This window comes from Pongo pygmaeus, chromosome 11, assembly GCF_028885625.2.
Source record: "Pongo pygmaeus isolate AG05252 chromosome 11, NHGRI_mPonPyg2-v2.0_pri, whole genome shotgun sequence".
Taxonomy (NCBI): Eukaryota; Metazoa; Chordata; class Mammalia; order Primates; family Hominidae; genus Pongo; species Pongo pygmaeus.
In genome coordinates this window covers 124,885,676-125,138,522 of record NC_072384.2, presented here as the reverse complement: position 1 = coordinate 125,138,522, position 252,847 = coordinate 124,885,676, and the positions used below count along the sequence as shown (strand labels likewise).

Sequence of the window (252,847 nt, the reverse complement as noted above, 5' to 3'; positions counted from 1 at the left end):
AAGATGTTTATAGTTTCATCATACACTAAAAACATATAATTATGCCTGATAGAAAATGGCAAAAACAAAGGGTAAATTTTTTAAAATGTTGATCACATTGTTCTTTTCTGTCTTTGCTCTTTTGTTTTCAAAGCATAAATACATTTTGATTTGATACCCATAATAATCCTGTCAGGTTAGTATTTTATAGCTGATGGAAAACTGACTCAGAAGATAAGGTGGTTTCACTGACACTCATGTAGTGAGTGATGGGGCTGAAACTTAAACCCGAGACTTCTAACTCCAAAGCTGCCAAACACTTGACTAATTGCATTAGAATCAATGGACAATTGCCTAGAACTTAAAACCTAAGATGAGATTGAGTGGCTCTCTTCGTTTCTTCAATGCTGCCACACATCCGCATCAGGATTTCAAAAATAATACTGAAGACAAATCGGGGGAAAAAGGGATAGATTGTAAGTGGAGGAAAAGACATAAATGTCTTTTTTATTTTTTAATGTTCAACTCTCCTTTCCTCTGTTCATGTTTTTTTAAGGTGGTTTGCACCATGGAAATCAGAAAAAAAAAAAAAAGCCCAGAAAAGCTATGGGTTTAGAATTGAGCTGGCAACAATTTCCAGAATTATCAGAATTACAGCATTTTCACCCAAATGGCTGCAATATATATGTATTAAATATTTCAGAATTTCATGCCTTTTTCCCATCGAGGAAATCTGCACAATTTGAGTTCATTCAAAAGCTCAAGCTAAATGTTACACTTTTGGACATACTGTTTGTAGCATTAGGGTGCCCCTGTTTACGACATATATGATGCCTGAAAAAAAAAGTATATAGATCAAATTCTACTATATCGTATTAGAATTAAAGTGCATTATGGAAATTTGTTACTTAAAGGAATCCTATAGTGAATTCATCTTGTAAAAAACAGCTGTACTTAGTGTGACACACGGTGACTAGTGGGAAAGCCTTGATCAGAGTCGAAACTCTGGGATTCTAGTGCTGCTGAACATTTGTGTCATTTGTAACAGGAGGTGGGGACATTGAATTAGATAATCTCTAAAGGTTTCCAGTTCAGTTTTCCCTTTCCTGGAGTGCAGTGGCTAATAACATTGGCTGTAGACCCAGACAGATACAGTTTCTGTATCTGCTGCTTACTGGATGTGTACTCTCTGAATGTTATATAACCTTCTTAAGCTTGTTTCGTAACTTGTAAAATAAGGATAATTCCCCATACTTCAAAAGACATTTGTATTAAATTAGATAACATTTATTTATTTATTTTTATTTATTTATATTTTTGAGATGGAGTCTCACTCTGTTGCCCAGGCTGGAGTGCAGTGGTGTGATCTCGGCTCACTGTAACCTCCGCCTTCTGGGTTCATGCCATTCTCCTGCCTCAGCCTCCCGAGTAGCTGGGACTACAGGTGCCCACCACCACACCCGGATAATTTTTTTTTATTTTTAGTAGAGATGAGGTTTCACCGTGTTAGCCAGGATGGTCTCCATCTCCTGACCTAGTGATCCGCCCGCCTTGGCCTCCTAAAGTGCTGGGATTACAGGCATGAGCTATCGCGCCCGGCCTAAATTAGGTAACATTTATTAAGCGCTTTGTGCAGTTCTTGGCACTTACCGGGCACTTGATAAATTGCAACCAAAGTCATTATTAATTCTGTGTTTTCATAGTCAACTTCACTTAATGTGAGATTTTCTATGATACAAGCATTTTCTGGACTCTTTTAAATAATGTCTGACTACAAGTAATTTAATCCATGTATTCATGTTTTTCTCAACATTTTATTGAAAATTTCCAAACATATTGTAAGATTGAAAGAACTGTGCAGTGGTATTATCACCTATTTTTCTACCCATCCCTATATCCATCCAAAATCCTTATTATTTTGATGCACTTCAAATCAAGTTGAAAACATCAGTATACATCATTCCCAAACATGTCAGCCTGCATATTGTTAAACAGAGTTTAGAATAAAGAGTTGTTTGTGGTTCTTTTTCTTCCTTTTGAGCTAAAATTTCACATATAATAAAAGTATGTATTTATTTTTATATTTTAAGGTGATTCAGATATTCAGAATTGAATCACCAATTATATTTGCTGTAACACAATGCATCAGAATGGCTTTAAAATCTGGTGTTAAAGGACAAACCTCATCTTACAGGCCAGCTGAAACACACCAAGTTTCTCTTTAGTTGGTTGATCTATTTGGGTGCATGCAACTTGACGCACAGTATACCCATATCCAAAAAACAATAAACTGCAATAAAAGAAGTTGTACTGTGGTTACTTAAAAAAAAATTCTCTTAACCATAGCTGGGACATTTAGATAAATATAAATTTTCTGGTGAACTGAGAAAATTTTTTCGCTTCACAACTTGTTGAAACTTTAGCTCCTTTCTCTAACATAGAGAGAACACTTAGCAAAACGAAATCTTTTCTCGAAGATGGTGGTCATGAATAAAGATCATAGTAACAGACAGAAATAGAGAAGTTGCAGATGGCATGGAAATTGACTGACTCTGTGGGACCCCATACCCACCGCAAACCAAGCACAAGTGTGTTTGTTTTATTGGCTACTTTATTTGTTGGTTTGGTTTTGCATATTGTGTTGTTTTGGTTTTATGTGTTTATTTTGATGGCATTTATTTCACCAGAGCAGAGACAACAAAGCCTGATTCTTAGGTCCTGGTTACTTAAGGTTTTTCTATATACTGTACAAAATTCACTCTGAACACACTGGGAACTTTTTCAAAGCCAAGGGGGCAATTCAGCAGGGCAGTCAGGAACATGGGTCAGGAACGCAGCCACACACACTTCCCCCAGGAGTTCTGCCACCTGCTAGCTTTATGACCTCAGGCAAACCTCTTCACCTTGCTAAGGTATGAGTTTTTTGGGTTTTTTTTTTTTTTTTGAGACGGAGTCTTGCTCTGTTGCCAGGCTGGAGTACAGTGGCCTGATCTCGGCTCACTGCAACCTCCGCCTCCCAGGTTCAACTGATTCTCCTGCCTCAGCCTCCCGAGTAGCTGGGATTACAGGCACGTCCCACCACACCCAGCTTAGTTTTGTATTTTTAGTAGAGATGGGGTTTCACCATGTTGGCTAGGATGGTCTCCATCTCTTGACCTCGTGATCCACCCACCTCGGCCTCCCAAAGTGCTGGGATTGCAGGCATGAGCCACCGCGCCCGGCCGGTATGAGTATTATTACATTTTCAGTCTATTACTGAAAACTGCAACATGGTAGTTTATCAAGGTCTTAAGCATAGATTCGCCATTTTTCCGTCATGCAGCAACATCCGCTTAATAATGCCTCCTAAGTGCAGAACACTCAGGATGATAACAAAAAAATTTATTTTAAATTTCCAACTTTTAGGAGCTTCATCCCATTATCTTGCATAATTGGAATAAAGTGTTTGAAATAGACTATTCAACAGAAAGATGACATAGTTGTGAAACATCTGACTCTAGAATTGGACAAACCTGAAATTAGACAAAAGGGTTTGAATTCCTCTCTCGTGACTTACTTATGTGGCGACCTTAAGCAAGTGACTTAACCTGTCTCTGATATGACAAGTTACTTAATCTCTTGAAGATATGACTTTCTTACCTGTAAAATGAGGAAAACAACAAAACACAAGCAGATATTTACTAAGTGCTTATTATTTGCAAGGTGCTGAGTGAAGCACACTCAACATTCCCTAGCTCATTTAATTCTCACGACCATCTCTCTCGTGAGGTAGGTACTGTTACTATCCCCTCCTTTCTGTTTTTAAAAAGGAGCACCCAAGGGCATTTGGCTAGTTAGTACAGAGTCCAGCGTTGACCCCAGTGCTCTTTGTCATACTACTATTATAATAATAGTCACACAGGACTGTGTGAGCATGAAACAAGCAATGCAGTCATGACACAGGCACACAGATGGTGTTTTATCAGTGGTATCCCTCCGTTCCGTTGCGAAAGTATGCCCCTGTGAAAATGCCAGAAATTGTACCTTAGATATTTCCTTACTTTAGGAAGTTAGGCCAGGTACGGTTGCTCATGCCTGTAATCCCAGCACTTTGGGAGGCCAAGGCAGGCAGATCACTTGAGGTCAGGAGTTCAAGACCAGCCTGGCCAACATGGTGAAACCCCATCTCTACTAAAAATACAAAAATTAGCTGGGTGTGGTGGTGCATACCTGTGATCCCAGCTACTCGGGAGGCCGAGGCAGGAGAATGGGTTCAACGTGGGAGGCAGAGATTGCAGTGAGCTGAGATTGTACCACTGCACTCCATCCTGGGCGACACAGCGAGACTCCATCTCAAGAAAAAAAAAAAAGAAAGAAAAAGGCCGGGCGTGGTGGTTCACGCCTGTAATCCCAGCACTTTGGGAGGCCTAGGCAGGCAGATCATGAGGTCAGGAGATCGAGGCCATCTTGGCTAACACAGTGAAACCCTGTCTCTACTAAAAACACAAAAAATTAGCCAGGTGTGGTGGCACGCACCTGTAGTCCCAGCTACTTGGGAGGCTGAGGCAGGAGAATCACTTGAACCCGGGAGGCAGAGGTTGCAGTGATCCGAGAATGCGCCACTGCACTCCAGCCTGGGTGACAGAGCACAATTCCGTCTCAAAAAAAAAAAAAAAAAAGGAGGTTAGTAAATGTTCCCCCCAAAAGAAGCAATAAATAAATAATGAATAGATCTGACGTAAAATACTAACTTCTATTCCCAAAGGGAAGTTTCCTTGTTATGCCAGCTGTTCACATCTTAGGGAGACACATGCACTTTTGCTACCAAATAGTAAAGACAGGGTCAAGCACTTGAGGGGTTCCACAATGACTGATAAAACATTTTTGCATTAGTCAAGTATAAACATTTCTGCACTGAACATCCCAATACCAAATTCTCACGTACCCCCTCACTCTTCTTAGGAGGGTCCAAAATGAACCGAAGATCATACTTTATTCTTTGGCAATGTCTTGATTAATTTGTAATGTAAGGTGCCAGTTTCTTACCAACAAGCAGGAAATGAAGAACCGAATCCCAGTGTCCTTCTCAGGAGCCAGATTACAAGAAGAGGAGCTCCCAGAGGGCCACACGGTCCCCTCTCCTGAGATTCTTATATTTATGGTTTCTTCCCCATATATTCGCTCAAGTAGGACACATACTCTTTGTCACATTATTTTCTCATGTGTTTTATATAGATGTGTCTGTCTTACTAGAAATTTTGGCAAAATGATAAAGTGGTTTCTTTTTCTTTTCTTGAGATAGGGTCTCACTCTATCGTCCAGGCTGATGTGCAGTGGTGCTATCATAGCTCACTGCAACCTCGACCTCCTGGGCTCAGGTGATCCTCCCACCTCAGCTTCCTGAGTAGCTGGGACTATAAGCACATGCCACCACATTTGGCTAACTTGAAAAAAAATTTTTTTTGTAGGCTGGGTGCAGTGGCTTACACCTGTAATCCAAGCACTTTGGGTGGCCGAGGCCGGAGGATCACCCGAGGTCAGGAGTTCGAGACCAGCCTGGCCAACATGGTGAAACCCCGTCTCTACTAAAAATACCCTGACTCTACTTGGGAGGCTGAGGTGAGAGAATGGCTTGAATCTGGGAGGTGGAGGTTGTAGTGAGCCAAGATGGCAGCACTGCACTACAGCCTGGGCAACAGAGCGAGACTCCATCTAAAAAAAAAATAACAATTTTTTTTTTTGGGTAGAGATGAGGCTTCACCATGTAGCCCAGGCTGGTCCCATAGTTATCTGTTGAGTCTACCTGAGCATGAAGCTAATTTGGTTTCTGTGATTTTGTGCATTTGGTTTGCTTTATTTTTGGAGGAGAGAGTTTTGGAGGGTAAAGGGCCTCTTCCTCCCCAAGTTGCACTGTGTGGGCAACCACCTTGTTCTCATTTGCCTGTGGCTAGTTTATAGATCACATAAAAGCAGGTAACAGTGAATAAGTCTTCTCCAAGAGCTTCTGAAGAGCAGCCCAGAACCCCTGACAGGAGAGTGCAGGCATCTGTGAAAATGTGCACGCCCATGGTAACTTTTGCAACAAGCCTCACCTTTCCGTAGGGCCCTGCCTGTGATGTACTTTTCTTTGCTCTCATCATCTGAGAACTGTTGTGGATGAGAACTATTCTTCAGTGCAGTTTGAGGCCTCAGATCATGCACCTTCATTAGCCATACACTATTATACACACACACACACACACACACACTTCCTTGACATTTCCCTTCATACTCATTAATCTCCATGTAAATCTCTTCAGAAAGAGATAAACAAACAGGCTCTGTACTAATAAGTGGTAGTGGTTGACTCCCAAGATCTATTCCACCTCTACGACTAGTATTAACTATGCCCATCCCCCTTGGCACTGAATGGATTAAAACAGGAGTGTAACCTAGTCTTGGCTAATGAGCCACGAGAGAGAGTCTCCTACCTCTGGGAACAGTTTCCTACCTCATAGTACAGACCCATAAGAAGGAGACAGTCTCTCTTCTTCCTCTGGTCTGGACTTTGTTGTATCTGTGATACCTATAATGACTGTAGCCACCTTGCCACCAGTCAAGTAGGAGGCCAGGGCCAAGAAAACTGTCACAACGTTGGGCTGGAGCCCTGCGATGTAGCAGGCCTGGAATCCATCCTGCCTCTGGACTTCGTGCTATATGACATAATATATTTGATTACGCCAATTGGAGTTAGGTTTTCTGTTACTTGCAGTGGAAAGCAATTTAGCTGATTCAGATGCTGTCTGTTTTGTTGCTATAACAAAATACCTGAGAGTGGGCAATTTATAAAGAAACAAGTTTTGTTTAGCTCACAGTTCTGCAGGGTGGAAAGTACAAGAAGCATGGTGCTAGCATCTGCTTGGCCATGAGCTAGGTCAAAACATGATAAGGGTCAAAGGGGAAGTGAACATGTGTGCAAAGAGATCAAAGAGGAGGACGAACCTCACTTTATAACAACCTCCTTTCAGAGGAATTTTTTTTTTTTTTTTTTGAGACAGCGTCTCACTCTGTCACCCAAGCTGGAGTGCAGTGGCACGATCACGGCTCACTGCAGCCTTGACTTCTCAGACTCAGGCGATTCTCCCACCTCAGACTCTCAAGTAGCTGAGACTACAAGCACATGTCACCATACCCAGGTAAGTGTGTGTGTGTGTGTGTGTGTGTGTGTGTGTGTGTGTGTGTGTGTGTGTGTGTGTGTGTGTGTGTGTATTTTTAGCAATGGCGGGTATTTGCCATCTTGCCCAGGCTGGTCTCAAACTCCTGAGCTCAAGAGATCCTCCTGCCTTGGTCTCCCAAATTGCTGGGATTACAGGCATGAACCACCGCACTTAGCCAGGGGAATCTATTCCTGGAGCAGTCCAGTCTTGTGAGAGTGAGATCTCACTACAGCAAGAATGGCACCAAGTCATTCATGGGGATCCGCCCTCATGATTCCTACGAGGCCCCACCTCCAACACTGCCACATTAGGGATCAAATTTCAACATGAGTTTTGATGGAAACGAAAAAACCATATCCAAACCATAGCAGATGCACTATAATTTTCATGGGCAAACTTAATTGTTAGCAGTCATCTAACGTCATATATTCCTCCAATTACTCATCCACTCTACTGCTTTGAGTAAATAATTATAATTACTAATATTCTGTGGGTTCAAAGGTATTAGTTGTTGATATGGAGGAGAGTCTGCTGACTTGTTTTAAAAAGCAATATTTCATGCCTGTAATCCCGGCACTTTGGGAGGTCGAGGCGGGCGGATCACCTGAGGTCGGGAGTTCGAGACTAGCCTGGTGAAACCTTGTCTCTACTAAAAATTCAAAAATTAGCCAGGCACGGTGGCGGGCACCTGTAATCCCAGCTTACTTGGGAGGTTGAGGCAGGAGAATCACTTGAACCACAGACGCAGAGGTTGCAGTGAGTCGAGATCACGCCACTGCACTCCAGCCTGGGCAATAGAGTGAGACTGTCTCAAAAAATAAAGAATAAATAAAAAATAAAAAGCAATATTGCTTGTATTCAACTAATTTGTAATCCTTCCCTATCCCGCCTACAGTCACTCATTAGCATGTAGCACTGGTTAGTGTAACATTGGAAGTAGCCATGAAAATGCATCAAAAACCAATGATGAATGAGTTGATCAAACTACAGCCACAGGGACCATTCCAATTACCTCTAGAAGCCTAGACATAATTATGGGAAGAACTGCCTTCTTATCAATAGACATAAAAAGTACTTCAGTCTGTAATCCTAGCACTTTGGGAGGCCTAGGTGGGAGGGTAGTTTGAGCCTAGGAGTTCGAGACCAGCCTGGGCAACAAGCAAGACCTCATTTATACAAAAAAGAAAAAAAGCCAGGCGTGGTGGCACGTACCTGTGGTCCCAGCTATTCTGGAGGCTGAGGTGGAAGGATTGCTTGAGCCCAGGAGTTCAAGGCTGCAGTGAGCTGTGATTGCACCACTGCATCCAGCCTGGGAGACACAGTGAGACTTCATTTCAAATAAAAAAAAAAGGACTTCGGAAAATATAGTATCATAGTTTTGATCAAATTATTAAGGCTTATTTAATTTGCCATGTAGTTATGACTAACATGAGACCCTTAACTTTTCTGTTTTTGTAATGAGTGAGGTAAGGTCCAGCATTGTTGCCCTCTTGGACATGATAAACCTGTCATCTCAGTGGGGAAAGGAATGCAGGCGAACAAATGATGATGAATTGGACCACATGTATGTAGTTAACAAATTCAAAGTTTATGATGTTTACGTTTTAGAAAGGACATAGTATAAGAAAGCTCATGAGAAGTGACAGTATACATTACTTTGTGCGTTTATTTTTAGCCCATTGTTACATCTTAAAGTCATTATAATAGATTTAAAGTTTTCATCCTAGATGTGTAGTGAACCAAATCTTAATCTAAATACTGAGAGGGTGTCAATAATTTAAAGCCTGTTGAAGATTTTGAACTAGCTTAAAATTCAAAGCTGAGTTCCCATCGCTGTTTCTTCTTTTCCATTGTTTCTGGGAACCTTGCTGCTCTTGACTATCTCTGGAAGGACAGATAACCTGGGAACTTCCTTCATAGATAAGAGACAGCTAGTGGAAAGGTCTAGTGAAACGAACATTGCAGGGAAGATGAATGCTGATTGGAAAGTGACATGCTTGAGATACGATGAAAGTATAGGTACAAGATATAAATGAAAGAGAGGTCACTGTGTAAGAAATAATGGAAGTGGGCATCAGGGAAGAGACAGAGACACAGGATGTGGTAGTAGTTGCATAAATGCAGAAACCAGGCCAGGCACAGTGGCTGACGCCTATTATCTTAGCACTTTGGGAGGCCAAGCAGGCGGGTATATTGCCTGACCTCAGGAGTTTGAGACCAACCTAGGCAACATGGCAAAACCCCCTCTTTGGCCAGGGGCGGTGGCTCACGCCTGTAATCCCAGCACTTTGGGAGGCCAAGGCGGGCGGATCATGAGGTCAGGAGATCTAGACCATCCTGGCTAACACGGTGAAACCCCGTCTCTACTAAAAATACAAAAAATTAGCTGGGCGTGGTGGTGGGTGCCTGTAGTCCAAGCTACTTGGGAGGCCGAGGCAGGAGAATGGTGTGAACCTGGGAGGTGGAGCTTGCAGTGAGCTGAGATCACGCCACTGCACTCCAGCCTGGGCGACAGAGCGAGACTCCATCTCAAAAACAAACAAACGAACAAAAAACAAACAAAAAAACCATCTTTATTAAAAATATGAAAAATTTGCTGTGCGTGGTGGCCCGCACCTGTAATCCCAACTATTCAGGAGACTGAGGCATGAGAATTGCTTGGATCCAGAAGGTGGAGGTTAGAGTGAGCTGAGATCGCACCGCTGCACTCCAGCCTGGGAGACAGAGCAAGACTGTGTCCAAAAAAAAAAAAAAAAAAAAAGGCAGAAACTAGTAAACACACTTGTGTCATTTACCAAACCTAGACTGGAAAAACAAAGATGAGATTAGAAATTAATCATAAAAGAACTTCTAATATTGAGTTCAAAGTATGTGTGGGGTGTTGTGCTAAATACTTTAGCTACATTATTTCATTTAATTCTCTAACTAGTCTTATGAGGTTGGTACTATTATTAGCCTAATTTTACTAATGAGAATAATTGGGGTTCACTTAATACACTGCAGAATGTGGATTAGAACCCAGATAGTCTGACTCCAGAACCGGCACTTTTAACTATGATGCTCTATTGTTTTACACTTTAATATCTGAGTTAACATGGCAATGCACAGAGCCACTGCTAATCTACATGGTGGCTTTGTGCAAATCAGAAAAAAACAAAAGGCCCTGCCCACCTCCAGAACAAATGCAGCTCCACAGCTCCAAAGCTTAGAGTGGAGGTGGCATCTCTGACCAAGCAAACAGGTGCTCCGTCCTCCAGGTGATAATGGCCCTTGCAGGGTACAGGCCTTGGATACTAGTCTCCACTTGCCTCCTCAGCTAGACACCTCCCTACAGTGCACAGACTCTATAACTCTATGAGGGGCTTTACCATAATTTATATTAATATATGTTTTTTACTGTTACTACTCTAAGGGCTTGTTTACAAGCTCTCTACACGAACATCCCTTGTTAGCCTCTCCAGATCTAATGTCCACCTTTCTCCACCCTGGACAGTTGTACCCTTGTGACTTTTATGGACTCCATCAATGGCTCCCATCAATGGCTCCCTTGAGCTCTGGCTTCCAGTTAGGTTCATACAATGGGAGGCACCAGTCAGAAATCCCATGGAAGGAGGAAAGTGAGGTGGGTATTTTGTCTGTTGGCAGCCTTCTCACTGTGCCAGAAAGCATCAGTAGCTTTGGTTCCCCCCCCAATGCCTCAGTTTGTCAGGCAGCTCTCTCCCACAGTAACAGCAAAAATCTCTGGTGGCCACTTCTTCCCTTTTGTCCTTCAAGCCTGGAAGCAGTGCAAGGCCCCCTGCTGTTGCTAGTCCTAAGCTGCTTCATCACCCCTTGATCACCCTCTATCTCTACCCATACTCTGTGAAAGTCCTGTAGTAAAACTCTTCTTAGTTTCCCTGTTGGAGTGAGCCATCTGTTTCCTGCCAGGACGCTGAGTGACACATGGGGGAAACAAACTTTGACTATTTTAAGCAAAAATGGAATCTGGGGAAGGCATGTTTGGAGTCACAGAAAACTAGGGGAGGTAGGAGGACCAGGGTTGGACAACAAGCAGGAACCAGAGGACAGCTGGGAAGTCGAGGAGCAGGAACTACAACTAAAGTCATTCTGCGGGAAGAGCCCAGGCCACCCACTGCCACTGCTTGAGTGCCCACCAACCATCCTGTGTCCTCCAGTCACCTACTCAACAGTCAGAGCTTCTAGGAGAGGGTCTGATTGCCTGTGTCTCCCACTCAAGAGTTAGAGCTTCTAGGAGAGGGTCTGATTGCCTGTGTCTCCCTATACCTCCACTCCCAGGCTGAACTGGGCAGAGGACAGGGAAGATCAGACCCCTCCGACTACCATGGTAGGAAGTGGAAGCCACTATCCACCAAGACCACACCCAGTGGGTGATTCTGTTAAAAAACAAGAGACCAGGGTACTAATAGGAAATACCTCCTCCCCTCCCCAAGAAAGGACAAACATCACTATACTAATTAACAGAAGAATATGAAACTGCCTTTACAACAAACATCTAAAGTAGTTTTTTTCCTCAAAAAAACCCCCAAAGGTTCATGTAGAGATAGCCACTTCTCAATGAGGATTTCAGTAACAGAGAAGTTCCATACCATTTTTAACCAATTTCTCATAAATGAAAATTCTTTAAAAGGTTCTTAACTAGGTTTGATGTAAAGTTGCTGGTTTTATCCTGACAAGGTGTCCACTTGTCACACTATTTCAGAATTGCCCATTAAAGGGTTTTTTTTTTTTTTGCCCAATATCCAGCCATGCAAAAAGTAGAGGACTCAGAGACCAATAACTTAAAAATCAACTTACTCTAGGAATTCATGTTGTCAATTTCAGGCTAGAAGTAGGCCCCAACGATTTGTTTTTTGGTTTTTTTTTGTTTTTTTTTTTTGAGACGGAGTTTTGCTCTTGGCGTCCAGGCTGGAGTGCAGTGGCACGATCTTGGCTCACTGCAACCTCCGCCTCTCGAGTTTCAAGTAATTCTCCTGCCTCAGCCTCCAGAGTAGCTGGGATTACAGGTGCCTGCCACCACACCTGGCTAATTTTTTTTGTATTTTTAGTAGAGACAGGGTTTCACCACATTGGCCAGGCTGGTCTTGAACTCCTGACCTCAGGTGATCCTCCCACCTTGGCCTCCCAAAGTGCTGGGTCTACAGGCATGAGCTACCACGCCTGGCCTGGCCCCAAGAATTTTTACATCTTTTAGTCTCTTAAAGGTTCTTTTCTTTACGAGGGCTCCTTCTCAGATTCTGATTTCTACCAGTTCTAGATATAAGAGTTAAGAATATAGTTTTATTACGAACTGAAGACAAAGAGCTTATTAAAGAAGTTTAAAGATAATGCCATTGCCGGGCACGGTGACTCACATCTGTAATCCCAGCATTTTGGGAGGCCGAGGTGGGCGGATCACGAGGTCAGGAGTTCGAGACCAGCCTGGCCAGCATGGTGAAACCCCATATCTACTAAAAAATACAAAAAAGGAGCCAGACATGGTGGTGGGTGCCTGTAATCCCAGCTACTCGGGAGGCTGAGGCAGGAGAATTGCTTGAACCCAGCAGGCAGAGGTTGCAGTGAGCTGAGGTCCTGCCACTGCACTCCAGCCTGGGCAAAAGAGTGAGACTCCGTTTCAAAAAACAAAAAAAAGATAATGCCATTTTATTACATTTGTCCACTGTAGTATTTATAATTCATACAATTACTAAACCTAACATAAAATTTAGACCATTATTTTTATAGCTCTTTTGGCACAATGCTTTATCTCAACTCCAAAATTAACTTACTTCACAAAGACAGAGCTGATGAGTTACAAACTTCAACATATACTTTACTTGTCATGAATGAAAGCAATACATACTCATAACTGTCCCCTAGAGGTTTCCTGATACATTTACTGTTACAATGGTATTAATAAGAAGAAATTCTTTTTCTTTGAAATAAGATTACATAGAAGCCATGCCTATATTTTTAAATTGAGAATCTATATTATGTTAAATTGGGTTAGTTGGTTGTATAGATATTTTTATTTACAAACTGTTAATTTATTGGGTACATGTGGAATAAACAGACTGTCCAAGCCAACCAGAATATTTCCAGAGCTGCCAGGGAGATGATTTTCTTTTGTATGACCATATGATGAAATACTGAGATGGATTTTTATGATATAATCAGACATTTAACATTTTTTAGTTTAAGATATAACTTGTCTCCTATGCTTATGTGTCTCATATGCTTCTTGTCTCAATGATATAAGAAAAATTTTAAGGACACAGTAGAAAAGTTGCATGGAGAAGGCCTACAGTTTTCACATATTTAAGCATCTGTGGTTATGTTCTCAATGGGGTATTTGCCGACAATATGTCATCTTATAATGCACATATACATGCTACTACCCTAAATATATACAACTCCACATCTAATAGCCTATAATACTTATTAGTTGCCTGGTAGAGACAAGAGAGTAGAAGATCTAGCTCTTCCATTCCAAGAGCTGATAATATCTATACATCTTTGCCTTCCAACTTAAAAACATTTTCTCTCTCTTAACATAGTCTTGGTCTACTCAAAACCATTGAACAGGACTTTCAAATTGAAATTGTAGGCTTTGAGCTGTTTTAACAACCAATATCTGTACAATAAAATCAGCAGATCTGAAACACTGATTAAAGTGACTTGGCATCCCAAGTACCTAGAAACTGATGGTCAAGAAGAGGCTATTACTTCCTTTTACCAGCTCCTCACACCTTATATTGCTCTTTCACAGATTGGGATGCAGAAAAGGGGCTGGCCCACCCAACTGCCTGATCTCTCTGAATGCACGTGCTCCATATGCATAAATGGAAAGAATAAATGGAAACGAGGCCACTGTTTTCCTGTGTCAGGACACTGTCAGCATGAGTAGGAATACCAATCGCCAGGCATGCAAGATCTAGTGAGTTCCTATTCCAGTGCTGCTTTCTCTGCTAGATCAGGTGGCAGTTTGCAGAAAAGCAACATCCTGAACATTTATTTGCTATTTGCAAGTCAGGGAATATGACTGGGCACAGAAAAATAGTCTACTGCTGCTTCGGAAAGTATTTCATAGACATTCTGAGGATGTTGCTTCCACAGGAAGGAAAATATCTGATTTCTGGACTGAAGTATATACAAAGTTGGGGCCAAATCCAATATGGGTCTGTGGTTTACAAACTGTGAGATGTGAAAAAGGATGTGATGGCAGGTCCCATCTGTCTCATTCACCCTAGTTCCTGACATACAGTAGCCATTCAATAATAATTATTGAATAAATGAATAACTGAACAAATAAATGAGCAGACTTCTTAATGACAAAATCATTTTGAAGCATTTTTCTGATCCTTGGTGGTTAAAAGCTTAAGGTAAGACACAGTTCACAGTGATTCTTTTAGATGCAGCTAAATTTTGGTTAAGCAACACCAATATATGGAAATCTGGGTTCACAAAACAAATACATTAGAGTTACTATACTTACTATATGCTTTATAATTAAGTAGAAACATACCTTAATGTAGTGGGTTTCTAAATGCTGGCCCATGATGTCTCCTTAGGTTCACAGTGAAATAAGAAAAATTAGTGTGACGTATTGTTCATTACGACGCTGCTCAATTCAAGGAACTGTCCTTTATTCAAAAATGGATCTTCCCTCATTTCTGAGGTTAAAATACTTTTTAATAAATTATGGGAATAATCTATGCTAGTTGTTCCTTTTTAATACCCTTGCCAATATAAAGTTGCCAAACCTATATTGACTCCCTAGCTTATCAGAAAATATTTTATTAGTCTGAGAGATCCGAATGTCGGGGACTGGCTTAGTTTCAAAATATGACTCATTTTATAAAAGCATACAAGTGTTTTTTGTTGTTGTTGTTTAGAAACCTACCTATTGAATAAAGGAAGTAGTATAACCTTGGCTTTAATGCCCATGTTAATAACAGCCAACAGGTGGTAAGTTGCTGCTCCATGCCCAGCTCTCAGGGCTCTTTAAAACTATTCATCTATTTAAATTTCACAGTAGCCCAAGGAGGAAGTATTGTTATTGTCTCCGTTTTACAGATGAGGAATTCTGGGGATTGTCAACTCCATGCCCCAAAAGACGCAAAACACAGCTAGTAAAGTGGCAGTATTGAGATTCAAACAATGGCTCCAAGAACATATATTCTTTTAAAAAAATTTTTTTTTATTTCTTTTTTTGGTTCCTCAGAGATCCCTATTCTGAACATATATTCTTACATTACAAAGAAACTGGGCCATATGAGAGTACAACCAGGAGAAAAACATTGTTTGTTATTATATTATAATGTTATGGAAATGGTGGTTCAATTAGCATAGAGATTATAAACTCCTATTCAAGGCTGACATCTTATATTGAAGTCAGAGCCTCTCCCAATCTTTGTTTATCAGTTCTTGATAACCTATTTTTAGCTTCAGTATTTACAGATATTGCCTTAAGCAACATTCTTGTTTCTTAAACTCCTGTTTAATTAGCCAATACCAAAAAACTCCCACAAAAAAAAAAAAACAAGAAAATATGGTATTTGCAATGGGGCGTTTTAAGCAAGAAGGGGCTTTAAGCACAACAATCATAAGCTTAGTCATCAGGATTAAGTTAATTTAGGGCAAATTCAACCTTACAGTCAACAGATAAGTGTATTTCACTTTATATTAAGTTTGCTATTTAAAAGTATTAAAATTCTAGCTTCTAAATGTAGATATCCATCCCCCAAACAGATGCTTCTTTAAAATAGGAAGAACACAAACTTTAATAGGAACTCATGTATTCCCTTGCAAAGTCAGAAACCCAAACATAACAGCAATTGGGCAAGTAGGTAAATGAGGAAGTACAATTCATAATAAATGGACAGCAAAACCGATGAGTCAAATTAGACATTTTGACTACAAAGCGACCAAACGCCTCTCCCCCAAAACCAAAAGCCAAAACCTTTTCAAATATACAGCAACTGAATCAGACGGTAATTTTGGCTTTAAAAATCTACAATACTCTTGGTAATGGCAGAAATGATTTATCTGGTAGGTTAAAGATAGGTTTCTATCATTCCACTTAACATTATTTACCAAATGCTGCATTTCATTAATGGAGCTGTCAGTTTATTCTGATGGTAATGAAAACCAGGTTTTAACATGAATAAGCCCTGGGTCCACCAGAAAAACATCAGTGAATCAAGAGGTCCCGAAGCTTATGCAGTTTAAGGAAACTTTGTAGATTAAATTTCCACCTTCCAGTCCTGAGAGCTGTGGTGTGCACACTCAGTCCGAATACCTTGGTGAGCATACAGGACACTAATTTCCGACACCGCAGGTAACTCCTGCACAAACTCTTCAAGTTGCTGGCTTCTACTCAAGTACCCATCCCTAGTCCACGTGCCCTAGAAAAACACAGGAACCAGTTTGGGACGTAGTTATACATCTAGCACACCACGCTCCTCCTCAAGACTATATCCTCCTGCTGTCCCAGCCCAGCGGGGCCCAGCCCACTACAATCCCGCTCCCGCTCTCCGAACTTCCCACTCCCACTGCCCCCCCATGTGACCAGGACCCTCCCAACCGCCGCTCCGAGCTCCACCAATCAGCAACCACCTCCACCCAGAACCCGGGACCTGGCGCTCCTGTTTCAAAAAGGCAGCTTAATCCTCCCGCCCTCAGCCACGCCCCCTTTCCGCTTCCCCGCCCCGCCGGCCCCTCCCACTTCCTTCAATTCCCTGTTCCCCTCCTCCCCTCCGGTGGCGCCCTCCCTCTCCCGGGCTTCGCCCCGCCCACCAGAGGGCAGCGCGCTCGCCCTCTTCTCGCGAGATCTGAGCGTCCCCCCCCCCCCCCCCCTCCCGCCGCGGCCGCCGGGCTCCCCCCTCCCGTCCTCCCACCTCCCTCCCCCGGCATCTCTCACTCTCCGGCTCTCCTCCCTCCCTCCTCCCCCCTCCACCCTCTGGGCCGGATCTCGTCTCGCTCAGGCGGAGGAGGAGAAGGAGGAGGAGGAGGACGACGTTCGGCCTGCGCAGTGAGATGTTTGTCCGTCGCCGCCGCCGCCGCCATCGCGGAGGAGCGCGATAAAGGGAGCCGAGCCGGGCGTGAGGGGGACCTCGCGGAGCCGCCGCGCCAGCGCAGCCCCCCAGCCGCGTCGGAGTAGCCGGAGCCCGAGCCGCCGCCGCCGCCGCCCCCGCCGCCGTCGCGGCTGCCCAGGGGCCGGCCAGCTCCCCAGCTCTGCCCGGGAGCCGCGCCGCCGCCGCCCCCAGCGTCGCCCCTAGCCTGCCTGCCCGCCTTAAATGTGACACCGGCGTCGCGGAGCGCGACCTGAAGCCGCCGCCGGGGAGGGGACGAGCACCATGTCGAATCTGAGCAAAGGCACGGGCAGCCGGAAGGACACCAAGATGCGGATCCGGGCCTTTCCGGTGAGTCTCTCCTCGGCGTCCGGGACCCCGGGGCTGGGGGCCGGGCCGAGAGCCGCGCGCGAGGCCCGGGCTGAAGTCCCCCAACAGGCCGCAGGCCCGGCCTCCCCTCCCCCACGCCCGCCGGCCGCGGGGCGCGAGCCTTCCCGGCAACCGGGCGGCGCGGGGCACCGGCGCGGCCGCCCTCCCGGGCCGTTCCCCGCGCCGGGAGCCCGGGCCTGGCGCCGCGCCCCTGTCCGGGAGCTGCTCCTAAAGCCGCTCCGCGGGCGTCGGCTGCGGCCGGGGCCCCTCGGCCGCCCCACGCCTCCCCACGTTGCCGGGGTTGTAGGCCCAGTCTCCGGCGCTGCTAGCAGCCGCGGAGTCCTCCCTGTGTGGGGCGTGTGTGGAACTTTTCACGTGGGGTTTCGTTACACTTTGAAAAATTACCCAGCGTAGCTTTTAGGGTGATGAAGGGGCTGCCCTCTCTCTCTCTCTGCCCCCCTCCCCAGGAAGGGCTATGCCATCAACCTGCCCCCGACGCAGTGACAGTGGTTCCACGGAATGCTCCGTGGTCATAAACTAGTAACATTGGGTGTATTCATAGCGTCTTTCATCCTACAAGCTTCCTAAGCACTTTACAAACTCTTGTGCAGGATTGCCTCGCCACTCGGAGGAAGGCCGGGGGAGGGGGAGCAACAGAGAGCAAACCGGACAATTGGTTCTCCATTTCTCAGCCTTGGGAGCCCAAAGAATGAGTGTAGTCGCCTTGAGGAGTTGCTTTCTTTCATCGCTTTCAGTGACAGCAAACGTGTTCTGCTCAGAAACTTTTTCTTTTTTGGCATTACGTTGAGTCGTACCCTTGCGATGTTTAGTATATAGGATATAACTTTGGGTGTCAAATCTGGTTCAGCTACCCCATGGCAAGCAATTAAAATGTACTGTTAACGAACTGCACTTACTTGCCTATGTCGCTACAATAAAAGGCATACGTCAAGACAGACAAACTAGCAATCGGACAGAAGATTTTAAAAAGTAAAAGTAAAGAAAGATCTTGGTCTTCCCTTCTTAGATTCATGGATACTTCATATCATGTGCCGGCGAAAGAGGGGGATTTGTTGTCACTTTTTAAAGCATGCTTTTCCTGAGGTGCAGTTGCAGTGAGGAAAGACTTATCTTGATATGATTGCCCCAGTTGAGTCAAGTAATTTAGTGTCAGAGAACATGAGGACCTCTCTGAATTCCTAAAATTTAAAAGGATACCCCTCATGCAGAATTCTGAAATTGTAAGAACATAAATACTAAAGTCAGTGTGCGGAAACCTCTGCTTTGTGTAAATAGGTACGATGTATTTAGGAGAATTAAGTGTTTTGATAATAATGAAAGATTTTTTGAATGTTTCAAACTTTTTTCTAAGTAAACGTGAGAAATGTTGACAAGCGAGTACTAACGAAGCTTACTAGTATGTTTTCCCTTATAATTGGGCAAAGAGCTGGGTTATGCATTTGTGAGTAATATTAATTTTCCTACTAAATTCTGACCACTTTAGAGTTTAGAATTACTTAGAATTTTATAAAGTTAATAGTTTTATACAACAGATTTTCTTTTTTCTGAGACAGAGTTTCGCTCCTGTTGCCCAGGCTGGAGTGCAATGGCGTGATCTCAGCTCACCGCAACCTCGGCCTCCTGGGTTAAAAGCCTCCTCAGTAGCTGGGATTACAGGCATGCGCCACCACACCCGGCTAATTTCGTATTTTTAGTAGAGACGAGGTTTCTCCATGTTGGTCAGGCTGGTCTCGAACTCCCGACCTCAGGTGATCCACCCACTTCGGCCTCCCAAAGTGCTGGGATTTACAGGAGTGAGCCACCGCGCCGGGCCTATATATACAACAGGTTTTCTAGCAGTGTGTGCAGCCTTACACTACTCAATTCTTGAAGTCTCACGTTCTAAATAAGATTTTTTGCTAAAATGTGGAGTAATTCAAATTTGACATCAACTCACTCAAGTTAATGGCCTTCTGATTGACCAGTTGTACGTTCACGTATATGTAATCAAACTCTTTGACCTCTTCAGGTTTCCCTGCTCTTACCTGTTTTGCCATCATTTAATTTGTTCAACAAATACTGAATATTACGTGCCAGGCGCTGTTCTGGGGGTCTGTCAGTATAGCTAGAAAGACCAAGATCCCTGCCTTTTGGAGCTAATATTGTTGGGGAGAAGAGGTGGGAGAGAATTTCGTTATTCCTTTAGCTGACCAGTATAATAACGTTGTGTGATACGTTACCACATAGTACTGGAACTGAATTTTTTTTTTTTAGCTTCGTTATGATTATGAGCTAATTTGGACCCATTCTGTCTATAACTTTTGCAGGTTTTTCTGAAAACCTTACATGAAGTAAGTGACTAGTTTTGATATTCAGTAGTTAATAGCTGCTGATTTCGAAAAGAAGAATTTTTCATTACTGTTTAATAAGTATTAATAACATTCCTAAGTGATTCCCATTGGAAAGAACTATTACAGTTTATGGCCCTTTGTTACAGATAGATGTATATCTCAGTGTTAGGGTATTTCATAGATTTATCTTACTAACCGTGTGCTTATAGACCTTCAAAATTCCTGTCTTCCAGATTGGCAGTCTTGTACGTAACTACAGACTGCGTGAGTTGCTAGTCAAAAGTAGTTAATGCATAGTGTTCCGTAAAGAAAAAATATGGCCGGGCTCAGTGGCTCACGCCTGTGATCCCAGCACTTTGGGAGGCCGAGGCAGGTGGATCACCTGAGGTCAGGAGCTTGAGACCAGCCTGGCCAACATGGTGAAATCCCATTTCTACTTAAAATACAAAAAATTAGCGGGGCGTGGTGGCGGATGCCTGTAATCCCAGCTACTTGGGAAGCTGAGGCTGGAAAATCACTTGAACCTGTAAGGCCGAGGTTGCAGTGAGCTGAGATTGCGCCATTGCACTCCAGTCTGGGCAACAAAAGCGAAACTTTCTCAAAAAAAAAAAATTGTTTATGGTTATACATATGTACATTCTTAATTGTTTATGGTTCCACATATGTACATATTTAAAAATTATTGTATTTTACATCTGTTGTTTGGATATATACTTACTGTAATTTAAGGGAAACTATAGTTTCACCAAAAGTGTCAAACACTCGGCCGGGGCAAGGTGGTTCACACCTTCACACCTGCAATCCTAGCACTTCGGGAGAGGCAAGGCAGGCGGATCACTTGAGGTCCTGAGGTTAAGAGTTGGAGACCAGCCTGGCCAACATGCAAACCCCTGTCTCTACTAAAAATACAAAAATTTGCCAGGTGTGGTGATACACGCCTATAATTCCAGCTACTCGGGAGGCTAAGGCATGAGAATCACTTGAACCTGGGAGGCAGAGGTTGCAGTGAGCCGAGATTGTGCCACTGCACTCCAGCCTGGGCAACAGAGTGAGACTCTGTCTCAAAAAGAAAAAAAAAAGAAAAGAAAAATTATATATGTTTAAGATGGACAACATGTTTTGATATATGTATACATTCTGACATGATTACTACCATCAAGCTAACACATAATCACCTCATCTTTTTTTTTTTCTGAGATGGAAACTCGCTCTGTCGCCCAGGCTGAAGTGCAGTGGCACGATTTCAGCTCACTGCAACCTCCGCCTCCTGGGTTCGAGGCGGATTCTTCTGCCTCAGCCTCCCGAGTAGCTGGGATTACAGGCGTGTGCCACCATGCCTGGCTAGTTTTTGTATTTTTAGTAGAGATGGGGTTTCGCCATGTTGGTCAGGCTGGTCTTGAACTCCTGACGTCGTGATCCGCCCGCCTTGGCCTCTCAAAGTGCTGGGATTACAGGTGTGAGCCGCCGCGCCTGGCCAATAGTTCTGTTTTTTATGTCTGTGTGATGAGAACAATTAAGATCTACTGCCTTAGCAAATGTAAAATATGTAATATAGTATTATTAACTGTTCTTAACCGTGCAGCACATTTGATCTCCACAATTTATTCATCTTAAAACTTGTATCCTTTGACCAAAATCCACCCCCCCATTTCTTTCATTCCCCAGCCTAGGCCGCAGAGCAAGACTGTCTTAAAAAAAAAAAAAAAAGTCTCAAGCACTCATCTCAGATTGTTTTACAAAATTAACTTGTAAAAAAGTATAGAATTGTGTTTTGAGATTGTTTTGTTTTCATTGCAAAATAGAGTGGTAATTGAACTTACCAGATATTTTATAGATACTACTCCAGATAAATTCCCATCAGTAATATCAGATTCTTTTCAGTGTTTTGAGTGCATTTTTTTTTTCTTTTTTGAGACAGAGTGTTGCTCTGTGGCCCAGGCTAGAGTGCAGTGGCACGATCTTGACTCACTGCAGCCTCCACCTCCTGGGTTCAACCGATTCTTGTGTCTCAGTCTCTCGAGTAGCTGGGACTACAGGTTTGCGCCACCACGTCTGGCTAATTTTTGTATTTTAAGTAGTGATGGGATTTCGCCATGTTGGCCAGGCTGGTCTTGAACTCCTGATCTCAGGTGATCAGCCCACCTCTGTTTCGCAAAGTGCTGGGATTACAGGTGTGAGCCACTGCATTTCAGCCTTAGTGCGTATTTTAAGTATACCTTCATCATTGTCTGTAGAAGTTATAATACACAACAGTTTAATGCACAATTTGCATTTTTAAATAGGCCTTTTCCTAGAAATTCTTTTTAAGATGGAAGACAATAAGGACGTTTCTGTATTTGTAAGCTGTTGACAAAGGAAAAGTTTATTCCAGTTTATAAGCTTTCCTGCCTTGCACAAAATGTATCATTTTACATCTTTTTGATAATGTTTAAATTTTAATTTGTATGCAAAGGAACAAGGACCATGAAACTTTTTAAAGAAAGCAGGCAGTAATTGTGAAACTCCTGGAAATAATGTGGGTCTGGATCAAGTAATTCTGCCCTAGGGAGTCTCTTCCTTACTCCTGGGCTTTGTTCCACTATGTAGGATTAGTTGCTTTCAGGTAAACCTTTTATTATCTTTATCTTTGAAAAATCATTTCTTACCATTTTTACTGTCTGGGGTTTTGCCCACATGGGTTTGACGAGCTTGATTAGAATTGGAGGGGATATGTTTGAATGAAAATGCTGTCCTCTCCTGTATCAAATGGTAATGAAGCCTTTCTTGGCCTAGCCTTCAGAGTTTGGGAAACCTGTTATGAAGGTGACTGTCTCCAGAATGTAATCAGGCTCTTAAGATCTCTACCTTGGGCTCCTGGAAGTAGCTTCAGTTAGTTTATAAAAGCTTGCTAACTCATCATGAGAAAGAGTGTTATGATAAAATGCCCACTCCCTAATACTAGAGGAACTCCACCTGTGTAGCATGGACAGCAACTGTTTGGAAGTGATTGTTAGCTGGAACATACAGGGCGACTCACATTAGTGAAAGTTTTATGTTCGTTTGTGATATACTTAAGAACAGGAAGAGTCTAAGGACAGATGGGTACAGTTAATCGTTTTTTTTTTTTTTTCTTTTCTTCGAGCTACAGAAATGTTTGCCAGATTTGAGGGAACAGCTTTCATCTTCACAGTAGGTTTCTCTTTCTTAGGGAAGGTAGTTGTTGGCATAGTACTACCTGGACTGGTACATAGAGGAAAGCTGGATGGTAGTCTTGCAGATCACACTGAGCAGAGAATTAATTATAAATTTGCTTTTCATTTTTTATGTTATGAAACAAGGTGAAACAGATTCACTAAAGGGTTACTTACACTTAACTAATACTGTTTATAGTTTTGGGACAGCCAGTATTGTCATAGCTGTTAGTACTACTCTGACTTCAGAAGTTAGAAAAATAAAAGCATACAGTTGTTATTAACAAAGTATTTATTTTGCCTTGTCTTTCTAGATAGCAATTCAGAGGAACCTGGAAAATTATATTTCATATTACTATTTAAGTAATATGAAATATAATGTAAAAATTTGGCTTTTTAAGTAATACATAAGTCACAAACTTGATTCAGACAAATTAGAGAATGCTTCATTTGTTTGTACATCATTCATTAAGTGAAGTTAAGGGATGAAAGCATTTGTCTAGTTCAGGAAGATTATATGATTAAGGCTAGAAAAAGTGGTATGCCTTTTCTTTATATTATACATTGGGAGACTTTAGAGGTAATTTTTTGTTATTTTCATTCCAGAGTACATGGATGGTCTTTAGTAGTCTTGTTAGGTTTATATAAAAGTTACTAGACAATTTGTGGTTTTAAATAATGCAACTTTTTTTTAAAAGTAGTTCTTGTTAGCCCATTGTAAGGTCAACAGAATGTAAAGGTATTACTAGTAAGAACAAATCACTGAGTTAACACATGAATTACAATTAGTAGTCTATCAATGTCTTGTGAAAACTATTCAACCATAGTCTGTTAAAGCAATGAATTTATTTTAGTAACTTTTCTAATTATAACAATGATGTATATTCCTGGTAGAAAAATTGGTAATTATCTAAATGTATAAGTAGGGAAATAAAAAAATCACCTGTAATCCTACCACTTGGAAACAAACAACATTAACATTTTCATGTGTTTTTGGAATTTTAATTTCATACCGTTGGCTGAACAGACAGTAAAATTAAGGTAAGATAATCATTGTATATGCTGCTGTTAAAAAATTTCTTACTGTAATTTTTGAAAACATAGTTTTTAATGACTATCATACTTCAGTTTGCTTAACCATTTCCCTGTTGCCAAATATTTTCGTTGATTCCAGGGAGTCCATATTTTTTCTGTTAAAAAAGATTGCAACTGTGACTAGACACATAAATATTTGAGCCCATCTATGATTATGGAATTATTGGGCTGCACATAACTGAAATATATTAACTTAATTGACTTCCATAAAGGTAATAATAATAGCTAACACTTTCTAAATGCTTATCATGTACTCTGCATATCTAAACTTACTCATTTGAGCAAACTATAGAATACTACTATTATCTGTTCTACAAATGAGGCTTTGAGAGGCTAAATAATTTGCTTAAGGTATTCTTCCAAGTGGCAGAACTAGGATTCACACCCAAGCAATCTGGCTCTAAAGTGAGCACTCTTAAGAATTAATTGTATTTCTCAAGATTGTATCCGTTTAACGTCTGTGTAGCAGTATCTTACCCAGCATAATGTATGTTTAATTTTATAGGTGAAAAAATAGTACTTTAATGCTTTAATTGGCATTTCTTTGACTACTTAGGAGAATAAAACTATGAATAGTCTGTAGAGAATTTTCATTATTTTTGCACTGGAGTATTCAACATATGAATATAGGGATGTGACTAAAAAGTAAAGAGACTGAAAGCATGGTAGTTAAGAGTGTGAGCTTGAATACCAGCTCTACGTCTTTCTAGCTGCATCACCTTTTTTTTTTTTTTTTTTTTTTTTTGAGACAGAGTCTCGTTCTGTCACCCAGGCTGGAGTGCAGTGGCGTGATCTCAGCAAGCTCCACCTCCCGGATTCATGCCATTCTCCTGCCTCAGCCTCTCTAGTAGCTGGGACTACAGGTGCCTGCCACCACACCCGGCTAATTTTTTTGCATTTTTAGTAGAGACGGGGTTTCATTGTGTTAGCTGGGATGATCTCGATCTCCTGACCTCGTGATCCATCTGCCTCATCCTCCTACAGTGCTGGGATTACAGGCATGAGCCACCGCGCCCGGCCTCTAGCTGCATAACCTTTAACAAGTTACTTAACTTCTTGTAGCTTCAGTTTTCCCCTGTGTAAAATGAGACTGCTAATGAGACCCACCTTACAGGTTTGTTGTGTGATAAGTAAAATAAAGCTTTAAAATAGAACTTAGCACATAGTTAACTATTGTTATACCAATATTTAGCCATGATTAGGCCAATATTAAAATTGGATGTTGTTTTTGCAAGCAGTTACATTGAATGCCATACACTTATTTTAGCGATCCTGTCATTTTATTGTACAACTTCTAGAACTTAAGTTTTGAAAAGCCTGCAGAGCCAGTTTGTGAATCGTGCTAAGAAAGCATTCTCAAAGGATATGGGTTTAGTACCAATGGGCTAGTTAAAGAATCCTGTTGGCTCTTGAGGGGTGGCTTCAGAAACAGAAGTTCCTATATGATTCACATGTAATCCTTGGAGTAAGTGTGTCACCTCTTGTAACTTTATTGAAGGAGTAAATATTCATTTGGTTTGCATGTTCTATAATATGTACGTTAAATGTGCATCTAAAAACACATCTAGTTTTTCTTTTTTCCTTCCTTTCCTCCCTTTCTCCTCCTTTTCTTTCACTCCTCCCCTCCCCTTTTTTTTCACTCCTGAACTAGGTTGTGGTCCCTGTCCAAAGCTTATGCCAGACACCCTTTTGAACCACGCAGCATTTAGCATAGTGTGAGTGGTTAGTGAATGATTGATTAAATGAGAAACTAGTCCTCTAAGCCAAACCATAGTAATTGATAAATTCAGTAAGTCAGCGCAAATGATGCTCTGAAATGTTTGAAGTTTTTGTAACTCTAAGTGAAGTCTTAAGATATAGTAGAGGGTCGTTAAAGATCATGTGGCACTTCTGTATGTAGCAGGGTAGTCAGCCTAGTCTCCTGGAAAAATGAGTTGAAATTGTCAGTGACCCTGAATTGGGAGTCAGAAGACTTAGTCTGCGGTCCAGTCTTTCTGTTTACTAGCTGTGCTCTACATTTCACTTCCTCCACCATGACTGCTCTTCGCATCTCATCCCTTCCTGTCACACTGTTAAATTGTACACTCTGGTCCCCTGTTTCTCAGGCTTATCTTTTTGAATTGAGGTTTCTATTTTTCTTATAGTCCTTGAATTATTGGGCCCAGATGTGGTTTATTGCCACGTCCATCATCATCTTTTTTGGCTTGAGAATTACTCTCCTGCTGTCTCCCTATGACCATCTGACTTCCTGAACTCATGCTCCCTCAGTCATTGAAGAGTTTAATACCTTCCTCACAGATACTATGTTAATACATTCCTCACAGATATTACGTCTAGCCTCTATCTTAATTTTGTTCATTGCATGTGGAGGTCATTCATTTATTCAATTTAAAATACATTTATTGTGTGTTGCTGCTATGGGTCAGGTCCTGGATCTACCGTGGCGATCAGACAGGCTTGTATTGCAGGGATCTTCATGCTTAGAGCTTGTCATCCTACTAGTGAAAAAATCTTCAAACTTCCATATTGCATTCTATCCTAGCTCTTCTGTTTGTTAGATGTAGGACTTTGAGCAAATCACTTAGTGTCTTGTCTGTTCCCTCTTTTGCAAAAAGGAAAAAATGATGATACCTATCTCATAAAATTGTTTTCAAGATGGAGTTAATACATATAAAGCTCCTTAGAATAGTCCTTGGCACATAATAAGCATTATACATAAATGCAAGCTATTATTATTTAATTATTCTATCTTGTTGCTTGGTTCCTTCTCATGTTAATGTGCCCTTTGATCTCAGGAAGACCCGTTTATTCTCCCAAGCCATGGTGCTCTCACTTCCACCTATGTTACCAGTTGCCCCTTTCTTACTGCCTCCCCAGAACAAGGCCAGAAATAGCAGCAGAAAGCATCTTGGATCGTTCTACCTATTTGCCCCCACTGAACATATTTTCTAGCTACTCCTGGAGAAAATTGCAAGACAGTGGTCTCTAATTTAGCTGGACTCTCAGTGCCTCTGAGCAGTTTCTTTTGTGTCCCTGGTCAGCTTCCTCTCCCCTTTATTGCCTGAGCTATTCCAAACTTTAATCATTGTCCTTAAGCTATCTATTGAGAATTCTCTTATTGCTCTTACTTCAAGAAACCTAACTACTACATCACTGTGAAAAGGAATGTAATTAGGTGAAAGTTCAAAGTTCATTCAGCATTCTTCCCTTTCAATTATGTTATTTAATCTGCATCTTTATTCATTCTCGACTCCTTCCCTCTGGTCTCAGAGAAGGAAGATGTCTTTTTCCTGTCTTCTGCATTATAGTAACTACCTCCTTTCACAGCCAAGATTCTTGAGAGAGGAGTCTCTATTTCCTTTTTTAGAGCATAATTTTCTTGAGGAGGCCTCAGTCTTTTTTATGACTTTGATCAGTACAGCAGTATGCACCCAGCATGTAGTACACAATGTTGAATAAAGGAACTAACAGACTCTTTAAGTTTGTTTCCTCCTCTTTAAGATGATAACTACAGCAGTCTTTCACAAATTGTGAGGATTAAATGAAATCATATCAGAAAATGCTTTCTAATAGTGGTATCACTAAGACATTTAGAAGAATTTCTCAATCATAAAATCAAAATTTTCAACTATAATTCTGTTTCATGTAGGGCAGTTATTTTCAAACGTTTACAGGGAGCCTGGAGGGTGTCTAGGACCCAGGAGGCCTAGGAAGTGTTAAGTACAAATCTTCGAAATCTCCCTCTGTGGTCCTTGAGAGCAGCTCCTGTGTTACCATTTGTATATGGGGTTCTGTAAAAGATTTCATTTTAAGAAATTCTGTTAACCATTGCTTTAAAATCACTAGTAATAATTATTAATGAATCTTTTTTAAAGGTGTGGAGAATACTACTTGCTCAACTTGGTAACGGTTAATAGGAAATTGAGAACTGATCCTGTAGTTGCCTTAACTCCTAATCCAAATCTGTTGCTACTAGACAGCATTCTTTTTTTTTTAATTCAGTTTTAAAGTTGAAAATGTAACTAAGCAAAACTTCCTAATTTGACCTCCATTTAGTACTTGTAATCATTGAGAAAGGAATGGACCCCAATTTACTCTTTAAATGAGAAATGTTACTGCTGAGCAGATGAATAAAACGACTTCAAAGGGGAATTTTTACCTACTTTAAGAAAATACAAGATTCCTTAGAGATACTTTTTTATAAAAGCAAGCCATCATTGCTAAGAGGAATTCCTTGACATATGTGTTTGTAAGTCATTCTTACCTAAAACAGCTCTTAACTGAGCAACACTAAGCCTCTTCTGTTTGCCCTGTCCTCTCCAAAGTAATGGTGAAAAATTACTTTTTCTTTTTCATCTCCAATTCCTTTCCATTTCCACTAGAGGTTGCCTTATAAGATTAGTAGCAACTTTTTGAATGTCTGACTTGTGGTAGGCTGTTTTAGATACTTTGAACTAATTATCTGAAATCCTCAAAACAATTTTAAGTATAATGTGGTTACTCCTGTTTTAAATCTATTTGGGTCTCAGAGAGGACTAGTAAAATATTTGTGATATTACATATACACCTAGAGAAGGGCAGAGTTGGGATTCAGATTCCAGGTATGTCTGACTGAAAAGTTCATGTTTTCATTATACAGAAAATTAATTCTAAGGTTACCTTTTAAATTATTAGCCAGGGGCAGATCCGGGGACACTGAAGCTTATACAATGCACTACTCTCTTTACAAAAAGAATCTACCTTCAGGTTCCAGGCGTTGGAAGAAGCCTTCGTTAAGCTTCCTTCGTAAGCTTAAGTTTTACTGTTTAAGTAAATGGACCATTTATAAAAGTTATGAAAAACTTGGGAAATGTGTATTGTTCGTAACATTTGAATATATAACTTGTTTAAGGGGACCTTAGTGTGTATTGACTTGAATAAAGCAGTCAAAAGCATAACCTGTAAGAAAAGCTTATTGTTACTAGTTGACCTATTTATGAGTTAACACTTTACTACTTTAAATTGTAAGGCTGACGACACACATTAAAAAAATTTGATTAATAGAAATTTAAGTATATACTTAGCAAAAAGTGATTCCTTGAAGTTAATATGTTTAAAATACTTTGATTTTTAATTTTTTGTCTTTAAGAATATACTAAAGTGATAGATTAAACAGTAAAATGTATTAGAAATACAAAGATTAAATTCTCTAGTAATAATTTACTACTTCTGGTGTATGCAAATGAGACATGAAAGAAATATGCTTTTTTGATGAATGCTATCACTAGCCAAATAATAATTTGTGTGCTCTTATTTGTGTGCTCTTATTTGTGTTAGTATTTTAATTTTTGAGCACTAAAAGTGACTCTTGAAATCTTTTTGTGGTGCTATAACACCTGCAGACTGAGTAATTTATAAAGAACAGAAATGCGTTTTCTCACACTTGTGGGGAGGCTGGGAAGTTCAAGATCAAGGTGCTGCAGGTTCTGCTGTCTGGAGAGGGCTGCTGTCTGCTTCCAACACAATGTCTTGATGCATTGTCCTCTCAAAATCCTTTGGTGGGGACGAATCCTGTATCTGCACATGGCAGAGACAGAAGTGCAAAAAAATAAACTCTCTGTCAGCCTATTTTATAAGGTTACCTAATCCCATTCACAAGGGTTCTACCCTTATGAGTTAATCACTTCCTGAAGACCCCACATTTTTTTTTTTTTTTCATTCTCACCCAGGCTGGATTGCAGTGGCTTGATCTTGGCTAACTGTAGCCACGCCCTCCAGGGCTTAATGGATTCTTTCACTGCAGCCTCCTGGGTAGCTGGGACGACAGATGCAGGTCAACAGCAATTTTTTTTTTTTTTTTTTTTTTGGTAGAGACAGGGTTTCACTATGTTGCCCAGGCTGGTCTCGAACTACTGAGCTCAAATGATCCACGCACTTTGGCTTTCAAAAGTACTAGGATTACAGGCGTGAGCTACTGCACCTGGATTGCCGTACCTTTTAATACTGTTAAATTGTTGATTAAATTTCAACATGAATTTTGGAGGAGACACAGGCATTCAAACCGTAGCAGAGACTTTTGAGAGAGTCTGTTCTTTCTCAACAGATGAGGAAACAGAGGTCTAGAGAAAGTGGTTTACCGAGGGATACACTCCTGACTTGAATTTATGGAAGGACCATGACCAGAACCTTGATTTCTGGTTAAAAGCTCTTTTCTCTTTAGCAGACTGAAACAAACATGTAGCCATAGTAACTCAATGTTAACACTGGCCTATTTAATTATAAAATGATTTCTCGGTATTGAGCACTCTGATGATTTGAGTTGACATGGTACCCTGGAAAGACACTCAGCTTAGGACACTTGGACTCCTTCATTGCTCTGTGTGATCTTGGATAAGCTTCCTTAGCCTTAGTTTCTTCTTTGTGAAATGAAGAGGTTTTAACTTGGGATTACCTTAGGCTTATTCTAGCTCCAAAAATTTCAGTAAAAGACAATTGTGTTTATACATAAATCTAGGCACTGACTACTAGTGTCTTTTCCTGTGGCCTTTGTCTGAAATATTTTGTGTGATGTTGCAAAAATTACTTACTTTTTTAGTCTTAGATTTTTCTTTATGAATGGTATGGTTCAGTGATGATGGTTAAGTTCTAATGTGAAGCAGTGGGAAAGTTAGCTGTGTTCTTGTGTACATTTTTTTGGTGAGTTGACAGTTGTAGGAAAGTTTTAAACAGACTTATAGCAGATTTTTGTAACAATTTTGTGTCATAGACCATTTGCTGTCATATCTTACTTGATTATAGTTAGAATCATTCAAAGACAGAGCAAACTGGCAGTTCGGTATTTTGTATTTTTTTTCCTTTCCGTTTGGGTTATGTGTAATTGATTTAGGTACAATCAATTTGTCATTGTCTTACAGTTTATAGAGTTTTTATACATTATCATAGATGAATGTGTAAAAAGTAATTTTATATACATGTGACCCATGTATAAATAAATAGTAGTGTTAAATTGTATAAATAGTAGTGTTTTGGATTTCATAGTATATTGGGAAATACAACAAATTTTATTTTAAAGTGTTGATTTTAGATATAATCACTAATTTTCTTAATACAGAGCGTCTGTAGGTACGATGTTTGAATTCTAGTTATGATGACTACTGTGTTTTTTGGATAAAATGTGTTTAAGGGATTCCTGTAACATCTCTTTTTTTATGGGTGGAAATAGCACCAATAGTAGGACAGTGACAAGCTTTTTACCTCAGTGAGAATACTTACATTATTGTATCTTATTTGTTGTGGTCATTACCACATTTTGAAATGTTATACATACCTTTTTTTCCATATATGCGAAAGTCATTCACAGAGATATAGTTGAAAGAGTTGTTAGTACTTTTAGCTCAATTGCTCTGTGACTTAAATGGACTTAAATAGGCTAATCTGGAAGCTTGACCTTGTGTCTTTGAAAAAATTGTTTCACATTTCCCAAATTCTCAAATTGAGTTTTGGATAGCCTGCTCATATTGAGGACTGAAATGCAAATCATAGTTGAACCTTCTATTGATGATTTAACTTTCTCATTATGAATGTTACTGTTCTGTAATTTAATGATATTAGAGCCCAGTTGAATGTCTATCTGGTTGTGATTTCATGGAATTGTCCCATGCTGCTGTGCTTTTCTAATTGATAATCTTTTTTTTTCTTTTTCCTTGACATCAGCTCTTTTTTTGGCAGCACTCCCCCACTCCCATCTGTTCTCCACTGTAACCAGAGAAACCAGTTAACCAAACATCAGTAGTTTTTACATTCAGTTTTAAGTCACTAATCAAGGCTACATGTCTCTTCTGCATAGGCAAGGAAGAAACAAACATATTTATTGAGCAAGTGCTGTGTGCCAGATGCTTTCACAGACTTTCTTAATTACCCCACAGTCCACCGTCTCACATTTCTTTGGCCACAAGCAAATGAGGAAAGTGAGCTTTGAAAGGTTAATTTGTTCAAAGTCTGTTTGAATGTGTCCCACTGGGCTGTTTTTCTCAAAGCTTGGATCTTTGGCTATATTTTTGATGGTTGACGTTGATTAAGGAATAATTGATGGATAAATGGTATTATTGCAGATGTCTTAAGTAATTGTATACTGGTTGGTCATCAAATAAGACTCCTTATCATTAACTGCAAATGGACTGTATTCAGATCATTTTTTTTTAATATTATCTATACATTGTGCCACGCATTGTAAGGGGTACAATAACATAAAGAATCTACTCTGAGGTGCTTATCTACTCTGAGGTGCTTATAGTTTGGGAGGGAGCTTCCTTATGTAATTAATAGCTTAGTTGTATCAGATTTAAAAAATACTGCCATTCCTCAGATACTTGTACCAGAGCTTTTTTTTTTTTTTTTTTTTTTTTTTTTTTTGAGGCTGGAGCTTGAAATTAAGATCAAGTATTTTCCCTTGTTTATTTTTTTCTAGCTGTGTCATTCTGAATTGCCTGGAATTTCAAATTCTCACCCTTTCCCCCACCCACCCTGTTCTAAATTTTTTCTTGTAGAAAATTATTCACAGAGGACTAAAGACTTCTTGTCCTTTGTATGTAGTAGATGTTAAGAATTCACTTCTTTTCATTTAGTTTTAATTTGTCTCACGATGTAGTTCTCTCAGTAATCACAGAACCTTCAAGATGTGTAAGTATATAATAGACTGACATCCTTTCAAATTCAGGCATTTTGAAGGTTATATTTTTTATATCATCTGAAGTAATGTAAATGAAAAGATTTTGCTTTAAAGAAAACAAAGACCATTATAGATTTATTTTTGTTATTGATACTTTTCTGATGAGAAAATTGTAATCCTGGATTGGAGGGAGGTAAGGAGGCAAAGATCACTTTTAAAAATTAAATTCTTGACTTGGTTTTTAAAAGTCTTACTAAACTATAAACATTTAAGAATCCTTAATTATATCTTTCCTTTAAAAAAGCTTTTGTTTCTTTTTCTGCTGAATGAATTTACTTTGCTTGCTGATCATTTTGTAACTTGGCCTTCTTGGGGAAGGGTCCTGTATACATCTGATAATTAGATAGCAAATATTACATGTTTGTGTATATAGATGATAGATGTGTGTGCAGTGTATTTTATTGTTTTGCTGACGCATTGGTTGCTAGATCCGTTAGTGTATTTGCAGTTATTGCAACTTAATCAGTTTATCAATGGGGTTAAAGCCCTGCTCAAATAATTTAGAATGTTACTTTAGAAGAATGTTACTACTCTTTTAAAAAATATATTAATACATAAAGTTAGAGCCTTTAAATTTTATTGCTCCTGGAATGAAGTATAGCCTAAAGTTTTTATTGTTAACATATTGATGAGGTGAGAGTTGAACATTTAGTCATTTAAAAAATTTTTCAGTAGCAGTTAATGTTGCTTCTGTGTCAGGGATGGGCAAGTGGAAAGATTAAAGCTCATTAGTAACATCATTATTTTGCTAAGGCTGTTGACGTGCATTTGATGCCAAGACCCCATCATGTGTATGTATTAATCTGCACTTGAAGCCCATTTCATTTGATATGTAGTTTTTGGACTTGTTTGATTTAGGGAAAGATTGTAGCTTATTGATCCGCTTCTGAAGGGCCTATTTGGTCTACCGTTTTTTTCCCAGTTAATATTTATTAGTAAAATTAATGATTAAGCAGCCTTCTGAGTGAGGCCTGTAGTTAGGTGAATGGGAAAAATCTGAAAATATTGCTTGATGTAAAGTTTAAAAGTGTGTTACTTGTACACTACTTCTGTTAGAAAAAGATTTGATTATTTAAAAATTAGATTAATTGCTGAGGGTAAACACATTCAACGGTTTTCCTGTATCATTGTGCCTTATAGGTAAAAAGTTTGTGTTGTCAAAATTACATTGGTATAACATGGATAAAGTAGTATTCATTCAACAGACATTTGTTTACAACCTTCTATGTGGCATTGAAGAAAAATGCATAATCTCTTAAGAAGCCCATAGTCTAGTGGAAGAAGGTGCATGAACAGATAATTAAGCTACATGGGAGTACAGTGATGGTTACAAACTGTCACTAGTAGTTATAGACTATCACCACATTCCCATATAAATGAAAATACACTACAGTTTATTTAGTGTATAGTTAAGTAAATATAGTTTACACTATAAAATATCATGGAAGAACTGAGAAGGAGTTGTTAACTTTGCTTGAGGAGTTCAGTGAAGGATTCTTAGAGGTTATGACACCTGAGCTGTGTTCAGAAGATATGTGTAAAGAATCAGATAAAGAAAAGGCAAAGCAAAGGAAGACCAAAAGCAGGGGGAAAAAAAGACATGGGAACTGAAATAAGTGGGGAGGGGCTGTGACAGTGATGGAAATAGAGTGAGAAACAGCAAGTTGTATATTAAGAATTCCCATTGGTTTAATGTTGTTAGGAAATACATGTCAGACAGGTGTGGAGAAGTGAGCATAAACTGGGTCTATGCCTACTATGCTACCATAGAAGGGTTTTGAACAGGGTCATGGTGTACCTATGTTTATTTTGATTGTGATTTTGAGGGAGGTAGATTCCATGAGGTTGGAGTTCATAGTGTTTGGAAGGCTCTTGCAGTGAACTAGGTGAAAGGATTTTTTTGTTTTTTTTTTTTTTTGAGACGAAGTCTCACTCTGTTGCCCAGGCTGGAGTGCAGTGGTGCAATCTTTGCTCACTGCAAACTCCACCTCCCTGGTTCACACCATTGTCCTGCCTCAGCCTCCTGAGTAGCTGGGACTACAGGTGCCCGCCACCACGCCCGGCTAATTTCTTTTGTATTTTTTAGTAGAGACGGGATTTCACCGTGTTTGCCAGGATGTTCTTGATCTCCTGACCTTATGATCCACCCGCCTCAGCCTCCCAAAGTGCTGGGATTACAGGCGTGAGCCACTGCGCCCGGCCTAGGTGAAAGTTTTAAGACAGTAGTAAAGTTGACCCTTGAACAACATGGGTTTGAACTTCATGGATCCACTTATTGCATGGGTTTTTTCCAATAAATATATTGGAACACTTTATGGAGATTTGAAAATACTCACAAGATGAACTGTGTAGCCTAAATAACAACAAAAAAATAATGTTATGAATGCATACAATATATGTAGATGCTAGTCTGTGTGTCATTTACTACCATAAAATATACACAAATCTATTATAAAAAGCTAAAATTTATTAAAACTTAGGCACGCACTTACAGATTGTACATGGTGCCATTTGCAGTCAAGAGAAATGTAAACAAGTGTAAAGATGCAGTATTAAACTGTAACTGCATAAAATTAACTGTAGTACATATTGTATTGCTGTAATACATTTTATAGCCACCTCTTGCTATTATCAGGGTGAGCTCAGATGTTGCAAGTATGCACTTAATATGCTTTGTGGCTAGATGCAGTGGCTCACACCTGAAATTGGAGCACTTAGGGAGGCTGAGGTGGAAGGATTGCTTGAGCCTAGGAGTTGGGGTTTTGTTTTTTTTTTTTGAGATGGAGTCTCACTCTGTTGCCCAGGCTGGAGTGCAGTGGTGCGATCTCGGCTCACTGCAACCTCCGCCTCCTGGGTTCACGCCATTCTCCTGCCTCAGCCTCCCGAGTAGCTGGGACTACAGGCGCCCACCACCACACCCGGCTAATTTTTTTGTATTTTTAGCAGAGACGGGGTTTCACCGTGTTAGCCAGGATGGTCTCGATCTCCTGACTTGGTGATCCGCCCACCTTGTCCTCCCAAAGTGCTGGGATTACAGGCGTGAGCCACCATGCCCAGCCCAAGCCTAGGAGTTTTAACACCACCCTGGGCAACAAAGCAAGACTCCCATCTCTGCAAAAAAAAATTAAAAATATTAGCCACGCATGGTGGCACACACCGGTAGTCCCAGCTGCTCAGGAGGCTGAGGCGAAAGGATCCCTTGAACCTGGGAGTTTGAGGCGGCAGTGAGCTATGATTGCACCACTGCACTCCAGCCTTGGTGACAGAAGAAGACCTTGTCTAAAACAAAAACGAAAACAAACAGAAAAATACCTTATGACTAATCATCTTCGTGTGAGCAGTTTCTCTCTGTAGTGTAGTAAAAAGTTTTCTTTTGTGGTTTTCACATATTTTTCATTATGTTTAGTGGAATACTGTAAACCTGGAATAACACAATGGAACCCATTCGACGTGCCCCCAGTGAACCTGGAAGTGCTCCCCAAAAGCAGAGAAAAGTCATGATGTTACAAGAAATTGTTGAATTGCTTGATGTGTACTAGATTAAGTTCTGTAGCTGTGGTTACCTGCCATTTCAAGGTAAATGAAGCCAGGACCATTGTTAAAAGGAAGTTTGTGAAGCCGTCGCTACACCCGTGCCAGCTGGTGCAAAAACCCTGTGCTTTTTGCAAAATACATTTTTATTTCATGTTGAATATGCAGCTTGTCTGTGGGTGCAGGATTGCTGTAAGAAAAGTATACCTACTGATTCTAATATGATCAGAAAAGCATATGATAAGAAAAGCAAAGTCATTATATGACAAAGTCAAAGGAAGGTGAAGGATCTAAAGCTGGAGAATATAATGCCAGCAAAGGATGGTTTGATAATTTTAGAAAGAAGTTTGGCTTAAAAAATGTAAGGTAATAGGAGAAGCAGCTTCTGCCATTGAAGAGGCAGCAGACAAGTTCCCAGACACCATCAAGAAAATCATTGATGACAAAGGTTGTGTGCCTAAACAGGTTTTTGATGTAGACAAAAGTGCCCTATTCTGGAAAAAAGTGCCACAAAGGACATTGACTAGTAAGGGAGAGAAGCACGTACTAGGGTGTACAAGGCAGGAAGGGGGATAAGCTAACTCTGCTGTTTTGTGCAAGTGCAGTCAGGTTTTTGATTAGGGCTGACTTTATCTATAAATCTACTAACCCCTGAGCCTTGAAGAGAAAAGATAAACACTAGCTGCCAGTCTTTTGGTTGTACAAAAAGGCCTGGCCTGGACAGTGAGAACTCTTTTTCTGGATTGGTTCCATCAGTGCTTTGTCCCTGATGTCAGGAAGTACCTTGTCAGTAAGGGGACTGCCTTTTAAGTATTTTTTCTACTGGACAATGCACCTAGCCACCCAGAATCTCATGAGTTCTTCAACACTGAAGGTGTTGAAGTGGTATCCTTGACCTTAAATAAAGTGTTTTTAATTCAGCCTGTAGATGGGGAAGGTGGGGGGTTAATAAGGACCTTTAAGGCGCATTAAATGCAGTAGTAGTAATCTATGGAAAAGATTGTCATTGCTATGGAAGAGAACCTCAATAGAGGGAACATGATGAAAGTCTGGAAGGGTTACACCATTGAAGATGCCATCATTGTTAAAAAGCCATGAAAGCCATCTAGCCCGAAATGATACATTCTTGCTGTAGAAAACTGTCCAGATGTTGTACATGACTTCCCAAGATTTACAGCAGAGCCAGTCAGAATCATGAAAGAGTGTGGTAAAGTGGGAAGCAAAGGGTTTCAGGATACAGATCTTGAAGAAATTCAAGAGCTAATGGACATCACACCGGAAGAATCAACAGAAGATGACTTGATGGAGATGAGCGCTTCTGAACCAGTGACAGATGATGAGGAAGATGTAGAAGAAGCAGTGTCAAAAACCAAATTGACATTAGAGAATCTGGCAGGAGGTTTCTGATACTCAAGAATGCTTTGACTTTTACGACATGGACCGTTCTGTGATGTGGGCAGTGAAACTTAAAACAAACAGTGGCAAAAGGTTTGGGACCAGATAGAAACATTTTTAGAGGAATGAAAAAGCAGAAAAGTCAGGCAGATTACAGTGTGTTTTTGTAAAGTTACAGAGTATGGCTGCCTCTCCTGCCTCCCCTTCTACCTCTCCCTCCTCCATCTCTTGTGCCTGTGCCACCCCTAAGACACCAACTACTTCTCTTCCTCCTACACCTCAGCCTACTGAATGTGAAGACCAGAAGGATGGGGACCTTTATGACAATCCACTTCCACTTATTGAATACCAAATACTTTTTCTTACAATGTTCTTAATATTTTTTCTCTTTATTCTAAGAATACAGTGTGTAATACATGCAACATACCAAACAGGTGTTAATAGACTGTTGATGTTATTGGTAAAGCTTTGGGTCGACAGTAAGCTATTAGTAGTTGGAGGACTTAAAAGTTATACACAGTATTTTTACTGCACAGGAGGTCAGTTTTTTCTAACCGCCACATGGTTCAGTGGTCAGCTGTATTTGGGATGAAAAAATGGGAACATATTTGAGAAATACCTTGGGCTTAATGTCAGTAGTACTTGATGATTGGATAAGAAGGAGATGAGAGATAAGAAAAAATATAAGGCTTATGCTTCTAGCTTGTATAATTAGGTAGTTTGTATTGCCACAACTGAATTAGAGATTACAGGAAGAAGGTTTGGGCAGGTTTGGATGGTGAGTTATCAGGGATTTTTGACACGATGAGTTTGATCTGTGTCTGGAGCATTTGATTGGAGATGTGTAGCAGGTGGTTGAAACAAGAGTTTTAGACTTTGGGGGGAAGATCTGGGCAGGCAGTATAGATTTGGGAGCCACTAATATAAATGCCAGTACAGAAGTCCCCACCCCATCCACAGGGAATCTGTTTATTCCAAGACCCCCAGTGGATACCTGAAACCATATAGCCCTGAGCCCTATATGTACTGTTTTTTCCTATGACGTTTAATTTACAATTTAGAAACAATAAGAGTTTAGCAACAACAATAATAAAGTGGAACAATTATAACTATATTGTAATAAAAAAATGAATGTGGTCTCTCAAAATATCTTGTACTGTACTTAACCCTTGTGATGGTATGAGATGATACACTGCCTATGTGATGAGATGAAGTAAGGTGAATGATTGTGGCCATACTTCTGTAGTTTTGAGTTACGACAGCAAAACTAGTGCAGATTCTTTTTCCTTCTCCACAGTTTCGTGGATAGAAGAAGATGTGTTCTTTTTTTTTTTCTGACACAGAGTCTTGCTCTGTTGCCCAGGCTGGAGTACAGTGCCACAATGTCAGCTCAGTGCAACCTCCACCTCCTGGGTTCAAGTGATTCTTGTGCCCTAGCCTCCCAAGTAGCTGGGATTACAGGTGTGTGCCACTGCACTCATCTAATTGTATTTTTAGTAGAGATGGAGTTTCATCATGTTGGCCAGGCTGGTCTTGCACTTGTGGCCTCAAGTGAACTGTCCACCTGGGCCTCCCAAAGTGCTGGGATTACAGGCGTGAGCCACCACCCTGGCCAGAAGATTTGTTCTTAACATAGATCTTAGCAGTCTCAGCATACCTTTTTTTTTTCCTTATTAAGTAGAGAACTTTCACCTTTTCACTTAAAGGAAGCACTTTATTGCTTCTCTTTGGCATTTCTGAATTGTCAGTATCACTACTCTTGTGGTTTGGGGACAGTATTAAGTAAGATAAACATTGCCTGGACATAAGCATTGTGATTTTGATCTGATAAACCAGATGGCTGTTAAGTTACCAAGTTTTTAACGGGTGTGGCGTGTGTAACATAGTGTGGAAATGCTGGACAAAGATGTAATTCAGGATTCACATCCTGAGTGGGATGGCATGAGATTTCATCATACTACATAAAATGGCATGCAATTTAAAATTTATGAATTGATATTTCTGGAATTTTTCATTTAATATTTTCAGGCAGTGGTTGGTTGCTAGTAACTTAAACCAAGGAAGGTGAAACTGTAGATAGGAGGACTGTTGTAGTTTATCTTCTTTAAGATATGGACAAACTTGGGAAATCTGATAGAAATTAGGGACCTACCCTCCAGAAAAGAAGTGCACACACAGTATACTTGGAAAGTTCTGTTTATTGTTTTAGGAACCTCTGGAATCCCTCTTAAGTTTTAGAACCCTACATGTACGGATAATAGATGTAACCATGACAACGAATGAAAATGCATAGGGACCCAGTAGAGAGTGACAAGAGCCAAGGACAGAGTTCTCAGGATGAAAATGATTTAAATGGCTCTGGAAAAGGAGTATACAAGAGATGCAGGGGAATAATGTTTTCTAAAAGAAAGCTACGTTATACTGAAGTGCGTTTATCATAGTGTTACTCTTAAGGTGCCTTTGTTTTAGCTCATATCTGTATATTTGCTAAGCTTGAAAAAGCTGTATTTCTTTCTGACATTTATTTGATGACTGTTGATGAGAGTTCAAGAGATTCTATCATTGGGCACTTTCCTTAGTTGATGTATGAGGGATTATACTGTGCTCTGGGCTACGTTAAATCTACTGACATTCTCATTTAATCTTCATGACAGCCCTTTGAGATAGATACTGTTAATGAACCCAGGACTTAATTTTCTCAAGGTCACATGGCTTGTGAGTAACAAAGCTGTGGCACAAACCTAAGCCTGTCTGACAGCAAAACCTATGTTCTCTACCAATATACTAACTGTGTTTACCAAGATAATCTGTGACTGTGACGTTACTTTACCATATTAGCACAATGGAATGTGACATTAGTCCACTGATTTGGACTAGGTTTTGGGATATATAAGTTCTAATCCCAGCTGTATGATTTTGGGTAAGTCATTTAATCTCTCTGGGTCTATTTTCATTGTCGTCTTTTTTTTTTTTTTTTTTTTTTTTTTTTTGAGACAAAGTCTTGCTCTGTTGCCTAGGCTGGAGTGGGCTGGCGCAATCTCGGCTTACTTCAGCCTCTACCTCCCAGGTTCAAGCGATTTTCCTGCCTTAGCTTCCCCTGTAGCTGGGATTACAGGCATGCACCACCACATCTGGCTATTTTTTGTATTTTTAGTAGGGATGGGGTTTCACCATGTTGGCTAGGCTCGTCTCGAACTCCCAACCTCAAGTGATCTGTCCACCTTGGCCTCCCAAAGTGGTGGGATTACAGGCGGGAGCCACTGTGCCTGGCTCTTCTTCTCATTTGTTAGAAAAATTTTTAACCTTAGCTATCACCAGAAGGAACTTTTTTCCTGCAGCCCCATCTCTTATCTATCAATAAGGCATGAATTTAAAAAGAAAAAAAAAAAACACTACATACAACCTTGTGTAATAAAACAGCTCTTGATGTATATATGTGAAAATGGTTATGTTATAATAATGTGAGAGTACTTTTACAATGTTTGAAGCCTCTTGGTTTTATAGTTTTAAAATTCTTAAGCTTCTAGTAGAAAAATTTTGTAATTTACTCTGGATAGAGACATTTTAATACTTTTTCTGGCTTTCAGGGGATCTTAGGTTGTAGAGCCTGAAAAGATCATTTGATGTTTTGCTCAGCTATTGGCAGTATAGGTATCTTTGAGGCTTATAGTTGACATTAACTTTGCTCTTTTTTGAAATTGTTCTGAGTATTTTACTTTATTTATTTGTTACTCAATGTCAAGAGATAGTGTCTTAGTTTGCTTTATTAGAACCTCAGCATATGCAATCAACAAACTAAAACCACACTGCACATACACAGCTATGGTATTTGAGGCCATCATTATTACATGGCCTTGAATCTTCTGTTTGTGAAAAGTTAGCCGCATCAGTACATTTTATATGGATGACATCCTGTCTATCAGGATATCTGATTAAAAAGAGGTAGCAGTATAGGTGTAGGGGTAAATCCTTTTACAGTCATTTGTTAAAAGTCTCTGACAGACTTAGGTCTTGCATAGGATTTCGGTAAAAGAAAAGAAATTGTTCTGTTAAAGTTCCTTCTTAAGCTCTCCAGAAAAGATTAGAATAACAAGACTCAGTTTGAGTCATTTGCTTAAGGATCCTCTTGATTGAGAGTTGAGCTGGTATTTTACTGCCAGGGTGACTAAAATAACTATTTTGCCTACTCCTTCCTCTTTTCACATTCATACACATCAGACATGACTTGGAGAGGATTCCACTAACTCAGTACTTTATATCCAGTTCAGATCAGAAGTATGTGTGAAGCTGATCAATGTTGCTTAGGTTGTAAATGCAGAACTTGGAGATTTTATGTGGCATTTACTGGCATTTACAAAGGGGTCATTAGTCATATATTAGCAGAAAATCGGTCACCAAAATATGAATCCTTGTTATGTGCCATATCCTGTTTTAGAGGCTGAGGAATCTGGCAGTGAAAAAAAGATCCCTGCCTTCATGAAGCTGACATTTGGTTGTAGAGAGGGAGACCAGGAAAATAATGAAGAATGTGGGTTGGAGTTGGGGATCAGTAGTGAGGTGAGGCTGTTACTGTAAATAAGGTGGGCATTTAAAACTTCACTGTAAGATGACAGTTGAGTAGAGGTTTGAGCCATGCAGGAAACTGAGGGAAGAACATTTCAGACAGAAAGAATAGCAAATAGAAAGACACTGAAATCAGCTTGTTTGATATATACCAGGGAGTGCATGGAGCAGAGTGAACAAAAGGAAAAAAATGGATGAAGTTGAGAGACTATCGGATGGAATGAAGCTTATAGAACATTGTAAAGACTTTGACTTCAACTCCAGGGGAAATGAGAAATCATTTGAGGGTTGTGAGCAAATGAGTGACATGATTTAATTTATGCTTTTACATGGTCACCCTGGTTGCCTGATGATAGCAGGCCAAGAGTGGAGATGGAGACCAGTTGGAGGTGGTGGTGGTTTGACCAGGATGGTAGCAGTGAAAGTGGTGAGAAAGAGTTGAATTCTGGGGATACATTTTCAAGTTAGAGACAACAGCATTTTCTGTCGGAGTAGTAGTGGGGTCAGAGAGTAGTTAATTATGATCACAAGCTTTTTGGCCAGAGCAGCTGGAAGGATGGAGTAGACATTTGTTTAGTTGGAAAAGACTTCAGGGGAAACCAACTGAGGGAAAAGATGAGGAGTTCTGTTTCAGGCTTGGTAAGTTTGAGATGCCTACTACGCATTCAAGTGGAAACATTGAGTAGGTAGCTGGATATATGACTCTGGCATGTACAGAGGGGGCCAAACAGAGAATGTATCAATTTTAAGATTGATTTAAAACCATGAGAATAGATGACATCAACTCCATCTAGAAACTGAGTGTGGCTAAAAAAAAAAAAAAAAACTGAGTGTGGCTAGATAAGAAATCGAGAACTTGAGCTTTAGGATTGGAGGTTTAGGTGATAATTAAGAGCCAGTAAAACAGATGAATAGGAGACAGAAGTAGAAGAAAAACAAGAGATTGTAGTGCTTGAAAGTTAAGTGAGGAATTTGTTTCTTTTTTTTTTTCCTTCTTCTTTTTTGAGACAGGGTCTTGCTCTGTCATCCAGGCTGGTGTGTAGTGGCGCAGTCTCTACTCACTGCAGCCTCGACCTCCCGGGCTCAAGCGATCCTCCCGCCTCAGCCCCACTAAGGAGCTGGGACTACAGGTGCACGCCACCATGCCCTACTAATTTTTGTATTTTTAGTAGAGACGGGTTTTTGCCATATTGCCCAACCTGGTCTTCAACCCCTGGACTCAAGTGATCCTCCCGCTTTGACTTCCCAAAGTGCTGGGATTACGGGTGTGAGGCACCATGCCTTGCCAAATTTGTTTCAAGGAGTAGGAGTGATCAGCTCTTTCAAATGCTGCTGGATAGGTAGGTAAGAGGAGAACTGAGACTTTGCCCATTAGATTTTGGCAATATAGAAGTCATTGGTGGCTTTCTGAAGAGTAGTTTCAGTGAAATGGTAAAGATGAAAGCCCTATTGGAGTAGATTCAAGATATAATGCAAAGATGGAACTTGGAGACAGTGTATGTACAATCTCCCCTTCTTGCCTGTGATTTTGTCATAAATGGAAAGAGAGATTAGATGGTGCTGAAGGAATATATGGGTTTGTGAGGATTTTGTTTTTGACCTAGGAAACTGACAATTTTCTTTTTTTCTTTTTTCTTTTCTTTTTTTTTGAGACACGATCTTGCACTGTCACCTAGGCTGGAGTGCAGTGTTGTGATCTTGGATCCCTGCAAACTCTGCCTCCAGGCTCAAGTGATTCTCCTCCCTCAGCCTCCCGGGTAGCTGGGACTATAGGCATGCGCCACCATGCTCAGCTAGTTCTTAAAAAATTTTTTTGTAGAGACAGGGTCTCTCACTATATTGCCCAGGCTGGTCTCAAACTGCTAAGCTCTAGTGATCCTTCTGCCTCAGTCTCCCAAAATGCTAGGATTACAGGCATGAGCCAGTCCGTGTGGTGAAACTGACAGTTTTCAGTATGAATGGAAATTATCTACCAGAGGAAAAATTTTGATGATGCTTAGATGAGTGATTACTAAGGGGAGGACTTTTATTTTTGAGACAGAGTCTTGCTCTGTCGCCCAGGCTGGAGTGTAGTGGCGCGATCTTGGCTCACTGCAAGCTCCGCCTCCCGGGCTCACGCCATTCTCTCGCCTCAGCCTCCTGAGTAGCTGGGACTACAGGCGCCCACCACCACGCCCGGCTAATTTTTTTATTGTATATTTAGTAGAGACAGGGTTTCACCGTATTAGCCAGAATGGTCTCAATCTCCTTACCTCATGATCCGCCCGCCTCGGCCTCCCAAAGTGCTGCGATTCCAGGCGTGAGCCACTGCGCCCAGCCAAGGGAGGCCTTTTCAATAGGTGGTTTGGCATAGAACTAGAGATTTACTTGTCAAATTTCATTCTGTATAATACTACCTTGGGTTCTTGTTAAAATGTCGATTCTGTTTCTGTAGGTCTGGAGTAGGGCCCGAAATTCTGCACTTCTAACAAGTTCCTAGGTGTTGCTTATGTGTCTGGTCCTTATGCTATACTTCGAGTACAATAACTTGGCACTTTGAGCACAAGAACCTAGCAGGTTTTATTGGCATAAAATCAGGTTGGTTGGTGTGTGAATATGATGGGAATTTGTATAGTGTCTCATCGGGTTGTTTTTATTTTCTCAGTGGAATAGGAAGCAGTCATAATCATAGAGTGAGGATGGAGGAGGTGGTATAAAATCATCTAGAAGAGTAGAGTGAGTAGACTGACTAGTGGAATTGTGGGGTTGCATGAAGGCTGCACTTAACGTTAGTGGTTATGAATTTAAACTCAGATGGACCAAAAATATGGGCATATGTTATTCTTCATTTTCTTTCAGCTATACGGATATATGTCAGGAGTATGTGGGCTGTTGGGATTTAACTTGGCAAGTATTTTGGTGGGAGAGAGATAAGGGGTAAGTGACTTACGGGTATATAAATCATTATGATTTTATTTAAAATGAAGAGTTCTGCTCCAGGTAAGATTGGAGGGAGGTCTTAAAAGATTAGAAATTTTGCTTCTAACAGATCTAGAACCTATTTTTAAATGTATCCCTTTTTTTTCCCCTGTTAAAATAGGTTGTTAATGTTCTTATGTGTCATAGATTTATAATCATATCTATATAATACAATATTTACTATATATGGACAAATGTAGAAAGACTTTCAACCATTGGTTTTTTTTGTTTTTTTTTTTTTTTTTTTTTTTTTGTCTCTTCTCTCTCTTGGATATTACAGATGACCATGGATGAAAAATATGTAAACAGCATTTGGGACCTTCTGAAAAATGCAATTCAAGAAATCCAGCGTAAGAATAACAGTGGTCTTAGTTTTGAGGAGCTCTATAGAAATGCATATACAATGGTTTTGCATAAACATGGAGAAAAGCTCTACACTGGACTAAGAGAAGTTGTTACCGAACATCTCATAAATAAGGTATCAAACTTTAAAGGACTGTTGCTAATACTATATTGAATGTAGAAAATCCTTTATACCATATTGCACTTTGACCAGAAGTGTTCCTTTAAAGGTGCCAGAAGCCTATAGAAATTACTAATTCGTGACTGTTATAAGCACTCATGAAAAATTTATAATCAGCTAAATCAAAAATTTGATATTTGAGAGATGAAGTTTGTGAGCTATAATAAATGCTTTCTATAAATCATAATGAAGCAAACTCAGTAATTCACAAATGCTTATTAATATGTTAATTACAAGGAATTTTTTCCTTAAAATGATTTAATCAGCCCATTTTTTACTTTCTCATTTTTCTGTATATTTGGAAACGATATAACTACGTTGTTTAAAACATTTCTAAGATGGATCACTAACTAAAATTGACTTTATTTTAACTGAGTTCTGTGGTACATTTGAATTTTTTTAAAGATTATTGTTGGGCTGTTCACATTATTAAAAATGGTTCTCTGATTTCAGAAAGATGTATTTTTTTAGAACAAATGTTTTTATAGAGCGAACTCTTCCAATGCATGTAAAATGTAATTTCATTTAGAAAATAACTTTTATTACAATGCCTTGCTTTAAGATTGTCAAATAAAATGTGAAATACCACACAGACTGATAAAAACTTCTCATACTTTATGTGGTATTGGGGTATTTATTTTTTAAGTTTTATTTTGAAAAAAAGTTTCATGAATAGCACGATGTGAACTCCTGTGTACCCTTCACCTAGATTCACCAGTTGTTTACATTTTGCTACTTTTTTTGCCAGTTTTTCTATTGATATGTGTTATGATTACTGTTACCAGTATTATTATTGCTGAACTATTAGAGAGTAAGTTTTAGATTTCATCTACCCTAAAAGACTTTGCAACATTTCTTTTAAGAATAAAGAAATCTTACTTAACCAAAGAACAATGATCAAAATCAGGCAGTTTAACAATATAATACTGTTGCCTAATACATTCCTTATTCAGATTTCACCAATTGTCCTGTTTAGTGGTGATTTCCTTTATAGCAATTTGTTTTCTGATCCAGGATCCAGTCCAGGATCTCATGTTCAATTCCTCAGCCTTTCTTTGTCTTTCAGCACATTGACATATTTGAAGAGTATAGGTCAGTTGTTTTGTAGATTATCCCTCAGTTTTTGGTGTGTCTGATTGTTTCCTCATGACTAGTTTCAGGTTATGCATTTTTGGCAGGAATAATACATAAGTGATGTTGTGTCCTCAGTGCATCACATCAGGAGGCACTTGATGTCAGTTTATCCCATTATTGGTGATGTTAACTTTGATCATTGGTGTCCGCCAGATTTCTCCACTGTGAAGGTACCTTTTTTCCCTTTGTAATTCATAAGTAATCTGTTCAGATATATTTTGATACTGTATGAATATCCTGTTCCCTAGAAACTTTCATGTGATGGTTTTAGCATCCATTGATGATTCTTGCATGAATCATTATTACTATGGTGGTTCCAAAACAGTAATTTTCTATTTCTGCTCTTTCTTCTGTAATTTCTTTCTCTTAAAGGGAATTACATGAGCGAGGCAGTTAGTATCTTATGAAGCAAGGTGATTGTGTTTTTCACACAATCAGCAGTTTTTTATTAAGTGCCTATTATGTACAGCTTTCAGTGATAATATAGTGGATCCAAAGAGATAAGATACTATCCTTTCCTGGGGGTTTTATTGTGATGTGAGAGATGGATGATACACACATTTAGATAACCGTGTGAGGCATTATATAATTAAGTGGCAAGTGAGTTGCATAGGCAATAAATTGCTTAAGAATTCAAACGAAGGAGAGGTTGCCTTGGGCTGTAAGATTTTATGGGAAAGAATGAAATTGAGTTGAGTCTTGAAAAATATATGGGATATATATGAACAGTGTGGTGGAAGGCATTCCATGATGGCAGATGTTGTGAACTTATATAGAGATGAACTGGTTGGTTAAACTTAGGTGGTAAGTAGAGTTTGACTGAGGCATATAATAATTACAGGGATTAGTGGATTGTAGTGTTACAAAGATGGTTTGGGAACAGATTGTAGAAAAATTTGAGTGTCAGGCTAAGTAATTTGGACTAAACTGTAGACAGTTATTGGAGGTTTTTAAGTGGGTGATAATGTGACAGAATATTTGAAGATGTGATTTTAAGTGGGTGATTATGTGGCAGCATATTATGAGGATGCTATAAATGTAAAATTGAGAGGAGGTTTATAAAATCAGGAGAAGACCTGGAAAGATCTGGGTACAGTGATAGGCTAGAAATGAATGGATGATGTCAGAAATTCTAAACTAAGTCTAGACAAAGCTTGCTTACTGGGAGAATTATAGTGCCACCAATAGCAAATACTGTGAAGTAATAGCGGGAAACTGATTTGAAATGGGTAGAGAATATGATAAGTTTTGTTGAGATTATATTGAAAATGTTTATACTTGGAAGATACCTTAGAAATCATTTTGCATGTGAGGAAAATTGAGTGTGAGATCATGGTACGATGCCCAGGTAGAGATATCATATGTTTGGAGACACATAGATTTAGAGCTTGGGCAGGAACTCAAAATTAGATGTGGAGATTTGGCATTTGGTAACATATACTGAGGAACAAGTATTGGAGTTCAGAAAACGAAGAGCCCAGAGCCAAGGGATGAATCTTAGGAGCAAACTATAGTAAGTAGGTGTGGGAAATGGAAAAGACCAATTTAAGAAATTTGTCATCAAAAGAAGGACAAGTGGAAGAGTTTTGTTTAAAGCTGCTGAAGGAGAGAAGATTGTAACAGCTGAGTTATTGGATATAGAGAATACGGGATTAAGAACAATGGAAAAGAAGTAAACTTAGAAGAGGAGCATGTTCTCATTCGCCAGAGGTTCTATAGGGAATGATAATTAACACAATTAACTTTTATTTAGCATTTACTGTGTGCTAGGCCCAGTTCTAGTGCTTTTACATGTTTTAACTTAGCTAACAGTCACAGCCCAATGTTGCAGATACTACTATTATGTCTGTTTTACAAATGAAGAAACCAAGGCACAGATAATTGGTCATTTGTCCAGATCCATATAGCTGTTAAGTGGCCTAGCCGGAACTGAATTCAGGCAATGTGGCTTTAGTTTGAGTCCTTGAATTCTCTGTAGATCTGCTCCTAAGGTGGAATGATCAAGTTGGAGTATGCTGAAATTCGGTGTAAGGGGCTTCAAGTTAATTGACTTACTGTCTGTAAAGCTCTAGTCCTTTAAATTCTAAGAATCCTTTAAATTTACTTAATAATGGAGTTGGAAATAATATCCCTCAGATTCTTTATTTCTAAAATTATTATGAATCTAATAAACCATCCATCTTCTGAAAATGAGACGAAGAGACTTGGAGTAGCCTTTGTAAGGGATATATATACTAAGGAATTGGCAAGTGCAGAAGAAGATAGCTTAATAGGAGTTGGCCTGAATGTGTGCTATGTCAGTTTTTTTAAACCTTGGGCGCAGATGCAGAAAAAAACATCAGTAGTTGTGTGTTAGGGTTGAGAAGTGGCTCGTCCAAAAAGTGAGGAGAAGAGAGAAGGCCAGAGTGTGAGATCAGTGTTTCGGTGACCAAGTTTTGGGCTCCAGTATGGTCAATTGGATGTTGAAGATACGGTCCAGTAGATATTGAAGTTATGTGAGCAGTCACTCCACGAGAACTCTGAGTTTTGGTATATTATAAGTTGCTTAAAGTGGTCCCATATTTAAGGTTAACTGTTGTCTTCCTCATCTTAAGCTACTGTAACAAACCCCATAAACCAGGTGGCTTAAACAAATATTTCCCACCATTCTGGCAAGTGAGAAGTCCAAGATCAAGGTGCTTGCAGGTTCATTTTTCTGGTGAAAGTCCCCTTCCTGGTCTATAGACAACCACCTCCTTGCTGTGTCTTCACAGGGCAGGGAGGGAGAGAGGTCATATCTCTCATGTATCTTATAATGGTACCATCCGGTTAATGAGGGTACCATTCTCAAGATTTAATTGCCTCCCAAAGGCCCCACCTCTAAATACTATCACATTTGGGATTAGGGTTTCATAATAATTCATATTAATGAATTTGGAGAACACAAACATTCAGTCCATAGCAATTATCATTTCAGAATATAGGCAGTTTTTATAATATATTCCCCGAAACATGCATTGAAGTTGATTGTACTAAATAAATTTTAAAATATACAGTATATGCTAAATTCTTAAATTTACTTTTCTTATACATAGTCATTAATGATCATTGCCAGCATCTGAAAATGTTCTTTTATTTATTCTTTTCTTTCACACTCATTTGACCAGTTAGTTTTTGACTAGGAAATGTACCAATTTCAGCATGTCTGTTCATTGATTATTTAAAGTGAATTAGGTTTTGAAGCCTCTGCTAGTTTCTGTGCTTTTGTTTTCATGTTTACTCCTATTTTATGAAAAAATTTTAATAATCATATAAACACAGTACTACTGTATTGAAGGGGACATTATCGAAAGAGAACTATTAACTGATAGGTAGGACCATCTGACATGTTTGTTTCCTAAGGTAGGACCATCTGACATGTTTGTTTCCTAAGGTAGTAAGTCTCAGTTTGTTCTACTAAATGAGACTTAGAGATGTTACTGATACAATGTGCAAAAGCATAGTTTGCATGAAAATTAGTACTGCCTATCTCTGCATTGCATCTTTTGACTAGAAGGTGAGATATTCTTTCAGGGTTCTGTGGTATCAGAATACCTATCTTTAATCTCACAGAATATACCTTTTTTTGTTGTTCTGAAAGCATTACTGTTTGGTCTGCTCATCAGTTTTTAATTCACAGTGCTTTTGGCAGTTAGCTGAACTGCCTGACACACCATATATTTATTTATTTTAAAGCAAAGTGCTTTTAGTGCTGTGGTATACATAGCCAAGACCCATCTTTTCACATTGAAGAATTCCAAGGAAATATAATTTTTACATGGACTGAGGGCTGGTTTGTTATATAGTTTGTTGGTACTTTGATTTCAAGGTGAGGATAGTGAACAAAGTCAAACATTTTAGTGAAGTAGCGCAACACAGACTACCAGACAGCAGATGATGGGAGGCTTCGGAGAGGACATTTCTTTGGGATGATAGTAGCTGATTGTTGGCTTTCAAAATAAGTTCAAAAAATTGAAGCAGGCATAGAAAATATAAGTACTGTTTCTCTAATAAAAGCACTTCTGGTAGTATATTATTTTTCTTGTCTCTGGAAGAATGTTTCCTTTGAGGAAACTGACACCCATAGGAATTTAGTTCATTTCTCAAGACCACAAGGCAAAATTTAGGGTGTAATGTGGCCTTTGTACCTCACCATAAGAAAAATCTTGATTTAGAAAATGAAAACATTTCAACTTACACAGGAATTTGTTTTTTAACTTTTTTTCTAAATAAAGTAAAAAAGCATAGTAATGGAGGAAAAAAGTTCTGCTTTTCAGATTGAAAGACGTTTAGAATATGTATCATTTTGTCGAAGTGTCAAAGGTATCCTGTAAGACTTTTCCCATCACAGAATTCAGCATTCAAAACCGTTTGCCAGGCTCTGTGCTAGATGTAAGGAATATGTTGGTAAATAGAACACATCTGATTCCTGCACCTATGAAACAGATAGTAAACAGGTAAACAAGTATTTAGTTATAAAATATAATCAAGAAAACAGGATACAGTGATAGAGGAAAAAAATGATAAAGACAACCACATAGGTCAAGAAAGGGCTGTTTGAGGAAGTGATAGTATTTCAACTGGAATTAGAAGAATGAGCGCTCACAAGAAAAGTGGGTTGAAGAGTATTCTAGGCAAAGTGAATGGCTGTACAATATTTTTTTCTGTGAAGGACCAGATAGTCAGTATTTTTGTTTTTCTGAGCCATACATTCTCAGGCACACCTCCTCAGAGTCTGTTTTTGGAGCACAAAAGCAGCAACAGACCAAATGTAAATGAATGAACATGGCAGTATTCCAATAAAACTTTAAAAAGGCAGCAGGCTGAGTGCAGTGGCTCACGCCTATAATCCTAGCACTTTGGGAGGCTGAGGTGGGAGGAACACCTGAGGCCAGCAGTTTTGAGGCCAGCCTGAGCAACATAGTGAGACCTTGTCTCTACAAAAAAAAAATTGACCAGGCGCAGTGGCTCACGCCTGTAATCCCAGCACTTTGGGAGGCCAAGGTGGGCGGATCACGAGGTCAGGAGATCGAGACCATCCTGGCTAACACGGTGAAACCACATGTCTCCTAAAAATACAAAAAATTAGCCGGACGTGGTGGCGGGCACCTGTAGTCCCAGCTACTCAGGAGGCTGAGGCAGGAGAATGGTGTGAACCCAGGAGGCAGAGCTTGCAGTGAGCCGTGATCGCGCCACTGCACTCCAGCCTGGGCGACAGAGCGAGACTCTGTCTCAAAAAAAAAAAAAAATTGCCGGGTTTGATGGCACACACCTGTAGTCACAGTCGCTCAGGAGGCTGAGGCCCAGGAGTTTGAGGCTGCAGTGAGCTGTTATTGAACTACTGCACTGCAGCCTGGGCAACAGAGCGATTAAAAAAAAAAAAAAAAAAAAGCTGGAGACTATTCTTTGCCACTTCCTAAAGACATTGAATAAAATCCCATCATATGTAGGGAGCTAAGAGTTGGTAATGGAGAGGAATGGGACAAGGTGGGGTTGCAGAGAGAAGCAGAAGCCAGATCATGCCAGACCTTGAAGCCATGGCAGAAGGCTTTGTAATTAATTATATGTACATTAGGAAGCCATTTAAGGATTTTAAGCAAGATAAATAAGTTAAAGAGCATAAGAGTTGAAATAAGGGGACCAGGAAGAAGTAATCCAGAAATTCAGGTGAATAACAGTGATGATTTACATTAGTGTAGTGACAGTTATGATTGAGAAAAGTTTTAAAATATAAGATACATTTTGGATGTAGAAAGACTGTTACCTGCTGGCAGATTGATTGTAGGGAATAAGAAACAGGGACAAATCTAAGATGAGTTTTAGGTTTTTGGTTCTTGGCTAACTGGCTAGGTGATTTAATTTTCTGATACAGATTTGGGGCAGACAAAGGAGCTCCATTTTGAACAGGTTAGTTTTAAGATACCTGTAAAATTTGATATGCAAATCAAATTATCTGAGAAGTTTGAACTGGAAATGTGTATGTGGGAATTGTGAACATATAGATGGTACAGGTTGAACATCCCTAATCCAAAAATTCAGAATGTTCTAAAATCCACAACTTTTTGAGCACCAACATGATGCCACAGTGGAAAATTCCACAGCTTATCTCATGTGACGGAGTCACAGTCAAAGCACAGCCAAAACTTTATTTCACAGACAAAATTACTAAAATATAACATTACCCTCAGGCTATGTGTATAAGGTGTATATGAAACAAATAAATTTCATGTTTACACTTGGATTCCATCCCCAAGATCTCTCATTATGTATATGCAAATACTCAAATCTGAAAATTGAAACACTTCGGGTCCCCATGCATTTAGGGTGAGGAGTACCCAACCTGTATTTAAAGCCCTGGAAGTAAATGAAGTCACAGAGACAAGAGAAAAGAGGGCCCAGGATTGCACCCTGAGGAATTTAAACACTTAGTGTTCAGATACATTGAGCATTGCAGTGTAGACTGAAAAGTTGCCAGAGTTAGTGGTACTTAAGACTTAGCTCTAATCTTATGTTATAAGGTAATATTTGACAGGTATTTAGCAGTTACAGTTTTTCACAGCCATTTTGCGTGTGTGTGTGCGCGCGCGCGTGTGCATATATGTGTATATGTAAGTCAGATACTAAAGCACGGTTTTAAATTTAGAAATAGTAATCATTAGTTTTGCTACTTGTGGACATGTTAAGGGTGGAGCCATCTTCTTTCATTCTCCTTTCATAAGGTTCCTATTTGGGATTCAAACTTGACAGTCTTTAAGCTTGTTGTAGAGTAACGAAGGACTTGCCTTTTCTTCTTCTAACTCCTGTTGAGCACTTTAATAGTAAGAAATAACCTAGATGCAGCTGCAGTGGGAAAAGTAATAGGTAGAAAATAGAACTGAGCATTGGGAGTTAATTCTCTCACTAATAATCTTGAACAAATTACTAAACCTTTCTGGAATTTAAAGTATTAATCTATAAAATGAGTTTGGAGTTGGTTGTTTTAGCCCAAGGAACTTTAAAAATTATGATTATGTGTCTTGATAAGTTTAGGTTATTAAGACTTAGGAAGATAATAGTCTCTAAGACTGTTTATTCCTGTGCCATGTGTTTGGATAAAAATGTTTCAATTTTTTTTTTTTTTTAATTTATTTTCTGAGACTAGGTCTTGCTGTCGCTTGCAGTGGCGCCATCTTGGCTCACTGCAATCTCCACCTTGTAGTTTCAAGCAAATCTCGTGCCTCAGCCTTCCGAGTAGCTGGGATTACAGGCGTGTGCCACCATGCTTGGCCAATTTTTGTGTTTTTAGTAAATATGGTGTTTTGCCATGTTGTCCATGCTGGTTTTGAACTCCCAGCATCAATGATCCACTCGCCTTGGCCTCCCAAAGTGTTGGGATTACAGGCGTGAGCCGCAGCGTCCAGCTTTTTTGTTGTTGTTGTTGTTTGGAGACCAGGCCTTACTGTGTTGCCCAGGCTGGAGTACGTTGGCACAATCTCGGTTCACTGCATTCTCCACCTCCCAGGCTGTGGTGATTCTCTCACTTCAGCCTCCTACATAGCTGGACTACCAGCACGTGCCACCATGCCCGGCTAAATTTTTGTGTGTTTTTTTGTAGAAACAAGGTTTCCACCATGTTGCGCAGGCTGGTCTCGAACTCCGGGACTCAGGTGAACCATCTGCCTCCCAAAGTGCTGGGACTACAGGCGTGAGCCATTGTGCCTGGCCTCAATTTTTAATTTTCTTGAAGTCAGGGGAGAAACTTTAGTTTTAATATGGGAAGAGCTTTATTATCTCAATTTTGTAATGCTTAGCAGTTTTCTTAGATTTACCTTATGCTTAATTTCTTCATCTTTAATATTCCATAGTAATAATAAAATAACATGGTGACCTCATAAATGAACCTATAAAAATTATTGAACTTTGAAAGTTGGTTTCTTAGAAAAATAGCTGAACCAAGAAAAGTTAACATTTAAAATTAACTTAACTTTTTAGTTATTATTGGAAAGAACGTTTATTCTAGTGGTTTTCAAAGTTTTTCTATCTGTATGTCCTATTCTTCAAATAATATCTTACTTCGATTGAATAGGAGGAAGCCAGAATAAGAGGAGCTTCATCCTGCGCGCCTTTCCTTTATTCAGAAAACCGCCTGTTGAGCAAGGCACTGGTGTGAGCATTTGTACTATATCAAGGAAAGATTCCTGCCCTTGTGGAAGTTATGTTTTAGACTTACATGCTTGGATCTACGCTTTGTAGTCTTAATCTGTTCTAAGCACTTTTGTTTTACCGGTAGGGAAATCGCAGCCTTGAAGGGGACATAGTTTCAAGTTTCAAGTGACTTTCTTTTTTGAATTTCTTTGTAAACTGCAGTGTCTTTTTGTAGAACAAATAATTCCTCACCATTTATCTTTTGTACCTAGGGTCTTATTTGCTGAAAATGCTGTCTCTGTGTAAACTACTTTTTCAATATATTTTTCTCCCTATTTCTAGATGGGGAAGAAGAACCAGTTTTAAATTTTATATTTGTTTGTATGTAAGTTAAGATATTTATGTGGACATGAAGTTGGTAACTTTAAGGTAAACTGTGGACTCTTCTTTATGTCAATTACTTAAACAGACTTCCTTTTATAATAAAGCTTTTGGAGTGCTTTTCCCTTTCTAGGCAAATATTAATTTAATGGAAAACATTAAAATTAATGTTTTTAATGGCATTTATATACAATATATAATGACTACAGTGAGTTAAGGATATTGATAGAAACACTTGGGAATAAGATTTTCCTTAGCAAATTCAGATTCATTTCAGAGGCCCACAGAGATTGAGTTTCTCCTATGTTTCAGCCACCCAAAAATAAATAAGACATGATTCTTGCCAGCAAGAATCCCATAATGTTAGTGAGGTAATCAGATTTGAGGGGGAATTATTTTGCCTGAGGAATTCACGGCAAGGTAGAAAGAGGAGGTAATTTTCGATTATACTTAAAGCATTTCTCAAGATTCATCATGTGAGCAAAGCCAAAATATTGTCCCGGTAGATAACAAGGAGAGAAAGTTGAATGAGAAAAATGGCAGGTAGGTATGAGCGTAGTGAGATAGATCAGTGTAGATGGAAGGTGAACATGTTGTTGTTCATAAGGATGAACGAAAGCATTTTCGAATGTTTTTGTAGGAAATGAGGATAGTAAAGTGGGTTGGGCTAGATTTTGAAAACCATTGTAGGGGATATGAGTGTTATTCTGTTAGTGGTGGGAGCCATTGCTTTTTAATCCTTAGAAAGGCTGACTGCAGTGGAGAAGATGTAGTCAGGCATTTAGGATGAGTGCCATTTTCAGTGCCTTGTTGCTGCTTGCTCATCTTTAGTTTTCATGCTATCTTGTCTTGGTGTTTAACTTAAAAGTTGTTGGAAGGTACTCAACCCATTATGCTTTTTGGGATGGTGGTGACAGGAGTGAGAAGAGACTGTGAGCTAGGTGTGAAAACTGCTAATGGGTATGATATGGGGATAGTGACCTAAATAAAAATAGCATAATCCCAAAAGAGACAGAGACTTGTTGGGGATAGCGTGTGGAAAAGGGATTATTAGAGAGTCAGGAAAACGGCAACCGTGGGATATGAAGACATTGGAAATTGAATGGTTTCTACATTGAAAGGGATGGAAGAGAAATGATGTTGGGGGAGAGGAGGCTTAAAAGTGTTGTTTTAACAAGTTTGCCATGTTAAGTATCTGCTATTCTGCTTAAGTTGTTAAGTAGACTGTACTTTCAGGGCAAGTACCCCACCGTCCTATTTCTGTTGTATTTTTGAGTGATATTCTTCTATTACTAAGTGAATAAATGAATTAGGACCTGTTCATTTATCTTTGTGTCTCCTGCTCTTTGCATGTGGTCGGCACTCAGTTGTCTGTTGAAATGAATCTTTGAGAATACTACCAGCAGTCAAAATGGAAACCACCTTGGTTCATAGCCACAAATAGCTGAGATCCATTTTTTTTTCTCTGTGTGGGGTAATACCTCTCCCTACTCAAGTTAATTACTAAATCTAACAACGATTTAAAAACACAGGTGATTATCTGGCTATATGCCTCTGTTTTTTTGAGATTGAAGTCTGTCAGTTGGCTTAGAACCAGATCATGTAATCTTGAGAAACCGTGGTTGCTTTTTCATCGTACTCAAGAGAACAAAAATACTAGTAGCTATGTTGTCAGGCTTTGTGTATGTTTTCCTGATTAATTCTGTCAGTGTGCCTGTTACTAAGTTTAACCATGATACTAATGCTATAATAATAGCTTTTAATGTATATCTTAACCATTGGGAATAGGATACTTTACAAACGATAAGTCATAGTGGTGGTTTTCTGTGGTGTACTGTCATTTTTCTTTCTGCATTCCTTTCCAACCAGTAAGTAAAAAGCTATCATTTTTCATAGTAGTATTTTGTACTGATTGAGAAATCCTGATTTTTCTAAGTCATACTATTTTAAGACCAGTTTAAAAGCATATTTGAACTAAGAATGCCTTTTTTAAAAATGTCAAATTTTATGTGATTTTTAAAATAGTATTTGCTTCAACATGTAGCAAATTATCTTTATGTATGAAATTGTGAAAGTGTATTGTCCTAACACCTGTTCTGTGTTCCTTCTTTGAACTTTGTAACTTTTCTGTAGTGCTATTTATTGTATTCTACTTTGTATTGAGGTCATTTGAATGCTAATATTAGGCTCCCCCTTCTCCCCTCTCCCTCAGAGATTATAAAGTGGCTGAAAGTGTGTTGTATCCCCCATAGTGCCTAGCACCCTGCTTTGCCTGCTGGAAGCAAACATGAATACATGAATTGTCAGTCTGGGGAAATACTTTGTATACTTTTGAATGAGTGGTTGATATCTGATAATAGGACCTGATTTCTTTAAGAGCTTCATTTTGGATGCTTAAAGCAAAGAGTAAGAATGGGGTATATTTCCACTGAGAATGAATTGGATTTTGAAATTGAGAGTAGTGTGCTTCTTGTGAAATGCTGTTAAGTTACATTACTATGTATGTTAGAAAATTACTTAATGAAGAATCTTCTGGCAGCAATGGAGAAAATTTTTTCCCTACAGTGGTTATCTTACTGTTTTTTTAAGGATACTGGTATAATTTTTCTGATCACTATTGCCATCTTAATTATTAAAATTAATTAAAAATGAGAATAACACAGTCTACTGTATGAAAAGGATAGTGAATTTTATATTATTCAGGAATCTCATCATTAGTTAATTCTTGGGAAGTTTAAAATATCTACAAAACTTAAAATTAATTATCTTGGCCTTAGTAGAAGCTTGTTTGAGATACAGAAATCTTAAGATTGCTGTATGTATTATAACAGCAACATCTGTTAACCAAATTTATATTAATTGTACAAATAATTGGAGTTTGACTGCATTAAGAATTCCTCAAAGTACGAGGTAAGAGTTCCTTCCAGTCATTCAGAAATTTCTATCCTTTAGAGGAAAGGAAAGCAAGTGTCCTTATTCCTGACCTGCCCCTATTTATTGTATATGACTTCTGTAAAAATAGCAGAACATTGCAGTGTTTCTTTTTAACCTTTTAGATCAGGAATCCTCAGGCTGAGGGAAAGAGCCATGAAGCTTTTTTCCCGAACAGTTGTGTCAGCTGTCCTCTATACCTTATGGCTTGACTCCCATTGGGATTCACTTTATCTAGTAAGCCACTTTTATTGATAGGTTTGTGTCATATCACTGTGGTATGATAAGGTGGAAAAATTTTGAAATCTTCAAGAATTATTTAATGGCATTCCTTGGAAGAATAAAATTCATGTAACTGGCAAAGTTTATAAAGTGACAAACCCCTAGACCACATGTGATTAATGCAGGACTGAAAAAAGTATGTTTTAAGTAGAAATTTAAGTGCTATTTTTATTTTTATTTTTTAACTTTTTTGTATGTATAAGAATGTTTTTGTAACATTACTTATAATGGTAAAAAACTAAAAGCAACTTACCCGTCGTTAATAAAGTGATTGAAGAAATGATGGCATTAAGTGCTATTTTTGTAGGTCATAGTAAATGTTGCATGCTTTTGTATTATGCTGCGTTTAACAGATGAAACAGGCAACATGTTTTGGAATTTAGAGCCAGAAAGATAGCAGGCATCCAGTGGCTGTCAGTTATTTTAAAATAGAAGCCCCAATTTAAAAAATCATACAAAACTATTATAAATCGTATTTAATCAGGGGAAATGAAGTCTTTTCTGCAGTGGTGCTAAGTAAGGCATTTCAGTGGAACATGATGTCATTAATCTAATCAACCATAGTCACATCACAGGTAAAGAGGTGCTACAGACTAGATAGGTTAGGTGACTTGGTCAGAGTCCTTAGTTGGTGACTTCCCTGGGCAGTTGTCTGCAAAGAGGTTGAGTATCCCTAATCCAAAAATCCAAAATCTGAAACTTTTTTTTTTTTTTTTTTTGAGATGGGAGGGGTCTCACTCTGTCACCCTAGCTGGAGTGTAGCGGCATGATCTCAGCTCACTGCAGCTTCCACCTCCTGGGCTTAAGTGATCCTCCCACCTCAGCCTCCTGAGTAGCTGAGACTACAGGCACGCACCACCACGCCCAGCTATTTGTTTATATTTTTGGTGGAGACGAGGTTTTGCCATGTTGTCCAGGCTGGTCTTGAATTCCTGAGCTCAAGCCATTGTGCCCACGTCAACCTCCCAGAGTACTGGGATTATAGGCATTGAGCTGCCACACCTGGCCAAAATCCGAAACTTTTTGAGTGCTGAGATGATGCTTTAAGGAAATGCTCATTGGAGCATCTCAGATTTTGGATTTTCGGATTAAGGATGCTTACCTGGTAAGTATTATATTCCAAAATCTGAAAAAACCGAAAATCTGAAAAAATAAAAAATCTGAAACACGAGTGGCCTGCAAGCATTTTGGATAAGTGATACTCAACCTTAGCTGATTTTGATTATCTTAGCTTCTGGGTGAATGTTAAAATACTATAGATTTATAGAATGACATACCTTTGAGTTATTGTACCTCTGTGATACTTTTTAATGTCCTGGTATAATTAGGATGTGCTCCATGTTATTGTGTCTCATTTTATGTTTTTAATACATGATTAGTATTTTTTTGATGAACAGGAATGCCAAGTACAAATTTCTGTACTTTGGGGATTTGTCTATATTTGGACCTAATGTTGTCCTGAATTTGGAGACTTGTTTACCAAGGAAGTCCTCAATTTTCAGTATTCCATATCATCATTGATTATGTGACTCTGTTTTAGTTTCAGTGAACTTCAGAATTAAAGTTTTTAATTTGTTTTAGCTGATGATTTCTTTGTTTTACCTAGACATTTAATTAGGATTGGCTGGCTGGGATTTTGCCCCAGGCATTGAAATTTAGAGTGTGAAAAAATTTTAATTAATGATTAAAAACAATTATGTGTGTTGTGGCGTATGGGAGAACTGTGCACATTATGTCCTTCAGCTCTCCAGCTAGCCCAAGAGCTGCTGGCCCAGTATCAGCTTCCTTGTCAATCCATGGAGATACTTGGGAATGAAAACTCAAGGGCACAGTTTGGGAGCCTGTAGCTCCTGGTCATGCTAATGCCTGCTGTTCTCTCCTGTCATCCTCCTTTCCAACTCCTTTTGTTTCTCTTTACCAGTAATTTGACTGACTTGAGGATGTGTATATTGCAGCTTGGACATTAATTTATCATTAAGCAGGTTTTATTATACAGTTGAAAAATAGGCCAGACACGGTGACTCATGCGTATAATTCCAACACTTTGGGAGGCCAACGTGGAAGGATCACTTTGAGGCCAGGACTTCGAGACCAGCTTGGGCAAAACAGTAAGACCCCTTATCTGCACACGCACACACACACACACACACACACACACACACACACACACACACACACACACAAAAGCCAGAAGTGCTGGAGAGTGCTGCTGAAGTCCTAGCTACTTGGGAGGCTCAGGTGGGAGCATCACTTGTGCCCAGGAGCTTGAGGCTGCAGTGAGCTATAATTGTGTCACTGTACTCCAGCCTGGGTGAAAGAGTGACACCCTGTTTCTTAAAAAAAGAAAAAGGTTTCCTTTTGGCAGTAATTCCACTTTAATCTTTGCTAAGGATTTAATTTTTAAAAATGCAAGAAAAGCTATATCCACAGAAACAAAGAATAGTGGTCAAGTTTGAATTGTTGCAGAGTGGTTCATAAGGTTGATATACTCAAATTGTTTAACAATTCTTTCATTGTTTGGAATTTAAATTGCTTTGATGAATAAAGCTTGTGGCATCATAGCTTATGTTTATGATAAAATAATAAGGAAACAGGGCCCAATTTTCAAATAATAATTACATCAAATTTTTTAAAATTAGTGTATAATAAAATTGGCCTTTATTTTCATATATCTCTGTGAATTTCAGCACACATAGAGATTCATGTAACCACTGTCACACTTGATATAGAACAGTTGCTTGACCCCAGTAAACTCCCTCTGTTATCCCTTTATAGTTCTCTTAACCCCTAGTTCCTGACAACCACTGATCTGCTATCTTAACACTGTAGTTTTGGATTTTTTTTTTCAAGAATGCCATATAATTGGAATTATAGTTTGTAATCTTTTGAGTCTGGTTTCTTTCATTCAGCATAATTATTTTGAGATTGATCCAAACTATTCTATCAATAATTTGTTCCCTTTTATGGCTGATACTCTGTTGTATGAATGTACCACAGTTTGCTTATTCATTTACCTATATACTTGTTGAAAGACATTTTGCGGTTGTGAGTAGAGCTGCTGTGAACATTTGTGTGTGATTTTTGTGTGAATGTAAGTTTTCATTTCTCTAGTAAATACATAGAAGTAGGGTTGCTGGGTCATGTGATGTTATTTAACTTCCTAAGAACTGCCAAACTGTTTTCTGGTAAGGCTGTACCATTTTGTTTATGGTAGTTCTAGTTGTTGCAAATCTTTGTCAGCAGTCGATACTGTCAGCATCTTTTGTTTTAGCCATTCTGATGGGTGTGTAGGGGTTTCTCATGGTTTTAATTAGCTTTTTCCTAATGACTTAGGTTGTTGAACATCTATTCATGTACAAAATTGCCATCTGTATATCCTCTTTGGTGAAGGGTCTGTTCAAGTCTTTTGCCCATTTTTAAATTATTTGCTGTCATTGCTAAGTTCTAAGAGTTTTTTTTTTTAATATGTTCTGAATACAGTCATTTGGTTTTTCTCCTATTCTGTAGCTTCTCTCTGTTACTGTCTCAGTGGTGTCTACAGACAAAAGTTTTTAATTTCAGTAAAGTGCAGTTTAGCATTTTTTCTTTTATAAATTATGCTTTTGGTATCATTTGCTTAAAATTATGACATTTTCTTCTTACATTTTATTGTAATATAACCTTTTTCTTTGGATTACTATGGTGCATTGGAAATGATATGATACAGCTACGTATTTTTCTCCTAAACCAAAGGTTAATATTAAATATTAATCAGTGGCATTAAAAAAGCAGGACTCTTCTCACTCATAAGTGGGAGTTCAACATTGAGAACACGTGGACACAGAAGAGAACAACACACGCCAGGGCCTGTTGGAGGATGGGAGGTGAGGGGAGGGAACTTAGAGGATGAGTCAATAGGTGCAGCAAACCACCATGGCACACATATACCTATGTAACAAACCTGCACGTTCTGCACATGGATCCTGTGTGGTTTTTTTGTTTGTTTTTTAGAAGAAAAAAGCAGGACTCAGAATTGCATAAATATTATTATTACAACAATATAAAAACATATTCGTGTTGAAGAAGTTCTGCAAAGGGAAGAGACAGAAGTGGCTAGTGTGGGAGCCAGTGGTTTCCTAGTCCTGGATGTTATTATATCAGAATCACCTGGGTAGATACTTTAAAATTAGGGTTGTCTTTTGATCTTGGGTGGCCCCAAAATATTTCTTCTTCTTTCTTCTTTCTTCTTTCTCCTTCCTCTTCCTTCTTCCCTCCCTCCCTTTTTTTTAAAAAATATAAAGTTTGGTTTTTAGAGCCGTTCTCAGATTAACACCAAAATTCAGTGGAGAAGCTGGACACAGTGTAATCCCAGCACCTTGGGAGGCCGAGGCGGGTGGATCACTTGAGGTCAGGAGTTCAGGACCAGCCTGGCTAACAAGGTGAAACTGTTGTCTCTACTAAAAATACAAAAATTAGCCAGGTGTGGTGGCGCACACCTGTAATCCCATCTACTTGTGAGGCTGAGCCAGGATAATGGCTTGAACCTGAGAGACAGAGGTTGCAGTGAGCCAAGATTGCGCCACTGGACCCCAGCCTGGGCAACAGAGCGAGACTCCATCTTAAAAAAAAAAAAAAAGGGTGGAGGATGGAAGGGTACTAAGATTTCCCATATACACCCCTGCCCCAACATATGCACAGCCTCTCCCTGCTGTGCACATCCCACACCAGAGTGGTACATTTATTACAATTGATGAACCTACATTGACACATCATCACTCCAAGTCCATAGTTTACATGAGGGCTCACTTTGGAATGAACTCAGTCTATGGTTTTGGACATATATTGACTAGTATAGTATTGTACAGAATAGTTTCACTGCCCTATGAATCCTGTGCTCTGCCTACTTACATACCTATTTTTTTGTGTGCTCTCTTTAGTTTTGCCTTTTCCAGAATGTCATATAGTTGGATCATACAGTATACACACTTTTCAGATTAGCTTCTTTCACTTTGTAATATGCATTTAAGTTACCTCTATATCTCTTCATGGCTTAATAGCTCATTTCTTTTTAGTGCTGAGTAATATTCCATTTTCTAAATATAGTACAATTTATTAATCCACTCATCTGCAGAAGAACGTCTTGGTTTCTTCCAAGTTTTGGCAATTATGAATGAAGTTGCTTTAAACACTTGTGTGTGGGTTTTTGTGTGGACATAAGTTTTCAGCTCATTTAAGAAAAAACTCAGGGGTGTGATTGCCAGATTATATGGTACGAGTATGTCTAGTTTTGTTAGAAACTGCCAAACTGCCTTCCAAAGTGACTACCATGTTGCATTCCCACTGGCAGTGCGTGAGATACTCTTTTGCTCTACGTCCTTGCTAGCATTTGGTATTGTCAATGTTTTGGCCATTCTCAAAGGTATGTAATGGTGTCAGATCGGTGTTTTAATTTGCAATGTCCTAATGACCTATGATCTCCTCAGATGCTTACTTGCTATCTGTATATCTTCTTTGGTTAGGTGTCTGCTAAGATCTTTTGCCTTTTTAAAAATTGAGTTACTTTCTAAGGTTTTTAAAGAATTCTTTATATATTTTGGATAATAGTTCTTTATTAGCTTTGTCTTTTGCAAATACTTTCTCCCAATCTGTGGCTTGTTTTCTCATTCTCTTCACTGAAGTCTTATTTATTTTTTAGAGATAGGATCTTGCTGTGTTGCCCAGGCTTGCCTCAAACTCCTGGGATCAAACGATCCTACCCCCTCAGCGTTGTGAGTAGCTGAGACCACGGACACGCTACTGCATCGTATTTAAAATCTGTTTGTGAAAGCTCTTCGGGTGACTAATTCTCTGCCTGATTTGTGATCCACTGTTTTGAGCTTTCTCTTTCTTCCTTTGCAAAGCTAATGCCAGGCACAGCCATCAGTTCTCCATTACTTGCATTTCATCTTTTTTGTCACAGCTGGTCCCATCCTGCTCTCAATTTCTCTGGTGTTGCTACTTGTTCTTCCATGTCTCTCCCTTCAAATTCCAACTCTTTATCTGTGTAATTTTAGTATAGGTTTTCTTTAATTATCTGTTCATACTTAATCCGTAGGCCGTTTTGGTTCTGGTACTACCTGTACAGCAGGGTTCCCTCCCATTTGCCTTGCTGGTGCAGAAAGTAGGTGATTGTGTTAGGCCATGAGATTAACAATGTTATCCCTCCCTCCATATTTCCCATGCTTGCTTTCTTTTTCAATTTTTTTGTAAGATGTTAATAATTTGTAAAATAAAAATCCCTTTTCACTTAATGTGTAGTTTATGTGCCAACTTAACCATCTTTTTAAAAGCCTGTTTTAATCTTCATAATCTTCATCTCATTCCTACCATTTTATTGTGTATGTTTGAATAAATAATCTGTTCACTTTCAACTAATTTTCTACAGAAATGTTAGAGGAAAAATTTTTTGTTCATAGAGTCATCTGAATAAGAAGACATTGCAGCAGTTTATCTAAGGCATTCATTTTACTTCTTTCAGTCATGAGTTTGTGTGTGTGTGTATGCATAATTGAAAAATAAACATAAAATTAGCTCTTAATTGTAGCTATTTTTTGCTAGTAAAATTCACTGTTATTGGTCAGGATAATTTTTTGAGGTATGATGCAAATAAGGCAATTATGACACATTGTACTAGTAGATCACATTTTAATTTTCTGAAAGGCAGGTATAAATATGAATGACAAATATGTAAATACTTGATATATTTTATTATAAAGTGTACAAATCAGTGATTTTAAAGAACATGCCTTATTTTATAACATTAACTTTTTATTTAATTGGTCAGTTTTTCATTCATTCAACAAATATGCAGGCACATTCATGTGTTCCAAATTCAGTGTGATTTTAATGTAGTTAACATTTAACTTAATTTTATAATATAGCGGTATGTAGAAGTTCATATAAGTCCTTAAGAAATTAATGGGCTTGATATTCTGATGTTTGAAATACGTATTTTTTTTGTATGTAGTATAGATTGCTCTTACATTGTCATGATTTTAATTTAATTGCTACTCTTCAGTAAAGGAATACGAAGCTTGGTGTAAAATTTTGAAAATAAACACGTTTTCAACTTGCTGGGTTTTTGTGGGGGAGGTTTGTATCTGACAAGTGCTAGATTTAATGAGTTGAAACAAATGATACATTATTCATTTTGTATAAGTATTTCTATTAACTAACTTGATATAGTTAACATTTTTGGAGGAATTTCTGGATGATGTAACTCGAAGTCATGGAGCTTAGTCTTGTGAACAAAAGATTAAATATATGATAAAATTCTAAATTATGTGGTATAGGCCTAGTGATTTTTATACTGTACATTTAGTAGACTAGATATATTGTCTCATCATTAAATCTAATAACCTCGTTTTCCCCAATATGTAGGAAAAGATTCTGTTTTCCTAGTTTGAATTTATTCTTCCACAGTGTATTGTGTGTATTTTCTTTGGCACTTTTGGCCACTTGTTCATATTAGATCTGATACAGAATGGCATTTTATTTATGTGTATTTATAATTGTTTTAGAGGTGTCTGTATATATCAACATACATTAAATAGTTGATGTTTCTCAGAAAGCACCATGACTTCAGCTTTTTCCCAATCTGAAAAAGTGTAACCACTATTAGAAATTCTCTATGGTAAAGGATATTTGGAGATAAAAGTTTTGTTTAGTGTAGAGTTATTGAGAGTTTAGCTGGATTATGGAAGGTTGGTTGGATTTGAATAACTGTAGAAGTTGGCAGTATAGTCCCAAAGCGTTACAGGAACTTAGAGACAAACACACGACGACTTTGTGATAAAACAAGAACCAGAGTCTAGATTCTGTTTCTGAGTGAAATGGTCTTTCTATTGGGCAGATAGCATAGCAGGAAGGAGTAATGGTCAATAACATTTTATCAGAGAGGATGGTACTAAGCTTGTGGACTGTGGAAAGAAATTTTTGAAGTCTTGAATAGTCTTTTATTAGGGTTGGATTGGAAAGACATTTCAGGCTCAAGGGAACTTTATGTGCAAAAGCAGATAATCCTGAAAGTGCTTATGTTGGAGGTGAATCATGGCATTGGAGGGCAGGGATATGAAATAAATGGTATTATATATACCAAGCACTATTCTAGGTGTGGGATATACACATGGAAAAGACAGAAATCCTGCCACCATGGAGACATTTACATTTTAGTGGAAGAAACAATAAACAAACTGTAATATAGTAGGTAACGATGAATGCTATGACGAAAAACAAATTGTATGGTGAAGAAGTAGAGCTAGGCGTTCTTTGAAATAATTGGTTGGGAAAGACCTCTCCAGAGATGAAATTTGAGCGAAATAAAGTGAGTGGGATGAGCCATGTGAATTGAAGCAGAAGGAATGGCAGAGCACAGTTGCTGTATTTAGTAAAGAGGCCATTGTAGCTGAAGTGTACTGAGTAGTTTATTATAGAGTGTTTATGGAGTACTAAGCACTGTTTTAAGTGTATTACTAGCGTTAATTCAATTCTTAAAACAATCCTACAAGAAGAATGCTATTTCACATATAAGGAAACTGAGGCACAGAGGTTAAATATTTATCCCAGGTCACCCAGTTTGTTAGGGAGCTGGGATTGGAGCCCAGGTAATTGACTCCAAAATCAGTATTCTCAACCATTATTCAAAGTTGGGGAAGGGAAGGTGTAGTAGGAAATTCAGTAGTAGCATGAAGCCAGTCTTACAGGCCCTTGTAACTTACTATAAGAATATAGGATTTTACTCTTGACAATGATGTCAAGTCATTGGAAGGTTGGGAAATACCTAGGAAGTTGATTTATGTTCTGGAGATCAGAAGAGAAGTCTGTACTATACATATACATTTGATACTCATCTGTGTATAGGTTGTAACTTAAAATATTTCTACTAGCCTATAACATTTCTTTGATTTAAAGATTCCACTTCATTATTTTATTAAACAGATATGTGCATGCCTGTATATATGAGTGTGTGGATGTGTGTGTGCAAACTAATGAACTCTTCTGTTACTAGGTGCGAGAAGATGTACTAAATTCATTGAATAACAACTTTCTTCAAACGCTAAATCAAGCTTGGAATGATCATCAAACAGCTATGGTGATGATTAGAGACATACTAATGTACATGGTAAGTAGAGCTTTTTAAATGTTTTCTTCCTTTAAGCAGTTAAGCATTTGAAGGCTGGGCACGGTGGCTCACGCCTGTAATCCCAGCACTTTGGGAGGCCAAGGTGGGCATATCATTTAAGGTCAGGAGATTGAGACCAGCCTGGCCAGCATGGCAAAACCCTGTCTCTACTAAAAATACAAAATTAGGTGCGGTGGTGGGCACCTGTAATCCCAGCTACTTGGGAGGCTGAGGCAGGAGAATCGCTTGAACTGGGGGGGTGAGCCGAGATCGTGTCACTGTACTCTTACTTGGGCAACAGAGTGAAACTCCGTCTCAAAAAAAAGGAAATTAAACATTTCAAAACAATGACTTTCTGTCTAACTTAGTTATAGTACGTCTCAGTGTGGAAGGTGGTTTTTGTTTTTTAAATGAACAGTGCTTTCTGTGTAAGGGCCAACCGAAGCCTATGTGAATAAAAATCTTTTTATTGATTTATTGATTTATTGATTTTGAGGTGGAGTCTCGCTCTGTTGCCCAGGCTGGAGTGCAGTGGCACGATCTCGGCTCACTGCAAGCTCCGCCTTCCAGGTTCACGCCATTCTCCTGCCTCAGCCTCCTGATGAGCTGGGGCTACAGGCGCCTGTCACCACGCCCGGCTATTTTTATTTTTATTTTTATTTTTTTTTGTATTTTTAGTAGAGACGGGGTTTCACCGTGTTAGCCAGGATGGTCTCGATCTCCTGACCTCGTGATCTGCCCGCCTCGGCCTCCCAAAGTGCTGGGATTACAGGCGTGAGCCACTGTGCCTGGCCATGAATGAAAATCTTAATTGTTCACATACTTAGTGAATGCTTAGAATGAGAAACTGAAAGGGAATGATTTAATTTTTTTCTTAGTATTTAGCACTTGTCCTTTAAAATGGAAAATATGGAAAAAACTGTATTGACATCTCCTTAAGAGTTGTTAAATGACAATGAGAAACAAAAGCTGAATATTCTCTTACAAGTTTTTAAATCCCAAATTCTTACATCTTCAGTGAGAGAGGATGTCGTATTAATACAAGTATTTTTTCTGATAATCATACGCTCATAGCTGCCGTCTGTTTTTCTTAATAGTATATTATTGCAGTGCAATATTGCAGCTAGTCTTGTTTAAGAATATCAGCTTCTTCACATGTATATTCCATTTTTCACCGGCTATTGCTGTATTTTGTTTTTATCAGTCAAGAAAAAAATCCTGTTCAGCAAGATCATTTGGAAAACACTGACTTTGATCTCAGCTGTTTAATAACTTTCAGAGAGATTAAATTCTCAGTTCAAAAAAATTTGGTGCTATAGAATGACGCTAGATTCATTAAGTTTAATTATTGTATCACTCCAAAATTAATAAGTTAATGACTTGTTTTACTTCAGTGTTTATGTGTGTGTATTGGATATAATTATTTTTTCCCAAGGTTTTACCTTTTTATATTTTTATTTCTAGTTTTTTTAGTTTTAATGTAGTGATGAGAGCTTTTCCTAGTTTCTTTTACTTGGTAGAATAAAGCAATGTTTGGAAAGAATTTCCAATGAGAACAAACAGCTGTAAAGTTTTTTGTTCTGCTCTGTGAATTCAGTCAGGCCTGTTACCCCTGGTTTTGTAAGGGCTTAGTGGCAAGGGGGTCAGGGAGAGGCCACTTCACTTTTAAGGGATTTGATAAAAGGTATAACAAATTATTTAGCTTTTCTGAGCATCATTTTTCTCATCCGGTTATAAATTAACCTTGTGTTATCATTTTGAAGTTAAATGAGATGGTATGTGACAACGTATATCATAATATCTGGCATATAAATTTGAAATAAGTTAGCTTGTTTTCGAAGTTGTAGGTATGGTGAGTCTTTAAATTGCATCCTAACTATCTAACAATAAGATAGAAAACCACTTGTAATCTTACGGTTTATTCTTTTGACAAAAGAAGAATTTTAAAATTTTATACACATGCATACTCTGATGTTATTTTTAAAGTGTGTTTTGTTTCAGTCCTCTTCCTCCCTTTTTTTCCTTCTTTTTTTTTTTTTTTTTGGCAACGAAATCTCAAACCTTGAATTCTGACTCTACACATGGTCAAGAAGTTAATTAGTTCACCCCTCAGGTTCCTCATCTATAAAATGAAAATAATATTAGGTAGAGTAGTCATGAGGCTTAAGTGGAACAATTCATTAAACCACTTATAGGGCTTGGCCCATAGTAACATGCTCATTAGAGATTAACTGGTATTATTTCTTGTCCCTTCATCTTTTCATCAAACCCATTCGGTAGTACCACAGTGCTGCATGAACTGAAAATTCATACAGGGTAGATTGATGCCACTGTTTCACTGTTTGTCGCATCACAGACCTGTGGTCAACCCTTCACACTGCCCAGCAGTTTCACTCTTTTTCTTTAGTCAGCTTGCTCCAGCAGTTATTTCTCTTCAGACCTCCATCTCTCCCTTGGGTTTCCTCCCTTGTAGTAAATGATCTTGCCTTCTGTTTCACAGAGAAAAGAGAAAGCATCAGGTAGGAACTATGCTCATTTTTTGCCACTAAATCTAGAACTTTACTTGTATTTTCTCCCCTTTTATGTTTTTCTTTTTCCCTCCTCTTTTTTTTTTTTTTTTTTTTTTTATTTCTTTTTTTTTTTCTTTTATTGTAATTATTATTATTATTATTATTATTATACTTTAGGTTTTATGGTACATGTGCCCAATGTGCAGTAAGTTACATATGTATACATGTGCCATGCTGGTGCACTGCACCCACCAACTCGTCATCTAGCATTAGGTATATCTCCCAATGTTATCCCTCCCCCCTCCCCCCAACCCACAACAGTCCCTGAAGTGTGATGTTCCCCTTCCTGTGTCCATGTGTTCTCATTGTTCAATTCCCACCTATGAGTGAGAATATGCGGTGTTTGGTTTTTTGTTCTTGCGATAGTTTACTGAGAATGATGATTTCCAATTTCATCCATGTCCCTACAAAGGACATGAACTCATCATTTCTTATGGCTGCATAGTATTCCATGGTGTAGATGTGCCACATTTTCTTAATCCAGTCTATCATTGTCGGACATTTGGGTTGGTTCCAAGTCTTTGCTATTGTGAATAATGCCGCAATAAACATACGTGTACATGTGTCTTTATAGCAGCATGATTTATAGTCCTTTGGGTATATACCCAGTAATGGGATGGCTGGGTCGAATGGAATTTCTAGTTCTAGATCCCTGAACCATAAAAACCCTAGAAGAAAACCTAGGCAATACCATTCAGGACATAGGCATGGGCAAGGACTTCATGTCTAAAACACCAAAAGCAATGGCAACAAAAGCCAAAATTGACAAATGGGATCTAATTAAACTAAAGAGCTTCTGCACAGCAAAGGAAACTACCATCAGAGTGAACAGGCAACCTACAAAATGGGAGAAAATTTTCGCAACCTACTCATCTGACAAAGGGCTAATATCCAGAATCTACAATGAACTCCAACAAATTTACAAGAAAAAAACAAACAACCCCATCAAAAAGTGGGCGAAGGACATGAACAGACACTTCTCAAAAGAAGACATTTATGCAGCCAAAAGACACATGAAAAAATGCTCACCATCACTGGCCATCAGAGAAATGCAAATCCCTCCTCTTTTAGTGGAGGGTGGTATCCTCTTCTGTCAGAGGCCATGTCTCAACCTGTGCTGTGGGTCAATCCCTTTCTACCTTGTCATGAATCTTAAGTATTTTAGGGTTCTGCCTTTCATATTGGATCTTACTCAACCAGCATTAAACATGTTCAAGCCACTCACTCAATCCTCAAAATACAATTCTATTAAATTCTCTGGTGAACCCCTGCGCTGTCTCCCAGGATCTGTCGTGTGTCATTCATAGCTAAATGTGTTGTAAGAAATGTTGACATTTGCCATCTTCCTTTTCTCATCTTTCATACACTTTGAATACATTACAGTTAAGCTTCTACCTCAACTATTATGTTAGTACTCCCCACTGGCTGCAGTTGCTCTCATTGTACCTAGTACTATTCCTTTGCAACATTTATCACAGTCATTAACCAACTGTTCAGTGTGTAGTTTGCCCACTGGACTGTATGAGGATGGAAACAGTGTTTGTGTCACTATTATGTCTTTAATACCTACCACAGCTCCTTGTACAAACTAGGCACTTACATATATCTTTAATGAGTTGGTACAGAGTTATATAGTATGTTTTTTTTTTTTTAATAAACTACACTTTTTAAAAATGCTTATTAAAAATATGCTATTTTAGGCCAGGCACAGTGGCTCACACCTGTAATTCCAGTACTTGGGGAGGCCTAGGTGGGTGGATTACTTGAGGCCAGGAGTTTGAGACCAGCCTGGCCAATGTGGTTAAACCCCATCTCTACTAAAAACACAAAAAATTTGCTAGGTGTGGTGGTGCATGCCTATGATCCCAGCTACTCGGGGGCTGAGGAAGGAGAATTGCTTGAACTTGGGAGGCAGAGGTTGCAGGAAGCCAAGATCATGCCACTGCACTCTAGCCTGGGTGACAGAGTAAGATTCTTATCTCAAAAAAAAAAAAAAAAAAAAAAAAGGCTATTTTAGGTTCAAAAAGAAAGTGTTGATACCTTCATGTTCTACAAGATAAATTTTTTAAATTTTCATATCCTTCATTTACTTCTATTGCCTTTTTATGTGTAGTGTTCTAGGCTTAATTAAAATGTGCTTAAAAGTACATTTTTATGGCTTTTTTTTGTTTTTTGTTTTGTTTTGTTTTGTTTTGTTTTTTGAGACAGGTCTTGCTCTGTCGCCCAGGCTGGAGTCCAGTGGTGCTGTCTCGGCTCACTGCAGCCTCCGCCTCCTGGGTTGAAGCGATCCTCCTGCCTCAGCCTCCTGAGTAGTTGGGACTACAGGTGCGTGCCACCACACCTGGCTAATTTTTGTATTTTTGGTAGAGATGGGGTTTCGCCATGTTGGCCAGGCTGGTCTCGAACTCCTGGGCTCAAGTGATCCACCTGCCTCAGCCTCCCAAAGTGTTGGGATTACAGGCATGAGCCACTGTGCCCAACCGAAAGTGCATTTTAAAATTAAGGTAAAATTTAATATACGTTGAAATGAACTAAAGTGTACAAAATGATTTTTGACAAACATATGCACCTCTCTAACTGATACCTCATTGAAGATAAAAATATGCTTTTAATTTTTCAAAAATCAAAAAAGTTTTTCTCTGTGGACATCTCCACTTTTTTTTTTGTAAGACTTTTACCCTTAACCTAGACTCTTAGGTTATATTACCAACTATGCAGGTTTCTTGTGGTTACTGGCTCTAACTATTGGGATTTTAGATCTTAGGCCCAGAGCAGGAAGAGAAAAGAAACTTCACTGTCTGCCCACGTACTACCTACTCAGCTAGCTAACTTTTTTTGTTTTGTTTTGTTTTGTTTTTTTTGAGACAGAGTCTCACTCTGTCGCCCAGGCTGGAGTGCAGTGGCGCGATCTTGGCTCACTGCAAGCTCCGCCTCCCAGGTTCACGCCATTCTCCTGCGTCAGCCTCCTGAGTAGCTGGGACTACAGGCGCCTGCCACGACGCCTGGCTAATTTTTTTTGTATTTTTACTGGAGACAGGGTTTCACTGTGTTAGCCATCATGGTCTCGATCTCCTGACCTCGTGATCTGCCCGCCTTGGCCTCCCAAAGTGCTAGAATTACAGGCGTGAGCCACCAGCCCGGCCTAGCTGACTTACTCTTAACAAGGAGGTGTCTGTGTCTAAAATGTTATGCATGATACTATGGGACACACTCCCTCATGAAAATGTAAATAAAGTCGCAGGTTACATGGAGGTAACCATTGTTCAAAATTTGTCCCACATAACTTTGTTGTTTGGCAGGTTCGGTGTTGCAAAAAGTCAACTCTGCATGTCTCTTGATGGAACATGTGGCCTCTAGTTTCTGCCACTCCACCCCTTCCTAATGCTTGAGACTTGCATTACCTGTTTGGCTCCTGAAAGCATTAAGAGTTTGTAATCCCCGCTTTACTTACGTATGTTAATTTGATTATTCTTTTTTTTTCTTTTTGAGAGGGAGTCTCGGAGTGCAGTGGCACGATCTCAGCTCACTGCAAGCTCCGCCTCCCAGGTTCATGCCATTCTCCTGCCTCAGCCTCCCAAGTAGCTGGGACTACAGGCTCCCGTCACCACACCCAGCTAATTTTTTTTTTTTTTTTTTTTGTATTTTTAGTAGAGACGGGGTTTCACCGTGTTAGCCAGGATGGTCTCAATCTCCTGACCTCGTGATCTGCCCACCTCGGCCTCCCAAAGTACTGGGATTACAGGCGTGAGCCACCACACCCAGCCGATTCATTTTATTAAAGAAATAACTCCATGTTTAGCTTATAAGATAGTTTGGGACTGGTTAATATGTTTCACTTAGAGTTTTAATTATTCAAATAATTAATGATTGGGAAAAGATTTGATGTTACAGAAAGTTTGTTATATACATTATATTACAGCCTGAATTATTGATACAATCTATAAGTATTTATTAATATTTGATTCATTTTTCTCTTTCAAGCTATGAAAATGAATATAATGTTAAGGGAAAATTATAGATAGTATTCCATAGGCTATTGAAGCAATTACAGTTAATGTCAAAGGGAACAAAATGATTTTCTATCTTGATCTTCTGTTAAGAAGGCTAATAGAAGAATTGCTGTGCAAAACTTTATGGAGAATTTCAAAGGTATTTTTGTGTTTCTCCTTGAATTTGTATTTCCAGTCATTATCACAAACAGCAAAGGTAGAGTAGTATTGCAGATTATTCTGAAAGGAGATTAGAGGGAATAAATTGAAAGGAATGGGAAGAGAGCAACCCAAGAAAGGAGGGTCACTGCTTCTTTGAGCTATTAGGAAAGTCAACAAGGATGGGTAAAGAGATGAAGTGGAGTGTAAAAATAACTTTATGAAGAGGAGAGAAGCTGAGAAACTCTCTTTTGGTATTCTAGTCTCCTTAGTAAGGTAGAAGGTAGGACCATCAGTTTAGGGTGACAGAAGCATGTGAGTTGTTGAGCCCTTAAGGAGTGTGGTAGGCTACTCCCCAGCCCCCCAATCCCAAAATATGTCCATGACTAATCATTGAAACCTGGGAATATTACCTTTATATGGCAAAAGGGACTTTGCAGATGTGATTATGTTATGGATTTTTAGATGAGATTATCCCACGCTGTTCCCCTGGACCTGATGTAATCATACTGGTTCTTACAAGAGAGATGAGTCAGTCAGAGAAAAAAGGTGATATGATTGTAGAAACAGACTGGAGTGATGGACTTTGAAAATGGAGGAGGGGGCACTAGTCGAAGAAGACAGATGGCCCCTAGAAAAGCAAGGAAATGGGTGCTCCCTGAGAGCCTCCAGAAGGAGCCAGCCCTGCCAACGTCTTTGCTTTAGCCCGCTGAAACTGATTTCAGTTTTCTGAATTCTAGAATGTAAGAGAATAGATAAACCACAAATTTGTGGTAGTTTTTACAGCAGCAATAAGAAACTAATACAAGGAAAAAATGGAATGCTCACTGTGCTGTGATCAACTAGGTGTAAATAAATGGATTATCTATAGTTGTGAGGGGATAATTTAGGTGAGTTGGCACAAATTTTGTATAGTGGAGCCAGTTAGAGTTTGACCTTTTTCCAGGGTACTTAGCCTCAGAGAAGAGTGTTCAAAATAAGGAAAACCCACTGATAGAATTCTCCCTCTTGGGTGTGGGGGAGAATTCTAAGATAGTAGCATCTTTGAAATGGTTGCTGTGGGTCTGTGCTGTTAAACGAAGCAAGTGAATCTCATATGGTGTATGAAATAGAAGTATTACGTACTTGGGATCAGTAGACCTGGAGATCTAGTGAGAATGAGAAATGGGATCGTTCAAGTGTAACAAAGTAGGAGAGGTGGGAAGAAAAAGATGATCTTCAATGCCAGAGTTATTTGATGTCTTCTAATGATGAGGTTCAAGGTTTGCTTATATCAGTGTGTGGCTGGAGGGAATCTTGATAAAATGAAAGATTAAAATTTAGGCATCTTTAAGGAGTGTGTCAGATTGCTCATTAGCGTGAATGTTGTAGTGCGAATGTTGCTCATAGTGCGAACCAAAGGTAATAGGTGGCAAGGAGCAGAGTTTAGATGAATACTATACGCTATTTGCTAAAGCTACCGTGGAGAATTTGTTTGCCTTTTTGGAGGCCAGAAGATAGGATAAGAACATAGAGATGATGGAGTCTGTGGGTCTGTGTTTTCTCATGTAGATTTTGATGATTTTAGCTCTTTAAAAAGTTTGTTCACAATATTCTAGGTTGCACATTTAGAGAATTTTGAAAATAACTATATTCTGGAAAAGCACAGATAGATTAAGAATTTTCCTGGCACCTTCTCTGCTTTCAGAATGATGTACTAGAAGAAACAGGATGCAGTGACTTTTGGGCTATACCTCTTCAACATTTTGACTGACTTTGCTTTTGTAAGAAAGGTCTTTTTAAGACAGACTTTCCCCATTTGTGCTGTAATTTTTATAGCTATGACTGCCAGTATCCACTACCCCGGCATCTTTTTATAGTTAGAAGCCACGTACTAGGCCTTATGTCAAGGAAACCAGGGCATCATGAAATACCGTAAAGGTTAAGAATGTGCCGATAATAAGGGTTTCTTCCTTCCTTAAATTCCTGCTTCTTTTTTATTTTATTTTTCTTACTACTTAAGAATGTTATTTAATATTTTTCAGCCCCTATCTGAAACGGATTAATAGAACAGTAAACTTTTTTTTTTGAGACTTAGTCTTGCTCTGTTGCCCAGGTTGGAGAATGATAAACTTGATCGCTGTGCCTTGTGAACTGTTTTCTGGGTGTATGCAGTGATGATTTTAGCAGTCCATGACATTAAGTTTAGGAAGGCAAGTATTCATTGTTTACACTGCCTAACATGAAGTGGACCCTGTAGTCAGAAATAGAGCACATTATTTCTTTTTCTTTTCTTTTTTTTTTTTTTTTTTTGAGACGGAGTCTCCCTCTGTCGCCCAGGCTGGAGTGCAGTGGTGCAATCTCAGCTCACTGCAGCATTCGCCTCCTGGGTTAAGCGATTCTCCTGCCTCAGCCTCCTGAGTAGCTGGGATTACAGGCACCCCCCACCACGTCCAGCTAATTTTTTGTATTTTTCTTAAAGATGGGGTTCACCATGTTAGCCAGACTGGTCTCGAACTTTCGACCTCAGGTGATCCACCTGCCTCGGCCTTCCAAAGTGCTGGAATTACAGGCATGAGCCACAGTGCCCAGCCCAGAAATACATCACATCTTGATAGGGTAAAGGGAATGAACTTGTGTACATAAAGTGGACTCTGACAATGTATATAGGAAGTTTGGAGTAGTGAGAAAAATGTTTAATGTGAGTTAAGAAACTAGTTCCTGCTTTGTCACTAACTTGCTTAAGTTATTTACCCTCTCAAGACTCTTGTTTCCTTATCTGTAAAATTATTGGACAAGAGATCTGATTCTTATCTTTTGGGAGTCATAGATCCTTTGGAAAATGGTGATATTTCATGAACTCTCCTGGAAGAGGCAGGCATGTGTGCATGCACATGCCATAGAACACATACTTTGTGCAGTTTCAAGGGGTTTATGGGTGCCTGAAACCTATCTATGGAATCTGTAAGAATATGTTGATTAGATTATTTTAAATGTTAGAGCCCTTTTAGCTCTTAAGTTTTATACCATCTTAAAACTGAAAGTGAACAGCTAGATGTAGTGTCTGAGGAATTACGATAATGAAGGAAGAAAACAGGGTGGATTAAGTTGATCACAGTTTCTTTAGGAACTCTTCAAGTAGGTTAATATAAACCTTCCTTGGCTGAGTCTCCCCAACACTGCTACTCAAAAGAGCAAATAATACTTTCACCCTTGGTGTGTGCCAGGCACTGTTTAAGCACTTTATGTATGTTAATTTATTTAATCCTAACAATATTATTATCTTATCATTATTTTTGTTATTTTTAAGCAATACTTTAGGAGATCAATAAAACAAAAAAAAATTGTGTTTCTTTGAAGGTAAATGTTTTTCCGAATGCATAACAACAGATACCATTTATTACATACCTGTATCACTGTGCCACATGTTTTAAATACTTGACCTTAAAGTTGAATGTTATCTCCATTTTTGTGGATGAAAAACTGAAGTTAGAAAGATTAAGAATGAGGTTAGAGAGATTAACCTGCCAAAATCATACATTTACTGAATAACTGGAGTAGAACATTGGGTTTAAGCCTTTGAATTTGCAGTGTTTGATTTTTGATTCAAATTTGAATTTAGAATTTGATTCTAAAGCTCATGGTCTTCACCACTGTGCTCTATCAATCACCTCAGTGCAAAAGAATTACATTAATTGACTGTTAATAGAGTTTATGATAAACCCAGAGTTTTAAGGTGTATCACTTGTTCCATATATTGAAGTATTTAGTTTGTTTACATTTAAAATAATTACTGATACATTTGGGTTTAAATTTACTGTCCTGTTTTTTTTCTGTCTCATCTGTTTTTTATTACTTTCCTCAGCTTTTTTTTTTTTTGCTTTCTTTAGATTAATAAGTGTATTTTATTACCCCCACCCCCCTTAGCTTATTATTTACATGTTATTATTATTTTAGTAGTTATCTTAGATATTATATTCATTAGATTAGTTTTTTGTTTTGTTTCTCACCACTTTCTGAGTAGGGCAAAGGTCTTAGAACATTTTGACTTCTTGGGGTTTTTCCCCTTTGGTTTTTATGCTTTTGATCCTGGGTTGTTTTTGTTTTGTTTTGTTGGGGAAAGGGGCAAGCATTGGTGTTTTAAAATTTGAATTCCAGTATTGTGTGTGAAAAATTGTGGAGTCCCTGCATGATACCTTCCTCCAAAGTAAATTTAATTTTGTTCCGGCAGGCAGGTAAAGTACAGTCAGATCACCATGACCTAGTTGAGGCTAGCTTTTAGTTAGTGTTGGTCTGTTAACAGTTTGCCTTTATTTCCAGGACATACCTATTCACAGAGCATAGTTCCTCTGGGGTCTGAACTGAAGGAAAGCCTGAGGTGTTTGCCAGGTTGCCTTCTGAATTAATGTTCCTAGAATTCTAACAGTTGTCTCTTCAGCACAGATCTTCAGCCTCCCTTTGATACTTTCTGTTTGGATTCTTGGTGTCATCACCCCTTGCTTAGGGTGCTGTATCAGTAAACATCTCAGTGAAAAATTTCTTGCAGAATTTGCGGCTCTTTGTATTTATCTCCTCTTCAGAACCTTGACCTCTTAAGTCCTAGCTGCTTGGTAACCAACTCCACTTTTGTCTTTCTGGTTGAGCTCTTATTTCCAGTCCTCCAAATACTGCAAGTGACTGAAGGGAACCAGTGAAGGCTGGTATGGGGCTCCTCTCAGTATGTTTGCCTTTTCTCTGGCCCCACAAGTCTGGGTTGCTTTTGTTACTCTTGGTGCTTTTAAACACTGGGGGTTTTTGGTTTTTTTTTTTTATTGTGGTCAAATACATATAAAATTTACCATCTTACCCTTAAGTGTGCAGTTCAGAGCTATTAAGTGTACGTTCACATTGTTGTACAGAGCTGTCACCACCATCCTCTCCAGAATTCATCTTGCAAAACTGAAATTCTGTACCCACTAAACAGTAACTTTCCATTTTCCTCTCCACAAAGCCTCTGCCAGCTACCATTCTACCTTCTCTGTTTATGATTTGATCACTCATTACCTCATGTAAGTGGAATCATAAGGTGTTTGTCCCTTTGGGACTGGCATATTTCACTTAGCATGGCCTTAAGGTTCATCGTATTACAGCATATGTGAAAGTTTACTTCCTTTCTAAGGCTGCGTAATACTGCATTGTATGTGTAGACCACATTTTGTTTATCTGTTCATCTGTTGATGGACACTTGAGTTGTTTTCACCTTTTGGCTACTGTGAATAGTGTTGCTATGAACACGAATGTATAAATACCTCTTCAAGATGTGCTTTCATTTCTTTTGGGTGTATACCCAGAAGTGGAATTAGTGGATCCTATGTTAATTGTTTTTGTAATTTTTGAGGAACTGCTATATTGCTTTCCACAGCAGCTGTACCATCTTAGGTTCCCACCAACAGTGCACGAGAGCTCTAATTTCTCCACATTCTTGTCAAAACTCGTGTTTTGTGGTTTTTTTTGATAGTAACTCTTCTAATGGGTATGAGGTGGTAGTTTTTTATTTTCATCCAGCTTTTATAGTTGTTCTTCCAGGGGAGTTGGTCTTACAAAAGCTCTTCTTTCAGTACTAAAGGTGGAATAACATTTTGAGGTAGATGTTATTTTACAGATGAGGCAACTGAGACAGATACTAAGGTCACACTTAGTAACTGGCAGAGACAAGACTGAAACAGAGGCTATTTGGTTCTTGAATCAGTGCTCTTAACCACTGAATTGTATTGCTTCTCTAATACAGGTCTTCTTTCCTGAAAGATACAGTCTTATAAATTAATTGCTCTAAGACCTCAAAGTGTGATTAACTGGTTTTTTTTCCTCTGACCTCTAGATTATTAAATTTGAAGTAGAGAACAGTGTTTTTATTTTATGATTTATTGCAGTTTACACAACTTTAGAGAAACATGGGTTTGATTTGTCCAGTATCTTGGTAGAGAATTCTTAAATGGAAATTATTTTTAAATAAAATTTTTTCACAACTGTGTTTTTCTTGTTAAAATTTTTCAGACCCCTGAGAAGGATTTTTTTTTTTCTTTTTTCTTTTTTTTTTTTTTTTTGAGACGGTGTCTCACCCTGTCACCCAGGCTGGAGTGCAGTGGCAGGATCTTGACTCACTGCAAGCTCCGCCTCCCGGGTTCATACCATTCTCCTGCCTCAGCCTCCCAAGTAGCTGGGCTACAGGCTCCCGCCACCATGCCTGGCTAATTTTTTTGTATTTTTTAGTAGAGATGGGGTTTCACTGTGTTAGCCAGGATGGTCTCGATCTCCTGACCTCGTGATCCGCCTGCCTCGGCCTCCCAAGAAAGATTTTAAGAAAATTTTTACTGTGGTGGAAACTCGGAGCTTTTCAGTACTGGCTAAGTCTACACCAGGTTTTTTGACACCATATCATATGCTGCTCTACCAGATTTATCAGTAATATTTTTATATCTAGAAATATTTATCTGTACACTTAACTAATTCATATGTTACTGGTGCTGTTTTCGAAGTGTAGTCAGTTACTGGTATCACAGAAAGTATTGAGACAGTTCTTTAAACTTCGATCTAATTATCATTAGACTTCTTTTCCCCCACTATGATTCTGCAGTAGAAACTTTTTGCTACTTTTCTGCTCATTTAAAATTTTTCTATTTCTGTCTTCATTGTGTTAAACCTTTTTAAATCTGTATTTATTTCATGATTTGAAAGTGAACTCTGTTTGAAAATATTTTATTACTTGTTAATGGAGGATTACCTTAGTGATTAAATTTGGTAAGGCAGGTTCTAGCATGTTTTGACAGACTTGCCATAGAGTTATTTGCCTCTTTTTTTTTTTTTTATGTGAGTTTAACTTTTCAGGGTTTATCTCTAGCTTACTAGCAGAATAAGTATTTAATATTTATAAAGATTTTTTAACCCTGTTTACATTTGTCTTTTCGTGTTGTCTTTTACAGTAGTAGACAAAAACAGTTACAGATGTTCTTAGTATGAGGATAAGAAACTGAAAGAAGAACTATTTAAGAGTTTGATTAACCAGCTTGACAGTTAGCTTAAAAAACCAACTTTCACAGCAATTCACACATTGTTTAACTTTTTTTTTTTTCCTAAATAAATAGCTACTGCTGGCCATATGTGGGACCAGGTAGAGGATAGATGAATAAATACTAATAAATAACCATCCTTGGTCTATTAGTAGTAGTATTAAAAGTACTGAACTACTTTGAGAGGCCGAGGCGGGTCAGGAGTTCGAGACCAGCCTGGCCTAACATGGTGAAACCCCAACTCTACTGAAAATACAAAAATTAGCCGGGCATGGTGGCACATGCCTGTATTCCCAGCTACTAGCGGGGCTGAGGCAGGAGGATCACTTGAACCTGGGAGGCGGAGGTTGCAGTGAGCCAAGATCGTGCCACTGCACTCCAGCCTGGGCAACAGAGCGAGACTGTCTTAAAAAAAAAAAAAAAGTACGAAACTACTGGACTTTAAAGCAAACATATTATTAAAAGCTCCCTTAAACTTTGTGATAGAACCAGAGGACTCTCGTATTTATATTTATACTAAGCTTTCAGAGTTGAATGTGACCCAAAGGTTAGTTTTAGAATTTGTTCTCAAACACCTGTTTACTCAGAGTTACAAATGAAACATTAGATAGGAATGATAAAATAACAATTTTTAAGTTGTTTCTTTCGTTGGGTGCACCATTGATTTTGCCCAGAACCCATTTATCCTAGCTTGCTTTTCTGTAACATAATGACTATTAAAAATATTTACTAAACTTTTTCTTGCAGGTAAATTAAGTAGTAAGAGTTAAGTTGTTTTTTGGACTTCATTGTCACATTTGTTTTTATTTTAACTTTTTATTTGATTTGTTTGTAATGCCACTCCCTGAGTAATGAAACTATTTAGCGCACTTTAAGAGACACCCCTTGACTTTGCATAGGTTTAGCTTCCATAGGAACTGTATTTTTGCATCGTGTATCTTGACACCTTTGAGCATACTTTTATGTGCTGAATTTGATTTCTTATACATCATTTAACTATTTAGATATGTTGGTAGGGTGAAGAGGAAAAGACACATCTTTGCCAAAATGGTGGAAGTAGTAATACCTGTTGTCTTGTAGGGCCAAGCATTTTGTTTGTTGGTGTCCTCGTGTCTTCTGGGCATGCAAGGAGCCCTAGGTCTTGAGTAAGCATTTGCAGGAGTTTTCCATGGAGGTCACCTGGTTGAGCTTTCCTTTTCTTGTGGCTTAGAAAGACTCCATCTGTCTCCACTCCAACTCCTGGAGACCTGCCTGTCCTAGTTGATGTTTTAAAACAGGTGGTGCTTTTGTATTTTTTTATCCAGCCTTTATAGTTCTTGGCAGGGAAGTTGGTCTTAAAAGCTATTTATTTTCAGGACTAGAAGTGGAAATGAGTGGAATAGCATTGTGAGATAGATGTTATGTTACAAATGAAGTGCTTATGTTGCAAATGAAGTTGGTTTATCAAGCTTACTGTATGGATGAAGTCAGATGCAGAACCAGCTGTGAAAAGCGGGGCATGAGATGGTTCCCCACCATTGGCTCCTGTCTCTCACCACAGGTCCACCTAGCTTGTGAAAGTTTTTGCTCATTGCAGGCCTGCTTGGCCAAGGAATAGCAACCCTTGAGAGAGAACTGTAAATAGCGATTTAAAATGTGATTTATCTCTGTGGTGATGAAACTCACATCCCTTTATGTAAATATAATGCTTGACTCACATTAGGCTTTCGAACATGTTTTTCAGAACATTTTATATTTAAAATGCCTGTTTTTGGCTTTAAAAAGGCAAGTAGAAAAAGCCACCAACTTTCTATCTCTGCTAAGCTCTCTTTAGTAGATAAGTGACTAATGTCAAACTCATACTACATTTTGGTCAAAGCCTGGGATTAAGACATTTTAAAATCAGTCTTTAATTTTTTTTTTTCTGTTTTGGAATGATTTTTTAAATCTTGTTCATACTTTGAGTTTGCTAGTTAGAGGTTAACCGGAGCCGGGACTTTTAAAAAAATCTTAAAAAATAGACACATAAAAATTAAAACCTCACAAGAATTTAAATATTAGAATCATATCATGTGCATATCACAAGTTTACTGTGAATATATGTATACATTCCCGTTTAACATATGCACACAAATACTCAAGGGTTACGCATCTGTACCCTTAATTGTACTTGATGGTAATTAATCATACATGTCAGACATTTAATATAAATGATTATTTAGTATTACTATTAATAGTTTTATAGAGGCACACGTAAGTTTCTGTGTTTCTTCTCCATTTATTAGCTCTTTTTTATCTATAATGAAATTTTGGGGTTATCAAGTTTTTCTTAATATTATATGTCATTTAATTATAATCACACACATCTTGACAGTCTCAAGTTGAAAGACAAAGGCTTAGCTCTTATACCACAGTAACCCATGGCTTTAAACATTCTATGTTCTGCCTACACCTTCCAGCTTCAGGTTGATTTTATCTCTTATCCGAAATGCTTGTGACCATAAGTGTTTCCAGATTTCGCATTTTGGGGGGATTTTGGACTATTTGCATATACATAATGAGAGATTGTGGGGATGGAACCCATGTGCTAAACATAAAATTCATTTATGTTTTATATACACCTTATATACGTAGCCCAAAGGTAATTTTGTACAATATTTTAAGTAATTTGTACATGAAATAAAGTTTTGACTGCAACCCGATGCATGAGGTCAGTTGTGGAATTTACTTGTGGCATCATGTTGATGCTCAGAGTTTCAGAGTTTGGAGAATTTTAGATTTCAGATTTTTGGATTGGGGTGCTCAAAACTGTATGTGTTCTCATCACATGCCTTGGCTTCCTTTACTGAAGCATCATTTTCGTCTATACACAGCATTCCTGAAGAATTCATCAGTTCTGACTGATGTCTTTCTGCCTTTTTGCCAGAGGGCTTAAGATAGCAGACATTGTAGGCCATAAGGTAAAAGATTTACCTCCTTTAGTAGCGATACCATCACTGTGCTTAAAGTTGGGACAGGGGAAATCCAAGCCATGGGAGACCGATAACAAATAGAAAGGGAAGAAGTAGTGAAGTGTACATGTATTTGATCCTGTATGTGTATTATTTTTTGGTGAGAGGATTAAGTTTCATAGGAAATGATATTAATGTTTTAGAGATTATCTTTACCAGCCGTTTGTTTTACTGAGGGACACAATGAATAAGTGACTTACTTAAGGTCACGTAGCCAGTTAACAGTAGAGCCAGGATCATATAAAGAATTTCTAACTTCACATGAAATATTATTGTTACTATTAGAGGTTTTGTATTAAAAAATTTACCATAAGTGATAGATCCCCCTTAGAAAAGTTTGATAATTTCCATATAGCCCAGTAATTCCTTTCTTAGAATCTACCCAAGAAAAATGAAAGCATATGTCCACAAAAATATTGTACCCAAATGTTTATAGCCACATTATTCATAATAGACAAAAAATGGAAACAACCCAAAGTATCCATCAGCTTATAGATAAGCAAAATGTGGTGTATCCATGCAATGGAGTGCTGTTTAGCCCTAAACAGAAGGAAATACTGTTGTATGTTACAACATTAATAAACCTTACAAACTTTATGCTTAATGAAGGAAATCAGACACAAAAGATTACATATTACAGGATAATTATATGAAATGACCAGAAAAGGAAATTTATAGAGACTGAAAGCAGGAGTGAACAAAGGACTTGTCAGAATTGCCACTACTTCTATTCTAGCTGCAAATCCCGATAAAAGATTCTCTCACTACTGTTAGGCTACTTTTCCAATATAATCTTCCATATTCTTCACTTACCAGTTGAACTTTGTGCTTATTGAAGTTCTGTTGTATTTTTCAATCCTGTGTATTCGAATTGTACTTATTAATATATAATTTAATATTGTGTAAATTGATAATATCTTGTGGAAAAAAAATTTTATTTGGCAAGCTAGATTGGATGCTTTGGAAAGACTTCATAAAAGCAAATGGCTACATACTGGTTTGAATTAAGTGTAGGTAATTTAAGACATTGGAGTGAAAATAGTAAAAAAATCTAGAAGGATTTTACATTCAGATTACTTCACAGATGCCTCTAGTTCATGCTTCACCTTAATGAAACTGAGCTAGGAATGCTAGACAGTTTATTATGTATGAGTGTTTATAAGTACACTATTTGTTTTCTTTTTGAAATGGGGTCTTGCTGTGTCATCCAGGCTGGAGTACAGTGGCACTGTCTCGGCTCACTGCAGCCTCTGTCTACTGGGTTGAACTGATTGTCCTGCCTCAGCCTCCCGAGTAGCTGGGACTACAGGTGCGCACCCACACGCCCGGCTAATTTTTGTATTTTTAGTAGAGACAGGGTTTCACCTTATTGGCCAGGCTGGTCTCAAACTCCTGACCTCAAGTGATCTGACTGCTTCGGCCTCCCAAAGTGCTGGGATTACAGGCGTGAGCCACCGCACCTGGCCTGTATGTATACAATCTTGAGCTCCAGTCACAGGACTCATTTTCAAAGAGAGTCCTGATGTCTGAATGAACGTTTATATTTTTAAATTAAAATGTTTAGGATGCAAGTGTGTGTATATGTTTAATAGTTTCCCTGTTTACTACCTGTCTTTAGCCATTCAGATAGTGGTTTTGATCACGTTGGTTAAAAGGTATTCTCCTGTCTCTGGTGCTTTTCTGTACAATATATACTTATATGTAGAACTTAGAAAAATCAAATTTATAAAATAGTTTAAGCAATAATAGTGATTATTTTTATAATAGAAGGGATTCTTGTTGGTTTTTGAATTATTAAATTTATGCTAGTTTTTATTATGTACATATTGTTCTGTGCTGAGAAGTAAAACACAATTAGTTACGACAGTAGGAAAAGGTTGGGCCTAGAGGTCATGTGAGATGAAAGAGGAGGTTTACAGGCAGTGGCTCACACCTGTAATCCCAGCACTTTGGGAGTCCGAGGCGGGTGGATCACGAGGTCAGGAGATCGAGACCATCCTGGCCCACATGGTGAAGCCCCGTTTCTACTAAAAATACAAAAATTAGCTAGGCGTGGTGGCAGGTGCCTGTAATCCCAGCTACTTGGGAGGCTGAGGCAGGAGAATCACTTGAACCTGGGAGGTAGAGATTGCAGTGAGCCGAGATCGCACCACTGCACTCCAGCCTGGTGATAGAGCGAGACTTCCTCTCAAAAAAAAAAACAGTGTCAGCTATCAAAAGAAAGGAGGGAGGCTGGGCTCAGAGGCTCATGCCTGTAATCCCAGCATTTTGGGAGGCCAAGGAGGGCAGATCACAAGGTCAAGAGATTGAGACCATCCTGGCCAACATGGTGAAACTCTGTCTCTACTAAACATACAAAAATTAGCTGGGAGTGGTGGCAGGCGCCTGTAGTCCCAGGTACTCAGGAGGCTGAGGCAAGACAATCGCTTAAACCCGGGAGGCAGAGTTCACAGTGAGCCAAGGTCACGCCACTGTACTCCAGCCTGGTGACAGAGCGACACCCTGTATCAAAAAAAAAAAAAAAAAAGGGAGGGATGTGGTCAGAGGGAAACTTGGAATTTAAGATCTTGAGGATGGAATTGCGAAGTCCAAGAAGTTCAAAGTCATCAATAAGCATTTTGAACTCATCAAAATTGATATTAAGATTTCAAAAATGTGAGCTTGTGCTGAGATTATATAGAATGTAGAAATGTGAGCACTGAAGAAGACAATATAAAAAATAGCTTTCCTTGTTATTAGGTGTTATACCATCTTACAAGATGAATGAAAGGAGAAGGTTGGAGGAATGATGTCATATGAAGCAAGGACTGCACGTAGAGAATTTAATTAAGATTGTTTGGGGCCGGGCATGGTGGCTCACGCCTGTAATCCCAGCACTTTGGGAGGCCAAGGTGGGCAGATCACTTGAGGTCAGGACTTTCGAGACCAGGCCAACTGATGAAACCCCGTCTCCACAAAAAAATTAAAAGATTAGCCAGGCATGATGGTATATGCCTGTAATGTCAACTACTCAGAAGACTGAGGCAGGAGAATTGCTGGAACCCAGGAGGAAGAGGTTGCAGTGAGCCGAGATGGCACCACTGTACTCCAGCCCAGACAACAGAGTGAATGAGACTCCATCTCAAAAAAAAAAAAAGTTTGGAAAGTTGATTAATATTATTCTGGTTACATTGTTAATATGGTAGAGATCTGTTCATGTTCACCTTATCGTTAGCTATAACCTGTAGATTCATGTTCAAGAATCTGGTGAAAGATATGGGCTTTCTTTCCAAAGTACTTAAGCGTGAACATATAATAACTTAATAATTTTAGAAGGCTCACAGACCCACCAAAGCCCAGAGAGATGCTTGTTGAGACGAGAAAGGAATTATATTACTAATCCTTCTGTGCATTACAAAAAACAGTAGTTTTATTTCAGCGTATTTTGCTATCAATATGGATTTTCAGGGAATGCACAGCACTTCTGGATTATCTGTGCGCTATAAACTGAGATATCTATAATCATGTTGGTAAGAACGTGAAAGTAATAATCTGTTTGAAGTGACAGTAAGTAGAGGTGTTTTAATTATGTAATACTTAATGCTGCTCTATTTTATGCATTAAAGCCTTTTAAATATTTATCAGTAACAATCAATCTAAGTTGTATAAATCCGTACTTTATTCAACTCTCAATTTTACTTCAAAGAATATGATCTTCAAGTACAGTATTTAAGAACGAACCATGTTTGAGTATGCTGTAGCTTTGGGGAGAAAGTGTGCTACCTTACTATTTACCTTTTTTACTCTGTTTTTTTATTCCTGGCTATGATGCTTACTTTTTACTCTTTTTCTTTAGGTAAATGGGCCACCATTTATAGCCATTGTCAATTGTAAAAACTTAACTTTATGTAACTTGAGAGGTGCTAGAAAGTTGCACATTGCTTAAGATCGTTTGAAGTGTTTCTCACCTGAAAAATGATTGCTTTTGGAATTTTATTTCCTTTATTTGTTATTGTAGCACACAATAATTATTATGTTCACAAGAACTGTACTCATATTTATATGACTTTAACTGTAGGACCGTGTGTATGTACAACAAAATAATGTGGAGAATGTCTACAATTTGGGATTAATTATTTTTCGAGATCAAGTTGTACGTTATGGGTGTATTAGGGATCATCTACGGCAAACTCTATTGGATATGATTGCAAGAGAGCGGAAAGGAGAAGTTGTAGACAGGTAAAATTTCTCTCTTTACTCTTGTGGTTTTGGTTTTAGTGATTATATCTTGAGAACGATTCACTGTCTTAGTTTTATTAAAATAAATAAAAGTTTGAATGTTCAGCACATTGGGAAAATCCTCAGAAACTTAGTATCAGAGTTAACAGTTACCCAGAATTTAATTTGAAAGCACACATCTTTTATATTTTTAGAAGAGACTATCCTAAGCTTTTATTTAATATGCTTTTCAGCTAGCCGTCACTTTTGGCTTTTCATTTATTTTTCATGCCAGCATTTTTTTTCTTTTTTTCTGTGTAATAACATTCGTATTTTTTTTTCTTTAAGGGCTTTTGTCTGTCCTTCATTCCTGACATTTTTGAAGAAAACTATTGAACATAGTCTAAAATGACTAAGAACTGCTGTGCCCCTTTTAAGTCAGATTTCATCCCCCTTCATAACAATGATTGCAGTGTCATTTTGGTGATGCTGCAGCTAAAGTGGCTTGAAATGCAAGATTTTTTTCTCTCCTTATCTGTTTTCAGAACAGCTGTTGGTTGAAAACGTGTAAAGTTCTTTTTATGGTGCTTGATCAGGATTGTCCAAAATCCATGTAGTGCAAAAAGTTATATTGCCCAGGAGTAGCTGTATATTGGACCCATGTCTGGTAGTACAGCTTAATTTGCCTATCTCCCTCTCTCCCTTCTTCCAGACAAACATCCTCTCTGTGTTTTCAAATACATAGAAATATTTAGACATTTTAGAGTAAGAACACCTTGAGAGAAATAGCTGTGCAGTCAAGATATGCTTTCCAACTTAAAATTAGGCTAAATCCTTTTGTTTTACATGATTGGCCTATTGGAGATTGGTCACTTCAGTAAGAGTTGAATGTCCTGAAGATATTTTTACCTACTTCTTTTGTAATTTTTATGTGAATTTTTTAATGTAATTTAATTATCAAGTGATAATAACTTTTTTCGACAGAGGCGCAATAAGAAATGCTTGCCAGATGTTAATGATTTTAGGTCTCGAAGGAAGATCAGTCTATGAAGAAGATTTTGAGGCTCCTTTTTTGGAAATGTCTGCAGAATTTTTTCAGGTAATCCATGAAAATTTAAATAAATAATCTTTTAAGATATTCTTAATGTTATTTTAGTATAGTTACTAATTTAACTATTTTGACCTTTTTTAACTGAGACCCATTAAGGGAGGGGAGTATGCAAAAAATGCCCATCAGCACACCTACCTCACATTCTGACCATTCCAGTTAAGCAACTCATCGATAATAAATTGAAGAGCTTGAACTTACACACATGGTTTTTAAAAAAACAGAGATGACCCTTGAACAGTGTGGGGCATAGGGATGCTGACACCCCTGTGTAGTCGAAAGTCCACATAAAACTTTTGACTCCCCAAAAACTTAACTAATAGTGTGCTGTTGACTGAAAACCTTACAGATAACATAAACAGTTGATTAGCATATATTTCACATATGTATTGCATATTGTACTCTTACAATAAAGTAAGCTAGAGAAAAGAAAGTGTTATTAAGACCATTACGCGGGAGATAAACTATAATTTGCTATTCACTAAGTGGAAGTGGATCATCAAGGTCTTCATCCTCGTCTTCACATTAAGTAGGCTGAGGAGGAGTAAGAAGAAGGAGGGCTTGGTCTTGCTGTCTAAGGGGTGGTAGGGGAGGAAGAAAATCCACTTCAGGGACCTGTGCACTTCAAACTTGCGTTGTTCAAGGGTCAACTGTATGTTAAAAAACTGTAAACTTAGAAATATCCTTAACGTTTTACTATATCTAATATTATAAATTATTTAAGTACTATAAATTCACAGCAGTACATCACCAACGAAGTCTCATCTGCAGGCTTTTAGTCATTTAAATTACTAGTAAAACACACATAAGGATATGGATGATACTGTAGTGCATATTTGCCTTAAAGGTTGTTGTTTAAAATATTACAGGCCATTGGTACTATTGATAGAAATTTGCAGCAGTGGTCCAAACCAACTAAATTGCTAAAAGTAAAGCTAAACTGGTACTAATCTGTAATGAAATGATGATAATAACAATAATTGAGTACTAGTAAACATTAGATAGTATTTATAAGGTAACTGTAACAAGGCATTTTTCCTGAAAACCGTAACTACCTGAGCAGTTAACAGTAGGAATTTTGTAGTGTTGCCAAAACAGATGTATTAGTAGGAAGCTAAAGTGTTGTCCGGGCGTAGTGGCTCTCGCCTGTGATCCCAGCACTTTGGGAGGCTGAGACGAGTGGATCACGATATCAGGAGATTGAGACCATCCTGGCTAACAGGGAAAAACCCTATTTCTACTAAAAATACAAAAAAATTAGCCGGGCATGGTGGCGGGCGCCTGTAGTCCCAGCTACTCGGGAGGCTGAGGCAGGAGAATGGCGTGGACCCGGGAAGTGGAGCTTGCAGTGAGCCGAGATCGCGCCACTGCACTCTGGCCTGGGTGACAGAGCAAGACTCTGTCTCAAAAAAAAAGAAAAAAAGATTAATAGTTATTTAAAAGCTCTTATTCTCAAACTTTAGTGTATATGTTTACTCTTTTGAGACTGGGAGTGGGATGGCATTGGAAGACTTAATTAACCAGCAGTATGCCAGCAAAGCATACAGAATGATGAATCTTTCTGGTTATGATGATGAATCTTTCTGGTTATAATTTGACATTAAAACAAATCAAAAAAGAACGTCCCACTGTATCTTGGAGTCAGATGCTTCTAAACTTTTGACCCTCACTGGCGTGTATTTACTTTTTCTGCTATTTTTTGGAGTACATTGGCACAGTTTGAAAAACACTGCTTACAGATAATGTTTTAATTTAGTATTATGTAAATACCAAAGGCTTTAAAGGATATAATTCAGACTATATCAATCTTTTATGTAATGAGAAATTACACAAAATGCTAATAGTACTTATTTTATTTAGGCTGATTTATTATAAACACTGTAGAAACCCAGCTAAAAGCAAAAACACACTTTTCTTCTATGTTTTAAAAAAATACATTTTTAAATTGCAGATGGAAAGCCAGAAATTTTTAGCAGAAAATAGTGCTTCAGTATATATAAAGAAAGTAGAAGCTAGAATTAATGAAGAAATAGAACGAGTGATGCACTGCCTTGACAAATCAACGGAAGAACCAATTGTAAAGGTGGTTGAAAGGGAACTCATTTCCAAGCACATGAAGACTATAGTAGAAATGGAGAATTCTGGGCTAGTACATATGTTGAAAAATGGAAAGACAGAAGGTAAGTGTTACTGATTGAAAAATAATTAAATCCTTATTCTGTCTTATCAGTATTTTTTAAATTTTCCTACAATTAAAGCAGATAATATCAGCTTTCAAGAAGTTTTGGTGTGTATTGTTAATTTGTCTCTATTGTTAACTTTAATGGGATTTCCAAGCTTGATTCTGTCTTACTACGAAGATTTTAGATATTTCTAATGAATTGAGCATTTCCTGTCTTTAAGTCTCATTTTACATTTCTCTTAATCCAGAAGATAAAAGGTGTAATAGTATTGGTGAGCCCAATGAGCTCCTCATTCATTCCTGTACTTGCTGTATACCAAAGGTTGTGGGCTCTCTTTAGTCCTACATACTCTCTTGGGGTTTTGTGATTCTCTTAAAACCTTAAGTTTCCACCTTAAGATTTTTGTAGATTTTCCTTTGGGATTTAGTTGTGACAGGGTGCTGAAAATGCAAAAATATTTGTGTCTTCCATATTGACATACTTAGATAAATTAGATTGGTTTGGGGAACACCAAGTTACAGAATGGAAAAGGAGGCAGGAGGAGTGCATAAAAGTAAAGAACATTTTTGAGATAACTAACATTTGTGTTTTATAGCTATTTATTTTCCTGGGGTAAAAAAAAATTGTGACAAGTATCCTAGAAGAAATTACAAGTTAAAAGAACAATAAAACCATGTCCTCTATTCTTAGTTTCTGATGCTTTGTTTTAAAACTTTGCCTTTACCACTGATATAGTATTAGGAAATAAAAAAACATAGTACTTTGTTCTCCTGCTTCCTAGATGAAATCTAAGCAATATTTTATCCACTTCTTTTTAGTAAAAGAAATACGTATTGCCTGTTGGGGTCATGAGTTATGTAGGGAATGAAAAAAGTTTTTTAAAGGAGAATTATAAAGAGAAGGAGGATACAAGAGAAAGGAAAACAAAAGCTGGTGGGAAGTTGAGCCATGTTTATCTCTAGTGGAATCCTTACTTTGTGTTTTAAAATTGTTAAATGTTTGTATATATGAGAAATCCGTGAAAAATTATATGTAATTTAAAAAAAAAAAAAAAAACTAGAGAGACTTCCTTTTTAAAAGACTCTTCAGTTAAACCTTTTTTGTAAAAGCCAAAAAAAAAAAACAAAAAACAAAAAACAAAGCAGAAGTCATCTATTATGTTTGCTGTGTTTTCTAAAATGGAGGTCCAAGTCGGGTTGGCAAACTTTTTTGTTGTTGAATAAAATGGCTTGTGAGCCATGCAGTCGTAGTGAGAAAATAGTCCTAGACAATAACAAATGAATAATCCTAACTGTGTCTCTATAAGACTTTATTTATGGGCCCTGAAACTTGAATTTCATATAATTTTTATCTGTCACTAAATAGTATTCTTTACAGTTTTTCCTCAGCCATTAAAAACGTGAAAACCATCCTTAGTTCATGAGCTGTACATAAATAGATGGCAGGCTGTATTTGCCCCACTGGTTCGAATTCGATGACCCTTCTCTGAATGGTCTCTGGTAGACTAGGACTTTATGCAAAGCATTTGCCCTGCTTAAACGAAATGAGTATTGATAAATTATGTAATGTACTGTTTAGGTATTGAATGAATGCTTTCTTACCTACCTTAGGGGACAGGAAATGTTTGATGGAGAGGTTGTTGGGCATACCTGAATTACAGCATCTCTGTAACCTGTGTGGAGATGTATGTAAAAGGTGTCAGGTATGCCTATCATGGCGAGCACTTACGTGAATGAAGGAATACCATAATAGTACTAACCAGAGTTGTCCTCTATTTAGTACCTTGGGTTTCCAACAACACAGTAGCTATCTGTGATTCTAAATTAAATTTTAAAATCCTGTTTTTGTCCGGGGAGGGTGGCAAATGCCTGTAATCTCAGTACTTTTGGGAGGCTGAAGCGGGTGGATCGCTTGAGCTCAGGAGTTCAAGACCAACCTGGGCAAACTGGTGAAACCCTGTCTGTATGAAAAATACAAAAATTAGCTGGGCATGATGGCACATGGCTAGTCCCAGCCACTTGGGAGGTTGAGGTGAGAGGATCATTTGAATCTGGCCGGGGAGGTCAAGGCTGCAGTGAGCCAAGATTATGCCACTGCACTCCAGCCTGGGCTACAGAGGGGGATCCTGTCTTAAGAACAAAAAGGTGGGGGGGTTAATTTTTCTGAGCTTCCACTAGAAACCTAGTGGCAAAATGTCTTAATTGTGGTAGGCCCTGCTCTTGGAAAAAATGTTGCTCTTGTTGAGAATATAGCAGAGGCAGCTTTACCATTATGAAGCCAAATTCTCATAAATCAGAAAATGAAAAGCAGTTTTCTCACTGTGAGTGGAGGATAAATTGGATTGGTTATTAGATGCAGATAGCACTATGAAATGAAGTTCAAAGGGTATCTTTTTTTTTTCTTTTTTTTTTGAGATGAAGTCTCGCTCTGTCGCCCAGGCTGGAGTGCAGTGGCGGGATCTCGGCTCACTGCAAGCTCTGCCTCCCAGGTTCATGCCATTCTCCTGCCTCAGCTTCATGAGTAGCTGGGACTACAGGCGCCCGCCACCACGCCCGACTAATTTTTTGTATTTTTAGTAGAGATGGGGTTTCACCGTGTTAGCCAGGATGATCTCGATCTCCTGACCTTGTGATCCACCCGTCTCAGCCTCCCAAAGTGTTGGGATTACAGGCATGAGCCACCGTGTCCCGCCAGTATCTTATTATTTTATTAAGTGTATACAGAAATAATGATATTTAATTTTTGAATGCCAAATTATTTTCATTTACTTTTACATTCCCTTTACCCCAACATTTAAATACAGTGAAATTGTAGTAATTTATGTACAACTAAATACACAACATGTAATATCTAAGCAAAACTTACAACAACATAGGATTGAAATAGACAAGTTGTGAACCATTTTGTTAGAAGTATTTGGTGTACCACATTTACTGTAGTATGTGTCCATAAATTGTTGTTGCATTTGTAATACCTGTTCTAAATATGGGAAACTTGGTTGTAATTTATGCTGAGTATGTGAGAAGCTATAAAATTGCCATGTGTAGGTTACTATGGGCATATATTATTAATGGAAACTAACTAAAATTTGCTGCTGTAAGTCACTGAAATAAAGTTTAGTAAAACTTTGTAAATCTTGCTTCGAAATATTTTTAAAATATATACAACTTTAGTTTAAGCCCTAAACTACTCTTAGAACTGTAGACCAAGGTAGGCAAATTAGGGCCTGTCTGGTGCACTACCAGTTTGGTTAAAAAAAAAAAAAAAATCAAGAATATTTACACATGAAAATTTATATAAATTTTCGGTGTCCATGAAGTTTTATTTGAAACATAGTCACACTGATTAATTTATGTATTATCTGTGGCTACTTTCTTGCTACAGTGTCAGAGTAGTTGAGTCAGAGCTCTATGGCTCACATTTTAAAATATTTATTATCTGATACTTTACAGAAAAAACATCGGTCAGCCTCTGATCTGGAAACTCTTAACGCCATTTTAAAAAATTATTGATTGTAAAACTTCTAAAATTATCATTGTAAAGTTCTGACACTTTGTTCTCCCAGTAAGTTGTTATTGCAAAGAAACACTAGACATATGGGAAAACTGTATTTTAAAATCTGTATTTTAGTCTTGTGAAAAATGATATTAAAAAATGGATAGGATCCAGAGTTTTCATTCTAAATTTAAAAAGTATAGTGAGATAGACCAAATTTTGAAGGACAGATGTTGGCTTAGGATGCCACCTGGGAAACATCAGGGATTGCTCTCAGGAAAATATTTAAGAAGTGGTGTTTATATTATACATTTCATAAAAACTTTACCTGAGGTGTAATGAAGTAAATCCTAGTATAGTTCATTTGATTTGTTTTCATGATTATCAATTAAACCTTTGGAAATACCCATAAGACTTAAATTGGCTTTAAAATTTCTTCGTCATTACAGGGACTACCAATTACCTCTTAATTAGTGACCCTTTTTGTAGACGTTTTGTAGTGTCATTAAGTCTGCATTAGAGTTATGTAGGATAAAGTATGAACTCAAAACTGCAGTTGCCATGTTTTTGTGACATTACTTGTTTATTATGGTTTTTGGCATCTCTTCTTCCATGTAAATTTAAATTTGCTAGGACATTTAATTGATGGTTTCAAAGCATCTCATCTAAAAGTTGTGTTTTATAAATTACAATAATAACCATTAACTAGCCTACTTTTTCATGTTTTCATATCAATATATGTATATTTTTAATAGTCATGTGGTCAGCAAATGGGGGTAATGTAGAAATAAGCTTCTCTAAGTATTATAGCATGAACAGAGATTCGTGTTTTTTTCTTTAATCTTTAATGTAGCCAATTTGTGTTTTCTGATTTGTAGACCTTGGTTGCATGTACAAGTTATTTAGTCGTGTGCCAAATGGTTTGAAAACAATGTGTGAGTGTATGAGTTCCTATTTGAGGGAGCAAGGTAAAGCTCTTGTTTCTGAAGAAGGAGAAGGAAAGAATCCTGTTGACTATATCCAGGTAAGTAAACCCAGAAGATTCTCTGCGTTTATGATAAAGGCATTTTGACAAGTGATAAAAAGGCCATTTTTACCATGCTGTATATTGTGTACTTTCAACTTAATTGTCCCAGTAGTAAATTAATATTTGTAATTATTCTACATATTTTAGGATTTTGCAAGGTGTGCGTATTTATATCAGGGAGCCAAAATTCAACTGCTACTTTTCATTTAACTTCTTTGATGAAGACCTTGTTTAAATAGCCTCAGTAGTGAATGTGAGGTTCTTTGGTATGCCTTAGTGTTTGTATACTGTAGTATATTGGAAAAAACAACTGGTTTAAATATTTTTTGTTTGAAAATGTTTTGTTTTCAAGGTGTACTATGAATAAATTATGTGCCATGTTTTGTGTTTTAATATAGTCAGCTTTTTTTGGTACATTTTTTAAGCTAATTTTTTTCCCTGGCTAACCCATTCCATCAAGACAGGAGAATGAGAAACAGCGAGGAGGTTCTTTGGTTCGTTTGCATTGTATTAATACATATATGGAAGTAATAATACTTCTCTCATTGACATTTTTAATAGAGGGTTAGATATAGGCTTGAAAATAATATCAAAACTAAGTTTAAAAATGAATATACATGTTTATTACCAGCAAAGTTAAGATAAACATACATAGTCATAAGTGTATTATTTATGGAAAAATTATTATAATGTGTCCAAAATTTTGTTTTTATTTCTAAGGGCTTATTGGATCTGAAGAGCAGGTTCGATCGCTTCCTCCTGGAATCATTCAACAATGACCGTCTCTTTAAACAAACTATTGCGGGTGACTTTGAGTATTTTCTCAACCTCAACTCCAGGTCTCCTGAATACCTCTCATTATTTATTGATGATAAGCTGAAAAAGGGAGTCAAAGGGGTAAGTAGTAATGCATTTGAAAATAACATTTAATTTTATTTAAAGATGTAAAATTATATGTAAAATTAGGACATTTCACAGATAAAAATTAAGCATGACCCATTGTTGTGCTTAAATGTGTGCTGTGGTCTATTAAAAAATATTGTTTGAAATACTTGACATGCTCAAAAGTAGTTAGACATTTCACTTAATGTGTAATTGGCTTCAAAAACAAGCAGCTGGATGGGCTTGGTGGCTCGTGCCTATAATCCCAGCATTTGGGGAGGCCAAGACAGGAGGATCTCTTGAGGCCAGGAGTTTGAAATTAGCCTTGTTAACATAGTGAGACTCCATCTCTACAAAAAAAAAAAAAGAAAAAAGTTAGTGGCACACTGTGGTATACACCTGTTGTCCCAGAAGCTGAGGCAGAGGATCACTTGAGCTCAGGAGTTCAAGGCTGCAGTGAGCTATGATGGCATGACTGCACTCTATGCTGGGCGACAGAGCAAGACCTTGTCTCAAAAAAACTGAACAACTGTCCAGGTGTGGTGGCTCATGCCTGTAATCTCAGCACTTTGGGAGGCTGAGGTGGGCAGGTCACCTGAGGTTGGGAGTTTGAGACCAGCCTGACCAACTTGGTGAAACCCCATCTCTACTAAAAATACAAAATTAGCTGGGCGTGGTGGTGGATGCCTGTAATCCCAGCTACTCAGGAGGCTGAGGCAGGAGAATCACTTGAACCCAGGAGGCGGAGGTTGCAGTGAGCCGAGATGGCGCCACTGCACTCCAGCTGGGGCAACAATAGCGAAACTCCATCTCAAAAAAAAAAAAAAAAATGAACAACTACACAGCTGTAGTTGGTAAACAGTCATTTTTATGACTGAGAGGCATGCTGAAGATAAAGAACTAAAAAACTTTCTAGTACAGAGTGTTGTTTGCTCTCATCTGGTTCTGAAGGTTATATGTCAAACAATAATTGGATGCCAAGAATATTAAGGCATAGAGTAGATGTCAGAAAATAGTTGGTGTAGCTCAATTTCAAGCCTTTGTGATATATGATATCTCTGGAACCTGAGGAGCTCACGACAGCATAGAAAATCAACTGAAGCATAAAACATGCTCACATCTGAATTGGTCTCTTTTGACTTCATTTTGGAATTTGTGACACCAAAGGGAAAAGCAACATGTTGTCACAGGTTTTACAGGCAGTAGCTGCAATAAGGAAACAAAATCACTAAGGATGCACAGAATAGAGAAGTCTACTAATTTATGCATTTATTTGGTCTTCCGTTTTTCAAATATATTATTACAACCTGCCACAGAATCCTTTTGCCCTTATTTAAAAGTAAGGGTGGCCGGGCACGGTGGCTCACACTTGTAATCCCAGCACTTTGGGAGGCCAAGGCAGCGGATCACTTGAGGTCAGGAGTTCAAGACCAGCCTGACCAATATGGAGAAACCCATCTCTACTAAAAATACAAAATTAGCTGGGTGTGGTGGTGCATGTCTGTAATCCCAGCTACTCGGGAGGCTGAGGCGGGGGAATTGCTTGAACCCGGGAAGCAGAGGTTGCAGTGAGCCGAGATGGCGCCATTGCGCTCCAGCCTGGGCAACGAGTGAAACTCCGTCTCAAAAGAAAAAAAAGTAGAAATAAAAAAATAAGGGCAATGGCCTTTTTACTGTTTGGATTATAACAAATTATTGCCTTTTGTTTGCACAGTTCAGGCTTTCAGTGAGCTTAAATGAAAAATTCCGTCTTTTGGCTGTGTAAGTTTTTGCCTGCATATGCAAAGGCTTCATAAAATAATCTCTGTGACTAAAATTTCATTTCATCTGTTCTCAGTCATCCCTTAACCCTGCGCTGTATTACCTTATGCCTCCAATTCAGTGGTAGCCCTCTACAGAATAGAATTCCACTCCAACCCCTCATTCATGATGCACTAAATGAGAATGTAAGAATGATGCTACTGTGTGAAGTAGGAGACACTTTCTCAGACTGTATCCCTTTTTTTGATGTATGTCAACCGGATATCAATGTTTTCAAACAATAGTGTTTTTAAGCTGTAAATGAACTGTAGTACTGCTTTTGTAGAACTAAAATTGTATAATTGTTACATCATCTTAATTTTGCAGCTAACAGAACAAGAAGTAGAAACAATATTGGATAAAGCAATGGTCCTTTTTAGGTTTATGCAAGAAAAAGATGTATTTGAACGTTATTATAAACAACACTTGGCAAGGAGACTTCTCACAAATAAAAGTGTTTCTGATGACTCTGAAAAAAACATGATATCTAAGTTAAAGGTAAGGTGTGTTTTAGATGGAATAGAGTGCGCCTAACTAAGGTTTATCATGATTGTGTACTGACAACATGCGATTGGAAATTAATTTGGTTGATTATTAAGTGTTTATTTCTAGAAATAAAGGTAGATTGTTTTGGAGAAGAACACAGACTACACTAACATTTGTTCAAGTTCAGGGACATTTAGAGTTTGCTGGAATTTCTGTTGGTGTGTCAGGATACATTCATGGAGGCCTGGAAGGGAGGATTAGTAAAAGGGAAACAATAAAGAGGCTATGCCGTATAGTTCTTTTTCACAATGTGTGGTCCACAGAATACTTGCACCTGAATCACCTGAGATGCTAGTTAAGAACAGAGTTCTGGGCCCTGCCTTTTATGGGGGTATATTGGAATCTCTGAAAGAATCTAGGAATTTGCATTTTAAAATCCTAAAGTTTGATAACCACAGGCACAGAGCAACTATTGGAAAAATTTACAGGAAGATTATCAGGGATAGCAATAACATGAAATAATTTATTTCTTTCTGTACTTTCTCATAGAACATCTACCATTTATTTGTGTATATTTGTGTTTTTCCTCCATAGACTGAATGTGGATGTCAGTTCACGTCAAAACTGGAAGGAATGTTTAGGGATATGAGCATCTCAAACACAACGATGGATGAATTCAGGCAACATCTACAGGCAACTGGTGTAAGATCTGCATTAATTTCTACTTAGATATTCATGTAAAGTCTTTTGTAATGGGTATTTTCATCCACTTAGCAGATGACAGTTGTTTCTTTAAATGTCATTAGTGACAACATGTGTTTTATCTGTGAGTACTTAAATTATTTTCCTTCACATTGCCTTTTTCTGTGTTTATGTTAAAACTTTTTATTATTTTAAAATTTAGTTGTTTCTTCCCACTTGAAGGAATACACTGACAGTTTAATAAAGAGAATTATTCTGTTGTTAATAAAGATAATACAAATCTATTATAAATTGTGGAAAGAGTACTGGGCTTAACACAAGTTTACTGAGTTTCAGTACTCTTCTTTTCACTTTACCCCAAGATTGTGTCATCTTGGAGTAGTCACCTGACCTTCCTATACCTCACTACCATCATTCTCCTCTGTAAGTTCAGCTTAAATGGGACTTACATCCTAAGGGTGCGTAGCAGATGAAGTGAGACTATAAAAACACAGAAATTAATGTATTATAAATGTGTTTGGTATAATTCCCCAAAGGTGGTGAGCTGGAACTTCTTTGGCTTTGGAGTCTGATGGGGGTTTTGTCAGCATTTAATGAAATTCAGAATTTAGTTTCATTTTTTACTCTGATTTTCAACTTAACCTTAAGTTTAGAGAATTATACAGTTTTTAAATTTTTAAAATCACCGTCTACCACTCTGTGGTTAAAATGTGTCACAACCATTTAACAGATTTGTGAGTCTTTTCCTTTGATATCTAAATAGGAGATCATCACTTCTACTGGTCTCATAGTCTCGCAAACCAGATATGTGAAAATACCTAATTCTGTAGAATAACCATTCATTTCTATGAAAACATTCTGACTCTAATATAAATAGTTGTATGATTTGCTTTATAAATATCAGTGTTTACAGTGGAGAAGAGCTGAGAGGAGGAAAGATGCAAGTCCATGACAGAAATTTCGGGTGGACAGGAAATAGTAGTGTAATTATCCTGGATTTTTATTTTTAGATTGTTTAGGAATTTGTAGTTAAATCTAATATATTGATATATTTTCTTGTATTTTTTGTTTGCTCTAGTAAGTTTTTTAACTTTTTTCTTCCACTCATCTTACACATTGAAAGCTATAGGGAAGATTGGGGTAGATCCCATGCATATTGATATGGGATGGATGGACTGAGCACTTTGTGACCCTCCTTTCCCCTAACCAACTTGCGAATGTATAAACAGTTCTCCACCTCCCCCAGTACACCATCTAAGAGTCTCCTCTATGATCCTGTCTTCTGTGCATCATCTAAGTTTATTTTCAATTTCCTTAAAGTTAAGTAATCATTTAGTGGATATTTGTGAAGAAATCTGAGTGTAGAATGCTTCTTGATATTCATAAACTGATTCCTCCCCTTAAAAATTTATATTACTAAATCACTGAGGTAAGATAAAAATGGAATGATGGTTTATAACACATCCTGAATATCAATAATAGAAATAATATTTAATCTTTAAGAGTTTTTGTTGTGCCTTATTGTTGTTTACTTAAAAATTTAATTTGTTTAGAGGAAGAAAATAATTGTGACAGTTGATACTAGCATAGAAGTAGTTATTCATTGTACAGATATTTATAGAGCACCTGCTCTGAAGCACTGGATCTATAGTGTTATAGCACTGGATCTATATGCAGAGGTTGTTAGAATGGTGAGCTACATGTTAAAACGTAAAAGTTTTAATTAACTGTAGTTGAAATAGGTGCTGGAATATTAGAAATACGTGTTAAGATAGTAAAAATATTTTAAAACTGAGATGAAGGATGTTATGCTGGAATTTTCTCTAAAATGATATAATTGACCCCCTTGACCTTTTATTTAAAAAGGCCCAAACTTTTCAGTTCTCAGTGATAACAGTAAGACTTGATTTATGTGCCAAAAACTATTCTTTGGTCAATGTTTTTAAATTAACATCATAAGCAATAATTAAGTTATTTGCCACGTAGTTAAAATTTGGGAAACACTGGGTGGGTCTAACCTTTAAGAAAATCTGTTTTTTTGCCGGCTGCGATGGCTCACACCTATAATCCCAGCACTTTGGGAGGCTGAGACGGGCAGATCATCTGAGGTCAGGAGTTCGAGACCAGCCTGACCAACATGGAGAAACCCTGTCTCTACTAAAAATACAAAATCAGCCAGACATGGTGGACATGCCTGTAATCCCAGCTACTTGGGAAGCTGAGGCAGGGGAATCGTTTGAACCTGGGAGGCGGAGGTTGCAGTGAGCCGAGATGGTGCCATTGCACTCCAGCCTGGGCAACGAGCGAAACTCTGTCTCAAAAAAAAAAAGAAAATCTGTTTTTTTTTTTTTAATTAGATATTAGACATGGAGCTAACTGCTTTGGTAAATCTAACACAATGTCTAAACAGAACAGAAAGCAAATCCTAGTTAATTTTGAGGGGAATATCTCTTTCTGTTTTACATAGGTATCTTTAGGTGGTGTTGATCTTACAGTCCGGGTGCTCACGACAGGATATTGGCCCACTCAGTCAGCCACACCAAAGTGCAACATCCCACCAGCACCAAGACATGCTTTTGAGATATTCAGAAGGTAAATCAAAATCAGACTTTGTATCACTGTGTACAAATAAGTGTTCAAAATTAAAAATGAATTTGAACATTAGTATCCGTAATTGAGGATGAATGTATTCCATTTATTACCTCGTGTTAAAAAGGAGCATTTATCCTGGCATGCAGCAGTTTCCCCCTCTATAGGATCTTGATGAGAAAAGTAAAGCAGGCATAATTTATCTGTAGAAAGATTGTTTATATGCTGGCATTTGAAATGCCTTTTATTTAGAGCAGTAGTAAAAATGGAAAAAGAAAGTAAATGATGATGGAAAACTAGACCCAGAGAATTCCTTGGACTTTTCTGAACACTTCAGCTAACTCGAATTGTTGGAAATACATGGATACCTTATTCCCACTAGTACTCAGAGTCTCTGAGATGGCAGTTTTGATGAGGAAGAGGAGCAAGATGAAAAAAAACAAGAGTGATAGCAAGAAAAAAACAGAGAAAGATCCAAGCAAATATCTTTTTTGGGCTGCTGAAAATAATTGGCTCATCCAGTGTGGAGACTGCTTTGTGAGAAGACCACTCGTGTGAACACTAGGGATGAAGATGAGTGTATCATCCCCTGCATCGAGCAGCCTAAGGTGGACACTTAGATATTGTCTGTGAGCTGATTGCACAAGGGGCAGATGTTTTTGCAGTGACTGAGGATAGCTAGACACCCCTGCAGAGTGCTTATAAGTGGAATAATACCAGAGTGGCTTCTTTATTTCTTCAGCATGGTGTAGATTAGTTATCAGTGACCAAACAAAAGGCCTCTTGACCCACTTGCATCTTGCTGCTGGGATCAGAGACAGCAGAGTTACTCTAGAACATCTACTGGTGAACTGTTAACCTCAAACCAGATCTGAAAAAACAACTCTGGGAAGAAACTGCATTTGATATTGCCAGGAGGACAAGCGTCTGTCACGACCTCTTTGAAATTGTGGAAGGCACTGTACCAATTCTTCACCTTAGTCTTAATGATTCTAGTAATTGTCTTAAGTGTCCAAGTACCAATGCCTCCTTTGTGTGAGATGTAAAATATTCCCATAATAAAAGGTTGACATTAAACATCTTACTACAAAAAATTCATTGGTACTTATTAAGATGTTCTTCCAGGTGAATTGCCTGACCTTGATGTCAAAATGTATTTGAAAGTTGTTTGAATATATCTTGAATGATTTCTGTGGAGTTTGTGATTTTTATCAGAAATAATTTCAACTTGCCTATACTTAAAAACTTGACGTGGGTTGTACAGAAACTAAAGATATTTTTGGTGCTGATCCAGGAGATATGTATTTTTAAATAGCCCGTATCCTGGATCTTTGTTGAGTATTCAGCATATTGACATGTATCTTTGTAAGGCGAAGTAACTAAAAATTTAACTTAAAAAGCCTCAAACATTCTGGTGCTATTCCAGCTGTCTTCTCTACATTACCATAGCCAGTTGCTTTCATTTTGAACCAGAAGCACTAGCATATTATTGACTTGTAGCTTCATAAATTAAAAAAATAAAAACTAGATTTGTCTTTTAGAACATAGGCCATTTTCCAGGAAAGCAGCTAGGTGTTTAATCCATTAATCTTGTATACTGTCTCCACCACCACAATTCACATAATCCTGTGGACAGTACTGCTTCACCCTGGTCAACTGCACGATCCTTATTGTAATAGTGAATCAGTATAACACTAGACATGCACACGGATAACACCCTGTTGCAAGAGTTCATGATATGTCTGCTGTCCAACTAGTTTTACTTGCCTAATCCTACTGGTTTAGGCACTGCTTATAGTCTCTTGAGTTCACAGAAATGTTGGGTTTTTTCCCTCCCCAAAGTCCTCATTTTTTATAAACTGTAGAAAGGCAAAACGACAAGGGAAAAGGAATTCTAAGAGTGAAGGGATGATTGTTATATTGGGGCAAGAACCACAGAGTGGCTCAGGCTTTGGAAAAAAATATGGTGTGGATAGTGACAAAAAAAATATAAAAATTCAAGAAAAAGTACCAGTTTTGAACAACAAAAACAAAGGGAGAGTTTATCCTTTATAATTTTAATATGTAAGAAAAAGTTACATAAACTTTCCCAGAGGAATATTTTATAAATGTGCATTGAGTATTTTTTGTACTGTGATATAGGAGTATATTTCGTACTGTTGATGTCTGCTACTGGCTTAGAACAAATTGATTATTGGGTTACTATGGAGAAAGGTGGTCTTAAGAACAGCAAGGGCTGAGCAGCAGTAGGTTGGGGCAGAGTGTACAGTAGAAATTATTTAGTGTGCTGCCTTTGTCATTTAATATCTAGCTGAGTTACTATCTAGCTGAGTTACTATTTAATATCTCGCCTATAGAAAGTTGAAACTGAACTTGATTCCTAAAGTTTCCTTTAAGTTTTAAAGTCTGTACACACACACACACACACACACACACACACGTGTTTAAGGGATGTTATCCTGTAGTTTGTAATTTCAAATGTGTAAGTTTGTTTGATTTTCTAAAACCTGGTTTGATTTACTGAAGGTTCTACTTAGCCAAACACAGTGGTCGACAGCTCACACTCCAGCATCATATGGGTTCTGCAGATCTCAATGCCACATTTTATGGACCAGTTAAAAAGGTAAATATTGATAGTTTGAACGTATTAAGTAACTTAGTCTATTAGAGCTGATGTGTGATTTATGTTGACCTGGGTAAATTACTTACTTCTCCTGTTTCTCTGTCTGTCTCACATGTTAGAAAGGTGAAAAATCCTAGCTTTGATTTATTACTTCTGTTGTCTCAGTTGCTAACTGCAACTTTGAAAATATGAAGACTATACCAGTATAGTCTTCCCTAAGGACTAAACATTAGGATAATTACATATTTTATTCATAAAATTAGGTTTGAGAAAATATTGCATAAAATAGTAAAATGTGAGTTGATTTCAGTGCATACAAAGCCGTGAGCCCCTTTTCAAAATTCTGTCACCTACAATCTTTATTTCTAATAAATCAAGATTGGGAAAATTAACATTTGAGATTTGTTAGAGATATAAATGTTATTAAAGTAATTTAAAAAATTAGTATTAGACCAGTGATTTGCCTTCATTTTTAAAAAGCAATTGCATTTTTGTATCTAGATTGTGAGGTTTAGAGTAATAATTTATTTTCATTATTTGATATGAATCAGGATTTTTTGCCTTCAAAAAATATTGAGTCTTCTAGAAAAACTGTAGAAATATACCTAAATTGTTATCTAGGCGGCAAATAAGCTTTAGATTTTAGTGAGAATTTCACTAGTTTGATATGATGAATCACTGTTAACATCAGATTAAGTATTGCTGAAAATGCCCATAAAAATATTCTAATTTTGATATTTAATTGAAATGGGAAATAGTGCTTTATAATTTCGTTAAATAATATTCGACACATATTTAAGCGTAAGTGGGAAGGACAAGGAAACTAAAGAACTCAGCTTTTAATTACTGCCTGCTTTTGTTTTAAAAGAGAGGGTTTTTTTCCCCTAAATAATCATTGTTCTTTTAAAGTTTATTAAGCAGATCAGTAGATTTTTAAAACATATGCATATGTTAATTATTGAAGAATTAGAAAGTTCCACTTTGTATCTCTTAAATCGTAAAGCAGGAATAGGCTTTGAGAATGGCAGTTCCCTCCCTCCTCCCCCAGCCCCCATGCTATGCTATGCTATTTTTTGATCTCTTACTGTGATCAGGTCACACAGAAAGAAACCTAATCCTGTTACTTTTGGTGGTAGTATAACAGTAGTGGTGTTTTGTAAGTCTATTATTATTATCATCCCATAGTGTACTGTTAAAATAATTTTAGCATTAAATACAGGGAATTGATTAGTTACTTGCTCAGATAACATTAAAATGTTCACAATGGGGGGACAAGGGACAGTCCTAAATACTGTTTGTGTGTGTGTGTGCACATTTTAAAAAATAGATTTCCTTTATATAAATAAGTTATGTAGTTTTGTTGGGGGAGGATGGAGATTATGGGACCTATTTCTGAAACATACCGTTAAAGTTACCAGAAAATTGGTCAGGCATGGTGGCTCACGCCCATAATCTCAGCACTTTGTGAGCCCGATGCGGGCAAATCACTGGAGCCCATTAGTTTGAGACCAGCATGGGCAACATGGCAAAACCCCGTTTCTACAAAAAATACAAAAGTAAGCTGGGCATAATGGTGCACACACATGGTCCTAGTTACTTGGGAGGCTAAGGCAGGAGGATTGCTTGAGCCCAGGAGGTTGAGGCTGCAGTGAGCTGTGTTTGCGCCACTGCACTGTAGCCTGGAAGACAAAGTGAGACCCTGTAACATACATATGTACGTACATACATACATAAATGTTACCAGGAAATGATTGTATCTTTGTTTATATTTTTTAAAAAATGAAACAGGAAGATGGATCTGAAGTTGGTGTTGGAGGTGCACAAGTAACTGGCTCTAATACACGGAAGCACATATTGCAAGTTTCCACTTTCCAGATGACCATATTAATGCTTTTTAATAATAGAGAAAAATACACGTTTGAGGTATGGATTGTGGTTATATACATTTTAACTGTGTTGTTTCTAACTCTCACTTGTTATTTGAGTCTTCCTTATTTGAGTAACCTTTAAAGAGTCTCTTTGGGTACTTTTAGAGAAAACTGTATAAAATGGATCATGGAACTGTATGAACGTCATACATTTATTGAGTTATGTCTTATTATTTTAAAATTAACTTTATAGAAGTACTTTTATATAAAACATACCTTATATAAGTAGACAATTTGATGAGTTTTAAATGAGTGCACCTTTGTAACTACCATCACAAGAATATTGCCGAAAAATACAGAGCATTACCTCCAAAATTGCTTTGTACCCCTTCCAGTCCATTCCCTCCTACCACCTCCAGCTCCGGGCAGCCAGTGACCTGCTTTATATCACTATAAATTAGTTTTGTTTTTTTTAGACTTTCATGTAAATGGAATCATACATGTTGTCTGTATGCTTTAATCCTTTGTCAGTTCACCTGTTGATGGGCATTTGGGCTGATACTGGATTTAGGCTAAGTAGAGCTATATGTTTAACATTTTAAGAAACTGCTGAACTGTATCCCAAAGCAACTATACCATTTTCCATATTTGCCAGCAGTGCAAGACGGTCCAGTCACTCCACATCATCTGCAGTCTTTAGATTTTGAGCCGCTTTAGTTGGTGTGTAATAGTGTCTCATTTTGGATTTAATTTCTTTTTTTTTGATGATGATGTTGAGCATCTTTTATGTGTTAATATGCCACTGATATATCTTGTTTGGTGAAGTGTTTGTGTCTTTTTTGAGTTGTTTTCTTACTACATTGTAAAAGTTCTTTATAAATTCTGGATACAAGTCCTTTGTCAGATATATGTGCTCTGAGTATTTTTTTCAGTCTGTTGCTTGCCTTTTCATTTTCTTAATGGTGTCTTTTGAAGAGCAGAGTTTTAAAATACTGAAAAAGTCCAGTTAATCACTTTGCTTTTTGTAGTTTGTGCTTTAAGTCCTAAGAAATTATTGCCTACCCTGAAATTGTAATGATTTACTTTTATTTTTTCAGTAGTTCGTAATTTTAGCTTTTACATGTATGTCTACGATGAATTTTAGGTTAATTTTTTAATATAGTATAAGGTAAGGATTAAGATATATTTCCCCTCACGCTGTCAGTTGTTTGTTCCAGCATCATTTGTTGAAGGCACTATTTTTTTCCCACTGAATTACGTTGTCGTCATTATTTAAAAATCAATTGATCATATATGGGTGGGTCTATTTTTATGCTGTCTGATCTGTTTCATTGATTTCTATGTCTGTCTTTATGCCAATTTTATGCTGTTTTGATAGTGCAGTCATTTTTCTCTTTGCATCCATCTTTTTTCGTTAGAGTAACTAATTTTATAATATGCTTTTTTTCCTTTTCCTTTTCTCCCAAATTAAAATATGATTTGATTACATTAAATCCAATTAGTCTTTTCCTGTACATTTAAAGGGTGTTTTGGGGTTAAAATGAAGGTCATGTGATTCATATTAAGTTTAAATTTAAGGTAATGAGTGAATATTTTGAAGGACTCTTAAAATTAATTCCATATTTGTACTTAATTGAAAACCAATTTTCATATACAGGTGAGCACAAGAAAAAACATAGTGTGTTTGAAATTAAGAGCAAGTTCTAGGCCTATTTAGTATTCATGTCCATACTCCCATTTATGTATCCCATTTATATGGGGGTATGGAAATTAGTATAATTAAGAGAACATCATTTTCATGTGATATATTTAAAGGGAATGCTTGAAATCCAGGTATTTTAGTAGCTCAGTGGCTAAATTGAGAGGTTTTTCTTATGGATTTCCATGTGGGTCTTACCTAGGGAGTAACCTTGAATTTTTTTTACTTTTATTTTTATTTCATTATAACCTTGATTTTCAAGCACGAGTTATATTTGATTGAGTCCCAAGAATATTGATTAAGCAAGCGTTGAGTACTTTACTCAAACCTAGACTTTTCAAACAGAGGTGGAATTAAATTATCTCTAACAGCTGTTTTTGTGTAGTCATTTTTTAATCTGTGGCTCTTAATGGATAAAATATTTTAAAAACAAAATTAGCTACTTGGTAAATGCTAGAGTTGGTTTTCAGAGTCCTGGCTTATAAAGACCTGGTAAAAAATAATGGGATAATAAAAAATACAAATTCATTTTTTAAAGCTGTTATTGGAATTGCTGGAAAATTTAGTGGTTCAAGCTTTTCCCTTTCCCATCTGACTTGGGATCATTGATGCTAATAAGCAGTTATTAGATGGAAGCTTAAAATTAAGTAGAGAATATCTGTAAGTTTTGCAACTTTAGCTAAGTCACAAAGCAGAAACTGATTGTAGTGTATATAGAATGCCATGCCTATGGCTCCAAAGCCTTCTGGCTGCTGACACCTCAAATCTGGGGCATTGTGAGAAGGCACAAGAAATGTATCTTTACTCACACCACGTGTTTCTCTACAGTCTGTTGCTAATGTTTTATTAGCCAGCCTTTTTAAAGAAATCACCTCCACAAATTAGTGGAGATAGTTAAAAGTATTTAATTATAATAATTTAAAGGAAGGTGAACTTTTGTTTTTGAATATTCTGTATGAGTTCAGTAAGATGGTGTGTTGTTTAATGCCACATGACAAATTTCAAAAGTTAGTGATTTAAAACAACCACTAACAATTTATTATCTCTCATGGTTTCTGTGGGTTAGGGATTGAGAAGATACTCAGTTGGGTAGTTCTGGCTTGGGGTTCATGAGGTTGCATTTAGATGTTGTCTGGGGTTTTGGTCATCTGACGGTTTGACTGGAGCTGGAGAATACACTTCCAAGGTGGTTCACATGGCTGGCAAATTTGTTCTGGATGTTGTTAAGCGGCCTTAGTTTCTCTCCACATGGGCCTTTTCATGTGGCTCTTTGTCCTCAAATCTTGGTGGCTGGTTTTCCCAAAAGCGAGCAATCCAGAAGACCCAGGCAGAACCTGCAGTGCCTTTTTGATCTTTGCCTGGAAGACACATAGTGTCACTTCTCATTTTCTTGGTTGCCCAAGTCAGCCCTGATAGTGAGAGGACCACACAAGATTAACATATACCAGGGTTATTACGTGCTGTCATAGAAGCTGGCAACAACAGGTGGCATTAATTTGTAGTGTCATATTTGATCTGTAGTAGTCAGGCTGCTGCTGAGGTTTTTTCTTTTCATGTTTTTTGAATGAGTAAAGGTAAGTTTATTGTGATTTAGAACAGCTAAAAATAGGAAATATATACAGTGGTAGTCTGTACCTTGGACTTTAGTAATTAGCAGTGGGCTTTTGAAAGAGGTATGGATAAGAACTGTTAATACATATTTTTGTTAATGTTCTTTATTTTTTATAATTTTATGAGAATGAGTCTGAAATTTAAAGACTATAGACAATAGCACTATTAATGTCAGAATTTAAATAGAAAACTTAACAGTAATATTTGATATTCATCAATAATTTATAGCAATCATTAGTGACATAACTTCACAATATAGAAAGGAAAATGAAAGTACAAGGGAAAGTAGACAACTCGAGAATCATGGAAATCCCTTACAAATTTATTGACTAACCAGAGTTGAAAAAGGGATATACGAAATTTGAATAACACAATTAGCAAGTTAAAATTGAAGGCCGTTTAGCGAACTTTGAACTCAGAAAGCAAAATAGACATACTGCTCTCAGGAAATATCTGAGGCTAGCATAATTTTTTTGCTAAAACTGAGCAAGGAAAATACAAAAGAGAAAGAAAGCTGAAGGTTATTCATCATTCTGCCTTGCTCCTTAGATTCTAATACACTGAAAGCATAAATCTCAATATTAGCAAGTCTTATTCAGTAGTGTATTGAAAGAATAATGCACTGTGTTCAAAAAGGATTTATCCCTAGAATACAAAGAAAGGTCAGCATAGGAAAACTTTTTGAAAAGATCGTTATTAAGATATTGTAATAATTGTAAAAATAAGCAGTTGCCTAATTGCCAGCCACTATTTTAAGGAGAAAACCATTTGATCTCTATAGATGAACAAAAAGTATTTGATAAAGGTCAGTCCTCATTCCTTATAAAAGTGGGGACTCATCGCCACCTTAGAATGGATTGCCCTTAATGCCGTAAGGTTGTATCTGATGACAAACTAAACCATTATAGTAGTTAGTAGGAAAATACTAGATACCTTTCTATTAGACTTAGGAACAAGATGTAGATGCCTATCTTTACTACTACTATTATGCCTTGCTCTGCAGGTCCTAATATACTAAGAAAAAGAAAGGAATGAAATTCGTAAGTATCAGGAAGAAATTGAAAAAACTGTCAAAATCTGTAGATAATATGATTGTAAATTTGGCAATGCATGATAATCAGTGAGAAAACATTTCTTTAGAAGAGTTTTGTTGGACAAAAAATACCTTTTCTGTAAACCAGCATTAATCAGTAAGTGACATGAAGAAAAGGATGTTTTATTAAGAATCATAGCCTTCCCAGGAATCATTTTAACAAGAAATGTGTGGACAGGCCACTTATACCAAGAAGACAGTAAAAGCTAAAGAATATAAAGGGGTAAATGTACCCAAATGGGAGAATTGCATGTTATAAGTGTGCTGTTTTTAAAAGTCACCTATAAATTCAAGGAAATCTGAAATGAAATTTCCAAAATATATATATTTTTAAATAAAACTCGACAAGCTGATTCCATAATTCATCTGGACAAGAAAATGCACAAGATTAGGCAAAACTACTTTTGAAAAGGTATGGGTCTTGGGTAGGAAAGCTCAGTGAAAGGGGAAGGAATTTGTCCTAATAACAAAACATAGCATATCACGTTTTTTTAATTTATAATTTTTATGGGTACATAGTATATGTATATATTTATGGGATACGTGAGATATTTTGATACAAGCATATAGTGTGTAATAATCACATCAGGGTAAGTGGGGTATCCATCTTAGCATTATTTGTGTTATGAAAATTCCAGTTGTATTCTGTGTTATTAAAAAGTATACAAGTTAACATTGTTTAAAATGCATAGACAGACAGCTCATTTGAACAAAAGGGAGTCCAGAAGCAAACTAATATATTTGTAGGTGTCTGGGATGTGATAAATGTCTTTTTTTTTTTTTTTTAAGTTTTGGGATGTATGTGCAGAACATGTAGGTTTGTTACATAGGTATACATGTGCCATGGTGGTCTGCTGCACCCGTCACCCTGTAGGGTCCAGCCCCACAGGGTCGGTGGTTTTTCTCCCCTTGTGCGGAGATGAGAGATTGTAGAAATAAAGACACAAGACAAAGAGATAAAAGACAGCTGGGCCCGGGGGACCACTACCACCAAGACGTGGAAACCGGTAGGGCCCCGAATGCCTGGCTGCGCTGTTGCTTATTGGATACAAGGCAAAAGGGGCAAGGTAAGGAGTGTGAGTCATCTCCAATGATTGATAAGGTCATGTGAGTCAACCTGTCCACCGGCCAGGGGGCCCTTCCCTGTTTGGCAGCTGAGGCAGAGAGAGAGGTGGGGAGAGAGAGAGGACAGCTTATGCCGTTATTTCTGCATATCAGAGACTTTTAGTACTTTCACTAATTTTGCTACTGCTATCTAAAAGGCAGAGCCAGGTGTACAGGATGGAACATGAAAGCGGACTAGGAGCGTGACCACTGAAGCACAGCATCACATGGCATGAGATGGTATCTCATTGTGGTTTTGATTTGCATTTCTGTAATGACCAGGGACGGTGAGCTTTTGTTCATGTTTGTTAGCCACACAAATGTCTTCTTTTGAGAAGTGTCTGTTCATATCCTTTGTCCACTTTTTGATGGGGTTCTTTTTTTCTTGTAAATTTGTTTAAGTTCCTTGTAGATTCTGGATATTAGACCTTTGTCAGATGGACAGATTGCAAAAATTTTTTCCCGTTCTGTAGGTTGCCTGTTCAGTCTGATGATAGTTTCCTTGCTGTGCAGAAGCTCTTTAGTTTAATTAGATCCCATTTGTCAATTCTGGCTTTTGTTGCAGTTGCTTTTGGTGTTTTAGTCATGAAGTCTTTGTCCATGCCTATGTCCTGAATGGTATTGCCTACGTTTTCTTCTAGGGTTTTTATGGTTTTAGGTCTTATGAGTAGTTTTTTCTCTTCCTGTGAAGAAAGTCAATGGTAGCTTGATGGGAATAGCATTGGATCTGTAAATTACTTTGGGCAGTATGGCCATTTTCACAGTATTGATTCTTCCTATCCATGAGCATAGAATATTTTTCCATTTGTGTCCTCTCTTGTTTCCTTGAGCAGTGGTTTGTAGTTCTCCTTGAAGAGATCCTTCACGTCTTTTGTAAGTTGTATTCCTAGGTATTTTATTCTCTTTGTAGTAATTGTGAATGGGAGTTCACTCATGATTTGGCTGTTTGTCTATTATTGGTGTATAGGAATGTTTGTGATTTCTGCACATTGATTTTGTATCCTGAGACTTTGCCGAAGTTGCTTATCAGCTCAAAGAGTTTTTGGGCTGAGACGATGGGGTTTTCCAAATACACAATTATGTCATCCGTAAACAGAGACAATTTGACTTCCTCTCTTCCTATTTGAATAGTTTATTTCTTTCTGTTGCCTGATTGCCCTGGCCAGAACTTGCAATCCTATGTTGAATAGCAGTGGTGAGAGAGGGCATCCTTGTCTTGTGCCAGTTTTCAAAGGAAATGCTTCCAGCTTTTGTTCATTCAGTATGATATTGGCTATGGGTTTGTCATAGATAGCTCTTATTATTTTGAGATATGTTCATCAATACCTAGTTTATTCAGTGTTCTTAGAAGCAAGGGGTGTTGAATTTTATCAAAGGTCTTTTCTGCATCTATTGAGATAATCATGTGGTTTTTCTCATTGGTTTTGTTTATGTGGTGGATTACGTTTATTGATTTGCGTATGTTGAACCAGCCTTGCATCTCAGGGATGAAGCCAACTTGATTATGGTGGATACGCTTTTTGATCTGCTGCTGGATTCAGTTTGCCAGTATTTTATTGAGGATTTTCACATCGATGTTCCTCAGGGATATTGGCCTGAAATTTTCTTTTTTTGTTGTGTCTCTGCCAGGTTTTGGTATCAGGATGATGCTGGCCTCATAAAATGAGTTAAGGTGAAGTCCCTCTTTTTATATTGTTTGGAATAGTTTCAGAAGGAATGGTACTAGCTCCTCTTTGTACCTCTGGTAGAATTCGACTGTGAATCCTTCTGATCCTGGCTTTTTTGGGTTGGTAGACTATTACTGCCTCAGTTTCAGAGCTTCTTATTGGTCCATTCAGGGATTCGACTTCTTCCTGGCTTAGTCTTGGGAGGGTGTATGTGTCCAGGAATTTATGCATTTCTTCCAGATTTTCTGGTTTATTTGCATAAAAGTGTTTTTAGTATTCTCTGATGGTGGTTTGTATTTCTGGGGGATCGGTGGTGATATCCACTTTATCGTTTTTTATTGTGTCTATTTGATTCTTGTCTCTTCTTTATTAGTCTGGTTAGCAGTCTTATCTATTTTTTAATCTTTTCAAAAAACCAGCTCCTGGATTCATTTTTTTGTTTGTTTTTTTGTTTTTTTGCTTTGTTTTTTTTGTTTTTTTAAGAGTTTTCTGTGTCTTTTATCTCCTTCAGTTCTGTTCTGATGTTAGTTGTCTTCTGCAGCTTTTGAGTTTGTTTGCTCTTGCTTGTCTAGTTCTTTTAATTGTGATGTTTGGGTGTCAATTCTAGATCTTTCCTGCTTTCTCCTGTGGGCAATTAGTGCTGTAAATGTCCCTCTACACACTGCTTTAGCCATGTCCCAGAGATTCTGGTACATTGTGTCTTAGTTCTCATTGGTTTCAAATAACGTATTTATTTCTGCCTTCATTGTGTTATTTACCCACTAGTCATTCAGGAACAGGTTGTTCAGTTTCCATGTAGTTGTACAGTTTTGAGTGAGTTTCTTAATCCTGAGTTCTAATTTGATTCCACTGTGGTCTGAGAGACTGTTTATGATTTCCATTCTTTTGCATTTGCTGAGGAGTGTTTTACTTCCCATTATGTGGTCAATATTAGAATAAGTGTGATACGGTGCTGAGAAGAATATATATTCTGTCGATTTGGGGTGGAGAGTTCTATAGATGTCTATTGGTCCAGAGCTGAGTTCAGGTCCCTGAATATCTTTGTTAATTTTCTGTCTCATTGATCTGTCTAATATTGACAGTGGGGTATTAAAGTCTCCCCCTATTATTGTGTGCGAGTCTGAGTCTCTTTGTAGAGACTTTATGAATTTGCTTTATGAATCTGGGTGCTCCTGTATTGGGTGCATATATATTTAGGATAGTTAGCTCTTGTTGCATTGATCCCTTTACCATTACGTAATGCCCTTCTTTGTCTTTTTTTATCTTTTTTTTTTATCAGAGACTAGGATTGCAACCCCTGCTTTTTTTTTTTTTTTTTTTTGCTTGGTAAATATTCCTCCATCCCTTTATTTTGAGCCTATGTGTGCTTTTGCATGTGAGATGGGTCTCCTGAATACAGCACACTGATAGGCCTTGACTCTTTATCCAGTTTGCCAGTCTGTGTCTTTTAATTGGGGCATTTAGCCCCTTTACATTTAAGGTAATATTGTTATGTGTGAATTTGATCCTGTCATTATGATGCTAGGTTATTTTGCCCATTAGTTGTTGCAGTTTCTTCATAGTCGATAGTCTTTACATTTTGATTTGTTTTTGCAGTGGCTGGTACCGATTTTTCTTTTCCATATTTAGTGCTTCCTTCAGAAGCCCTTGTGAGGCAGACCTGGTGGTGACAGAATCCCTCAGCATTTGCTTGTCTGTAAAGGATTTTATTTCTCCTTCGCTTATGAAGCTTAGTTTGGCTGGATATGATATTCTGGGTTGAACATTCTTCTCTTTAAGATTGTTGAATATTGGCCCCCCACTCTCGTCTGGCTTGTAGGGTTTCTGCAGAGAGATCTGCTGTTAGTCTGATGGGCTTCCCTTTTTGGGTAACCTGACCTTTCTGGCTGCCCTTAACATTTTTTCTTTCATTTCAACCTTGGTGAATCTGATGATTACGTGTCTTGGGGTTGCTTTTCTGGAGGAATATCTTTGTGGTGTTCTCTGTATTTCCTGAATTTGAATGTTGGCCTGTCTTGCTAGGTTGGGGAAGTTCTCCTGGTTGATATCCTGAAATGTGTTTTTCAAGTTGGTTCCATTCTCCCCGTCACTTTCAGGTACAGCGGTCAAACGTAGGTTTGGTCTTTTCACATAGTCCCATATTTCTTAGAGGCTTTGTTTGTTCCTTTTCATTCTTTTTTCCCTAATCTTGTCTTCACGCTTTATTTCATTAAGTTGATCTTCTGTCTTTGATATCCTTTCTTCTGCTTGATCGATTCGGCTGTTGATACTTGTTTATGTTTCACGAAGTTCTTGTGCTGTGTTTTTCAGCTCCATCAGGTCATTTATGGTCTTCTCTAAACTGGTTATTCTAGTTAGCAGTTCCTGTAACCTTTTATCCAGGTTCTTAGCTTCTTTGCATTGGGTTAGAACATGCTCCTTTAGCTCAGAGGAGTTTGTTGTTACCCACCTTCTGAAGCCTACTTCTGTCAGTTTGTCAAACTCATTCTCCATCCAGTTTTGTGCCCTTGCTGGCGAGGAGTTCTGATCCTTTGGAGGAGAAGAGGCATTCTGGGTTTTGGAATTTTCATCTTTTTTGCACTGGGTTTTACTCATCTTCATGGATTTATCTACCTTTGATCTTTGATGCTGATGACCTCTGGATGGGGTTTTTGCATGGGCATTCTTTTTGCTGATGTTGAATGTTATTGCTTTCTGTTTGTTACTTTTCCTTCTAACAATCAGGCCCCTCTTCTGCAGGTCTGCTGCAGTTTGCTGGAGGTCCACTCCAGACCCTGTTTGCCTAGGTATCACCAGTGGAGGCTGCAGAGCAGCGAAGATTGCTGCCTGCTCCTTCCTCTGGAAGCTTTGTCCCAGAGGGGCACCTACCAGATGCCAGCCGGAGCTCTCCTGTATGAGGTGTCTGTTGACCCCTGCTGGGAGGTGTTTCCTATCAGGAGGCATAGGGGTCACGGACCCACTTGAGGAGGCAGTCTGTCCCTTCGCAGAGCTGGAGTGCTGTGCTGTGAGATCCACTGCTCTCTTCAGAGCCGGCAGCAGGAACGTTTAATTCTGCTGAAGCTGGGCCCATAGCTGCCCCTTTTCCCAGGTGCTCTGTCCCAGGGAGATGGGAGTTTTATTTACAAGCCTGTGACTCAGGCTGCTGCCTTTCTTTCCGAGATGCCCTGCCCCGTGAAGAGGAATCTACAGAGGCAGTTTGGCCACAGCAGTTTTGCCACCTGCCCAGTTTGAACTTCCTGGAGGCTTTGTTTACACTGTGAGGGGAAAACCGCCTACTCAAGCCTCAGTAATGGTGGACGCCCCTCCCCCCACCAAGCTGGAGTGTCCCAGGTTGACTTAGACTGCTGTGCTGGCAACGAGAATTTCAACCCAGTAGATCTTAGCTTGCTTGCTGGGCTCTGTCGGGGTGGGACCCGCTAAGTAAGACCACTTGGCACCCTGGCTTCAGCCCCCTTTTCAGGGGAGTGGACGGTTCTCTCTCACTAGGGTTCCGGCTGCCACTGGGATGTGAAAAAAAACTCCTACAGCTAAGTTGGTATCTGCCCAAACAGCCGACCAGTTTTGTGCTAGAAACCCAGGGTCCTGGGTGTAGGCACACAAGGGAATCTCCTGGTCTGCGGGTTGCAAAAACTGTGGGCAAAGCGTAGTATTTGGGCCTATTAGCACAGTCCCTCAGGGCTTCCCTTGGCTAGGGGAGGGAGTTCCCTGGCCTTTTGTGCTTCCCAGGTGAGGTGATGCCCTGCCCTGCTTCTGCTCACCCTCTGTGGGCTGCACCCACTGTCTAACCAGTCCCATTGAGATGAACCAGGTACCTCAGTTGGAAATGCAGAAGTCACCCACCTTCTGTGTTAGTCTCACTGGGAGCTGCAGATCGGGGCTGTTCCTATTCGGCCATCTTGCCAGATCTCAAATTTGTCATTTCTAAAAACTGAATTTAATTGTTTTTTTATTTGTGGGAGTGAGAAGAGGGTAGTATTAAATCCTCAATTCCATGGATCACATCAAATATAAAATTCCAGATAAATGTGAAAATCCAAATATAAGTGCAAGTCTATATAAATAATAGAAGAAAATTTTGAATATTTTGGTAACCTTAATGTGAGAAATGTCTTTTTAAAAATTTATTACAAAAATAACAAAGGAAAAGATTAACAGATTTAACCACATAAGTGATAACACATCTATATGATGAGATATATTAAGTTAAAAATAGACTAGGAGAAATTATTTATAACATATAAAAATTGAAAACCATAATCTATAAAGAGCATCAGTAAATCAGTACGAAGACAAACAATTGAGTATAAAAACATGAAGGAATATAGATAGAGAAAGCATAGAAGATTACAGATATCCTGTAAATATAAAAATATTTTGTCCCGTAGTGGTCATGAGAAGTACAAATTAAAATAATGAGATTTCATTTTTAGCCAAACATGAGCAAAAGAAAATCTGGTGTTGAAGAGGGTGTGAGGGAGTGGATATTCATATACTGTTTTTGTGGGGGTTTAAATTGTTAAGCAACTTGAAAGCAGTTCATTAGTATTTATCAAATACTAAAAAAAAAAAATTTTGAGACAGGGTCTCATTCTTGCCCAGACTGGAGTGCAGTGGTATTATCATGTCTTACCGTAACCTCGACCTCCCAGGTTCAAGCCATCCTCCCACCTTAGCCTCGTGAGTAGCTGGGACTACAGGCTATTTTTTAAATGTTTGGTAGAGAGCAGATCTTGCTGTGTTGACCAGGCTGATTTTGAATTCTTGGGCTCAAGTGATTTTCCTACCTTGGCCTCCCAAAGTGCTGGGATTACAGGCATGAGCAACCGTGCTTGGCACAAATACAAAATATTTATAACTTTGAGGAAGCAAGTGCATTTCTAGAAATTTGCTTCTGAAAAACAGGCTTTTGTGCTCAAAGTCAGAAATGCATGTACCAACAGAACATTGGATCCAGTCTAAATCTCCACTTGTGTCATGATAGAACAGTACTATGGAATTCGTTGTAGCTTTAATCTCTTTTTGCTAGCTGAAAAATCTGAAGAAATTAATAGAAAAATTCATGTTATGATCTCATTTAACACTAATACTGGTGTATAGGTGGATGTGTTCATGTACATTCATGTATATGCATATACTTGTATTCATGTGTATATATAGAAGAATAGGAAAACATTACTTTTAAAAAGTAATGTTAAATATACAATTGATTACCAAAGTACACGTAAAATAGTAATAGTAAAGATAGGCATCGTTATCTTGTTCCTAACTCTAATAGAAAGATGTGTAGTATACTAACTACTGTTATGTTTAACTCTCTCATTATATATACAACCTTATGACTTTAGGGGCATTTCATTCTGTTCTTAGGCAGCTAAGAATTCCCCACTATAAGGTTTTAGGACTGACTTTTATAAAATACTTTTGGTAATAGTTACCTCTGGGGATGATCTGTAATCTTAAAATACCACCTAAGGTATTTCTGGTTCATTGAATATGATTAAGCAATAACTAAAGTATGTAAATAAATCACTTTTAGCATGTATGTAATAATAAACCTCTGCATTCCAATAATAGCACCTATTTTCTGGGATTAGCATTTATACTATTTGAAATGTCTAAAGTAGGTAGATATAACCAGAGATTATTTGAAGAAAATGAATATGCATAATCACTGAAAATCACATTTCTCTGAATCCTTGCCTACCTGACAGTTTTTTAGGAGAACAGAACTGTTGCTCAAAGACTTACCTAGAGAGAATGACTGACTCTCCAGATCAGTTACTCGTATAATCTGAATATCACCATCTTCATGCCCACTCTTCATAAGCTGCTTTTGAGAAAGAGACAGCTGTATACAGTGCATCAAAGCAATAAATCCTAGTGTCAAGACTTTTACTCAATCACATATCACTATAGACATGTAGAGACTAAATCATATAACTGTACAGTTTCCTTGCTGTCCCACTGACAGAATAGTGAATTTAAAATTACACAGCATTCTTTCCCGAGCTGCTTTTTCTCCCCTAGTATTACACTTTATTCATACCATTCACATCATTATTCATAATACGCAGAAAAGATTATTACCTGAACTTCAAAACAGATTGCTTGTTGATTTTTATGTTTAATGTAATTTCCAGGTTTTTTTTTCTTTTTTTCTTCATTTGGTCATAGAAGCATACATATGGTCAGTTTGGATGGTAAATTTTGATTGTATAGTAGAAGGCCTGAGCTCAGGCTTACCTTCCTTTTTTCTATGAAAGAAATTACTAAGCAAAAGAGGATGGAAGATTGTAAAATACTTATAAAATTAGCAATTATATGTTGGTTAACACTTTATTTTTACCTAAATGTTAAAGCACGTTCCTGATAATCTCTGCTGGATAACATTTTTAGATTAGCCATTGTATCTCCTGAAACAAAAAAGTACATGTCTTTTTAATATTTTATAACTTGAATCACCCTTTCCTCTCGTTTGTTCAAATAATGAGATTTTAATGATGTGTCATAATACTCGAGAATTCTTTTTTGTGCATTATTTATTTAATGGAATTACCTCTTTTTAACTACTGCTTGGTCAGTTTACTTGCTAATTAACTATAATCTTTCAAAAAGTCTAATTATGTTAATCTGATGAAATTTCAGGAAATTCAGCAAGAGACAGATATCCCTGAAAGAGAGCTTGTTAGAGCCCTACAGTCCCTCGCCTGTGGTAAACCAACACAGCGGGTTCTTACAAAAGAACCCAAATCAAAGGAAATAGAAAATGGTCATATATTTACAGTTAATGATCAATTCACATCCAAACTACACAGAGTCAAGATTCAAACAGGTATCTGGAATTATATTTTTCCTCTCAAAAAATTATATATTTTTCTCTCTAGAAAAAAAATCTCATCTGTTGGATTTCTTTTAAAAATACTCCTTTTCTGGTGCCGCATGATACTTAGGCTTAAGAAAGAAAGCAGCTTTTATTGATAAGTATTTGTATCAAAATGCATTTGAATCCAAGTACAGTAAGCATTTTAAAAAGTAATTTATAGTGTGAACAAAGTATTTCTTTCCATGTTTTTCAATAAATAGAATACAGTTTATGAACATGTTAGTACTTAAAATTGTTTTTAAGTTGTTAACTAATAGTCAGTGGAAGTCTAATTTTAAAGCTGATTGAGAGGTTTTTCAGAATTGGGAGACCTATATAAAAGTTTGATGTTTGGACGTTGCTATTTATATTTTGATAAGTATTTTTTTTTTCAAAATCTTAAAACCCATATCATCTTTAATTTAAAAACATAGAAATGATACTGATGTGAATGATTTTTAATAGAGCCATATAAGTCAATAATGAAAATTCCATTCATTAAACATTTAACGTAATGTAAGATGCTTGTTTTCTGTGTATTTAAAGGGGAAAAAAGGCACTCCACCCTTGCTGATTGATGTTTAAAACTAATTGTTTGCTACTTGGCTTAAAAACTAGTATTAGATAGGCTTCCTAGTACTAATATATTCATTACAGCCAAATATGTGTGCAATAAAACAGTGTCCTAAGAGAAATAAGATGATCTTTTAAATGACTGTGATTTGTTGATTTTAAAAAAATGTTATTTATATTGTATATTATGATAGTCTTTTTAAAAGTAATGTTAAATATACAGTTGATTACCAGAGTACATGGATTCTAGAGCTTTATATGCACACTTAAATTTTTGTTTTTCATTTTGATCTTTTTGTTTTGTATGTATACTTTGTAGAGCAGAGTAGTGTCTCTGGCAAGGCTTTGCCCCCTTTGTCTTGTAGTTGTAAACGATATCATAGTAATCTGCATTAGCCAAGATTGGCCCATGTCTTGACATAAATATAAAAATAAAACAAAACTCTGCTAGCCTGTGTCATGGAATAAAATTTATTTTTCTTCCAGTGCAAGACATAACACTTTATACATTTGGGCAGATGCAGGTTTTGGATTTTAGGGCTCATTTGTATCTTAGAATTAGAGGAAAATATGTGGGAATATTTATCTGGATTACCTTACCCTCACCCTACTGTACCCTAAATAAGTAACAGTCTTTGTTATCCCAGATTCTATCATGTCCAGCAATAATAATATCAGATATTAGTATTATGTTTTAAAAAAAAAGTCTTCATAGATTTTTAGATTTTCGTGTTAAGTGTGCACACTTAACGTGTGTATCTGGAGTACATGTATGTAGTGTTTTAGGTATGTTGAAAACAAATATATATATGATGAAGAATTTCACTAGAGGAACTTAAAAGTAATTTTCAGCAATAAAATTCTACAAAGCAATGTTTTTTTCTTGGGAATGGTTTTTAAATGATCTTGGCTCTTACTCATAGTTCAAGTCAAAATTTTCTCTTTGGTGGTAAATATTGTGACCACATTGGTTTTATTGTCAAAGGCTCAGTAACATAATCAAATATTCAAAGACTCAGACCCTACCTATTTATGCTGCTTTTACTGTAGCCAGTAGTAAAAGTTCATGCAAAGAAGTTAAAGGAATTACTGAAATAACACAGCCTTTGAAAAGAATTAGATTAATTGTAATCTAGGGGGGTGGTTTCCAGAGTTGACAGTCTTCACCACCACCACCACCACCACCTGCCTTTCTCAAATTCCATCCCCCAGCGTGCATATAGGTCATATGTAGGCACTTGCACAACAACCCCTTCTGCTGCACTCAAGTGAGGAGTATTGTGTTAGGCTCCAGAGTGAGCCCCTCCCCTCACATTTAAAAAGAATACTCATTTTGAATCATCAGCACAATCTGCACATCTATATTTTTCTGCAGGTATTTAAGAAGACACTTATTTAGGTGACCACATCCAGATGAGCCAAAGGGATTGTTTAAACAATTACTTTTTTCCCTGCAACTTTGTATTTTTTGTTTTCAAATCCACAAAGAAAGTGAAAAGCACTATAATGAATATCAATATGGCTGTGACCTACGTTTACCAGTCATTAGAATTTTGTCTTCCTCCCTGCCTTCCTCTGTGTTTATGTGTGTGTGTTTGCTACAGCATTTGAAGTTAATTTACAAATATCTCAGCAGTTTCCCCCTAAAAAACTTCAGCACACGTCTCCTATATCATATCCAAGAAAATTAATTTCATGTCATCTATTTACCACCTATATTGCCTCAGTTGTCTCAAAAATTTCTTTTATATCTCACTTTTTGGATCCATGATTCCATCAAGATTTCCACATTACATTTAATTTTTATGTCTTTTTAGTTTCGTTTAAACCAGTACCTCTATCTTTTTTTTTTTTTTTATGACATCAACTTCTGAGGAAAAGCATCATAAGCATCATTCTTCGTAGATTATTTTCATCGAGTTTTTTTTTTTTTTTTTTTACTAAGATATTGATTATCTTACACTTGGGAAGTGACACCGAAAGCAGTATTTTTATCCAAAGGATTCTAATTAGAAACAGCTGAATGGATACTCACACCAGAATGATCTTCTAAATTGTACAATCTGCTGTCTCGTGGCTATCTATGCCCATGCCTCAGTCAGCAATGCCCCATGTGCTGCTTTGCAATTTTACAGTTTCTACCTCCAGTAACTTGACATCTATCTCCTTTTGATGAACGAATAAAACACCAGTTTTCTTTTTCTGCTGTTTCATTCAGAGCAGAGTTGCAGGAGAAGAAGACTTCTGTATTTCCCTTAACAGTTGGTTTGAAGACTATAGGGAAGAATATAGTAAGACTCCTAAAGATTGGAATCTGGTATGAATTTGTGATGAGGTTGTGACATAAAAAGCCTAATAAAATATATGACAAGAAATGGTTAGATAACAGAACTCTAGGGAGATTTTTGGCAAGGAGATTTTAGGAACTGACATCCTAGTGGTACTTTTAAATTATTTATTTCACTGACTGAATCTTGGCAGTAGATACTCTTGTCTCCTCATAAAGCCTTAGAGATTACAGCTACATTTTGAGTTAGTAAGACAACAGATACCTATCTGAGATACTTTTGGTGAGTTTTAACTTGGAGCCATGGTAATAAAATAATCAATTGACCTCTGACAGTCATAAGCAATGAAAATTATTTACTGGTAATTTTGCTACTGAATATTTTCAGCTACTGTTTTTCTTCCAGGTAAGAAATTATATTCTGCATAAAAACAAAATCGACTTTATTATCTCAAAGTTAAATTCCTCATTTTTGAAAAGGATAATTTAGTATTCAAGTAAACATTAAATGAGACAGTTTTTGAATGCGTACTTGAATTAATAAGTGTGTATATTCAGAGGCTGAAATTGGTTTTTATCTGTGGATTACATTGAATTAGAATAGGCTTGCTTATAAACCAAATTTTAAAATTAGATTTATGATAAATGCCTTTATTTCTATTTTAGTTGCTGCCAAACAAGGTGAATCCGACCCAGAGAGGAAAGAAACAAGGCAGAAAGTAGACGACGACAGAAAACATGAGATAGAAGCTGCTATAGTGCGGATAATGAAATCTAGAAAGAAGATGCAGCACAATGTTCTAGTAGCGGAGGTGAGGACTCTTCACTACTGGGCTAATATAGAAAAACCAGTAACATTATTAACAAAATTATTGTATTCAACTAATTTTAAAAACAATTTTACAATTAAGAAATCCTAGTAATGTAACACTTATGAAATGTATGGCACTCACTTGGTAACTAAACATAGTGATACATCCAAATATGTGCATACGTTCGGAACCAATGTGTTTATAACAAAAATGATAGTAGAATATTGTCACATGAATTATTAAGAAAAGATTTTCACTGCTATTAATACCTTTGTGTAAACAAACTCCCTTTACTTCTAAAAATTAATAATGGTTACCATTCATTAAATGCTTTCATTTTACAAATTGGGAAACTAAGGAGGGGAAGACCACTTAGGGGAGGCCATTAAGATAGGTGGGAGAGGATTAGGACCTGGGTAAAGTATTGGTAGAGGATAGAAAGCTGAATCAAGATAATTGGGAAGTAGAATTGACAGGCTTTACTGACTGATAATGGGAAGTGAGAGGGAGAAGTTGAAGACACCGTTTAGGTTTCTGGCTTGAATGGGTAGATAGAGATTTGTTTCTTTAACCAAAAAGAGAAGGGTAATGTAATGTGCCGCTTTGGTCCAGATGTCACCTAATATTGTTTTGTACAAGTTGACTTTATTGTGTAGTGGCACATCCAGGGGCAGGTGGAAGACAATAGACATGAGAGCTAGAAGTTGCATTGGGAATTAGCTATATGAGAATGCAGTTAAGACTACAGGTGTGGATTAAATTGCTCAGTGTTAGCATGGAGAGCAAGAAAGAACTATGGGATAGACCCCTCCCTTATCATTTTAGGAACGGTGAGTGTAACAACAGAAACTCTTTAGAGCACTGGTTTTCACAGTGTGGTTCTTGGAGCAGCTACCTCAGCATCACCTGGGAACTCATGAGAAACACAGATTCTTAGGTTCCACCAGAGCCTGAGAATTGAATCAGAAACTCTGAGGATAGGGCCCAAGAGTCTGGTTTTTTGACACGAGCTGTAGGTGATTCTGATGTTTTTTCAAATTTGAGAACACTGCTTTAGAAGGAAAACAAAACAAAATGACAGTGTCCTATGACAAGGGAAGAGAATTACAAGGAGTGAATGGTCAGTAATATCAAAAATCATGGAAAAACCAAGTTGAATAAACACTTACTTTGGCAATTACGTGACAGGTTAACTTTCTCAGACATTTTCATTGGACTCGTGAAAGTGGATATCCGATGGTAGTGCCCTGAGAAGGAAATGGAGGTGGAAACCACCAAGAGTGGCTTATTCTTTGAGGTATTGGCTCAAGGGAAAGGGCAGAGAGAGCAGTATTAGAGGATTCAGTGTAGAGTTGAAGGGTTTGGGCTTTTTTCCCCCCAGAATGAGAGGATACTGAGCATGTTTATATCCTACAAATAAAGAACGGATCCTTAAAAACAAATAGAAAAAAATGAGATGAAGGGATAAATACCACATTCTAGAAAAGGAAAGGTGAGGATTGTATAGAGAGTATGATGATGGTAATGTATTGACACAGATGTTACTGAACGTGCCTCTTCCTGAGAACCTAGGGCAGGGTGCAGGGGTAACATACCCCTAAGCAAGATTTGGTGTAAGTATGGATAAATGTACATGTGTAGGGTGGGAATTTAAAGAACTTCAAATTGAAATGACTTCTTTTCTCTGTGTGAAACATGATATGAGCTTGGTGCAGGACTGGGTTGAGGAGTTTAAGGGGATTGTCAGAAATTTGAAATAATACTTGTCAAAGAATGGTGCTCAGGAACTTGCTGAACTTTTGAATACTATAAATTTGTGTTACTCTACACCAGAGATTGGCAGATGTTTTTGTAAATGGCCAATTGTAGCATGAAAGCAGCTATAGATAATACATAAATGCATGCGACTCGTGGTGGCTCACGCCTGTAATCCCAGCACTTTGGGAGGCCAAGGTGGGCGGATCACCTGCAGTCAGGAGTTCAAGACCAGCCTGACAAACATGGCGAAACCCTGTCCTACTGAAAATACAAAAATTAGCTGGTGGTGGGTGCCTGTAATCCCAGCTACTCGGGAGACTGAGGCAGGAGAATTGCTTGGACCCGGGAGGCGAAGGTTGCAGTGAGCTGAGATCATGCCATTGACTCCATCTCAAAAAAAAAACTATTAAAAAATAAATACATGTGACTGTGTTTCAGTAAAATTTTACAGAAACAGGTAGTGGGGTGTATTTGGCCTATGACTGCAGTTTGCTGACTCCTGGTGTACACAAATGGTGTTAACAACTACGTCTTTACTCAGCAGAGAGCTCTGTGGTAGGTTGATAATGATGTAGTACATATAGAATATAGGTTTAATCAAATCGTGTTTATGGGATAGGACCAAAAGAATCAGGAGTAGAAGATCCTGTTGAGAGTGCAGCTTTCAAGAGAAGTGATCTTGAATGCAGTTTAGGCTCTGTTACAGGGGAGAGAGCAAGTCGATAGGAGCTGTTAATAGACTGGGAGAAAAGAAGGGCAAAGGGTGGGAGATCTCAGGTGATGGGTTGAGAGCAAGTTTGTCGATACAGGAGTGGTAATCCTGGAAGGGTGATAAATTGTAGTTGCAGAATGAAGTGCTGAATTTTCAGATTCCAAAGAATTATCAGTCCATTGTGGCTTTGGGAAATGAACTGATCAACAAGAGTAAAAGCAAAGCTGGCTCATGGATGCATTAGAGCAAAGAACATGGACTTTGAGATCAGAAAGGTTTAGATTCATCTCTGCTGGCTCTGTTATTTACTACTTGTTGATGTCAGTTTTCTTTTCCGGCTTTATTTTCCTCATTTGTAAAATGAGACAACTTATTTTGCAGGGTTAAGAACATTAAATAGGCCGGGCACGGTGGCTCACGCCTGTAATCCCAGCACTTTGGGAGGCCGAGGCAGGTGGATCACAAGGTCAGGAGATCGAGACCATCCTGGCTAACATGGTGAAACCCCGTCTCTACTAAAAGTACAAAAAATTAGCCGGGCGTGGTGGTGGGCGCCTGTAGTCCCAGCTACTCAGGAGGCTGAGGCAGGAGAATGGTGGGAACCCGGGAGGCGGAGCTTGCAGTGAGCAGAGATTGTGCCACTGCACTCCAGCCTGGGCGACAGAGCAAGACTCCATCTCAAAAAAAAATCAAATAAACTCATACATGCAAAATGACTGATGAATAGTGCATAGACAGACTATGACTGCTGCTTTAGTTACTATTTTATTATTATATATAGCACAGTACTTAGAATCCTGATAGTACTTGGAAAAAAACAACAGAAGCACTTACTATGATTGGGCAGCATTATTCTTTATTCTAAGGCATTACGTCTGTTAACACATTTAGTGTACACACCAGTGGGCCAAGGTCCCAGAGCTAGTAGTGGTAGAGCTGAGTTTATCCAGGTACTCTGAGTCCAGAGTTTGTGTTCTTTAATTACATAGGCTACCCAAGTTCTGTGAGTTTTGAGTATAACCCAGAAGTCAGTAGATAACGGCATCAAAACGGTTAAACTATAGGTGGCATATACTCACACTACCATAATTCCAACTAATTCAACTATTCAGCTGCTCTCCACTTTAGCATTCACATTCTGATTTGAGGAAGTGTGTTGTAACCATAGTATTACATTTTCAAACAGAACCTTTTTAAAGTTTCTGTGCTTTTAGCTTTGGTAATCCAGTTAGTAAAGTTCAATCTCTGAGTGTTAAAATGACATATCAGTTCTGTTCAAAGATAGGAATTTTTATGTGTTTATGTAAAAATACTATCTACTTTCTTTTTTAGGTAACTCAGCAGTTGAAGGCGCGATTCTTACCAAGTCCAGTTGTTATTAAGAAACGTATTGAAGGACTTATTGAGAGAGAATATTTGGCACGAACACCTGAGGATCGCAAAGTATACACATATGTAGCATAAAATGCGTTCAGAAATTTGATTTATTCTTGGACTGTACTCTTCGCATGGACTGGGAAGTTCTTTTAAATCATTAAATATTAAGACGACCATCTCTTCTATTAAATTACAGTACATGTTCTAGACCATTGAGATCAAGCCTTTACTCCCTTTGAGAGTTTTCAACATCAGTTGATTGAGCTTCAGGCTTTACAACGTTTATCCCTGTAGAGATCATCTTTACAGTTCCTCGGGAAAATGTGAATGTGCTGCGTTTTGTTTTCTTTACTGTATGAAAACAGGAAAATAAAAGAGAAATTTAGAAAATACAGCTCATTACAATAAAATTGTTGGATTTCATTTCCCCAGGTCTTCAGTGTTGATGTAAATGTGTTTTGTAGTGTTGCTTAGCACTTTGCGCATTGTGTAAGTTGGGTAACAAAAATGGCAAAAGAAATGCAGAATTCCCAGTTATCTTGCTCTGAAGACATTTCTTTAGCTAGTCTTATTTAATTTAAAGGTTTGATAAATATACAAAGACCCAAGCATACAATTTGAGCATGCTGTATTCTACCACTTGCACTTACTAATCTTCTAGCCTTATGACCAGGAACCTTTGTTTTGGGCTCAAGTACACATCCTGATTTGATTTCTCCCTGTTGTAATTTGAGATTTCCCAAATTAAGTCTTATAATGATTAGGTTTTGTTCTGAGTTATTTCTAGAGAAAGAAAATATTTTAGTATGTATAAATTGTACAATAATTTTTTTGCCGTTGTACTCACTGCTAATAGTGGATTGTATAGGGTGGTGTTTTTCATTTATTGTAGACAAAAATAATGAATTTAGTATACACATACCCACTAATTGAAGTATGTCAGAGCACAAAGTTGGCAGCTGGTTATATTTAATTCAGCCCCTCTGAAAAGCACATACAGTCTATACTTTGTTTATAAATATCGTAGGTCCTCCCTGCCCCTAAATATATATTTTGGTGAAGCTGTGGTGCACTATTAATTTTCTGTTTCAAAATGCAATCTAAAGATGCAATAAATATGATGACCTTGATAGTTTTAATGAAATCTTCAATTCTTGCAGCTAACTGTGTTTTGGAAAGTGATTAAGCAATATTTCTCAAACCTGATGATTCTTGGATATTTAGCTATTGTCCTCCAAAGAGTCATCGTTTCACGTTTTCAAAGATGTGTTTTGTGCTGAAGATTCTTGTCAGATATCCTGTGCTTCCAGAGTATTTTTATCTTCAATTTTATTTAATTTTGTTTCATTTTGTTTTCATAAGACAATGTTTCAGATATGTAATGGGGCAAACCACTATAGATTTCTGTTGGATAGAAAAATGAAATGTTACTAATAAGTTTAAATTGACCCTTCGTTGACTATCAGTACTGTTGATACATTTATTAGAATGTATGTCTCAGAAGATGGTTTCTGTTTAAATTTATGGTCAAATTACAACAACTGAATTCTAATATGGATTAAAAACTCCACATAAATATTTTTCCCCATGCGTCTTGGGTTATAATTTTCCTTTTAGACTTGCAAATATGCTTTTATTGCAATTTTGTCTCCATCTGTACTGTAGAATTACAAGCCTTGTGCTCTTTATCTCCACATTTTCCACTTCTACATGATGCAATTAAGATGCCAATGAAAAGTATTGTGAACATTATTCTCAGGACACTTTTACCGTACTTGAGCAGTACTCAGTCAGGTATAACATGGAAAGCTAAGGGTTTCACCTTCTGATTTTGACATAATTGGAAATTTTCTATAATGGTAAGATGTTTATAGGAAAGTAATGGTAGTTCCTGTTTGAGAATTTTTTTATAGCTTTCATTTCCCAGTTAAATGATATTTAACACCTGGGAAAACAGGACAGCTCAGATTGTCGAGTTAGTAAACATGAACGATGTAAAAACTTTATTTGAAATCTCCTAAGTGAGACATTAAACATTTTAGTGCTAGTTTAAGCCATTAAAAATTAAGTTTACGTCATTGTCTCAAGTGTGGCTGTAAAAATCAGATCTAGAGTTTAGAGACATAGTTGTTAATTTTGGAGCACAGGTTTGATATTTATGCTTCTAAATACATTAAAGCATTTCTGAATTGCAGTTCAGTTGATTGGTTGGAGATTGCTGGCGATGTGATGCTGCACTGAAAAAATTGGTCACACAAAATGTTTATATGTTTGACCGCATAACTATTATTTTAGGTCATAAAGGTTATAACAAAATACATTTGACATTGCTTTCTTTTTAGCAAGAGGTCACAGATGCTATTTTTTCTCAGTTTTTAATGCTTTAATTTGAAAGAAAAATGCATCCTAACCATTCCATCCTGTTGGTACAGAGAAATTTTGGTAATTTATTAGAAGAGTTTTAAGGAGGGTGGATACATAGTTTTTCAACTGCAAAAATGATGTCATCTCTTCAGTAACTGTTAAAGTGTAATTCTGTGCCTTCATTATCAAGTCCAGGACAGTTTATTTTGTATCGTTAACATTATTTAAAGACTGAAAATTCATTGCAATTAGGGAACGCACAGCCTCACAAAAAGTGGTTGTGATTGCAAGGATTCTTTATGTCAGTGAACTTAAAAAGGGAATGGGGGAAGAGATGCATGCCTTTCTAAAGGTATGCTAGAGTCACCTGTGTAGCATTGTAATTATGTACTATCAAACCCCCAAGATGCTGATGATAGGCCTTCTTGGTAAGAATCCTTCTCATAGTGAAGCACTGTTGATGTTTTGTTCACCGGATATGTTGGGTAGCAGAAAAGGCCTAGAACCGATTTTAAGATTATGCCTACATCTCTAGAAGACTAGTACACTGGCATCATCTTAGGTTTCTAAATATTATTTAATTCCTCAATTTGGAAAACAGTTTTAATGTTTAGTTAAAGATACTCATTTTCAGTAACTAGTGTTAAAGATTTTTATCTTTGCCTGTCTACTGTAACTTAAGACTTCTATAGAATAATTTTTTATAGAGTATGTGGTATATTGTGTCAATCTTGGAAGGAAAGCTGTTGCATATCAATTGTAGGTCATGTATTTTACTATATGTTGCATAGTATTTTGCATTCTATAAATACGAATGTTAAAACATTTCAGGTCAGCAAAATTAAAAGTCATTTCTAGTCCTCAAAGCAGAAATAATTAGAAATGTTAACATTTAAGTGCTTATCATATGCCAGATACTATTCTTAATATTTTATGTATATTCATTTAGTTGTCATATTGGCTTTATGTGAGATAACTGTCATTATACCAGTGTTGTCCAAGGTTGCCAGTAGGAAATTGGCAGAGCCAGGAGTTGGACCTAGGTTTAATCCTATCCATATTCCATGTTACAAATTGACACGATTTTCCATATTAAAAATTTTTCATTTATTTTGTACCTCATTCACATGAATAGTAATGTGACAAACTAAAGTTAATACATGAAGCATTGCAATATGGAATTTTGCACATTTTTGTTAGCTTTACATTATTTGCTGATACCAACTTTTGGTAGGAAGGAAAACAGGGAAGGTGATTGCTGCTATTCTGGAATGTGTCCATTGAAAAAATAGGCGCTTTGTCTCCTACAATCTTAGAGAAAGTTTTACGTACTTAAGTGAGTACCACAGATAGGTATGTACCTTAAATTCAAATCTACAATTTTACAAAATGTTTTTCTTTGGGTGCCTTTCCTATGTCAAAAATTAGCCAGAAAGAAGAAGAGACGTAAGAATGGCAGATAAATTTAACAGGTAATGATACAGAGATTGGCCATTACGCTAGCTCTCAGGAGAAAAACAACTAGAATGTCTTGAAACCCATGCATTTAATTTTAGAAATGGCAAATTGGTAAGCGTGTCATTTAAGTAATTTGATGCTCAGTTTTAGGGTGTAAGTTGACCTCGAGTGAGCCATGCAAAAATAGCTTTAAAATCATACATGAGCAGCTCAAAGTAAACGTGTGTATTTTTTAGTAACAATGAAATTGTCAAATTTCAAGATTTTAATAACAGGATAGTTCAACTAATAAACTTTATTGCATACAAGATTTATTGCAATGTGGGAAAATTAAAATTCTCAGTCTCAGAATTCTTTCTGCAGTTGTGATTCTTGAATAAATGCCTCAGCACGATGTCTGGTATGTAGTGGGTATAGGCACTCAGTAAATCTCAGATGAATGTGCTAAACGATCACTAAGTGTCTTGAAAGAAAATCTTTAAAAGAATTGAACTTCACAAATTAAAATTTGTACTGCACTATTGGGGCTATGACGTAGTATGAGGATATTTTTATAAGTAGAAGTTATTTGATACTTGACTTTAGGTAAAAAGTGAAAAATACAGACCAGCCCTTACGTGGTTGCAGATGGGTGTGTGTGTGTATGGGTGTGTGTGTGTGTGTGTGCGCGTGTACAGCATCTTGCTCTGTCATCCAGGCTGGAGTACACTGGCATGACTGTGGCTCACTACACCCTCAACCTCAATCTCCTGGCCTCAAGCGATCCTCCCACCTCGGCCTCTCAAGTAGCTGGGAGCACAAGTGCACGCCACCATGCAAGCTTTTTTTTTTTTTCTTTGCTTTAAGTAGAGACAGGGTCTTGGTGTGTTGCCTAGGCTGTCGTCAAACCGCTAGGCTCAAGCAATCCTCCTGCCTCGGCCTGCCAAAGCACTAGGATAACAGGCATGAGCTGCTGTTCCCAGCCGGCATATTGTGTTAAATGCTGACTTCTAAGCCCTCTTGCATAGCATCTCTGTGATAAGAACTTGACCAGTATTAGATCATTTGGTCCTATGGAGATCCTATGAAAAAACTCAGGCTTAGTGACATAAAAATGTTTACGAAATCCCACTAATAGTTAATGGGGTGCAGGAATTTGGACCCAAGTCTCTTAATTCCAAAACCTGTGCCTTTAAAAGCGTGTGTCCCCAATTACTGGCTGTTTTGGCAGACTGCACAGAACCTTGAAAATTGAATTTGAATCTGAAGGTAGATTTTCTTGGCACATATTTTGGTGGAAGTTTGCATTGTTTTATTAGAAAATGTTTTTGGAGAACTTGATCTTGTAAAACTTTATAGATCCTTCACAAAAAATTGGCAATATCAGCTATGCATATTGGTATATGGTATAGTTAAAGTTATACAACTGATGTCAGATATTAACACCTACAGAATGAACCTTTTTATTTTCTATATAATACGATCTTTTGTATTAAAAAAAAAAAAGATTTTTCTAATGGAATGGAATTGTAGACTGAAAGAGACTGAGGAAACTTACCTGAAGAGTGAAATCAAGTGAGGAAAAGGACAAAATTTGCATTTGTTCCAGTGCAACTCTAGCAATAGGCAACCAGTGTATGTGTGTGACTATAAAATAGACGGTCACAAACCTATTGCAACATCTACATCTGATGGGGGAGAGGGTGCTGAGGAGGGTACCCCTCAGGGCAAGAAAGTCTGTATGCATACTGTGTTGATCGCATTTTAAAGATTCTCCTCTTAAGCTTGCCTACAGACTCTTACGCAATACTCCTAAGAGTCCTTTTTTTTTTTTTTTTTTTTTACCAAAATTAGTATTATCCAAGTTTGTAATAAGGCACCCATATTCTCCAGACTTCCCTTGAGCTAATTAAAAATTAATGCAAGCCACCGGGCGCAGTGGCTCACACCTGTAATCCCAGCACTTTGGGAGGCCGAAGTGGGCGGATCACCTGAGGTCGGGAGTTTGAGACCAGCCTGACCAACATGGAGAAACTCCATCTGTACTAAAAATACAAAATTAGTCGGGCATAGTGGCACATGCCTGTAATCTCAGCTACTCAGGAGGCTGAGGCAGGAGAATCACTTGAACCCGGGAGGCGGGGGTTGTGGTGTGCCGAGATCGCACCATTGCACTCCAGCCTGGGCAACAAGAGTGAAACTCTTAAAAAAAAAAAAAAAAAAAAAAACACACAATGTAAGCCATTTTCAAAGAAATGAAAGTTTGTAATCATTAAGGCTATACAAGAGTGCTGTAGATTTTTAAAAGCAATTCCAAAAGAAGCATGGCAAGTACTTTGGTGTTTTTCAATCTAGCTTCACACCAGATTTTCCTAGAAAAGCTTTACAAAGAAACAAAAAAGTAATGTCCCTTGTGGAGATTATTATTTAATAAGCCTGAGGTGATTCTTGTGGGCAACTAAGTTTGAGAACCATTGCTTTTGATTGTACATGGTACAATAAAACATAAACTTCCAATTTCACTGATTAGATGAGAATGTTGATGTGATTTGCAAGTTGTGGGGTTTTCTTTAACATAATTTATCTGCAGTTACAATGCCTCATCTGGTTAAGACAACATGTTGATCAAATGAGGTTTGATTACAAAGTGGACCAGTTAATTTCAAGCTACTCATGGTCACAGATCACAGTATTAATCACAGCTAACCAACTCTCAGTGGATCCTAATGGGTAGGGGGAGGAAGAGGGAGAATTGGTAATAGTGTCTTCCTAGGCAAAGGGCAACCTGTGATCTTACAATTTTAATTAGGTATTCCCACTGGGAGAAGTTGAATTTAGAAACCAAGTGTTCAAAGCTCAGTGACCTCTATCCCATTTCTAAGAGTTTAGATAGCAACATTAAAAGAGTGATTCTAAGTCTAAGAAAAAAGCGAGTGCCTACTGAACAGATTTGGATTTTTTTTTCCCCATAGCAACCATTGGTTGTGAAGCAATTTAGTGAGATCTGGGTGGCAAAAATTGAGATGTTTGTACCACCAACTTTATCAGATCATAAACATAAGTATAAACCATAATCTTGGCTATTTTTATTGCAACCTAGATGGTGCAGTGTTTCTACTGAGATTTAGTCTTTGATGATTGTCAATTTAATCTGACAGGAGGTGACTCCCTTAAGAACCATGGTACTCCCAACTCCCTAATACTCAAATGTAACTTCTGGGTTTTTTTTTTTTTTTTTTTTTTTTTTTTTTTTTTTTTGAGACAAAGTCTTGCTCTGTTGCTCAGGCTGGAGTGCAGTGGAATGATCTTGTCTCACTGTAACCTCTGCCTTCCAGGTTCAAGCGATTCTCCTGCCTCAGACTCCCAAGTAGCTATGATTACAGGCGTGCAGCCACCACACCCAGCCAATTTTTGTATTTTTAGTAGAGACAGGGTTTCACCATGTTGGCCAGGCTGGTCTGGAACTCCTGACATCAGGTGATCCACCTGCCTCAACTTCCCAGAGTGCTGGGATTACAGGTGTGAGCCACCACGCTCGGCCCCAAACATAACTTTTGGATTATTTCTCACTAATGAGCTTTCATAGAATGATCCATATTCTCTTGAGCGACAAATTAAGAAAAATACATGTTTGTAAAACTTTTATGTCTTGTAAACAAAATGAGACTCAAAACTAATTTCATCAAATTGGTACACAGATTAAAGTCTTAAATATGTAAGAAAACTTATGAACTCTCTGGCAAAATCAAACTCCAATTCTCGAGATTGGTTAAGCAGGAAGGGCCCCCCTCCAACCTGTACTTTGGCCCCTAAAGATGCACCTTCCCTTTGGAGACTCACTAATTATTGCTGTTCTCATGACTCTGGCCACAGTAATTGCTCCTTCGGCCTGCATGTGGATACACAGCCTATTAATGTTTACTTCTCCATATAAATTTCCTTTTCCATAGGGCTTAACAATACATCCAGTGGCAGTACTGAGTGATGCATGGCTTTGTCACTACTGTGGGAGACTTTCCCTTCTACAACCTCTCTTAGAAGATTGAAGCTTAAATTCCCAAAGGAGCAGCTGGTGGCATGCTGTCACTGTAACAGCTCTTAGCAGGGTATCTGTCACTTAGTGAGTTCTCAATAAATGCTAACTTAATTCTGACCCATTAATGACAACAGCATTCATTTATGAGACAATGGGGAGGGTACCCCTACTTTTGTAGAGTTAATGGTCTTGCATATGAACCCGAGCTGTCTCATTAGCTTGATTACATCATGCTGTAATCAACTGAGCTTATTGTGTAGAAACCGATTTATAAACGAAGCCAGATCATAGTATTCTCCCCTCTCTTTTGCTAATGTAACTTCCTGAAATATATAAATTATCTACTAAGAACTTCCTGTAGTCCTTAAAAATTCCATTTTCCTCACTTTTTGCAATCAATATGACCCAAAAAGAACTAAAACAGCTGTGAAAAGTCACACTACTGAAATCTATTTTTGTGTAAATGTTTTTTGCATTTGTATGCATGTATGCATATGTGTGCACATTAGTATATGCATGATGAATGACATCAAATCTTTAGACAGCTGAAGGGCAGATTGGTAATTTTTTCTTTTTTTTATATTGATAATATCTGTTATAAAGGACTAGATACACAGTTCACCAAATGGCAAACCACATAGTAATAAAATAAGTCTAAACCCTGATTTTATTTCACTACCTTTTACCTTTGTTAAGAAACAGCATATTATTAAATAAAATTCTATATTAGACAAGAAAAGTATATACATGAACAAGGCCATATAGATGGAACTTTTTAGGAAATGTGTTTACTAAGAAATAAAATGTTTTTAAGTTAATTTCCCATTGCTAAGTGCAGCATTATCAGGTGACATGCTGTGAATACCTCCCTTTCTTGGTAAAAATACTAGAAATATATAAAATATATAAAGAAGTCTACATATATACAAAAATGTTTATCTAGCACAGCCAAAGATTTATATGACTTATGCAATGGCTGTGAGTTGCCCCCCTTTTCACTGTGCTAGACTCTCAAAGCCTCCTTGCTTCTCTCGTGCTAGAGACTGGGAAGCAAAATCACTAACATGGCAAAATGGCTACGCAGGAGTCAATGAGGATGAAACAGAAGGAAGGGAGCAAGGAAGGGCTTGGTGTTGTGAGAGTTTGTTTAGATGTGGCAAGACAATTTGGGTTTAGATTCTGAAGTGCAGAGAAAATCTAACCTCCAGATTAATGATGTGTAACTGTATAATTTAAAATTGCTGGCCGGGCAAGGTGGCTCATGCCTGTAATCCCAGCACTTTGGGAGGCCGAGGTGGGCAGATCACTTGAGGTCAGGAATTTGAGACCAGCCTGGCCAACATGGTAAAACCCCGTCTCTACTAAAAATTCAAAAAGTAGCTGGGTGTGGTGGTGCGCACCTGTAATCTCAGCTACTTGGGAGGCTGAGGCAGAAGAATCACTTGAATCTGGGAGGTGGAGGTTGTAGTGAGCCAAGATTATGCCACTGCACTCCAGCCTGGGTGACCAAGTGAGACTCCAAGTTTGTGGTATTTGTGTTAGAGCAGCCTGAACAGACTAAGACACATTCTCACCATAGAGAAAAGAGCTTGGGACTTGATCACAGTCTAAATGGTACAACTGCCAGATGTAGTCTTCTGGTTGCCAGTCGAGGACACTTGACTCCTTAATTGCATTGAATTTATCCACTATGTAGCATTTTCTTTTGAAAATTCTGATCTACAAATAGTGATGAACATTTGTATTTTTCTTGAATTTAATGGAAGTCCAACCATGGTAAGTCAACTTCCTGTGGTTAGGTATGAGTTGTTTCCTGATGTAGAACCCAAATGATATAGTTTGGATTTGTGTCCCCACCCAAATCTACTGGCAAATTGTGACTGGATCATGAGGCTGGATTCCCCTCTTGCTGTTCTCATGGTAGTGAGTTCTCATGAGATTTAGTTGTTTAAAAGCGTGTAGCAACTCCCCCTTCTCTCTCTTTCTCCTGCTCCTGCCATGTAAGATGTGCCTGCTTCCCCTTCACCTTCTGCCATGATTGTAAGTTTCCTGAGGCCTCCCCAGCTGTGCTTCCTATACAGGCTGTGGAACTGTGAACCAATTAAATAGTTTTTCTTTGTATATTTCCCAGTTTCAGGTAGTTCTTTATAGCAATGCAAGAATGGACTAATACACCAAGACATGTATACATCTACTAATCCTTCCCAAGCAGGCTTTCAATTTCCTGGAGTCCCTGGAGAGATTGGACGTATTTTCATACACCCCCATGCCCCCAAATTTTTTTTGTTATTGTTTATTATTTCCTTAATTTTGAATCCTTGTCGGAATGAAAGCTACAATGAAATGGGTTGTTTTTGCCTGAGTATATAAATTTCCTGTTGTTGCTATAACAAATTATCACAGACATAGTGGGTTAAATTTATTCTTTTACAATTTGGAAAGTTAGATGTTCAAGATAAGTCTCACTAATCTAAAGTCAAGGTGTCATTTGGGTTGGTGCCTCTTGGAGGCACAAGGGGAGAATCCATTTCTTTGCCTCCAGCTGCTTCCAGGGCCTGCTTGCATTCCTTGCTTATGGGCTCTTCCTCCATCTTCTAAGCTAGCAGTGTAGCATCTTTAAATCTGCCTCCTCTTGCACTTTTTTTTTTTTTTTGGGGGGGTTGGAGTCTCGCTCTGTTGCCCAGGCTGGAGTGCAGTGGTGCGATCTTGGCTGACCTCAACCTCCGCCTCCTGGGTTCAAGCGGTTCTCCTGCCTCAGCCTCCCAAGTAGCTGGGACTACAGGTGCCACCACACCCAGCTAATTTTTGTATTTTTAGTACAGACGGGGTTTCACTATATTGGCCAGGCTGGTCTCAAATTCCTGACCTCGTGATATGCCTGCCTTGGCCTCCCAAAGTGCTGGGATTACAGGTGTGAGCCACTGAGCCTCGCCTCCTCTTATACTTTTTTCTGCTGTCACATCACTTTCTCTTTGACTCTCCTCCTAAGAACCCTGTGATTACATTAGGCCTATGGCTAACCCAGGGTAACCATGCCTCTTGAGATTTTTAACGTCATCACATCTGCTAAGTCCCATTTGTCATATAAAATAACATACAGGTTCTGGGGATTAAGATATAGACATCCTGGGGGGCCATTAAATAGCCTACCACACCAAGTAAACAAATTATTTTATCTTTTTCTGCAATGTCAGATTTATAATTAGTTTAATGAACCATATGTCAAGGTTTATTTTCTTTATAGATAGAAGCCTGAAAAGTTTAATAACTTCCACACAGTAATGTGATCAGAGTTTATTAAAGTGAGATCAGGACATATCAATGTGAGATCAGCATGTAAATTCTATTTTGTTTTTCTTATGTTGACATTTCTTTTCTTCTGTTACTCTACAACATGAAATATTATTTATGAATTTTTTAAAGGCCACCCTTTTACATGATTGTACAATTCATTTGAAGAAGGCCATGTAAAGGTGTTTTTGCCAGTAAAAACTCATGTAAAATTAAGTCCAACAGTATAATTTTATATCTTAATTCTTTTCATGCTGATGGCAATATATTTGATAATTTATCATCCTTGGGTTTGGAATATTAAAAGTAACTTGAAGAATTGATGTAGAATTGGCTGGTTGATTTAGCTGGTAGCTATCAATAATCCACAACATGCAAAGCACCCAACCGTCATAATCTGTTATGTGTTACTATAAAAGAATACCCGACACTCGGTAATTTATAAAGAAAATAGGTTTATTTAGCTCATGGTTCTGCAGGCTGGGAAGTTCAAGATTGGGCAGCTGCCTCTCGTGACTTCTGGTGAGGGCCTCATGCTGTGTAAAAACATGGCAGAGAAATGGAAGGGGAACCAGGCAAGTGCAAAAGGGGAAAAATATGAGGAGCAACCTTGCTTTATAACAAGACTTTCTCAGGAACTAATCTATTCCCACAAGAATTAATCTATCCCATGAGAATTAACTCGGTCTCAAGAGAAAGACATTAATTCATCTTGATGACCCAATGACTACTTACAGGCACCACTTCCCAACACTGCCACATTAGGGATGAAGCCTCAATATGAGTTTCGGTGGGGACAAACCATATTCAAACCATAGCATTAACCAACCACTTTAGAGAATGTACCATTGAATGGGAGAAGCGAGACAAATAACATGAATTTATAGCAATATGGGAAGTTCAAGCACTACTTAGGAAAGAGGCAATACATCCAGAAAGACTTTGTATTGTTCCTTGCTCCTTCAATATTTCATTTTCACATACCTACAGTTGGGAAAAATTAAAAAATAAGAGTGGATAAGAAGATACAGTTTTTTTTAAAAAATTAACAGACTTTGTTTCTTAAGAGCAATTTTAGATTTACAGGAAATTTAGCAGAAAGTACAGAGTTCCCAAGTTCCCATATACCCCTTCTCTCTCCTGCTATGGGTTTTGACAAGTGCATAATGTTATGTATCCACCATTACAGTATCATACAGAGTAGTTTTGCTGCACTAAAAATGCCCCATGCTCATCTTTTCACTCCTTTTCTCCTCCTCTCAAACATCTACTAATTTTTTTTAGTCTCTATAGTTTTGCCTTTTTCAAGACATCATAGAGTTGGAATCATACAGCATGTAGCCTTTCAGACTGGCTTTGTTCACTTAGCAATACACATTTAAAGTTCCTCCATGTCTTTTTATGGCTTGATAGCACATTTCTTTTTTATCATGGAATAGTGTTCCATTGTATGGATGTACCATAGTTTCTTTACCCATTCACTTATTAAAAGACATCTTGGTTGCTTCCAGATTTTTTTGTAATTATGGATAAATCTGCTATAAATGTCAGTGTGCAGGTTTTTTGTGGGTGTAAGTTTTCAACTCACTTGGGTAAATACCAAGGAGCAGGATTCCTGGATGATAGCTTTATAAGCTATCTTTAGCTTTATAAGGAACTGCCAAACTGTCTTCCAAACTGGCTGTACAATTTTGCATTCCCCATCAGCAATGAATGAGAGTTCTTGTTGCTTCGTATACTTACTGACATTTGTTATCATCAGTTTGGGGATTTTATCCATTATAATAGACATGTCATGATATCTCATTGTTATTTTTAATTTTCAGTTCCCTAATGACATATGATGTTGAGCATCTTTTCATATTTTTTTTGCCATCAGTAGATCTTCTTGATGAGTTATCTGTTCAGATATTTTGCCCACTTTAAAATTGGGTTGTTTTCTTACTGTAGACTTTTAAGAGTTCTTTGTACATTTTGTATGTAAGTCCTCTATAAGATACATGTTTTGCAAGTATTTCCTCCCAATCTGTGGCTTGTCTTTCATTCTTTTAACAGTGTGTTTTACAGGGAAGTCTGACATTTTAGTAAAGTCCAGGTTTCTTTTGTTTCTCTTATAGATCATGCTTTTGATGTTGAATCTAAAAACTCATTGTCAAACCCCAGGTCACATAAATTTTCTTCCAAGTAATTTTCTGAAAGTTTTAGAGTTTTGCATTTCATATTAAATATACTGTTGACCCTTGAACAATATGGGTTTGAATTTTGAGGCTCCACTTATATGTAGATTTTTTTTCAACCAAGTGTGGATGGAAAATCTAAAATGCAGTATTTGTGAGATGTGAAGCCCATGTGTATGGAGTGGTGACTTTTTGTATACACAGGTTCCACAGGGCCAAAGGCAGATGAGCATGCATGGATTTGGGTATACATGGGGTGGGGGTGGGGAGATCCTGGACCCAATCTCCAGTGTTTACTGAGGGACAATTGTATAATTCATTTGAGTTAATTTTTGTGAAATGCGCAAGGTCTGTGTCTAGGTTCTTTTTTTTTTTTTTTGCATGTGGATGTCCAGTACCATTTATTGCAGGAATTCTCTTTTTCCACTGAATTACTCTTGTTCCTTTGTCAGAAATCAGTTGAGTATGTATTTCTGTGTTCTCTATTTTGTTCCATTGATCTATTGATCTATTTATTGGCCCATACCATGCTGTCTTAATTATTATAGCTCTATAATAATTCTTGAAGTCAGGTAGTGTCAGGCCTCTAACTAGAATGTTTAGTTTTTGATATGGCTCTTACATGTTTCCATGAAATGACTGTTTAGAAGTTCTTTCTTGAAAATTTTATTTTTTTTCTATATAGTGAACACCATCATGTTACATTTTATTACACCTCCAAATTCTAAAAAATTTTCTTTCTAACCTCATTTACCTGCAGAACAATTTGACTGGTATCAATCCTTTCTGAATGGGAAAGGACTATTACCTAGTAAGGGAAAAAAGGTAGTCCTCTTTCTAAACTCTGATTGTTTGCATAAAATGGATTGTTACATTGAATGTAGTATGCCTAAGCCGCTCTTATTCCACAGTTCTTATTATCAGGGAAATGTGAGCATAGTGCAGACTAAGAACATGCCATCTTGATCTCTAACCTTCTCCAAGTTCTTCACCCATGTGTCTCACTGATGTGGAAAGAAAATGCTCTCTCGCCACTGAAAACTAGAGATGGGTACCATCTTCAACCCTGGTGCCACAGATGTCAACTGAGATGATACAAATGAGACTGACATATTTGCCATCAGTTATCTTGCAGGGGAAAGCTCACTTACCAAATAGTTTCCTCAGGCCAATGTAAGAAAATAATAACTCCCATGAGCTTCCAAAGCTCAGGGCAGATCACCTCTAAATTACAGGAGATAAAATTGCCCCAACATACTCACTGGCCTAAGGTAAAACTGAAGCTGGGGCCTCCTGCAGTCAGACCACCATGGAGACTGACAGCCCATGTCCCCAACAATAAGATACAATTAGGCTCTATGATCGCAGGTGAGGATGGGGCCAGCAGCAACCATGCACGGGTCCTGAATAGCGTCAGCCACTGCAAGACAGGATCCAAACTGAAGAGTTGATAAATGGCCCCAGTAAGACAGAATTAATGCAGAAAGCAAAAGATAATTTAACAATATTTAAATGCATGTCTTCAAGGATATTGCAACAATAAATCTTTATAGTCAGGAAAAAGCACCAACCAAAAAATAAAAATAAAAAATAAGAAAGACTTCTTAGAAATTAAAAAAAACATAATTGTCAAAAAATTCCTTAACACATTAGAAGCACTGAATGGGATGAACATTCCCAACAATGAAAACATTTTGAAGGGTAAAGAACTCTTCCAGAGTGCAGAGCTAAACAATCAAGAAAGAGAATTTAGAAAAGAAAAGGTGAGACATAAAGAATAGACCAAAGAGGCCCCATATTCCTGAAATAGAAGTGTCAGGAAATAAGCAAATAGATGATAAGCTATAAATAAACACAAAGCCAGCCTAAGCAACAGAGGGAGACCCTGTCTCTTTAAAAAATTTTAAAATTAGCTGGGCACAGTGGCACGCATCTGTGGTCCCAGCTACTAGGGAGGCTGAGATGGGAGGATTGCTTGAGGCCAGGAATTTGAGGCTGCAATGAGCCATGATCGCACCACTGCACTCCAGCCTGGGTGACCAAGTGAGACTCTGTCTCAAATAAACCAAACAATAAAAGCAACAACAACAAACCCTCCAAAACAAACAGAAAGAAAATTTCCTGGCTGGGCACAGTGGCTCATGTCTATAATCCCAGTGCTTTGGGAGGACAAGGAAGGAGGATGGCTTGAGCCCAGGAGTTTAAGACCAGCCTGGGCAAAACAGCCAGAACCCATCTCTAAAACAATGAAATAAAAACATTAACCAGGCATGGTGGTGTGCGCCTGTAGGGCTATGTACCAGGAGTCTGAGGTGGCAAGATCATTTGAGCCCAGGAGTTAAAGGCTGCAGTGATCTAAGATCAATGTCACTGCACTCCAATGTGGATGACAGAGCATTACCCTGTCTCAAAAAAAAAAAAAAACAAAAACAAAAACAAAAACAAAAAACTCCCCAAGTTTAAGAATGGCATGAACTCTAACTCAAAATGCCTCACAAATGTTCAGCACGAATATTTAAAAAGTTGAAACAAATTGAAAAATATACATTTGATTTCTCAGGATAAAATGTGTTTTCCAAACTGACAAACACAATAAACCGTTTGCCTACAAGGGAAAAAGAAGCTGACTGACATCGGAATTCTTGTCTCCAATACCAAATTCCAAATGCAGTGTGGAGCAAAGTTGGCAATTTCTGAGGAAAACACATTTGCTGAGAGTTCTATACCAGACAAACAATGGGGCATCTCTGAGGGCAAAAGAAAGCTGCTTATGAACCAGCCACAAAACTTTCTAAACAGAGTTATTTTGGAATTCTCCAGCCAAAAGTAAATTTGTATCCAAATTCAAATTTGCAAAACTGTGAGCCAGTGAACATGTAACAAACAATGATGAGCAAAAAAACTCACTCTCCGACCTAGACCTACTGTATCAGAAACTTCCATTTAATCAGATTCCCAGGAGAGAAGCTCTGCTTAAAGCAATTCTGAATTCCCTTCCAACTGCCATCTGCTGAATGGTAGGACAAATTTTAAATTTTAGTCCAATTTAGTTTTATGCCAATTTGGCTTAAAACAACAATTGACGTACTCTCTAAGCTTAACTTGGTTTACGGGGGCATGACTGTGCAGATTTTGGTTTCATTGCACCTTCCCTCATCTTTTCTAGCTTGATATCTGGAACATGGAGTGGAGCTGAGAGTCTTGTGTTGTTTTTGGGTGAAAAATCCTTCTGATCTTGAGTTGGTCCTTGGGTGTTGATATGGTTTGGCTGTGTCCCCACCCATATGGGGACCCAGTGGGAGATAATTGAATTAGGGGGGCGGTTTCCCCCATACTCCTCTAATAGTAGTGAATAAGTCTCACAAGATCTGATGGTTTTATCAGGGGTTTTGGCTTTTGCTTCTTCTTTTCTCTCTTTGCCTGCTGCCATTCATGTAAGACATGACTTGCTCCTCCTTGCCTTCTGCCATGATTGTGAGGCCCCTCCCCGGCCACGTGGAACTGTGAGTCCATTAAACCTCTTCCTTTTGTAAATTGCCCGGTCTCGGGTATGTCTTTAACAGCAGCATGAAAACGGACTAATACAGGTCTGCACTGGCTGGAATCTGCCAAGAGGTGGATGGTCCCATCCAACTCCCAGTATCCCCTACCTGCATCTGGCTTCTGGAAGGGGTGAACTCATGGTTTATTCATTCTAGGCTCCAGAAGGTTCACTCGCCCCTCCCTACTGCCTCATAGGCCTCCTCTCAATTTTCAGTGAAGTTGCAGCCCCTCACCCACATCCTCCATCCCCACTTTAGCTCATGCGCCCCCACCACAGACTTTGCCCTACCTGCTGCTTGTTAATTCAGTGTCCCCATCTCTGAAGATGTGAACAAGGTTGGGGGCCTCACACTTAGGTCCCCACTTCTGGCTGCATAACTACACCGCCTATCTTCTTATGTTTCCTGGGGCTTCCCTTGTTTGAACTGGGCCGTCCTGGCCTTCAGGCTCCTTCCACGTCCCAGCTGGGAATAGAGGCCTCATAGTCATTTTAACACGGGTTTTCCTCACCAAGCCAAGGCTCCAAGAAGAGGGCTTTGGGACACACGTGTGACTTCCTCCCCCTGTGCCTCAGTCTCCTTTTGCCTCTTTGTCTTGCCCTTCCAACTACCTTCTCAGCACCAGAAGGGACAAACCCCCCATTTATTTCCTCTGTTAGTTATCCTCCACCTGTCTGATTGTAGCCTCCTGGTTAAACCCCCATGGCAGACAAGATGATTTTCTATGAACGCTGGGAAAAATTCCACATCTTTCTGATCTATGCCTAGCATTTGATATATTAAGTGGTAGCAAAGGAGTTTAGGCATTTCTTTGTTTTCTACTGACTTTCAAGTTTATTCGCCTATTGTCTTACTGCAAAATGCCATTTAAATGTCAGAAACTGAACACTCTTTGTTCATCATTACATTTCTTCTCTATGGGAGAATCTTAATAATTCTCATTTTAAAACATCTCTTGATGGTGAATGAACACCTTAGATTCAAATATGTGACAAATAGAAGAGAAAAGCATATAAATGTTTTAAAAAGCATTGCCTACACTATGCTACTTAAACTATGATTAAGTCTAAATTATTTTCATAGGGGAATTATGAAGTTTTACAGGTTGTAAAAAGGAATTTTAAAAATAAGAGTGGCATAATATAAAAAAGTAAAAAAGAATTTAGTAAAATTCTTACAGACCTACTTTCTCTCGATGGGCAGTAAAGGAAGGTTAGACATTAATACATAAAAAGATGACAAAATTATCCCATTTGGAAACTTAAGCCTATTCTTCTAAAACACTCCTAACAGGCTGAGTGTGGCAGCTCATGTCTGTAATCCCAGCACGCTGGGAGGCCAAAGTGGGAGGGTCACTTTAGCCCAGGAACTTGAGGCTGCAGTGAGCTATAATCGCACTACTGCACTCCAGCCTAGGTGACAGAGTAAGACCCTATCTCTAAAAAATAAAAATAAAAATAAAAATAAAATAAAATAATAATAATAAAATTAAATTAAAATTAAAACACTCCTGTCAGAAAGGAAATAAAAATTGAAATTATGATCTCTTTACAACTGAATGACAATGAGAATATTAGATGTCAGTAACTACAGAATTTGGCCATAACCATACACTGAAGAAAATTCAGGGTAAAATGCTTTTATTATTTTATTATTATTATTATTTTTGAAATGGAGTCTCACTCTGTCACCCAGGCTGGAGTGCAATGGTGAGGTCTCAGGTCACTGCCATCTCCGCCTCCTGGGTTCAAGCGATTCTCCTGCCTCAGCCTCCCAGGTAGCTGGGACTACAGGCGTGTGCCACCATGCCTGGCTAATTTTTGCATTTTTTATAGAGACAGGGATTCACTATGTTGGCCAGGTTGGTCTCAAACTCCTGAACTCAGATGACCTGCCCGCCTCAGCCTCCCAAAGCGCTGGGATTGCAGGCATGAGCCACAGTGCCCGGCCAATGCTTTTGTTATTAAATAAGAAAGAGACTAAGCATTCAATTCAAACATGTAATGAAACAACCACAAAACAAGTCAGAAGAAAAGAAAATGATATAATAAAATTAAAACTAGAAACAAATGGGTAAGCAAACAAAAATAGAAGTGATGGAAAAAACCAAGAGTTTTGCCTTAGGTGGGAGTGAGTAGGTCAGTGACAGAAACGAATTGGTTCTCAAGTTCATCTGAAAGTAAATGGAGACTGTTGGTTAAAGAGGGTCAGATTGGACACATGCATTTAATCTCCACTCCCTATTGACATTCTACAAAAATGAGGGTAAAGGAGGCTTTAGTTGTTTATTTGTTTGCTTTTTGCATAATCCTCAAGGACAAAGAGGGCAAGAGAAAGCAGTAAGGAAAGTTAGGATCTGCAGAGAAGTTCCTAGAAAGCTGACTCATCAATGGGCAGTGGAGAAAATAAAGCAGCAATTGATTGACTCTACAGAGCCTTCCAAACTCTCAGGATTGGACCTATCAGGAAGCCATGAAAGTGGATGAAAACACCAGAGAGGATTATTTGCTAGTCTGTTTAAGAAGTTAGACCTTCAGTATCTTTTCTAGCTCTCCACAGAGCCTTTAACTGTCTCTCTTCCACTTTCAAATTTGGACTGAAGTTGTTGGTTTTCCTGGAGAGAATAAAACAGAGGGCACCAGAACAAGTTGAGGGTGAAGATATCTTTCTGAAAATGGACAGGTAAATGAAAGTTGACGTATTAAACCTGAGACTTGAAGCCTACTTCCCCAGCAGAGCTCTCAGAATGCTGGCAGCCAGGCAGATGAATCCTCTAGGCAGATGGACTGGGTTTCCCCCAAGACAAGAGACACAGAGATGTTTACATCAGGGGTGCCCTAAAGAAATGGCCCAGCCAGAGCTTTGCAAAGTGAAGACGCTGGTCGACAAACCTCACACTCAGAGCTTCCAATCTGCGTTTGGGTGCCTATTCTAACAGCTAATGACAAAAGCATAAAATATGAGAGACCAAGACAAACAGAGAAACTTACTTAGAAGCACAGAGAGACTCTTCAGGGAGAAGGAAAATGTGCAAGAACTATCTTCAGAGGGCTAATAGAAGATATGGTATCAATGAAGCAAGAACAGGATGCTCTAAAAATAAAAGATGTTTAGAGAGTTAAGAGCTCTTAAAAATTAAAAATATCATCATAGAAATGAAAGACTCAATAGAAGAATTGGGAAATCAAGTTGAGGAAATTTACTGGAAAGCAGGGAGGAAATGCGAGAAAAAAGATTGAGAACTGGCTCAGGATGTTAGATATCTAAATGGAATTCCAGAAAGAGAGAATAGAAAAAAAAAAAAAAAAGAAGAAAGGCAAAGAAACAGTTTTGTCCTAGGGCTAAATGAGTTTTTCCCATGGAATGGGCCTATCAAGTGCTTAAAGTAGACACAATCCAAAGTCTATCATTATGATACAAAATTTCATAACACTAGGAACAGAGAAAAGAGCTTACAAATTTTCTGACAGACAGCGAAAAGCTTTATGCAAATATCAAGATTCAGAATGAATGATATTCTTGACAGTAACATTGGAAGGTAGAACACAATAAGGAAGTGCATTCCAAATTCATAGGAGAATGACAGTTTCCCAACAAACATGAAAAAAGCTGCTGGATATCAGTAATAAAAGACGACAATTGGCCGGGCACGGTGGCTCAAGCCTGTAATCCCAGCACTTTGGGAGGCTGAGGCGGGTGGATTACTTGAGGTCAGGAGCTCAAGATCAGCCTGGCCAACATGGTGAAACCCCATCTCTACTAAAAATACAAAAAAAATTAGCCGGGCATGGTGGCACACCCCTGTAATCCCAGCTACTCGGGAGGCTGAGGCAGGAGAATTGCTTGAGCCCAGGAGGCAGAGGTTGCAGTGAGCCAAGATCGTGCCACTGCACTCCAGCCTGGCCGACAGAGTGAGACTCTGTCTCAAAAAATAAATAAATAAATAAATAAATAAATAAATAAATAAAATATTAATACTGCTCAGTGTTGGCAAAGATACAGGAAAAGAGACACAGCGTTCAGTTGTTTGAAACAACTAAAATATACCAGGGTCCACATTACCTACAGGAGGTACCAAAGGTCATTCTGATGTCAAATTGTTTTGTTCTGGGTTTGACATTGGACTTGAGAGTTAGAAAATCCAGGAGCTATTTCAATTCATTCACGATTAATCCAAGAAAACTGATTTATTAATTTTATGCTTATTATGTTCTAGAAGTTATGCATAGGCTTACTCTCAGTGAGATCTTGGGATTCCTGCAAGTTTGGGCTTCACTTATGCAATCTGTAAAATGAAGGCATTGGGCTTAGGTGACTTAGATGGTTTCTCCAGTGTCTTACAGGTTTACATGTTATATTTTTGAAATGCTATAAAGCATGTTTTGCAAACTCTGACACCAAACAATATTTTGCACTCCTATAGTGTAGATAAACCATGTTTATAGTAGCCTTACTCATTCTCCATTGGGCGTTAGGTGGTACAGTGATGTCCAAGTGACTCGTGACCTCTCACTTCTTCCACTTTTCCAGGTAGAAGATCAGCCTTGCTCAGCCTCCTGGATTAGGAGATGTTTTAAGAAAAGGAGAATTTGCATCAAAGTTCTGACATTAATTGTTTGAGGAAAAGAGGTAATTTTCCTAAAAATTCCCCTAAAGCCCATAGGATATGTTCTCTTCAAAATAATGAGTGGGCCGGGTGCAGTGGCTCACACCTGTTATCCCAGCATTTTGGAAGGCCAAGGTGGGCAGATCACTTGAGGTCAGGAGTTTGAGACCAGCCTGGCCAGCATGGTGAAACCCTGTCTCTACTAAAAATACAAAAATTAGCTGGATGTGGTGGTGCACGCCTGAGGATGCAGACAGCCGAGATGGTGCCACTGCACTCCAGCCTGGGCAACAGAGCGAGACCCTGTCTCAGAAAAAAAAAAAACAAAAACAAAAGTTATATTCAGTCAAAATCCTAGAATCAGGTCAATGACTGTTTTTGATTACCTGTTCTAACTCTAATGGAGATATGCCAAGGAAAGTGAATAATGTAGTAAACTTTAAAAAGTAAGTTCAGACATGTTCCTTATTGGCATATTTTAAAAAGGGATTGTAACATGCAGCCTCAAATATTTCTGAGAATTAAGTAAACATGTTAAATGAAGGAAAAAATCTCTTAGATATTCTCCTAAATGACCAAACTGTACCATAAATGGAAATCAATTTAAAAGAATTAAAACTGACTTTTAAAATAAACTAAAACTTCAAACATTATGCTAAAAAAATTTAAAAAGGGTGAGACTGAAGATTTTGAAATTAACATGTTCTATTTCACAATTTTACTTATAGAATAATCTCATCATTCATAAATATAGAAACAGGAAAGGGGCTACTTTATTTGGGGAAAAATATATTTCTGATGGTAGTGTTTCTCAAAGTGTCATTCATGAGCTAGCTACTTTTCTCAAAATTATCTGTGATGCTTGCTAAAAACACCCTGATGTCTGGACTTCTTCCCACACCACTGAATCAGAATCTCTGAATGGTGGGCCTGGGAATATTTAAATTTAATGATATTCACAAAGTATTCTATTGCACACTAAAATTTGAAAACACTGCCTTAGACAGCTATTAAAATTTGTACGTAAATGTCATGGATGGGCAGCATCATTTGTACATGTTAGAGTTTGTATGTATATGTGATTTTTTTAAATGGTGGTATTTCTGAGTTATTGTCCTATATAATTATTTAGTTAGTTAGTTAGTTAGTTATGTTTTTTGAGATGGAGTCTCTCTCTGTTGCCCAGGCTGGAGTGCAGTGGCGCAATCTTGGCTCACTGCAACCTCTGCCTTCCGGGTTCAAGTGATTTTTCTGCCTCAGCCTCCCAAGTAGCTGGGACTACAGGCACATGCCACCACCCCTGCCTAATTTTTGTGTTTTTAGTAGAGAGGAGGTTTCACCATGTTGGCCAGGCTCGTCTCCAACTCCTGACCTCAAGTGATCTGCCCACCTCAGCCTCCTAAAGTTTTGGGATTACAGGCGTGACCCACTGCGCCCAGCCAATAATTTATGTATTAATATTTTACTTTAAATTTTATAATTGCTTTTAGACAATTATTTCAAGTCATTAAACATATATGCAAATATGTATATATATGTATTTGTGTGTATATGTATGTGTGTATATATGTACACACACACACACACACACACACATTCCTCGTTTCTTATGCTACCATAAAGTTTTGTCAGAAGCTTGAGTGGCTGTGAGAGGAACCAGATAAGAGAGAACAATAGTGTATTAAGGGAAGAGAGTGTGAAGGAGAGATGAGAACCAAGAAATCCATCTATGATGACTTTGAAAATGGAATTGGAGATCTGCCTAGGGATGCCACACTCCACTTCTTCACATTCATGTGAGACATGGGGAAGGCCAAGGGTTGAGAACAGGACACCCTTCCCATGAGAAGAGCCGTCTGATTTTCTTGAGTGGCACAGCTAAGACCCCAAAATACAGTGGTTAAGAGAAATGGGCCGGGCGTGGTGGCTCACACCTGTAATCCCAGCACTTTGGGAGGCCGAGGCAGGCGGATCATGAGGTCAAGAGATCGAGGCAATCCTGGTCAACATGGTGAAACCCCGTCTCTACTAAAAATACAAAAATTAGCTGGATGTGGTGGTGCGCACGTGTAGTCCCAGCTACTCATGAGGCTGAGCCAGGAGAATCGCTTGAACCCAGGAGGCAGAGGTTGCAGTGAGCTGAGATCCTGCCACTGCACCCCAGCCTGGCGACAGAGTGAGACTCCATCTCAAAAAAAAAAGAAAGAAAGAAAGAAAGAAATGGAATGTTGGAGGGGACTGGCAGGTGGAAAATTTCAGACTTAACATGATAAGTAATAGGAAGCCACTGCAGCTTCCAAGTGAGGTATCTATCAGACAGGTCCTGGAAAACAACTAGATAAGTAAGTTTAAATCAACCAGGGGGAAAAAAGATTAAATGCCTTTTAACAATCACAATTAAAATTAATTAAAATACCCAAAGTAGAAATATAATTTGGATTTTTCCCAACCTCGACAAAATAAAATATTTGATTCTGGATAACCACTGGTACTTGCTACTTTCAGATAATTCATTCTTATTCTAATCATGCTCCCCAGTTAAAAATATAGCATATCAGGATTTGAATCTGATTTTAAGTTCTTAAACTTTAAGTTGACTGTATAAAAGCTAGAGAAAAAATATTTAATTAGTATAACATTTAATGTTTTATAGGAGAAAATTTTGCTCTACAAGTTCCCAAATAATATGTACCACCAAAATTTTTATTCAAAACACAGACAATAATACATGAATTCGCTTGAAGAATAATATTCTGTCCCATTGGGTCTTGTCAGCAAATGTCTAATAGTAGTTTATAAAAAGAGCCCACTGTAGCATTGATTAGTTTTTACCACTTTTTTGGAAATTAAGAGTGGATCATGGAAAGAACATTAGTTATTAATTTACAAACTGAGCTTGGGGTGAGACCTCAGGGCAGGGGCACAACCTTTCTGTGTGTAACTTAAACAGGGTAGTTTGGGCCAAACTGATTGGTCCAATCAAGCTCTCCAATCAAATGTTCATATGTGTGTGTGTTTTGCCAACTTTTTTTTTACCATTGGTTTTATGTGACTTGGCACATAAAACACATGGCGCCATGTGTATGGTCATATACAGGGTATATTTGTCGCTACACTGGCACCATGATCTATGGTCATATGGGGTCACCTGACACATTTATATAAGCTGCCTAGCCTCTTCCGGCATTTGAATCAGGCTACTGGAATAAGACCTACTTCACCTTAAAAAATTGTCATAAACTGGCACTCACTGAATCCACCAGGGGTCAGCACACCAAGCATTATCACCCCAATATTGATAGGAATTGAACAAAGAACAAAAATTTAGAAAGCTTAGAAAAGCCAAATATCCTTTGAAATGTGCATTTGCCCATACTTTTTTTTTTCGATTCAGGTCAGGCAAGTTGCCATATTTATGTTTGTTTTCAGCTGCTTCTGTCCTTCCCTCTGAGGACCAGGAACTCAGCAGTCATTAACCCTGATTTCAACTGAAGATGACTCCACAGGTTAACCTTTCAACTCATTTCCCTTGCACAAAACCCGTGGCAAATATAGATATCCTATAAAAAGGGAAAACTGCTATGAGAGAGTCTGGATGAAGAACAAAATAAATTTTTTCATGGACCAGAAATTGATCAGAAATGCAATGCTGCACAACAGCCAAAGCCACATGAAAACCCTCACTAAAATAATTATTGCAGAATATACTTCAGTAGGAAGAAAAAAAAGACCTAGAGGAAAGATATGGAACGCAAAATAAGGAGGGGAATCACAGAAATTGATACAGTATAAATGAATGTTTATAAACCATTGACTATAAAAATATTCTCAATTTATATTTGTTGTGCTCTAAGAAGTGCACAACACTCTAGATAATAATAAATTGAAGAGGAAATGTGAATGGGAGGTTAATATGTGCTAAGGACTTCTTGCTGTTGTTCAGGACAAAAAAGTAAAATTACTAAGCATTTTGCATTATTTAGAAAAATATATGATGAATATGTATGTTGAATAACTAAAGGTAAATAGTCAAAAAATGAAAACACTATAAATAACTTCCAAAACAAAAGGGGGTAATATAGCAAGCTTCACTAATTCAATAAACTATTAAAAAAAGGGAAGAAAAGAAAGACAAATGAAGGTGAACAGAAAATCAACACTAGGAGGGTAGAAATCATTTTAAATCAATTAATAATGCAAAATTAGAAAATGGAGGAAGCTTGCTATAAAAAAGTAAGAGACTGTATGATTAAGCTTTTAAAAACTCTAGGCATAGGGTCTTGGTCTGTTCCAGCTGCTGTAACAAGGTACCATCAACTCGGTATAAACAACAGAAATTTATTTCTCATAGTCCTGGAAGCTGGGAAGTCAAACATCAAGGCAACAGCAGACAGGTTTTCTAGTGACGGCTCACTTTGTGGTTCATAGACGGAGCCTTCTAGACATGTTCTCACATGATAGGGCAAGGCAGATCCCTGGAGCCTCTTTAATAAAGATACTGATTTCACTCTCATGACCTAATCACTGCTGAAAGGGCCTACCTCCTAATAACATCACATTGGTAATTAAATTTCGATACATAAATTTTGGGGGTATAACATTCAGACTATAGCATATAGTATTCTTTTTTTTTTCTTTTTTTGAGACACAGTCTTGCTCTGTCGCTCAGGCTGGAGTGCAGTGGGAAGATCTCAGCTCACTGCAACCTCTGCCTCCCGAGTTCAAGCAGTTCTCCTGCCTCAGCCTCCCGAGTAGCTGGGATTACAGGCATGCATCACCACCGGCTAATTTTTGTATTTTTAGTAGAGACCGGGTTTTGCCATGTTGACCAGGCTGGTCTCGAACTCCTGACCTCAGGTGATCCGCTCACCTCGGCCTCCCAAAGTGCTGGGATTACAGGCTTGAGCCACCGCGCCTGGCCAGCATATAGCATTCTTATAGAAAATACACACAAAATGAAATCAACGAGATAAATTGAAACTAAAGGGATGGAGAAACTTGTCTCATGCAAATAGTAATCAAATAATAAACCTAAAAAGCTGGAATAGCAATATCGATTTTAGACAAAATATAATTTATATTATACCATATATAAATACATTAATTTTTACATAAAATATTATATAAATAAAAAAGGAAAGAACTTAAAAGTAAGAGAAACATATAGTACTCATGAACTTATAGGCACCTGAAAGATGGACCATACTCATTCTCTGGTCACACTGAAACTAAATAATAAAAAAACAAGGCCAAGCGCGGTGGCTTACACCTATAATCCCAGTACTTTGGGAGGCCAAGGAGGGCGGATCACCTGAGGTCAGGAGTTCGAGACCAGCCTGCCCAACATGGCGAAACCCCGTCTCTACTAAAAATACACACACAAAAAATTAGCCAGGCGTGGTGGTGGGTGCCTGTAATCCCAGCTGCTTGGGAGGCTGAGGCGGGAGAATCGCTTGAACGTGGGATGTGGATGTTGCAGTGAGCCGAGATTGAGCCACTGCACTCCAGCCTGGGCGACAAGAGCGAAACTCCTCCTCAAAAAAAAAAAAAAAAGAAAAAGAAAAAAAGAAACTAAATAAGAATTCCACAATAAAAAATAACAAAATGAGTAAATAAAAGTACTAATAAAATAAGTAATATATACACACATTTGGAAACTCTAAAATGTAATCCTGAATAATTTGTGGATTAATTTTAAAAAGATAGCACCATGGAAATGACAGCATATGTAAGACAACAATACTAATAAATGTGTTACATACCAACATTTGTGGAATTCAGCAAAAAGTTATTAGAATTTCATTTTGTGGGAATAAATCCCAGTACTTTGGGAGGCCGAGGCAGGAGGATCACTTGAGGTCAAGAGTTTGAAACCAGCATGGCCAACATGGTGAAACCCTGTCTCTACTAAAAATACAAAAATTAGCCTGGTGTGGTGGTGCGTGCCTATAGTCCCAGTTATTAGGGAGTCTGAGGTAGGAGAATTGCTTGAACCCGGGATGCAGAGGTTGGAGTGAACTGAGGTGATTTCACTGCACTCTAGTCTGGGCGACAGAGAGAGATTACATCTCAAAAAAAAAAAAAAAAAAAAAAAAGGAACAGGAGCAGAAAGTAACAAAGTATTTAAAAAAAGGAATGAGAATCAACAAAATCAAAAGCCAGTTTTTTGTCTATAATAAGAAATAAGAAGAGGCTATATCTATTGATTTAGTAAGCATTTTTTAAACTACACATGAACATTTAAAACTTTGATAAAATATTTACTTTTCTTAAAAAATATATGAACTGCAGAAACTAATCCAAAACGACAAAGAAATTCTGAATAAACCCATAGCCATGACAAAAATTAAAGTAGCCCTCAAAATGTTCTCCTAGCATTCTCTCTACCCCTTGAAAAAAGATTGTGTCTTCTAGACATGTCTAGAAACCAGGCCAGATGATTTTAACAGGGAAGGTCTTACCAAACTTTCAAAGATCATTTGTCCTATCGTTTTTGTCTTTTACTTTTTTTTTAACATTTTTTTTTTTTTTTTTTTTTTTTTGAGATGGAGCCTTGCTCTGTCGCCCAGGCTGAAATGCAGAGGCGTGATCTCAGCTCACTGCAACCTCGCCCTCCCGGGTTCAAGAGATTCTCCTGCCTCAGCCTCCTAAGTAGATGGGACTACAGGGGCGTACCACCACACCCGGCTAATGTTTTGTATTCTTAATAGAGACGGAGTTTCACTATGTTAGCCAGGATGGTCTCGATCTCTTGACCTCGTGATCCGCCCGCCTCGGCCTCCCAAAGTGCTGGGATTACAGACGTGAGCCACCGCGCCCAGTCCATTTGTCTTATCTTAAACAATTTCAGAGAAAACAAGAAAGGGGAAGTTATCCAGCTAATTTTATGAAATTTATATAACCTTGATACCCAGACAAGACAAGGACAGCAGAAGAAGAGAAAGTCACAGGCAAATGCAAATAGAATTCAGCTTTATATATATCTAAGAGGCCAAAGTGGAGCTTTTAAGGGATATTTTGACCTGGCCTCAGAACACCCCAATGTCTTCTCTTGGTCATGCACACCAGCTCTGACTCCGTACAGCAGTTGCCCACACCAGCATAACTGGGGGGCACATAGAGACTGGTACCCTTTTAAAAATTAAAAATCCGGCTGGGCGCGGTGGTTCATGCCTGTAATCCTAGCACTTGGGGAGGCCGAGGTGGTGGATCACTTGAGCTCAGGAATTTGAGACCAGCCTGGCTAACATGGTGAAACCCCATCTCGACTAAAAATACAAAAATTAGCTGGGCATGGTGGTATGCACCTGTAATCCCAGCTTCTTGGGAGGCTGAGGCACAAGAGCTGCTTGCAGCAGGGAGGTGGAGGCTGCAGTGAGTCAAGATTGTGCCGCTGCACTCCAGCCTGGGTGACAGAGCGAGATTCCGTCTCAAAAAAAAGAAAATTAAAAATCTACATAGGTTATTAACTTCTCTAAGAAGTGCTACTGTAAACTGTTTGATTTTTTAAGTTAAACTTTTTATTTTGTGATAATTATAGATTCATATAAAAAACATAGTATGTATATAAACGTATAGGTATAATAAGGTAAACAATATAAGATATAATCATGGGCTGGGTGCCATGGCTTAGGCCTGTAAACCCATCGCTTTGAGAGTCTGAGGCAGGAGGATCCCTAAGAACAAGAGTTCAAGAGCAGCCTGGGCAACATAGCCAGATCCCCGTCTCTACAAAGTAAAGATAAAAAGTTAGCCAGGCACAGTGGCACACACCTGCAGTTCTAGCTACTCAAAAGGCTGAGATGGGAGGATTGCTTGAGCCCAGGAGTTTTAGGCTTCATTGAGATGTGATCGTGCCTCATGCACTCCAGCCTAGGCAACAGAGTGAGATCCTATCTCAAAAATAAATAAATAAATAAATAAATAAAAGAGAGATCCTGTTTACCCTTCATCCAGTTCCTCCAATGGTAACATCATGCAAGACTACAGTGGATTATCACAACCAGATATTAACCTTGATACAGCCAAGATACACAACCTCTTTAACACTGCAAGCAACCCTCGTGTTACCCTGTTTAATTTTTTTTAAGTCCCATATTTGTTTAATCCGCATGTGTTTGACTGTGGAATCCTTTTATTCACCCAAAACCTACTGAATCCTACAGAGCGCACTTGGGAAAATGCTGTTTTCAGTCTTTAGTTGATGGGACTATTAAGCCACCCAGTGTTCGTGGCACGTTAGGATCAGGCAACCCTTTGTAAAAACATCTTTTGAACTTTTTGAGTGTTCCATCTGTAAGGGAACATCTGATTTGTTTTTTGAGTGCAACAGAGGAAGTCTGATCACAACTGGTCTGGCTTCCCTCTCTTCAGGTGTGGGTGGCTCATCTCTTTTGCAGGCAAGGTTGGACAGTACTCTCCAGCCCCCAGGTCTAGGCACAGGTCTTAAGGGAGTGCTGGGGGAAGCCTTACTAGGGGCTTCTGGAACTGGGTGGGAGGGAATCAGAAATTCTTAGTCCCTTTCGACTCCTAAGATTCCATGATTCTGGCTTGGGTTCATGCCTTTGGGTTCTCATTTCCCACATCTTGCATCTTTCAACATATCACAGCACTTTGAAAGCCAGGCTGGGTGGTCCTGTCTTTACCACATGATGTCACCCTAAGAAAATTAGTAACCCCCACTGAGCATGACTTTTATATGCTGAAGATGTCTGAGACTTGGCCTATAAAATAAGCAACTTACCAAGTTAACTGTCTTCAATTCGGTGCACATTTAACTTAAGACCATCTCATAGGCATGACAGCTACCAGGCTCTGGCTGAGATCCCACCCCTCCTGGGGAAAGACTTTTGGGAGGCGGAGGAGAACAACCCAAGGATTAGAGGGCATCTCTGGATCAAACCTTCAGGAGAGCAAAGGAAGGAACGAAGGGCTAAAAACTGGAACTTCCAAGACTGACTTTTTAAAGCAAGTTTTATTACTTTTTCTTAAATACTTTTCAGGAGTAATGTTCCTTTTGGAAAACCCTGGCTGGCCTCAACTGCTAAGGGAAAACTGACATCTGTTCTCCCATCTCCCGGGTGGGTGGGAAAAGTGGCAGGAGTCTGGCATGGTAGTATCTGCTGAACAGATCCCAGAGGGAGGAGGATGGGGGTAGGAAACAGAAGAGACCGGCCTGTCAGGAACACGTGATAGCTCGTGGAGTGCAGAGCTGTGGCCGAGAGGCGAATCTCTCACTTGGGGCTGGAGTGTGAGCTGTGTGCATTTATGTGAGCATGCAAGCATTAAAACCCTTGCAACTTCCTGATGCTCAGGGAGGAAGGGAATAATGAAAAAATTAAAAAATGAAGCCTGGAGGGGCCGGGCGCGGTGGCTCACGCCTGTAATCTCAGCACTTTGGGAGGCCGAGGCGGGTAGATCACAAGGTCAGAAGATCGAGACCATCCTGGCTAACACGGTGAAACCCCGTCTCTACTAAAAATACAAAAAATTAGCCGAGCGTGGTGGCGGGCGCCTGTAGTCCCAGCTACTCGGGAGGCTGAGGCAGGAGAATGGCGTGAACCCGGGAGGCGGAGCTTGCAGTGAGCTGAGATCGCGCCACTGCACTCCAGCCTGGGCGACAGAGCGAGACTCCGTCTCGGAAAAAAAAAAAATGAAGCCTGGAGCTCTTCAGTGTTCATTTGGTTTTAGTTTTTAGAGGGGAGGAGAGGTGCTGTGAACTGCAAAACAGTTCAGAGGAGTGGGTTTGCGGCGTAGGGGGTAATGGGCGCCAGGTACGCTGGCCGCTTCTCTGAGGGTCTCTTCATGGCACTTGCTAATTGCTGAACCCACCTGGGCGCAGTTCTCCTAGCAGGTGGAAGGAGTGCGAAAGACAAGCCTCAAAGGCAGGAACCCGTGCGGGAGCCGACAGCTTTGCACGTCATTGTGCAGGCTATGAGGAGCCACAGTTGTTAGAGGAGGAGAGAGTCAGCCACAGCCGGGTCGCTCAATGAGATGGTGGAGGGCGTGCTTCCTGAGCTTAGGGAGAGAGTAATCACTATGAAAAGGAGAAAGGCCGGCCAACTTTAAACACTAAGCTCCGCCTAGAGGGAGGCCCAATTTCGTCCTTCGCGTTCCCCTCCTCCAGGAAGCTTTCCGGGGTAGTGCCTTTTCCCTGCGGACCCCATCAGAACCGGATGGACCAGGTCCCCAGGCAGCCTCGGCTGGACGCGTCCTCGGTCTTGGCCCTCGGAGCCACTGCGAAGGCCCGGGGAACGTGGTGCCCGCAGCCGGGCGGAGATCCTGGCAGTGTCAGGGGGTGACCCCGGCGGGGCGCGGGGTTGGGGCGCGGCAGAGGTGTCGCGGGTTCGAGTCCTGCGGGGACCGGGAAGAAGCAGCTCGTGGAGCACAGACTGTGGCCGAGAGGCGAATCCAGCCAGCCTTGTGTCCCCGGTGATTCCCCCGCGGCGTTACACGTGGCACCGGCCGGCGGGGAGGTGGAGGGGCGCGGCAGGGCCGGGGACTGGGGCCCGGGGCCAGTGGGGAAGCAGCGGGACTCGGCCGCACCGCCGGCCCGGGGTCCGGGCGATGGGACAGGCGGGTCCCCTCCTGCAGGCGCCCGGAGAGGTGGGGCTGGACACCGGCTCTGGCGGGGGGGAGGGGGGCCTGCGACGTCCCAGGTTGGCGGGGGCGGCGCGGGGCTCTAGGCTTCGGCGTCCTTCCTCTCCCTCGCTGGCTCTGGGCCTGAGTCCTGTGGTTTTGTTTCATTGCCCGGTGTTAGTCTGGTTCCTGAATCCTGTGTTAGGCTTCACATTTTGAATTCCCCCCAAATCCATGTCCCCTGAGCTCAAAGCCCCTTATCCCATCTTTCATAGCACACAGCAGTCACTTTGCACCCTACACAAACAAAAAGACGTGGAAACTATATTTTTTCTTTTTCTTTTCTCCTTCCTTCCTTCCTCTCTCTCTCTCTCTCTCTCTCTCTCTCTCTGTTTTTGACGAGTATCGCTCTGTTGCCCAGGCTGGGGTGCAGTGGTGCGATCTCAGCTCACTGCAACCTCCGCCTTCTGGGCTTAAGCGATTCTCCTGCCTCAGCCTCCCGGGTATCTGGGATTACAGGCGGGCACCACTAGGCCTGGCTAATTTTTTTACTTTTTTTTAGTAGAGATGGGGGTTTCACCATTTTGGTCAGGCTGGTCTTGAACTCCTGACCTCAGTTGATCCACCCACCCAAGCCTCCCAAAGTGCTGGGATTATAGGCATGAGCCACCTCGCCTGGCTGAAACTGTCTTCTTTTACTCCCAGTCCTTACCCCTCCCTCATGTCCATCATGAAAAGATCCAGTGATGGGTCAGAGGGCAGGTTCTCTAAGTCGGTTCTCAAACTGGAACAGTTGGTCCCACAGTCTCCTGAGGCCCCCCGACCCATCTCCTTTGGACGGGGTTTGTGGAAATCCACTCTTCTTCATTCCTATTTTTCCCCTTGTGGTTATGACTGTGTGCTGTCCTGGATACTGAAAACCTTGTTCCTTCTTTCCTCTTTGCATTAAAGGGTGCCAGCACTATTGTTAGAGGAAGAGTCAAAGAGGTGAGGGTGTGTAGCTGGGATGAAGCCACGGATATCTGAACGACAAGCCTCAAGCCCACAGAGGCAGGGAGCACCGACTACCTGAGCCAGAATAGAACCTGGAAGTTCTGGTAATCTGCGTTATCAAGGATGAAGCTTCCCTCTTCCCCTTTCTCACTTGGGTGAATCAGGTTTTGCTTCATAAAGGCCACATTGTGGCAGGTTGCTTATGTAATGCTCACCCAATGAAAAGAAACATTCAAAGGGTGACTTTGCCATTTGCTTGCCAAATTAACGCCTTAGAGAAAAATGGGTAGAGTTAGAAGGGACCTACCCCCAATAACTCAATAACTGGGGAGTAGAAAGTAAACTGTAGGAATGAGAAATAGCTTGCCCCTTTGAATCTTCACACTGATCAACAGGGATTCCAGTTCAAGTGAGTGGGTTAAGTAGCTAGAAAACAAATAGAGCGGGTCCCCAACAATGCAGAATAGTCATTACTTCACAGCTTTAAGCTGGAGAGTGTTGGGTGAAAAAAAAAAAAAAAAAAGAAAGAAAAGAAAAGAAAGAAGAAAGAGAAAGAGAAAGAAAAATAGGGAGAAATACTTTAAAGCATCACATTGAGCTAAGAGGTGAAGGAAGGCAATCAGGAGTAAACTCAATTCAAGAAATGTAATTTTAATGGATTAGATGGTTGCTTGCAAGCTGAAGATGGGAAATGTGGCTTTAATGATGAACCATACAAAGTATTTTGTAGACTGAGGATATTTCATTCCATTACTCTCTTCTTTGGATTATGACTTTGTAGGAGAATATGGAAGTTGTGATCAAAAGAAATCAATTCAAATCTGAATTTGGGCCTTTCTAAGATGCATGATCCAGGGGGGTGTAGGGGTGCAGGATAGGACGTAGGGAGGGAAAGTTACTGACTTCTCAGAGACTCTGCTCCTTCATCTGCTAAATAGGATTTTTGTGAGAATTAAATTATATTAAGTACCTATGTACTCCTGGTAGCTGCTATTAACAAATATAATTGTCATTACTAAAATTGGTATTCATAATACTAAACTATTTTTGTAGAAGTCATGCCACAGCTTTAATAGGCACTCAATAGATATTTTTAAAAAATAAACAAATGACCCCAATTCATTAATAATACTATGTCTTACACATAGTCACATACTTCCTGTTTTATCTGAAAAGCAGTGCTGTTGTCCCTGAGTATCCATGGGAGATTGGTTCCAGGATATAAAAACCCAAGGATACTCAAGTCCCTTATATAAAATGGTGTAGTATTTACATATACCCTATGCACATCCTCTTTAAATTATCTCTCTAGATTACTTATAATACCTAATACAATGTAATGCTGTGTAAATAGTTATTTTGTTTAAGGGATAATAAAGAAAAAAGTCTGTACATGTTTAGTACAGATGCAAGCATTCATTCTTTTTTTCAGAATATTTTTGATCCAAAGTTTGTCGAATCTATGGATGCAGAACCCACGGATAAGGAGGGCTGACTATATTACACAAACTAATCTAAATGTTGGCATTTTCTTAGTTATAATTGGTTCTATTTAAGAATAATAGAAAAGTTTACATACTGTGGCACAAAGGAGCTGGTAACAGCTCTGTGATCAAAGTTATGATCAATTAAAAGAATGAGAAAGGAGACCATAGTCAGGACTACATAGAGGGACAATTTGTCTTTCAAAATCCATTTTGACTTCAGGAAATTCCCAGTTTTTCTTGTCATTCCCAAGGCTAGCCTTCCCAGGGTGCAAAGGAGCTTTGGATGTCAGAAAAAGTGGAAGCTATTCTTCCTGTCTCTGGAATTTTTACATTTCCAGGGGTGATAGAGAAAAGGGAGAATAATTAAATAGTAAGTAAATTAATAATGCTCTCATTCTGCTTTCAGGGCCATACTATGCCATTTACGTGGCAAAGGTTGAGTTTATATTATAAAGAAATCCTTTAGGCATTTTATAACTAAACCTCTTAAGCAAAGGCCTGCAAAGACTTGCCTTGCCTCACTGAATGTTATTTATAAAGTATCCTAATTGTATGTGATGAATTATGTTTGGAGTAAATAAAGGATTTGGTAGGTGGGAGGGTGTGGTGGTGGTGGGGAGAAGGCACAGCTGGATGGGATGTATGAACAAAAGCTTGACATGGGGCTGTGAAAGTGGAGAGAAGAGTTCTGTGGTCAAGAGTAGAGTGACTTCTATATTGACATGACCATCCCCATGATGGTGTAAGGTTGGGAGGTGGAAGAACTTGCACTGGGAATAGGAATTAGCTCACAAATCCAGAGGCCAGAGCATTTAGCTATGCTGGACAGGGCAGGAGGGAAAAGGAATGGTGGCTATGAATAAGCTTAAAGCCCTGGACAGGAATTTTTGTGTGATGCCAGGGGCAAATGTGAAAAAAATAACAAGGTTCAAAAGAAAGGCAGCATGTCTTCTGTGGCCATGCTAGAATTTCCAGTGTAGCAGGTAATTTGGGGCAGCCACCTCCTTAGGAATTCCTAAGATTATTTCTCTAGAACTCATCTGCAAGGCAAACATACTGATTTTATGTAGATTGCATATTTATTTGGAGTGGGTGGCTGTAGATTAAAGAGATAGCAGTGGCTAAAACACTCCTTTCCCCAACTGCCTCTTGTGTTATTTAGATCTTTTAAATTGTAAGAAGAAGAGGGAGGAGGAACAGGAGGAAGGGGAAAAGGAGGAGGAGCAGAAGAAAAGGTAACTGTATTAGTCAGGATTCTCCAGAAAATCAGAACCAACAGTATAAATAATAAATAGAATGATATTTATTATAAGGAAATGGCTCATGTGATTATGGAGACTGTGAAGTCCCATGACCTTCCATCTGTGAGCTGGAAACCCAAGAAAGCTAATTGTATAAATTCCAGTCCAAGTGTGAAGTCCTGAGGTCCAGGAGCACCAATGGTATAAGTCTCAATTCAAGGGCAGGACCAATGTCTCAGTTCAAGCAGTCAGGCAGAGAGAGAGAGAGAGAGGTCAACATTTGTCTACCTTTTTGTTATATTCAGGTTAGGTGATATTGACTCACATTGAGGAGGGCCATCTGCTTTATTAAGTCCATAGATTCAAATGCTAATCTCTTCTGGAAACATCCTCACAGACACCCCCAGAAATAATGTTTCACCAGATATCTGGGCATCCCATGGCCCAGTCAAGTTGACAGATAAATTAACCGTACAGTAACTGCAAAAAGTAGAGTTTTATTATAAAGATATTAGGGCAATTATGGCCTTAGTTACTTCCCATAGAGACCCAGCAGCCCTCACACACACTGTAAAAGAATCATGGTTGGTGGTGCAGAATGCAGGAACCAGGAACCAGGTTACTACAGGCATCCTTAATTATCCTCTGTTTTCATGATTTACAGTGTTTGTCGCCATTGTTGCTGCTCCCCAAGGCACCAAGTCCTCTGCCATTCATCTTCCTTCTGGGATCTCTTTGATATCAACTGCCTGTCTCTATGTTGCCCATTAACATCGCTCTATAAAGAATACCCAACTGGTTCAATTTGGTCACCATGACGCCAGGATAGGTGCCCTACCCTTCATAGGTAGCAGGAGAGGGAGGTCACTCCAGAAGTCTGTGATTTCAGAACTGTCTTGCCTCAGCAGGAGCTTGTAGGAGAGACCTCCATAGAAGGGGCTGAGGCTTCCCCAGGAAATGTACTGTTTTCTACTCTGAAAGTGAGCTCAGATCAGGAGCATAAAGGACTGGGAAACATGCTCAAGTTCCCCTGCCTCAGCACCTAGTGAATATGTGGAGAGGAAGAGGGACTTCAGTGGGTATGAGAAACACTCTCTGTCTGAAACAACAACCCCCTGTCTTAGTCTGTTTTCTGTTGCTTATAACAGAATCCCTGAAACTGGGTAGTTTATAAAGGGAAGGGATTTATTTCTTGCAGTTATGGAGTCTGGGAAATCCAAGGTTGAAGAGTTGCATCTGGTGAGAGCCTTCTTGCTGGTGGGGATTCTCTGCAGAGTCCAGAGTTGGCACAGGGCATCGCATGGCAATGGGGCTGAGTTTGCTATCATGCTAGCTCTGGTCTCTCTTCCTCTTCTTATAAAGCTACCAGTACCACTCCCACGATAACCCGTTAATCCATTCACCCATGAATGGATCAATCCATTTGAGGGCAGAGCCTTCATGATACAGTCACTGCTTTTTAAAGCCCCACTTCTCAATAACTGCCACATTGAGGATTAAGTTTCAATGTGAGTTTTGGAGAAGACATTTAAACCATAGCACTGCCTTTACAACATTACCAGCAGGTCACTCAGGTTCTCTTTGAAAATGACAATAGTAAATAATAACTCACTTTTATGGAGTGTTCATTGCCTGGCAGGTATAGGCACAGTGCTAAGCCTATACCTGCCTATGTGATTCTCTGCTCACAGAATCACACATATTCACTGCTTCTTATCAATGTGATGAAGTAAGCACTCTTAATATAACTGGCCACATTTTGGATGAATCATCTATTCCTGTGTAACAAACCATCCCACAACTTAGTGGATTTCAAAGAACTACTCCTTTATTTGTTCAGATCCTGTGGGTCAGGGCGTCAGGTAGGGCTCAGCAGGTCATTAATGGTGGTAGGTCCTCAACTGAGCTGGCTGGGATGGCTGGGTTGTTCTGCCGTGATATTGGCTGGAGTGGGGCTGGAGGATGCAAGATGGCCCCACTCACACGTCTGGGGCTTGGTGCTGGCTGTGGGCCGAGTGGCTTGGGTTCTCCTGAGTGGCCTCTCTTTCTGTCCCTGGTCTCTCATCCTTCAGTAGTTTAACTTAATCTTGACATGGTGGCTGTCTTCTAAGAGAGCAGATGTGGAAGTTGCAGGGTCTCTTAAGAAGGAGCCCTGCAAGTCACATGTTGCTACTCTGAAGCATCCTATTGGGTCAAGCAAGTCATGGGGACAGCCCAGATCCAAGGGGGAGTGGAGACAGATGCCCCCTCTGGATGGGAGGAACAGTTGGTGGCCATCTCTGCAGACCACCTACCCCAAGGATGCATGCTCACTGAAGATGGCAGGTCTACCTCTTTTCTCGAGTCTGACCCTCAAGTCCTTGCTTGAAATTGCCCCAAATTTCCAGTAACAGCCAAGTCAAAATTGGACATTTGTATTTGTTAGAATTTTTTTCTGTTTAGTTGAAATCTAATTCCCGTTCAAGGGTGCTCATATGAATTTAGGCAGGCTCTTTAAACCTTCTTGTAGTTATGAAATGAACTATTTTCCTTGTCAAGGATTAGGTCATGATGGCTGTGGCAGAAGCCCCCAGTGTTAAAGGAGATATAAATATACACACACCCTTTTCTGCTGTAAAGTGGTTCCTCCGTGGGGGTGGGTGGGGGGGGGGTCACAGAACAAGAAAATGTCTCAAAGAAAGCCCTTAGAATACTTTGTCTTTATAGCCTTATCTCAGATAAAATGGTGATGCTCATAGCTCCGAAGGATTATTTTCCTCTTATCTCCTACCCTTTTGAATATGCCTTTTTTCAACTATTTTCTTTTTTCTTTTTGGCCTGGATTCAGCTGATGAACTATCAGAGAAAGAAATTGGATAGCATTCCACGTTTCTCATTTTTGCAGAGCATAGTACACTGAGAAACACTCTAGCAAAGCCGGAGCCATCAGAATGCTCAGCAGTGGCCTCCCAGAGCTTAGATTTTTATGGTAAACTGAATATTTAGCTCTTAGCATTTCAGCTTCTGTTGGAAAAATTGTAGAACATGTACTTATTTAATTTCTTGCCTTTGTAACCATAGTATATGAACATATTTGAATTTTGGTTTGCAAGCAAATGTCTCTCAGTAAGCGTGGTGGCTTACGTCTATAATCCCAGCACTTTAGGAGGCCAAGGCGGGCGGATCACTTGAGGTCAGGAGTTTGAGACCAGCCTGGCCAACATGGTGAAACCCTGTCTCTACTAAAAATAGAAAAATTAGCTGAGCATGGTGGCACATCCCTGTAGTCCCAGCTGCTTGGGAGGCTGAGGCAGGACAATCGCTTGAACCTGGGAAGCAGAGATTGCAGTGAGCAGAGATCATGCCACTGTACTCCAGCCTGGGCAACAGAGTGAGACTCCATCTAACAAACAAAACAAAACAAAACAAAAAACCACATAATTTTCTGAGGGAGCTGTAGTGGGACTGTTACCAGTGGAGGGTGTCCAGGACAAAATGAACAAACAAAACAAGGAAAGAATGAAGCAACAAAAGCAGAGATTTATTGAAAATGAAAGTGCATTTCACAGGGTGGGAGCGGCCTGAGCATAGGGGCTCAAGAGCCTAGTTACAGAATTTTCTGGGGTTTAAATACTCTCTAGAGGTTTCCATTGGTTACTTGGTGTACACCCTATATAAATGAAGAGGATGAAGTAAAGTTACAAAGTCATTGACTCGGTGTACGCTCTACGTAAATAGAGAGGATATTTCCTGTCATAGCTGGAGTGTTTCCATTTGATTTAGTTCTAGGAAATCAGCAGAATTGGCCTTATGTTCCCTGCCTCCAGACCCTATTCTCCTGCCTCAGGACCCAGTGCCTGGCCTGAAGATGAAGCCCTCAGGAAGTGGCTTCGTTGACAAAGCTGAATAGTTTAGTATAACTTTCCTTGTTCTGATAAAAATTAAAGGCAGACACTCTTTTCTGAAAATGCTATCTACTTGGAGATTTTACTGTAAACTTAAATTCTTTCTACCAAATGAAGGGAAACAATTTTATCTTTATCATCTTGGAGAATTTTACTCTTGTTGTATCTGACTTTTAAAGAGGAAAGAAGTGATTAATATGGGATTGGTCTATATCAACACGGAATCCCAGTTCTCCCTAAAAGGAAGGCTCTGAGCAATAGGGGATGTGAAGTTTTATTGGGCTATTATAGTAAATCGGCATGTCTGTCTAAACACATTCTTTTATAACTTCCATTTCAGTTGAAACTTTTATCTCTCACATGTTTGCCCACTAGATGTTTGATACCCTCTGAAAGATAAGATTTGTATACATAACTGTGCTTTAGGGCTGGGCGCTGTTTGTATTTGACTGGATAAAGTTAACTTTGAACAAGAGTTATTTGGTGATTTTTATTTCAAAAAGGAAACCCTCCCAATATAGTTACATTATTTGTCTAATCAAGTATGGTTTACGGAATAAAAATTTTACATGCATGTTCCCACCTACATGTATAATCAGGAAATGTGATAACTAAAGAGGTTCTGGAGTTACAAAAGTTAGAATCATTTCTGTAGTTAATAAAACCCAATTAATATGGGTATTATACATCAAATCAGTCTCCACAGCTGTCCCCTTGTGTTTGCCCTTCATGAGTTCCTTTATTTGTTTCTTCATTTATTTATTCACCAAGCTTTGAAAAACCTAGTATGTGTCAGGCACTGGGAATCTAAAGATAAATAGAACTGTAGCCCTTGCCCTTTGTAGAAAGATATTCAAGGGTAGTTGTTGCAGTGTGCTAAGTTCTGTAACATGGATATGAATGTGGTGAGGCCTACAGGCGTCAGAGAAGGCTTTTGGAGGGAGCAATGCTTAGGTCGAATTTCTAAGAAGGAGCAGGAATTCACCAGGTGCCAAGTGGGGATGAGGTTTAGGCACAGACATTTAAGAGGCAATTTACATGTGAAAAGGCAGAAGAATGCAGCTTGTTGGGGAAGCTGCAAGCAATTGGATGCAGCTGGAGATCTGTTCTCTTTGGGAGGTATGCCAGCCAGCCATGGAAGGCCTGTCGGGCCTGGGGCTCTCGAACCCCTTGGTGTCAGGCCCAGGAGCCGGGCTTTATTCTGCAGGGCAGACAGTGGGCATCCTGAAGGGTTTTAAGGCTCTGTGAGTAAAAGTGGTGGTGGTTGTGATAGGTGGAGAAGAGGAGGATCAAAGTGGGAGAGGGGTGAAGAAGAAACACAGAGGTAAATAACGCTATGGGCGGGGGCTATCCATTGGCTCACCTTAACAAATAGGGATGATAGGCCGGGCGGAGTGGCTCACGGCTGTAATCCCAGGGCTTTGGGAGGCCAAGGCGGGCGGATCACGAGGTCGGGAAATCGAGACCATCCTGGCTAACACGGTGAAACCCCGTCTCTACTAAAAATTAGCCGGGTGTGGTGGCAGGCACCCGTAGTCCCACCTACTTGGGAGGCTGAGGTAGGAGAATGATGTGAACCCGGGAGGGGGAGCTTGCGGTGAGCCGAGATCGCGCCACTGCATTCCAGCCTGGGCCGACAGAGCAAGACTCCATCTCAAAAAAAAAAAAAAAAAAAAAAAAAAGTAGAGATGATAGGTCGGGCGGAGTGGTTCACAGCTGTAATTCCAGGGCTTTGGGAGGCTGAGGCGGGCAGATCATTTGAGGTCAGGAATTTGAGACCAGCCTGGCCGACGTGGTAAAACCCGTCTCTACTAAAAATACAAAAAAATTAGCTGGGCGTGGTGGTGCATGCTTGTAATCTAAGCTACTCGGGAGGCTGAGGCAGGAGCATTGGTTGAATCTGGGAGGCAGGGGTTGCAGTGAGCCAAGATTTTGCCACTGCATTCCAGCTTGGACAACAGAAGGAGATTCCATCTCAAAAAAAAAAAAAAAAAAAAAAAAAAAGGATGATAAGAATGTGGCCTGTCTTATAAAGTTGCTGAGATGTTTCAATGATTTAATACATGCAAGGCATGATAAAACAGCATCTAGCCCATCACTGTAAACAGTAGCTGTTGTTAATAGAAGCCTGCAATGCGATAGAATATGAACTCAGAAAGCTTGCTCTGGTGGCCCAGCAGAGAAAGGTTTAGGGGAAAAGGGCCAAGGAGAAGGTGTTTGAAGTTCACCAGATGAGAAACCATTGAATCAGAAAATTGATTCAAAAGATATTTAAAAGATAAATTCTTCAGGATTTGGCAGCTGACAGGATGTGAAGAGTGAGAGTGATGAATCATGGGTGACACCCCAAGTTGCTGGCTTGGCAGTCTGGGGGAGTGAGGTGTTAATAACAAGGAAAGGAAAAGAGGAGGAAGGGAGGGTTTGGAGCAGGCTGGGGAGGAATGAGCTCAGTTTTTGACAAGTTGTATTCGAGGTGCCTGTGGGACATCAAAGTGGAGATGCTGGCCTGGATCTATGGATCAGGTGTAGGAATTTGGATTTGAGACTCATCACGACATGGGTGGTGGGGAAAGCCATGGGTGTGGTTGAGCTGATACAATACAGATGGGGCACAAAGCGTGAGCAGCATCTCCATGGAGGTCTGGATCAGGAGAACACTGGATCCTTTCCTTCTGGGGTGATGATGGTGTTAGAATGAGTCCAAAGTTGTTCTACTTGTGTGGGAATGATCCATCAGGAAGCCAGCCCATCCACAGGGAAATGGCTGCTGGAGACAAGAGAGGAAGAAAGAAAGAATCTCCAAGTGACTGGAAATGGTGACTGGGGATTATAAGGGAGGAAAATATCTTTTCATCCTAATTTCATGGCCTAAGGCTTCTAAAACAAATGACTGATTAACAAGAGAAAAGCATACAAATTTATTTAATATAAGTTTTACATAAGGAAGTGAAGACCTGAAGAAACAGTTAAGCCAGTGTTTGTTTGTTTAAGACAGGGTCTCACTGTGTTGCTCAGGTTGGAGTACAGTTGCACAGTCATGACACAATCATGGCTCTCTGCAGCCTCCATCTCCCCTGGCTCAGGGCTCAGGTGATCCACCTCAGCCTCCCAAGTAGCTGGGACTACAAGCATGCATCACCATACCCGGCTAATTTTTCTATTTTTTTGTGGAGATGGGGATTTGCCATGTTGCTCAGGCTGGTCTCAAAATCTTGGGATCAAGCGATCTTGACCTTGACCTCAAGTTATCTGCCTTGACCTCCCAAAGTGCCAGAGTGTTTTCTCTAGTAGGTTTGATAAGGAGTGGATAGTCATGGAGAAATAAGAGAAAGCAAAGAGTGTGATCTAATGGTAATTAACTGGGGGAAACTAAGTAAGGCCCGCCTGTCCAGATGCTTCTCTGTGCCCCTTCATCTTCAGAGATGAGGACGTTCCTTTCCTCTGGTATAGGAAAGGCACCCCTCACATGAGGGTTGTATGACTTGCTTCAGGGGAGAAGGGCAGGGGAAGATCAGAAGACCTTCCTTCTTCTGCATTTTCTCGTATTCCTTCACTTAAAATATTCTGGAGTAGTGTTTCCTGAACCTCATCATTTGAGGAGCTAGCAGAGTCCCTGTAGAAATGTTCCCAGGCAGGAGAGGACAATGGCGCAGTGTGAACTAACTGCTTGTTAGTGTTGGGCAGATGGTGATGAAGATCAGTGGGTGATGGGGAAGGTGGGAACTAGATGCTGGCTGGAGGGCAGCTGCTCCCCCAAGTAACTGCTGTTTATTGAGCATTACTGTGTGCCCCTCATGGTGTTGGGCATCTCAGATGAATGTGTTAGTCCTCATAGCAACCTTGTACTATTAGCGTCTGTGTTGTACCAATTAAAAAACAGTCTGGCTGGGCATGCAGGCCTAGTTGGGAAGATCGCTTGAGGCCAGGAGACCAAGACCAGCCTGGGCAATGTACTGAGACCTCACCTCTACTAAAAATAAAAATAGCCGGTGTAGTGATACATTCCTGCAGTCCCAGGTACTCCAGAGGCTGAGGCAGGAGGATCCTAGGAGGTCAACGCAGCAGTGAGGTATTGATGCAGGATTTTCTCAGCCCTTTTGCTGGACTCACAGCAGGGGCACCCTGTCTACCCCGCCTGCCACGCTCAGCCCCTTGCAGGAAGGAGCACAAGAGCAAGTGAGTGTAGGACCCTGCTGACCGATCTGCTGAAACAGGAGCAAGTTCCATGCAGGGCCCAAGGCCAGACCAGGTGTGTCTTCTCAAGCAGAATGCAGGCAAGGGTGCTCAAGCCCCAGAGTGGGTGTTAGTGTGCTAATTAGTTATTTTAGTTCTGCCGTCCATAGCTCAGTGGATGGCAGTGTGTTAGCAGCTCAGTTGGCCCCTGCCCCGTTGCATGGAGTGGCTGCCCTCTGCCGGTGAGGGCAAAGGACCAGTGTAACAGCCTTTCTGGGTACCTGTACTCGGTGGGTCCCGAGCTCTTGTCCAGTGTCCAAGAAGAATGAGGTCACGCTTGACAATTGAAGAATGGTGAGGGCAGAGAATTTTATTGAGGGATGAAAACAGCTCTCAGCAGACAGGGGAGCTGGACAGGGGACGAGAAGGGCAGGTCATCTTCTCCCGAAGTCAGGAGGTCTCCTCCCCAAAGTTAGGCCATCTCCCCTCTACCAGCTGAGTATGGGGTCTTTATAGGCACAGGATGGGGGTGGGGCAGGCCATAGGTAGTACTGGAAAAGGCAACATTTAATTCGCTAAAAGACATTATTCAGAAATAATCAATTGGGAGAGAGCAGGTAAACAGGAATAGAAGTTCTCACTCTGATCCATGGGTTTCAGGCTGTTTTTGGCTTGAAGGTGGGGTTTCACCAGGGAACTGCTCCTATAAGTCTAGGATTTCTCTGCCTCCTACCTCTATCACTATGACTGTGCCACTGGATTCCAGCCTGGGCAACAAAGTGAGACTATTGAGAGCGAGAGAGAGAGAGAAAGTCTTAAAAGGATGACTTGCCCAAGGTCCTATGTTAGTGAATGGCAGTTTCAGGCTGTGAAGAATCCACGTGTGTCCACCTCCTGAGGCGGTGTGTGATCTCTTGTGGGCCAAGGTTTCATCAGGAAACAGATGGCACTTTCAAATTGGGTGGTTTGAGGTGAGTTAAGTGACAAGTTTTAATGGTGTGAGCAGGGTGTAGGGAAACCACAAGGAATAATGCAAGACATCAGGGCGGGGAACCAGGAGGTGCTATGGCAGCACTTAGTTCTGGAGGGGTGAGGAGAGAGGCAGCCATGGAATCCTGGAAGGGGGACAAAAGGAGCTGGGACCTGCGGAGTTGGTCAGCCTGAGATGACCCTGCAGGGAGGGAGGGAGCCTGAGAAATAGTTTCCTGCCCTTGTAGTCCTGCAGTGTCCAGAGCTCCTCACTGGCCAAACTCAAGCAGAAGCCAAAGGGCAAGAGGCCAGTCTCAGGGCACAGACCAGGGAGGAGAAGGGTGCAGAGTGATCGGGAAGAACAGGTGGAAGCCTCCAGCACAGTCAGGGCAAGGGAGTGGGGCTGAGGGAAGTGGGGCAACAAGCCCATGCTGGGGCCAGGGTCAGGCAAACTTAGCTGCACCTCTGGCTGTGAACTGGAATGAGACACTAGGAGCCCCCCAGGAGATCCAGCCCAGGGCATCACCGTGGCACTACAGAGCCCCTTAGGCGTCTTTGCCCAGTTCCAGGGCCCAGAGGACTGACAGTGACTCATGCCACACTTGGCATATCAAGAGCTTCCTCTCCCAGAACCTCAACCTGCTCTACATGGTATTTCCTGACACTTGTTAAGGAAATTCTGTCAGATTTTTCCAGGGCATTCCCAGCAGTCAAGTACATGTCAACAATGTGAAACTGGGCTTTGACCTGGAGACCACTTAGAAGGGCTCTGTCTGCTTTCTCCAGGGTAAAAGGGAAGTGTGTATGTGCCTGTGTGTGTTGTGTGTGTGTGTGTGTGTGTGAGTGTGTGTGGGTATGTGTATGTGCCTGTTTGTGCTGTGCGTATGTGTGTGAGAGTGTGTGTGAGGGTGTGACTATGTATAGGCATCGTGTATAAAGAGAGAGAATGAGGCTGGGTGCGGTGGCTGTAATCCCAGCACTTTGGGAGGAGATCATGAGGTCAGGAGATCAAGACCATCCTGGTTATCACGGTGAAACCCCGTCTCTACTAAAAAAAATACAAAATTTAGCCAGGCTCAGTGGCGGGTGCCTGTAGTCCCAGCTACTCGGGAGGCTGAGGCAGGAGCATAGCGTTAACCCGGGAGGCGGAGCTTGCAGTGAGCCGAGATCGCGCCACTGCACTCCAGCCTGGGCGACAGAGCGAGACTCCCTCTCAAAAAAAAAAAAAAAAAAAGAGAGACAGAGAATGAATGAATGAATACATGAATGAATGTGCTGGAAGTGAGATAGGATAAAACAGCCATCAGATCCGGACTGTACTCCTAAGCAAAGTGCCCACACAGCACGCTTCTTATCAGTACCTTATTCCTCCCCAGATCCTTACATTATGACTTGGTCCTAGATAGCTGGCTGACAGCAGGACAGTTTGATCAACTTGCTACAGAATTAGAGCAAAATTAGAGTGTGGAGATAGGTGGCTAGGTTCCCAAATTCACCATAGATCCTGAAGATAGTGACCAGTGGTGATCTTTGTGTAACCTTTTATATGGTGCCTTCGGGCGGTTTTAGTATGCTTCCTGCCTCCTAAGAACACACAAAAGAGTATTGTTTTCAAATTCTGATTTGGGTAGCTCTGAAATCCCATTCATTCATTTGTAAAAATTAATATGAGGAAAAAGCATTTATTCAGGTCTTACAATGAACAGGAAGCTAAGTTAGATGAAGTGGAAAATTATCATGCAGACATTCTCTGGGGGAATGGGATCTTTGGGGAATAGTTTTCATTTGCTGACCACCAGCTGTGGCTTTGCTGGCCCCGCACAGATCACACATGACACATGGCACCTAAGTCCCCAGATTGGTTCTAGGATGGTCAATCTTGTTCTCACTTCCCTAAGTTTTGCTTGGCCATCAAGAGGCTCAACACAAATGACTGTGTTAGTTCTTCCACCTTGAACATGTTTCCACATTTTCCTGCTTTTGGTTTCTCCTTTTATTCCATGTCATCATTATTTCAATTTATAGCTTTTATAGTAAGGATGTTGCAAACCTGTTTGGAAGGAGGTAGAGGATAAATTATTATAAAAGAAGAGAATGGAGAATGTAAGATGTAAATAACACATCGGGTTTTTTTCCTCCCCAAATCAGACTTAGTTGCTCTGATATTACCTGTCAAATAGCCATAAAACTAAAACACTAGAAAGTGGTTATTAAAGACCATTGCAGTAAGTGATCGTCCAGGCTTTATCTGTCTTACTAATTGTATTAGTCTCTCCAGGCTGCCATAACAAATTACGACAGAATGGGTGGCTTAAACAACAGAAATGTGTTTTCTCACACACAGTTCTGAAGGCTGGCAGTCCAAGGTCAGGCCAGCATGGTGGGACTCAGGTGAGGCTCTCTTGGCTTGCAGAGGGCTGCCTTCTTGCTGTATCCTCGTATGATAACATATGATAAACAGAGTGACAGAGAGCTCTCTGTTGTTTCTTTTTATAAGGACATGAATCCTACTAGATCAGGGGCTCAACCTTATGACCTTTATATTGATCTGTTCTCACACTGCTATAAAGAACTACCTGAGACTGGATAAATTATGAAGAAAAGAGGTTTAGTTGACTCACAGTTCTGCAGGCTGTACAGGAGGCATGGCTGGGAGGCCTCAGGAAACTTACAGTCATGGCGTAAGGCAAAGGGGAAGCAAGCATGTGTTACCATGGCAGAGCAGGAAAGAGAGAAAGAGAAGGGGGAAGTACCACACACTTTTAAACCATGAGATCATGTGAGAACTCACTATCACGAGAACAGCAAGGGGGAGATCCACCCCTGTGATCCAGTTGCCTCCCACCAGACCCTTCCTCCAACACACAGGGATTACAATTTGAGGTGAGATTTGGGTGGGGACACAAAACCAAACCGTATCAACCTCATTTAACAATAATTACTTCCTTAGAGGCCCCATCTCCAAATACAACCACATTGAGGATCAGGGCTTCAACATATGAATTTTGATGGGGAGGGGAGACATGGTCAGTCCACAGGACTAACCAAAATGATTTGAATGCTAGATCCCATAAAGCATGGGTTATGCTTTGGCTGTGGTCTTTAGCACCATCACAACTGTATGTCTCTTCTGCATTCAGATTTTATTCCTGAATTCCTTCATGAGATGCATTTTGTTTATTTTCTGAGTACCCCACTTGAATGGGGAGAAAACAAGGATTTTTGTTTTTATGTCTCTAGAACCATGGCTAGCACATAATGGGACCCAATAACTAGTCACTGAATGAATACATAAAATTATGGTATTGATTTGTAAGTTAGAAAAAAGAATTAAATACAATTACAGATATATTGAAAAGGGTCAAAAATTCTGAATTCTCTGAAGAGTGAGAAGTTTCTCTAGGCCATCCATCCAACAAAAGGTTTTTCAGATTCATAGCAAGGAGCCACTCACACCACCCTCATGCCTTCTCACTTTGTATTCAGTTTCAAGCTAAAGCACCCATCACAAAGCCCATGCTATCAGACAGAAGAGTCAAAGGGCACTCTATGAAATAGAAAATGTATTTTTCTTGTTTTTGATATATTAGATAATTTCTCACAATGGTGATATTTGAAACCAATGTATTAGTCTGTTTTCATGCTGCTGATAAAGACACACCCAAGACTGGGCAATTTACAAAAGAGGTTTAATGGACTTACAGTTCCATGTGGCTGGGGAGGCCTCACAATCACGGTTGAAGACAAGGAGGAGCAAGTCATGTTGTACATGGATGGGAGCAGGCAAAGAGAAAGAGAGAGAGCTTGTGCAGGGAAACTCCTGTTTTTAAAACCATCAGTTCTCGTGAGACTTATTCACTGTCACAAGAACAGCATGGGAAAGACCTGCCCCCCACGCCAATTCAGTTACCTCCCACGGGGTCTCTCCCACAACATGTGGGAATTCAAGATGAGATTAGGGTGGGGACAAAGCCAAACCATATCACCCAACATACTAGCAATTGTTTCCATAGCAACTGAAATATTTGATTAATCAATAAGCTGTTTTGCCATTATCATTTAGGAATTATGGTATACCCACCACAGCCTGCATTTAATGGTTTCCAAAAACTCTCAAAAGTATTTAATAAACAACTGTTATTTTGGCATATGATAATTCTAGGAAATTTGTACTTTCTTCTCCCAAACATCAAAATTTCCATTTGTTCAGCAATGTCGTTAAATATGATAAAATAAAAAGAGGAATATCACTCTTAAAATTATGAATTCTTTTTCATAAAAATACATATTTTTATGAAGAAAATGTGATTTAATTAAATTAATTTATTTATTTTTGAGATGGAGTCTCACTCTGTCACCCAGGCTGGAGTGCAGTGGTGCAGTCTTGGCTCACTGCAACCTCTGCCTCCTGGGTTCAAGTGATTCTCCTGCCTCAGCCTCCTGAGTAGCTGGAACTACAGGTGTGTGCCACCATGCCCGGGTAATTTTTTTTGTGTTTTTAGTAAAGACGGGGTTTTTCCATGCTGCCCAGGCTGGTCTCGAACTCCTGATCTCAGGTGATCCGCCTGCCTTGGCCTCCCACAGTGCTGGGATTTCAGACATGAGCCACCATACCCGGCCAAAAATGTGATTTTAATAATTGTGTTCTTTTTTCCTTTTATTTTTAGTTGGCACATAATAATTGTACATATTTATGTGATAGAGTGATATTTCAGTACATATATACAATGTGTAATGATCAAATAAAGATAATTAACATATGCATCACCTCTAACATTTATCATTTGTATTGTGGGCATTCAAATTCTTGTCTTTCAGCTTTTTGAAAATATATAGTAAATTATTGTTAATCATATTCATCCTACAGTGCTACAGAACACTAGAACATATTTTCCCCATCAGGCTGTAACTTTGCATCCATTAACCAACCTCTTTCTATCCTCCCCTTCCTCCATCCTTCTCAGTCTCAAATAACCACACTTCTACTCTTTACTTCTATGAGTTCAATTTTTTTCAGCTCCCACAGGAGTGAGAACACGTGGTATTTATCTTTCTGTGCCTGACTTATTTCACTTAACATAATAATATCCTCCAGGTTTATTGATATTGCTGAAGATGACGGGATTTTATTCTTTTTTATCGCTGACTAGTATTCTGTTGTGTATATATACCACATTCTCTTTACCCATTCATCTGTTGATGGACATTTAGGTTGATTCCATCTCTTGACAATTGTGAATAGAGCTGCAATAAACATGTGGGTGTGGATTTATCTTTTATATACTGATTTCCTTTCCTTTGGATAAATACCCAGTAGTGGGATTGCTGGATAGTACGGTAGTTCTATTTTTAGTTTTTTTTTTTTGGAGAAATCTCCATACTGTTTTCCACAGTGGCTATACTAATTTACATTCCCACCAACAGTGTATAAGAGTTCTCTTTTCTCCATATCCTTGCCAGGATTTGTTATTTTTTGTCTTTTTGATGATAGCCAGCCTAACTGGGGTAAGATGATATCTCAGTGGGGTTTTGATTTGCATTTCCCTGATGATTAGTGATATTGAGCATTGTTTTATATACCTGTTGGCCATTGGTCTTCCTTCTTTTGAGAAACATCTGTTCAGATCCTTTGCCCATTTAAAAATAGGATCATTTGTGTTTTTTGCTATTGAGTTGAGTTCCTTGTATATTCTGAATGTTGGTTCCTTGTTGGATAAATAGTTTGCACAACTTTTCTCCCATCCAGCAGGTTGTCTCTTTACTCTGTTGATTCTCATCTTCGTTGTGCAGAATATTTTTAGTTTGATATAGTCCTTTTTGTTTATTTTCGTTTTTGTTGCCTGTGCTTTTGAAGTCTGACCCATAAAATCTTTGCCTAAGCCAATGTCCTAAAGTGTTTTCTTCTAGTAGTTTTACAGTTTTGGGTTTTACACTTAAGTCTTTAATCCATGTTGAGTCCATTTTTAAATATGGTGGGAGATAGGGATCTAATTTCATTCTTCTGCCTGTGAATATCCAGTTTCCTAGCACCTTTTATTGAAGAGACTGCCCTTTCCCCAGTGTTTGTTCTTGGCGCTTTTGTTGAAAATCATTTGGCTGTAAATATGTGGACTTATTCTTGAGTTCTGTATTCTGTTCCATTGGTCTCTGTATCTGTTTTTATACCAATACCATGCTGCATTGCTTACTATAGCTTTGTATTATGAATATATTTTGAAGTCAGATAGTGTGATGTCTTCAGCTTTGTTTTTTTGCTCAGTGTTGTTTTGACTCTTCATGGTCTTTTCTAGTTTCATAGAAATTTTAGGGTTATTTTTTCTATTTCTGTGAAGAATGTCATTGGAATTTTGATAGGAATTGTATTGAATGTTTAGATTGCTTTAGTTATTATGGTCATTTAATAGTATTAATTCTTCTGATTTATGGATCAGAAGAATTAATGCCAGAATTAATGCATGGAATGTATCTCCATTTTTTGTGTGTCCTCTTCAATAAGATATTAACACTTTAGAAAACATTGTTAGAGGTGGCTGGTGTCAGTATTGAGAAGAAAATATGAAACATTTTAAATTAACATCTTTTGTTTTGTTTTGAGATAGAGACTTGCTCTGTCACTCAGCTGGAGTGTAGTGGCATGATCATGGCTCACTGCAGCCTCGACCTCCTGGGCTCAAGTGATCCTTTCACCACAGCCTCCCAAGTAGCTGGGACCACATATGTGTGGCATCATGCCCAGCTAATTTTTTTGGGGTTGTGGGGGATGGAGTCTTGCTCTGTCACCCAGGCTGGAGTACAGTGGCATGATCTTGGCTCACTGCAACCTCTGTCTCCCAGGTTCAAGCAATTCTCATGCCTCAGCCTCTTGAGTAGCTGGGATTATAGGCATGCACCACCATGCCCAATTAATTTTTGTATTTTTAGTAGAGATGGGTTTTGACCATGTTGGCAAGGCTGGTCTCAAACTCCTGGCCTCAAGTGATCCATCCACTTCGGCCTCCTGAAGTGCTGGGATTATAGGTGTGAGCCACTGTGCCCAGCCCCAGCTAATTTTAAAAAATATTTTTTGTAGCGATGGAGTCTCATTGTACTGCCCAGGCTGGTCTCAAACTCCTAGGCTCAAGGAATCCTCCCACTTCGGCCTCCCGAATGCCTCCACAGGCATTAGCTACTGTGCCTGGCCTGATATCTTTTTTGTACAGTCAAATCAATATCAGAAGAGAGGAAAATGTCCAATCTGACTCCATTCACTTCATTATTTTAATACAGGTGGAAGTTGGGAGTAACTGTTGAACCAATTAACCAGGGGTCTTCTTTGTCTCCCTAGTGCAATTGGTCATGATTAGCAAATATTTACTGAATGGAAGTGAATTCATTGAGCATTCCTCATGTGCACAGAACCATGCCAGGCATTGTCAAGAATAGAGCAGGATTATAAGGCAGGATCTCTGCAGCTTGAGGTTTGTAGTCTCTCTAAAGAGATTATTGATGCAATGACCTGCAAATGATAGGCCAGAAGAGCATGTGCTATTTACAGTATTGAGTTGCTCAGCACTCTGCTCTGGCTCGCCTCCTCTCTTTATACTTACCCCATTGGTGACCTCGCACAAAGCCTTTTATTGGCTTTGAATAGTGTCTTTATGCTGTTGACTCTCAAATGTGTGTCTTCCACCCAATGTTCTTTCATCTGCATCTCAAATTTATACATTCAAGACACCCTCCACCAAACCTTCTCCTTGACCAAGTAGCATCCTCCCAGTAAACATCACCACCCACCTGGCTGTTTAAGCTGTGCAAGCCAGAAACCTGTGAGTATTTTCATTTCTTCCCTTCTCTCATCTTTCACATCAAGTTTACCCCAAGCCTTATGGACCCCACCTCTTCTACCTCCCAAATAATTCCATTTATTTTCACCATCTATGCTGCCTCAACGCTAGCTTGAACAACTATTGGCCCTCGCTGCATTAAAGTAGCAGCCTCTTAACTGGTCTTCTGACACAACCCATTCTCCTCTTAGCAGTTGATGTCAAAAACATAAATCGGATTATATCACTCATTTAGATCCTTTGCTAGAATCCATACAAAATTGCATAAACCTATATACATGTATACAAATGAATGAATGCATGTAAACGTTGGTAAAAGCTGAATAAGACCTGTATCTAGTTAATAGTATTGCACCAATGCCAATCTCCTGATTTTGATATTGTATTATATATATATACACACATATATGTATATATGTGTATATATATACACACATATATAGTATTTTATATATATAGTATTATATATATAGTGTATATGTAGTATTATATATACACACATATATATGTATACACATACATATATGTATACACATACATATATGTATACACACATGCATATATGCATACACGTATACACACATGCATATATGCATACACGTATACACACATGCATACATGCATACAGGTATACACACATGCATACATGCATACAGGTATACACACATGCATACATGCATACAGGTATACACATGCATACATGCATACAGGTATACACATGCATACATGCATACACGTATACACACATGCATACATGTATGAATACACGTATGCACACATGCATAAATGTATGTATACACGTATGCACACATGCATACATGTATGTATACATGTATACACATATATAGTATATATATTATATATACACAGTATATATAGTATTTTATATATATAAAAATATATATATTTATATATATTTATATTATATATAATATATAGTATTTATATTATATATAATATATATTATATAGTATTTATATTATATATAATATATATTATATAGTATTTATATTATATATAATATATATAATATATTATATACTATATATAATATATATTATATATACTATTCATATTGTATATATATAATACTATATATATGTGTGTGTATATATATATAAATATATGTAAGATGACACCACTGGGGGAAGCTGGATGAAGGGTACACAGAAATCTGTGTACTAACTTGGCAACTTCCTGTGAATCCATATTTAGTTAAAAACAAAGTGTTTTTTAAACACTTGCAATCATCCATTGGCTTCTGCTGCAGCAAATCCAACCCTTTACCACAGTCTGCAGAAGCCATTGCCTGCTGTGACTCCTGCCAACCTCCTTTGTAACCCCACCCACCCCATATCATTCTCCTACCAGTTACCCTGCCTCAGCTACACTGTATTCTTAGCAGTAAAACACAGCAAATGCCTTTCTGTCCCAGGACATTTGTATATGCTGCCCCAGCTGCCTAGAATGCTATTCCTATGGCTGGTTCTTCCTCATCTTTCAGAGAAGTCTTTACTGATGTCTCATGTATACCAGAGCCCCACTAGGTACTTTTCCTAAACAGAGCTGTTGTGAGTTGTAATGAGTACTAGCTTAGTATTCGTTGATACTTATATTCTAGTGAGAGCAAGAGAAAATGCAGAGATCATATCTGCTTTATTTGTTAATGTATCCCTGTTCACATACTAGTATAGTGCTTGGCCTATAATCAGTGTTCAATACATAATTACTGATAAAAAGAAAGAAAGAAAAATAAATATGCTTTAGGGTCCTAGCAAATGGGGATATCAGTTTTGAAGGGAGCTTTCAAAAAGTTGCATGCAAGAGCTTGCTAAAATCCAAATGAACACATGGTGTTGTGTTTGGTAAAATGTTGCTGGGGTGTGTGTGTGTGTGTGTGTATACACATGTACAGTTAAGATTCCACCTTTGAAATGTAAATGTATATCATGGATATGTACAGTTCTATTTTATGTTTTATTTGCTTTGAAATTTTGCAATCTATTATAAAATGAATGCACTAACTACTGCAAAATCTAAACATTTTTTTTTCACCAATGAACTTTGAATTCATTTGGACTCATTTTACCTGACATTTTTATGCAGGATAAAGGAGGGAGGTACTGCACTTAGGCTACTTTATATTTTATTTTTAAATTTTTTATAGAGATGCAGTCTCACTTCTTGCCCAGGCTGGATTCGAACTCCTAGGCTCAAGCGATCCTCCTGCCTCAGCTGCCTGAGTAGCTGGGACTACAGGTACACACTACCATGGCCAGCATAGACAACTTTATTTTAAATAAATATTTATTGTTTTATTTTTACAAAAGTTCTAAATGTACATTTCAGATAATTTGGAAAATATAAAAAGATAAAAATGAAAAAATCATAGTTATTCCATTATTCAGAGATTCACGTCGCTTTCTAACTGTTCTTCCTATAAAGATTTCTTTACCAAAATTAGAAATATACTATGTACGAAATATTGTATCTTTACTTTTGTTTTTTTTTTTTGGGGACAGAGTCTCGCTCTGTCACCCAAGCTGGAGTGCAGTGGTGTGATCTCGGCTCATTGTGAGCTCCGCCTCCCGGGTTCGTGCCATTCTCCTTCCTCAGCCTCCCGTAGCTGGGATTACAAGCGCCCACCACCATGCCCAACTAATTTTTTGTACTTTTAGTAGAGACGGGTTTCACCATGTTAGCCAGGATGGTCTCTATCTCCTGACCTTGTGATCCACCCACCTTGGCCTCCCAAAGTGCTGGGATTATAGGTGTGAGCCACCACGCCCGGCCTATATCCTTACTTTTAAAATTTAACATTAACGTAAGCAGTTTTACATCAATGGGTAGTATTAGAAAGCAGCTTCTAAAATGATAATGTTGGCCGAGAGAGGTGGCTCACATCTGTAATCCCAGCACTTTGGAAAGCTAAGGCAGGCAGATCACTTGAGGTCAGGAGTTCGGGACCAGCCTGGCCAACATGGCAAAATCTTGTCTCTACTAAAAATAAAAAATTCGCTGGGTGTGGTGGCGCATGCCTGTAATCCCAGCTACTTGGGAGGCTGAGGCAGGAGAATCCTTTGAACCCAGGAAGGGGAGGTTACAGTGAGCAGAGATTGCACCACTGCACTCCAACCTGGGCGACAGAGTGAGAATCTCGTTCCTGCACCCTCCCTACACACAAAAAAGATAATGCCATAATTTATTTCACTATTCTTCTAGTGTACGGCTACATTCTAACTTATTATTATCCTATTTGAAATTTAGGCTTTTTTTTTCTGCTTTTACAGATTCGCAATGTGACAATATTATCCTAAGCTTCCTGCACATGTATTTCCTTATTTTTTTCTGGAGAGAAATGTTAGTATTTGGTTCTGGTTTCCTGAGCTTTAAGTTGGAGAGAAAAGTGGAGGCAGTGGGTTAACTTAAATTTCCAGAGCATTCCTTTGCCTCAGTGCAAAGTTAAAATTTTTGAATAGATACCTGTATTTTGGCTGGTCCCATGGTGCTGGAGGAATTCAAGGCATGATTAAAAGAGATGAAAGGAAACAGTGTCAAGACCTAGAAAATCTAGTGTGTTGAGCCTGAAAACAGGATTTCAAGCTTAGTGAATTCCACATTAATGGCTGCACATCCTGTCAGATTTAGGCCACTGGGTAAGCATCTATGGAAGATATCATTGACATTTAAGAGAGAGAGAGAGATATATATATATATATTTTTTAGATGGAATTTTGCTCTTGTTGCCCAGGCTGGAGTGCAATGGCACGATCTTGGCTCATTGTGACCTCCGCCTCCTGGATTCAAGTGATTCTCCTGCCTCAGCCTCCCGAGTAGCTGGGATTACAGGCATGCACCACCACACACGGCTAATTTTGTATTTTTAGTAGAGACAGGGTTTCTCCATGTTGGCCAGGCTGGTCTCAAACTCCCGACCTCAGGTGATCCGCCTGCCTCGGCCTCCCAAAGTGCTGGGATTATAGGGATAAGCCACCTTGCTCAGCTTAAGATATATATTTTTCAACCTGAAAGCAAATGAACAATTAAAATTACAATAGGCTGATAGGTTTTCCGGAAAAGTAGTGATTTTTATTTTTAATGGGGTAGATGACAACTACTATGAGTCAAATAAGTATTTTTGGCTCTTTCATCTGTGTCTTAAAGTATTTAATTTCAAAATTATGTTGACAAACACAGGAAGGAATTTTTCACAGGTTTGATTGTGGTGAAATACAGTGCACTAATAACAAGGTAAACAATGTCAGAACCAAGCATGGTGGCTCATGCCTGTAATCCTTGCACTTTGGGAAGCCGAGGTGGGAAGAGCACTTGAGCCCAGGAGTTCCAGACCAGCCTGGGTAACACAGTGGGACCCCGTCTCTACAAAAGATTTTTTAAAAAAATTAGCCTGGTGTGGTGGTGGACTTGAGGTCCCAGTTCTCGGGAGGCTGAGATGGGAGGATCACTTGAGCCTGAGAGGTCAAGGCTGCAGTAAGCCATGATTGCGCCGCTGTACTCCAGCCTGGGTGACAGAGTGAGACCCTATCTCAAAAAAAACAAGCAAGCAAGCAAACAAACAGACAAACACCAATGTCATGTGTGTGTTTGTGTGTGTGTGTGTGTGTGTGTGTGTTTATAGACAGAAAGCTTTAGTGTAGAATTATATATTCTGCAGATCATGGAATCCAATATATCCCTGTAGGTTGGAAGTTTCTTCTTAGATCTCTTAAGAGCCTATGTGGTAACTGGGGACAAATCAGTAACTTCAGAACAACAAAGCCTGGCATAAATATTCCTGTCTTCAAAGCTGCAGTTCCAGTAGAGTTAAATTCCTTTAACACTGTATTTCCTGTTGTTCAGGAGCCTGCACTGATCGCAGAGATAGGAATCTCACAGTGCTTGTGTCATGCTTTCCTTTGAAGGCATGCTTGGGTGTTAACTAATTACTAGGCAAATGGACTATTGTTTCTAAGATTTTTTTTTTAAAAGCATGTTTGTTGATACTATGATTAGGCTATTTATAGAAATATTTTAAAGACGTTTTCTGAGTATGTCTCTGTAAAATCAGAGATAAAATTAATATAGATGGTAGAGTGGAGAGCAGTGGCGTTAGCTCTTTTGACGAGAATGTGGTGCTAATGAGGGCACCGTTCCCTGAAGCCCAGAAAAACAATTCTATCCATGCCAAGTGGATAATTCTCCCAACCTTCACCAGCTTTCTCAAAACTTGAGGCTGTTTGTCATGAGAGGAGCAGGGTCAAGAGAGAAAATGGTGCAGTCCAAACTTACCTTTCCCGCGGCTCTCCTCCTGGCGATGAGTTGTCATCATGACCGTTTTTGAATATGATGACTTTCTTTTTAGTAAACAGAGAGTTGAAAATATGCCTCATAAATTAACCCTGGCTTTACCTTGCAAATGCCAGGTATCAGCTGTCAAAGCTAATACTTCAGGTTAACACAAAGAGGACGTAGTCTGTGCTCACAGAGGGAGGACGTGTAAGGTGTTGAGTGCCTGCAGGAAGCCCTGGGGGTGGCAGTTGCAAAGCCCCCTCTTGTCCAATAGTCAGTGGCTTGCTTTGGCCATGGCTCTCACTGCATCACTGCAAGCAGTCAGAAAGCGTTCATTGATGAGAGCAGGAACAATGATGCCTGCCCTTTCAAAACCACATCTGACTGTCTCTCCACCTTCCAGCCTACCTAGAGGAGAATCCATAGCTGGCATAACCCATGAGTGGAGAAAAGGAAGCTAAGAAAGGATTTGCCGATCATGTCTTTAACGCTTTGAAAAGTATATTGTCTAATTTATTGGGAGAACCTAACTGTGGCTTTTTTTCCTCCATGCTTTCTCCCATCATGTTTGCTATTACTGCTTTATTGCTTGAAACCATCACACAGCCAAAACCCAGTGTCTCTGGAGACATTTTTTTCGTTTTCATTTTCTTTTTCTTTTTCTTTCTTTCTTTTTTTTTTTTTTGAGATGGAGTCATGCTCTGTCACCCGGGATGGAGCGCAGTGGTGCAATCTTGTCTCACTGCAACCTTCACCTCCCAGGTTCAAGTGATTCTCCTGCCTCAGCCTCCCAAGTAGCTGGGACTACAGGTGCGCACCACCACACATGGCTAATTTTTGTATTTTTAGTGGAGACGGACTTTCACCATATTGGCCAGGCTGGTCTTGGACTCCTGACCTTGTGATCCATCCGCCTCGGCCTCCCAAAGTGCTGGGATTACAGGCGTGAGCCACCGTGCCCATCTGGAGACATTTTAAAAATTGAAAACAATGCTATAAAAATATACATTTATGAAATTAGTAATCTCTACTTTCAAATGATCCTAATACCCAAATGTAAAGTGTTTCATTTCTTTTAAGAAATATAGCTTCCATGGTACTGGAGAGTTTTACCATTTACTGTAAGAGTAAATGGACATGGTAAACCAATTCAAGGGATGTCAAATAATGTCTGCTCCTTTCCTTAATGAAATCTCAAGGTCTGTTTGCTTTGGATGGCCAATGAGCATGGTAGACTCTAATTAGCTAATTTATTTAATCTACTATCTTTCTTAAAGTTATCATAGATATCATGGTATTTCTCCCATAAGTACTAACTATGCATCACTGAAAAGTAAGAACATTTTCCTACCCACCTTCAATACCATTATCACATCTAACAAAATTAGTAGTAATTCCTCAGTAGCATTTAATACTCATTTTTTTTTCAAGTTTCTCCAATTGTCCCTAAATGTCATTTACAGTTGGCTTATTTGAACAAGATCCAGTCAAGGTCCACATATTGTGTTTGGTTATTATAGCTCTTAAGTCTCTTTTAACCTAGAGTAGGCCCTTCCCTCTCTCTTCACATTGTTGACTTAAGGAAATCTGGCTAGCTATTCTGTAACACTTAGCCTTACTTTATTAATTGTTAAGCATGAAGGCAACAATGGGCACACTAGTCTTGCCATCTCAATAAAAGTTGGTATCTTTATTACATAATTGATCACTTAAACCTAGGGTTTATTGAAACCCAAACTCAAGAGCAGAGAAAACATAAAACAAAATAAAAACCTTGGCCGGGCGCGGTGGTTCATGCCTGTAATCCCAGCAGTTTGGGAGGCCAAGGCAGGCGGATCACCTGAGGTCAGGAGTTCGAGACCAGCCTGGCTAACATGGCGAAAACCCATTTCTACTAAAAATACAAAAATTAGCCAGATGTGGTGGTGCCTGCCTGTAGTGTTGGCTACTTGGGAGGCTGAGGTAGGAGAATTGCTTGAACCTGGGAGGCGGAGGTTGCAGTGAGCCGAGATCATACCACTGCACTCCAGCCTGGGTGACAGAGGGAAACTCTGTCTCAAAATAAAATAAATAAATAAAGCCCTGACCTTGACTTGAGTACAGTTCTACATGTAGTTGTTCTATAGCAAACTCCCTTTGATTATTCCATGAATCTGAGTCAGTGGGCACTTTTCACTGATTCGGTGCCCAGTTCCTTTGAATGCCCACCGTGATTTCCTTCTACCTGTTCTTCATTCTCACTTCACTTTTCAGACAGCCAGCAATCTTTACACCCTGGTTGCTTTTAGGTATGCAATTTCCTCCCAGCTCTATAAGTTATCTCCCTGGTAAGAAGAGTGTATTAAGTGGGAAGATGTTTCCTGAATTTACCTTTCAGTGGGTTATATCTGGTCTGCTTCTCTACCCTATTCTCATATGGAAAAGAAAGCCCCCATGACAGAATGGCAAATTAGTACTAGTATTCTCTCCAATAACTTTAAATTTTCCAGGGGGCATGCACTGGGGATGTGGGGCAAGGGTTCTTCATTCATAATGAAAGAAAATTGCTGTTTAAAAAATGTGGCCAGGTGTGGTGGCTCATGACTGTAATCCCAGCAATTTGGGAGGCTGAGGTGGGAGGATAGCCAGAGTTCAGGAGTTTGAGACCAGTCTGGGCAAAAAGGCAAGACCCTATTTCTACAAAAAATAAAAATAAAAAAAAAATTAGCTGAGCATGGTGGCACCTGCCTGTAGTCCTTGCTACTTGGGAGGCAGAGGTGGAAGGATCGCTTGAGTCCAAGAAATCAAAGCTGCAGTGAGTTATGATTGCGCCAATGCACTCAGCCTGGGCAACAGAGCGGGATCCTGTCTTTCTCACTGTGTATATGACTCCTACATGAAATATTTAGAAAATGATACCCACTGGTTAACTAGTATGGGTTAAGTATTATTATTATATTTTTACATCTGTAGACTAAAGTGCTTCCATTAGACTGCTTTCTGGTTGCAGTTAAAACCGTATTAAACTTGGGTGAGCTGAAGCAATCTATTTTCTTTAGTCTTGTTCTCTCAGTCTAAAAGGTCAGGAATTTGGACTAGACTTGCTTTTTTGTTTGTTTGTTTGTTGTGTTATTTTTGCGGGGGGTGGGAGGTTTTTTTTTTTTTTTTTTGAGAGAGGGTCTTACTCTCTTGCCCAGGCTGGAGTGCAGTGGCACCATCTCAGCTCACTGCAACCTTCGCCTCCTGGGTTCAAGCGATCCCCCCACCTCAGCCTCCTGAGTAGCTGGGATTACAGTTGCATGCCACCATGCCTGGCTAATTTTTGTAATTTTTAGAGACAGGGTTTCACCATGTTGCCCAGGATGGTCTCCAACTCCTGAGCTTAAGTGATCCACCTACCTTGGCCTCCCAAAGTGCTAGGATTACAGGTATGTGCCACTGCGCCTGGCCCTGGACTAGACTTCTAAGGTCCCATATAGCTGTTGAGCTTGATGACTTGAGACATTAATAGCAACTACAGTTTTTTCATTTTGTCTCTTCCCTCCTCCCATCAGTAGCCTCTTCTGACAGGTTCTTCTTGCCTTTCCGTGTGTAGGGAGCCTCTGCAATGGTTAAGGAGCTATGAGTCAAGAAGTCCCTGCCTGTTCTTGGCCAGGTGCAGTGGGTCACACCTGTATTCCCAGCACTTTGGGAGGCTGAGGTGAGTGAATCACCTGAGGTCAGGAGTTTGAGACCAGCCTAGCCAACACAGTGAAACCCCATCTCTACTAAAAATACAAACATTAGCCGGGCATGGTGGTGTACACCAGTAATCCCAGCTGCTGGGGAGGCTGAGGCAGGAGAATCACTTGAACCCAGGAGGCAGAGGTTGTAGTAAGCTGAGATCACGCCACTGAACTCCAGCCTGGGTGACAGAGGAAGACTCTATCCCTCCCACCCCCACCAAAAAAGTCCCTGTTCTTAATCTTCAAGTAGGACTTTGCTGAACAGATAATTTCTATCCTATAGTCTTTAGAGTTCCCTTTTATAGAAACTACTCAGCTTTCTACTTAAGAACAGTAAATCCAAATGCATTTATGTTAAAATGTGTGTTCTCATAAAGTCGCTTAGAACTGGTTGGATTAAAAATATGGAGCAAGCACATACGGTAGTACCGAATGAAATCACTAAAATTCAGTACACACATTGCCTATGCTAAAGAAAGGAAAGCATTATCAGGCACAGATCCTGTGCCAGGGACATGCAAGCTCATTATCTCACTAATCGCCACGAGCTGGCTGGCCTGTTTTGGGAATGAGCAAAGCCACTTGGCCTTGTGCATAGCACAGCGAGGATTCCAGCTCGGGTCCTCTTCCCATCCAGACCAGTTCTCTTCCCACTGTTCAAACTCAGCTTTTAAAGTTGTGTATTTGAGCAATATTATTGTTTATATTTAGACTGTGTGTAATTCAAGAGCTGCCCCCATTTTTCTCATGTATCATCCCACAAAATAGATACCACAGATAACTTTAGAAAGCTTTTCAAAATGATTCATATTTGGAGGAAAACTCAGCCACAAGATATTTGTACCAGCAGCCATAGAAACCACAGTCTCAGTTTGTGTCTTATAAAAATTGTGTAATGAAGCTGAATAGACCAAAATTCTTGTTTCAGGCTTTAAAAATGGATGGGTTATTAATGTGAATGGTTATTTCCTCCTCTTCTATTTTTGCTGTCTGGTCGGCACAGCCGTGGCCTTTTCAAGCAGCTGGGATATAAATATAAAGTGGGAATGGAGGCCCATTAGGAGTAGAAGAAGAACAGCTGACGGAGCACAGCAAAGCCCCGGGCTCTGCAGGGCCAGCCGACCCGTCCAGGCACGCTAGTTTCAGTTGGATTGACTAGTCAGCTTTACGTGGAACAGGCTTTAATGATTTACAGGTTGGCATAAGAAGCCTTGTTTCTTGCCATGAGACTGTCCATCTCTATTTGTAATCTACATGGTAATTAAAGCCAGACTTTTTGACGGAGCATCATATTTGGCAAATAGTGAGGTGTGGTATTAGCCCCTTTCTAGCTTATTTTTAAAAGTGCACCTTAAGTGTTTAAAAATTGTTTATGGTTTGAAGTCAGTTGGCGTCATCCTTACCAATTTATAGATGTGTCACTTCATAAATGCAAGTCCTTAATTTGGAAAGGCACTTGTCTAAAAGCAAAGTGAACATTTATAACAACATTTGTAATTTCTCTTGCAAACCCTTGGAAGGATTTTTGTTTTTGTTATTTTGTTTTGTTTGTTTCAGGAGGGATCATTTCTTAAACTTCTCATGAGGGAGGATTGCTATTGCTGATTAATGATGGTTGACTTACAACTCAAATTGTGGACAAACAGCTAATATTTTTCTATCAGGGGACTAGAGGTCACATAATACATCAAGTAGAAAATTAATCATATATATTCAGCTCCCACCTTACGGTTGCACGCATTTGTGAAGTGCCCACTAGGTGCCAGGCATTGTGCCAATGGTTGGTTGTATAGATGTGATCTTAGCCCTCCAGGAGCACACAGCTATTTTTCCCAGTTCAGTGAATCCCATTTTTTTTTGGTAAAATTTTTAAAAAGGATATATTTTTTAATATATATTCATTCTTTTTTCTACTACAATAACTAGAGTTTCTTTTGGCATTACATAGCTAGATGTCATATGATGAAAACTTCTATTCTCGCGTTTTCCACTTGTTTCTCAGTTTTCTCATTGTGCAATGGGCATAATGATAGTACTTACCTCATAAGGTTGTGGTAAGGATTAAATTAGTTAGTATGTATCAGTGTTTAAAACAATACCTGGTACAAAGTTCAGTGTTCAATAAGTACTAGCAACTAGTCTTATTGTCTGTCCAGTAATTGTCTGGATTTGCTGCTTCTCTGGGTTACTGGGAGCATTCTGAATCACATGGCATTTTTCCAGAGGCTCCTCCAACAAAAGCCTTCTTGCCAACAGCCTAGCCAAACTTATTCTTGAAGAAATTCCTATCTTAGCACATGGTACCATCAGTTACATAAACCAGCCCTTCATTCCACCAGGCTCCCACCTGCCACGGGGCCTTTGCATAGGCCGATTTTGGCCCACTTCTCCCAGTTAACTCCTGCTCCTCTTCAAAGATCACAGCTCAAGCTTCTTCTGCTAAGATGGTCTCTGACCTCCATGAATAGGTCAAATCCTGTGTAACTTGTCTAGCATTTAGTATAGGTGCCATGTTACTTTAAGGATTGTTGAAGTATTTGATTCATATCTGACTTTCCCACCAGAATATAAGTACCATGAGAACCAGGGCTGTATCAATTTTTGTTAATCATGATATCTGCTGCATCTAGCCCAGTTCCTGAACTACATAGCAGTTGTTAAGAAACATTAGGACTGAGATTCGAAGGCTATAGTTCATGTGTTATTCAAATTGGTTCATGCATTATTTATTATTTAATTACACATCTAATACATGGTGTTTATTAGATGTGTAATTTATCTGTGATAATAATGCAGAAATATAGGAAGTAAGAAATGAAACCGCTCTTGGACCCTGTGATTTTATCTCCCAGAGGTATTCACTATTGATATACTATGAATACAGGTTTGGCTGATACTCTTCCAGATTTTTTTTCTATGTTTACCAATCATACACACATATACATATGCACATATATAGTTCTTACAGGAAAAAGAATCATATCCTATATGTGCTTTTGTTTCATTTAACACTGTGATGAAGCCATCTTTTGAGGTGTGTGCGTAACAAAGAGGTCTAAAAGATCACACAATGAGTACTTCTGTACTTACTACCCAGCTTAATAAAGAAGTATTATCAATGCACTTATCTTATTCCCCTACACACACCTGAGGCAACCCTCAACTTGAATTTGGTGTTTCTTATCCCCAGGATTTTCTCTATTCTTTGATTACTGGGGTTTATATCTATAATCATTGGAGAGTTTTTTCGTATTTCCAAATTTTATATCAATGGTATAATTCTGTATGCACTTTCTGCAGCTTGCTTATTTCACTCAACATTATGTTTGCAAGTTTCATTCAAACTAAAATGGGGAACATTTATTTTCCTTAACATAAATACGTTACTGTAAGAATATAATATAATTGATGATCTATTCTTCTACTGGTGTACATTAATTTTTTAATTTTTTAATTTAATTTTTTTTTGAGACAGAATCTCGCTCTGTGGCCCAGGCTTGAGTGCAGTGGCATGATCATAACTCAATGCAGCCTTGACCTCCTGGGCCTGGGCTCAGGTGATTCTCCCACCTCAGTCTCCCTGCTAGCTGGGACTACAGGCACGCACCACCATGCCTGGCTAATTTTTTGTGTTTTTTTTGGTAGAGGCAGGGTTTTGCCATGTTGTCCAGGCTGGTCTCAAACTCCTGGGCTCAAGTGAGCCACTTGCCCTGACCTCCCCAAAGTGCTGGGATTACAGATGTGAGCCACTGTGCCTTGTCTAGTATGCCTTTAGAGAATCCTCTCTCCTCACCCCTGCCCCCTTGGTTTTTATTTTTTTGGTATTTCAATCAATGCAGCTACAAACAGTCGTGAATCTGTCTTCCTTTGTGCATTTTCAGATAATTTCTTCAGAGATTATACCTGGGAGGGCAAGCGCTGAGGTACAGGTTATATAAATCTTCAACATTATTAGCTGTTGCCAGATCTAGTTCTGTTGAGGCTGAGAACACATCACTCCAAAATATGACTTAGGAGACCAGAATATGCCACCCCAAAATATACTTCTTTGGCATATTTTGAGCTGGTTATTCTGAGAAACTGCAGACACAGGAGTAGCTCTGAAAAGCTGTCCTATAGAAGAAATTTACATCTATTAAGGAAGTCTCTCTAGGTAAAAGTATCTGTATCAGGAAGAAGGCTGCTCAGAGACAGCTTTTATCACCTGGGAGACTTTTAATTAATTAATTTATTTGAAAAATGGATACATAATAATTGTATGTATTTATGGGGTACACATGATATTTTGATAAATGCATAAAATGTGTAATGATCAAATCAGGGTAATTGGGATAGCCATCACCTCAAACATTTATCATTTCTTTGTATTGAGAACGTTCCAAATATTCTCTTCTAGCTATTTTGAAATATACAATAAAGTTATTGTTAACCGTAGGACATAGCAAGACAACCTTTATTCACCAGACATTTCCTCCTCTCACCCTCCCATAACTTGTGTCTTCACCACTACCCAGATGCACCAAGCTTCTGTTCCTTTCTGTAGCTCACAATGCTATAGAAGCTTTAATTATCTGAAAGTCTCAAACTCTTCTTTGAGCCTCATATTTTGCGGGACTTCCATGTACACATACATAATTAAATATGGTTTTTCTTATGTTAATCTGTCTCATGTCAATTTAACTTATAGCCTAGCCAAAGAACCTAAAGGGTAGAGGGAAGTCATTTTTCATTTCCCTACATCTCCAAAGTTTGTTCTTTGTTTTGTTTTGTTTTGTTTTTTTTTTTAGAGATAGTGTGTAATTCTGTTGCCCAGATTGAAGTGCAGTGGTGAAATCATGGCTCCCTGCAGCGTCAACCTCCTGGGCTCAAGTGATCCTCACACCTCAGTCTCCCAAGTGGCTAGGACCACAGGTGTCTTCCACCATATCTGGCTAATTTAAAATTTAAAAAAATTTTTTTCGAAGAGACAGGGGTCTCATCATGTTGCCCAGGCTGATCTCGAGTTCTTGGGCTCCAGCAATCCTCCCGCTTTGGCCTCTCAACTTGCTGGGATCATAGGCAGGAGCCACCGTGCCCAGCCTCTTTCAGAGGTTTTGTTGTTGTTTTTTTGAGATGGAGTCTTGCTCTGTCGCCCAGGCTGGAGTGCAGTGGTGTGATCTCGGCTCACTGCAACCTCTGCCTTCTGGGTTCAAGCAATTCTCCTTTCTCAGCCTCCTGAGTAGCTGGGATTACAGGCGCCCACCACCTTGCCCAGCTAATTTTTGCATTTTTAGTAGAGATGGGGTTTCACCATGTTGGCCAGGCTGGTCTCGAACCCCTGACCTCAGGTGATCCACCCGCCTTGGCCTCCCAAAGTGCTGGGATTACAGGCGTGAGCCACTGCACCTTGCCTCTTTTGTTGTTGTTTTTACAGCTGCATAGTATTTCATCAAAATAATATACACTACTTTATTCCCTATGGCACTTACTGGATTTTATTTGAGGAGTTAAAACAATGTGAAATGTAAAATCTTTCATGTTGGGATGTCTACAGTAGTAGAGCACTTGGGAGCTTGGGGTATTTAGCTCCTTTGGTCCTCTCTGTTGAGAAAGTCAGGTTACTTATCACCATTGCTACTTGTTATCTTCAACAAATGATGAAACCAAACCTGAGAATTTAGGAATCTCAGGTCCTCGCTGGGTGAGCAGCAGAACCAGGTGGAACGGCCAGCCCTCTGACTCACGGCGTGTTCCATGTGACTTCTCTGCCTTAGCTGAGAACTATAACTGACCAGAGCACGGGAAACAAAGTCACAGCAGAAGACCACAACAAAGAGTGAGGAGGAAACATGCCTTCTTTGTGTGCACCTGTGAAAACACAGGGTATCAGCTCACAGGCTGAGACTGGGCTGCATTGTCCTGGAAAAGGGGGAAACAGATGGCAATTTAAGAGGAACCTGATAGCATTGTTTGGGGCTGGGCAGGAGGCGTCCTCTGGGAAACTAGGAGAGAAGCTTTCAGCTAAGAGCCACAGCAGCATGAAAAAGGCGCTTACTATGGCCACTTCCTCTTTCCCCACCTCTGCCCTAGAAGGAGCCCTTGGGAGTGCACAGCCCTCCATTGTTTGTCTGGTGCTGTTTCTGCCAAAACTCCCAGGGGAAGCCCGGTGCCCTGACCCAAGGGCCTTTGGGATTTGTGTGTGTGTGTGTGTGTGTGTGTGTGTGTTTGTGTGTGTGTGTGGTGGGGGAGGGGTTGAGCACAAGGATGGCACTGGCTTAGGAGTGTCAATAGGGAAGCACACATTAACCAGAAGTGATATGATTTAGCCATGTCCCCACCCAAATCTCATCTTGAATTGTAACTCCCGTAGTCCCCACGTGTCGTGGGGGGAGAGACCCAGTGGGAGGTAATTGAATCATGGGGGTGGGTTTTTCCCATGCTGTTCTCTTGATAGTGAATAAGTCTCACGAGATCTATGGTTTCATAAAGGGCAGTTCCCCTGCACATGCTATATTGCTTGCCACCATGTAGGACATGCCTTTGCTCCTCCTTCGCCTTCCGCCGTGATTGTGAGGCCTCCCCAGCCATGTGGAACTGGGAGTCAATTAAACCTCTTTGTCTTTATAAATTACCTGTCTTAGGTATGTCTTCATAGCAGTACAAAAATGTACTAATACAAGAGGCATCTAGAGCATAGGACAGGAATAATGTTAGGGCTCTGAGAATAATCCCTACTCCTTGGATCTTGGTTTTCCTTTTTATGTGTCCTGAGCCTAAATGGCTCTTACCTGAATAGCTACATGGTATTGTTCCCTTAGGAGTGGTGAGTGAGCATGGTTTAAAACCCAGAAATCCAGGCTCTGCCAATAACCAATTGTGTGGTGTTGGGAAAGTCCCTCAGCCTCCCTGGGATTCTGATCCCTTAAGAGATGCCAAGATTCCTTCATTCATGACAGATCCATTTAGTCCTGTGCTGTAGGTTCAGGGTTAGAGGCTTCAGTCAGGAGTTAAAGAAATAAGCACCATGTGGTCCCTTCTCCACCCCTTTTCTCCAAGTAGTGCCCCAGGTTCTAGAATGCCTTGCCCCTGGTTAGCAAGTATCACACAAAGAACCAGAGTTAAGGTTGTTTGGGAACGAGGAAAACAGAGGCTTGAATGGCTCTGAGGTTCGCTTGGTGACAGCTGCTTCTTTGAGTTTGCCTAATTGAGAAGGGGGAATGAGCCACAAATGTTAGCCTGAAACACTAAATGATGCTGTCTGCCCAGCCAAAGCCATGTTCTGAAGTCCTCATAACACACTCCACTCTCCATTTTGCCCTGGGTGCCACTTAAACATTGCTTGTCTCTTAAACTGGGTACTCCTGGAATCCTATCCTCTTCCTTCTTCTGTCCTTGTTGTGTCTTCTCTTTCTGGATAGTCACATCCTTTCCCATGGCTGCCTGAAGACCAGCGGTTCCCCAATTCCTATTCTCTGGTTTACTGCTCCCTTCAAAGCTGTAGTGAAAAGGCCACTGGACATCTCAACTCTGGCCATCCCACGGGCATCCATGCACAACACAACCACCCTGCCCTCCTCATCCTCACTCCTAACTGCCCTCCTTTCCAGTATTCCTTATTTGGTGACTGACAGCCTCACCCAAACATCTGCAAGTACCACCCTGGAATGCCTCCTGGACTAGCCACCGCAGTTTTCTGCCTGCATCCAACCAGCCAACAAACCTGTCCTTTGACTGCATATCTTGCTGGGTCCGTGGCTTCCTCAAAGCATCACTTCCCTTTTCATCCTGACTTTTAGGTGGTTCTGTTCAGATTCAAATAAAGTGGCCTGCGAGGCCCTTGCTGATCAGGCCCCTGGCTTCCTTCCACCCTCCTCTTCATTGAACCTCCACTCCAGCCACCTTGAACTGCTTGCAGTCGCACCAGTGGGTGACAGTCCTGGCCCCCTCGTCTAACTCAGTGTCTCCCCATGGGGTCTCCATACATCCTGCAGCACCCTTTATCATGGCACTGACTGCATCATTTAGGGTGCCCCTCCAAAGTGGGGGTGGTGATGATTCTATCTTCTGCTCCTGGTGCAACGCCTGGCTCTCAACATGAGAGATAAACATATTTTATAAATTAAAGATGGAAAGAAACTCTCAAAGTTTTCCTGGGTTGGGGGTGGGTGGGAATCTCGAGGTTATGATGCATCCCGTTGTATTTTGTAGAAAGGACAAATCCCCGAGGATTTTCATGGGTTGCAACAGAGCCTCAGATTTTCTAGGTTTGCTTGCGCGACTCATCACCAACCTTTCCATTTGTTGTAAGGAGTGGACCAACCATCTGCCATCCAGGAGCTGATGAATGCAGAAACCTGGGCATCATTGCCAAGTTTAAGAAAAATAAGGTAAAGAATTGGAGTGACAGCTGTCTGGGTGCTGAGAGTCAAAGCTGATGATTTCCCTTAGTATTTTCGTCTGTGCCTTCAACAGAAGCACCATGCTAAAACACTGTTGTGGTGCACAGCTGAGAATCTGGCATTTGTTGTGGGTGGAAGGCGGTGGCCAAAGGTGGAGGCGGTTTGGGGAAGGACAGTATTTCACGTTGTTCCTGGGGAAATAATCACAGAGACAGCCAGTCAGAAATAAGGCTGGTCCCCCTCTTCCCTGGTCTCCTGCACCTGGATTTGTTGGCACTTCGGCTACCAAGAGATTAATGAAATCTTTTCAATCCTGAAAGAAATGAAAACCTCATGAGGAAAAAAGTGTGTTTTCAGCATTAGATGGAAGATAATATCAAGAAACAAAATCTTTTCCTATGTAAGAGCTTTAACACTTGTACAAAACGTTATGAGTTAGTATCATGGTTTCAGGGGAACAATTTTTCTCCTCAAATCTTTAGAGTTATTTCCAGAATTTCAAAGCCTATTTCAAAAACTATAGTTTTGTCTAAAGTACAATCAGCTCTGTGAATGGAAGGGTTGCGGAAGGGAGAGTGTTCACACTGAGGGATGAGAAAGTTATCTGCTTCCAATGCCAATGCATAACATGAATGCTGTTGAGTTTTCTTTAAAAAGCTTGAGATTTGTAATGCCAAAAAAAAGACCTCTAATGATTTTTTGAAAAGTTGAAACAAGATGAATTTAATTACTGAGCTGCTCACAATAACTAGGAAACAATTCCTCTGTTATAAATTGTATTTATGAATTTTTCCCATGCAAACAGTATAGGAATTATGAAACACAAATGATTAGAATTGTAGGTTACATTTACATAGTGAATCTGAATAGAAATAACTCCTTTTCTTGGATAATAATATTTTACTTTAAATTAGGTTATTATACTATTAAAGGAATCCAGATATATAAAGTAAAAGTTGTTATATTTTTCATCACAAAAGTATTTTTTAATGTAAAAAATTGTCACACTGTGTTTCATTATAAGGATTCGTAAATTGCCTCTTTTATTTTAATTTTTTACAGCCCTTTTTAAAGTATATTTTTTTTCTTTGAGACAGGGTCTTGCTTTGTTGTCCAGGCTGGAGTGCAGTGGCATGAACTTAGGTCAGCACAGCCTGGAACTCCTGGGCTCAAGCGATCATCCTGCTTTGGCCTCCCAAAGTGTTGAAATTACAGTTGTGAGCTACTTCGCCTGGTCCAATTGCCTCTTTTAAGAAGAATTATGATTAGAAAAAAATGCGTGTTCATACCTGTTGAGGAGCACAGCTATCAGGAGAGCAAATGATTTTTAAAAAATATTTTTATTATTTATTTATTTATTTTTATTATTTTTTATTTTCTCAGACGGAGTCTCGCTCTATCACCCAGGCTGGAGTGCAGTAGTGTGATCTGCAACCTCCACTTCCTGGATTCAAGTGATTCTTGTGCCTCAGCCTCCTGAGTAGCTGGGACTACAGGCACGCTCCACTTTGCCTGGCTAATTTTTGTATTTTTAGTACAGACGGGGTTTTGCCATGTTGCCTAGGCTGGTCTCGAACTCCTGACCTCAGGTGATCCGCCCGCCTCGGCCTCCCAAAGTGCGAGGATTATAGGCGTGAGCCACTATGCGTGGCCACAAATAATTTTTAAATCAATATTTAGAACACATTTAGGGTGAGTGTTGTTTAGAGCTTGACAACATTCTCATTGAAGATTATTCCATTTAAGATTCAACAACTCAAGAGTCTGCAAATCTAGATCTTTAACCAGAACTTGCTTTTCTATCTTTTCCTTACAAGAAGAAGAATACCCAGGCTGGGACTTCAAGGCCCCAGAGAGGCAGTGCAGCAAGTTCCTGGGTTCAAATCATCCCTCAGCTACTTCTTAGCTGTGAGACCTTGGGCAAGTTACCTAGCCTTTCTATGCCCCAGTTTCTTCATCAGTAATTTGGGGCTAGTAATCTCTTCTTCGTAGGTTTGTTGCAAGATTAAATTAATTTACATTAAGGGCCAGGTGTGGTGACTCATGCCTGTAATCTCAGCACTTTGGGAGGCCAATGCGGGCAGATCACCTGAGGTCAGGAGTTCGAGACCAGTCTGGCCAACATGGCAAAACCCAGTCTCTACTAAAAATACAAAAAAATTAGCCGGCCTTGATGGCGCACCTGTAGTCCCAGGTACTGGGGAGGCTGAGGCAGGGGAATCTCTTGAACCTGGGAGGCGGAGGTTGCAGTGAGCCAAGATCATGCCACTGCACTCCAGCCTGGGCAACAGAGCAAGACTCCATCTCCAAAAAACAAAAAAAAAATTACTTTAAGAATTAGAACAGTTTATGACTGGTACACAGTAGATCCTCAATAGACACTAAAAATTATAATTACAATTGTTAATTGTAATTATTTATTATTACAATTATATGAACAATTATTGGAAAGCTCTCACTCTTTCTAAAGAATTTGCATGAATAAAGGAAGACTAATTTTCTCAGTGTCTTTTTAGTACACTCAGAATTTTCAGTACAGCAAATAATTTTCAGTGAAGTCAAAATTATTTAGATAAAGTCTTCTCTTCATGCCCTAGCAGAAAATGTTCAGAAACAAAATGAAATAAAGAGACAAAGGAAAAAAAAAAAATACTGGCAAAGGGTCAAGTTTTGAGAATTGTTTTCAAGAGGTCATTGTATTCAGATTGGTGGAGCAGGCTACTATAAACCATAAGTAGGAAATGAGAACCCGCTGTAGGTTGATAAAATGGATGTCTTTTCAACTAAACAGATCGCTATCAGCCTAACAGAGCCAACTCCTGTTCCTTTTTGCCCAGTCATTTCCTTTACTAAGTGTCTGTAAGAGCCGCCCATTTGGGTGTTTCTCAGGATTATAGGTTTTTAGGTCATCAGAAACCCTGCGGAACGCCTGAAAAGGCTAAACACAAGCAGTTACATTACGCACAAGCTGGATGACGTGACCCCACTGCTGCTGTGTGGAGAGCGGAGGCTGCTGAACCCGAGCTGGTGTGAGCTTCTCTTGGGGCAAGTCCACGGGTGGCCAGGAGCACGTGTTAGTCTGGTTAAGAGCTCTGCTCAGAAGTAGCCGCTGCAGCTGAAGGTTTTCGGGCCGGCTGAAGGCTGGGCCGCTTCTTCATTCATTTCAGAAACTTGAACAGTGGGCCTTCTACACACGCTGTCTTTGTCATCCTCAGGCAGTTCCTCCATGGATGAGACACAGGGGCCTCTGGCCATGACTGTCCATCTTCTTGCCAACTCTGGGCACGGCTCGGTTCTGCAGAGGACTCTGGACCAGCTCTTGGATTGCGTTTGCCCAGAGGTCCGGCTCTTTCAGGTGTCTGAAGGGGCCAGTCCTGTGAAATACTGTGAAAAGTCCCATTCCAAGCGGTCCCGGTTTCCAGGGATGTCTGTGTTGCTCTTCCTGCACGAAAGCCCGGGAGAGGATCGGCTATTTCGCGTCCTGGACTCTCTCCAGCATTCGCCATGGCAGTGCTACCCCACCCAGGACACTCGGGGAAGGCTGTGTCCCTACCTTTCTGCCAATCAGGAGTTCTACAGCCTGGACAGCCAGATGCCCATCTGGGGGGTGAGGCAGGTGCACTGTGGCTCCGAGATCCTGAGGGTGACGCTGTACTGCAGTTTTGATAACTATGAAGACGCCATCAGACTCTACGAGATGATCCTGCAGAGAGAAGCAACCTTGCAAAAGAGCAATTTTTGTTTCTTCGTGCTCTATGCCTCCAAGAGCTTTGCTCTGCAACTCTCCCTGAAGCAGCTGCCCCCGGGAATGTCCGTGGACCCCAAAGAGTCTTCGGTGCTGCAGTTTAAGGTCCAAGAGATCGGCCAGTTAGTGCCGCTGCTACCCAATCCATGCATTCCTATCAGCAGCACGAGGTGGCAGACTCAGGACTACGATGGCAACAAGATTCTGCTTCAGGTATTTCTGTTTTGTCTCAGATCTTGTAGAGGCTCATGGAGCTGTGTAATTTTACATCGGAATGGGCCTAAGCTAGTGGTTCTCAGACTTGGTCGCACATTAGCGTCCCTTAGGGTCTTTCATAAATTCCCACCCCAGGCCAGTTTGATCCGAATCTCTGGGAGCATCCAGGCCTAGGTAACTTTTTTTACAGCTTCTTGGATGACTCTAATCTGTAACAGGGTTGAGAATCACTGATCTCATAAAATCTCATCTGACAGATAAGAAAGTTCAGATTCCATGAATTTGCAGCTGACACAAGTACTTTATAGTAGAATCAGACAGGATTCTACTTATAAAGATCAGAATCTTTATAAAGAATCAGCTGCCTTTCTCAGGCTTGCCGTTTAAATGCCCATCAACTATACTCCATCCTTTGTTTACTCTTTGGGCTCAGAAATGTCACAAGCTCTTCTAATCTGACTTAAGGAAGTTGAAGTCATACTTATGTTTAGAGATGGCTTTTTTAATTTTTAATTTTTTTATTTTTTAGAGATGGGAGTCTTCCTCTGTTGCCCAGACTGGAGTGCGGTGGTGCCATCATAGCTCCCTGAGGTCTTCACCTTCTGGGTTCAAGTGATCTCCTGCCTTAGCCTCCTGATTAGCTGGGACTACAGGCACGTGCCGCCATGTCTGGCTATTTTATTTTATTTCTAGAGACGGGGTCTCACTATGTTGGCCGAACTTGTTTAGGGATGTTAAGTTTGCAGTACTATTGACTTAATTTTTATTTTTTATTATTATACTTTAAGTTCTGGGGTACATGTGCACAAAGTGCAGGTTTGTTACATAGGTATACATGTGCCGTGTTGGTTTGCTGCACCCATCAACTCATATTGACTTAATTTTTAAGCATCTTGCATCACTGTCAAATTTTACCACATACCAAGTTAGATAGAATGCTTTCTTAAAAAAACTTGAAATTAAAGCCTTCCTTTGTAACCATCCTCAAAAACCTAACATAGCATGAGTGTATTTAGTCATGATAGCTGCCATGCATTGCCTTTCCATGGTATGTGAGCCCGGGCACTTAGTAGCTGTATGACTGTGGGCCTCAGTTTCTTCATTAGCACAATAAAGGCACCCGAGAATTAGCATCTTCCTCGCTCATACTTATTTACAGGAAATGACCTGACACTTATAAAGTACATAATTAAGATAGTGCCAAGAACTCAATTTTAGCTATTATTGTTCATATGATGCCCTATACTAAGGATTCTTTTAAATTGATAATTTTATTTAATACTTATAACAACCTATGAAGTTACTATTTTTCCCATTTTGGAGATAAGAAAACTGAGATTTCCAGGGGGTCAGTTATTTGCCCAAGATAGGAAGTATCTATCTACCCTCAAAGTTCATGTGGTCAGCCGCTGCGGTCCAGTGTATGTGTGTAAATGTGCAAGCAGGGGGATGAATGTCATGTTCACAGCAAAATATCCTGTGGTTTCTGTACTTAAGAAATGGTCAGAAGCTCCTTAAGGCCTATTGGATAAAGTAATAAAAGACTACAAGATGAGATGTCTTTCTATTTGGTTAATTTTGTTGTCATCGCTTTGACTTGTTAATAAAACATGAATCATATTGATTCTATATTAAATGATTTCTAAATTATTCACCTTCTTGTTCACATAAGGTAGAGAGGCACTGTTTCTGTTAGTTGCCTATTATAAAACCCCATAATTTCCAAGGCATCTAAAATTTCTCTCAGTTTTAGTGACTCTCTAGTACTTAAAATCAACCTCATGGTCAAACAAAAATGTGATGTGTGTGTGCAGCAAGGGACATGATTTTAATCATTCCTGTCTTTAAGCTGACTGACATTTTTGCTTTGGAACCAGTTTAAACAACTTAGTTACTTTGGGAAGTTGAGTCACATTTGGGGAGTGTAGAAGAGTTTCTTGGATAAAGAGAAACCCATGAGTTGTATGAAGAGACCTCTCTTCCTCTCTGGATTGTCCAAGGAGCCTGGCCACTTCTCAGGTGTGAATGGGGCATCAGCCCCTCACTCTTTTGTTTTTGAGACAGTCTCACTCTGTTGCTCAGGCTGGAGTGCAATGGTGTGATCTCAGTTCACTGCAACCTCTGCCTCCCGGGTTCAAGCAATTCTTGTGCCTCAGCTTTCCCAAGTGGCTGAGACTACAGGTGCCTGCCAACATGCCCAGCTAATTTTTGTATTTTTAGTAGAGATAGGGTTTCACTATGTTGCCCAGGCTGGTCTCAAACATCTGGCCTCAAGTGACCACCTGCCTCAGCCTCCCAAAGTGCTGGGATTATAGGCATGAGCTACCATGCCCAGCTGCCTCTCACTCTTGATAGCCCCCTTGGACATCACTTTTGTCCTGACCTCCAAACCTCAGGGACTTCTGCTTCCTCACTCCAAAACAGGATTTGATCTCCTCTTGTTAAGTCAATGAGTCTAAGCTTTTGCAAACAGAGTGAGAGATCGCCTTCTGGAAAATTCTGCTTCTGGTGTCATATCATAAAAGTGCCTGAGGAAAGTGTGTAAAGGCTCAGCCATAATCCAAAGACAACACATTGTAGCTCCCAGATAGCTTTTCATTCTTCGAATGGAGTGAATTTTTCAGGATAGAAAATTCTTGGGCGTGGTGGCTCGGGCCTGTAATCCCAGCACTTTGGGAGGCTGAGGCGGGTGGATCACTTGAGGCCAGGAGCTTGAGACCAGCCTGGCCAACATGGCAAATCCCCCTGTCTACTGAAAATACAAAAACTAGCTAGGCATGATGGTGCACACCTGTAGTCCCAGCTACTCGGGAGGCTGAAGCAGGAGAATCGCTTGAACCAGGGAGGCGGAGGTTGCAGTGAGTTGAGATTGTGCCAGTGAACTCCAGCCTAGATGACAGAGCAAGACTCTGTGTATTAGTTTGTTTCACGCTGCTGATAAAGACATGCCGGAGACTGGGAAATTTACAAAAGAAAGAGGTTTAATTGGACTTACAGTTCCATGTGGCTTGGGAGGCCTCACAATCATGCAGAAGGCAAGGAGGAGTAGTCGCATCTTACATGGATGGTGGCAGACAAAGAGAGAGCTTGTGCAGAAAACTCTTGTTTTTAAAACCATCAGATATTGGGAGACTCATTTACTATGAGTGAATTCATTCACTATTCACTCATGCCTTAAATAGCACCCAAGTCACCTCTTGAATGCTTTGCTGCTTAGAAATTTCTTCTGCCAGATACCCTAAATCATCTCCCTCAAGTTCAAAGTTCCACAAATCTCTAGGGCAGGGGCAAAATGCTGCCAGTCTCTTTGCTAAAACATAACAAGAGTCCCCTTTGTTCCAGTTGCCAATAAGCTCCTCATCTCCATCTGAGACCACCTCAGCCTAGACCTTATTGTTCATATCACTATCAGCATTTTTGTCAAAGTCATTCAACAAATCTCTAGGACGTTCCACACTTTCCCACATCTTCCCATCTTCTGAGCCCTCCAAACTGTTTCAACCTCTGCCTGTTACCCAGTTCCAAAGTTGCTTCCACATTTTCAGGTATCTGTTCAGCAATGCCCCACTCTATTGATACCAATTTACTGTATTATTTGTTTTCACACTGCTGATAAAGACATACCTGAGACTGGGCAATTTACAAAAGAAAGAGGTTTAATGAACTCATAGTTCCATGTGGCTGGGGAGGCCTCAAAATCATGGCAGAAGGCAAGGAGGAGCAAGTCACATCTTACATGGATAGCGGTAGGCGGCAAAGAGAGGGCTTGTGCAGAGAACTCTCATCTTTAAAACCATCAGATCTCGTGAGACTCATTCACTATCACGAGAACAGCACAGGAAAGACCCGCTCCCATAATTCAATCACCTCCCACTGGGTTCCTCCCATGACACATGGGAATTGTGGCAGTTATAATTCAAGATGAAATTTGGGTGAGGACACAGCCAAACCATATCACTCTGTTTTGAAAAGAAGAAAAGAGGAGAGAAGAGAAGAGAAGAAAAGAAAATCCAGCCTAAACTTCCTTGTGTCCTGGGGAGAGGGGCTGGGTAGCGAGTCTGGTTTCTGTAACTGAGTAGTCCAGGCCTTATACTGTGTGCTCAGGATCCAGATCCCGGCTCTGTTACCGCTGTCTTGACCCTATCCTCAGCCAGGCATCTGCCAGGGTCGCCAGCTGGCTGCCAGCAGCTCTGAGGGCTACATCCTTCATGTGGATTCCAAGTACCTTGCCCCACCACGGCCCAACAAAATGTCTGGACTTCAGTTAGACCAACTGGGATCAGATTCTCTTCTCTAAATCAATGATTACATGCAGGAAAGTGAGATTATATGGATTAGTTTAGCCCTGAGGCAAAGGCTCTGCCTTCTACCCCTAGATGCTGTGTGGTGTTCTGTGGGACTCTTAGGGAAGGTTGTGGGTCTCCAGAGAAGATCAGGGTGGAGGAGACAAATATAGAGTGGCCCCAAATGGCTGATGTTCAGCAAAAGTAAGAAAATGATACCTATTAAAGGAAGAACCATAACCATAAAGTAACCTCTCTGCAGACCATCCCTCCACATGGCCAGGATGGAGGCGTGTGTGCAGAAGACCTGAGTGTGAGGGGAGCTAGGCTGAAGGGGGGGTGGTGAGAAAGCTTTCCTGAGGAGCAATGCCCAGATCTGCCTGAGCTGGATGGCCGAGGAGGAATTAGCCAGTTGGAGAAGGGAGCAAGGGTGTCTCAAACAGGTGACCGTGGGTGATGATGTTGGTGTGGTGCTGCTTAGCAGGCCATGCTCAGCAAACTTCCTGAGGTTTCGTGTGGCTGGAGTGAAGGGAAGGGGAGTCAGGGGAAGAGGATGGGCAGGTGGCCTGAGGCTGGATCAGCGGCAACATGGTCAGCCACTGGTATGTAAGTGCTGAGAGCAGGGCGACCTCTTAGGCTCACTCCTGTGAACCTAGAACCTAAGGTCAGTGTTTGGCACATGGTAGGCAAAAACATCCTTCTATGAATGAACCCTGGTTAAGTAGCTTCTATTCTATCCTTGGTGTAATGAGCAGTCACTGAGTCCCATGAATGGAACTGACATGGATTATTTGTGTTATGAGGGTCAAATGAGAGAATGTACATGGTGGTGCTTGGTAAAGTAGAAGCTCCTGGAGACCACGTAACTGTGGTGCAATTGTGATCTGTGCATGTAAGAGGCTGTCAGCTGTCTCTGCCAGCGCACCCAGTGAGCAATGCGTTTCCCACATGACCTCTTGCCATTACAGACTGTCTGATTCCTCTCAGAGTCTAGAATGGATGGTTTTGATGACAGTGATTTGAGCATATCGAATAGATGCTCAGTAAATGAATGTATGAGTACATGAGAAGGCAAGTCCATATGTATTCATTCCTCAGAACTTTGCTGAGTTCTTGCTCTGGGCCAGACATTGTTTTTCCTTTGGCAGTTTTAATTCTGCTGTTTCAATTCTTAGTGAGTGCAAGATGATAGTGGGTTCAACCTTCCCTTTATTCATTCAAACAGTCCTCTGCTTTTCTCCCTGTGCTTTTGCCTCTGGTGGTAGTGACAGTGTCAGTGTGTTCTGGGGGAAGGTAGCATGGGTGATGATGTCCGCCTCTTTTTTTTAAACCTCCTGCAACTTAAACTGTGCCCTCAGTCAAATAAGCTATTTTGTCGAATCAACCACATGCAGTATCTCTAGTCAACTACTGTTGGCTTTCAGCTTTCCACAGCTGAGACCCGTGTCCAAAGTTATATTTTTTGTACTTCTTATAGATTTTTTTTTCAATTTTTTGCATTATGGCTCTTCTCCACTGAGTTACCTGCTGATGCATTCATCTCCTGCCCCCCGCCCCCGGCATGGGCAATCCAAGGGTAGAGGCCATGACTTTGGTGTCGGGCTCTGGCAGACTCTGAATTCTAGGTCGCTGAGTTAGCATTGGTGATCTTCTCATTCTGTTTGATGTACAGTAGGCAAACTTTATAAATTAAATGATAAACCTCCTTCAAAGCCACTTGAAACACTCGGCAAGGTCTATATTTCATGGCCCCATGGGAGATGTGACAGCTATGACCTTGTTAGCCTTTGGGTGGGTGCTCTGTGCAGGATCACACTGCCCTGGTGGTCTAATGAGGAGCTGGACCCTCCTGCAAGTGCCTGCAGTACCAGGCAGCCTGCAGGAAATGCACTGTAGAGCTGCAGCCACCCACCTTGTGTGTAGGGAAGGAGAAGGTGAAATTGACCGAGGATGTCAAGTAACATGGAGGAAGTGTGACTTGGGGGATTGACTGAATGGACTGTAGTGAAGTGTAGGGCTGAAGAGTTCAAAGGAGTTTAGAGAATTTTTGGTCCACTGAAAATGGGTGCAGGAGGACACAAAATGGGATTTGAAGAAATCCATTTATTATGGTGTTTAGAGAAGGGGCAGACATGCTCATACCTATAATATATAATTTAGGACCATAATCCTGTTAGCATCAAATAGGACAGGTTGGAAGGGGGCTTGACTGACCACTTCAGAGGGGACTTCAGTTTTCCAGTCAAAGCCAGTGCAGTTTTGAAATAGGGAACTCATAATGGAAATAGGAGGTTAAATTGCATCGGTAGACTTGACTGAATTTGGCAGTAATTGGACATGGAGTGTGAAGAAGAGGAAGGTGATGATGAGTCTGGACACATTGGGCTTGAAGTGCTTACAGGTCTTTCAGATGAAGAGATTCCATGGTCAGGTGGTCTCTGAGGGCTGGAACTCAGGAGGGGGCATGGGCTAGGGGCATAGGTGGGGTTGGTGGCTGAAGCCCTGGGAAGGATCGACATTACCAAGGAAGAGAGTGTAGAGAGAGAAGAGGTAAAGACAGTGCCTGGAAAATGTGTGCACTTCTGGAGGAGAGGGAAGAAGAACCTGTGAGAGACGCTGAGAAGAAGCAACCACAAAGCCAGGAGGACGAGGAGATCATGGTGTCATGGAAGTCAATGTCGCTTGGTGGCTTGCAGTCCCTAAGATGTGGCTTCTCAGGTGTGCTAGAGCAGGTCCTTCAGGTTCTGTCCTGGTCTCCTCACTGGGCCCCCAGTTGCTTGTGTGTTGCCATTGCCCTTGGAGAGATCAGCACCTGCTACAGGCCCTGTGTCCTCCAGTAACTGCTGCTGCCACCACTCTGGGCTTATGGAACCATCCCCAAACACTGCTGAGACCAAGCTGTAATTTCAACAAGATCTTTCTGAAGAGTTGAGGATAAAGAGGTGGGGAAAACCCCCCCAGAGAATTCTAGGCCAGAGGAGTAACTTACAAGCACCTCTAGATGTCGCTATTCTCGGAGCTCCCAGGCAAGCTATGGCCTTGAGGTCCCTCCCAGGTCTCCTCCAAGTCTTCTCTACCCCCTTCTTCTGGAGGTGCTCCAGGCCAAACTCACACAGTGAAGGAGGATGGTTTTCTCCCTTCCTCTCTGAGGTCCACCTTCCAGGTCTTCTTTCCTTGATAAGGGTGACTGCTTCCCAAGTTGACTAAATGGGAAAGGTCACACACATCTCGCCTCCCACCCCCATTGTTTGATGTTCAGTAGGAAAACTTTATAAATTACAAGATAAAATCTCCCTGGAAGCTAGGGAGGTTTTAGAATAGGGTGGTGTCCTATTCTTGTGACCTGGGCAGGACAGATCAGTAACAGAACAAGACTATAACATCAGTACAATCTGGGGTGTGCCGTCTCGACAACACATGTTGGTTGCCAGCCATCCATTCTGGAGGCTTTTCCCGACTTAATCATATGGATGAGCTGAAACTCATGCCTGTGTAGCCTTCTTGCAGTCCTGGGGCCTCACCTCTGGATCCCCTGCAATCAGCACCTGAGCTAGAATCCACATAACTCTCCAAGACAGCCATGTGGGAGAAAGTCACGTGATTTTGAAAGATTCGGTTTCACACATATGCTCTCAATGGAGACGCATTTCTCAACGGAGACGCATTTCTCAACTGAGACTCATTTCTCTAGACGAATGCAGTGTCCTCTAGGACTTTCTGTGATGATGAAAATATTCTATATCTGTGCTATTCAATATGGTGGCCATTCGCCACATGTGGCTGCTGAGCGTTAGAAATATGGCTGGTGAGACTGATGAACAGAATTATTAATTTTATTATATTTTAACAATTTTAATGGCCTTATGTGGTTGGTGACTACTGTACTGGACTGCCCTGGCCTAGGTCATTTCTAAGGTCTCCTGCATCTTGAAGCTTCTGTAACTATACTGTGTATAGCCTCATTGGTGACAAAACTTTATCTCTTAACTCATCTGTTTTTTTTTTTGAGACAGAGTCTTGGTCTGTTGCCCAGACTGAAGTGCAGTAGTGCGATCTTGGCTCATTGCAACCTCCCTGTCCTGGGCTCAAGCTATCCTCCTGCCTCAGTCTCTGGAGTAGCTGGGACTACAGATGTGCACCATCATGCCCGGCTAATTTTTGTATTTTTTGTAGAGACCAGGTTTTGCCACGTTGCCCAGGCTGGTCTCAAACTCCTGAGCTTAAATGATCCGCCAGCCTCAGCATCCTAAAGTGCTGGGATTACAGGCATGAGCCACCATGCCTGGCCTATCTCATCTTTTTTCTTTGCTTTTTTAGAGAGAGGATCTGATCCTGTCACCCAGGTTGGAGCATTAGTGGCATGATCATAGCTCACTGCAGCTTTAAACTCTTGGGTTCTAGTGATCTTCTCATTTCAGCCTCCTGAGTAGCTGAAACTCTAGGCATGCATTACCATGCCCGGATAATTTTTTAATGTTTTATAGAGATGGGAGTCTTGCTATGTTGCCCAGGCTGAACTTGAACTCCTGGTCTCAAGCAGTCTTCCTGCCTTGGCCTCAAAGTACTGTGATAACAGGCATGTGAGCCACTGTGCCAGGCCCAAATCCTCATGTCTTAAGGGTAGAATTCAGTTCAATTTTTAGAAACAATCAAAAGATATTTAGCATTAATTGTATTGAGTATGGTACATAGTTGAAGAGATTTTAATATTATATTTTAAGATTACAACATATGTTACCTCCCTATACTGAGACTATACTGACTCTGAAAGTCAGATTGCTAAAAAAAATTCCAAAAATATTTGACACAATTATCAATCTTTTAAGTGCCTGTGTATAGCTTTTCATAATCTACCTAAGGACAACACATAATCTAATAATATGATATTATATATAACATTTAATGAACATTTATATGCCAGCCACTGTGTTGTGTTGTTTCATTATAAATATCTCCACTTTAAAGATAGGAAATCGAGGTTTAGAAAGTTTAAACAACTTGCCTATAGTCACCCAGGAAGCAAGGATAAAGTCAGGTTTCAAACTCAGGTCTCTCTGTCTCCAAAGTTCAAGTTTTAACACTTACACAATTTTTGTTTTCTTTTAAAAAGTATATTTGTTAATATATAGTGTTTTGATTTCCATTACAGTTTTAAAGAATATAGCACATAGAATTGATCGTTTAAAACAAGATAATTCAGCCCGTTTTAGATAATCTACTTCTTTTATTTCTAACACTGTAGCGAAACTTGATACTTTTTCCTCTTACCAAGTTTAATGACAGATAGTTTCTCTGACGGCACTTTCCGTTTCATATCTTAGCAAGATTTTAATAAGAGTAACCTACAGGATAAGGTTGCAAACAGAGTTTTTTAAAATTGCAAGATTACCAAGGAACTTTTCTTTCTTTTTTTTTTTTGAGACAAGAGTCTTGCTTTGTCACCTGGACTGGAGTGCAGTGCTGTGATCTTCCGCCTCCCGAGTTCAAGCTATTCTCCTGCCCCAGCCTCCCCAGTAGCTGGGACTACAGGTGTGCAGCACCATGCCCAGCTAATTTTTGTATTTTTAGTAGAGACGGAGTTTCACCATCTTGGCCAGGCTGGTCTCAAACTCCTGATCTCGTGATCCACCCACTTTGGCCTCCCAAAGTGCTAGGATTACAGGCATGAGCCACCGCACCCTGCCAAGTGTTTCTTTTTCATTAGAGGCTCTTTTCCAGCTTATATTTAAAAACAAGTTTGTTGGCCAGGCGCGGTGGCTCACGCCTGTAATCCCAGCACTTTGGGAGGCTGAGGTGGGTGGATCATGAGGTCAGGAGATCGCGACCATCCTGGCTAACATGATGAAACCCCGCCTCTACTAAAAAAATACAAAAAAATTAGCTGGGCGTGGTGGCGGGCGCCTGTAGTGCCAGCTACTCGAGAGGCTGAAGCAGGAGAACGGAGGAGGCGGAGCTTGCAGTGAGCTGAGGTGAACCCAGGAGGCGGAGCTTGCAGTGAGCTGAGATTGAGCCGCTGCACTCCAGCCTGGGCGACTGAGCGAGACTCTGTCTTAAAAAAAAAAAAAAAAAAAATAGAATAAGTTTGTTGACAAGTATTGGGGGAATCTTTCCTCCACCTGATTTGATTGGTAAACGTCTGAGTGGTGTATGTTCACGCCCGCTGGTGGAATTCCTTCCTGTGAGGTTTCTCCTCTCTGTGGGCCTTGCTCTCCCATTTGTTTGCTCACTCGATGAGCTCACAGCATTTTCAGTCTCTCTTCTCTGTTACCAGTGGCCCTCGTCATCTCCTTCAAACTCAAACAAGCAGATTTTCCTTGGCTCAATAACTCTGCTATCTTGCCTTCTTTCTATGCCTGGCTTCTCAGTTGAGCTGTCTGTTTTTGCCGCCTTTAGCCACAAACTGATGGTGCTTCTTCCCATGCCATTCTGCACCCTGAGTCTTCCTCTAGCAGTTGATGAATCCGCTCTCTGGAGGGCCAGCAGTGCTTGAGGACAAGATATCAGCAGCATTCGTACATGTGGGCCACTCCTGCCTTCTTGAAATCCTCTCCTCTGTGGGCTGCCATAACCCAGTTCTTTTAATTAAGCGGTTCATTCTTTCTGACTCTTCCTTTTCTCTCTCTCTCTCTCTCTGTGTGTGTGTGTGTGTGTGTGTGTGTTTTCAAAGACTCAACTGTTTTTTCCTCTCTCTAAATCATGTTTTCTCAACCTTGGCACTGCTGACATATTTTGGATGAGATAATTCTTTGTTGTGGGGGGTTGTCCTGTGCATTGCAGAATGTTTAGTGGCAGCCCTGATCTCTATCAGTTGGATGTCAGTAGCACTGGCCCACTCACCCCCGAGTTGTGACAACCAAAAATATTTCTAGACTTTGCCAAATGCCCCTTGGGAGACAAAAATCACCCCAAATGAGGACCACTGCCCTGCACCAAAGATTTCCCCACTGAGGTTACGAAATAAAAATCACCTTGTGGGGTTGGTTATCACTTTTGTTCAACTTAATCCTGTACTTGAATTTCCTCTATCTCTTGAGGTTTTAGCCTCTTTCCTACTCCCTATAAGACCATTTAAACATAATGTCTCATCCCCATCCCAGACTCAATCCAGGCAAAACCAAGTCATCATCTGCAGCCCTCCTCTCCCCACCCCCGACTTCTCCAGCTCCGTTCGTTCTTCTCCCAGTTGCCCAGGTTTTGAAACACCAGTTGTTTTTAAAGCCTCCTTTTTTCCCAGAACCCCCACATCCAATCAGTCCCCAGCTGTTCTAATTTTCCTTGGGAGTCATTTCTGCTTCCTGCCTTCCTGCTTTAAGCCCACATTGCTTCAAACGCACATTATTATTACAGCATTATAATGCCCTCGCCCTGGCTCCAGGCATTCTGTTTCATCCTGCACAGCGCTATCAAAATACATTTTTAAATGACTGCCAAATTTATGTTCCTTCTCAGTTCAATAACAAAAGGTGAGAAAATCAAATTAAAATGCCCCTGCCTGGCTTTAGAGACCTTCACATCAGACCCCTACTAGAATCTCCCTTTGCAGGCCAGTTGTAGTGGCTCATGCCTGTAATCCCAGCACTTTGGGAGGCCGAGGCAGGCGGATCACTTGAGGCCAGCAGTTCGAGACCAGCCTGGCCAACATGGTGAAACCCCATCTCTACTAAAAATATAAACATTAGCTGGGTGTGGTGGCGCCTGCCTGTAATCCCAGCTACACGGGAGGCTGAGGCAGAGAATTGGTTGAGCCTGGGAGGTGGAGGCTGCAGTAAGCTGAGATCGTGCCACGGCACTCCAGCCTGGGCAACAGAGCGAGACTCCATCTCAAAAAATAATAAAAAAAGAATCTCCCTTTGCCGCCTTGCTTCTTCACCATCCCAGCCTTCTTACCCTCCTCTTCCCCCCAGAGCTCTGGGCTTACTCCCACACCTTTGCTTTCTATATTTTATGTATTGTGGTAAAATATGTGAGACAGAAACTTACCATTTTCACCTTTTAAAAAAAATTTAGGAAGCCTTCTTTCTTTTAAAAAAATTGTGGTAAAATACACATAACAATACATTTACCATCTTAACTATTTTTCGAGGGTACGATTCAGTGGCATTAAGCACATTCACAGTGTTGTGCGACCATCACCACTATCCATTTCCAGAACTTTCTCGTCATCCCAAACAGAAACTCTGTACCCGTTAAATCAAACTCACCGTTCTCCCCCGCCCTTGGTAACCTCGATTCTACTTTCTGTCTCTATGAGTTTGCCTATTCTTGGTACCTCATATAAATGAAATCATACAATATTTGTCTCTTTGTGTTTGACTTCGCTTACCATGATGTTTTCAAGGTTAATCAGTGCTGTAGCATTTATTACAATTTCATTTACTTTTATGGCTGATTATTATTCCACGGTATGTTTATCTGTATCCATGCATTGCCTGAGCTACTCCTTCTCCAAGGATGCCTTTCATTTAATCTTCAATTATCCAATTTTAAGGCTTTGATCAAATTCCACTTCCTCTTTGAAACCTCCCATGAAGCTCAAGGGCACATTAATTCCCATTCCTAACTAGAACATTTCATACCTAAATCTTTGTAACACGTAACTGATTATATATTTTCCCATTCTTGTATTTTATTATGTGGGACTTTATGACTCTCCTTCTCTTTTCAGTATTTTATTACACATGTTTATTTCCAGTCGAGTATTTGGCAGATAGCTGCTTCTGAAATACTTGTTGATTGACTGACTACTTGTTTTCAGGAAATAAGTTTATCTCTTTAAAGAAGGTATATACAGAAACTGGTTTGGCATAAGCAAGCGTGTGTTTCATTTTGTTTTATCAACAGATATTTAGCTATGTTCATTTCTTTTTTTTATTAGCCATTTAAAATAAAAGGACATAGTGGCTCTGCAAGTAAGTAATTTATTTTCTTCTTCTCTAGCATTTCTTGAGGGCTCCATGTTCTCATTTCTGAGTCTCTCAGCTGTACACTCTCAGGATCTATTAACCCCCTCTTAGTTTCTCTCATTCCCCTCCCATTCTCCAGCTCCACCCCCAACATACCCCACCCCCAACACACACACACTCCCTCTTCTACACCCTCGCTCAATACTTTATGTTGCTGTGAAAGAGGCATTGCTCAGGAGGGTCCCGCTATTATAGGACAGCATGTTGCCATTGGTGGTTTTGGCCAATTGATGAAAATAAGTACCTTTCAAAGGATCAGTTAATCGCAAAAGTCTGGTTTCAACCTTAAGTGAGCCTGGCACTGTTTAGAGGTTTCTTATTATCTACCTAAATTGTTTCCATGCAGTCATTTTTTTCCCCCAGTGTTGAAGAAATCCTCTCTTGCTATCTTCTTGGAATCACTTACAGAGAGAAACATTATTTTCCCTTCATGATACGAGTCTGCCCCTTAACAGCTTAATCATTTTTCAATGATGTATTTTCACTTGACTTTCAAGAGTTTAGAGTTATAAATGGTGACCATCTTCCTGTTAATCACATAATGCTGATGTTCCTTGAACTTGAAGAACCTAGCTCTCAATCTGTAACATTTTACAAATATTTCTTAGAAAGATGATCTCTAAATGATCAGAATTCCTACAAATGCATTTCAATTTGTTTTTTGGCAAGAGCTTAATTCTCCCTGAAGGGATTCATCTCAATCACTCAGCATTATGTTTCTCCTGGAAATTCTTCATTCCAATGCTAAACATCTGCATTTCTATGTTAATAACCTTACACTCACTTTTGCCCTATGCTTTAAGGATCTTAGACTTCTCTTTTAAAAAAGTGGACATTCCCCTCTTTTAAGAAGACTGCACAAATGTCTAGCCATAGTAATAAAAATCATTATGAATTTTCTTAAGACTTTATGTCCACCTAATGTAAAATAATTTGGGGCCTAGTTTATAGATGCTACATTCTCATTCATTTCTATGTGCAAAAATTCATATTTTGTTAAGTATTAAGCTTTATTTATTTATATAGCAGATATTTAGTGATTACTTATTGAATGTTAGGCACTGTGGTAGGCACTGGACATACGATAACAAAGAAGGTGTATATAACCCTGCTATTCCAGATTGCAAACTCTATGGGAAGATACAGAGGAGTAAATAGCCAAGTACAAAATGGTGTGGCGAGTACTCAGATACGGCAAGTTCAGACTGCGCTGTGAGAGCTACTAATAATACTAATGACGATGATAATAACAAATGCATGCAGGGCACGACTATCATTTAATCTTCACAGCAACTCTATGATGTTAGCACTTATTTATCTTCTTTTCCATATAAGGAAACTGAGGGACAGAAATATTAAGTAAGTGGTCTAAAATCCTACTGCTAATAAGTGGCAGAGTTGATATTTAGTGACACCTAAATCAGATTAGTGACATTGAGAAGGCTTCCTTCTCAATGCTGTGTAAGCTTGGAGCTAACAATGAGAGGAAGTTTCAGGAAAAAGGGCTAGAGGATGCACATCCCACATAGAAGAAATAATATATATTAATATGTATGAACCCTGGCATAGGAAAGGGCAAATCATGTTCAATTTCAGCATGTGGAGGCTGAAAGGGAGAAAGTGGTGAATTACCAGTGTGGTGTAACAAGAGGCAGACAGTAAAGGGTGAGGCAGGCCACACCCAAGGGCTTAGATTTTATTTTAAGAAAAGTAGGGCGTCATTGAAGCAGTATGATGGTGTGGTGCGATCCAATCCTCTGGTAGGGGAGTGGAGAATGGATTTGTGGGAGGTGACAGCATCTGTGGGAACCTCCATTGGATAGCTATTGCTGTAATTCAGACAAGAGGTGATGATGGCCTGCTCCAGGGTGAATGACAGTGGGAGCAGAGAGAGTGGAATGTCAGCGATCTATAAGAGGAAGTGTCCATGGGGACGGGTGGATGGTTGTACCAGGGGTATGGAGAAGGGTGACTGATGCTCTTCCTGGGGTCATGTGGGAGCTAATGGTGCCATCTTCTAAGATAGGGAAAAGAGAAAGCAGAACAGACTTGGTGTGAGGAGGGAGATGAGTTCATGGTGCAGATGATTTGGGGCATGTTGTGTTTGAGGGATTGGTGGCTAGAAGGCAGTTGGATAGGTAGATGTGAAGCTTAAGAGACAGATGAAGCTTAAGGGACAGATCTGAGGTGTAGTTACACTTTTGGGAGCCTTCATCATTTAGACGATAACTGAAGGCCTAGATGCCCATGAGATTGCCCTGGGGCAAGTAGAGTGAGAAGAAAAGAGGAACCAGGCCAGCTCTGAAGAACGACAACATTAAATAAACCAACAAGGGGAGAGGCTCCCTCAGTGGAAATGGAGAAGGGGTGGAGGGAAAGGTAGGAGAAAATCCAGTGGAATTTATTGGCCAGGAAGCTGAAGAAAAAGACTTCAGGATAAAGAGTACAGACTTCAAGGTCAAATTCTACCAAGAGCTCAAGAAATAATGAATGACAGGAGGGCTGATTGTAGATGACCTTAGCAAGAGCAATTTCACTGGAGTCGTAGGAGGGAATTACCAGCATGGTGTAAGAACAGGCAGACAGTAAAGGGTGAGGCAGGCCACATCCAAGGACTTAGATTTTATCTTGTCAATGGCATGGGTAGAGAAAATAAGGGAAGGTTTGTAGAGAAAATAAGGGGAGGTTTGTAGAAAAACGTGACTGTGCACAAATGTTATATAGAGGTTTGACAGTGAAGGGGAGGAGAGAGAAACCTGGAGGGAAAGAGAGGGTGGAAAGAATGTGTTTTTCAAAACACGAGACTTGAACAAATTTAATTGCTGTTGGAAAGGAATAGGCAGAGAGAGAGAGAAAGTGAAGGAGAGGGAGAGAGATTAAACATCCAAGATAAGAAAGTGGGGAAAATGAATAATTGATAGGTCGGGGTCACCAAGAAGGTAGGAGGTGATGGGAATCTTGGCCCAGGGACCGGTCACTTTCACCTAGAGAGAATGGTGAAGCTGCAGGTAAGTTTCGCGGTAGCAGTGAGAGTGTTGCTAACTGGTGACAGCGTCTGCTTCCTTGATAATTTAAATGGTGAGACCACCTGATGAGAGAGAGCAGGGGCGATGGTGCTGCTGAAGGTTTCAGGACAGTTTTGAAGGTTTGAACAGCTGCTGGGTGAATGGAGAGAGGTGACTAAGGAAGCAGGCGGACTGGCAGGTAGCCTGGGAGAGGCTGGAAACCACGCCATCATGGGGCACCCATTTCACAGACCGATGCGTTTCTGTGGCATCCTGAACACATGTTCAGAAAATGTGGGCAGGTAAATGGATGAAAGGTGGGGAGATTTTGTGGGAGTCTGTGACAGAATGGAAATAGCGAGGGGAGTTGGAGGTATTGGTGAAGAAATGGTTGAAGTGATAGTCTTTGGACTCAAATTGGCTCTGAAAGGCAGTGTGGATGGGAGGGGCTGACAGGGAGAAGCTGGGGATTGGGAGTGTTGATGTTGAAGAGCAGATGTGATGGGGAATTGAGTGCTGGAGCCTGTGGCCTCAGAATGCCTGGCTTAAATAGAATCTTTCAAAGATGGGACATTTGCAGGTAGAGAAGGCCCAGTGGAGGGGCTGTGGGACTGGGTGACAGAGGGGAGTGGAGGGGTGAGCTAGGCTGGCCCAGGAGGGCACTTCCTGGCTGCCCTGAGATGTCTCAGCACTGGTTGGGGCTTCAGGACCAATTTCACTATGATCTGACATTGATTTAGGTGGCAAGGGGAGATTACTCAGGCTTCTCTCTCTGTTCACAGTTGCTAGACAATGAAATACAAGCCCCAGAGTCAAAGTTATTGATTTCTTTCTCCAGACTGGATAATCTAATATCAACCCTGAACCATTTCTGAGTATGGAAATATCCATGCCAGTTTCCATTTCTAGAAGAAAAGATGTCATTGGGTCAAATAAAAAGGTACATTATGATACAAGGGTACAGTGTCAAATGATTCTCCAAGAAGCAATGATGGCAGTTGGCCCTTAGAAGGACTAAGGGAGTTTGTTCTCCAGGGGAAGGGAAACCCCAGCTAACATTTCGGAGATAGTATTTTTTCCTCCTGATTTTGAAAGGATAAGCAAATAGTCTTCATTGGAAAGTGAGAATTTGGGGGTGATTTGTGGTTGGGATGGGGAGAAGGCTTTACTTTTTATTTTACACGTTTGTACAATGAAATTATTTTTATGGTGATAAATTACTACTTTTATAATAAGACTTTTTTAAAAAAACAAACAGATGAAAAGGAAAGAAAGGAAAGGAAGGGCAGGAGGAAGGAAGGAGAGAAGGAAGAAAGAAGGGGAGGGAGGGCGGGGCTGTGGAATTAGAGCAAAGGGAAATGTAGAGAGAGATAGCAAAATGAAATTAGGCAAAGAATTTTTCAGAAATGTGGAGGAGGAGGTCAGCTGTATGTAATAAGAAGCAGACTCACAGCGACCACAAGTTAACTGACTACTCGAAGCCTAGCTTTTCTGGGTCCATGGCAGTAGTTCCGAAACTTTGCTGCACATTAGACTTACCTGGGGAGATTTATCAACTCTGATAACCAGGTGCACTCTGACCTGGTGAAATCAGGAGGTCGTGGGCTGGGAGCAGGCATCATTGTTTTTAATGATCCCAGGACGTTCCCTTGTGCAGCAAAGTTTGGGAACAGAAATTTCTCCTATGGGTTTGCATAAGGACAGGTCCTGCGGTGCAGTGGGCATCCCTTCAACAGTGTCGCCCCTAGAGAGAGTATCCGATGCTGGCAGAAGCTCTCTTCAACACACTCTGGGGCACTGCACTGAGCTGTGGTTCAGTGCAAGCACATCTGGGATGGAGGTTTCAGGTGTGTGTGTGGCTCTCTAGTGAACTGGCTTGGCCCAGGGGTAGAATTTAGATATTCTAGAATAGTGGTTTTCAAGCTGGTTCTGTGAAGCCCTGGGGAACTAGAGAGGGGGTCCAGTAGGCAGAGGCTACCCTCTGTACGTCAACCAGGGCTGCTCTAATTAGATTGCTTCATATTTGGGCTTCCAGGTAAGAAATTGTTTGGAAAAAAACTTCTTAAGATAGAGAGATGGCTCACTCCTATAATCCTAGCATTTTGGGAGGCCAAGGCGGGTGGATCACCTGAGGTCGGGAGTTTGAGATCAGACTGACCAATATGGAGAAACCTCGTCTCTACTAAAAATACAAAATTAGCTGGGCGTGGTGGTGCATGCCTGTAATCCTAGCTACTAGGGAGGCTGAGGCAGGAGAATCACTTGAACGTGGCAGGCGGAGGTTGCAGTGAGCTGAGATTGCGCCACTACACTCCAGATTGGGCAACAAGAGCAAAACTCCGTCTTAAAAAGAAGAAAAAAAAAAAAAAAGAGAGAATCATTGATCTAGAATAGGGCTTGGTCAACTGTGGCCCAAGAACTAAAAATAGTTTTCTATTTTTATGTGGTTGGAAAAAAATTCATGACACATAAAAAATATGAGATTCAAATTTCAGTGTTCATACATAGAGTTTTACTGAACACAGCCATTCATTTATATATTGTCTATGGCTGTGCTGCGGCAGAGTTGGGTAGTTGGGGTAAAGACCACGTGGCCGGCAAACCCTGAGATATTTACTGTCTGGCTCCTCACCGAAAATATTTGCCAACTTCTATTCTAAAAGAATCAATGGAAGTCCTTGTTTTTTTGTGTGTTTGTTTTTGCAGCTTGGTAATAGGCATCTCACCATTTCTATCAGAAAATTGAGATGTACTGTGTGTCATCTATACAAACAAATATGCTCTGTGTGTGTGTGTGTGTGTGTGTGTGAGAGTGAGAGAGAATTTACTCATTTCTAGACCTGTTTTCTCAGTGCCCTCATTTCTGCCTTCTTGACTTGTAAGATAAATATGTATCATTATTTTTTCTCCCTTGAAATAGACTTTATTTTTTACAGCAGTGGTAGGTTCACAGCAGAATTAAGCAGAAAGAACAGAGTTCCCATATATCCCCTTCCCCCCGAAAAAAGCCTCCTTTCCTGTCAACATCCGTTATCAGAGTGGTACACATGTTACAACTGATGAACCTACAATGATACATCACCATCACCCAAAGCCCATAGGGTACGTTAGGGTTCATTCTTGGTGTCGTACATTCTGTGGGTTTGGACAAATGTATAAAGATGTGCATCCACCATTACAGTATCATGCAGAGTAGTTTCACTGCCCTAAAGTCCTCTGTGCTCCACTTATTCATCCCTCCCTCCCCCCAACCCCTGTCAACCACTGATTTTGTTACTGTCTTCATAGTTTTGCCTTTTCCAAAGTGTCATATAGTTGGCATCATATAGTCTCTCTCTGTCACCCAGGCTGGAGTGCAGTGGTGCAGTCATAACTCAATTTAACCTTGAACTCCTGGGCTCGAGGGATCCTCCCTCTTCTGCCTTCTGAATAGCTGGGACTATAAGTATGCACCACACGTCTGGCTAATGTTTTTATTTTTTTGTAAAGATGGGGTCTTGCTAGTTGCCCGAGCTGGTCTGGAATTCCTGGCCTCAAGTAATCCTCCCAGCTCAGCTTCCCAAAGGGCTTGGATTACAGGCATGAGCCCAGATAGACTTCTTTCAGTTAGTAGTATTTATTGCAGGTTCTTCTGTATCATTCTTTTTGATATTTGGTTAAGGGCTGGGCCAGGTAGGGATGGATCCTGGATACCAATTCCCAAGGGCTGTTATCAAAATGGAAAAAATTGCCTTTTTCCAGAAATCTTCTTGGGAAGAGTGTTGTGCGTGGAACAGGATGCAAGGCTCCCAAGGGTCGAAATCTCAAAGGGGGGTCAGTGAACTCCATTCCGTGGAGGGAGGGTGCAGTCAACAGCAGGGTGAGGGTTTTGCTGAGTGGGGTCTGTAAGTTTGTAACCAGAGTGGAATTGCTAAGGATTAAAACACCTAAACTTCCATATAAGCCATGCCCCCTTTTTGTTTTCTCACACGGTACCAGGCCTCTAATCTAAATAAATGGTGCCCCAAGAATTTGAAGAATATTGCTGCCAAATTATTAGCTGCCTGGACTGGTCACATGTCTTAGAATGTCCCAAGATACGTATTTTTATTAGCATGATCTAAAAGAAGGATCACCAGCTTTGGAAGACTGAATTCTTACTTCAATCCTTATCTTAACTTTAACCACATGGTTTGGTGGCTTTTTAAATTTCTTTTTTTGCATGGTTGCTAATGAATACATCATTTACATCATCCAGTGAGGTCACTGAATGACATCTGTGAATGTCTGCATTGTTTGAACAACTTGCTCTACCAGAAGCGTGGTGTTGTTAATTGGCCATTTGATTCCCAAAGTCTTACCCTTGTCAAAAACTTAATTTAGGGAGTCCCAAAGAGAGGTATTTGGAGCTGGGTCTGATTAGATATCTCATGATTATATTGTACTTATCACTTCTATTCAATTCAACCGAATTTACTGAAAGTCTGCTATGGGCATGGCATGGCGGAGGGTGAATAAGGCATAGTCAGCTCTTGGCACTTAGTTAATGGAAATTATGTTTCATATGTTCCTCCTTTCCTTTCCTGTAGGTCCAGCTGAATCCAGAACTTGGTATAAAGAATGGCACCTTGGGAGCTGGTATGCTTCCCCTGGGCTCCAGGCTGACTTCTGTCTCTGCAAAGAGGACCTTAGAACCCAGGAGCCAGAGGAACCAGGGCAAGAGGTCCCAGGGGCATTCTCTGGAGCTTCCTGAGCCCAGTGGGAGCCCCACATCAGACAGGTGTGCTGGCACTTCATGGAAAAGCCCTGGCCGGTCATTCCAGGTCAGCAGCCTAGCTATGGGTGCCCACCTGCACCTGTCTTCTCATCACCTTGAATCTGGGGCCAGAATGAAGGTCCTCAACCAGGAAAACAGATTTCAGAAGCTTGAGGCTGAGACGAATGTTGACACCGGCTTGACCATCATAAATCCTGAACCCAGGCAGACTTACTTTGGCGGATTTCCAAGGGATTTGCAGGCCAGCCAGCCACCATTCTGCTTGCCAGCCTCTTCCTTGGGGGTGGCTACCTCCAAAAATGACAGTGTCTTTAAGGAAAGAGTCTCTCCTTTGCCACTTGCTGGCCAAAGGGACCTTGGTACCAGGAAGACAATTTCAAAATGTCTCCTTCATCTGCAAGTTCAGGGTGAAGAAAAAGAAGAAGATGAAGAAGAATTCTTTATCTAGCATAAAATAAACGTGGTTTTCTAAAACACAAGATCAGATAAAATGTTCTAGAAATGGAGTACTGACCCAGAATCAGCCTATTAGTTGTTCATCTGAGAGGGGCTGAATGCTCCCCATGCACAATCTGTATTGATTTTATTTCAAATGTTCAAAATCTAAAGGTGCTGGGAATGATTGTTTATTTGCCATCACAGTCATAAGAGAACACAGCCAACACACAGGGAAAAACCGAATGCTTTTGTTCTCTAGAGATGCGCTAACCCAGCTGGATGTGTTGAATCCAGCACCTATCAGGATAATTGCATTGTATGCAAATGAATCGGTATGTTATACAACACTAATTAGTGTCTGTAATTTGGTTTTAATTTTTACTTAGGTTGCATATCTCATCCCCCTGGACAATATGGATTGCTATTTATTCTTCAATGCTTTTTAATTTTCATGTGACCTCTTTTGGTAACTAGGCCTTGTTCACATACTCTCCTTGTGATTTTGCCTTTAAAGTTGTTTGCATCTGGAATGAGTGAAAATGCAAAGTGTTTTGAAAATTATAAACGGTTAATTTTGTTTTCCTGTTTAATGAGCCAAAATACTGGAAGCCAGAAAATCAGGTTAAACATGAATGCTAGGCTCTAGGGCTTTCCTGCTCGTCTGTTTCTCATTTGTTTCTGCACTATGTCAAAAGAAGACAGTGGTTCTTGTACAAACCAGACGAACGTTGAGCACAGTGGGAAAATTGGACTGGTTGATCTGGTCACTGGAGCAGGACTTGGGTTCTTCTGGCCACATTTTGACTCCCAGATTCCTTTACAAAACGCACTCATTCATTCATTTATATGTGTTCATTCAATAAACATTTTTTGAATACCTATATTTGAATAAGACATTGTGTATATGGTACATATACATTCTGGGGCCATGAAACCCAAAAAGTGTTTATGATTTCACCGCTCTGATAAATTCATTCTACCAACTTTTAAAAAGATACCGAATTCCAAATATATTCCTCCAAAAACTTTCTCCACAGTTGAGGCCCACACTGGCCACATAATGGTGTAATAAGCATTTGCAACCTGCAGATGGAGACTGGGCATATTATGAATTGCAATTATAATTGCAATGGACAAATTCTCATTGCCCATATGCTGAATTTTTTGGTTATGTCTGTACACACATTTTTAAAAAACCCGAGGCCTGTGTTTCAGTTCATTTATAAGGTTATTCAATTCCACGAACTTCACTCTCAGAACAGATGTTACATAAGAGTGTAAATGTTGATTTAGCTGGATCTTTTGGAGACTTGGAGACTTACTACACCTAACTGGAGACAGAGATGAGTTCAGTCCTAAAGTCAAATCTTGGAAAAGTGAGTCTAGGCTGATTTTGGTTGCTCTTCTCAGCAAAAGGGATAGAAACAGAGGAGAGTTGTAAATGGACAAAGACAAGACTCCTCAATTGATATTTTTTGTCCTTAAAACATCAACATATTCTCATTCCCATTTTGTCTCTCTCTCCCCTAGACTACAATTTGATTTTAGAAAATGGGATGAAGAGCTTAACTTTGGTATAGCTTTCTATAATAACAGTTAAAACAAAAAAGGAAATTGAACTACTGAACTTTGAATAAGCACAGCAGGAAGAAGTTTTGAAATTTCCTTCCCACTTTTTTTTTTGATGTTATCTAAATTTTCTCAATATAATACATGGGTAAGAATATAAGTACCTGAAAATTATAAAGAATATTGAGAAATGTGAATCAGGCACCTTACAAAATTGACTTGTAAAATAATACACCCTTAAAATGTCATCTATTGTATCCTGCTTGTATTATTCAGGGTTCCCTAGAGGAACAGAACTAATAGGATAGATAGATGTATATATGAAAGGGAGTTTATTAAGGAGAATGGACTCACACAATCACAAGGTGAAGTCCCACAATAGGCTGTCTGCAAGCTGAGGAGCAAGGAAGCCAGTCCAAGTCCCAAAACCTCAAAAGTAAGGAAGCCGACAGAGCAGCCTTCAGTCTATGGCCGAAGGCCCTAGAACCCCTGGAGAATCACTGGTGTAAATCCAAGAGTCCGAAGCTGAAGAACTTGGAGTCTGATGTTCAAAGGCAGGAAGCATCCAGCACAGGAGAATGATGAAGACCAGAAGACTCAGCCAGTCTAGTCCTTCCACGTTCTTCTGCCTGCCCTATTTTAGCCACGCCGGCAGCTGATTAGATGGTGCCCACCCAGATTGGGGGTGGGTCAGCCTCTCCCAGTCCACTGACTCAAATGTTAATTTCCTTTGGCAACAGCTTCACAGACACACCCAGGAACAATACTTTGCGTCCTTCAATCCAATCAAGTTGACCCTCAATATTAACCATCACACTACTCAACATAGGAATTCAATTTACAACATGATGGGATGGAAATACTAGTGGACTGGGTGGGGGAGGCCCAGATTTTGGTTTCACTTTTTAAATTTACTATTGATGTGACCTTGAGCATGTCAGGCTCCTTTGTCCTCTGTTGCTTCCTCAACTGTAACAAAAGATTGTTAGAGGAATCAAGATGATGTATATGAAAGCATCTGGATTTCATGAAGCATTATAAATGTGTGAGTTTTTTATGATTATTGTATTATATTGTATCATATAATATAGTGTATTATTAATACCATTGGTCCTTCGGACCCACAGTTTAAAAATGTCATGAGAACAAAGGACTTCTTTTGAAACAAGTTTTAGTGAAATCAATGAGGCAATAAAAAATAAATCCACCTTTCTAAGATTTGTACTACATGTGCCATTTACTTTATGTTTCTATAGCTAAGAGGAAAATTATTTATAACAAATAATCAAATGCATCCCAAAGTTCAATAGAGATTATATACAACAGGGATAAACTATGAACTAGCTCAATCCAATTTATCAAATTAATTAGACTTAATTAAATTACATGCTATTCCCTAAAATGTGTAATGTATCACTTTTTAAATCTGAAAGTCTTCTGATGATCAGAATACTTTATTTTTCTATAAATAAAATCCACATCTATTGTGGGTTCAGTCCTAGACTGCTGCAATAAAGCAGATATTGCAATAAAGCAAGTCCCATGAATTTTTTGGTTTCCTAGTGCATATAAAAGTTATGTTTACAATATACCATAGCCTATTAAGTGTGCAATAGCATTATGTCTGAAAAAAACCAATGTACATACTTTAATTAAAAAATATTTTATTGCTAAATGTTAATGATCATCTGAGCCTTCAACGAGTCATAATCTTTTTGCTGGTGGAGAGTCTTGCCTTATGTTGATGGCTTCTGACTGATCAGGGTGGTGGTTGCTGAAGACTGGGGTGGCTGTGGCAATTTCTTAAAATAAAACAACAGTGAAGTTTGCTAAATCAATCAGGACTCTTCCTTTCTTGAAAGATTTCTCTGCAGCATGTGATGCTGTTTGGTAGCCTCTTGCCCACAGTAGAACTTCTCTCAAAATTGAAGTCAATCCTCTTAAACCCTGCTGTTGCTTCATCAGCTAAGTTTATGGAATATTCTAAGTCCTTTGTTGTCATTTCAACAATGTTCACAGCATCTTCATCAAGAGTAATTTCCATCTAAAGAAACCACTTTCTTTGCTCATCCACAAAAAGCAACTCCTTATCTGTTCAAGTCTTATTATGACACTGAAGCAATTCAGTCACATCTTCAGGCTCCACTTCTAATTCTAGTTCTGTTGCTATTCTTCTGCTAATTGACAATGCTCTTGGTCACCCAAGAGCTCTGATGGAGATGTACAAGGAGATGACTGTTGTTTTCATGCTGCTAACATAACATCCATTCTAGCCCATGGTTCAAAGAGTCAGTTCTACTTTCAAGTCTGCAGTTACTTCCTTCACTGAAGTCTTGAACCCCTCAAAGTCAATCATGAGGGCTGGAATCAGTTTCAAGTTGCTATTTTGACTTCCTCTCATGAATCACAAATGTTCTTAATGGCATCTGGCATAGTGAATCCCTTCCAGAAGGTTTTCAATTTACTTTGCTCAAATCTATCAGAGAAATCACTATCTATGGCAGCTACAGCCTTACAAATTAGATTTTTAAAATCCTAAGACTTGAAAGTAGAAATGACTCCTTGATCCATGGGCTAGAATGGATGTTGTGTTAACAAGCATGAAAACAACATTTATCTGTTTGTACATCTCCATTAGAGCTCTTGAGTGACCAAGTGCATTGTCAATTAACAGTAATATTTTGAAAGGAGCATTTTTTTTTTTTTCTGAGCAATAGGTCTCAACAGTGGGCTTAAAATATTCAGTAAACAGTAAATATTGCAGTAAAACTGCAAACAGATGTGCTGTCATCCAGGCTTTCTTGTTCCAATTATAGAGGACAGACTGTGTAGATTTAGCATACTTCTTCAGGATCCTAGGATTTTCAGAATGGTATATGGGCATTGGTTTCAACTTTAAGTCACCAGCTGTATTGGCTCCTAACAAGACAGTCAACCTGTCCTTTGAAGATTTGAAGCCAAGCATCGACTTTTCCTCTGTGTAAGTCCTAGATGGCATCTTCTTCCAGTGAAAGGCTGTTTCATGTACATTGAAAATATTTTGTTTAGTGTGGCCCCTTTATTAATGATCTTAGCTGGATCTCACAGACAACTTGCTGCAGATTGTACATCAGCTCTTGCTGCTTCACCTTGTACTTTTATGTTATGGAGATGGTTTCCTTCTTTCAAACTCACAAGCCAACCACTGTTAGCTTCAAACTTTCCTTCTGCAGCTTCCTCACCTCTCTCAGCCTCCACAGAATTGAAGAGAGTTAGGGCCTTGTTCTGGATTAGGCTTTGTCTTAAGGCGATGTTGTGGCTGGTTTGATCTTTTACTCAGACCATTGAAACTTTCTCCATATAGCAATATGGTTGTCTTGCTTTCTTATTCATGTGTTCACAGGAGTCAGACTTTTTATTTTCTTTAAGATTTTTTTATTTTGCATTCACAACTTGGCTGTGTGGTGCAAGAAACCTCGCTTATTTCAGCTTTTGACATGCTATTTTCACTAAGCTGCACCATTTCTAGCTTTTGATTTATTTATTTATTTACTTGTTTGTTTTTGAGACAGAGTCTCTCGCTCTGTCACCCAGGCTGGAGTGCTCACTGTAGCCTCCGCCTCCTGGGTTCAAGCGATTCTCTTGCCTCAGCCTTCTGAGTAGCTGGGGTTACAGGTGCTTACCACCATGCCTGGCTAATTTTTGTATTTTTATTTTTTAGTAGAAACAGGGTTTTGCCATGTTGGCTAGGCTGGTCTCAAACTGCTGACCTTAGGTGATCCGCCCACCTCAGCCTCCCAAAGTGCTGGGATTACAGGCATGAGCCACCGCGCCCAGCCTCTAGCTTTTAATTTAAGCGAGAGAGGTGCAAAACTTTCTTTCACTTGAACACTTAGGAGCCACTGTAGGGTTATTAATTGGCCTAATTTCAACAATGTTGTGTCTCAAGGAGTAGGAAGGGCTGAGGAGAGGGAGAGAGATGGGAATGGCTGTTCAGTGGAGCAGCTACAACACATATGACATTGATGGATATGTGCGCTATTTGTGGTGCTCCCAAATAACTACAATAGTAACATCAAAGATCACGGATCACAGATCACCATAACAGATATAATACTAATGAAAATTTTGAACTATTGTGATGATTACTGAAACGTGACCCAGAGACATGAAGTGAGCCCATGCTGTTGGAAAAATGGTGCCGATAGACTCACTCAGCACAGGGTTGCCACAAACCTTCAATTTGTAAAATAAAAAAAACCCCAAAATCTGCAAAAAAACAATGAAGCAAACACAATAAAACAAGGTATGTCTGTATAGGCATATTAAAAATCAGTTGCATTGCAGTTATTTGGCTATTTTTAACCTTATTAATAATATTTCACACTTTTTGCAGGTATTATTTGTTCATTTCTAAACATTAACAGAGATGGTAACATTTGGAAGCTTGCAAACATATTAGTCTGTTAGTGGAAGTAGAGCAAGGCATGTGAGATTTGAGGGTGGAACAGGAGACGATAGGAAGAGATGGACACAACTTGGTTTACAAAGGCAGGTGAAACTGGAGCCTCAGCAGCAGCTGCCATGTGCCTTCTGCTTAATGGGAACTTCGTAAGGCAGCCTTAGTCTTTCCATTGCCCTTCAACAACCTGCTCGGTCACTCCAGTTATGCATGGAAGGGGTGCTGGTGGAAAGGCTCCTTCCTTCCCTCCCAGAGAAAGGTGGAGAAAGGGGAAGGGAAACATAAAACAGAAGAATGGAGCCACAAGCACACACTGCATTTTCTGTTGATTAAAAGCTCCTCAATTACATTTCCATGTTACAAAATGTATTCAGAAGTTCCTGAACAACTCACTACCGTGTGACTTCCTAGAATCTTCTCTAAGCCATGATGGATTGGTCTTTCCCTTTTGCTCTGTTCCTTTCTCTTCCTTTCCTTCCCTTTTTATTTCTTTTCCCTCCCCTCCCTCTGTTTCTCCCTTCTTTTTGTGCTTCAATTTGATCCTCTCTTTATTCTTTGCTCTGTTTTAAAATACTCTTTCTTTGCTGCATCTCCCAGGATTCCCTCAAGGGGCTGAGACGCAGCTGCAACTTCTAAATGGGCCTCCTCGGCTAAGCTCAGAGAATGAGAAAGAAGAGATCTCTGGGGAAATTCTCCCAAGTTTCCAGTTCATTTCAGGATTCTGCTCTGGGTCAATGAAACCCACGTCACTTATAAACAAACTGATCTCTGCATCCACAGCTCCCTCGTTTTGCGCCTACTAAATCCTTACCCGAGGTTTGAGATGTTTCTTAAACATTTCTCACAATTCGCAATGTTTAAAATTTGCTGTAGCAAGTAAGAGGAAAAGGTGCTTATGGCCCCCAGGCCACATAATTAGGATGTATGTTATTAAAAACATGGTTTCGTCAAAATTTATTTTCTAATATAATTATTTAAAAAGTCTTGGTAGTCCAGAGAACCTAGCTGGGTTATTGGAGACACAAGGTCTCTCTTATTGGAAGAAGAAATGTATTATTTTCACAAATCCCAGTTCTGCCACAGATGTTTCTGAGGTGAGTCTTTTGAGAAAAATAATTCTTTTTTTCTTTTGTACTTTATTACTTTTTACCTTTAATTGGTATGATTCCATATTCAAAATTTAATAAAAGAAATATTCATTGTCTATTTCTTTTTTGGACACTATTATTTTTTATTTGTTTTTAGACATTCACTTCTGAATATTATCATAATTAGTTTCATTGATTATAGCTCAAAATAATTTTGTCATATATAAAATTTCTTCCATGTGTCAAAAATGCAACTTAGGCCTTTCTTACGTAAACATCTATATTGTCAAGCAAAAAGCTGCTCTTAACTGAGTTTATTTCTTTTTTTTAACTTTTAAGTTCAGGGGTACATGTGCATGTTTGTTTATAGGTAAACTTGTGTTATGGGGGTTGGTTGTATGATTATTTCATCACAGCAGATATTAAGCCTGATATCCATTAGTTATTTTTCCTGATCCTCTCCCTCCTCCCACACTTCACCCTCTGCTATGCCTCAGTGTCTGCTGTTTCCCTCTACGTGTCCACGTGTTCTCATCACTTAGCTCTCACTTATGAGTGAGAACGTGCAGTATTTGGTTTTCTCTTCCTGCATTAGTTTGCTGAGGATAATGACCTTCAGCTCCATGCATGTCACTACAAAGGAAAAGATCTCATTCTTTTATATGGCTGCATAGTATTCCATAGTGTATATGTATCACATTTTCTTTATTCAGTCTATCATTGATGGGTGTTTAGGTTGAGTCCATGTCTTTGCTATTGAGAACAGTGCTGCAATGAACCTATGGGTGTGTGTGTCTTTGTAATAGAGCGATTTATATTATTTTGAGTATATACCCGGTAATGGGATTGCTAAGTCAAATGGTATTTCTTTCTTTAGGTGTTTGAGGACTTTCCACACCATCTTCCACAGTGGTTGAAGTAATTTACACTCCCATTAATGGTGTATAAACGTTCTTTTTTCTCCACAACCTCGCCAGCATCCGTTGTTTTTTAACTTTTTAATGATAGCCATTCTGACTTGTGTGAGATGGTATCTCGTCGCAGTTTTGATTTGCATTTCTCTAATGATCAGTGATGTTGAGGTTTTTTTCATATGATTGTCGGCCGCATGTATGTTTTCTTTTGAAAAGTGTTTGTTTATGTTGAGGACAACAATTCTAAGGAGAGACAATAATACTGAATTAGAGTTGATACTGATGACAGAGCTGTCTGGCACTTCCCACATGTGAGGCATTCTCTTGAACATTTTGGTCTTCACAAAAGTCCTGTGGGATAGGTGCTGTGATGATCCGAACTTTACAGTTGAGAAAATTGAGGCACAGAGAGGTCTAGAGCCTAATCCTGGACTGCACAATGAGTCATGGGCACAATTAGGATTGGAAGCCAGGCTGTCAGGCTAGAGTCTGTGTCTCTGACCACTAGCCTAACAGCCTGGCTTCAATCTATTAGGAAGAGGGGTGCAAGAAGAGTGACCTGAGCTTCACACAGTCCACGCTGCCTCCACACCATGCACACACACAACTGATGCCACCCTGGTTTCCTTTCTGCTCCTCAAGCATGCCCCACTTGTTCCATCTGCCTGGAGCTTTCTGCCCAGATCTGCCCGGTGGACTCCTTGTTGTCATGGAGTTTCAGGTTAAAATCCCTGCTGCAGGGGCTTGACCAGCTGACACCTTATTAAAGCAACCCTGGCACCCAAGCCCTAGCGCAATGTCAGGACCAGAGTAGCTGCTTTTACAAATAGTTTGTTCAACAAATGCACAGCAAGGAATAGGAATGTGGAAGAGGCTTCCATTCTCTGGTAGCCATAAAGTAAGAGATAGTCTTAGTGAGTTTGGGCTGTGTATTAGTCTGTTTTCATGCTGCTAGTAAAGGCATACCTGAGACTGGGTAATTTACAGAGAAAAGAAGTTTAATGGACTTACAGTTCCACATGGCTGGGAAGGTCTCATAATCATAATGGAAGGTGAATGAGGAGCAAAATCACGTCTTACACGGTGGCAGGCAAGAGAGCTTGTGTAAGGGAACTCCCGTTTATAAAATCATCAGATCTCGCGACACTTACTCAATATTGCCTGAACAGCAGGGGAAAGACCCACCCCCATGATTCAATCACCTCCCACCAGGACCCTCCCACATGGGAATTATAGGAGCCACAGTTCAAGGTGAGATTTGCATAGGGACACAGCCAAACCATATCAGACTGCTATCACGGAAAACCATAGACTGGGCAGCAATTTATTTCTTGTGGTTCTGGAGGCTGGACATCTGCATTTAGGCTGCCAGTATGGTCCAGTTCTGGTGGGGACTTTCTTCTTGGCCTGCAAATAGACACAGTCTCACTGTGTCTTCATGTGGTGGAGGGAGACAGAGAGAGCCAGTTCCCTGGTGCCTCTTCTATTAAAGGCACTATTTCCATTATGAGGACTCCACACTCATGACACAATCACCTCCCAAAGGTCCCACCTCAAAATATCATCGTATTGGGGGTTAGGCTTCAACATATGAATTCTGGGGGTGGGGGGGGGCACAAAAACATTCAGACCATAGCAGACATGAACGCTATCATTCATGTTTGTATCCCAAGTTCTGGGCCTACTCCAGAGAGCCCTCTCTGCTTTTCTCTAGTATGTACTTTTCCTAGTTTGCCTGTTGGCTGCAGAGCTATTACAGCAGCAGTGGCTTCTTCCTCATCTCATCCTTATTAGTGTACAAGCATCACTGCACGTGTCTTTCATGGTTTGTGCTGTTGTGCTCTATCTGAAGCTCACCCCCAAGGTTTGGGCCTCCTCTATTGGTCCCACAGGCATGTCCTGTGAGCCAGATCCCAGAGCTCGTTCAGGCTTCACGGGGCTCCACCAGCCAGAATCACTGCAGGACCCCTGGGTGCAGCTCAAATGAGGGGATCTGGGGATGCGGGGGCTTCTAAGGAGCAGGTTTTCTCTTCGGTCAAGCGGTGCTCAAGGGTCACAGCAGAAATGATGCTGTCACTCTCATTATATAAGGCTGTTTGAGTTCCTGTGGGCACTGACGGTGGTTGATTCAAGCTAACACCCATTAAAAGTCATGGTTCCTTTATATCCTCTCACGGGATTCCAATTGCATTTGGGAATCTTCTCTTGCTTTGTGCAATGATCTAATTCACAGAATTAAGCAGGATTGAATTTCAGCAGGATTTTTTATGGGATGTGTCTATTTACCTTCATGTCACCCTATCAAAAGTCTGTCACTAGAGGGCACTGTTGTAACACTATGTAAATTACTGTGGCCGAATCACCAAACCCTCTTTTCCCCCTCCGCTTCACCCCAAGAGAAGACATGGTAGATATTTAAAAGTTAATTAATGCTTAGAAAGTTCCCCCATAGGAGTCTTGGTGGGAGGCGGAGCTCACCTGAAAGATGTCCCATCCCCATCTTCCCTGATTTGGGCTCACGACTTACACTTGGACAGTTAGCTAGACTCACCTGGAGTTTTGATGCTCACACTCAAGAATGCGGCAGATTTCTTTTGGGTGGGAAGAGGACATGGTCAGCATTGCTCTGGTCAAAGGAAGAAGCGATGTCTAGTCTTTGACCGTGGGGGCGGCGGAGCCTTTGGACCCACCTGGTTCTGTGGCCTGATTTTGGTTGTGATTCTGCCACAGTTCTCGTGTGTTTTCTGAGCCCAGTTCTCTAGCCTTCTGATAAATTCATTGTCAGCCTGAATCAGCCAGAATCAGTTCTGCTCTTACAGCAAATAACGGAGGCTGATACAGGTGCAACACTGATTGGGTTAAGGCCAGGTACAAAATTGGGGCACGATGTTAAGAAATTGATGCTCTGGATATTCTGTTGGCTTTGATTCTTTTACTCTTTTCCTTTTGGTTTGCTCCTTTTTCCTCTCCCATGACTTTGACAGTAAGGGGCCCGGCTCCTACTCCTTTAGCAGGCTAAGAAGGAAGCAGGAGGGGACACAAAGATGGAGGCAGGGTCCCTTTGGAGAAGTAGGTCCTCCTGTTAACTATTGTCCAGGCTACACAAAACAAATCCTGCAGGCCACATGTGGTCTGGCCTAGGATACCAGGACAGAGCCTCAAATTAGTGTAGGGCCCTTTCATTTATAAGCAAGAGTGACTGAGAATGGATTACTTAAACAAAAAGGGAGAGAAGGAAAGTTATTGGTCATGTAGCTAAAAAGACTGTCGTCAGGGGATCACAGCCCCAGAGCCACATCCCACCAGCTTGGCCCTGGAGTGGGAAGACTTTGTCTTTTCAGAGAGCTCCAGGAGAAAATCCCCAGGGAGAACTCTGATTGGCCTGGCCCGAGTCACACACCCATTCCTGGGCCAATCGGGTGGTCTGTGTGGCAGGGCTCTCTGATTGGTGGGGCTGTGGCTCTGGGTCCATTTGTTGAAATGAAGGATGGAGGGACTGGAGGGAGGGAGGGAGCCAGCCCCACAGAGCGACAGGGAAGGACCCTGCGCAGGAAAGGGACAGAAGTGAGAGGAGACAGCAAAAGCAGGCATCCATTTCTGGCCAAAACTGTACCTGGCAATAAGAGAGGAAGGCCCTTTGCATGTCCCCTGTGAGGGCGTCTCTATTAGTCCATTTTCACACTACAATAAAGAAATACTTGAGACTGGGTAATTTATAAACAAAGGAAGTTTAATTGACTCACAGTTCCACATGGCTGGGGAGGCCTCAGGAAACTTACAATCATGGCGGAAGGTGAAGGGGAAGCAAGGACCTTCTTTACATGGTGGCAGGAGAGAGAAGTGCAAACAGGGGAAATGCTAGACCCTTATGAAACCATCAGCTCTTGTGAGAACTCACTCACTATCAGGAGAACAGCCTGGGGGAACCCACCGCCATGATCCAATCACCTCCCCCTGGGTCCCTCCTTCCACACATGGGGATTATAGGGATTACAATTTGAGATGAGATTTGGGTGGGGACAGAGCCAAGCCATATCAGGGTCCTTGGATGTGGGTTTTGCTTATCTTTCAATGCCTTTTGACCTTGTGAGATCCCCCAGCATACAGTGACCCTCAGTCTGTTTTGTTTCCTTTAGAACCTGTATTAGTTTTCTAGGGCTGTTGTAACAAATGACCGTGAACTTCACGGCTTAAAACAGCAGAAAGTTATTCTGTCATAGTTTTGGAGGCCAGAAGTCCAAAATTAAGGTGCTGTCAGGCCCACTTGCCTTCATGGAACCCAAAGAGAGACTTCCCTGTCTCTTCCAACTTCTGGAGGCTTCAGGCCTTTCCTAGCTTCAATCTCTGCTCCTGTCTTCACATCGCCTCCTCTTCTTTGTGTCTTCTCTGTGTCTCTTATAAGGACACTTGTCATTTGGTTTAGGGCTCATTCAGAGATAATCCAGGATGAACTCATCTCAAGATCCTTAATTTAACAACATCTGCAAAAACTCTTTTTCCAAATAAGATCACATTCACAGGTTCTGGGGGTTAGGGTGTGGACATAACCTTTTGGGGGGCTACCATCAACTTACAACAGAGCACTTATATAATCTTTTCTGGTTCAGTCATTTATTTGTATTACGTGTCACCCTCTCTTTGCTCACTCCACTGCTTGCTCTCTTTCTCCCTCCACCCAACTCTCCTCTCTCTTTCACTCCACCAGAGCTAGGATCTGTCTGTTATCTCCATAACTGTATCCATAGGACATAAAACAGTGCCTGAACCAGGGAAAGAAAGAATGAAAGATTGGATTTCCTTGGACTGGGGCCCCTTAGCACTTTATCCATAAATTTGGTGCTGCTCTTAACCTATTGTGTCAGTGTTGGGTATGTATGTACATATATATAGATCCCTGGTTTTAATATGCACTCCCTGAGGCCTGTTTTTCATAATTCTAGGCAATCATTTCTGCCCCATAAATCAGAGCAATAAAATTATGTGCCAAGTATTATGCTATATGCTGACTTGGTTATTAATAATAGATAAAGACAAGTATAAATACAGCCCACACATTGCATAGGTTTGATTTTATTTGGATTCCAGCTATAAATCATTTTGGCTTTCTCCCATTCCTCCCAATATTTTTCTCATATCAAATTACAGGGTAAGCTACCAAGGCTTGAACCACGTGTGGCCACAGCCTTTAAGTATGTTTTTACTCTAACTCTTCTTTTTCAAGTCAATCCCTTTGCCAAATTTTTAATTTTCTTAAATTGGCCCAGAACAATTGAGGCATGAAAAGAAGCCTTTATGTGGACAGTAGAGTGGTTCTAACAGATTGAAAAGTAAGAGACTAAAACTTGTTTTTGACTGCCTTCCATCTAGTCGTCTAAAAAATCATAATTACCATGTTCTACCACCTGAGCCGCTGCCTCATCAGTCTGAAACACCTACTGGGAAGAAGTATTAATGGAATAATGTTTAGTGAGACACTTCACAACCACAAAGATAATTAAACGACAGCACCGATGCCCCACCGCTTTGAGGGTTTGTGTGTGTCCACCCTGTGTACATGGAGGGTTTCCAGCCCGCCTCCCATGAAGTCTGTCTTGATTGCCTGCTACCAAGCAGCCACACAGTGCTGGGCACTGAGGAAATATTGGCCTGGTTTGCAACCACAGGGATTTAAATGGATTCTTGGAGCTTTCTGCAAAAGAACAGTTCTCCCATGTTTGAAGAAAGTAGTAGGTGTACTCCAGAGAAACAGGTTTCAATTACATCGCACATTGCTACACTAAGTGAGCAAGCTTTAAAAGGGCCCTGCAGATGCCACAAAAATGTTTCCCAAGTGCAAAAGTGTAGAAACATAAGCATCTTTTTGTAAATGTTGCCCTAAAAAAGCCTGCCATAGGAATGAAAACCTAAGGAACGAAAGCCAGATTGGGATCAGATCCACGAGATACATAATTAGTGAGCATATCACCTCCTTCGATGGTTACTCATCTGTTTTGACCACACCAATGTGGGCCAGAGTTTGCTTTCAGTCACACCCATGGAAGTCTGGGCGAGTCTGAATTTAATGCCTAATTTGACTTTGTGAATATTTGCAGCTTGCATATAAAGAAAAGATAGTCCAGGGAGGCAGCTGAAGTGAGTGTCATAAGGAAAATTTTTCCCTTTTGCTGTGAGCATCATTTAAGAAAAAGGCAAACGTATATCAGTATCCTGGGCAGTCTTGATTAAGTCTAAAAAGTGCACGCTTTATCAGCACTTGAATTTCATATGGTAGGGCACCATTCAGTTACGCTACAGACCAGCATGTCTCTATATCGTGGTAACATTAAGATTCTAAGTTCCTGTGCCTGTGTTAGGTTTTGCTGGGTTACTTCTGCAGAAAGCCTACAGAAGTGGATGAAAATAGAAAGGTACGTGATGAAATAAACTTACATTCTCTATCCTTTCAGCTGTCATATGAGGCTGTGAACAGTTTTCTTGCCTCAAGTGGCCTGAAAAGGAGGGTATCCAGGAAGAGGAGATGAAGGCCATGTTTTAAATGTATTAAGAAAGAAGTGCTAGAGCTTCAGTTTTCACACAAAGGCAAAGGCTTTCCTTTTTCCATTGATAGCTCTGTAGTTTCTTTTTCTTTTTCTTTTTCTTTTTCTTGAGATGGAGTCGCTTTCTGTCGCCCAGGCTGGATGCAGTGGCGCCATCTCGGCTCACTGCAAGCTCCGCCTCCCAGGTTCCCGCCATTCTCCTGCCTCAGCCTCCGCAGTGGCTGGGACTACAGGCGCCCGCCACCACGCCCGGCTAATTTTTTGTATTTTTAGTAGAGACGGGGTTTCACCATGTTAGCCAGGATGATCTCGATCTCCTGACCTCGTGATCCAACCGCCTCGGCCTCTCAAAGTGCAGGTGTGAGCCACCGCGCCCGGCCGATAGCTCTGTAGTTTCTGTTGAGTTACCCCTGAGTCAGAGTTGCACAAAGACCCAGTGAGGTCACCTGCTGTCGGATGGATGACTTGGGAGCTGGGAGTGACTGCATGGTACAAGTCTGTTCCATGAGAAACACTGAAGGAAAAAAGGAGTATGTGTCTCTGGATGGTGATTTTGTGATGCAGAGGAGGGGAGAAGGAAGGCTTGAGCCTGATGGGAGAGAAATCACATCACAGGAGCAAGATGGGGAAAAAGGAATTGGTCCAAGATCTCACTCTCGGCTGCCAAATGGCCATGGCAACAGGACCTTTTGCTTAGCATGACAGGAGCTGAACCAAGGTCCCTGGCACTCAGTGAGGGGTTGCCAAAGGAAGAATTGGAGGGTTCTGGGCATCTTAAGCACCAGGCTTGGAAAACACAGAGGAGAGCCAGCACCCATTGGCTGTGGGCCTGGAACCAAGGTAAGAAAAATAAAAAGACAAAATGAGCCTGGGTTGTGTGTGTCTGTGTCTGTCTTTGGGATGTGCAATTCTTTGGTAGAATAATAATGATCATCATGGGCACTCAGTATGTCTGAGGAAACAAGATGTTTTAAAGTGTACAATTCAGAGTCTAAGATTTTTACATTTATTAACTCATTTAATTCTTACAACCCTATAAGGGAGGTACTATTATAATATTCCTCATTGGTTAAATGGGGAAACTGAAGCAAAAAGAGTATAAATCACGCACAACTAGTAAGTGGAGCCCAGGCTGTCTGACTTACTGATTCCTGCCTCTTTATGATGTTGCCACATGTGGCCAGCTGAGCACCGGCACCAAAGAATACCTAGTTCCTAATCCCCAGATCTGTGAATGTTACTTTACATGGCAGAAGGGATTTTGCAGATGTGATCAAGTTAAAAGTATTGAGATGGGGAGATTATTCTGGATTATCCTGTAGTGTAAATGAATTTATAGAGGGAGGCAGAGGGAGATTTGACTACAGAAGAGGAAGAGGGTGGTGGGATGTGAGGATGGAATCATGAACCAAGGAACGCAGGTGGCTTCTAGAAGGCAGAAAAGCCAAGGAGACGCATTCTTCCTTAGAGCCTCTAGGAGGAGCTAGGCTGGCCAACATCCTGATTTTTGCCTTGTCAGAGCCATATTGGACTCTGGCCTCTACAACTGTAAGATAATAAATTGATGTTGTTTTAAGTCACTCAATTTGTAGTAATTTTTTATAGCAGCCGTGGGAAACTCATACACTGTAATTCTCAAATCTTTTCACAGAAACACATGGAGACGATGTTCCCAGGGTGAACTTATGTTCATGGGCATACTCACATGTTGACACCCTTGACTTCCACCCAATTAAATAGTGTGTAGTGTTTGTGGATGAGCATGTGTGTGTGTGTATTTGATGAGGGTGAGGCATGATAAACACATGTTGTAAGTATGTGATTTAGTAGTATAAAAGATCTGAAAATTCATTTTTTAAGAGAATGTGAATGTTAATCTAATACATCATTTTAAACCTTATTATTTTGACTCCACAAAAAATATTAACAAATATATCTATTTGTACCTACCATACCTGATGCCATGGTTGAATATGGTTTATTCCCAACCAAACTCATGTTAAGGCCTGGTCTCAATGTGGCAGTGTTGGTAGGTGGTGCCTTTAAGTGGGAGTTGGGTCATTAAGATGGATTAATGTCTTTCTCATGAGACTGGGTTAGTTCTCAAGGGAATACATTAGTTTCTTCAAGAGTGAGTTGTCATAAAATGAGTTTGCTTCTTGTGTTTTTCCCTATTTTCACATACCCAGTTCCCCTTTCATTTCTCTGCCATCTTTTGATACAGCATGAGGCCCTCACCAGAAGCCATCAGATGCTGTCTCCCATTATTGAACTTCTCAGGCTGCAGAAATAAACCTCTTTTCTTTATAAATGACCTAGTCTCAGGTATTTTGTTATAGCAACACAAAACGGACTAAGACAAGGTAGCATTGAAGAATAAACCCATGTAAACCTTACTTGATTTTTTGGAGTAATATACATTATTATTTACTTTATTAGTTTGATTTGGTGATAATTAACTTCCACTGACACCCACAGAAATGTTCTCAGCATTATTTTTCACTCCAAAAAATGTAAAAATGTAAATGTAGATGGTCTACTCTACTTTATCTTTCCACGTCTTTCTTTCTTCTTTCTTTCTTTCTCTTTCTTTCTTTCTCTCTCTCTTTCTTCCCTCCCTCCCTTCCTTCCCGCCTTTCCTCTTTTCCTCTTTTCCTCCTTTCCTCCTCCTCCTCCTCCTTCTTCTTCCTCTTCCTCTTCTTCTTCTCCTCCTCCTTTCTTTCTTTCTTTTTCTTTCTCTCTCTCTCTTTCTTTCTTCTTTCTTTCTCTCCTTCCTTCCTTCCTACCTTCCTTCCTTCCTTCCTTTCTTTCATTTTTGAGGCAGGGTCTCACTTTATGAGCAAGGATGGAGTGCAGTGGTGCAACCTCTGAGCTCAATTGATCCTCCTGCCTCAGTCCCCTGAGTAGCTGGGACTATAGGTGTGGACCACCATGCCTGGCTAATTTTTGTATTGGTAGAGATGTGGTTTTGCCATGTTGGCCAGGCTGGTCTCAAACTCCTGGACTCAAGCAATCTACCCACCTTGGCCACCCAAAGTGCTAGGATTATAGGTGTGAGCTACTGCACCTGTCCTCTTGTCCTTTTCTTAATAAAGATGTATCCACAGTTAGAAGGATGAGGAAAAGGGACATAAAACCAAAATTCACAATTCCATACATCAATCCCAGGTCACCATTAGAGATTGGGGTCCAGGGATGTTTTCATTTCGCCAGCATAAACTGCATCCTTTAGCTCTAATTCAGAGCTAAGATAATCAGAATGCAAGTGATGGGAAGTGGGGTTATGATTGGAATAACCTGGAATATTAATTGATAAAAACTGTAAATTTTGGTTCTATATTATTAATTGTAAAACACTAGCATTTTTTCAAACAGCCATGGACACAGACATCCAGTGTTCACTGGGATAGACAGGAAGGTACATTTCTCTTTTGCACATGCAACCAGGGTCCTATCATATTGTACAGGTTGGGTGTGCACACTTGAGGAACTACCTTCATTGTTTTTGCATTTTGGGATTCATGTTAGTTAAGATAATTTTTCAGAGGGGGCAGTTAAGAGTTGCAAAAAAAGTTTTCCTTTTTCCAATTTACACAAGGATGCCATATAGGCTAACAAGAGGCCATGAGGGCGTTTGCACAGACATGGTGGGAAAGGGCCAGTGGCAGAAAGCAATGGCCTTATCAAGGGATTTTTACCCAGAAGAGGTGAAGACAGCAACTGAAAAAAGGCAAGAAAGACACCTGTCATTGCGTATGAGCCTCACAAGTCCCAGTCTTAGTAGGACTACCTAGAATTCCTTTGTTAAAAATCACTGCAGTCATTTTTATGTAAGATGACTCATGTACATCACAGGGACGTGCTGATGCCTAATTGATATTAGTGTTAAGTGGATTCTTGTTTGTGTAATACTTTATTGATCATAAAAATTATCTTTAAGTGGAAAAACAATAATCCACAGAAGCAGTCAAACTATACAATAGAAGGATAAAAAATTTCTAAATACTTTTGCTAATTTTCCTTCCTAGTTAAACTTTATGCCAAGCAAACTTGCAACCTACTAGATTGTCACGGGGCCAAGTTAGTTGGCAACAAAATGTAAGTTGCCCACGTATATAATTGAGCTCTCCAACTATAAGAAGTTCTCGTGTTTCATTTCACTCTTAGAAGGAATTGTGTGCAGTAAAGACTCATAATTTGTTCTATTGGAGGCTAAAAAGCTTGTCAGGTGGCAGTGATTTACTTGAATTAATCAAGAATGTACTAGTTTAAAAAAGTGATTTTTAAGTCTTTATAAATCTCCAAATTAACACTGAATAAAGAAATGTAGAACATATAAAAGGAAATAAAAATGTTGGATTCTTTTCTTTTTCTTCCTTTTTTTTTTGAGACAGAGTTTTGCTCTTGTTGCCCAGGCTGGAGTGCAGTGGCACCATCTCGGCTCACTGCATCCCCTGCCTCCCAGGTTCAAGGGATTCTCTTGCCTTAGCCTCCCAAAGTAGCTGGGATTACAGGCATGCACCACCAGGCCTGGCTAATTTTTGTATTTTTAGTAGAGACAGTGTTTCACCATGTTGGCTAGGCTGGTCTCGAACTCCTGACCTCAAGTGATCTGCCCTCCTTGGCCTCCCAAACTGCTGGGATTACAGGTGTGAGCTACTGCACCCAGCCTAAAAATGTTGGATTCTATCCACAATGGAAATCTCTTCCCAGAATTAATCTCTCCTTTTCCTACCCTCCCATATTTCCTTGTATCTCTGTAATGGCAATGATCACAGTTTGTCTTATAATCCATGCTATGTTGCACATGTACCTGATTCCTCTAAGGAGTAATGAGGAGTGATGAAGACTAAAGATTATTTTAAAAATTCTAATATTCTCTAAATTACACAGTAGAATGTTTAGTTCATAATAGATGTTAAATAATAATTCTATGCATTATAGTTGGCAATCATGTCTATGGGTATAAATTTATTCTAATCATGTTGAAAATATCAATATTTCAAAGCTGTCTTGAACCTTATTAAAATGATGTTTTAAAATGTAGATTTTATTATTCAATTATGAATATTATTCATACTTATATTATGATTCAATTATATATAATTTAATTATGGTGAGGCCAACAGATCAGGAGACAACTGCCAGACTGCCATTGTAAAGATAGTTATTGCTCACAGCTCCTGGTGGAGGGGGCATGCCACACCATTCAGGGCCACATGGGGGAGCACCAGGGCAAGTCAGGAGGCAGAAGGGGTGAGGGGAATAGTGGGCGAGAACGTTTTTCCTGGTTTCCCTGGCGGGGTGGGCTAAGCAGGCTTAGGATTGGCTAGTTTGAATAATTCCAGTGAGCTCTGGGGTGGAGGGACTGTGTCTGGTTGTCTGGTATTTGGCCCTGGGGTGATCAGGGCAGGGGAGCAGTGGCCTGAATCTGAGGGCCCTATGACAGATGCTAAAGGAGGTGGCTGGGTGTGGGCTCTGGGGTGGTTGCTTGGCATCTGAAAGGTGCACTTGCAGGTGAGTCCTTTACTATCTCTAGAAATTGGCTGGCCTGATTCAGGCAGTCTCTCTAGAGTCAGCAAGGTCCTAGATGTCAAAGCATCAGAATAAAGAGACACACTTAATACAAGTGGAGAAACTGCTGCCCAACATATAGAAACAATCAGAATAGGAATGGCTAACACGCACAGAACATGTGTTTTGTGCCTGGCCTTGTGCCACGTGCTGTGCACCTGTGAGCCCAGTTCATCCCACACGACCCTCGGAGTTGTGCTGTTTTAACTTGCCCAGCAGCATTCTGCTGGTAAATTTCTAAATTAGAAATTTAGAAATTTCTAGACAGTCTGTCTCTCAAGAACCAAAAGGAAACAGATCTTTTTTTTTTGAGACCGAGTCTGGTTCTGTCACCCAGGCTGGAGTGTAGTGGTGCAATCTTGGCTCACTGGTTGAACCTCTGCCTCCCAGGTTCAAGCAATTCTCCTGCCTCAGCCTCCCAAGTAGCTGGGAATACAGGTGTGTGCCACCACATCTGGCTAATTTTTTGTATTTTTAGTAGAGACGTGGTTTCACCATGTTGGCCAGGCTGGTCTTGAACTCCTGACCTCAGGTGATCTGCCCGCCTTGGCCTCCCAAAGTGCTGGGATTACAGGCGTGAGCCACCGTGCCCGGCCAGGAAACATTTTTAATGCAGGTGGCATGGGGCGGTTAAAAGAACATAGCATCATAGAGAGGGTGAGCTTAGCGAGAATGTGGGTGCAGAGTGGACTATGCATTCATCCGAATGGAGAGAAGAATGAAAGAATATGTTTCTAATGAATGAAATGTATGTACACACAAAATTTCATTAAGCTAAAAGAAGTGTATACTCTTAATGATACTCCATTCTGATGTTTGTTCTCCATTTGTACAAATGAACTCAAATTAATTGCCTTACATTAAAATGTACTTTTCATTTATTTATTTTTAATTTTTTAAATCTTTTTATTTTACTTTTTGAGACAGAGTCTTCCTCTGTCACCCAGGCTGGAGCACCGTGGCACAGTCGCGGCTCACTGCAACTTCCACCTCCAAGGTTCAAGTGATTCTCCTGCCTCAGCCTCCCGAGTAGCTGAGATTGCAGACACGCACCACCACGTCTGACTAATTTTTTTGTATTTTTAGTAGAGATGGGGTTTTGCCATATTGGCCAGGCTGGTCTCAAACACCTGACCTCGTGATCCGCCCGCCTCGGCCTCCCAAAGTGTTATGATTACAGGCGTGAGCCACCGCGCCCGGCCAAAATGTACTTTTTTAAGAAAAATGGAAGGGAGCTTGGCTTCAGCAGTGGGTGGGTTTTGCCAGTTTCCCCAGCCAAAAGTCTCAAAGTGTTATGGCCACTTGCAGGTCAGAGAGGATATCCCTTCTGAGGGGTCAGAGTAGGGACAGGATGCGTGGAGGTGATGTGATGGTGGGAGGTCCACTTTAAGCCATGCCACCTGCAATTCTGCCATCGGGGGCACAAAGATGCAGAAAATGAGGCTGGCACCCAGGCCACTCCAACTGGCCTTAAAGAATCCCTACCGTTTGTGGTAATTTGTCACAAGGAAGCCAATTTTAGACCATCTGCATCTTGGAAAATTCCAAGACCATGTCTTATTGGAGCTATATCCAAGCCAATACAGCCTGAGACCATGCCAGGAACCCACTCAAGAGTCTATCTTGTTCTAGAAGACTAAAATATGTGTCGAGGTAACCCCGCAAGGTCTATATTAAAACCAAGAATCCTTGGGCTTCCTGTAGCGTAGCATTCAGTATATATTTAACCAATTAATTCCGTTTCATTGAAGAAATCTTGACCTGCACAGGGAAAAGGTGTCACACATCCACAATATACACTCTTCGTTGTTATTAATGAGTATTCGCAAATTCCCAGGGCCTTGGGTGCATCTGTAGTAAATGAGCGGGGTACTATCGCCACCTTGTGGTGAGAAATGGAAGTATTTTCATTCTGAGAGTTGATTATGCAATGCTTCATTTAAATATGGATTAGTTTCTGTCACTTGCTTTTGATCAGTCCTTTCATTTTCTTGTTTTGTTGCCTTACATATATTTACAAGAATTTGCACTAAATTTTAAAAAAATCTGCACTAACCTAAAGTTGGTGAAAAACACCCTCAAACCTTTTGAAGCAAGGAAGGGGCCGCTGTCGCTGTCTCTACGTGTCCCTAGCCTATGCTTATTCTCAGATGAACCTAGCCGATTTGGGGCCGAATACCCAAAATATCAAGACATCTGTTAGATTAATTCCCAGGAACTCCTGATCATTTTAAGCATTCCTTCACAGGTAATTATTACACATTTCTGTGTTTGTCAAAGATGATTGGTGCTACCTCCTATATGGATTTTACTCCTTTTTTTTTTTTAGACGGAGTCTTGCTCTGTCGCCAGGCTGATCTTGGCTCACTGCAATCTCTGCCTCCCGGGCTCAAGCGATGCCCCTGCCTCAGCCTCCCGAGTAGCTGAGACCACAGGCGTGTGCCACCACACCCGGCTAATTTTTTGTGTTTTCAGTAGAGACGGGGTTTCACCATGTTGGCCAGGATGGTCTCGATCTCCAGACCTCCTGATCACCCATCTCGGCCTCCCAAAGTGCTGGGATTACAGGCGTGAACCACTACACCAGCTGCATTTTTTTTTTAAATGAATAAGAGGATTATGTATTATAAAATCAGGCTACATATTTTGTAAACCTTATCTAGAGAGAACATTTTCAACCACTGGAAATTAAAATAAGCGAAATATTACTAACACGGAAAACTTCATATTGATTCTAAACTAACATAAACCTTTTTAAAATACATCAGAAACTAGCTTGTTTTTCCCCCCAAAATAGGAAGTTCATAGACTTTAAGTGTGATCCATCTCCTATGTAATATTCAATCATTTTATTCTCATGAATTGTTGCACAGACTGTAATTTGTCTGCCTCTTGAAGGCTGTCCATGTGGCTGTGACACTATTTTGGAGAGAAGTTGTTGTTCTCATAATATTTCTTCCCGGTCTTTTATTATTCCTATTTCACCCTTCTCATCACCCTCTCACCCCGTCATTGCTAGCACCCATGACTTTTAAACGTTATTTAATATTGAGCAGGAAATATTCTTTGTTGAACATGGAAAGAGTGTGTATTTGTAGGGGGCAAATACAGGCCTTTTTGCTTTTTGCTTAAAAATAAGAATCTAGGTCTTGTTTGTGGCAATAATTTAGATAAATAAAAAAATTAATCAGGATCCTAAAATATGGAAGGTACCTGGTATTCAAAAAGAAGAGTTGCCTGACAATATCTTAAACAGCTCTATAGTCTTTATCTTCTGGGGAGAAACACGAAGGAAATCAATCAAGAAATTATATCCTGAGTCGTGTTAAAACCACTCCCTCCTATTCTATTATGGCTCATTGGAACCCGAGTGGAAATGGGACTGGGAAAGAGGGCTCATTTCACTACTCCAGAACAATACTTGGCTGATGGAGTCCTTTGGGTTTCCTGAGGATATGAATTCAGGGCCCTGCTCACCCTGTACATCCCTCTGTCAGAGCAAGGTGGATATTCTGAGTATGATCATTGATTTCTGGACCTGTGCAAAGGCAGCATGTCTTAGGCCCTCCTTAGAATCATGTCCTCCTATGCCTTAACATGATAGCATCCCATTTGGGTTCTAGCTCTGAAAAAGTACGAGCAATTGAGAGGCCAATGAGGGCAGAATTCTCACATCATTAAAAACCCCCAATACCACCCTGACCTTTGAAGATTTAACCTTTGTACAGCCCCAGCTGAGTTCTTGTTGGTTAGGAGGTGCTAAGTGGACACATTTCTCCCAGGCTGTTTGAGGAGGCTCTGAATGCCCTGGTGAGTTAGTACACAGCTCCCACTGCACACCCACAGGCTCAACGGGTGCTCTTCAACTTTCCATGTGGTTTCTTATTGTCCCAACTAAATGAGAAGCTCTTTCATGGGCAGGGGAGTTGTCAAGTCTCTTTAGCTCTCAGGGAAGCTCAAGAAATTTATGGGAACTCAATACATGGTTGGGACTGAAAATCAGATACAGAATGAAGAATGAGGAGGATGGAGGAGGAGAAAAAAAGGAGGAGGAGGAGGAGGGAAGAAGGAGGAGGATGAGAAGTTTTTGAGGGATAGTTCTCAATAAAACCCAGGGCATCAGAAGAGTGAAACAGGGAGTCAATGTTCAAAAGCCCTGAATTGGAGCAGAACGATTGCACCTACTGTGATCTTGTCATTTTAGATTTGGGGTCTTGGATTATCCACCAGCAGACAACAAAAAGTGAGGCAGGATTGTTCGTAGGCTAGGAAAAAAGTCAAACCAATTGTTCCAAAGCTGGTAATAGAGGAGTTTCTCAGCACCTCCCTCCTGCTCTCTCCCCACCCGACCTCGGGCTCCCACACAGCTCCCGGGAATCATCAGCCCAGGACGTCCACATGGAAGAACCGGGTCAGAGGCCGCTAATAGACTAAGAGGCATTGCTGATGGCAGAGTTCCAGATTTCCCCCTTTTCCACATTTAGGCATTTTTATTTTACAAGCATATCCCCATAGAATGGTGATCAGGCACATCTTAAATTTCTGACATAAAGAAGCCCAGGGGCCAAGAATGCCTGGGAGGCCCTACATCAGGGCGTTGGTAGTTGCAGTAGAAATAGCAGCAGCACCAGACAGCACTGTTCCAGCTGAGGCAGCCATGGCCTGAGCTCCTGGGTGGAGGCTGCTGCTGCTGCTCCTCTGTTTCTACGTCCAGAGTTTCATCCCCAGATGGAGGCGATCTGCTCCACCTTCAACAGAGAAGGATGAAAATGACCAATGGTTCCAACAAAAGCTTGACCGTTTTAGTAATGATAGTGGGCAAGTCTGGCAACAGGTGAAAAACAATGACCACGGTAGGTGGTGACAGGTGAGGGATAGTGCCAGCTCTGAGGTCTCGTTGAGGGAGCTCTGGAGGGGATGGGAGAGGAACCAGGGTGTTCTGCAGACCTCCTCTGGGCCAGGTTCTGAGATGGCCATTTAGCATTTTTTTTTTTTTTTTAGATCGGGTCTTACTCTGTTGCCCAGGCTGTAGGGCAGTGGCAAAATCTCGGCTCACTGCAACCTCCACCTCCTGGGCTCAAGCGATCCTCCTGCCTCAGCCTCCCAAGTAGCTGAACTACAGGCATGCGCCACCACGCTCAGCTAATTTTTGTACTTTTTTTGCTAGAGACGGGGTTTCACCATGTTGGCTGGGCTGGTCTCGAACTCCTGACCTCAAGTGATCCACCCACCTCAGCCTCTCGAAGTGATGGGATTACAGGAGTGAGTCACCGCTCCTGGCCCCATTTTGCATCTTATCACACTAATTTATATTTACTTTTAATTATGAAATCTTTCAAATATGCAAAAGAGTACAGAAAATAATATCACAGCCTCATGTAATGACACCTACCTAGAACAACTGTAAATATTTTGTCAATTTTCCTCACATCTCTTCTGAGGTCTTTTTCAGCATCTGGATTTTGAAGGGGTTGCTTTGGGGGCATGCGGTAGAGCCCAGCTGCTATAATTTTAAAAACAAATAAACAAGAAAGCCACAGCCAATATTTGGCTGCTAAGAAGGGCAATCGTGATGTGATTCTTGTATCAATTCATATATTCCGTTAATTCCTTATTTTCAAAAGTACTTTATAATTTTCTGGTTTTTTTTTTGAGACAGGGTCCTGCTCTGTCGTCCAGGCTGGAATGCAGTGGCGCATTTATGGCTCACTGCAGTCTCGACCTCCAGGACTCAAGTGAGCCTCTTGCAACAGCATTCCAAGTAGCTCTCAAGTAGCATCCCAAGTAGCTCAGCATCCCAGCTAATCTGGATGCTGAGGCAAGAGGATCGCTTGAGTCCTCGAGGTGGAAGCTATTTTTATGTAGTTGTTTTTTGTAGAGATGGGTTCTCATTATGCTGTCCAAACTGGTCTGCAACTCCTGGCTCAAGTGATCCTCCTTCCTTGGCCTCCCAAAGTGCTGGGATAATAGGTGTAAGCCACTGTGCCCGACTTGATTTTCTGTTAAAGAAAATTTGTGATTCCTCTTCCTTACACGTGCTTCTGTTTCCCTGTGTTCTTGTGCGATTTTATCCTATTGATGTAGTTGCAACCATGGTTTCCATGTAGTTCTGTGTTCTACTTTCCCTCTGCTGTGGACACAGGCTATTATTTCATAAACGTCCATTTCACTGCACAGTTAGCATCTATGGTAAATTGTAGTAGCTGCAGGTGACTCTGTTGAGCTTATAAGCCCAGATTTCCTTTGGGGGAAATTTTTTTCTCTTTTTTTTTTTCCTTTCTGTTTCACAGTATGATCCTGAAGATTGTTTAGCGGCATTGAACTGAGCTGATTTGTGCTCCTAATTTCATGGCACTTCATCACCATCATTTTATGCTGCAGCCCCTCTTTTATTTTAATTTTATTTTCCTCTCTTTTCACTCCTGGTTCCCAATTTCATTCCCCTCCTCACGTCTTGTATATTTACTATGTGCCCTTCCAAGTGACTTTCAGCAAGTTTCTTTAGATGTGTGTCCAATGAAAAACGTACAGTATTGCTTTTGCTTTAAAAAATGTACTGAAATGGTATTATGCCCTAGATCCATTCTGTTCCTTTTTTTTTTTTTATTTGAGACAGAGTCTTGCTCTGTTGCCTAGGCTGGAGTGCAATGGCGCGATCTCAGCTCACTGCAAACTCCACCTTCTGGGTTCAAGCGATTCTTCTGCCTCAGCCTCCGGAGTAGCTGGGATTACAGGTGCCTGCCACCACACCCAGCTAATTTTTGTATTTTTAGTAGAGACAGGGTTTCACCATGTTGGCCAGGCTGGTCTTGAACTCCTGGCCTCAAGTGATCCGCCCTCCTCGTCCTCCCAAAGTGCTAGGATTACAGGGGTGAGCTTTTTTTTTTTTTTTTTTTTTTTTTTTTTTTTTTTTTTTTTTTTTTTTTTTTTAGTGTTATGGTTTGGAGATCCATTCATTTTGCTGTATGTGCAGCTAGTTCCCTCCTTCCTCTCTCCTTCCTCCTGTACAGCGTTATAGTGTATATGTGGTGAACATTTTACTTATCTGTTTCATTTCGATGAGCATCTTTATTGTCTCTGACTCCTGGAAATTGCAATACTGTATTCATCCCACTAGTACGTGGTCCCTTGGGCATCTGTGAGATGACTTTTCTGGCCATACTATAGACTCCGGAGTAGAAAAGCTGCGTGTGAGGATATTGGTGTGCTCAATTTCGCAAAATCTTGCCAGACTGTTCTCCAAATGAACATATAAACTATGGTCCCACTAACAGTGCATAATTCTTGTTTTTTTCACATCTTTGTCAAGAAATTATTTTATCAAAATTCTAAATTTTTGGCAATCTGATGGGTGAAAATAGAATCTCAGGGTTGTTTTAACTTATATTCCTCTGACCCTAGAGAAGGCTCCGTTTTCCTCTCTGAATTGCATTTTAATATTCCTTGTCCAGTTTCCTATTGAGTGTCCTATTTTTCTTCCTCTGATTTGCAGGAGTTCCACTGATAGAGCAAAAGTGCTGTAACTTGTCTGATTACTTTCCAGTCACTTTACAGATGGACTATGAACAATTTATTTCTAAGTAAATTGAGACAATTTGTTGCCCTAACAGGACGATTAATTTAAATGCTCGGGGAGAAGATCACAAGGAGGAAGATATTTAGTTAGAATGCTTTCATTTGCAAGTGAGAAAATCACAACTCAGAATAATATAGACACAAAGGAGGACTGTATTGGCTCACAAAAGTTCAGTGTAGGTCAGATTTCAGGCATGGTGGGATACAGAGGTTTAAAAGAGGCCATCTTTTCATCTCTTGGTTCTGCCTTCTGCATTGGCCTTGTTCCTGGGCAGGCTTCTCCTTACAGCACTAAAGATGGCCCCAGGCTCTCCAGGCTAATGGGTCCTGAGTGCTTGTGATTTCCAAGTAAAAGTGAGGGTTTTAGTGTTATTGAGGGAGGAGTTTGTGCTTAAATAAGATTACTCAGGTTCTAATTCAGGTATGCCAAAATTAAAATTTGATTTTATTAAGTAAAAATTTGGCTTTATTAAAATTTATAACTTTAATAAATTATAAATTTAGAAACCCAGTTCTTCCTTAAGCTTTGAAAATTAAATTATGAATCTTGTCATCTATTTATAACTCTAGTGAGTTTCAAAAATCACTTTTAAGGGTGCTTTTTATAACCTAATAAAATTCCCTTAAAC

General features: G+C 39.9%; 2 protein-coding genes and 1 pseudogene across 6 annotated transcripts; all 3 read left to right on the top strand.

Annotated features, from left to right (window-relative positions):
* The first annotated feature begins 17,053 nt into the window (after window positions 1-17,053).
* Window positions 17,054-129,570, top strand: CUL3 (cullin 3). 4 transcript variants are annotated; one of them, XM_054476779.2, is made up of 16 exons: window positions 17,054-17,575; window positions 45,644-45,841; window positions 67,782-67,895; window positions 88,686-88,846; window positions 89,810-89,924; window positions 91,885-92,113; window positions 96,490-96,635; window positions 97,359-97,535; window positions 99,648-99,818; window positions 100,401-100,508; window positions 102,976-103,100; window positions 105,624-105,720; window positions 107,509-107,643; window positions 121,408-121,594; window positions 125,151-125,296; window positions 129,099-129,570. In XM_054476779.2, exons 1-16 carry the CDS (start codon window positions 17,510-17,512, stop codon window positions 129,228-129,230), a joined length of 2,307 nt encoding a protein of 768 aa, XP_054332754.1. In that variant the 5' UTR covers window positions 17,054-17,509; the 3' UTR covers window positions 129,231-129,570. The 4 variants fall into 4 exon arrangements, with proteins under 4 accessions (XP_054332754.1, XP_054332756.1, XP_054332753.1 ...); XM_054476778.2 differs by lacking the exon at window positions 17,054-17,575 and adding an exon at window positions 40,107-40,268; XM_054476781.2 differs by lacking the exon at window positions 45,644-45,841.
* On the top strand, window positions 103,272-105,609 carry LOC129031205 (ankyrin repeat domain-containing protein 49-like; annotated as a pseudogene).
* A 72,432-nt stretch (window positions 129,571-202,002) lies between the features above and the next one.
* FAM124B (family with sequence similarity 124 member B) lies at window positions 202,003-227,274 on the top strand. Of its 2 annotated transcripts, none has more exons than XM_054476776.1 (2): window positions 202,003-203,073; window positions 223,896-227,274. In XM_054476776.1, exons 1-2 carry the CDS (start codon window positions 202,342-202,344, stop codon window positions 224,529-224,531), a joined length of 1,368 nt encoding a protein of 455 aa, XP_054332751.1. In that variant the 5' UTR covers window positions 202,003-202,341; the 3' UTR covers window positions 224,532-227,274. The 2 variants fall into 2 exon arrangements, with proteins under 2 accessions (XP_054332751.1, XP_054332752.1); XM_054476777.2 differs by lacking the exon at window positions 223,896-227,274 and adding an exon at window positions 203,606-204,545.
* Window positions 227,275-252,847: the final 25,573 nt, after the last annotated feature.

Coding starts and splice junctions, on each gene's coding strand:
- FAM124B (XM_054476776.1), top strand. CDS start 202,342: ATGGATGAGACACAGGGGCCTCTGGCCATGACTGTCCATCTTCTTGCC. Junction 203,074..223,895: donor GCAACAAGATTCTGCTTCAG/GTATTTCTGTTT, acceptor CCTTTCCTGTAG/GTCCAGCTGAATCCAGAACT.
- CUL3 (XM_054476778.2), top strand. CDS start 40,122: ATGAAAATGCATAGGGACCCAGTAGAGAGTGACAAGAGCCAAGGACAG. Junction 40,269..45,643: donor GAAAGCTACGTTATACTGAA/GTGCGTTTATCA, acceptor TGGATATTACAG/ATGACCATGGATGAAAAATA. Junction 103,101..105,623: donor GCTTTTGAGATATTCAGAAG/GTAAATCAAAAT, acceptor GATTTACTGAAG/GTTCTACTTAGCCAAACACA.